Raw genomic sequence first — 288,358 nt, 5'->3', positions numbered from 1 at the left:
GGATTTTCTACATAAAAATTTCATGTGTGCATGTGGAAAAAGATGTTTCCCATCGTCAAAGTCAACCTGCATTTTTTTAGGCCATTAGCCAATGGTGCCGGCTACTCTACCCTGCATAGGATCCTGCCACTTCTCTAGAAGAAGATCCCAGTATGCAAACTGCAGAGGCCAAGGCCAGGCTGCCTTGGGTCACGTTGGCATGAAGATTATTTTGAGTTAAAAAGCCATCAAAACCCAGCAGATTCAGGAAAAGCTCTCTACCTCCCCTACAACAGCCTGGAAAGAATTTAGATAGAGGACCTGCTCCAGGAAGAGAGCTATCACCACAGAGAACTACATTTTACTATGCACTAGGTATGGTAGATAGAGAGGAATCTAGCAAATTTTACTTGAAATTTACATGAAATTAAATTTTACTTTCTCTTGCTATTCTATCCTATGTCAATGTGATTCTTAATCCATCTAGAAGGACCTTGAAGGGGATAGGACATTCTTGTTTCCCAACAAACCCTTGTGCCTTCTGATAAAACTGCTAGTATTTGCCATCACTTGAAGATTTGGAATTGCAAAGGAACTACACATGAGGCTTTCTTTCTTTTTTTATATTTATTTCTTTCAAGAGGGAGAGAGAGAATCCCAAGCAGGCTCTGAGCTGTGAGTGCAGAGCCCAACTCGAAGCTTAATCTCAGGAACCACTAGAGATCATGACCTGAGCTGAAATCAAAAGTCAGACACCCAAAAAACTGAGCCACTCAGGCGCCCTGAGGTTTTCTTTTTTTCTTGTCATTCATTTGTTCACTCCAGAAGAAATTTACTGACCACCTACTGTGTGCCTGGATGGACACTAAGTGCTGTCAATACAACTGTGGACAAGAAGTAGTCCCTTGAAGAAGATAAATCTAATGTGGAAGGTAAGAATGAACAGCTAAATTGCAATACAATAAGATAAAGGCTTTGTTGACAGGACAGCAGTATCCTCTCTGGAAGCACAGAAGAGCACCCAACCCAGCTCAAGGAGGTCAAGGAGGGCTTTCTGAAGGAGGTTAGAGTTCAGCTGGCCCCCCCAAAGACAAATTAGGGTTCACCAGGCAAATAGGAGGAAGAATAGTATACTAAGAAGAGTTGGTGAGCAAAGGCTATGAGGTTGCAAGTGATCTTATTCACTTTAGAAAACTACTTCCCAAGGGAAACAAAAGCAATAATGAACTACTGGGACCTCACCAAAATAAAAAGCTTCTGCACAGCAAAGGAAACAATCAGCAAAACTAAAAGGCAACCAACAGAATGGGAGAAGATATTTGCAAACGACATATTGGATAAAAGGTTAGTATCCAAAATCTATACAGAACTTATCAAACTCAATACCCAAAAAACAAATAATCCAGTGAAGAAATGGGCAAAAGACATGAATAGACACTTCTCCAAAGAAAACATCCAGATGGTTGATGCTCCACATCACTCATGAAAAGATGCTCCACATCACTCATCATCAGGGAAATACAAATCAAAACCACAATGAGATACCACCTTACACCTGCCAGAATGGCTAACATTAACAACTCAGGCAACAAAAGATGCTGGCCAGGATGTGGAGAAAGAGGATCTCTTTTGCATTGTTGGTGGGAAGGCAAGCTGGTGCAGCCACTCTGGAAAACAGTATGGAGGCTCCTCAAAAAACTAAAAATAGAACTACCCTATGACCCAGCAATTGCACTACTAGGTATTTATCCAATGGATACAAATGTGCTGTTTCAAAGGGGCACATGCACCCCCATGTTTATAGCAGCACTATCAACAATAGTCCAAGTATGGAAAGAGCCCAAATGTCCATCGGTGGATGAATGGATAAAGAAGATGTGGTATATACATATACAATGGAGTATTACTTGGCAATCAAAAAGAAGGAAATCTTGCCATTTGCAACTACGTGGATGGAACTGGAGGGTATTAGGCTAAGTGAAATTAGTCAGAGAAAGACATCATATGACTTGACTCATATGAGAACTTTAAGAGACAAAACAGATGAACATAAGGGAAAGGAAACAAAAATAATATAAAAACAGGGATGGGGACAAAATCATAAGAGACTCTTAAATATGGAGAACAAGCAGAGGGTTACTGGAGGAATTGTGGGAGGGGGATGGGCTAAATGGGTAAGGGGTACTAAGGAATCTACTCCTGAAATCATTGTTGCACTATATGCTACCTAATTTGGAGGTAAATTTAAAAAAATTTAAATTAAAAAAGAAAAGAAAAAAAAATGTAAAGAAAACTACTTCCAAAACAGAGCAAACAGGGGAGCAGAAGGAGAAGGGAACTAGCAAAGTCAAGGCTCAGGTCTTGGAGGGCTTTGTAAGCCACTGTAAACAAAGCAAACTTAACCCGGAGGCAATGGAAAACAACTGTAGGGTTTCAACAGAAAACTGACACTGTCAAATCTATATTCTAGAAAGTTCATTTTGGCAACAGTGTGAAGATAAGATTAAAGATGGGCAAAAGTGGATTCAGGCATGGCAGTTATAAGGCTGTAGCAATAATGCAGGTCAGCGGTATACCAAAAGCCCAAGCTAAGGTGAGAAAGCCGGGGTGGATAAACAAATGATTACAAGCATTTTTAGAGAGTAGGATCCACAGTACTTGGTAACTGAGCAGATGGGGTGGTAATCAGGGATAGAAGAGCCAACAATGACAAAGGCAATGTAGGGCATAACCCTCCTTGATATGAGAATCCAGGAGAACAAGTTGTTTTCAGAGGGGCAACAATGAGTTGAGTTTGGGTCATGTTATGTTTGGAATTCCTAAAGAAAGCCTAGGGCATACTGCTGCAGGTACTACCCAACACCACGGGGTGCCAATCGCATAGGCTGCAATAAGAATGGCCTCCCATGGAAGGGCAGTGCACAAACTGTCCAAAAAAATCCGGTGACCCTGGCTGGGGCTCAGGAAAGAGATTCTCACTGAAGATGAAGACTTCAGGGTTATCAGCATGTAGACAGTATTTGAAGTTCAAGAGTAGAAGAAACTGTAGAATAAGAGGGCCAATTACCCAATGAAACCTATATATATATACTGAACAGACAAAAGAAGAGAAACCCACAAAAGAAATCAAGAAAGAGGAAACATAAAAAACAGAAATACCAACACCAAGGGAAGAAGTACTTGCAGTTTAGGTAAATTTCCAGCAGGTGGAGTGTGGTCTCTTCTCAGAATACGAAATTCTGCCAAGTGTATTAAGCTGGCAAACATAAAGTAGGGTATATATAGGTCATTTGGTTCACAACTCTTTGCAGACCTGTGGATAGTGGGGGACAGGAGCTACATGGTATAATGTAGACAAGGAAGCATTGATAGAGAAGAAAGCAACTTCGGTTCTAGTCCCACCTTTTTTGACTCTAGTAAAACGACCTTTATCTCCCTTTCCTCAGTTTCTACATATTCAATTTAAGAAAGTCAGGCTAGATGTTTTAAATCCCTTCCAACCGTAACATTATAATAAAAGATAATAACAATAAAAAACATGTATACAGCACATATCTGAGCCTGATTTGGTAAGTGCTGGTGAGCAAAAAAAAAAAAAAAAAAAAAAAGAAAAGAAAGAAAAAAGAAAACAAAGTCAGTCCCTGGATTTGCAGGCCTAACACTCTAGGTGTTATATATAGTTGCTAAACTAATAGTCATAACAATATGGCAAGTGCTATAATGGGTGTAAACCAGCTATGGAAGCACAGAGAAGAAGCTAACTGCTTTCCAGTCTTCATGAAGGAGGTGATCCATGAATGAACTTTACAGTATAAGTAGGAGTCTTCAAGAGATCATAGTAAAAGGAATCTTATGCAGACTGTATAAAATGTGTAAAGGTCTGGAGGTATATGAGAGCACTGAATGTTTGGTTCAAAATGGCTAAGATATAAGTGCAGGGAGGGAAATAAATACAATGGAAAAGGGAACACAGACCGGAAAACTCGCTGCAGGTCTTAACATACTATAGTAATATATGTTTGAAACTTATTTAGTTAACAAACACTTCCTTAGAGCTTGATGTCTGCCAAGTACTGTTTTAAGTGTATTATGAATATTAACTCATTTAACCCTGGCATAAATCCCTATGTAATAAATGCTACTGTCACCACCCCCTCCATTTTACAATGAGGAAATTGACAGAGATTAAATAACTAACCCTTATACAAGCTTAAGCCTGTCAAGGGTGGAGCTGGGGTTCCCATTGAGCCATTCTGGCTCCCAAATTCCTACTCTTTAACCATGCCTTATTCTATAAGGGGGTGAGTCAACTAAATGCTTTTCAACTGGAAATAATGAAGTCAAATTTGCACTTCAGAAAGGTCCTGTGTGGATGCAAAAAGGTTGAATTGGAGGGGCAGGTGGTGGGACACTGGAGGAGGAATTATTGGCAGTATTCCAGATAAAAGGTGACATGTGTTCAGATTAAAGACTAGGAATTTTGAACAGGGAGAGATTTAAGATTAATAAGAATTCCTTCTAGACCTAGTGACCAGCTCAATGTAAAAGAGCAAGTGAAATCTAAAATGATGCCCAGATTTCTGGCTTAGAGAATGGGGCAAATGATAGTGACTTTAATTGAAATTGAGAATGGAAGAATTTTGAACATACAGAGTAAGCAATATAAGAGGCCGTTAGAAATATAGGTTGCAGAACTCAGGAAGAAAGTCTGGTATCAGTTTGGGAATTATTAAAGTGGATGGTGGTTAAAGCAATAGGAATAAGGCGAGTTAACAGGGAAAAAAGGTGGAAAAAAGAAAGACAACAGAAAGAAAAAATCAGAAACTGAATGTTGAACAAGAGGAAGAAAAAATGGGGGATGAGGGGTCTCTAAGGTAGGAGGAAGGCCAAGTAAGAGTGGTACCACTTTTTAATAAATGCTGTCTTTTGTTTCCATGATATTATTTAGAGTTACGTGCTAGAATAAAGGTATAAAAGTATGATGTTACCTGTCTATAACTAGTCCTTTCCAGGCAAGAAATCATATCAAATTCATGTGTATTTCATCATGCCTGGAATAATACAGTCAGTCCCTCAACTAATACTTGGTAAATTAATCTTAATTTGTAGACATTGATGTTTTAATAGACTTAACTTTCTCTTATTTCTCTTGTGTACCCACTCCACCTTAGCAACAGATCTCATCCAGTTTTCCAAAACAGAAGACCAACAATATCTTGATTTGGTTTGCTAAAATATTAATTCTTAAATGCTCCCCAAATTAACACATTAATATAGGTCTAAATTCTAGATCACCCCTTTAAAGGAAAGCACAAAGCATCTCACTACCCTTTGTTATGCAAAATTCACACAGAAAGTATTGGAAAAGCATGTTCCCTGCAGTCAGGCAAATCTGATTTCAATCCATGGGTCCAACAGGCCTCTCTCTTTAACCCTGGGCAAGTCACTTAATCTTGCTATGCTTCAGCTTCCTCTCTGCAAAACGGTGACTATGATATTATCCACTGTATACGGCTGCTGGATAAAATGAGATACACGGACCGCCCCCCCCCCCCAGTATTTGCTGTCATAAAATGGATGCTCAGGAAATATTAAACCTTTGGTAGTATTGTGACTCTGACAATCATTTTCACGGTAAGAACTTGCATCTGTAAGAAGTGATCCCCAGAAGTTCAAGGCTTCCTCTGAGCCTTGTAGACCTGCAACGTCATCAAGGGCCACCAGGTGGTGGTGGTGCCTCTTAGGGGACCCTAGGTCAGGGGTTCTTCACATCAGAAAGGATAATTTCTCAGTGCCTAAGCATCAAGTTCTGTTTCCTGTTTGTTTCTTTCCATGGCACTATACCCTTACTGAAATAACAATCCCTATGGATTAAACAGAAATGATTCCATGTGTGCATTTAACAATAATAGATATTATATATACAGTATATATATATATATATATATATATATATATTATATATATATATTATTTGAAACAAGACATAGGAGAAAAGAACTACTTAGATACACATCACATAACTTCCTGATTCCTTTAAACTGCTTTTAATCATTTCTTAACTTAATCTAACCTTGATTTTAACTCCCTAACATTAATTTCAACTCTTTCTTATATTGGCAGAAGGCAACTAGCCTCTGGACTGTGCTTAACCTTAGAATTTGGCAAAGCACTGCATGGAAAAAGCCCTCGGTCCTTTTCACCTGCTGGGGGATTAAATCCCCTAATTAAGAGGCTTAGGCAAGCACTTCAGCCAGTACTTACAAGAAAATCTTGGCCTCTAGATGCCATTTCAGAGCTTGGCCCTCTTCCTGCTGCCTGTCTTTGTCCACACTGAAATAGAAAACACTTGCTGGATTCCCCAAGCCCCATGACCCTTGACTTCTAGTCAAAACCTGGTTACCAGAGTTACCCTGGTTTCTGTACATTCTCCCTGGTTCTCTGTGCCTGCTACCAATGCTGCTCTACAAGAGCCCTCTGCTTCCTGGTGAGTGCTCACACAGGGTCAGGCTTGGGGTGCTGTGTGCTCCCTGGTTCCTGGCATCCAGTGCCCATGCAAGCCCTCTGTTTATAGACATCGAGCACGTTCTTTTCCTCCTTTCAAATGTTTAAACAATTTTGAATGCTAAATACGAAAAATGTTTTAAAAACCCCTTTTTTAATGGCCTCATTGTTTTCAGAGCAGTGAAACTACTCTGTATGATATGCTAATGGTACAGACATGCCGTCCATTTGTTTAACCCATATAATGTATGCGAAGAGTGAACCTTAAAGTAAACTGTGAACTTCGGGCAATAATGTTGTGTCAATGTAGGTTCATCAATCATAAACATGTACCACTCTGGTGTGGGATGTTGATCATGAGAGAGGTTTGAGTGTGTGCAAACAAGGGGATATGGGAGCACTCAGTTTTGTTCTCAATCTAAACCTGCTCCAAAAAGTAAAGTCTTTTTTTAAATGTCATTGTTGTATCAGTTTCTACTTTGTAATGTAGATCCTTAGGCATCCATGAAGAAGGAAACAGGAGGCATGATCTTTTACATATGGTTATTAGGTCAGTATTAAGGATTTCTTTTGTGCTGGTGGCTATGCTAGGGGAACATAGGAAACCAGACCAACCAGCCAGCTCCTGCCCTCAGGAACCCTGCAGTTAAAAAGAAAAGAAAAAAAATTAAACTAAGTCACCCAACTGAGTACTTAATTTCACCATGGCAAATGCAAAGAAGGTACCATGAGAGGGTTTCTGAGGTGGCAGCTGGAAAGGGCTATTTCTCAGTCCTTGGCATTCATTCCCATTCCTTCTTCAACACAGCATGACCCTTGAGTAGCTAGTAGTGCCATTGAGTAGTTGAGTTAGGGGAACGGTATCAGTTCCTCACCCCCTCCTCTGCCCACCCCTCAACCATGTGAAAGCCCCAGAGAGCCGAAGTGTTACTACTGGTGAGCGTCGCCAAGCTAACACTTGTGCTGACCTCACCTGGGCCTCTCAGAGAAAGGGCTGCAGTTCAGAAAGCTTCTTTGATCACCTCATACTTGTTAGGATGACTACAATCAAAAAAGAAAAAAAAAGAAAGTTACAAAGTTTAGCAAGTATGTAGAGAAACTGGAATCCTGGGATACTTACTATTGGTGGGAATATAAAGCACAGCCACTGGGGAAAACTATGTGGCAGTTCCCCAAGTAATCAATCAATCAATAAAAATGGGTTTACCAAATTCTCCAGCAATTCCATTTCTGGGTATACGCCTGAAAGAATGGAAAATGGGCCTCAAAGAGATATTTGTACACCCATGTTCACAGCAGCATTATTCAAGACAGCTAAAATGTGGAGGCAATCCAACTGCCCATCAATAGATGAATGGATAAGCAAAATGTGGTATATACATACAATGAAATTTTACCCAGTCTTAAAAAGGAGGAAAATCCTGACATATCTTGTAGCATGGATGAAGCTTGAAGACAACATGCTAAGTGAAATAAATCAGTCACACAGACATACACACACACACACACACACACACCAAATACTATACGATCCCATTCATATGAGGTATTTAGAATAGTCAAGTTCATAGAGATAGAAAGAAGAATGATTGTTATCAGGGGCTGGAGAGAGGGGGAAATGGGGATTTATTGTGTAATGTGTATAGAGTTTCATGTTATCAGAACAGAAGTCTTGGAGATGGATGGTGATGATGGTTTTACAACAATATTAGTGTACTTAATACCTCTGAACTACATACTTAAAGCTAGTGAAAATAGTAAATTTTACATTAATATGTATTTTACCACAAGAAAATTTTTTTTAATTTATTTCGAGAGAGAGAGCAAACATAAGCGGGGGAGGGGCAGAGAGAAAGAGAGACAGAATGCCAAGCAGGCTCCGCACCATCAGCACAGAGCCCATTGTGCGGCTCAGACTCACAAACTATCAGATCATGACCAGAGCAGAGATCAGGAGTCCAACGCTTAATCAACTAGACCACCCAGGCGCCCAAACAATAAAAAATTTGTGGGGGAAAAAAAACATCCAGATGGCAAGACATTACAACCTCCGTTAGCTGCCCTCAAGCTTCTAATCTACCTAGCCAGTGATGGAAATTGCAAAAAACTAGGCAGAAGGTGACCAGACGCTTTCTTCATCTTCCTGCTCTATTTGTTCTCTGCCTCTCCCAAAGTAATTTTTTCACTTGGTGTGTCACAGAGAAAGGGTAAACATGTAGAGATATACCAGACGATAGGAAATTGTATCTTGACATGGTTTGCATCAGACTCGGCAATCCCCACCTTTTGACAAGACAGGGGTGTGGGAAGGGGGCAGTCTCGTGCGTTGACAGCAGCAGGTACACTGACAGGACCTTTTCAGAGAGTGATCCACCACCTTCCAACAAAACAAAAATCATCTACTTCTGGAATGTCTCTTTCAGAGATGTATGTGGGCAAAAATGTCCATAAGGATGTCAACTGCAGCACTGTAAGATAACAAAAATAAATGGATAACCTAAATGTCCATTGATCAGAGGATGGTTGTATAAATTATGGCTCATCCATACAGTGGAGTACTATGCACTTGTCAAAACAGCATGAGGTAGAACCATATAAATGGAGTGAGAAGAGGTCTTGGATATACAAAGTAAGAACCATAAATTACAAAGCACAATGTCTAGAATGATCTCATAGTAGTTAAGAATCAAATGTTCACATAGGTGTTTTTAAGTACATTTTTTTAAAGTCTAGAAGGCTGTGCGGATGACCAAAGCAGGTTGCTCCTAGAGAGTGAATTTTGAAGAAAGAAGCTTTCTTTCTCTATAGGATATATTTTCATTTAGATTGACTATTGCCTATAACGAGCATGCATTATTAAGGAGAAAAAATTTAATAAGGAATTTTTTTTTTATTTTAGCTCCTCCAGAACAGGATAGTCATAATAGACTCATCCTTAATATCAATGCTTGCTTTATGACTGACTTGAAACAAGCCCTTCCTTTTCAGAGCCCCCGTTTTTCCTCTACGCTTGGCATGCTGTAAAAGCAAGTGTCTGGAGATCACAAAGATGCAGATGCAGAGAAGAGTGCACGGGAAGAAATAGGGGATGAAAGAGGAAATTAAGGACTTATCCAAATAAAAAGCAGTCATCAAAAGTATGTTTGGGGGCACCTGGATGGCTCAGTCATTTAAGCGACTGACTCTTGATTTCAGCTCAGGTCATGATCTGAATGGTTTGTGAGATCAAGCCCCACGTGGGCCTTTGCACTGACAGCATGGAGCCTGCTTGAAATTCTCTTTCTCCCCCTCACTCTCTGCCCCTCCTCTGCTCTGCATGTGCTCTCCTAAAAATAAATAAATAAACTTTTAAAAACTTTTAAAAATTATGCTTTGGAGAATTTCTAATATGGTGAAATATATATAACAAAAATAGAGAATTCAAAGATGTATAATTAATAGGATGAGAACTAGAAAAAAGAAATAAATGGCTTCCCTCAGCCTCCAAAAGGATCCTGGAGGAACATAAACCAAAATGTTAACAAAGATAGACTGGATGGTGAGACTTTAGATGTTTCATTTCTTCACATTCTACATTTTTGAAAATGAGCTGATTACTTTTATCATGTACACAATCACACTTTTTTTTTTAATTTTTTTCGACGTTTTATTTATTTTTGGGACAGAGAGAGACAGAGCATGAACGGGGAAGGGGCAGAGAGAGAGGGAGATACAGAATCGGAAACAGTCTCCAGGCTCTGAGCCATCAGCCCAGAGCCTGACGCGGGGCTCGAACTCATGGACCGCGAGATCGTGACCTGGCTGAAGTCGGAAGCTTAACCGACTGCGCCACCCAGGCGCCCTTTCACGCTTTAATTTAAGATAGGTTTCCAACATTTTGCACCCCCCCCATAAGTACAGATCATAACACAAAGTATATGTGTGTCCCATCCTAAAATCATGTTCAACACCTGTGTGTCTCGATTCTGAGAAGCCCGTTAAATCTGGAGCCTTTCCTTCTCTTTGTAATACAGCATCTTGGAGGCTCCTTTATTTTTGTAAGGAACACAATATAAGGAAATGAGTATCAATGGGCTGTTTGGTCTGTGACTTGGGAAGATTTTATATAATGATTGTTAAGAGTACAATTGACCTTTGAGCAGCACAGGAGTTAGGGGTGCAGTCAAAAATCTGCAAATAGGGGCGCCTGGGTGGCTCAGTCAGTTAAGCGTCTGACTAGGGCTCAGGTCATGATCTCATGGCTCTTGAGTTCGAGTCCTGTGTTGGGCTCTGTATTGACAGCTCAGAGCCTGGAGCCTACTTTGGATTCTATGTCTCCCTGTCTCTCTACCCCACCCCTACTTGTGCTCTCTGTCTCTCAAAAATGAATAAACGTTAAAAAAAATTTTTTTAATCTGCAAATAACATTTGACTCTCCCAAAATTTAACTACTAATAGCCCACTGGAAGCCTTACCAATAACATAAACAGCTAATTAATACATATTTTGTATGGTGCATGTATTACATAATGTATTCTTACAATAAAATAAGTTCTAAAAAACAAAATGATATTAAAATTATAAGAAAGAGGAAATACATTTACAATACTCTGTAAGTTCACATTTACTGTATTTATTGGAAAAAAATCTGTGAATAAGTGGACTTATGCAGTTCAAACCTATGTTCAGGGATCAGCTGTACTCTCAACCTCAGGGTGAGAATCCAGGACACAATGTAGAGGGTCTTTGTTGCTTACATTTCATTCATAAAGTTGAAGTGAGGAACCCTAAGAGTTTAACAAAATTAATCTCGGCCCCCAAATCCCTTGCTTTAGATTTATGGAATTTCTTTTGGCCACAGGGCACTCACACCCTTGTTTTCTGGTGAGAATTTATCTTGGCCTGCTTTTCTCGGTTTGGTCTGTTTGCTAACAGTCACCAGCTGTGCAAGCTCCCTCTATAATTTCTTGTAACATTTTTCAAAAAAGAATAGGGCCTCAAATGCAAGGTTTCACTATAAGGTCTCAAGTTCCACATAAAGTGGAAAATTTTCAGTACCAAAGCATGCCAAGAAAGGGTGGGGCTGTTTGACTCCCTTTGACCATTTATAAGCCTGGGAAGATGTCAGTCTGTCCTCGTAAGTCAGGTTTCCGTGAAACTGTCACACACCCAAGAGAAGATGGGCTGGTTGTTTTCTATCTTAAAATCTGCCCGAGTCAAGCCAGCAGCTGTCCCTTGAGGCTTCCTCATGAAAATTGGTCAGAATGGGACTTTCAATTCCTAACTGTGTCCTTCAGTACTCACCCGCTGCGTTCTACAAACAATCCTCTCTACACACCGTAGACCTGAAGACCAGTGAGGCATATGGTTTGGTTGATGTTCTTATCTGAGATAAGTGCTAGTGCTTTTTATTAAACTTTCTCCTCCTACTACCAGAGTTCAAGATGTTGTCACTGCTGTTGGTTTTGCTTTGCTTTACTTTTTTAAATACTTGACGTCTAATAGCCCTAAAGGAAGGAGGAGGGAGACATCATGCCGACTCTGAACCATGAACTTTCTATAAATATAGTATGTTTTATTTTCCTTTTAATTTTCACAGCAATCTGATAATGCTATAGATGAGAAAACTGAAGCTCAAAAAAAGAGGTAATTTGTCCAAGTTGAGGCCATGATGCTATTAAATTGTAGAGTCAAGCTTCAAATCAATTTCCACCCAAAGGTCATGCTTGTCAGTTCTACCACGTTGTTTCTAACAATTTAATACAAAAGAAAACTAATATTTATTAGGCTGCTATAATATGTCAGATGTGTTATAGATACTAACTCATACAGTTCTTAACCAAAAGCTGTTCCAGTACGAATCGTTATCCCTACCTTTGCGAAAAAACTGAGGTTCAGAGAGGTTAAATATTTGCTCAACGTCACATGGCGTGCTCAAGATCCAGGATTAAACCCCAAGTCTGTCTGTCTCTTGCTTTTCTGTGGCATCATATGCAGTGTTTTACATGGAGTCATTCACAAGAACAACTTTACAAGGTGGGTACCGTGATCATTCCCATTTTAGAGATGAGAAAAATCCAGTTTAGAGAAGTTAAGTAACCTGTTCACAAGACTAGTAAGTGTGCAAAAGAAGAAATTAAGACCAAGGCAGCCTGACTGCACTCTTAACCACTTAATGAACTGTCTCCCCAGAAACACTTTTAAAGAATCTCTGTTCTAACAAAAACAAGGGAGAATTTTTTTAGGTATGCAAGGTAAAAAAAAAAAAGTACTTTTTTAAAAAGAGAGAGAGAGAGAGAAAGGAAAAAGAAATTACCTGCTAAACTAGGATTGGTTACTGGAATTTCCGACTCCTCCACAAATACACTGTGACATTATCAATTGATATTTGCACAAGTGTTTATTAGCATACCATCTCATCCTCTGAGTTGTTCCACTAGTGAACCTTGTGGCTTCAGAGGAAAAGGAGGAGGGTTCTGGAGTTGTAATAAATAAGGAAATTGTGCAATGAACCGTGTGGGTGGTGCTAAGGCTTTTAAGTATCCAGGCCTTCTGAATCTTGGGATGAGCTTACTCATCCTCAGTGTTCTGGGTCAGGGGAGAGCTGTGCCAAATGAAGGAATGAACCATCCTTCATACTGGAGGCTGGGGCCATTGACCCACCATCAGGAGGGCATGACATTGGAATTACCAGTTCAGTAGTGGTGATGGATTGGTACTCATCTCTGTGTGCGCTCATGGGCTCCTCTGGACCATTGTGAACGATGACAGGTACCTCCAAGGGCACCAGGATTCAAGGGGCTACGTTGTTGTGATATATGGGATTAGCAACAACCTTAGCTACCTTGGAGCCTAAGACAAAGAGAAAAGGGCAGGCTCCCATGTAAACTTAAAACCTGTGAATGTATGACCCAATTTCTGTCTGGCTTTGTCTGTGCAGTTAAGGGAAGAGATAAGAAATGATTATAAGAAGCTGTGTTTTTAATGTCAGCAACAGCTCTTGTTTCCAGGAATGGGATAAAACAGAGAGCTCAAGCAGAGTGCCCTGAGTCTAGTCTGAGGCAAGTTCTTTTTCTGGATATGTGTTAGATTTATATGCCTCCAACTTCTGTGCTTTATAACAAGGCCATCCAGCCTGAATGCCCTCATAGTGAGACAGAGGCAATATTTCCTTCTGGTGGGAGGCGAGGAGGCAGAAGAAGGGAGAGACAGCCTTATTATGCAAAGGAGCTATAATAAAGGCTGCTTCTCGCCACTGCAGTGGCCCTTTGAGAAGATGAGTAGTGAAGGAGAGCATGCAAAGGGCTAGATGCCTATTTATCTAATAAAAGCTGATTACAAGCAACAGGTGCACTAGCATATAAACTACCTTAGAGTCATCAAGAAATTCTAAAGAAAGCTGCATCAAATTGCAAATGATATGACTTTCATCTAATGATAGATATTAATTATACAGGGAAGATTGCAATAGGCCCATAAAATGGGTGTTTGCATCCTCATTATTCAGTATTTCATGCCATGATGATAAAGCAATAATGACAGAATAATAAACAAGCTTCTTATTTATTTATTTCCCTTATTGAAAACTAGACTTTGAAAGTCAAATCATAAAGTTTGTAAGAAGTGGGTAAAAGACTCTAAGAACATCTATAAAAGGCGAACAGAGATGTTGGGGTGAAAAGAATAAAGAAGAGATCAACCAATAGATAGTTTTCTCTCTATGATAAAAACACTCCTAAACTTGTATAAGAATTAAGATGGCAATTTTCCCTTGCTGGTGACAGCAGCACTTTTTCAATATGTTTAAAAATGCTGAAACTCTGGGGCACCTGGGTGGCTCAGTTGGTTAAGCATCCGAGCTCAGGTCATGATCTTGCAGTTTGTGAGTTCAAGCCTCATGTCAGGCTCTGGCTGACAGTTCAGAGCCTGGAGCCTGCTTTGCATTTTGTGTCTCCCTCTCTCTCTGCCCCTCTGCTGGCCATGCTCTCTCTCTCTCTCTCTCTCTCTCTCAAAAATAAATAAACATTTAAAAACAATTTTTTAATGCCCAAACTTTTTGAAAGAACAGTCCTTTATGTGATGTGGTGGTGGGGAAGACACGTGAGGTCCAATGTCATGTGCACAAGGCACCTGTCATATCAGTGACTGCTGATAAAGGTTCTACTCATTCATGAGGCCACCGTGGAGAGCAGAGACAGGATGTGTGAGATGAAAGTGGGTGGGAAGAGAGCAGGAAAGATGGAGATTTCCAGCAAAGAAAAGTGAGGGCAGGAAGTGGTGGGTGGAGAAGCAAGAGGGAATGGTACAGGAGAGCTGCGGAGAGCAAACAAACCCACAAGCCTGCGTGTGCCAACAGACATCGAAGATCCTTCTGATGACAATTTGTTAAATGGCACCTCATAAAAATTAAGGGCACTTGGGATGGAGGACACGGTGAACTGGAGAGAGAGCAGTAGCAAAGATTGATTTACCTGGAATCCTAAAATAACACTCTCAGAAGAAACTGCCCAAAGTACCCTGTTTGGTTTAACACAACATAAATCTCCAGGCTCTTGCCATACAGCCAGCCTTCTGCCTGCCTGCCTGCCTGCCTCTGAGCATTTCTCAATGCTTTGAACCCTACTCAGTTTAATGTTTTGATAGATATATTTTTCAAAACATTGGCAAGTCTCGATTGCTATGACTCAACTTTTTTTTTTTTTTGGTCTTAATGGAGAGGATGAAGTACATACTCTTTTCAATCTCAAATAAAATAAATAAATGATCTGATTATTTGCCCACTCTCAATTTTTCTTTGAATACTGTCTAGAGACCAAGGCAAAGGAGTCATATGAGGTGTTTATACATTATATTATTTGTGCCCAGATCCAATCTCATCTAGTTCATCTGGTTAGTGATATGAGCACAGAAAACCAAACTTGAAGAGGTAGATGGTAGATGAATGTGGAAAAACCTTTCAATTAGATACCACTAATTCAGAAATTGTGATAAATCTAACCTTGAGAAAGATTTTCCTTTCATTTATTTAACTGGCAGTGAAATTAATAATCTAAAAAAGGGTTGAAGAAACACTGATCTACCAAAACGAACAATACCTCGTTCTGCTGAGATCTCAACAACTATACATGTCTAAGTTTCAAACGGGCAAAATGTAGCTTATTTTTCATGCACACAGTCATAAAATAAGCCAAACTATTGTTCTTTTTTAAAATTTAGACCACCTATCTTTTATTTACAAAGCAAAATAAAAGTCAGGTTAGATAGAATTGTTATTTTAAAAGTATACTCTCAATTTATATACAATATGTATGCTGCTATGTTCTGAGATTAAATTTGTATTTAGCATCACTTATCTTGTATCCAAGGAACAAAGTCACTTTATTCAGGAGACTCTCAAATTCCCTGACCTTCAGTTAGATGACTGCAGATCAAAAGACTTAACCACCCTCTGGAACACTAGTTTTTACATTCACATGAAATACTTGCACAAAAATTGGTGTCAAGATGATTCAGGGTGATTATATCTCCTGAGTAGGAAGAGGGACAGTCAACAAAACAGAGGTATGACACCATGACATTCTTGTTCCATCCTCACTCCTTAAATATCCAAACAGCAAATATCCTCCACATCGTTGGTAAAACTTGTCAGTCACTCTTCTCTATCTAAATTGTCTAGTTACCCACCGACCTACCTCTATTCTGGAAGATATGTGTGCCAGTTAAAAGTTTCCCCAAGCTATCCCATATATAAGAATTCAGGAAGGGAAGCTGAGGTCCTATCTCTTTCTACAAAGTTATACCTTGACTCATATACCCATGTTCACAATTCATTTGTTCTATGAATACTTACTGGATACTATTACATGCAGAGTAATTAGAGAATAAAAGCTTTAGACTCGCTTCCCCCTACGGCATACATAGTCTGGAGGATCTGGGTTTGGGATGGCAATTGAAACAAGATTTGAACGAAGCAAACATAACAGGACAGTATGTAAGAAAGAAAAACAAATATGCCTGTTTTCTATCTTTTTTATAGGGAAGTGAAATCAGGTGAAGGAGAAAAATTTTACTTGGGGATAAGTGAGAAAACCATTAGAGGATATGGTAGTTGAGATGGATTTGCAAAATTGTTTTCCACTTGAGATAAAAGTGAGCTAGCTCTCCAAGTGAATGAGGAAAGTGACACGGGAAACTGAATGTGGGGTGATGTTATGGCAGTGCTTTGAGATTTAGGTACATAAAAGAAAATATTAGCAGATAAGTTTGGAAAAATAGACTATTCAGTCAATAGGCGTTTGCCAAGAATCTGTTATGTACCAGGCACTCTACTAGGTACAGGGGATAAGATTGTGTATAAAGACTTTTCTACGCAAAGTGGTCCCTCTAAGCCAGTGGCATTGGCATCACCTGAGTCTTATTAGAAATTAATCATTTCAGGGGTGTCTGGGTGGCTCAGTCGGTTAAGCATCCGACTTCGACTCAGGTTATGATCTCACAGTTTGTGAGTTCAAGCCCTGTGTCAGGCTCTGTGCTGATGGCTCAGAGCCTGGAGCCTGGAGCCTGCTTCACATTCTGTGTCTCTCTCTCTCTCTGCCCCTTCCCCACTCACACTCTCTCTCTCCCTCTCCCTCCCTCTCTCTCTGTCTCTCAAAAAGAAAATAAAACATAAAAAATTTAGAAGTTAATCATTTCAGACCCCACTCTACATCTAATGAGCCAAATATGCATTTAAAGAAAATCTCCATGTGACTTTTATGCACATTAAGCTTGAGAACAACTGGTGATACACATCATCCATATTTAAGGAGCCCACATCTTATTGGAGGAGAAGAAATGTGGTGCAGTATGATACATGCTGTAAGAGAGATAAGGACAGGGGAGCACGTTGAGGTAAGTAAATCAGATCAGGATGGAAATTCCATGTGGGGGATGTAGTTGTGCAGCTGTATCACAAGGGGTGCACAAATATGCCACAGTATAGTCTGACTATTGAAAATATTTACCAATAAATGGAAGGACCATTAATTTGTCTTGATTGTCTTTGTATACCAAGATCTGTTAAATCAATTATTTTACTTAATCCTTCACCACCACTTTTTTGGTACGAAATACCATCATCTCTTGCCTGTACTATGTAGTAGCCTCCCGACTGGCTGTTAAGCCCCATCCGCTCTTCCCCCACCCCAGGGTATTATGCTGCAGCCAGAACAACCTTTCCAAAACATGAATCAGATCTGGGCATTCACCTGCTTAAAATTCTTCTGTAGCTTCCTACTGCTTCATTCCTTAACGTGGTTTCCTGGGTCCTGTCACATTCCCTTCCACGTACCCATTTAGGCACCCCCTGGTGTTCTCCACTCCAACCAACAGGTCTTTTTTTCAGTCACTTACACTCTTCACCTCCTCCTACAATATGTAGTTTATGCTGCCCCCCTTGCATAAACACTCTTCCATTTTCCCCTTAGGCTGGTTCATTCTTGCACGCCCCTCAGATCCCAACTTAAATGACCTGCCACCAGAGCAGTCTTGCCTGATTTCCCTAACGATGTCACATCTCCTTGATAGCCCTTTTCACAACTGCAATGTTATGTTACCTATTGATCAAGTAACTGTCTCAAACTTCAGTTAAACTTTAACCTCCAACAGGGTAAAGGATCTAGTCTGTTTTTGCCCATGACTTTCTTTCCCTTAAGATGGTGCTGGTCCCCTGTAGCCACTCAAATGTTTGTTTAATCAATTAGCTAATTAATGTAGAGAATATTTCTAGATAGAAATGCTGACGGTCATATTTTGGCAAAAAGTCCACATGAAACGCCTCAGAGAGGTTTAGTGAAGTGCAGGCTAAGAAATTACAATGTGTTTTTCAAAGTAGGAGATCACTGATGGTGATCAGTGAGAGGTTTCAGCACAGCAATACCACCAAACTGTGTAAGGTAAGTGGTGAGGAAAAGGAGGCAGGAATATGGATGACCTAATTAACAATGAAGAAGAAACCGAAATTAAGAACAAAGCTCAAAGGAGGTAGCAAGGACAAAGGAAGGGCTAACTGTACAGTAAGGAAGCCTTGGGTATATTTGCTGGAAGCAGAAGGAGCAAGAAAAGAAAGAAGATTGACAAGGAAGAAAGAAGTATATCATCAGTGGAACAAGAAGACAGGAGAGAGCAAGGTGACACCAGGGGTGGAGAAATCACTATTGAAAGAGCAGCACATTTTCCTTTGATACAAGAAGAAAGGAGAAGGGAAGTAAAAATAGAGAAATTTTGGTTTTGAGAAGATGGATGGCCTTGAACAGTCTCTTATGATCCCTCCATTACCCTCCTTTCACTGTATGTTCTTTGACATTCCTTATAGAAGGAAAGATCATTCCGAATTCATATATATTTCTCTTCCTCTCTTCTTTTAAAACCCCTTCTCTCTACTTCTCACCTTTGTCACCACTACCAACAAACACACAGGCCTGGTTCTGTGGACTTTATCATCCGTAATAATGATCCTTTCAACACTGTAGTCTAAACTTATAAAACTAAAACCCTGCTTAAATTGTTTATCATTCATTTTTGTTAAGTAAACAAACACTTATTAAATACCTACTCTGCTCTAGGCTTTGTGCTAGGATTTAGAAATACGAACATAAATAAAATATGGCACTTGTTTTCAATGAGCTTACAATAGAGCATACATAGAATCATGTTTAAAGTGGTAAAAAGAAATGCTGGTAATATAAAGGAAGTGTGTAAACCAAGGGTAGAGTAGTAGTGGCAAATTCTAACTTGGAGATCTTAGGAAACTTCACGAAGAAAGTTGCATAAGCTATGATATTTAGTCCCAGGGATTTGAAGGCAGCAGTTGGGGTCAACCCAGATTTCAGTTTAGCAATAAGGAGTCTATGAACTGAGAATATAGTGGGGACTCCCCAGGAAGGGGCAGAAATCATTCATTCGTTAAACATTTATTGAGTACTTAGTGTATGGCAAGCACCATGCAAAGGCAGTGCCTGACATGAACTCCTTCACATGCTAGTGGCTTTGACCCTCAGCAAAACTGTGGAGGAAAACTATAACTCAAGTGTATCTATCCCTACCTCCATTTCTGAACCTTCTGCCTTCCCTATACATGGAGCTCTTCTCCCTCACCTCCTCAAGGCCCACTGAGATTCAGGAAGTAGTTTGGAGGAAAAAATATAGCTGCCCAAGGTACTGCTAAATAAAAACTTTTGCACACATCCAGCCTCTGAAAGCCATCACCAACAACAAAGGAAAGCAATAGCATTCCCACGTATCTTCCTCAAACAAGATTAGATTTATAAAAAATAGTGATAATGAAGACAACACACTAATAAGTGCAGCTGGCACATACTGAACAATTCACTGTGTTCCAAGCTTTGGGATAAATGTTTCAGATGCATCATATCATTTAGTTTACATCATAATTTTATGATGTAAGAATAATTAACCAGATTTTACAGAAAAGAAAACTAAGCCTCATACTGTTAGTAAATAGTGCCTCAGACTTTCCTATTTGTGGCTATACTTCTTCCAGGCAACCAATCAAGTCCATTTTTACTGACTTTCACATATAAATTATGTTGAAGCAAAGAATTGGCTCAGGCCTTAATTAGGAATGGCCCTCTCTACGTGTTTCTCCGCTTTAAAGACAAACATTTCCGGACCAAGAGCTCACTAACATTGTTAGTAGAGGTGTTTTAGACTAGAGGGGTCTTCCTAGCATGCCTCAAATAATCCTGGTTATGGTTGCCCAGAAGCAGAACTGTCCACCCCTTCCACCCATGGAACTGCACTTGACTCTGCAGTTTCAGTCACCATAAATATAATAGGTAGAGTATCTATTTCTTTTACTACTGACCACTTAAAACGTTTCATTTCTAATGGATTTTTACTAGGTCTTAAAGACTTCTCTTTTGTCTAGCTCTCAGTAATGGCTGCTTTTTGTTATTCCTCAAGCAGTTGCTTTGACATTCTAAAGTCATCATACTTAAGACATGAGCTGCTTGGTATTCTATGCCACCTAATAATGAATGTTACAGTGGGTAAAATAATGGTCCCCCAAAGACACATACATCCTAATCCCTGAAAGCTGTGAATCAGATACCTTGCATAGCAAAAGAGACTCTATAGCTGTGATTACATGAACAATATTGCGGTAGGGACATATCTTGGATTAGTTGGGTGGACTTAATGTGGTCACAAGAGTCTTTAGAAGCAAGAGAATAGGATTCAGAGAACTGTTGGCTTTGAAAACAAAGGAAAGGGCTACAAGCCAAGGAATGCAGACAACTTCTATAGCCTGGAAAAGTCAAGGCTCCTTTGAGCCTTCTGAAGGAACCCAATGATGCTGACATCTTGATTTTGGCCCAGTAAAGCATATTTTGGAAATGTGACCTGAGAACCATAAGATAATAAATTTGTGGTAATTTGATACGGCAGTAATGGGAAGTTAATTTAAATACCTTTTATTCTTTTCCTGTTATTGACACCTTGTTACTGGAAATGCTATCTATAGGCAACACAAAATGAACTGAACAGTGTATCGGTAGCCTCCAATTTCTTTCTCAAAAGTACTCACCTGACAGTTTTAGAATTCAGTCCTCTGCTAGTTATTCTCAAACCTGAGTGTATTAGAATCACCCAGAGGTTTTGTTAAAACACAGATTACTGAGTCCTGCCCCCAGAGTTTCTAATTTTACTGTTCTAGGAAGAGATCTGAAATGTATTTCTAACATTTCTTCATGCTGCTGGTTTGGGGACTCAAGAAGCAATGCTGTAGTCTTGGCTGGGGAATGCTTTGTTACAGGAGAAAACTACAATGATAACAGACATGTCAATCCCACAGGCGAACAAAATGCAATAGGACCTAGAGTGGGTAGGGGTGACACCAAACTGTTAACTCTGAGAACGGGGGTGAATTCTGTTATTCAATATAGTACCTTAGCACTTAGTACCTTAGCACTAAGCTCAGAACACAGTGCTCGGTGAATAGTTCTTTTTTTTATTATTATTACTGGGAGATAATAGGCATATAACATTATTTCCATTTTAGGTGTGCAACATATAATGTGCAATAAATGTGACAGCAATTCTTCATTCATTCAGTTAGTATCTATTGACTGCCTCTTTTGTCCTTTGTCTGCCTTGTTTTATGTGGTCTTTGGGGAAGGTACAGCAGTGAATCAAGCAAGCAAGAATCTCTCTCCTCATGGTGGACCGAGGTAGATAAAAATAAACCAAATCAGTAAATGACATAGAATGTTAGAAAGTGATTTGCTGTTGGGAAAAATAATAAAACAGGGAGGAGTATCAGGGCTAGGGAGCAGGGTATAAATTTAAAGAGTGTGGGCAGGGCGGGCCTTTCCTGGCTCCCACCATGCTCTACTAAACTCGTTGAAAGAGAATACATTCCCTGAGTTCCTGGCTGCAGCACTGCAGGATGGACACCAAGATCCTGCAAAGAGTGATAACATGTGGCTTGTGTCTTCCAGTAGTTTACAGCCAGAAGGCCCAATAGAAAGGATGGAAATGCTTAATGCTGGCCCTGCTGTGCCTACCTTCCAATTACCAAGAACCTAGAGATGGCTGCAGACAAACTCAAACCATTCTTCAAGAGTAAACCCCGGGGGGTCCTGGCAAAGCCAGTGGAGGAAACATCAACTCCTTTCCCACTTCCAGGCCAGTACTTTCCCAAGTTTTAAAATAACAGTTGAGAGACAAAGAGGTTCATAATGTTTCTTACATTTTCATTTTACATTTGAATAAGAGTATTTTGTTTCACTCCCAAAGCTCTCCTAAATGTTATTTTACAGGATCAAGCAGAGGGGAAGAATTTAAGGAACTGATTCATTTGAACTCCAGATGAAATATGACTTATTCTTCCAAAACAAGTGGATGGAAAGTATACAGATCCTCAGAGTGTCTTGAGGGAGGGAATTGAGAAGAATATCTAAAGCGATATACAAATCTTTAAGTATTTCAATAAAATAATGGAGCCACGTTCTTCTGTTCTTCATCATGAAGATGTTCTTCATCTTCTATTGCGAAGACGTGCCCCTTCCACTTGAGGCAGCCTCAAGAATAAGCTTGTGAGAGGTACCAGGCTGGCTCAGTCAATACACCATGTCACTTGATCTCAGGATCGGGAGTTTGAGCCCCACATTGGGCCTAGAGCTTACTTTAAAAAAAATACTGAAGCATCCTATAAATACTGGTACAGTATAACCACAATACCTAGAAAGACTTTTTCTTTTTTTCTTTTTAATATTTTGAGAGAGAGAGAGAGAGAGAGAGAGAGAGAGAGAGAGAGAGAAAGCTTGAGCAGGGGAGGGGGCAGAAGGAGAGGGAGAGAGAATCTTAAGCAGGCTCCATGTCCAGACACAGAGCTTGATGTGGGGCTTGATCTCATGACTGTGAGATCATTACCTGAGTCGAAATCAAGAGTCAGACTCATAACGGACTGATCCACCCAGGTGCCCTAGAAAGGTTCTTCTTGAGGTCAAAGCAAATTCATTTATCCATTTCCTTTTAATTTATCTCAATTTTTAATATTTGTTCTTTTCCCTAAACTATTTCTAAACTGTTAGCTCTCAAACTTTAGTGCACAACAGAATCACCTGGAAGGTTGACTGAAACCAGTTGTTGGGCTTCATCTGTACAGTGGGTTGGGGTGGGCCCCAAGATACCCAGGGGTACTGATGCTTTTGGGGTGGGGACCATACCCTGAGGCCCTCTGTTCTAAATAAAATTGAGGGGACAAACTGAAATTGGTCTTGTTGACCTTATAATAGCCAATCTACCTGAAGAGAGTATTAAGTTAAACATCTTAGTTTCTCCTCCAGGAAAAACAACCCAGTCAGATTTAATCTTTCCAATTGATACCCTTTTCATCAATTGTAGTCCTTTTTCCTAAATTCTCTGGGGGAAAAAAATCACCCTGAAAATAAAGAAATTAAAATTGGACACCACATATTAATAAGAGCCTAATAGAAAGTGAATTAAGTGGAAACAATCTTCTCCAGCTCTTGCAAATAATTCACTAATTTCAAAATATCCAAGTATCCTATTAGCTTTTTAGCTTAAAGCACAATATTACTTATGGGAGACCTCACTAGGCTACTCACTTTGTCAAGCAAAAAAATTCATTGTTCAGATTTTGTTTCTTTAATAAATACATAGAGATACATAAATAGTCCATTTTCCTTTTAATGTTTTATACTAGAACAATTAACTTTTACAATCCATCTTCTCAACCCACATTTTAGAATAAGGGTTAAAAAATGCACAAAAGGAAAGCAAATTTATTTTTTTTTATCTGATACACTAAAATGAAACAGGACTCCTACAGCAACTAATAAAGCATGTCTTTTAACATTTGTAAATTCAGTAATGCCACTTTAATACAATGTAGAAGTGTATATTGGTCCTCAGTTCATTAGTTTTAGTATGCCCTGTTAAAATATCTTACTTGCATTTTTGTATCTGCCAAGATGTCAGTTCTGACATGACTCTCTTCAGGCGAAATGTAGTTGGCCTCTCCTCATTTTTCGCTGACACAGAAAATGAACAATTTCTTAACATCATTTAGGATAATGCTATCTGAATCATACCAAGTTCAAGTATAAATGAGGTGCACATGTTAAGTCATCTGCAGAAAGGTACAATTTTACAACTGGCTGAATTAGTTCAGGGCATGAAGATTTAGCAGCCAGGCTAACCAATTCTAGAAGTACATCTGACTGTAGAAAAATGTCCAAATACATAAAGACGACCAGCCTTCAATGTCCTCATTTCCACTTGTGTATAACATTGGACTTTAATCTAATGTATATGTAAGTTGCTTCCTGCAATATTAAGCATTAACTATAATGCACCCCTATCTAGAGTACATTTCATGATTTGGGTTGGCCATTAAAATATTTAAATTGAGCACTTAAGTACAGTTTAGAAAATTATATTCTCTACATTTGAAATAACCGTAAATAAAACTCTCTTTAAATTATTATGGAAGAATAATGCTAAGTGAAAAAAGCAGAATACAAAATTGGATCTACGCTGTAATTGCAACTGTATAAAATTGGTTATGCATGCAAACAAGATTGGAAAAAAACATGGAAAATATAAGTGATTTGTTAAGGAAGTAGATTGGAGGAGTATCTTTTTAAAAAATTCCTATGATTTTTTTTAAGTAAACTCTACACCCAATGTGGGGCTTGAATTCATGACCCTGAGACCAGGTCACATGCTCTACTGACTGAGCCAGCCAGGCAGCCCTATTCTTACACTTCCTACAAAGTTATCTCTGCAAGTTTTTAAAACATTAAAATTATTTTAGGGAAGAAACTGTGTTTTCTCCTCTTGGATTCAAAGTTTTCTTATAATTGATAGTAATTTAAATTATCAAAACATGGGAAAGATGCTTTGAGTATTAGAGAAATGGTTGTTATCTTCTTTCCTTCAAAGGAATTTATTTTTAAAGCCCATCATGGTATTGTAGATATACTAATGCGTATTTCTTTACACAGACATATTGCCATTCATCACTAATATTACAATTATCAAAAATACTAGTCTTCCAACCAGAAATAATCATGGAATCATAATAAAGACAAATGAACTAAATTACTGATGAAGTTGAAAGTTGCAGTATTTTGATTAAACAGCCAGCAGGAATTGTCAGTCTAATTAACTCAGGGTCAAGCTACTGCTGAACCAAATGCCAGAACTATCAAAATCCAATACAGGCTATGCCCCGTTACTTCACTAAGACTACGTATTTGTACTTAAGAGTAATGATCTGATATGTTAAGAAAGTTCAGCTCAGTAAAATAACTGCTGTTGAAAACTATTTGTGCCAGGGCTGTTGTCAGCAAATCAGTCAAGTTCTGATAGTCAAGCTAGATTTTCCAATTCTAAAGCCAGAGGTGCCTAGCATCCTTTTTTCTTAGTGAGCTCCTCACCCAATATGGGGCTTGAACTCATGACCCCGGGATCAAGAATCACATGCTCTACTGATGGAGCCGACCAGGCACCCCAATGCTTAGCATCTTTATAGGAATGCACAAGTGGGACTAGGGAGGGTTAATAGTCTAATGTTTATGTCCTGACCATAGTAATACATGGTGGGAAGTGGAATGACTTGAAGCAGCAGGGGTACAAGAGCATCCCTTCAAAAACTCAAGATTAAGCTGATAGAATACTGGCAGTGGTACAAGGGGGGAGGAAAATGGCCTCTGAGGAGCGACTGGCCAAAGCACTGAGCTCTTCTTCTTCATTTCATACACCTCCTACCAGCTCCAAAATCCATCCCTAAAGTTAATATGACAAGCATTGAAGCCATTCTTGTCTATTTTGTCTCCTCCCTTTCTTGCTTTCCTTCATTGCTTCCATTCCCTGTACTAAAATGTTAGTCCATCATACAAATAGCAAGGTTCAAGTTACCAGCCCAAGTTGCTAGGTATTAGTATAATTTCTTAAGCTCTTAGATTAAGCTGGTAACCTCCCAATCCCCCTCTCCAAAAAATTAATAAGCAACTAAAGTAAATTTACCTGCTGAAACTGAAGTGAAAGGTGAGATTGACTAGGAAACCAGGTCAATACTGCACACATTAAGTTGGATAAGATATGTGGACGGGTCCATGACATTCAAGCATACATTAGTGGTTCTCAACTGCAGCAATATTGTCCAGTTGTCACAAATGGGGATGGGGGAAGTTTCACAAACAGGGTTGAGAGAGGCACCGCTGGCATCTAGCATCTAGTGTGTGGAGGCCAGGGATGCTGCTGAGATATCCTACAAATGCACATGACAGCCCTCTACACTTACAAAAAAAAAATGTATTCAGCCCAAAGTGTCAATAATGCCAAAGTTGAGAAACACTGAGTACACATACATTCACGACAGCTTATAATCATATCTAAATCTTAATTATCTTGGTTCAACAAAACAGCCATGTATTCAGGCCCAGTGAATATTCTCTTTCAACAGATTCTCAAGTTTTAAAACTCCACAAAGGAAAATTTAGTTACACAGAATGTGAACAGTCTTATACAAATTGCTCCATGGCCCCTGCTTTAATTGAGCTGCATCTTCCATCAGTAAGTTTCACACTGCAGATTTAACAAGTTTCTTAAAAGATGGAAGTACTGATGAGGAAAAAACATCTATCACGGCACTTATTACAAGGTACCCTGTGATTATTTATGTATCTGTTTCCTCCTTATGATTGTGAATTTCTTAGGAATATGAACCATATCTTATTTATCCCAAGCTTACATTGTAGGTGGGCAAAACACATGGGCTGAACACATAGGTGGGTGGGTGGATGGATGGAATACAAATGAATGATGCTAATTCAGCCTGCAAGTCAATTTTTAAATAATTGAATTTATTGGTCGTGTCTCTGGAGGAAAAAGTCATTCGTTTTAACAACTGCCAATGACAGTGTTTTTACTGTCATAGTTAAGTTTTTAAATACATCAAGATTTTCAAATTCAAGATGATTTTATGGTTGAACTGTGTCACCCCAAAAAGATATATTGAAGTCCTAACCCCGAGAACTTCAGAATGTGACCTTACTCAAAAATAGTCATTGCAGATATAGTTAGTTAAGATGAGGTCATTAAGGTGAGCACTAATTCAATATGACCAGTATCCTGGAGAAATTTGGACATACACATACACACACAGAGCATGCCATGTGAAGATCCAAGGAGAGATCAGAATGATGCTTCTAGAAGCCAAGGAACACCAAAGATTGCCAGTAAACTTGGAAGCTAAAGAGGCATGGTACAGACCTTTCTTCACAGCCCTCAGAAGGAACCAACCTACTGACACCTTGATCTTGGACTTCTAACCTCCAGAACTGTGAGACAGTAGTTTCTATGTTTAGGCCACCCAGTTAGTGGTACTTTGTGATGGTAGGACTAGCAAGCCAATACCCACCTAGGACCCAGTATACTATCATTAGATGAAGTAAGTGAGCATACAAGTGTGAACAATCCACTTTCAAATATTCTTCTTCCACATTTGTGCAATACAAAGAGCTTCTCCTTCTAAAGTTCACACCTTCCATTTACTATTCTCTAACATTTCAGAGCACCCATGCCAGATTATTCTAACAAATATATTCAGGACTCTGATAATTAGAACTTATATTTCATCTCCACCCTGGTTCCTACATCCTGGCATCCTGATGTGATAGAGCTTCTTGACCTTCTCAGCTCCATGACCTTTACTCTCCCTTCACTTCAATCACATAATCACATAGCCACTCCTTAGACCTTGTCACTATGCAAATTGCAAGACCTCCTTTACCCTCTTTCTGGTTCTCCTAATGAGCAAACACTTGGATAATCCTCTTATGGGTAAAGAAGGGGAAATTTTGCTTTGTTTCTTTCAAGAGTGTATGGAACATAGGGCAGGGAAATAAGATTCTATTATACATTCATCATTACTAGTGAGATCCCAAACACCCATTGACTCTCTTATGTGGGGATCTTGCCCAAACCATATTGGAGAATCAGTTTGTCCATCTATATTTAGGCCTAGATTAAAAGCAAGTTGTGTTTTTTTTTTAAGATTTTTATTTTTAAGTAATTTCTACACCCAACATGAGGTTTGAACTTACAACTCCAAGATCAAGAGTCGCATGCTCCACTGACTGAGCCAGCCAGGCACCCCCAAAAGCAAGTTTAAACAAATTATTCCACCCTTTTCCCCCCTAAACTCCACCCATGTTGCTACATTTGGGGGAAATGCTTTGTCTGAGTGTTCCTTGTTGCAGCAGAAGCATGAGAGAATTACCAGAATGATGGCAGGCAACAGCAGAAAAGCAACCACCAGAAGAAGACAAACCAAAACGAAAGTGATCCAGAGAGGGCACTCTCCCCATGCAAGAGGAGCATTCCAGTGGGATCTTTGATCTTGATGTAACTATGGCTTCTATGTGGGGTAGGTACATAGATAGATGAGAGGAAAGGCCCATGCCCCAAGGGGTTCAAGTGTATCACTAACACTTGATTTGAATACTGTTCCTTCTTCCATGACCCCAGTGGATTAACAGCCAGCCCCAAGGTCAACTGCAGGTGTTGAGGTCCTTTTCAAGGGTGAAGAATAGCAAAGAAAGTAAGTCCTGTCTGTCCCTTTCTTGTCATTATCCTTACATTTCCATCCTGGACCAGTGAGATGGACTTTCAGCCCCTCAAGGATCCTTACTGGCCCTCCTATCTCTAGGTGGCCCCTTCCCAGTCCTACTGATGCTCTTCAACTGTTTACCTCTCTGAGCCTTTAGTCTGGCTTTCTCTGTGCCTGCGCTGCCCTTCCTCCCCATTCTCTTCATCAGTTGACATGAATTCCTTTGTTACTCAGGGATTAATTCATGTTTGAAGCCATCCCTGACTCCTTGAGTTTGAGTTAGGTAGCCCCAAATGTTTGTACTCAGAGTATTTATGCATGCCACTATCATTCTTACCTTCATAGTATATTGAAAAGATGTGCTTAGAAATAGGTCCCCTCTTCTGAACTCTGAGGTATTTGAAGGCAAAAATATCCTACTAACTTTTTATCCTTTACACTGTTCCTGGCACAAGTAATGTAAACAATACATGTATAACTGAATAAACTGATAATAGTATCATAAGAGAACTTCAACACATGTTCCTATTTCAATCACTAGACACACACCAGGTGCTAGGTATATGGAAAGCTACTCAATATATCCTTCATTCTCCATGCAAGTGCCTTTTCCATGTAAAAAATTTTGACCTTTGCAAATATTTAGCACAAGACTATTGTATTGTAGTTAAAATAAAACTTAAAATATTCCCCTACAATCAGCTGTGCATTAGCATGCACTAGCCTAATTAAAAAGCAAGAACTGTAACAGGAGAAAGGAGATGGGCCATACATGGATTGCAGAGAAATAAAAAGAATTAAGTCATACAATAAAGAAGAGACATTCTATATTATAGAGGTCAAGTGAAGATTGTCATACTAGCTTTTCCACTTGGAACTCCTAGTTCCAGAATTGGAAATGTAGCATTTTTAAAACCATACACAAATGTATTTTTCTCTTTGTAAAAAATCCCTTTAAATAACGGTAAATAGAGTGCTTTGTCAAATTGTAGCTTTCAAATACACCAAGATCGCAAATGTCTTACCACTTCATGTATCTTTGGTTGGTATAAGCATTTTCTCAGTACCTAGGATAGGTTTGTCCAAATGTTCTTATTTAGAGTTGTTCTGCCATTTTGTTATTTACAAATTAGATTGTTTGGGAGTATAAGAGGGCTGGAGCCTATTTAGTCGTATTAGGAAAAAAGTGAGTGTCCCAGGGCAAACACCTTCCTTTGAGGGTAGAATCAAGGGTTCTATGAAGGGGCTTAACGCTTCATTTTGGGGATTCAAAAATTAAATCAGTATTAAACTGTGTATCTATTTATGATAAGAATCTTGGCTTTCATCTTTACATTTAAAAAAAAAAAAAACAGTATCCAGTGCAAAATAAGAGCTAAATTACAATATATTTAATTGTGGCTTTCTTTTTTTAAAAAATTCCCAGTGTAGTTAACATACAGTGTTACATTAGTTTCAGGTGTACAATATACCAATTCTAATTGTGTCCTTCCATATTAAAAGGGCAGCCTATGGGAATCTTGAGAAAGAAAGGGTTGTTGTTATTCTACCCTTGAAAACCACAGCAAAACCTTTAATCTACTATTTTTATGAAAAATGACTTCTTTCTGGTGTAAGGGTATGTGGCGGGGCAGGAAACTATTCAAAGTTATACTATTATTATTCCTCCACAGAGGATGATATTTTGGCAAATGATAAACCACTTCAGTTTTCTCCCATCACCCCTATCCAAATAAATCTACTTGTGATCCATCTCAGAGGTGGCCCAAGGCCCTGTTTTAAATAGAACCATGAAGTCTATTTCTGAAAATTAAGGATGCAAGTTGTCTTGTGGCTTAAGTAGGCAGTTCTTTCTTAAATTATATCTCATAAATATGTCCCAGAAAAGCAAGACTATTACCTGATAATCACATCTCCATTTTATCATCCATTTATAATCACTTCTCGTGTTCCCATATCACTGTTGTAGGGCACTATTCACAGTTATAAAGAATTGCAAAAATATACTTTCTGCCATTGAAGAGCTTATGATCTGGTAAGGTATACAGAACAACCAGAAATGTTAATACAAATAATGGAAACTAGTGAATCTCAAATTGGTCTTAGAACTATGTTACACTCTTAACATTATTAAGGATCTGCAAAAGCTTTTGTTTGTGTAAGTTATATCTATACCTGTATCCATCTATCAATCTAGTGTAAGAATTAAAACAGAAAATTTTAATACATAAGCACACATTCCGGTAGTAATAACATCATCACACATCATGTAGCCTCTGGAAAGAAAGGAAATGAAAAGATCAATAGCATCTTCAAATTATTATAAAAATTGTTTGACCTCACAGACTCCCTGAAAGGATTGTTGAGACTCTCAAGGGTCCCCAGACTCCACCCTGAAAATCTCTGATGTAAGCCCACAAGCATATTCATCATCATTAGCCATAGCTTTGAAAGAACGATGGAAGAGAACAATGTGAATTTCACAAAAAGTAAAAATAAAGATATCTTAGAGGATAGAGCCAGAAATCAGAAGTGTACAGAGTAATTGCCATATGGAGTAATTAGCAAGCTCATGAATATGACGATCACTCTACTGGTTGCACTGTTATGTGGTATCACTTCTCTCCACGTCTTTTTTTTTTAAGTTTATTTATTTATTTTGAGAGAAAGAAAGAGTGTGAGCAGGGGATGGGCAGAGAGGGAGAGAGAGAATCCCAAATAAGCTCTGCACTGAAAGCACAGAGGCCAACATGGGGCTCGATCCCATGAACCATGAGATCATGACCTGAGTGGAAATCAAGAGTTGGACACTTAACCAACTGAGCCACCCAGGCACTCCTTTCCACGTATTATATTTCAAATAGTATCACATTCCTTGGAAATTATCCCAGAGAAATAAAAATTTATGTCCATACAAAATCCTGTACACTAATGTTCAAAAAGCTTTATTTATAATTTTTCAAGACTGGAAACAACCAAAGTGTCCCTTAATCTTGAATGGTTAAACAAATCGTGGCCCATCCTTACTGTGGAATATTACACAGGAATAAAAAACAATGAACTATTGATATACCCAATAACTTGGATGATCTCTGAGTAAAAAAAAAAAAAAAATCAATCTCAAAAGGTCACAAAATGTATGATTCTATTCATGTAACATCCCCAAACAACATAATTGTAAAGATGGAAAAGCCATTAGTGGTTGCCACTAACTAGAGATCACATGAGGGAGGGGGGCAGGGTGAGGAGTATGACTATAAAAGGCAGCAGGAGGAAGCCCTTTGTGTTGATGGAATGGTTCTATGTCTTGATTGGGTGGTGTTTACATGAATCAGTGTATATTGTAAAATCGTGTCCAGCTACAACCCCCAATTTTACCTATGTTAATTTTTAAATTTTATTATTATACTATAGTTATCTAAAATATAACCATTGGGGGCATGCGCCTGGGTGGCTCAATCAGTTGAGCACAGACTCTTGATTTCAGCTCAGGTCAGGATCTTATTGTCCTGAGCTGGAGCCCCACATCAGGCTCTGAGCCGGGCATGGAGCCTGCTTAAGATTCTCTCTCTCCCTCTCCTTCTTATCCCTCCCCAACTTGCACACACACGTTCTCTTTCTTAAATAAATAAACAAATAAATAAATAAATAAATAAATAAAATAAGCATTGGGAGCAACTGGATGAAATCACAAATTAGACCCTCTCTGTACTATTTCTGCAGTTCCCTGTGAGTTTATAATTATTTTAATATTAGTTTTCTTTAAAAGTTCCTTGAGTTGAAGACCTAAGTATGAACTCATGTTCATTTAACAGTTTAAGATAGATATGGATGGCTACAAAAAAAGATTTATAGATATGTGTATGGTTATGGGCTGATTTGTGTTCCTTTCAAAATTCGTATGTTGACATTCTAATCCTCAATACCTCAAAATGTGGCTATATTTGGGAACAGGACCTTTAAAGAGATAATTAAGGTAAAACGAGGTCATATGGGTGGGACCTAAACCAAGACTGGTGTCCTTAGAAGAAGAGGAGATTAGTACATAGACATCTTAGGAGGGAGGCCATGTGAAGACACAAAATTAAAAGGCATTTCCTGAAAACCTCACATCCTCTAAAACTGTTAGGTGACACTAAACATTAGCAGTGGAAGGAACTCCCTGGCACAGAGTCCCAAGTCCCTGAAGGAGAATGACAGATACATAAGCTGGGGGCAGGGACGATGATAAATACGCTACACATTAAAACCCCGCGGCACAGCGCACGACATTCTGACCTTGTGGCTTCCAAGACTTCAGGGTTGACAGATCAAGAGCCACAGGTACAGAGCAGGCGCTCTCCTCTTCCACTGCTGCCATAGGGTAACATCTAGACTCATTTTAACACGTCAACTCCTACCCCACCCCAACCCCCAGTCATGGAGAAAGGCTGCCATGATGGTTCCCGTACAAACCCTGTAAGGTCAAAAACTACACCTCCCAGCCTGTGGGAGGAGTTCCCTCAAACGATTGGAAGCAGCCTCCATTGGTGACTACCCCATTGGGTGTCATATCTCCTCCCAGCCCAGAGAGACCCAGTAATAGCCAATCCCAGAACAACCTAGGGACTGTTTCCATTTGTGAAACCTGCATCTGATCTTCCACCTTGCGCTTGTACTTTCGCTTTAATAAACTGCTTTATGTTTGCTACTTTCCTTATGGCTGTCTTAATTCTTAATTCAAGCGCGAATCCCCACTTCAATCTTCTCTTGGGGAATCCAAGGATGGAGCCCTCCATTCACACAACACAGACCCTCCCACCAGAAACAAAACGGCGTACTAAATAAAACAAGGTGTAGGGGGGAGATGGAAATAGAGGTAGAAAACTCAAAACTGGGTAGTCTGGTAACTAATGGGATCGGTAACAATCTTTTAAAAACATCGCCCGATTGAAAAGACATGCCAAGCTTTTGATAAACAAAATAATGCTACAGAATATATAAGATGCCACCTTAAGAAAAAGTGATTGTAGACTGAGGGACATGGGTATGGGGAAGGGTTAAGGCTGATAGAAATTGTAGAGACAAGATAAATTGCACAAAAATTGGAAAGAATCACTCTTAAAAAACACTCCTAAGACAGCGCACAGCCAATGAGCAAGAGAACTTGGTATGAAATTGCAAAACTGGGCACCTCCCATGGCTTGCTGCTTTCAACCCTGTTGCTTCGTGTTTAGCTGCTGTTATTTGGAAGTACAAAGCATTAATGTGCTCAGAAAAGCTATAAACCCTGGAGAACCCAGCATTTTGTTGAGACCATTCCCCTATTTACCCATCCCATATGAGTTAATTTTGTTAATTATCATTCAGAGACACACGTTGTAGCAAAACAAACTGGACCTGAAGAGAATTCTTTGTTCCCTTATTCATCTCCAGACTTGTGAATAAATGATCCAGTAGAGTAATCATTCAAATTTTAATAATTTTTTCATATCTGATCAAAGCTTCACACCTTATTATATGGAGTCATAGTTCATTTTATTTCAGCCACAACATACTTTTTTTTTCAAGTTTATGTGTCTATTTTGAGAGACAGAGAGAGAGAAAGGGTGCAAGCAGGGGAGGGGCAGAGAGAGGGAGAGACAGAATCCCAAGCAGGATCCATACTGTCAGGACAGACACAGCCTGACTTGGGGCTTGAACACATGAACCATGAGACAGTGACCTGAGCTGAGATCAAGAGTTGGACATGTAATCGACTGAGCCACCCAGGCGCCCCACAACATACTTTTTAAGGTTCAATTTGGAAGAACGAGATGACCATTAGATTGCCTCATCTTCTCCTTGGGATTTCTTGTGCTACTGAGTGTTTTTTTGTTTTGTTTTGTTTTGTTTTTTTTAGTATTTGAAAAATATTTAGACACACAGATGTGTCTCATTTTTACCCATGCCTTCAGGTTTATCCAAGTAACTTTCAAGCTTGAGTTCGAAGCAAAAGTCTTTAATATTTCATTAGTCTTGTTATGTGCTATGAAAGATAATTTTTGTTCTACCTAAATTAAAATTTTGCGTGAAAAAAATAAAATTGCTATACAGTTATTACCAACTTTTTAATGCATTTTCACACCTATTATTTTATCAGAAGTAACCATACTCTGGAGGGTCTGAAATACAAACCAAATCTAGTTCTGCTACAATTTCCGTAGTAATTAGTCCTTGGCTTCCCTCTATGACAATTATTTGTTCATTGAAAATGATTTCTTATGGCAACATTTTATTTCAATAAGTCCATTCTCAGCTAAATGTTCTCATCTTCGGCTACTTTAGGAGTCCAAACGTTACCTTTATGAGCTTCCTTTCTAAGTTCCTTGACCTTTTAAAGTTGTTTGTTTTTTTAATCCCCAGACAGGTATACTTCTTTTCCAGACTTTAATCTCTCCTTTCTAGAGATCCACTTCTCTGCTTCATTAAGCCTCCCTGTAATATCCAGAATTAAATCGTATACCTCATTTATTGTTGTGCTTGTGGATTGCTTCCCCCTCCCCCCGCCCTGTTTCTAATGCAACACTGGAAATGACATTGAAAGAAATGACCAGAAGTTTTCATCATTCAATTTATTTTCATTTTTGCTTCTAGATAATTGCAGAACAAGAAGTTTAACCTAAAAAAAGAGGAAGTTGTCAAAAGGTTGGGCTCTAGGAAAGGGATGGGCAATGATGTCTGCCCCCAATAAGTGAAAGAGTTTGTCATGTGAGAGAGGAATGATATTCTTCTATAGAGTTTTCAAGATAGAACCAGGACCTGATAGAATAAGCTACCAGAAACATATTTCTATTCAGGCTGTCTTAGAAGCAGTAAGTTATTCACTTCTGAAAGTACTTATTTGGGGGATTCCTGAAATGAACGAGATACTCTACTGAATGAGTTTATAAAATCTAAATCCATATCAAAACTTCTGTGAGGCTTTGGCTGAAGGTCAATCCCAGCAAAACAGAATCATATGGTGGGTTGGAACAAAGACCATGAGGATAAAGAACCTGGGTTTAAGTTCCAACTGTGCTAGAGGCAAATATGTGTGATGTTGGCAAGTTTTTTCACCCTCTCCCTACCTCATTTTCCTCATTTTTAAAATGGAAATGAATGTAGTATCACAGGACTTTTACAAAGATTAAATAAGTTAATATGTGTAAAATATGCCTGACAACTCACAGGCATTTTGTGTTAGCTATTTTATATGGATTTCTTTTGTGTTCTTTAAATATTTCTGGAAATAAAAAATAAAATTTGGGATAGGTTATAATTCTTTTTTTTAAGTCCATTTATTTCTTTTAAGGGAGAGAGAAAGCACAAGTCGGAGACGAGTGAGAGAGAGAATCCCAAGCAGCCTCCACACTATCATCATGGAGCCTAACAATGGGGCTGGATGGGGACTCAAACCCATGAACCACAAGATCATGATCTGGGCTGAAGTCAGATGCTTAACCAGGTGAGCCACCCAGGAGCTCCTGGGATAGGCTATAATTTTGAAAATTGCTCTCTTCAGTTGTCCATATATACAGAATGCATTTGCATGAAAATACACAAGATCCACAAGGGTAAGGATCTTTTATTTGTTCACTGATGATTCCCAAGCATTAGAAACAGCTAGGTCTAGTAGACACTCAATAAATACGTATTGAATAAATAAATTAAAGTGTCCAATTGTCTCACATTTTGAAGAACAAATAGATGTATTTAGAATGACTCTTGTTTATGATTATATAGTGACTGATTATTAGTTGTGGATCCTGACGGTCAAGGAAGTAGCCTTGCGGTGTTGTCTTGGTAGATCTTGGCATGGGTATAAAATGGGTGGTTTTCTACTATGATTCCATGAATGAAATCTGTTCCAACCAGATTATGTCTATTCTCCAATCCCTCCTAGTCCTTGATGGATCGATCCCATTTCACCCTTCCCACTAGGGCAAAAGAATTATGCATTTCCAAGTAAAATTAAATAATAAGTTTGAAAAATCAGGAGTCAAATGTATAAGTTGTATTGAACTTTTTCCACTGATTTTTTCAAAATTCACATATAATACCACAAAATTAACATTACACAGCTGCCTGAACGATTCTGTTAATGTAGTTAACACATTGCATTTGCCTTTGAGCAAGGGACAAGATGAAGATTGGGACATCTTGGAAAATATAAGGAAGCCACTCAAAAATATTTCTAGTGCTTTCTAATGGGTTTCTATAGGAACTCACCACTATTCAGGCATTATAGCCTAAAGGTTACAAGAACAAGCTTTAGAACAAAAAAAGACCTAGGCTTACTGTTTCACTTACTGTTACTTGCACTATTTATACTCTCTAGGGTTCAGTCTAGTCATCTGTAAAAGGAAGATGTTAATCCCACTTTGGAGAATTATTATAATGGCTAAATGAGATGATGTATGTTCAAAAACATGCTTTATTAACAATCACACCAACCACTCATAATATTTATCAATTTATTTAAAAAATGTTTAAGGAGGACCAAATATGTGCAAGGCACTGCATTTTACCCTAGTGATGTTGACAGGGACTCCTCTGACTACAGAAGGAAATAAGGTTTCTAGGAAATGGTACAATCAGGTATGCCAGGTTGTGTAATATAAGTCTGCAATGGGTTCAGTGAAAGCACAAAACTTCAATTCTATCCCAGGAGATGGCATCATAAAGAGGCTAGCTGGGGGCTCCTGGGTGGCTCAGTTGGTTGAGCGTCGGACTCTTGATTTCGACTCAGGTCATGATGCCAGGGTTGTGCTATTAAGCCCTGCATCAGGCTCTGCACCGAGTGTGGAGTCTGCTTAAGATTCTCTCTCTCTCTCTCTCTCTCTCTCTCTCTCTCTTTCTCCCTCTGCCCCTCTCTCCTGCTTGCATGCTCTCTTTCTCTAAAATAAAATAATTTTTTAATATAAAAAGAGGCTAACTGTATTAATGTCCCAGGGAGAGGTAGCACACTCAAAGGTATAAATGAGAACAGTTCACTCTAAGGACTATTCACACAGGTAAGGGCAAGGTTAAGAGAACCAACAAGGATGAAGCCCTGAGGGTGAACAAGAGTGTCAGGAAGTATTAAACCCATAGACATGAAGGGATGGGAAGGTTTGTCTCCAATAACAAGTGAGAGTCGGAGCTGTGGTGGTACGGCATTGGTTAGAAGAGCAAAGCCATTGCCAAACCACAGTCCAGCAGGGATGAGAGTGTGCAGAAGTGGAGGGAATAAATATCCAGACCTCCCCCTCCTCCTGCCCTCTAATCTTCCAGTCAGAGCTGCCTCCCACTGGCCAACTTCAATTGCAAGCTGGAGCCCAGAGGAGCACAGTGATGGAAGAAACTTCCCACATCAGCCCCTGGGGCACTCAGATGAGTTAGAAAGGATAAGAAGAAGAATTGGAGGAGCAGATAGAAAATATCTAGCAGGCTAACACTTGAAAATGAGCCTGGAAATGTGAGCAGCTGTAGCTCAGTTGGAAGGTACGTTAGCAGGTAGCACAACAAGAACAAAAACACAGAAGTGCGAGAAAGCAAAACAAAACATGTCACATTACTGGAATTGGAGTGTGGGGTGCAAGGCCAGAGATGAAGCAGAAGTCAGATCATGGAGGGTCTGCTATATCATGCCAAGGCACTTGAACCATAATCTGTATAACCAATAACAGCCTGTGCTCCCAAAATGACAAAAGGAATCAATTGCTAATTAAGCTCATGTATGTGTGTGCATGTGTGTATATGGATGGCTGAGAATAGATCATATTGAGAAAATAGATTCTTTGTCTATTTCCCTATTTAAGACTCTTGCAAACCAAGGCTGCTAATACAAACCACATATGTTATGGAGGACAACGTACCATTCCTAATTATTTTAGGGTGATATATTTAGTTACACACTAAATTAACACTAATTGAAGTTGGAAGAGGTTCAGAAAGCAATTAAATATTACTTGGAATAGAATGGTAGGGTAGGATATGTTGTTCTCTCTATAATACAGACATCATGTTGAATGATTGCACTGAGTTAAATTGACATTTTTTCCCCTGAATTCCAGCAAGTAATTCAGCCTCCTTCACTTTTTCAAATCACATGGAAAGAAAAGAAAAGATGTTAATGTAAGTACATTTCTTTATTTAGATTTGCCCTTGCATTAGCTATTTAGACTAAAAGCCAAATTAATCTTATGGTGAAGCCTAAAAACTCCAAATCACATATAATGAATCATCTGTTTTGCTTTTTCCTTAATCTTGTCCATGGAAATACAAGGGAAGTACTCAGAAGCTTGTTTGAAGAGAAAATTAAAACATAATGTTTCAAAAGAGCTCTCACACACTGTACCTATTGCTTTTTTTTTTGATCCTATTATGTCTTTTGAGTAAAAAGAGAGAATACACTAATTTTCTTCGTATCCAAATACATATATTATAATTTGCAGCAGATACTTTTGAATTTTTTTTTTACAGTTGGGATGCCGTCTTGGGCCAAAAGCAATATTTAACCCTTAACTCTAGCTCTGCTGCCCACTAAAACCTGAATTAAAAATCAAACTGATTTCCATGTTTTTGTAAGCATGTTGTACATTATAACTTAAGAGATTACAAAATCAAACCAAGTACCTGACTTTATTTTGACCTAAGTTGACTATTATTTTCTATCCAATTTTAAGGTTTTAAAGACAGCAGATTAGGGGGCACCTGGTTGGTTCAGTCAGTTGAGCCTCTGACTCCTAATTTCGGGTCAGGTCATGATCCCAGGGTCATGAGATCAAGCCCTGTGTTGGGCTCCATGCTGAGTGTGGAGCCTGCTTAAGATTCTCTCTCTCTCCCCCCCTCTGCCCCTCTCTCCTACTTGTGCTTTCTCTCTCTCTCAAATAAAAAAAAGTATATATTAAAAAATTTCTTTTCTTTTTAATGTTTATTTTTGAAGGAGAGAGAGACAGAGTGTAAGCAGAGGAGGGGCAGAGAGAGAGAGGGAGACACAGAATCTGAGGCAGGCTCCAGGCTCTGAGCTGCCAGCACAGAGCCCGATGCAGGGCTTGAACCCACAAGCTGTGAGATCATGACCTCAGCCAAAGTTGGACATTTAACCAACTGAGTCACCAGGCCCCCCCAAAATTTCTTAATAAAAAAATAAAACTTTAAAGACAGCAGACTGTCTTAATTCATAGGAAATATGTGATGGTATGCAAAATTCTATTTACCTTATATAGATTCTGGAATTGAATAAAATTATGTTTTGTTTACTTTTTGCATATTAAAATAAGTGTGTGGCTTAAACCTCCAACCTAGTAACTTATCTACTCAAAGGTTTCTTGAGGGTTTGCCAGGAATCAGAGAATTAAGTTACTACAGGTCTCTAGTGTACAATGACAATTTCAGAGGAAGATCTCTTCCCTCTCATGAGGGAGATTTTCTATAGGGAAAAGAACTAAGAATTACAACAACTCAAAGGAAATGACTGCACCAAAGTGGAGAAGGGAAGATTTTACTTCAGAGGAAAGATGGTTTATAAAAAGACCAGCTTCTCTGAAGCCTAAGGAAGAAGGAGACCATAGACATTGAAGGAGCATGCCAGAGTGCTGGAAGGAAGTTTGCAGGGAGAGATGACTCTTGAGCTGAGACTTGAAAGGGGGGAAATGGCTTGCAAAGCAGCAGAGTCAGCTACTTGTGCTGAGACTCTCCAGTGGGGGAACGATGAGTTCATTCTGACCGGAAGGTAGAGTGGGTAGGGGAAAACTGTGTCAGAATAGGCTGGACAGTGGTCCTGATGCAGCATGCCAAGGAGAATCAGCATCATTTTGTATGTGAAGGTGGGCCATGAGGGATTTCAGGGACAGCAGGGATTTGCTACAATTTGCCTTTCAGAAATATCCCCCGGAGCCATCTGGTCACTTGATTAAAGAGAGTGAGCCAGGAAATATCTTAGTGAATAATGCACAATAGTCATAAATGATATCAACTTGGAATATTCACAGTTAATTTATCACTATTAATTTATCACTATTAAGGAATAACTTCAAAGGTTTTGACTTGAGAACACCAGGCTCAGAATAATTTTTAAAAGGTGAGGTGGGGGTAGATTTTATGAATTAGAGTTGAACACAAAACACAAGGCACACACTAGGTTAATTCAAGGAAGTTTTAACAAAAGGACTGTTTACAAAGTCACGGGCAAGATACTGGAAAATATCACAAGTCACTCAGTACCCAGGGACTAGTAACAGTATTGTTACTAGTACAGTATAATAACAGTACAGTTGTTACCACTTGTAGGGCTGAAGGGTGAGGGGAGAGAGCAGCCACTGGAAAGCCAAAGGGGAATATTGTGGGAGAGAGACCACCTTGAAGTGAGCTATGCCCTTGACAGGAGTAATGACTTTGGGTCAAGGGTCACCACCAACCTAAGCAAACCTGCAGGAAACAGCTGAAAAAATAAATACCTTCACCTCACTCCCCTCTACCTTGAGCCCATCTCCTGCCTGGTTTCCTCCTTGGCCAAACCCAATCAGAAACCAGAAGGCAGGAGGGATTTTTTTGTGTAGACCATACAGAGCTGTCTCCAGGAGCAAAGAGTAGGATAGAAAGATGTGGAAAGTGGATGTAGAGGAACAAATGGAAGATATCTAGCAAAATGTACCTTTTTTGGCCCCTCAGTATCTTCTCCCTCATCCTTTTGAAAAATTTATGTCCTCAAGCAACAGTACACACAGAGTACCGTCAGTTACTAAATGGTGGCAGGATGCAGTCAACTCCCTCATACTGCCATCTGAACTTAAAATGCTGGCCTTGGGGCGCCTGGGTGGCTCAGTTAGTTGAGCCTCCGACTTCGGCTCAGGTCATGATCTCACAGTCTGTGGGTTCGAGCCCCACGTCAGGCTCTGTGCTGACAGCTCAGAGCCTGGGGCCTGCTTTGGATTCTGTGTCTCCCTCTCTCTCTGACCCTCCCCCGTTCATGCTTTGTCTCTCTCTGTCTCAAAAATAAATAAACATTAAAAAAAATGTTGGCCTCTACTAGGTGTTTTTCAAGTTAAGTAGCAGGGAGAAAACCAATTACATTGCAGGAGCATAACTGCTGCTAATGTGTGTGTGTGTGTGTGTGTGTGTGTGTGTGTGTGTGTGCACGCGCACACACACACACAGAGGCACACGTGGTTTAACCTGGTAATGGTAACTGCCTTCTTCCACTACTCATTCCATGTCTCTGTTAGCACCTCAGTCCGATGGGCATCTTGACCTGGTAGGGTGACCCAAACCTTCATTTCTGTAGGTCTTGCCTTTATTCATTTGTCTCAGTTTTCCACTGTAAGACCATTGGGAAATGGAATATTATGCAAAAAAGGAGTGCAAACCCCCTAAAAGTAAATGCTCTGGATTCTAGACGTAGTCCTATTCCATGATGCAGTAGCAACCAATTTTCTCCAGTAATCAATTGCCCAGGCATACAGGACCAAAATCCTAGGTGGGATCTTTCAGGCTGGACCAAAGGCAATTACAAGGATGCTCTCTGCAGGCCTGTGGGTGGAAGAACTACTTACTCTCTGGCACCAGAGGTGGTGCACAGCAGGGCACTGCAGCCTCTCGGGGTAGCTGCAGTCTGGGACTCAGAGCCATGCCCCGCCCCCCTCCCTGAGCCCACCATGCTTTTCCACAGACGTGTACTCCTAGCCTAGGAGCCTCCAGCTGGAAGCCTTTTTACTGCAGCAGGTCTTGGCTGAGAAATTTTTCCGGAGACTCTGCCAAGACCTCCTTATTAGGGGGCCCTGAACACTTTTCTCCCCTTTGCCCAGTATTCAATACTTTTCCACTCTGAGCCCCTCCTCCTCTCCTCCCTGTCTGCCCCCAGCCCGAAGAGCTTTTTGTTCCAGCTCCCTAGAGTGACACAGTGTCACCCCCTCTGCACCGATATGTCTGACCGTTGCCCAGTGCCCCTCCATGGGGAAAATGGAACACTGGACCTTGTCATTCTTTCCTGTTTAGCCTCTTGCTTATACTATCAGAATAAGTGAATAAAGTCTTAATTACTTTGTTTGGCTCATTGTCTTAATCAACCACCTTGACATCTGGCAGCCCTCTCTCTCTGACAATAACTACCTCTTCCCCTATCAATTCTGTGGCATGAGGAGGCTAAAAAGATCCTGGGAGAGTCTCTGGGTCCAACTTATTCCCTAGCTTCTGCCAACACAACCTAAAAATCATGACACATCCTGGGGAGAATAGAGAGATTAGTTCAACTGTTATACCCCCATTTATTTTACCAGTTTGGCTCTTGGAAAAAATCAATAGATCGTGGCAAATAAAAATGGACTTTCACAAACTTAACCGAGGCGGAACTCCAGTGTCAGCTTCTGATATTGAATATGCTAGTGAATTCATCCCTTCTATAAGGGATTCTTCATAAGAGAAGAATCAGAAGTTGAGACTTAACTGAGATGGATAACAGATTATATTCATGGTCTTATCCTACAGCTGTCCTGCCCTTTATCATGATATGATCTAAGGGGACCTGGACCACTTCAACATTCCAGAGAATGTCACGTTGGTCCCCTATATTGTTGAGATCATGTTAATCAGACCTGATGAGCAAGAAGCTATAAGTACTCTGGAAGCCCTTGTGTAATAGGTAATTTTATGTGTCAGCTTGGCTGGACTAAAGGATGCCCAGGTAGTGAGTAAAACATTATTTCTAGGTGTGTCTGTGAGGGATTTCTGTAAGATATTAGCATTTAAATTGGTGAACTGAGTAAAGCAAATGACTGTCCCAAATGTTGGTTGGCATCATACAATCCATTAAGGGCAAAAAGAACAAAAAGGTGGAGGAAGGGCAAATTTGCTTTCTCTGCTGAGAACTGACACATCCATCTTTTCCTGTCCTATCCTGTTTTATTGTTTTGTATCAAGGGACACTTTTTGGCACAGGAGCCATGAGTGAGCACATGACCGTGGATTCCATTGCTCTTGTCACATACATCATTATCCAGCACCTGCCAGCCTGATCAAACATTAGAGCAGTCTCTCAAAGGTGAAGCTAAGGTACCAGCTTAGAGATGACATTCCTTTAGGAAGAGGCAATATTCTTCAGGATACGCTATGTACCTTAAATCAGTGCCATTATATTATTCTATCTCCGGTAAAATATATGGATTAGAGAATCAGGGAGTAAAAACAGGGGTGGCCTTGTCCTCCACTGCTCCTAATGACTCATTTGGAGAATGCATGCTTCCCATCTCTGCAATGTTAGGCCCTTCTATGGTCTGAATGTTTGTGTCCTAACCACCCATCTCAAATTCATATGTTCAAATCCTAATGCCCAATGTGATGGTGAGGACTTCCAGAGGTGATTAAGTCATGAGAGAACACTACTTTGCTTTTATAAAAGAGACATTAATGCTTTTATAAAAAAGACTTCAGAGAGCCTCCTTGTCTGTCTTCTGCCACATGAGGATACAAGAAGTCTGGAAGCTGGGATGGGCTCTTACCCAAACAGGGCACGTTGATCTTATACTTCCAGCTTCTTGAACTGTGAAAAATAAATCTCTGTTATTTATAAGTTAGTCTGTGGCATTTTGTTATAGCAGCATATACAGATTACAACAGGACGTGTGTGTCTACAGGTTTGATTCTCAAAGGGAGTGTACTTTTCACTAGAGCACATATTAAGAGTCCCATTAAATTTAATGCTACCACTGGCACCTGGTCACTTTGGGATCTTTGTGCCAGTAGATCAGCAGTCACAAAAAGTTAAAATACTGGAAGGGATAATTGACTCTAATCACTACAAGGACATAGGGTTGCTACTATATAGTCTGCATGGAATACTATGTTTGTCACTCAAGTGATCCAGTGTGGCATCTCTTGCTATTCCTTGGCCATTTTTAACTATTTAAATTTTTTAAATGTTTATTTATTTTTGAGAGAGAGACAGAGACAGAGCATGAGTGGGAGAGAGGCAGAGATAGAGGGAGACACGGAATTCAAAGCAGGCTCCAGGCTCTGAGCTGTCAGCACAGAGCCCAATGCAGGGCTCAAACTTAGGAACTGTGAGATCATGACCTGAGCTGAAGTCAGACACCCAACCAACTGAGCCACCCAGGCGTCCCCATTTTTAACTATTAATGGACAAACACAATAACCATAATCTGATAGACTCTGCACCACTCTGCAAATAGTGCTAGTCAGATCAATTTTGATAAGGATTAGACAAAGCTGGTGAGCCTGTGCAGCCACTGTCCCTGCCACTACCGCCCGTTAAGCATGCACTGGGCTGTCTGGAGAAAGACGCGAATTGACATGGACAGAAGAGTCATCTTTTTTTTTTTTAATGTTTGTTTATTTTTGAGAGAGAGAGAGAGAGAGAACAAGCAGGGGAGGGGCAGAGAGAGAGGGAGGCACAGAATCAGAACCAGGCTCCAGGCTCTGAACTGACAAGCACAAAGCCTGACACAGGGCTCAAACCCATAGACTGTGAGATCATGACCTGAGCAGAAGTCAGATGCTCAACTGACTGAGCCACCCAGGTGCCCCCAGAATGAGTCATCTTGTCCACCTGATTATTGAGAGCCTCTTCCACTATGAATGGCCTCTGACGAGCATTTGCATGAGACACAAATATTTTCATGCTCTTTCCATTCCAAAAACTTCATCCACATACCTCTCCCCACTTTCACATTGTGATCGATATTCCAATAGGGTTCTTTCCAAGTGTCCTGAGTATAAAAATCTTTTATTAACTGTTTTTGAGTGAACGCAGAACTACTTCTCAGGCCATTTCTCCTTCTACACAAAGGGAACGTAGGTACTGCTCAGAGTTGAGCTGACTGGCCGTGGGATTGTGATGCACTAGCCATTCACGTCTTCCTATTGCAGGATACCATGCAGACCCATTCACAGGCCAAGCCCATATCTTCTTTTCTGTTAATGTAATCTAGAAAGGATTGAAGGAGAAAAGGAAAACCTGTAGGCAGGCACCAAGGGAGCCTGGACCACTGGTTCTGCTTGGGCCGTTTGTTGTGCCTTCTGGACCTACTTGGGTATAGTCTCGTATATACCAGGGGTTGGCAAACCACTGCCATGGCCCAAATCCAGCCTACTGTCTGTATTGTAGCTTACATCTTTGTGAGCTAAGAATGGAATGATTGGGAAGAAAATCAAAAGACTAATGTATCATGACTCTTAAAAGGATATGAAATTAAAATTCCAGTGTCAATAAATAAAGTTTTATTGGAACACAGCCACAGTCATGCACTTATGAATTGCTTATGGCCACTTGTGAGCTACAGCAGCAGAACTGAATAGTTGCAACAGAAACCATATGGCCTGCGAAGCCTAAAATATTTACTATCTGGCCCTTTACAGATAAAATTTGCTGACCCCTGATATATGCTACTTCTATCTTATAATGGAATGCACTGTGCACATCCAATTTTATGGTTCAGTGAATCAGAAAGCACAAGTGTGGCAATTTGGATATCCTATGGTCAAGCATTCAGTCTGTTCCAAGACCAGCAGCCAGTCAAGGATCTTCTTTTCTAATGAATAGTTGTTGGCGGAATAGACTATAGCCTTATTCCAAAAATCTAGGGTATCTGTTGTGATTCTGTTATTGGGGCTTGCCAGATGCTATATAGCATCTCTATCTGCCACCAGCAGATAGAGCAGCCCATCGGTTTTGCTTGGCCACGGGGTCCACATGGCAAGACTGCCTGAACCGAAGCCTGAACTACTTCAGAGTTCTTTCTTATTTCGGGTCCCACTAAAAACTCAGCTTATGGAGTTACCCAGTAAATGGGCTGGTACAGCATGCCTAATTGTGGTTTATGTTGCCTCAAAAACCCAAAGGGGACCACAAAGCATGAGTGATAAATGGTACAATAGCATCTCTACAAAACAAATTCATCACTTGAGGACTTACTGTAATTTTTGTATTCCTAATATATATTATTGATAAAACAAATCAGCTGTGTAATGTTTACTACAAAAATATTAATGTTGATGTGACATATCCTTTATGTTTCTAATTGTATAATTCTACATCCAAAGTGAAATTATTGGTAGGATGGCAATACCATTGTATTGGGTAGCAGGGGGGAAAACAGTGGACTCTGATCCAGGAAGAGAGGTGTCTCTTTCGAATATATCCCAAACGTCACTGGTGACTATGAAGTCCGAGTGGATGGTCAAGGGAAAAGGCAAGAACACTGCCCAAGCAGTTCCTGTTTGATAGAGTACCCACAGAAGATGGGGTTTCTTTCTACTGAAGGGATCTTTCTTCTACAATGAACAGTGAGGATGCTAATTCAGCATTTACCCTTATTTTTATCCCAAGATTTAGAGGAGTTTTTCTACCATTTTACAAGCTGATATCTGGTATATGTAACTTTCAAATATCTATTTCTGTCATTTACAACTAGCCCATTTCATTTCTTCCAGTACTTTTTCCTACAGGACTAAAGGTTCAAAAGTGATTTATTTATAAAGGAAATTTGCAAAAGAAAACATTCCCAGCCATGTGACTTAAAGGTTACCTTGAAAATATTTTTCTTCATTCTGTCTTCTTGAAAGACCATGTTTCCTTAACTTTATGTCATGCTCTTTCCCCCACTCACTAAATTTGGCCTGAGTCTGTATTAAGGGCTACATTATTGTCTGCTGACTTCCAGAGAAACTGCTAAGCACCAAGAAAGAAAGCACTTAGCTGCTTTTAGTCATGATCAACAGTTTGCTCATAAGAGCCTAAAAGGATCAGAAGGGGGTGGAGGAAGGATACAGAAAACCTCTAATAGATCACCACAGGACTTTTGAGCTTGTTTATAGAGAGAACACCAGTAATAGTGACTGACAAGTAATGCTCATAATTGATGTTGCTGTAATTCTAGATGGGGTGTAATAGTATGTATATTTAATGTACAATATCTTTATAAAATTTATGTCACATCCTACTCTAATGCCCCTATAAACTGCTGCACAGGAATAGAAGGAAACGATACTTGTGTTCTCTTCAGTCTCTGTCTGGGGCATTAACCTCTGTCTGGGGAACTTCTCTACTCATTTGTTTCTGCGTTGGTTTGGGAGTAGCCCTGAGGCCACTAGGTGGTATTAAATAAATATGTATTAGCTAGACATTTAACCTATATAGACAAATCTACCTTACTCATTGTTTTTGAATAACATATTTTGGGGGAAGGGGGTGATAATAACAACAATGGCTACTACCATTTATAGGATGAACATTATCTTCTTTAATCCCGGAGGCAGGCATCTTTATCCTTGTTTTACAGTTGAGGAAACTGTGGCCTAGATAACTTAAGTAACTCGCCCAAGAGCACTGAGCTGGTAAGGAATCAGAATAAAGATTTAAGCACAGGCATATCTGACCACAAAGCCAAAAAATGTGAAGAAAATTCTTTTTTTTTAATGTTTATTTATTTTTGAGAGAGTGCAAGAAGGGTAGGGGCAGAGAGAGGGGAGACAGAGGATCCAAAGCAGGCTCTTTGCTGACAGCAGTGAGCCAGATGCGGGGCTTCAACTCACAAACCACAAGATCATGACCTGAGCTGAAGTTGGACGCTCAACTGACTGAGTCACCCGGGTGCGCCATGAAGAAAATTCTTTATCATAATCATCAAGTACATTAAGGTTCACTACCAGGCTTGAAATTTATTTCAATCCTCCCATAGATTTTAAGCAACTAAAAGACAGATCTGTAGCCCAAGTATCACATCAAAGAATGTTCTGGACAACTGACTGGCTGATCATTTAGTATAACAAGACATAATCCCTGCTTTCCAGGTGTTTGGATCCTAGGAGAAATACTCGATTTTGGAGGTGAACATACCTCAACTAAAAACAATAGTGAAGTGGGTGATGGGCATTGAGGAGGGTACCTGTTGGGATGAGCACTGGGTGTTGTATGGAAACCAATTTGACAATAAATTTCATATAAAAAAACACAATAGTGTACATTCTGAGGTAAATAGTATGATCCAAAGAAGACTCCAGTGACAAAGTCTCCAGGTGTAAGCTCAGTTTTGTTTTGGGAGTGAGCTGAGGTAGCATGGTTAGGTAAAAGGAGCATGTGGGTTAGTCCCACCTTCTTCACTTACTGAAAGGGTAGCCCAGGATTAAGACCTAGGTCTTAACTCAATGACTGTCTTAACTGCTCTGTCCTTACTTTCCTCATACATTTAAAGGGATTAATAATACATACTTCATAGAATTATTATGAGAACCAAAGGAAAAACTTCTTTAAATTTTCTTGCATAGGGTAGATGTTAGTAGATGTTCAACAAGTATTGGCACTTAATTTTTACTCTTTTAAAATCTAATTCAATAAAGATTTGCTGCGGCTTCTATTATAGATCATGCAACAAATATACAGGAGGTGGGTTTTTTTTGAAGATTTTGTTTTATTATTTTTGTTAATGTTTATCCATTTATTTTTGAGTGATAGAGACAGACAGAGAGTGCGAGCAGGAAAGGGCAGAGAGAGAGGGAGACAGAGAATCCCAAGCTGGCTCTGTGCTGCCAGTGCAGAGCCCAACATGGGGTTTAAACCCGTAAAATCATGACCTGAGCCAAAACCAAGAGTCAGATGCTTAACCAACTGAGCCACCCAGGCATGCCTTTACAGCAGATTTCTAAAGTGATTAAGAAACAATTCTCCATAAACTAGAATGGGGACAAATGTGTAAATAGCTACCTGCAATGTGATATAAAAAGTGCTATCTGAACATAATGGACAAAATAGGATCCTAAAGAAAAGAACAGTTTATTCTCCCTTTGGGATGCCAGAAATCTTGTGCAGAATGGAAAGCATTTCAACCTGCATTTGAAGGTAAGGAAAGAAATTATTTGAATTTACAAATTTTCAGTACAGGTAAGGTTATATAATGTTGATTTGCATGACATCTATCCATCCATTCACTCAAAAATTTATTGAAAGCCTGCTGTATGCCAGGCACTGTTACGACATACTAGGTTCACAAAAATGAGAAGACATGGTACTTCCTTCAAGGAGCTAACAGTGTAGTGATTGATGCAGGGGGATATTTTATATATTTATTTTGAAATTTCCTATCATGTATTCTTTTGCAAAGTATTAATAATATACTTGGCATATTTGTAAAAATGGTCATTGAGGTCATAACTCAGATCGGTAACAAAGTACAACAAAAATTCTAGCAACACCCCCATTCTTTCACAGTAATTTATGGTTTGAAGAAAAAATTGCCTTGTAAATTTCCACTGTTTTTTTTTTCTCTTTCTCTTCTTCCCTCCATAAAATTGAGAGTTCAGTTTAGGTCAACTCTTGAGCTTCAATTGTACGCAATAGATAGATAAACATGTATAAGATACGTCTGCCTTTGAAGAGTTTACAAATTAGTAAGGGTATGAAATCATCTATCTGTGTAGATTATGGCAAAATTCCTTCCCAAGATTTATCATCTATGAAAACTAAAGGGGAAAATAATAGCAAAGCAGAATTTATTAACTTGTTCTTCTAGTGTACCTGCAGAATCGTTTCTCTCCTAATTTCCGCAGGCACACAAGAAAACCAAATTAAGTGTTGGATTTATTGCCTGCTTTGGGCATCCTGATATACTACTGTATAAACTTAGTTCTCTGTTTCCTTGGAACTGTTGGACAGAGGCATCTTGTATTTCTCACTAAGAAATTTTATACCAAAGAGACAAAGGAGATTAAAGCAATGAACAAATTGGAATGCCTTAAGTAAACCTAGCACTTTTCCACAATAAGACAACTCTCCTGTCTCTCAGATCAGTTTGTATTTTTTGAAAATCCAGCTATACATTGTTATTAAGAGATACCCCTAAAACATGATAGCACAGAAATATATAAAGAAAGTAATGGAAAAGATATATTAGCCAAATACTGCTGAAAAGAAATCTGGTGAAGGATATAAATATCAGAGAAAATGGAGAGTAAGATAGATAAAGATGGGCAACAGGATAGTAAAAGGAACAAGCCACCAAAGAGATATGACAATCATAAACTTTTACGAGCCTAACAACAAAACAAAAACAAAAACATGCAGTTCCAAGTAGAAAATCATAGTATGCAATTTTAACAAATCTCTATCAGAAAGCCTTATCAAACAGGGGCACCTGGGTGGCTCAGTTAGTTAAGCATCTGACTTTGGCTCAGGTCGTGATCTCACAATTTGTTGGAGCCCAGCATCGGGCTCTGTGCTGATAGTTCAGAGCCTGGAGCCTGCTTCAGATTCTGTTGTCTCCCTCTCCCCTGTTCATGCTCTGTCTTTCTCTCTCTCTGTCTCAAAAATAAATAAACATTAAAAAAAAATTTTTAATAAACAAAATAGAATAGAAAGTCTTATCAAACAAAAAAAAAGTGAGTAGGATAGAAAATATTTCACTGTTGAATTAACAAGCTTGCACAAATGAATGGGTGTAATACTCTCTACCGAACAAATAGAATATGTACATTTTGGAGGCACCTGGGTAACTCAGTCAGTTAAGTGTCAGACTCTTGATTTCAGCTCAGGTCATGATCTCAGGGTTTGTGGGATAGAGCACTGTATTAGGCTCTGTGCTGACAGTGTGGAGCCTGCTTGGGATTCTCACTCTTTCCCTCTCTCTGTGCCCCTCCCCTGCTCTCTCTCTCTCTCTAAATAAACATACATTAAAAAAAAAGAATATATACATTTTCAAGTATACATGAAACATTCACATGCATTGATTGCAAGTATGACACAAAAGAAGTCCAATAAATTTTGAAGAATTATGTACTGAACACATTTCCTCACTACAAAGCAACAAAGTTAGAAATCAATAATTGAAAAAGTTATCAAAAGAAATTAAATAATTGAAAGTTCTTTGGGGCAGCTGACTGGCTCAGTTGGTAGAGCATGTGACTCTTGATCTTGGGGTTGTGAGTTCAAGCCCCATGTTGGGGGTAGAAAATACTTTAAAAAATTAAAAAATAAATAAAATCTTAAAAAAAAATAAAAACAAGCTACAGATATTTATAATTTTTTAAATATATTCCTTATAAGCCATCAGTTAGAGACTCAAAATAGAATTTACAAAATATTTAGACCTAAATGTAATTAAGTACTATATGTTAAAATGTGTGGGATGAAGCCAAAATTGATCTTAGTGTGAAATTTCAAGCCTATATATATATTCATTAAAAAAAAAAAAAAAGCATTGAGGGGCACCTGGGTGGCTCAGTCAGTTTCCATTCAGGTCATGATCTCATGGTTTGTGGGTTCAAGCCCCACATCGGGTTCTGCACTGATAGTGTGGAGCCTGCTTGGAATTCTCTCTCTCTCCCTCTCTCTGCCCCTTCCCCACTCACGTTTTCTCTATCAAAAATATATTTTAAAAAACCCACAAAAACAAAAAGGATTGAAAACACATGAGTTAAGAAATCAACTCAAGAGGGGGTGCCTGGGTGGCTCAGTTGGTTAAGTGTCTGACTTTGGCTCAAGTCATGATCTTATGGTTCGTGAGTCTGAGCCCTGCGTCAGGATCCGTGCTGACAGCTCAGATCCTGGAGCCTGCTTCAAGTTCTTCCTCTCTCTGCCCCTTCCTCTCTCTCTCTCTCTCTCTCTCTCTCAAAAATAAATGAACATTAAAAAAAAAGAAATCATGGGGCGCCTGGGTGGCGCAGTCGGTTAAGCGTCCAACTTTAGCCAGGTCACGATCTCGCGGTCCGTGAGTTCGAGCCCCGCGTCAGGCTCTGGGCTGATGGCTCAGAGCCTGGAGCCTGTTTCCGATTCTGTGTCTCCCTCTCTCTCTGCCCCTCCCCCATTCATGCTCTGTCTCTCTCTGTCCCAAAAATAAATAAATGTTGAAAAAAAAAATTAAAAAAAAAAAAAGAAATCAACTCAAGAGATTAGAAGAACAGAGTAAACCTGAAGGGAGTAAAAGGTAAAGCAAATATCAGAAATTAATAAAAAAGAAAATTTTTAAAAATAATTCAACCAAACCAAAGAAACTAGCTCTCTCAAACAACATCAGCCACTCAGAACCATAACTCTTTAGCAAGATTTATCAAGAACAAAAGAGAAAGATATGACTGACCTATGTTAGCAATCAAAAAAAGGACAAAAGTTTAGATAGAATATATATTTAATATAAGGAGACAAAGAATAATGGTTACCATAAAATGTAAAACAACCTAAAGTGTCTATCAGTGGAGAATTCTGGACTATTCACGCAATGAAATATATAATAATTAGAAGATTAGAGATTAATGATTAGCATAGGTAAATATTAAAAACATGGTTACCCAGGGCACCTGGGAGGCTCAGTCAGTTCATGATCTCATAATTTGTGAGTCTGAGCCCCGCATCGGGCTCTCTGCTGTCAGCTCGGAGACTGGAGCCTGCTTTGGATTCCGTCTCCCCCGCCCCCACCCTTTCCCTGCTTGTGCTCTGTCTCTCTCAAAAATAAATAAACATTTTTTAAAAATGTTTTTTAAACATGGTTAGTCAAAAAAGGAAGTTGCAGAATATGTGTAAATGTGTCACTTATATAAATGTTTAAAACATGCAGAGCAGGATGATATTATTTATGGGCATATACCCATGTAGTAAAAATATGGAAACATTAATGGGGATAACAGAAATCCCAAACAGGGTAAAGATCACCACAAGAAAAAGAGGGAACAAGGGATTGTAAATGGGAACAGGGAGGGAGGCTTTGTCTCTGTAATATTTTTTCTTTAAATACATCTGAAGTAAATAAAGCAAAAAGTTAGTATTTGTTAACACTGGGTTGTAGATATACAGTTAGTCATTATATTATTCTCCATATGCTTCTATTATTTGAAACACTTCATAATAAAAATTTAAAAATAAAAAACCAGTTCAATCATTTAATCTTTTGTTCCTTTGACATTTCCTCTCCTATCTTTCTCCTCTCCCACCGCATAGCGCTAACACAGAGGTCCCAGGCTTATCAGCTTATGTACCCATGAAGTTATACAAATATCAATATATCTCACCCTCACCTGAATATCTGAAAAACATCAAATCTTCTTCAGGTTTCTCAGGAAATTCCTAAGGCCATTTTGCCTCCTTTTGAGTCACTGCCGCAAACCTTTTGAGGGAGGCTTAGCCAGAATACCCAGCTCTATAAGGTACCAAAAAGAGGTGGACCTGAAAGGCACAAAGCTACCTTAGGTGGGAAGTAATTTCGGATCATGATGAGTAAATGATCACAGGTATCTTTCACTTCAACTACCAACACACCATCCAACGGATAAACTCTTTCTCTTAACACACCCTACTCAAGGCATAACGCAAGCAAATTCCCCTGGGATCACTGCCATTGATTCTGCTTCCACCCAGTCTGCTGTCTGAGCCACACCCACCTGCAGCCTGCAGCTGCCCAGCTCAACCCTCACCCAACTCAGCCTTGTAGGTAAGTGAGAAAGGTAGAAGATACTCTCTCCCCAGAGCCCCTGAGAAACAGGTTTCTCTTCCATGATAAATGGGGATTTGTCTTCTACCCAACTGGAAGCAAGTCATTTAAAATACGACAAAATCTAGTACTAAATAATTCTTTGCAAGTACTTCAACTAAAATTCCCATACTTCTACAATGGTCACAAATTGTTCATGGTGAGAATTAAAGTTACTTTACACTGCATTTATAGAGTAAGGTACTCAATAGCTATATAAATATACTTAAGGGCAATAACTTTACTATATTAATTGCCAGCTATCTTTTATTCCTTTCTTGAATCTATGCTAAAACATAAAACAAAGCAAAAAATGAGTGAGGGCTCTATCCTTAAGCTACTATAAAAAGGTTGCTTTTTATAACTATTTTAAGGCAATAACATGGTGTCTCTTTAGAGCATAATAGAGATCCAAAGGTAAGTGGTGTGGATGGATGGGTAGGAATATTGCTTGCATACAAAAGGACTACTTAGGCTAAAGAGTATCAAAATGGTGGCTGTTCATGTTACTTTATCAAACCTTAAATAAATTGCATTTCTAGAATTTCACTATGTTAAAAAGAAAGAAGAACAACTATTTTTAAAATGACTTTTACATTAATCCAAGAGAATCTCAATAATGTTTTGTAATGAAATACTAACTCAACCTTTCTCAGTATTGTCAGGTGGTGTATAATATAGCCCATGTTCTTGGACCAGTAAACACATCCATTTGATAATCAAGGGGAAAATGTGGAATGTTTGTACTTGAGTAATTAAAATGGAATGTTTGTTGGCTTGAATTAGCTTCTCTATATGTTTGAAGCAATATTCCCACTGGTACGTATTACAGGTGATTGAAATAAATTAGGCAGGGGGTCTCACAAACCAACAATGGATTTCTCAGGATGTAGGAAATTTTGCATTAGTATACCTTCCATGCCAGGAAAAGAAAACTTACTGGCACAAATTTGATTTTATCTCATGATTTCCCTTCTCCTCTTTCTACCCCACCCTCCCATAAACCCCCCTTCCTCATCATTTCCCTCAAGGGTTTCTACTTATTCTTTATTGTCCCCACCACCCCAGTTACACGGTTCTTTTCCAATACCATAGCTCTGTCATCTCCAGGAGGCTTTTTCCTCAGCACCCCACAGTTCTCCATCTCCTTTGTTCCACATTTACCTTCATTTTCCATGTTCCCATTTCCATGTTTTCTCTCAGTTCCTACCCTATCTTTTACCTTCTCTATCACTTTTGTCAGAAAAGTAATCGGACATTCCCCTCTTCACTTCCTAGAGAGCCTGAGATGGATTTAACCCAGAAGATAATAATCCTGTCTTTTCACTTTATAGATTGACCACAGAAATGTAAAGAAAGTAGAAAAGCCCATATTGGCCAACTGTACAAACTGTGTTTTTTTTAATCCTGAGAAAGGTGGTGTAAGGGCTCCTGGCTGGCTCAGTTGGTGGAACATGTGACCCTTGATCTCAGACTTGTGACTTTGAGCCTCATGTTGGGTGTCAAAATTACTTAAAAATAAAAATCTTTTTATAAAAATCCTGAGAAAGGTGGTATAAATTGCTCACTGGGGAGGGGGGGTGTTCCCTGAAAATCAAAGACATCAAATCTCACATGTATATCAATGAGACCCAAGAGTGGATACTTTAAATAATAGCAAGTTAAATATACCGATGAATATCTTGGCATTGATGAGACTTACTAATAAAAAGAACTCTATTAATTCCTTTTTTTTGGATGGAATTATGACTAATACGAAAAGGTCAAATGCTTTATTAAATTACTTCCATCTTCCCTCCAGATGTGGGATTTGCTTTTTGACATTGCGCAAACCTAGTAGCAACACTTAATTTAACAAACTCCTGAAAGGACTAAATTAGACTTCATGAAAATTTTATATTTTTACATGAAATAAGCCCTAGGTAAGTATTCTTGTCCTCTGCCTCCTGTTTCCTGATTTGATCTGAATTGGTGACACTTTTTTTGGGCAGAATAATAGAACATAAGTTGCTAAGATCTCATTTGATTTCCTTAATGTCTTTGAGTAAATACAAATAATAATGGATGATTCCATATTTTTTGAGTAAATTCTACCCCTGATGTGAGACCTGAGATCAAGAGTGGTATGCCCTACCAGCTGAGCCAGCCAGGCATCCCAGGATGATTCTATATTAAAACAAAGTTTAAAAAGCAACTTTCTAGACTCTGCAACAATTTTGAAGTCAATACTTACCCCCCCACCATTAGAAAGGTTAAATGTTTAATATTGAATATGCATCCCCAGAGAGTTCAATTCCTTCCTTCTAGCTGAGTATCACTGTAAAGATCAACCCTCAAATATGAGAAGCAATTGAAAACCGCATTATCTTCCATTATAGAGAGATATAGATTGTATAACCTGGACTAAATGAAATGGAAAAGATCTTGGGAAAGACACATGGCACCAATATTTAAATTGTCTAGGAATGGTGATAATTTATTCTTCTTAAAGATCTCCAAGGAGGAAAACTTGGCAGTGTCTTCCCATGCTCTAAACAGAGATTCACTATTTCAGGGTAGAACCCCTTCTTAAGATGAATAAAAATCTTCAAATTTTATGCGATTACAAATACAGTTTTGGATTTGATATATTTGTGCAAAAAAAACTTTTCTGTAGTTAATTTTATTAGGGCAGTTTTCCAAAAATTAAATTGCTGGGTAGGCATTTAAACCCTCATTGAGGGGCGCCTGGGTGGCTCAGTCAGTTAAGCTTCTGACTTCGGCTCAGGTCATGATCTCACAATTTGTGGGTTTGAGCCCTGCATTGGGCTCTGTGCTGACAGCATGGAGACTGGAGACTGCTTTGGATTCTGTCTCCCTCTCTCTCTGCCCCTCCTCCATTCACACTGTCTCTCTCTCGCTCTCTCTCTCTCTCTCAAAAATAAATAAGCATTAGGGGCACCTGGGTGGCTCAGTAGGTTGGGCATCCTACGTCGGCTCAGGTCATAATCTCACAGTTCATGGGTTCGAGCCCCACATCGGGTTCTGCACTGACCGTGTGGAGCCTGCTTGGGATTCTTTCTCTCTCTCCCTCTCTCTCTTTGCTCCTCCCTCACTTGTGCTCTCTCTCTCAAAATAATTAAATAAAATTTTTTAAAATTAAAAAAATAAGTAAATAAACATTAATAATAATAATAATAATAATAATAATAATAAAGCCTCATTGAAAATAGCCAAATACGTAAATAAAGACCAATTTACATTTCCACCAACGAGATATGAGAAAGTTCATTTCATCATATCCTGAACATCCAGATTGTTCTCAAGGTAAAAAAAAAAAAAAAAGAAAGAAAGAAAGAAAAGAAAAAGCAAAAGCTTTGTTTAGAAGTAATCTATTAAGTCACTAACATTTAGCAGGAATTGGTGTTTTCACCTTCCTTTCTTCAGATGGTTTGGAGAGCATAAAAACTGCAAGCACTGTTACCAAGGAGTAGCAGCAAAGCCAAAGAAGGACAAACAACCTACTATGAATTCTGCATCACTTGCATCTGTGGCATCCCCCACATATTTCAGTTTATTTAACAAATCTTTGTTTCTCTATTATTATGTTCTAAGCTCTGTTTTAGATTATAGGAAGCAAAAACAATACGCATTGTCATTCTCAAGAACATTACAGTTTATAAATGCACTGCTTATCTAAATAGCATATGGCAGAAGTTAAAAGCAATCTTTGTACCGGCCTATTGTAAATAATTCTGGGGAAACATCTTGTAAACTATTTCTATTGTTGATGTTATTTCTAAATCATTATTTCAACAAATATTTATTAGCACCTGTCATATGCAAGGCACTAACTTGGGAGATGCAAGGGGTATATACAAATATACGAGACATTAAGTGTGCCTATAGGGATACAAATCTCCTTGGGTTCTCCGACGTTTCCACACATCTTGCAAGCAGAGGCATTGACAGATTTTGTTTTGGATCAGCTTTTCAAGGATATTTCTATAGTGAACAGCCTTAGAAGGTAAAAGTAATGTCTCCCTTTAGAGCAGAAGGCAGTTTCTGTAATGTCTAATGCAATAATTTAAAAAATAAATAAATAAAAGGACATCTCTCTCTGGGTAATAGGAAGGTCAGGTTTGCTTGTCAAAGATTTGCTTTCCTAATGTCGGGGTTTCTTTGCTATAACATAAACACACTCTGTGTGCAGCATCCACCTGGGCCACTCTGAGTCACTGCATGGGACTTAGGACAAGGAGAACTGAAGTTCATGCTGCCTGATATACTAAGAGTAATTCTTTGTCTCTGAACCAGGAATCTCCTGTCTATTGCCAACACCCATGAAACTGTGGCAGGCTAACTTGTTAGCCTACAAATAGGTAAATTCTTAGAACATCACACTTCTTGACAACGCCATCAAGAAATTTACTATTTAATAAACATTTAAGAAAAGCACACAGGGGTGCCTGGGTGGCTCAGTTGGTTAGGCGTCCAACTTCGATCTCGCTGTTCCTGAGTTCGAGACCCATGTCTGGCTCTGTGCTGACAGCTCAGAGCCTGGAGCCTGTTTCAGATTCTGTGTCTCCATCTCTCTCTCTCTGCCCCTTCCCCCACCCCCCTCTCTCTCAAAAATAAACATTAAAAAATTAAAAAAAAAAGAAAAGAAAAGCACACAGATAACCATACTAGGTTATCATTATGGTAATAGCCAAAATACTATAAAAAAGAACAAAACTAATTCTGTCCAAGAGAAAGTTTCATGTAGGAAGTTAAGAGAAGGAACTCATCTAGGAAAAGGAAAGCATAAATTATCCTTCTATTCCTATTTCTCCGACCATTCTTTCTCAATATCTTCTACTGATTCCTCCTCTGTTTGGAGTCACCCAAACACTCCAGTGGAGTGTCATTGTCCCACTTCTCTTTGCAATGTATGTTCTTTCTTGAGAAATTTTACCCATTCATATGAGTTCAGCTATCAAATATGCATGTCTGTCTCTAATTTCTTTCCAAGCTCCAGCTCCCTGTTTCTAATTGCTTACTTCACAACTGGGTATTTTACAGGTGACTCAAATTTAAGGTGTCCAAAACTAAACCCATTCTCTCTTTCCCTAACATACTCAGTTTTCTCTTCCTCTCCATAACTGTTAATGGAAGAATCATTCCCAGAGCCTCAGGCAAGAAATTTGCAAAAAATCTCATTGCTAAGTTATCCACATCATCAGAGCAAAGAAAGTTAGTTTAATAGTATCAGCCTGAAATACACTATGCTGCTGCAGCCCATTAAGTGTAGATATTGTCTATAAACACTATGACCTGGGAGCTGTCCTGTCCCTTCAGAGTGACTTCTTTATCTCTACTCTATTACTGGTTGACTTGATAGTTCAATACTATTAATATTTCAACGTTCTTCTTGGTTCCTCCTAATTGTCCCTGTGCACTAACCATATGCCTACTTAAACTGGATTCCACACAGATCAGCTTGGTCCAATGGAATCATCATGACTTTGGGAGAGTTCCTTCACCCCATGAAGTGAATTAAGAAACTCTTAATAAGTTTATTACCTCCTTAATAAAATTTAATAGAATTTTATCTCCTTAATAAATATCTTCTATCTGTTCCCTTATTTCCATCTCTGGGAATATATTATCCTGGTTCAACCCTTGGTCATCTATGACCAACTTCTACTGCTTCCTACTTTGTTTCTGTTTGTTCAGTTTTAACCTCTTCAAATTTAGCTTGTATACTCTTTCTCTTCAAACTTTCTTTTCAAAATTCAAACTTGACTAACAAACTCCCTGCTTACGACCCTCCTGGCCCAGTAGCTCCCACCACTAACACCACAGATCAGTTATTATAGGTCCTTTAAGATAAAGTTCAAGTTTTCTCATAGGACAGACAAATCTCTCCATGATCTAAATCCTGTCTAACTCTCCAGCCTCATCTTGACCACTTCCTACTTGAAATCTCAAGATACAGCAAAACCAATCTGATTAAGTTCTTCCCATATAATATGCTTCTTCTTATCTCCAAGCCAAGCTGTTTCTCACACTGTTCCTTTTTCCTAGTGTTCACTTCCTAGTCCTCTCTTCATGTTCTGTCTTGAGTTAGCAAATTTGTTTCATTGCATGTTTCTTTAGTTAGTCATCTCTTCAAAGAAGTCCATGGTATTTTCATCCAATTCCTTCCCAAGTAAGAGGATTCTGCTTACACTCTCAAAATACCACTACTTACCTCTAACCTTAACACACTGGATTGTAATTACATGTATTTACTGTGCTTCTGGCTCGCCTACTAGATTAAGACACTTGAGAGCAAGAACTCATCCTTCCATTCCTATTGGCTTGAATAGTATCTGGCACATAAGTATTCAATAAATATTTATTGAATGAATGGATAGATAGATGAGTGGATGGATGAATGAAGAGTTGGAGATAAGCTATGAATATTGATATAGAAATTTAATCAAAGTACATTTAAAATTTTAATGAATGGAGAAATGGACAGACTACAGTATGGTGTTCTACTGAAAGGACATTAGTTACTATGATAAACATATCAACAATGGGATAGATATGGCTTCTCTTCCAACAGTTATTATAAATATTTTCTTTTTCTCCTGCTAATCTCTCTCTCTTTTTTTTTTTTTAAGTAAACTCTACCCACAACGTGGGGCTTGAACTCAGGACTGGGAGATCAAGAGTCATATGCTCTACTGACTGAGTCAGCCAGGTGTCCCTAAACTCCTGATAAATTAGACACATAATGGATAAAGTGGAACATAGTCATTATTTTCAAAATGGTATCTTTACTCACTTTTTAAATTTAAAGCATTTATAACAATAAAGTATGTAATAAGCCAAGTTTATATTAATATTGCCTACTTTGCTGTCCTCCTTTTCCTTCTCTTTCTCCATAGTGATTCATTCCCATTTTTATGAATTCAAAAACAAATGTAATAAATGACTTGTGTCCTTGGAAAAGACTGATGGTACTAGTTCCAGTGTGACTATAAAGTATGTAACAGGGAAGGAAAAAGGAAGTACAGAGCATAGATGATATAAAGGGATAAAATATTTGGAAAATAGCACATAGGAATTCAAGTTGTTGCTGCAGAAGAAGTAGTGAAAACAATAAAGATATTTTAATCATCTGAGATAAACAATAGTATAAGATAAATGTATCTCAAAATAGGGGTGCTTGGGTGACTCGGCCGGTTAGGCCTCCGACTTCAGCTCAGGTCACGATCTCATGGCTCGTGAGTTTGAGCCCCATGTTGGGCTCTGTGCTGAAAGCTTAGAGCCTAGACCCTGCTTCAAATTCTGTATCTCCCTCTCTTTGTCCCTCCCTTGCTTGTGCTCTATCTCTCTCTCTCTCTCTAAAATAATTTAAAAATGTTTTTAAAAATTAAAAAAAAATGTATCTCAAAATAGAATGTGGATGGGAGTTAGAGAAGGAAAGCAGAGATACTTTTTACAAGTACACAGTCAGAACCTCTGATGACACCTAGAGTTTTCATAATCATTCTAATGGTACCTTCTTTCACTACTTTAGCTTGATAGTGTAGAGCAACGTGGAACTTGGTCTTTCCCTTCTCTAGGACTCCCTAGCATTTATTTAAATGTCATAGGATTCTGAGGGTAAATCAACTTAAGCTATATATGTTTTATCTTTCTATATTGTTAATCTATAAATGTAGATCTGGAACAGAAGCATAATCTTTATAGTGCATATAAATTTTTAATGGATAACGATACACATAAATATTCTCTTACTATTTCTTTTTTTTTTTAATGTTTATTTAATTTGAGAGACAGGGAGAGAGAGAGAGAGAGAGAGAGAGAGAGAGAGCAAGCAGGGGAGGGGTAGAGAGAGAGGGAGACAGAGAACGCCAAGCAGGTTCCGCACTGTCAGCACAGAACCCAATGTGGATGGAGCTGGAACTCACAAACCAGGGGATCATGACCTGAGCCAAAATCAAGAGCTGGACACTCAACTGACTGAGCCACCCAGGTGCTCCCTCTTACATTTCATGTCTTGACATTCAATCGCCTCTTACTGGACTCCAGTCCTTTGTCTGAGAATTTTCTTATTAAATTTGGCCTCCCCAAATATCTCCAAAATTTTTTCTTATTCTTCTTTTATTAGGTGTTCTTACTAAATTTAGGAAGAATATGTTATCCAGGTTCATGCATCTTCTTCATGGATAGGCTCATATGGACTAATTACTAACAACACTCAATTTTTGTCACTTATTACTTGTTCAAGTATTTTTAAAGCTTTTGCCTAATTATGTAAAATGAAAAGATAACATAGTATCTTTAGTTTTGAAGCGACAGAAGAGAAAATTTATACATTTCTGGAAAGTAAATTGGCAGTATGTAAAAAATAACTTTTAAAAAGATTCATACTTTATTTTAGGTTTATTTATTTTGAGAGAGAGAGAGGGACAGAGCACGAACAGGGAACCTGCAGAGAGGAGGGAGAGAGAAAAAGAATCCCAAGCAGGCTCCGCACTGTCAGTGCAGAGCCTGACTCGAGGCTTGAACTCACAAACTGGGAGATCATGACCTGAGCCAAAATCAAGAGTTAATGCTTAACTGACTGAGCCACCCAGGCGCCCTGATCTTAAGCAATTCTAAGTAAGTTAAAGTGACATGTTCTAGTCTTCATAGACCAGGAACCTGAATAATAACGATCAAAGTGGAAAAAGTGTGTGCAGTTTGGATCAGGTTGCAGGAGAGGTGTGTAGTATAACCACAATCTTCCTGTCTGTCTTTTTTTCACTGCTTACTACAAAAGAGGGGTAGAAACCTATATGATGGCTTTTCTTTAGAGGATTTGTCAGTGGGAATCTAAAATCTCATTATCTTTCTTGAAAAAGCCTTAAAAATGGAAGCTATCTATAACTGCCTCTGACATTAAAACTAAGGGCATCTGGATGGCTCAGTCAGGTAAGCATCTGGCTTCAGCTCAGGTCATGATCTCACAGTTCATGGGTTCCGTACTCAGAGCCTGGAGCCTCCTTCAGATTCTGTGTCTCCCTTTCTCTGCTCCTCCCATGCTCACGTTCTGTCTCTCTCTCAAAAATAAACATTACAAAAATTTTCTAAAAAACCTCATTTGAAGCTTCAAATCACCAGAATGTCATCAATAAACTTTTACATACCCTGCTAAGATTTTGGCACTAAGAAATATTTAATAATATTAATTATTATTTTGGCACAAATAAAATGAAAGTTTTTCTACCTGTGCTTTGTCACATCATATAAGTTTATTGAGAAAAATCTAAATTATGCCATGAACTATAGACTCTACTAGGTAAAAGAACCTTAGCTTGTCTACTTCGTAAGTGATAATAGCCAATTAAGCTACCTATTTCTTTAAGCAATTCTTTAAATGTATCATTAAAAATAATTTATTAATGTATTTGAAATGAATAATTAGTGATTAGTTAGTAACCGTGCTTTACTTTAGTAAAGGGTTTCTTGAAACTGCAGAATTGTATAGCTAACCTATGAATCACTTGACCACTCCTTTGGAAAGCCTCGCTCATAATTTACAAAACTACACCAGACCCAGGACCACTACTCGTTACCAGCAGCTTCTCAAACTGAGGTCTTGTGCTTGGTTGAGAGGAAAAACACCATTTACAAAGACTTAGATGCTTCATAAACCCAAACTTCTAACCGATAAAGCTATATACATATGCACACATATCCATGATAACTTTGGTAACTTCAATAATTTGCCTTTTTCATTTCAGATTATTCTTGAATTTCATAAGTTCCTGCTATTTCAGTCATAATATTCCCTGTTTTGATGAACTATAAATACTTAATGTACAAAACAGTGGTTTTGGGGGCACGTGGGTGGCTCCGTCGGTTGAGCATCCAACTTCAGCTCAGGTCATGATCTCACGGTTCATGTGTTTGAGCCCCGCATCGGCTTCACTGCTATCAGCGCAGAGCCTGCCTTGGATCCTCGGACCCTTTCTTTCTCTGACCCTTCCCCGCTTGTGCTCTCTCTCTCAAAAATAAATAGAACATTTTAAAAATTAAAACAATATTACTTAAAATAGTGTTTTTAACACTATAGGTCATGTTATAGACCTATAAAATTAGTGGGTCATGACTAATATTAAAAAACTAAATATAAAATAATAGGGTACAAGATCGGGATGCAGTACACATTAGAATTACACAAAAAAGTATTATTTCATAAAATTTTTGTTTCAGTTATATATGTATGCGTGTACTGGGTCACAATGTGATATGTACGTTTAAATGTGGATCCAACAGGGGCACCTGGGTGGCTCAGTCGGTTAAGCGTCTGATTTCAGCTCGAGTCAGCCCGTGTCGGGCTCTGTGCTGACAGCTTGGAGCCTGGAGCCTGCTTTGGATTCTGTGTCTCCCTCTCTCGTAGCCCCTCCCGTGCTCATGCTCTGTCTCTCTCTGTCTCTCAATAATAAATAAATGTTAAAAAAAAATTTTAACGGGGATACAACATGTTGTGTATTGTTTTGAAAAACAAACGTGCCCCACAATACCCAATTTGTAACTAGGGATATTTTTCCTTAATATAGAATACTTCTCCTTAATGTTCCTATTTTGGCACTGTAATGTCTGTATTATTTATCTATTAAAGAAGGTCAGACCCTATATCAAAAGCAAGAAAGGAAAAGATGATAAAGTAAATTTCCTAATATGTTTTTGAATCCTTCCTAAAAATACCCATATAGGATACGCTTTTTTTAAAATGTTTTATTTATACTTTGAGAGAGAGAAAGAGAGAGTAGTGGGTGAGGGGCAGAGAGAGGTGGACAGAGGATCTGAAGCGGGCTCTGCACTGACAGGCTGACAGCAGCAAGCCCAATGTGGGGTTCAAACTCATGAACTACAAGATCATGACCTGAGCCAAAGTTGGACGCTCAACCAACTGAGCCACCCAGGGGCCCCAGATATGTTTATGGGATTTCATTTATCCATTTTCTCAATAAGATAGATAGATAAAAGAAAGACCAATTTATCTGTTTATATCTATCATCTCTCTCTCTCTATCTATCCAACATCTATTGAGAGATCGTGCCTTCTATATGCCAGGTGCTAGGGATGCAAAGATAATAAAGCAAGCACCTCTGAGGGTAAAATCCTAGTAAGGGAGACCACAAATTAACAAACAATAAGCTCACAATACACTAACAGTTTTAGTAAATGATAGTCTAGAGGTACATTCCCAGTTCAGTGGCAAAAGTGCAGATCTTGATTTCAAAGAAATTTCAAAGAAATTTAAATTTCAAAGAAATTTAAATTTTCAGATGAATGAAAAAAATTCGGATCCAAACTGATAGGAAATGGTGTTGTTTTCTGGACTTGATAAATAATAATTGTTTATAATTCAGAGATGGAGTGACCTATGAAATAATCTAGAGCCAGAGGACGACTCATGACTCAGCTTGTTATTCAACCTGACAAACATTAATTGAGCACTTTCCATGGGCCAGGCATGGTGACAGGAGCTGGAGAAACAGAGGTGACTAAAATACACTTTCAGTGGCCACAGTTAATTGCTGTCTAGCAGGGAAAGCACACATAACAACAGATAATAAATCACAGTGTAATTAACACAGTTAAAAAGGGGGTATTGCCAGGTACAATGGGAATACAGGAGAAGAAGTGGTCAGCATTTTGCAGGAGGAGACACAGCATTTCACGAAATACAAGCATGATATTCTCTTCTTATCCACAGAGGCTATTTCCATGATCCCCAGGGGATGTCTGAAACTGTGGACAGCGCTGAACCCTAGCTCTACTATTTTTTTTTCCTGTATGTACACACCTATGATAAAGTTTAGTTTATAAATTAGGCACAGTAAGAGATTAGCAATAATAACAATAAAATAGAACAAGTATAACAATGTACTGTAATAAGTTATGTAAATGTGGTCTCTCTGTTTCAGAATATCTTATTGTACTGTACTCACGCTTCTTCTTGTGATGACAGGAGACGATAAAATGGCCGCATGAGATGAAGTGAGGTGAGAGAGGCAGGAACTGTGACAGGCTACTTGTGACCTCTGACCTTTGGTCAGAAGAAGGATCATCTGCTTCTGGACTGCAGTTAACCAGGTTACTGAAACCATAGAAAGCAAAACCGCAGATGAAGGGAGAACTACTGTAGTTGGAGATGGAATAGGAGTTCCATGGAAGAGAAAGAGAGAAAGGGGTACCACACTGACAGAACGACTTCTTCATGGCTGTATATTAGCATGGTACCTTTGGGCAATTACAGAAAGATACTGCTACTAGATTCCAGGCTGTCGGAAGGTAGTTAACCAAAATGAGGCTGGGGAGGCAGACTCAGTCACATAAGGGAGGGACTTTTTTAAAATTAAAGTTTATTTATTTATTTTGAGAAAGACAAGACAGCGTGAAGAGGGGAGGGGCAGAGAGTGGAGAGAAAATCCCAAGCAGGCTCCGTGTTGTCAGTGAGACCCCAATGTGGGGCTCGAACCCACAAACCATGAGGTCATGACCTGAGCCAAAATCAAGAATCGGACTCTTAACCGAATGAGCCACCCAGGCACCCCGGGAAGAACATTTTATACCATGCAGAAGGCTTTACATTATATTCCACAGACAGTGAGAATACATATACCATACAAGGTTTTAGTCAGGGAGTAACTTTTAAGTCAACTCTGGCAATGGCGTGGAAATTAATTGAAAGGGAAAAGAGTTTTGAGACCTAGAAACCACTGGGGCTGTGAACTTTGATATCACAATTGACTGCTAGCATATTATGTGCCCCAGGACACGCTGATATGAGGAAAACCAACATGCAATATTTTTATTTTTCAAAGCTGATAATGCAGGGAATTAACAAGTTATGTGTGTATAAATAGTAGTTTCACAGTTCGGAAGCTGTGAAGCATCCCTCATATGAGTTCTACAGTATCATGTGCCTGATTCACCCTTGGCTTTATCAACATCATTAGATCAGAATATGAAGAGTCATCAAGGTCACTGCGTGGATCTGCTGTGCAGCAGGGCTGGCTCATGGTGGAGACTCTAGATTTGGGGGGTGAGGTCTCACAGCTGGGAGCAACCACCTGGGTTTCCCATTTGAGGAATGTTCCTCTTCTTGCTAATATAAACTGTTATTCCCAAATCTAATCATTACCTCACAGCTCCATTTGTCGCCTCATCTTTTCTCTAAAATTTGCCCCATTCAAAGTCAATACTTCTTTTAATAATATCAGTGGATGCTTCCATAGCACTTCCATGTGTCAGGCACTATTCTAAATTCTCAACAGATATTAAATGGTTAAATTCTCATATCAGCCCTATGAAACAATGACTATTATTATCGTCTTACCTTACTCAAGTTCTATAACAGAATACCACAGATTGGGTGGCTTGTGAGCAACAGACATTTATTGCTCGGAGTTCTGAGGCTGGGAAGTCCAAGATCAATGTGCTCTAAGATTCCATGTCTAAAGAGAGCCACTTATTGGGGCGCCTGGGTGGTTCAGTAGGTTAAGCGGCCGGCTTCAGCTCAGGTCATGATCTCACAGCTCCAAGGCTCGTGAATTCGAGCCCCAGGTCAGGCTCTGTGCTGACAGCTTAGAGCCTGGAGCCTGCTTCAGATTCGGTGTCTCCCTCTCTCTCTCTCTCTCTCTCTCTCTCTGCCCCTCCCCTGCTTACACTCTCTCTCTCTCTTTCTAAAAAATAAATAAACATTAAAAAAATTTTTTTAAGAGGGCCACGTACTGGTTCATAGCCCTAATCTCCTCCCAAAGGCCTGCCTCCAAACACCATCACTTGGGGGATTAGGTTTTAACATAAGACTTTTGGAGGGACACTAACATTCAGCCTATAGCAATTATCCTCATTTTTCAGAGGAGGAAAGAGTAAGTTGCCCAAGATCCTACATAGAAATAGAGGCACTAATCATATCCATGCCATCAGGCTCTGGAGTTGGTATTTTTAGTCATGATAATGTGTTGCCTCCCATAAATCTCAGTTTTATAAAGTACCCAGTAGGACACAAGGGACATGGACTTTTGCTTTACAGAAAACTTCCTGGGTACTCCCTTTTTTAAAAAACTACAAAACCCTGTAAGTTTTGCTCCTGCATCCAATTGTTATGCCTTTATATACACGGTTTGCGTTGGTCCAACAATCTTAAGAAACATATTTCCTCACAAAGTACAGTTCAGCCAGACTGAAAGACTACCTTTCTTAGCTGACCTTCCTCACAGCTTAACCAGAACTCTCTCCATATCACAAATAAGATCTTTCTGTAAGTATTCTTTAGGACATGAGACTTACATAAGAATCTGTGGCTCGTTAAAGTGTCTTCCCTTTAATACTTAAGATTAAAATGCAACCTTTTCTGCTAGGTCAGCAATAAGAGCAAATCTAATGTAAGTCCTTTATTGATTTAAAAAAAAAAGTTGACTGCATTAATCTTTTGACTTTTTATCTTGTCTCTAGTTCTTAAGTCACCAACCCTTGCATGAGAGGGAACTACAGTAATGCTATTCCCTGAAGCTTTTAAAGAGGATATCATAACAGCAGAAAATGATTTTTAAAAACTCATTCTATCATATGAGGTTTAAGGATCTACTTACTGGGTGAAGGACCCCAACCCTGCCCATTATTAAGTGTTTCCTATGTCATTTTCGGAGTTTGAACTTTATTTCCAAAAATAATTATTTAGATCATGATGAGCACTGGGTGATGTTTGAAACTGTTGAATCACTGTATTGTACACCTGAAACTAATATAACACTGTATGTTAACCAACTGGAATTAAAATTAAACCCCCCCAAAATATACTGTATTTTAAAAAATAATTTAGATAGAAAAAATAGCTGGCACTTAGCTCCTTCTTTTTTTCTTCTTCTTTTTAAAAAATCATTACTAAGTAAACTCTATGCCCAAGGTGGGGCTGGAACTAATGACACAGAGATCAAGAGTCACATGCTCTACCAACTGAGCCAGCCAGGCGCCCCTAGCTCCTTAGGGTTTTAAAAAATTCTTCTTTGTATGAGCAAAATCGTGTAACTTTAATGGACCTGTGATTCTGGGTAATATAATATATTAAAATAGTTCCCACTTTTCTCCAAGACTTAAAAAAAAAAAAATGATGTGCATGACACAAAGGTCAAAACTCGCAGCAAAAAATTTTTGTGAAAAGTATTGCCAATGTTTCAAAGTGAGAGGACAAAGGAGGTGTGGTTTTCTGAAAACCTGGGGGTTTTCTTCAGTTGCTAACAGAGTGGTTTATTCATTGACACAGACCTAAGTCGGCCCACTGAGAGGCGGCAGGATGTTTTCAAGACCTCTTGGGTGGGCGACGCAGAAGCAGCTCGGTCTGTTTTATCATGCACCGAACATGGAATATGTGTTGGAAAACAGAGTTGATATGCAAGCCTTCCACCTGACAACCACTCACCTCTCCTGGTGTAAAACTATGCTAAAAAAAGGATTAGCACATAAAAGTCAGGATAGGCTTAAGTAAACAGGAATTGAACAGCCACCTCTACTTTCTGAGCTATGTCCCGCACCGCGCAGGCCATGCTCAATACTGGGGGAAACAGGACGATTTATCCTGGGAAGTAAACTGTGTGTCTGAATCCTAGCACTGCCATCTGCAAGCTGTGTAATCTTGCCAAACTACCTAATGTCTAGGTACAAGTGTCTAGAAAACTGGAATTATCCCAACCTTAAAGATCGAAGGGAATTGACTGAGAAAAGCATGTGAAAACAGCTGGCCGCAGAAGGCCCCGTAACCTCGTTTGCTCTTTCCCTTGGCGTGTTTATGGGGGTCAGTGGCCTCGTACTCCCACGGTCTCCATACAACGAAGGTACTGAACCCAATGGGCACCTTCCCTTCTGTGGGCACTGATCATTCATAATCACCTTTCTCCATCTGGGTGCTTCGGCCTTTTCCAGGCTGCCTAGCAAAGTCTAGACTGGTAGGATTAACTTCCAGCTCCGTTTACAGAGTTGTGAGGTTGGGGGAGAATGGCTCGGCCTCTTGCTCCGCGCCTGCCTTTCCCCGCCTGGTCTGTCTGTGGCACTCTCAAGAGGTGAGCACCAAAGAGGTCTCTTCTGTGGCCTTAGCAACTCCGGTGGCAGAGTGAGGAGCAGCAGGGGACCGTGCCCGACGCCACGACTGAGAGAAAGATTCCCGAGCTTGCTCCGCTCCTGCTGGGCTCCGGGAAGGGCCCTGGGCTGCGAAGGAGTCCGGGCGCGCCGTGGCGCCCGGCGAGGCTGCAGGGCGCCGGAGCGGTCGGACGGGGGAGCGAGAGCTAAAGCTTGCAGAGCGCGCCGAGCCGCAGGCGTCGGCGGCCGCGGCCGAGAGGCTGACGCCCAGCCGAGCCCGCCGGGCCGCGGGAGGCGGAGGCCGAGCGGGAGGCGGAGCGGGCTGCGCCGGGGAGGCGGAGGCGGAGGCGGCGTCTCCCCGAGCTGCGCAGGCGTTGCTCGCACCTTGTTGGTCAGTGCTGGGAGCGCTGCTATGGCGTTTCTCAGACCCGCGGCTCCTCCTCACACGCTCGAGGCGGAGGGAAGGAGGGGTAAGAGGAGGAGGAGGCGAGCGGGCGGCCGTCGCAGCTGCAGACCCGGGGCCAGAGAAGGAGGCGGAGCGGGAGCCGCCGCAGCCACCCCGGCCGCCGCCGCCCGCAGCCCCGGGGCTGCTGCGAGTCCTCTCCCGGCTTGAGGGCACGCGGGGCGTCCCGGCCATGCCGCGTAGCGACAGCTGAGCCGGGCGCGGGCCCCCTCCCTCCCGGCCGCCTCAGCCGCCGTGCCCCCGAGCTGCCCGCGGCCGGAGTGCCCGGCGCCTCCTGCGCGCCCTAGACCGCGAGCGCGAGCAGCGGCCGCCGCCGAGGCGCGGGTGGTGCCGGCGGCGGCGGCGGCGGCGGCGGCGGCGGCGGGAGCGCGGGGCAGGAGGAGGCGGGGAAGATGGACCCGGCGCCCTCGCTGGGCTGCAGCCTCAAGGATGTGAAGTGGAGCTCGGTGGCCGTTCCGCTCGACCTGCTGGTCAGCACTTACCGGCTGCCCCAGATCGCGCGGCTGGACAGCGGTGAGTCTCGGCCCGGCCGCCGGCACAGGGCAGACCGGCGCGGACCGCAGTCTCTGCACGGGTGTGCGCGCGTGTGCTGGGGAGGGTGGGACCGGGTGGGGAGTGGGCTGCCCGCCCACCCCCACCCCCACCCCCGGCGCTGGAGTTGGCCCGAGCGGCTGCCGCAGCCCTGGCGCGTTGCTCTCAGCTACCCCCAGCAACAGCTAGAGATGGGAAAATCAGAGCCCTTGCAGTGTAATTAAAAAGGACACCTTAAAAAAAAAAAAAAATCAACATTGGGGAAACCTCTGCAGATTGTAATTTTGGAGGCGAGCTGTCCCTCCCCACCCTCCTGCAGGCATTACTCAACCTGGGAAACCCTGAAGAGTTATCTTAGGCAACTTTCTTACAAAATCATTGTGCTTTGGGTGGCATCTTTATTTTGGATGCTCTCCTTCCTTCCTCCACCCCCCACCCCCCTCCCACCCCCACAAGAAGCAGCAGATTTAAGAGGAAAAGCTCCTGGGTGACCAACGAAAGGGATCACATTTCTCAGAGACCTTTTATTACAGCTTGTCTGTTTTGTTTAACCGAACTGAAAGTAATTTGGGGCTGAGTGTAGAAAATGTTTTTAGCAGAAGTGATGGTATGCTTAAGGTTAATTATTAGCTTAGCACATTTCCAGCCTGGCAAAAAAAATTAAGTGACCAAAACCTATATTGATTTGGAACCTGAGCACAGAATTAAGAAATGCTTGTATTTTCTGAAACTGACCACCAGAAACCAGCCAAACATCCCCCAGCTGTTTGTTCTGCAGTGTGACCTATGCAAACAAGTGCAGAGTGTCAAGCAAGTAGACCCCTGTCAGTTTGAATTGTACCATGTAAGGTGTCCATTCAGGTGTGTTTTGTTTTGTATTTTCACTGTAACTTCAGTTGATTTGGGCTTCATGTGATTTCGGACTGTTCACAGAAACATGCTTGCTCTGCTGTAGGACTGCGGGAAGCCCTTGGGCCCAGGCTGGCAGGCAAGCAGATAGAGCTGTGGTCACACAGGCCAAGTCAGAAGAGCATTGAGCAGAAAGATGTCATTTCAAGTCACAAGGGTTCGGGTTACTCCAGAAAGGGAGTAACAAGAGTGGGTAACGTGAGATGTGTAAATGTCCAAAGGCATTTTTATTCTGTTTCTTAATCTGTGGGGTTAGATTAGACATTTGAAGTACTGATGGGAGAAATCAATGCAGGAAAGTTCATGAATCCTGGAAAACAAGCATGGCATGCTTTCTATCCTTGTTTGGTTGGTCTTGGTAGTGGTGAGAATAAACTAGGAGTTTTCAAACTAGTAATGAAGTGCAGATGAACTCAGGAAGGACAGGTGGTATGTTGAGGCATTCCTGTTTACAGTGGGGGTGGGAAAGTGGTGCTTTAACTATATAACTATATATCTGCAGGTCTGAATTTGTATGTGTGGGTATGTGTGTATTCACAGTTTCATTTCCTCTTCCACTGTGCAAAAATGTATATATTGGAAGGTTAGGAGTCCTCACCTTTTCCGACCTTCTCTCATCACTGCACACTCTGCCAAAACCCTTAGCTAGGCAGAGAGCATTGATGCATGTGGTATAAAAGTCACCCAAAAGCTTCATTAAACTGAAAGTTTAAAGAGGCTGAATGTCAGTTGCAGACCTAACTTTTAGCTTTATTATCTGCTGTCCTATCCCTGTCATTCATAAGAAGGATCTGAATCAGCACTGTACTCATCCCACACTTCTTTTTAAAATTAGGACGTGGGTAGCAAGTCTTAACACTGTGCCCTTTCAAGCTGTGGAATGGATTTTGATCACTGTAATTCCAATTCTTTATTGTGAATTTTCGCTTATTACCACTTGAGAATCACAATGACTCACACAAATTTGGAATCCCAGCCAAATACTGCTTTATACCTTGGTTTTTTCACTTAACAATCCCATCTTATTAAAATTTTTTTTTGTTTTCAATAGCTGCATAATATTCCGAGCGGATGGCTATACCCAACAGTCTAGTCCCCAATGGTGGACATGAGCTGCTGTTACAAATTGTGATATCATGAATACCCTTACCCATAAATCTGTTTGTTCAGGTTAGTATATATTCCTGCCTTTCTGAATAAGTATATGTGAATCCTTTTTTGAGTTTGATACACATGAGAATTGGGGGAGCACCACTCTCCCCACAGCCTTACAGTGTTAAATATCCTCAAAAAAATGAATATGATGAGGGGAAAGTGTTAGCTTACCAATTAAATTTGGATAGTCTTTCAAAGAGTCGATCATTGACTCCATGCTTATTTTTAACCATGTTCCACAGCAGCACCCAGAACATATTAAGGATATGCCGCCATATTTATAAAAGCTGTATGTGAAATCTCCAGTTTTGTGCAGTCCTCATTCTGTGTCTGTCCTTTTGCCACTTTTAGTACTGCAGGTATGTTTTACACACACACACACACACACACACACACACACACACACACACACCCTATACTTAGCCATGAAAAGTAGTCATTTTCCAAATCACTGATTTTAAAAGAGACCAGAAAGAAACTGAAAAACATGCCACTAGTTGACCTTATGCCAAGAGAGAACTATTGGCTAATTTGAAGCAGTCATTAAAGAACATTAAATGTCTAATTTTATAACTGTTGGTTATTGAATGCCTACTACGTGCTGTACATTTCTCATTGCTTGATGCATTGTCTCAAATACTCAGCACCCCATTTTAAGGACTTTGGGAACCTGAGATTCAGAGAAATTGAGTGACATACCTGGTAAATGTGTGGAGTGGGATTTTCAGCCAACTTTCTGACTCTAAAGAAAGACCTTTTATCTCAAACTTTACCTCCTCATACTAAATGGGAGTAGGTTTAGAGTAGGTCTAATGTCTACTCTAAATAGCCCCACTGTCTCTCTGAGAGTTTGAGGACCGGAAAGTCAATATTTTTCAAACAGTGTAGACACCGAATTAAGTGCTGGCCTCATCCATCATATTTAGACTACTTTCTGCTTCCCAGAGGAGTGGCTGAAAAGACGAAAGGAGCAGTGGGGAAGAAGAGAGTATGAAATCAGAAAAAGAAGGAAAAACGTGGTGTTTGAGGTTAGGGCTTATGTATTTAGATGTGCCTGTTGAAATCACTCCTCAGTACATTTGCTATACTTAAAATATTAACTCCACAGTAAAGAACTCTCCAGTTCTTTGCATTATGCATGTTACTTATGAAATGCCAGTCAGATACACACAGTCAACATTGCATCCCCAGGGGTGAAATTTGTCATCATATGATAAGAGAAATACAGAATAATGAGCCTTCATGGTATTGCCTCATGAATTTTTCTGAAAACACAAAGAAAAGTACTCAAAAGTAGTGATTCTTCTTAAGGGGGTGAGATACATGCTCAACAGGCAAAGGCTAGCTAACCCCAGTCAGCAGCAATACAACTGAGATCAGATATTTAACCTGGTCATCAATCTTGGAAACTGTTGGCTGTAGAACCAGGTTCAACACATGTGTTTTTGACCTAGAAGAGGGTGGAGCAAATGCTAATCTCCAACCCATCCTAACTCAAAACTTGGTAGGGAAATTCAACATTCTCTGTCTCTTCAATTATTTCACCTTGGAAAGGCTCCAGTGGTTAGTCTAGAACAGTGTTCTTCCAACTTTTTTGTTCCTGTAGCTCCTGAACGATTCTGTAGAAGTTTGTACCCTCAGCATATTTTTAGGCTGATTGCTGAAACTTTTCATCTTAAGTGTAAACAGTTGCAAAGGATGTCATCTTTCAGTATATTATAAATCTTGACCTTTTAAATTGTTACGTCATTAAAAAAAAAACAAAAACTCTAGTAGGTCTATAAGTGATTCCCAGTATCCTTCATTTTTTAAAATGCATGAATAAGTTCTTAAACAGTTAAAATTTTTATACCTTTTTCTCCTTAAATTTATATTCCCATTTTCTTCTGCTGCAGAATTCTATCCTAATGTAATGTATTTTTATGTTTGAAAGTGTCTTATGGATCACTCTGTCATTATTTCTGTTATAAAATATATATATATATATATAAATTGAAACCCAGTGTTTTACATTTCTTTTGACCTTAAGCCTTTTCATATTTGAATATTTCTGGTTGCTTGAAACAAAGAATTGGAAATTCCCTGAGTTAGAAAAGGCATTGCTACCCAAATGCTAAAGACTCAATCCTTTACATGCAGTAGGGTTTTTATTTATTGCTTTGTTAGTTGCCCTGAGGTCTTTACACCCTGGGGTAATGCAGTTAAGAAAGATCTAAAGATGCATTGTTTCTGTAAAGTGGGTGAAGGGTCTTTGGGAAGGGGAGGTGGTGGAGGACAGCTTCTATTCATCCTGGGTTGGACGTCTCTCTGTGATGCCAGGCAAGTCAATTTTTAGACCAGAGAATATTGGGAAGTTGTGGCTCTGGAAATTGATTCCCTGACAGCTGTGATGGGAAGTATTGGCTTTGCATCAAACGTGTACCCCTGTTCGAAGAATGATTGCCTAGATCACTGAAAGATGAGTTTATGGTCCTGTTGACTGAAAGGAAGAGGAAGACTGAGCCTGCATGGAATGACAGGGAGAGAGAAAAAGATAGTAGGAGTTGGAGGCAGCTGCAGTTGATAGATCAACAGCAACTTCTCCTTTCCAGATGTGCAGAGGAATCAGAGCTGATGCTAATCCCCAGGTGTGTTGGCACTGTGGGAACTTGGTCCTGGCTTTGTGCTGAAGTGCTTCTCTAACTACCATTTAAGTGCCTGTAAGGCTGAAGGAGCAGAAACATGGACACTGAACTCAGGGAGGCTCCATGTGGCTCTTTGCAGATATCAAAGGTGTTTCTAGATCTGTGTTTTATTTTTGAAATTAAGTTCTCAAAACCTCCATGATTGATGTTTTATATATATATATTTTCTAAATTAATTTTGTGTGAATCTTGTTCCAGAAGATGTGCTTATCTGTGGTTTCATTTTCCCTGACATTCTATATTGTAAGAGGCATACATATGCATACATGCGTACATATGCATGCCCCAGGTAGGAGAGACAGTAGTTTAAAGGATGCTAGATTTGGGTCTTAGAAACCTCTGTTCAGTTATAGGAGCTGCCATTTCATAGTTATGTGATCTTGGTCGAGTCTAACCCCTTTGATTTGTAGTTTTCTCGTGCAGAAAAAATATATATTATACTGGTCCATGTTATCTCATAGTTTTTGGTTAGTTTGTTCAATCAATATTTATTAAGTCCCTGCTGTGTAGGAAGCCCTGTTACAAATATGGGGACAATAACATTGAATAAAACAGACACCTCTGTGTTCATGCAACCTGCATTCTTGTGTATCTGCTTACTGTGATAATTAAACGCATAATATATGTGAAATACATGTGTATTGCAAAAGAGTGCACATAGATAAGATTGGAGTAATGGAGGTGCAGACCATTTGAGAGAGAAGCTTCAGAGTGTATCATTTAGGCAACTGAAGTCCACCAAATAGTATTTTATTATTTTTGTAAAGCTAAAGATACTGAGGGAAGGGTGACTTTAGCCTATTTCCCTCAGAGTATTTGAGATCTAGTAATCCACAGGTTATAAAAAGGTGATGTAAGGTTTTTATCAGAGAGAAAGTGTTGTGAACTAACCCAAGATTGGATTTGGGAAAGAACAGGAAGTTAGGAAAGAAGCTTTTAACTTAATCCAGAATCACATGCAAGTCTGACCAAATGCTACCAACCCACTTGAATCTCTTTCTAGTAGATATTCATCACTGCTTTTACTGGGTTGATGATGATTTTCTGAGCACTTATAGTTATATAACTGTTAGGAAAACCATGCCTTGTGTAATGTTCTGCACCAAATGGGTGATGAAGGAAGTCCCTTGAGTATTCTTTTATATACCATATTATTTTACTTTCCTCTAGTTATCACCTCTAATTGGCCATGCCTACAAATTATGGAAGAGTAGGAAAGGACCTTTTAGAAGACCATGGACAGTGATAAGCACTTAGACCCACAAGACAAGATTTGGATATCGCTCTTTTGGTGTTCTTGTTTTTCAAGTAAGATGGCCGTTTTGGAAGTCTTAAGACATTTGGTCATCTGTAAAAGGAAAACTGGTTTGACCATTTGATCAACCATATCATAGTTTAAAGAGCATTCGACTCTCTTTTGCTCATTTGGCTGCCTTATTGAAGCGGCAAGTCCTTGTAGGCCAGCTTGTAAACTCGTTTATTTTTGTTTGAGATTCCTGAGGTATCTGTCTTTTTACTCACTGAGCTGCAGTTCTAAGAAGACTCATAAACTTCCTCTGGTCTTCAGCAGGATTATCAATCTTAAGAACACCAGCTATGCTATGCAACTTGAAAAATAACTTTTATTGCTGGTTTATGTATCATTTTGTTATATTTAACAAAATAGAAAATACTAAAGTATTTTAAATCTTATGAAATTTAAGCCTTTTAGAAGACATTTCCACATGATGACGCTCCCCCACATCTCAGCCCCTACCCCTACTCCTAGTGGCACAAAAATGTTTACTTGAATTAACCTTTACTTGTTAAAGGTATCTTTACTTTACTTTACTTAAAGATACCTTTACTTGTTAAAGGTATCTAACAATTATTTTTGCTATTTGCCAGCTCCTAGCACAATGTCTGACATAGAAGAGATATCCCATAAGCAGTTAATAAATGAATGAGCAAATCTCAGTATTAAACATTTTCAGGTCCAACACATCTGTATTATTAAAGCATCTGCGACCTCTATAAGTTTGAAGTAGAATTTCACTTTTGTTTCAGTTGAGCTAGACATGTGCGTAAACACATAACTTGAAACTAAGATGGTAGGTCCTAAAATTAGCAGTAGGGAAAATAAAGACTTAGTTGACCATCATGATGAAATAATGATTCTTAGGATCATTAGTTGTTAATATTTTATTTTATTTTTTAATTATTTAATGTTTTTCATTTATTTTTTGAGAGAGAGAGAAAGAGAGCATGAGCAGGGGAAGGGCAGAGAGAGAGGGGAACTGCGGATCCAAAGTGAGCTCTGTGCTAACAGCAGCAAGGCCAATATGGGGCTTGAACTCAAACCAGAAGATCATGACCTTAGCTGAAGTTTAATGCCACCCAGGTGCCCCAGTTATTAATGTTTTAACTAAATTATTTCTAGAAATTTCAACTCAATTTTAGATTCTTTGGCTTCTTGCTAGTTCTTTTGTTCTGGAATTCAGATGCCTCCTCTACATATTAACATGTAGCTGTCATTGAATTTCTAATCTTATATGGACTAGAATACCATAAATCTTTGGAATCGGTCAACTCTTATGCTATAATAAAGAATAGGACTGATTGGATAGTCAGCTAACCATTTAACTATTCAATGTTTCATGTTCCCAGGGTACCAGGGATTTTACTTCTAAGCAAAGTAAGCCACTTGGTTTAAATAGTGTTATGAAACTACAACTGCTAATTTGGTACAGTTGTCATCTTCCTAGAATAGCCCCAAGATTGACTTGAAACCTTAGTGTCTTAATCCCAGACAGTGAGTTTCCTTTTATGCCCTTGTAGGGATACTGCATGGTGGTAGAAGAAGGAAAAAACAATGTTCCCAAGCCTTTTTCCAGTGTTGTGGATGAATTACTTTATAATTAAAGGGCAAGTCATTTTAATTGATTCTGCTAATTCTTAAGCCTAGTTTGAAGTATTTAAATACCAGTTGGGCTTTGATGACTTAATGGTTGTTTAATAAATACCAAGTTATTGAATTTAAAGTACAATGTGAAGTCTTATGAAGATATTTGTTATTTAGGTTAATATTTAACATCTTCAGTAAGTTATTACGATTAGGCCAGTTACAGTGTAGAAGGGAATATGAACAGTGCTGAAGGATGTTTCCCTGTAAAGATTTAAAATAAGTTATGTTCTGTTTTTCTCCACTCAGTAGAGGAAAACTTCCTTGCTCAGACATTTTTTAAATATGAGTTTTCTGTATACCAGACTTTAAGGTGTTAGAAGTGAGAATAGGCTCTTGACAATTAGTTCACATTGACAGTGTTTTCCTCTTGGCAAGGAACTAGATTCAAATATCTAAAAGTAACTGAAAAAAGGTAAGTGTTTACTTTTCTATTTTTAAATATTCTGTTAACCTTGTAGGTAGTTAGGAAGCACTCGCTGGTTATAACATTCTGTCATCCATTCAGAAAAAGGTTAATGAAATGCCTGAGGAAGCCCACGTGGGTAACTTAAGGATATCCATCTGTGAAGGTGTTCTATTCATGACTGACACCCTGAATTGCCTCACTCTTCCTTTAGCAGCAATGTATGAGCAAAGGATGGTTGAAATTGAAGAACTAACATCCATTCCATTGTCATTCCTGGTCCTCGGGAAGCTTGGGCTTCAAGGTCTTCACTTTTAGTCTGTTTCAGGTTAATGTTTGAAATAATGCAAGATCCATTTTACCTTGAACCACTGACCCACAAAATCAATCAAGCACCAGACCCAAGTTAAGAACAGTTTAATTAATCTCTAAATAGAGCTCTAGAAGATTCAGAATACCTACTTAAAAATAAGTAAATAACATGAGGCTTTATACAGATACTCTTCTGTTTGGGTTTTTTTTTTTTCTTGTTTTCATGTTTATTTTGGTCCCATTTTTTGGGAGACAGGAGAGCAACTGAGAATACATAGGATCAGAAGAAATTTTCACAAGCTCCTCATGGCCAGGTATATCAGTTAAGGTTAACTTTAGTTGTGTATAATAGGACCAAAAAAAAAAAAATAGTGATTTATACAATATGGAGATTTCATTCATTTCGTATAAAAGGAGTCTAAAGGTATATACTCCAGGATAGATATGGCAGATCCAGAGTCGGGGACCCAGGCTCCTCATGTCTTTGTGCTCTGTCATCCTTAGGAGGTGGTTTTCACTTCATGGCACTTAATGGCTGCTGGAGCTCTAGCTATCATGCCTGCATCTTATACAGCAGGAAAGGTAAAAGGGCTTGGATTCAAACCGGAAGATCATGATCTTAGCTGAAGTCTAATTGCCTTACCACCACTCCTAACACAGCACTTCACTTTCCATCTCATTGGTGAGGACTTACACACTCTTCTGTAGACAGGAAAGTAAGGAACTGGGCACAGTACCCGTGGGTTCTTACTACCGGAGAGCGGAGCATTGGATGGTAGAAGCTGTTTAGCAGTCTCTGCCACTCAGATTTGTGCTTTGATGCTTTTGCTTCACTTTTTTTTTTCCTTCACAAAACTTAACCGTGCGTTCAGCCCTAATTTCTTGACACCTTCTTGTTCAGGTTTTTCTTTAGCTTAAATAGTATGAACCTCTTGCTCCAACTTTTCTCTTTTCATCCTTGAGCATGAGCTAAAACCTTAAAGCAGTTCTATTTAAGGGCCCTCTATTATATGTGAAAGTACTTTATAAGTAAGCCATGAAAAGTTATGTATTTGTGGGAAATTATTATTATAAGACACTTCTCACTTTCTTTTTTGGCATGCATACTTTTCAGATTTTCTTTCTGATCTGATACACACGATGGGAATAATTGTCCAGTTGTTTAAAGGTGCTTTTTCCCCCTGCTTTATTTTTTTTGACAGAGAGGCTTGGTAGTTGTGTTTTAAAAAGATATTTACTGTTTTTCTGCAGATATCATTATTATTGAGAATTTGGAAAACATAGACCAAAAAAATGACAAAAATGAGTATCAGCTTTAATTCCAGAAGTTATATAACTTGTTATATAACCATTATTAACCTTTTCCTATTATGCAGGCATGGCATGTAAATGGAGACTGTATCTAAAAGTGGGACCAAGCCATATAAAAAACTTTCTTTTTAAATTTTTTAATGTTTATTTATATTTGAGAGAGAGAGAGACAGTGTGAGCGGGGGAGGGGCAGAGAGAGAGGGAGACACAATCTGAAACAGGCTTCAGGCTCTGAGCTGTCAGCACAGAGTCCGACATGGGACTCGAACCCACAAACCGAGAGATCATGACTTTAGCCGAAGTCAGACACCTAACTGACTGAGCCACCCAGGCGCCACCCCCCCTTTTTAAAATTTTTTTGATGTTTATTTATATTTGAGAGAGAGAGAGAGAAAACTATGTTTTTGATTTTACATGAGATCATGAGCATTTTCGTTCATTATTAATATTTGCAAATAAAATTGTTCTAAGTGGGAATCTATTGTTACCAATAAACCACTATTTACTTGACCATTTTTTAGTTGTTAAACATTTGGTTGTTTTGAGTCTCATATTTTTGAGGCTATCTTTGTAACTGAATTGGTCAGTTTTTAACATTTAGTTATTTGGGGTTCCTGGAAGTGGGATTATTATTCAGAATTTATTATTTTTAGATTGTTGATATGTGTTGCTAAATTGTATCTAGGAAAGTTTGTACATTAGTAGTGACTGAGTGAGCCAATTATTTTGTACATCACTGAAATCGTAGTTATTTCTTAGTCTTTGCCAATTTAGATCATTTAAGAATTGGCACTTTTTCTAATTTGTATTTCTTTGATTATTAGAATAGCATCAATAATTTTATCATATTTCTTTTGTGAGTTTTATGAGTTCTTCCATTTTTTGGTAGAGTTTTTCAAAGCTGTAATAAAAAATAAAATGCTAGTATTTTTTCCCTTGGTTTTCTGCAGTGTTTATAAGTAATCTCCAGGTTTCATGTGGGGTTTAATCACTTTTTAAAACTTTCCTTCTATTTTTCCTCAGTTGATGTTCATAAAGAGGTATTCCCTCTATTCCTGAAATTGGATAATTATGATTGCTTTTATTTATCAACCTGGATATTGGTTTTAAGTGTTATGTTCATTGTTGCCTTGTGGCCAGTCCTCTGAAAGAAGGAATCCTCTTCCATTGCATAAAATAAAATAATCTCGTGAAAGTCTTGGTAAATCCATGCTGTGTATTCACAACTGTGTTTGAATTCAAGTCATGGAGAGGTTCCCACAGCTACTTCATTGTTGAAAATTCCTGTGCTTTGCATGAAATTGAGCTGACAAATAAGGTTCGTCACTATTTGGTTTTCAGGGTTAAGAATAAGTTGACAAGTTTATAAAAATATTTCATTCTTTTTACAGGTAATCCATAATGAGCCCTGAAGTGCTACATTTGGGCAGTTTGAGAGCCTTTTGAAGCTTAGAACCCAAGTGCTGATGTGAGAGAATAAATACTAGAAATTCACAGACAACTTCCAGATAGGGAGAGAAGCAAACATGATGGCTTGGATGTCATTTCATTTCTTCTGTTGAGCATCTGTGTAAATGTCAACTTCATTATAATGTCTAAGAGAAAGGGAACCATACACACACACACACACACACACACACACACACACACACTCTCTCACACTGAAGTATTACTGAGCAATAAAAAAGAATGAAACCTTGCCATTTGCAAAATGTGGATGGAAGTAGAGTGTACTATGCTAAGCGAAATAAGTCAGAGAAAGGCACATACCATATGATTTCATGCGTATGTGGAATTTGAGAAACACAACCAATGAACATAGGGGAAGGGAAACAAAAATAAGATAAAAACAGGGAGGGAGACAAACCATAAGAGACTCTTAAATACAGAGAACAAATTGAGGGCTCTGGAGGGGTATTGGGTGGGGGGATGGGCTAAATGGGTAATGGGCATTAAGGAGGGCAGTTGTTGGAATGAGCACTGGGTGTTATATGTAAGTGATGAATCACTAAATTGTATTTATGAAATCATTATTACACTATATGTTAACTAATTTGGATTTAATTTAAAATATTGTTTTAAAAAAAGAAGGGAACCACAGATAAGAGGGAAAGTCCAGTTTAATTCTCTGTGTATACGCAGTGATTGATGGGGAATAATATACATATATCCCTTTACTAACTAGGCACAGAGAACTCTCTGAATAGTTCTATCAGTGGGTTGAGGTGACGGTTGCTAAAAGTGAAGTACCAGATGACTTTGAGATTCTTTTCTACTGTCAAAGAAGAAGCCTCAAATTAACTTTACAGTAGATCAGGTAGTTTTTGAATTGTTCTCACCCCTCCCCACAGTCTTCTCTCTCTCTCTCTCTCTCTCTCTCTCTCTCTCTCTCTCTCTCTCTTTTTCTTGACTCAGTTGGGAAGAGATCAATGAGTAGACTGTATGCAGTTGAATACTGTGCAGTAGATACTATAAGAGTTTTATGCTAATAAGTAGAGACCAGGGAGAAGAGGAGGGAAATATATGAACTAAGTCTAACCTATCTAAATTTAAATTGTCACAGTGAAACAAAACTTTATTGCCCTTGATTTTGAACTTAATACATTCATTACAAAGAATTTGAATACATAACAATATTTAAAAACTAAAGATAATTTGAGGTCCCTCCACCCTGAGATAACCACCGTCAGCATTTGGTGACTGTCCTTTTCATGTATCCTCTGTTCACACATAGACACACATTACAATTTTACGTAAGCGCGCATTTTAGGTTTGTTTGGTTTTTTTTGCCTTCACATCAACCCCTGTTCCTCCAATCCAACCCTGCCCTACTCACATAATACAGTTTATATCCTTTCTATTTTCTCCATACTCACATAATCCCACATCAACATTATATACACATACAAAGGCACATACTGAAACAGAAATCTATCATTGCTGTATAAAAATGGGATTACATTATACATGTCTTTTGGCCTTTTGCTTATATCACTCATGAGAATTTTTCTGAATCATGGGATGTAAAACAAATTCATTCCTTTTTCACAGCTGCACAATATTCTACAGTGTGGAAATACTCCTATTGATTGGTGTTCAATTTGTTTCTAATTATTGGCCTCTGAATTTCACTAGACCCCCATATATATAAGTCATTAATTTGCTCATTGTTTCTATAGAAGCCCATGATTTCTATCTTTTACTTCTTCCCCAAAATAACTTTGATACCACTATCTTACTGATTCTCTTAACCTCACATGCAAAGATCAAAATTAACTCTTTATAGAAAACATATAGGGGGGACACCTGGGTGGCTCAGTTGGTTCAGTGCCCAACTCTTGATTTCATCACAGGTCATGATCTCACAGTTGTGAGATCCAGCCCCTCACTGGGCTCTATGCTGACAGCACGGAGCCTGCTTGGGATTCTCTCCTTCTCTCTCTGCCCCTCTCTCTCTCTTTCTCTTTCAGAATAAATAAACATTAAAAATATATATATGTGGGAAAGGGGGTCTTTCATCCCAGTATCACAATTCACAGAACTAGAAATGATATAATAGATGTTGCCAAATTGCTATCCAAAAAGTCCGTAACAATTCTCGTTTCCATCATTGATAAGAATACCATTTCTCCAAATCCATGTCAACATTAGCTATTATAGAGTTTTTAAAAAATATTTGCAAACCTAACAGATACAAAATGAGATCTTGTTGCTATGTTATTTTACATTTCCCTGTTAGTGATTTTGTGCCCTTTTTATATGATTACCGCTTAGAATGCTCTTCTGCAAATTGAAATCATACTTTTTTGCTGTTTTTTCTTTTGTTGGCTCATTCTTGCCAATTTCTAGATGCTGTTTGTATATTATGTAAGTTTTCCTTATATATATATATATATATATATATGTTACATATATTATGTAAGTTTTCCTTACTTATATTTATCTATTGACTTTGTTTATATTCTATTTATCCATTCAGAGTTTTTAATTTTTATATGCACAGACATGTCTCTTTCTTGTGTTTTCATTCTTGGCTAAGAAAGATCTTCCTGACCTCGAGAATGTGTATGTAGTTTCTTAGATATCCTAGGAAGATTTCAAAATTTTTTAGTTAAGTCTTTAATCTGTCTGGAATTAATTTTTGCATATGATGTAAGATTTTTATTTTCTTCTAGCCTGTTGTTGTGCCAGCCCATTTACTCAAAAGTATGCTTAACTACTGAATTGAACTATCTTTGTCAAATTCATTTTGCTCTTTAAAAGTAGAAAAATCCATTTCAACCGCACCTGTCTTTCAGGGAATGCATTGGGCTGTGATCTAAGAATACTTACAGTTGATGAAATCTGAAAACAATCCTTTATTTTTTAAAGAAGAGAAGTTGTGGCTAGGGCCACCCCAATCTTGACTTACTCTTCTTTTCCAAAGGCTGTGGGAGGCCTGAAATTTGTTTTTCTAAAGAAAATTTTAATTCATTTTAAAGCCAGCACTACTCTGGTGAGTCTGGGAAATGATAGTAACTTGTTAAATGCCTTCTGGAATATAGTCCAGATGCTTTGGCAATAAGTTTTCTCCAGGGAAGAATTTGTTTTAAAATGATACTTTACTAAGCTGCTGTTCGTGTGTGTGTGTGAGAGAGAGAGAGAGAGAGAGAGAGAGAGAGAGAGAGAGAGGCAGAGAATGTGCCTTACAGAATTCAAGAAGCATTTGCAAATTGTGCTCAACTTTAGACTACTTAGTTAATTGAAAGTATATTTCTTCCATTATTTTTTGGATGAAGGGCACACTTTTCACCATTCTTTTTTTTTTAATTTTTAAGATTTTATTTTTAATTATATCTATATCCAGCATGGGGCTTGAACCCACAACTCCAAGATCAAGATTTGCACACTCCACCAACTCAGCCAGCCAGGTGCCCCTTTCACATACCATTCTTAATGTACATGTGTGTGTGTTGCTTAAGAATTTCATAATGACCTGTGTCTGTTTATTTTTAAAGACAAAGTGGGGTGCCTGGGTGGCAAAGTCGGTTAAGCATCTGATTTTGGCTCAGGTCATCATCTCACAGTTCGTGAGTTCGAGCCTCACGTTGGGCTCTGTGCTGACAGCTCAGAGCCTGGAGCCTGCTTTGGATTCTGTGACTCCCTCTCTCTGCCCTCCCCTGCTTGCATTCTGTCTCTCTCTCTCAAAAATAAATAAAACATTAAAAAAAAATTTAAAGACTTAAATTTCTCTTACAACGTCCTTACCTCCCACAAAATCTTTGATGGCATTGCCTTCCCGATTCCTCTTAATATCACATGCAAGGATTAACGTTTAATCTTTTTGGGGAAAACAGGGCAACATGGAACCTGTGTATCTCAGTGTCAAAACCCAGACTGCATAATAAAGGAAAAATAAGTCGTGTGAGAAAAGAACTCTTAACAGATTATTCTGTGAAGCCTTTTCTCCTGCATGATCTCTGAGTAAAACTATAACAAAATCGCAGTCGTGAACTCCTTGAGGAACTTTATTAGGTTGGAGCTGGGTATGTGTAGAAGTTTTATCACTTCTCTTTTTTAGATATGTCGTTCTAAGCCATCAGATACCAGGCTGTCCTGGCTTCTCTTCCCATTGCACATTTCACAGGGTCTAGCAGCATCTGGCACAGGGCGTTTGGGATACTCCAGTTTATTTCTAAAGTATTTGCAAGCCCTGCCCCACTACACACACAGGTGCATGCCCTATGTCCTTCACCTTCCAACCATTTAGCAAGTTCTGGGCAAGGGAAGAATAATTCCAGCAGCCATTCCATCCTGCTTCAGCTCAAGGATTTTAGAGTTCTTCCCCAATTTCTGACTTCTCAAGTTATCTCCAGCTTAGAAGAGACTATGTCTTATTTTAGAACTTCTTGAATTATATTTACATACATTAACCTCGTGGAAAGAAGGTGAAAAATATTCTGAGTCTGGGTGAAGCCAACTCAGCATTAAAATTTGGCTGGAAGAACACTGAGATTTGGTGATAACTACTTAATCAAAAGCTGTTTAATTTGTCCTGATGTGTTGGGTGGATGTATTTGAAAATGGAAATGGACATATTTCACTAATTCTGAAGTGTGCATTTTAATAGCCCTGAAATTGGGATGCATCTTGTAATTAATGGCATGTCGTAGTTTAATCAGCCATGTTTATTCTTTCTTGATTCTTGTGAAGTAATGACTGTATTACGAGTCATGGCATCCTAAATTACGTGAACTGTGTTAGTTCCATGCAGTATATTTGAGTCAGAGGATTTAAAGGGCAAAGCACACATGTGAAACAAGGACTTTTTAGTGGATGTTCCAATACAATGTGGGACATAATCTAAACTGAAAATCAAAGAACGTTCTCTGAGCTGTCATCCATCTCTAATGAGAAAATATCAGGGTTACATTTAATAACAGATAAGGCAAAGTTCTCTGTTCTATACAACTATATAATTTTCCTTCATAGTACATTTTTCAACTTTAAAGAATAACTTGATTTATGTATCTCCCACCATCCTCCATGAGGGCAAGCACTGTCTTTCATGTTTATCATTGTGTTCCCAGCACCCAGCAGTTTCCAAATGGTCACCTTGGCAACATGTAAGTGTTCAGTAGAGCCTGATTTAAGGACCGTTCTTTGGCACAATCTTGAATACACAGATATACACACACAGATATCCACAGTGTAGTGGGTTGAATGGTGGCTTTCCAAAAAGATGTGTCTGTGTCTAAATAGCTGTGACTTACTCATTGCCTTAGTTGGAAAAGGAGTCTTTGCAGATGTAATTAAGATTAGAGTGTTAAGATGAGATCATCCTGGATTGCCTGAGTGGGCTCTAAATCCAATGACAAGTGTCTTTCCAAGAGGAGAAAGGCAGAGACTGGAGTGATAACAGCCACAAACTAAGGTTTGCCTGAGCTCACAAGAAGCTGGAAGAGGCAGGGAACAGAATCTCCCCGAGGGCCCTTCAAGGAAGTGCAGCCCTGCCTACAGCTTGATTTTGGATTTCAGACTTCCAGAACTGTGAGAGTATAAATTTCTGTTGTTTTAAGCCACTCGGTTTGTGGGAATTTGTTATGGCAGCCATAGGAAACTACCACATGTATATAAATACACACGTACGTGGAAGGACACACATATGAACACACGCACAAGTTTTGCTAGCCTGTAATTTTTTAAAATGACAGATCTTTTAAAATTAGAAGTTATAAATATATAATCTTTTCTAGATTTTCAAAATAATAGAGTTTACCCTAGGACCCATCAATAGGCTGATGCATAAGGTGGGATTATGGAATGTGGTTTTCATAATGGTGTTCGTTTAATAGCTATGGACCCCATGCTTGTTGTCTTACGAGCATAGTACTAAGTGGTGGGAACACAAAGGTGAATAAATGTAGTTCTGATACTTCAGAGGCCTGCTGAGAGCATATTTATTGACAGTTCTTCGACTTAGCAGATTGTCTATTCTTAGACAACTATTAACACGTAATAAGCATAGAAATGCTTCATTCTAAAGGTCAGCTTAATAGTGCCAAGAGCTCTTGAGGAAAGTTTCACAGAAAATGTTAATTGACCAGGGAATTAGTCCCTGAAGAACGAGTAGAGTTTTGGTGGGTTCGGAAGAGGGGGAGTGTTCTTTCTAACAGAGGTTAGGAACGTCCTGAGTAGGGGCCGCGCTGATGGAGGGTGATAGGAGTTGAGGCCCCAAAGGCAAGTTGGAAGCAGATTTTGAAGAGCTGTAACATGTTGAAGTTTGACCTTTATCTTGTGGCTAAACTGGTGGCTCTTAGCCTTTTGCCCCGCTTCCAGGACACAGATAGCAGAGGGTGTTAGGACAGAATACAGGCATAGCTTGGAGATACTGCAGGTTTGGTTCCAGACCACTGCAATAAAGAGAATATTGCCATAAATGAAGTCAGATGAATATTCTGGTTTCCCAGTGTGTATAAAAGTTCTATTTATACTGTGCTATAGTCTGTTCAGTGTACAATAGCATCATGTCTAAACAAACAATGTACATACCTTGATCAAAAAGTGCTTTATTGGGGCACCTGGGTGGCTCAGTCGGTTAAGCGTCCGACGTCGGCTCAGGTCATCATCTCCTGGTTTGTGAGTTTGAGCCCCGCCTTGGGCTCTGTGCTGACTGCTCATGGCCTAGAGCCTGCTTCAGTTTCTGTGTCTCCTCTCTCTGCCCCTTCCCTGCTCATGCTCTGCCTCTCTTTCTCTCTCAAAAATAAATATTTTTTAAGTGCTTTATTGCTAAAAAACGCTGACCATCACCTGAGCTTTCAGTGAGTCATAATCACACCATAATAAATATAGTAATGAAAACGTTTGAAATATTGTGAAAATTACAAAAATGTGACACAGAGACACGAAGTGAGCATATGCTGTTGGAAAAATGGTGCCAGTAGATATGCTCCATGCAGAGTTGCCCCAATTTTACTAAATGGTAGTATTGAGCAACATATTCTACAACCAGCTCTGTCACCATATCTCGATTGGAAGATCAGTGTTAGGCAAGTGACTCATCTTTGTTCCCAGAGTACCAAGCACAGTGCCTGTTTACAAAAGTGTTCCTCAAGTGCTTGTTAATAGTAACAGTGGGAAAATGTCGAAGGGCTTTAAATATGGGAAGTGCCCCATATTTCATTTCTAGAAGGATCGTTGTGTCATTTTGGAAGACGATTTAGAACAGGAGAAGTTTAGAGTTGTAGAATGACAATATTTGGAAGCTATAGGGTTATAATCAAGCAGAAAGATGGCCTTTAGCCAAAACTAGTTAAGTGGGAATAAAGAGGAAGGGGTGAGTTGGAAATATTTCAAAAGTAAGATTTCCAGGAGTTATGTTTGCATATGGGATATGAGGAAGAGGGAAACGTTCAGTAGTCCTCAGTTTACTGGCTTGGCTGCTGATGCTCTCATCAGAGATCAGAACAGCAGGTTGCAGGTGGGTGCACTAGTCCTGGTGGGACAGGTTAGGCTGAGGTAAGAACGCTGCGAGGGCAGTAGTTTAAAATGCAAAGGCTTATTTCTTCCATGTGTTACACATTTATGACAAGTTGGGGGTGGGGCTCTGCTCTGTGTCCTCATCCTCACTGGAGGACCCAGCCTAGAAACTCTTGTTTGTGTTTCTATACCTGTTGAGACAGGAGAGAGAAGAGAACATGGCAGCTCGTGTGTTGACCTCTTAAAGCTTCTGCCCAGAAGCGACGTACCTCATGTCCCTCTCACATTCCATCGTTAGTGGCAAGTCTCATGGCCACACCTAACTTTCGAGAGGGTAGAGATGTGTAGTCTGTCCCTATACCGGAAATGTGACTCCAGTAATCATTGTGGTAGGAGGTGTGGAAAGTCAGCATGCTAATTTGTGGGAATGTTAAACTTGAGGTATGTATTTCAGGGAGATTCAGTTCAGAAGGAATTGGAAATCTGGGCTTGCATCTTGACGGAGTTCAGGGCTAGAGAAGTAGTAGTGGAATATTTCAACGTAAAGGTCATAGAACAAGCCACAGGAGTGAATGACATTGATCAGGAAGGAATGGAAGCTGAGCCGATGATGGTAAAGATCAAGGTTAATAAGCTTGTGGTTATGAATATTGCAACCCTAAGCGGTATTTTTTTTAGCAGTTTGTTACAACTTTTAAATAATTTTAAGTAACTGTTGGCATAGGAGTTGAATTAATCACTTAAACAGAATTTAGCGTTTTCAGACTTCAAAATCGCTGACTTGCACTTAGTAATTTAAAAGGTGCCTTTAGATTTTGCAGTAGGATTTCAGCCAATTTCCTGACCCAGCAGGGAGGAAAAAGTATTACAAAGGATAGCTATTGTAGTTTGATCTGAAGACCAGTTACAAGTTGATTGATACTAAGATCGCTGAGTACTCAGAAAATTAGAATCCTTGTAAAATTTCTAACTGGTTGCGGTGCCTCAGACTGAAAGATACGGGCTTAACTTTGCTGTAATGATACTCTTTTTATAGTTCCAGTTACTGGCAAAGGAGGTAGTTAAATAGCACTTTTCCCCATTGCCCAGTGTGTCTAGAGACATGCTTTTTCTGTTCTCCATTCTCTTAAAAGGTTCCCGTGCTTTTCCCTGCCCGGCCTCCACAGGGGTCTACACCTGAATCGCTCCCTCTTTAAACTTTTCATGTAGACGTATGTGATTACCCAAAATAAACTTCCCTCCTTTCAAAATTATGTACCTCTCAGGAAGATGAAAAATCAAACTTGGTTTAATGCATATCACCATTATCTCTTTGAAGGAAATTTTGCAGAATGACAATAGTAGTGATGGTAAAGTGGTAATTCTGGTTTTCACACTTGAGGTGAACAAGTATTCATAGAGCTTCCTACTTTGTGATAGCATTAAACTATGAAGGATTAAAAGAAAAGGAAGCTATAGCTTTCACCTTCTTGACCCAGACCCATAAAACTATTAAAAGTAACTGTTCTGGGGGCCCTTGGGTGGCTCAGTTGGTTAAGCGTCTGACTTTGGCTCGGGTCATGATCTCACGGTTTGTGAGTTCGAGCCCCGCAATTAGGCTCTGTGCTGACAGCTTGGAGCCTGCTTCGGATTCTGTGTCTCCCTCTCTCTCTGCCCCTCCCCTGCTCTTGCTCTCTCTCTGCCTCTCAAAAATAAATAAATGTTTTAAAAAAATTTTTTTAAAAAGGTAACTGTTCTGTATTCCCCAAATAAGCAAAGCCATTGATTGGTGTTTACTCCTGGATGATGATTATAATTAGCATTTATTGAGGACTAATTATGGTGCTAGTTATTGTACAACACATTATATACATTATCTCATTTAATTTTTGCAAATACTCTGGCATAAGTTCCCTACAGGGAACAGAGGCTGAGAGAATGGGAATAATTAGCTCAAGCTGGAAAGTGAAGCCAGCAGCCAGTTCTAACTTTTAACGGTTCCTCTAGCCTGCCTGTCCCTATTCTCAGACCAACAGGAGTCTTTTCCCACTCATATTGCACATTACAGAATGAGAAACCCTTTTGTCAGCATCTTTATTAAAATTGAACCACTGGGGCACCTGGGTGGCTCAGTCAGTTAAGCGTCCGACCTCGGCTCGGGTTGTGATCTCGCGGCTCGTGAGTTCAAGCCCCATTTTGGACTCTTTGCTGTCAGCATAGAACCCACTTAGAATTCTCTGTCCCCGCCTTTTGTCTGCCCATGCCTGCTCGCACATGTGCATGCTCTTTCTTTCTCAAAAATAAATAAAACATTACAAAAATAAATAAATAAAGAATCACTAATAGGCAAGGTACCAAGGATAGGCCTGATCGCATTAATTGAAGTAAAGAGAGCCACAGGGGCCCCACAGAACTGTTAATAGAAGAGGAGAACTAAACCAGACACTAGGAATTCCAGAGGTAGGTTTTCTACTTTAAATGTTGGTCATCTTCCTCTCCCATCTTCCCCAATGAGAAATACTTGGGAGTGGCAGGCGCCTGGGTGGCTCAGACAGTTGTGTCCGACTTCGGCTCAGGTCATGATCTCTCAGTTCGTGGGTTTGAGCCCAGCGTTGGGCTCTATGCTGGCAGCTCAGAGCCTGGAGCCTGCTTCAGATTCTGTGTCTCCCTCTCTCTGCCCCTCCTTCCCCCACTCTCAAAAATAAACAAACATTAAAAAATTTAAAAAAAAAAAGACAGACTTGGGGTGGAATGGAACATGTAAAATGTGTGTTCCTTAATTGCCTTCAGTCATATGTGCATATATGTGGGATTTCTGTAAACAAACTCATGTATAATAATATGCTTCACTTACCTTGGTGTGAGACTTGGCAAAACTCCAGCCTTCCTCCCAGAGAGGCTCTGCTTTTGATGTACATCAGTCGCAAAGCCCACACTTGTAGTCCAGTCTATATCCTCAAACTGAAGAGTAGTATATTTTACAGTTATGAAACGAAACAGCAGATGCTGTGGAATCGAAGCAAATGCTGTGGAAACCAAGATAGGCTGGTGCCCTCAGAAATGACAAGAACACAAGAGACATGATCAGGGTGTGTGGTCATACTTAGGCTCCAACACCAGCAGGCGACCTCCTTCTCCCCCAGTGCCATCTCGACGGGACAGCATTTTCACATTGTGTATTGATTGGAACAACTTTAGTGGTGATTCTTGCTTAACTTTTTGGATATCTGAAGAAAACTGCAAGTACACATGTGTATAAACACGAAGTTTTTCGTATGATTGTAGAGGGTTTATTGCCCGCCCCTCCTCTTTCCCAAAGCCGGGACTCAGAACCCTGAGCCAGTGTGTTCAGTCACTGCATAGTATGCGGTTGCCCCCTTCCGGTGGGGCAGATAGGCAAGCACAGTACAGCCACTGATGCCGTTAGGAAGGGACAGGCACAACCCAACAAAGTATTATTTTATCTTAAAATGTTCAGTTTACTAGACAGCTTTCAGGATGGGATTTTATCCAGCTCAGGGGCGGGGAAGTGCCCTGGAGTGAGAAGTAGTAGAGAAGGCTTCTCAAAAATGGAAACCTACCTGCATTATGCACACAAGTCTGATTTTGCTCTGCCTGAGCCCCCCATACACCCTTCCCTTCACCGATCAAACAGCAATGAGTTTACCTAAGCCTTGGGCCACATCTGGCCTGCTGCCTGTTTAAGTACATGAAGTGTTATTAGAAGACAGCCATGCCCTTGTTATCATATATTGTCTCTGGTTGTTTCTGCACTTACACAGTAGAGTTGAGTAGTTAGGACACAGGTTGTATGGCTCACAGAGCCTAAAATTTTTACTCCCTGGCACTTGACAGAAGAAAGTTGGCAACCCTTGTCCTAAGCCATCTACTCTTCCTCTGTTTTCTTTGAGATTAGTATTGTTTATTTACGTAAATAAAAGAGATGTCTATAGATTTGGGGAAGCTAATGTGGGCATAGATCAGTGTCCTGTACACTCATTTAACAGTGGGTCTAATGTATGATATCTCTTTGAAAACGGGACAAGAGAAATCCCCAAATAAACCCCTCTTAGCAGTCCAGTATACAATTCTATATTGGTTGTATCCTTAGCTGTTTGTGAAGTGTCATAATTTCCATCTTAGGCCAGGTTCTCTCGTGCTCTCTCAGAGTATACTTATCAGTACAAACGAAATTATTTAGTATAACACTACACAGCATAGAATCAGGAAAGCAAAACCACCTTAGTAATTACACATGATGAATTTCAGCAACATAAATACTAAACCATATGGTTTCCTGGATTATCCACAGTACCTCTTTTCATTAATGTCACTAAGAACCGCATATAGAAATAAAAATAACAGCCTTGGGAATGTGCCTGTGATGTGTAAAGCAAATGGGAGGCACAAACAAGTGTAAGTCCCCTGCTCTTAAAATTTTGTTAATTTAGTACCTTATCTTTTAGTGCTAGCAGTATATCATTTTTTTTTTTTTTACAACTAGACCAGTAGATTTGGAAGATTTAAGAAGAGAACTGCATTTTTTACCAATCCTGAGAAGTGGTTATTAAAGTGTTCATTGATTCCTGAAAAACAAATAGTTATCTAGACTTCATCACTACATTGATATATGATAAAGAAGAAAAAGTTGCTTTAATGTATATTTCCTCTTAAAAAGGTTACTTTTCTATGAAGACAAGGAAAAGTTTTTGTAATATAGAGAGAAGTATATATCATAATATCAGTAGGACTTAATGACTTAGAAATTTATATGATGAATGTTTTTAAAAAATTTTTTTTGATATTTATTTATTTATTTATTTATTTATTTATTTATTTAATGTTCATTTACTTTTGAGAGACAGAGAGACAGAGCATGAGCTAGGGAGGGGCAGAGAGAGAGGGAGACACAGAATCCAAAGCAGGCTCCAGGCTCTGAGCTGTCACCACAGAGCCCAGTGTGGGGCTTGAACTCACAAACTGAGATCATGACCTGAGCCGAAGTCAGCGCTTAACCAGCTGAGCCACCCAAGTGCCCCTAATGTTTATTTTTGAGAGATAGAGCATGAGCAGGGGAGGGGCAGAGAGAGAGGAGGCACAGAATCTGAAGCAGGCTCCAGGCTCTGAGCTGTCAGCACAGAGCCCGACGCAGGGCTTGAACTCACGAACTGTGAGATCATGACCTGAGCTGAAGTCAGACGCTAAACCGACTGAGCCACCCAGGTGCCCCAATGAACAGTTTTGTTTAACAAGCTTTTAAATATGCAAAACTAAAATTTGAAAATAGAGAATTTAGTTGAGTGTTTTGATACAGCTAAATTAACTGATTTCTTATTAGAGTTATACATACTAAATTCCAACCAGAAAAAAAAATTTTCTTAAATTTGGTAATGCATATTCAAGGATTCTTTGGCTTAAAATGTGGAGGGATAATTTGTATTGCAAATGTAAATGAATGATCAGAAACCACTCACAGCCTCCTACTGAATGTGAACTCGATGGTGACAGATACTGTTAATCTGTGTGAAGCCGTTGAGAGTGTTGTTGGTTTATGCTTGTGGTTGGAACAGCCTATATAGTTGTAAAAGCAGCAAAGTTGCCTGGACTCCGTGCTCTCTGTGTACACAGTACAATTAGAGCCATTGATATCTTGTGGCAGTTGAGCCTCCTGAGATGATGTATACAGTAAACATCCCTTAATAAGATATTGCTACCCTGTTAACTGTTGGAAGATTGTGCTCGGTAACACTCACCAGGGCTAGGTTTTTCTGTTTTCATTCTGCACTTTGTAATGTTTCATCCCCCTGGTGTCTTGAAAATTTAACTCCCACGTGAACTTACTTAGCATAATTACAGGAATTGCAAGGGGATCTGAGCCAGTGTTAGTGGAAACAATAATAATCAACTCAAGAAGCCTGCATAAGTCATGTTGAAGAGCTCACGATTATAGCAATATGTGAAACAGAAGCACTGGTACTATGTTAGTTGACTTCCTGCTGATTTTTGCTTTGTTTTGGAAATTGTTATTCTTTTGGACCCCACTCAGACATGGGTTTCAACCCCTGTTGAGCCTGTGTGTAAATTTGGGAAATTAAAGAACATTTCTGATTCTGTTTCCTTATGTGAACGATCCTGGTTTGCCTAGGATAGTCCCAGTTTGTACCTCCTGCTGCACCATAACTCTTAATAGTGCCCTCTTCACTCTTAGAAGTGTCTTGTTTGGACAGTATGTTATATGGAAAACCAGTTTCTAGGTGAAGAGAGATAATACCCCCCTCCTGGCCTTGTTGTGATGTGTGATGATAATATGAAATTAAGTGAAAATGAAGGGCATGGTTCTTTTGGTTTATAAAAATAAAACCTCTGTTTATAGTAGGTAACTGTGAACTCTAAAATAAAGGTGATTGATTTTATTTTACCTATGTTATATGTATGTTATATGTTACATACACATATGTTACATATACATATGTTACATATACATGTTCTATGTTACATATGTTATATGTTATACATACATTCCATGGGGAAGTTGCTGAGAAAGTGAGAAATGGAAAGTCTGAGAAAAGGAGAGAATATTTGGGTGACAATTCTGAGTGATCATTATGTACTCATTCTGTATTTTGAAAGGAATTATTGTATTAATGTCATTAGAAATTTTTCGTGCACAGCCCTGTGTATCATTGTTTCAGTATTCCCATCTATTACTGAATTAATTTGAAGGCTGCGGTACCCTTGTGACAAAGCATCATTTAAAACTTAGAGCTGTTCTTTTTTGTTTTTTTAATTTTTTAATGTTTATTTACTTTTGAGAGAGAGAGACAGAGACAGAGCACGAGCCGGGGAGGGGCAGAGAGAGGGAGTCACAGAATCCGAAGCAGGCTTCAGGCTCTGAGCTGTCAGCACAGACCCTGACTCGGCGCCTGAACCCACGAACTGTGAGATCATGACCTGAGCTGAAGTCAGATGCTTAACCAACTGAGCCACCCCTTAGAGCAGTTCTTTCGATGAGCCCCATACATTTTACCTCAGCAGTACATTTGCCAGGCTACATGGTTTTGCTACTGAAATAATTTGTGAGAGTAATTTCTGTCATCTGCTATGGTCTTAATATATTTTTTGTTAGACAAATGAGAATATGATTTGATTCTGGAATTATTACATATGCTAATTAAATGTTTGGGATTTACCACAGAGGAGGGCATTTTTAGGAGATGGATGTCATTTGTTATGCTATAGTAAGATGATTGTGCATTAGAATCCTACAAAACAGATTAAATTGTATTTGTGCACAGAACTTGGACAGTTTTAACTAGGAGTCTGTATCTTTAGCCATTCAGCTTGACTTAGTCATCTGTTGTCGTGAAATTTCTGGTTTATATTCAAAGGCAATAAATTATTGATTCATGAGTTCTAAATATTACCATATGCAATAATTTTGACAAAACTTTTTATTGATACCATTCTTTTTCCTTTTCTTCCTTGTTTTTCAAATAGCAATGTGAGTGATGTACTAGGGGAATATATACAATTAACTCTTAAACAACACAGGCTTGAACTGCTCGGGTCCACTTCTGTGGATTTTTATTTTATTCATATTATTTTTTACAAATACAATATAGTACTGCAAATACATTTTCTCTTCCTTAACATTTTCTAGTAACTCATTGTAAGAATACAACAAGATATAACGTACAAATATGTGTTAATAGATTGTTTATGTTATCAGTAAGCCTTTTGGTCAGTAGTAGGCTATTGGTAGTTAAGTTTTGGGTGAGTCAAAAGTTGTACGCAGATTTTCGACTGTGCGGGAGTCAGTGCCCCAAGCCCTGTGTTATTCCAGGACTAACTGTAACTCCATTTGAGGAGCAGACTGCTATTAAGCATTTCTGATGTATTATTTTACACATAAATAATAGGTATGCTGCTTCTGAATGCATCCTCTTTGGTTCCTGAAAGATGCTCAGGGAAATCTATAATACGGTTTTTGGCCTTGTGTGTGTGTGATCCTGAGTGAAAGCTATATATCTTTTCAGAAAATTCTTTACTGCATCCTTTTTACTCACGTGTATAGATTTTTCCACCTGCGTCCATTAGTCTGTATAGATGGTGATGCCATTCTCCAAAATGAAAAGTAAGAAAACAGCCTTGGGGTGGGTAGTGGAGAAGACCAGATGATAAGGTCAGGGATTGGACATGCTGATCCTGAGTTGATGGGGAGACCTCCAGGTGGAGATGTCCTCCAGACTGTTGCTTGCGTCCGTGCATGGGCACAGATGTTCCAGGATGGCATAAAGGGAGGAATTGGGAATGGAGGTTGGGGATGTGCTTCCAGGAGGAATTGTTGCCCCTGCTGAGTCTTGAAAGCCATAGGAATTAGCCCCCTGAAGAGGGCTGGTCTGTGTTTCTCTGTCTCTTGAACACCTCTTACCTGGATGTGGCCTTCTGTTAGTCTTCAGAAGTTATACCCTTTTAGATGTTTGTTCCATATGAACATATACATTCCGTATAGATTTTTTTGAACAAGTCCATCTAGGTAAAAGGATATAGGGAATTTTTCCCTTGCCAGTGCTAGGTTAATTTGTCAGGGCAGGTTGGAAAGACCTGGGGTGGCAGCTGGCAGCTATTGGGTGGTTGGGCTTTCCAGGGGTGGCTTGGTGCAGCTGATTTTACTGTTTCCTTTTTGATCTTTTTTTTGGTTTTGGAAGTATTAATTCTCTTGACAATTATGCCTCGTGTGATGACTGTACCTTAATTAGGATAGAATGAGAAATCTCTAGTGACTCCCAACAAGGCAGTGGGATTGTTGCTGTGTTTTGAGACCTGGCATGATCAGAGATCACCTGGTTGAGACTGGGGAGGGCCTTCTATCCTAGAGCGCAGGTCAAGCAGTTGACACATATAGAAACTAAGGCTGAAAGAGCCACTAGCATTTAGCAAGCCTGGGGACATACACGGAGCAGGATTTGAGGCCCTTACCTCGGAGGCCTATGCTATTTGCACAGCGTAGATGACTTGTAAAAAAATTTACTAACAGCTTTATCGAGGAATAATTCACAAACCATAAAACTCACTCCTTTAAAGTGTACAATTCAGTGGTTTTTAGTATGTTCATGGAATTATATAACCATCGCCACTATCTAATTCCAGAACACTTTTATTGCTACCCGGAAGAAACCTTGTATCCATTAGCAGTCACTTCTCACCTTCCTTTCCCTAGCCTCCGGGAACTACCCCTCTACTTTCTGTCTGTATGGATTTGCCTGTCCTAGACTTTTTGTACAAATGGAATCATATAATATGTGGCCTTTTGTGACTGGCTTCTTTCACACAGCATCATGTCTTCAAGGTTCATTCATGTTTTAGTGTGCATCAGTACTATTCATGTTCATGCCTGAATAATTGTCCATTGTTTGGGTCCATCTCATTATATGTGTCCATTCATCCGTTGACAGACATTTGTGTTGTTTCCACCTTTGGCTTTTATGGATACTGCTGATAATGAACATTCATGTACAGTTTTTTGTGTTTATGTGTCCTTTTCTCTTGGATATATGCCTGGGAGTGGAATTGTTGGGTCATGTGCTAACTCTGCGTTTAATCATTTAAGCAACTGCCAGACTCTTTCCCAAAATGTGTGTATTATTTTACATCCCCACCAACAATGTATGAAGGTTCTAATTTCTGCACATTCTTATTGTCTGTCTTTTTGATTTTAGCCATTCTAGAGTGTGAAGTGATATCTTATTGTGGTTTTGCTTTGCATTTCCCTCACGACTAATGATGTTGAGTATCTCTTTGGTCATTTGTGTATATTCTTTGGAGAAATTGTTTATTGAAATTACTTGCCCCTTTTTATTTGTGTTATATTTGTCTTTTTGTGGTTTAATTGTGAAAGTTCCTTGTGTATTGGGGATACATGCCCTCTTCAGATATGTTTTGAAAATATTTTCTAGCATTATGTGAGTCATCTTTTCACTTTCTTGATGCTGTCCTTTGGAGCACAGAAGTTTTAAGTTTTGATGATTTCTAGTTTATCTGTTTATTTTGTCATTTACACTTTTGGCATCACATATAAAAAACTATTGCTTAATCCAGGGTCACAGAGATTTACTCCTTTGTGTTTTTCTAAGAGTTTTATAGTTTTACATTAGGGTCTTTCCACATTGAGTTGATTTTTGTATAGATTACTTTTAAATGGTGGCTTACCCATGTTTTCCAGCTCTTTTATTTTGAAAATATTTCTGGCGTTTCAGTCCACCTGAAATTACATAAAAAGTTTTCAGAAAAAGTCCGTTTTCCACTCTTTTGTGTCTTACGTTGATCCTTTAGGGGAGTCAGCTTACTGACATACAGTGATTAATTTCAGTTTTTTTAAGCCTAATGCTATTGTGAGCTGAAGAATACCCATGTTCTCTTTTACAGTAGCAAATACAAGACAGTATAGTACTGAAGACTCTTGCTCTGTTAACCTGAACAGTTGGTCTCTGTTCTAGAACAATATCTTCATTTTCTGAGAACATTTGTTTGGGATCTTTTAATGAAAGCATCTCTCTTCCCATCAGCCTCTTATCTGCACAATGAACAAAGCTACTGAGTGGAGGGCAAAAGCTTAAGACATGCAGGTGACTTGGAAACTGCCACATCCCATATGCTGTAAGTGCAGGAAATTTACATCCATACCCAAGTTGAGCTTGGGAAACTTCACCGTCTATTCTGCTCCTCAAATAATATGCCTCAAAAGTTTCTTATAGAGTCAGCTGTTATTTTTATTTTTCATTAAACCAAGATGCCTTTTAGTTCTGTGGTACTGCATATTAGTTCAGCCATTCAGTGATACTGCTCTTTTTATTTTTATTTTTTTTTCAACGTTTATTTTATTTTTGGGACAGAGAGAGACAGAGCATGAACGGGGGAGGGGCAGAGAGAGAGGGAGACACAGAATCGGAAACAGGCTCCAGGCTCTGAGCCATCAGCCCAGAGCCCGTCGCGGGGCTCGAACTCACGGACCGCGAGATCGTGACCTGGCTGAAGTCGGACGCTTAACCGACTGCGCCACCCAGGCGCCCCGATACTGCTCTTTTTATAAAGGACATGTTTTAAATTTCAGGGTGTCAGTATCTCTTAAAATGGACTTCATGTTTCAAAGAGCTTCAGCTTCCTTGAAATATCACACATTGAATGAAAAGCTGAAATGGAATTTTTGCACTGAATTCATGTTAATTGGTTTGTATTCTTTACTTATTATTTTGGTGTACTTAGCTTTTCAAGTTGTTAAAAAATTATGTTGTAATAAATAGCTTTCTTTCGCACATTACGGCAATGAATATAAAAATGGAAAGCTCTCGCGTTGTCTGATACCGTCATGCTTGTGATATAAAGGGTAATGGGTACCATACAAATCGTAGAATAGTTTACTTAGTATGAAATAGAACAACAGATTTTCAATACTCATTTTTACTTTTGAATGATAGATCAATGATAATAATAATAATAATAATAATTTTCAGCCGTTCAGTAACTTAGTATTTGGCAAAGCTGCTTGAGCCACTTCAGAGGGACCTCTTCTGCCGAAAGAAATGACCGTTTGCGCCTGCCTGGAGAATTGGTGGAAGCAGGGTTCAGCCACATGGGGTTGTGCTCTGGGGCTGGTTGTGAATTGCTTCCAGTGCTATTACAGTGACCTTTCCGAGGAACTTGGTAGGCTGCACCAGGGACAGGAAGTTTGCTGTATTTTGGAATGCAAGCAAAAATATTGGCACATTGTCTCTCCAGATGACTTTAAGAGCACTTTTCTTTCTGTATGGGGTTGGGAGGGTGGGGCTGTGCATGGAGAGGTTTGCCATGTGGGTTGGCTTGTGTTCGAAGAAGGAACCCTTTCAGATCTGGATGTGATTATAGAAACAGAAATAAGACTGCAGCGGGGGCTGCTTTTGTTTCTGGATATAAGGGAAGGCTCTGTCTGTTTAAGAATTGCTTGTGTCTGGGTGAGCAGTCGTTACATAGAGAACGTGATCACGGAAGAAGCCTAAGTCATGTGCTTGAGTACAACAGGTAGCAGCATTTTTTCATCTGCACCTTCTAGTTTTTGGAAAAGCTGTCTTTTCTTGACTGATGGCCAGGGGGAGTAGCTAACATTTATTGAGTGCTTAATCTGTACCGAGTGGTATGCTTTATTTAGGTGGTTTATTTAATCCTCACAGCACCAGCACCAGGTGAAGGACTGTTGTCAGCCCCGTCTTCCAGAGGAGAATGGGAAAGGAAGGTTGTCCATGGACTTGGGCTGCCGGGCCCAGATACTTTGGTGAACTTTGGGAAAAAGTTTTAGGTACTCTTAGTTACAAAAGATACTGCTTTCCGTATATTGACTCATATGATTTGAGAACTTGTATCTGCACTTCTGGGCTTCCTCAGAGGATCTTTTCCCCTCTCAAAATATAGGAGCTGGCATCCTGAAGTCCCTTAAGTCTCTGAGACACCTTCCGCTAGTTATGGTTTATCGTTCTGTATTTTATTATATCTTAGAAAAGCATCAGTTGTCAGAGGCACTATTATTTTATATATAGCTAAGAAAGAAAGGAAGAAAGAAAGAAAGAAAGAAAGAAAGAAAGAAAGAAAGAAAGAAAGAAAGAAAGAAAGCAGATGTCCAGTAAACTCCAGCAGTGCTCTTTACCACCTAAAATTCTATTGTATACTTGTTAATATGCTCCTTGAGACTTCCTTAGATGTAGATTTTCACTCTTAGGCCATATAAACAAGAAAATATACAGGAATTAAATTCAGGTGTTTCTAAGTCTTCTTTGTCTTCCACGTTGAACTCTCCCCCTTTATTTTTTCCATCCATAAATGCCCATGTTTTTTCCATATCGTATGGCCCTCTGTGCCAGCAAGAGCATTGTTGAGGTTTGATAGCGTTTCTTAGGAATGCTCTACTGTTGTCTCCAGGACTGTCTTTCAAACTACAAGTTCTAATAGGTATGCACAAGAAATGAGAATGTATCACAGCCACCAACTGGCCAGCAGTGACTGTGAGATTTAGCCCAACTTTGGAGATTGATCGTAAAATTAAAATATAGTATTGCAGTATTAGAAGAAGATGCAAAATCAAAAGCTTAGCTATCTTAACTTCATCATGTTTAATGGGGTTCGTTTTGTCTCTTGAATGTGCGTGTTTTAATTATTAGTCATGATAAGAATAAGGGCAATGTGCTAAGTATTAATATTAAGTAAGTAGAAGTGTTAAGCATTAAGGCAAGTATTAAGCATGTTGGCTGGGAATTCAAACTGGGATCTGGGACTAAAATATCATGATGTAGAGAGATGCCAGAAGCCAATCATTATAGCCAAGCAGAAGCTGTGTGATCTTAAGGAAGTTGCTTAACTTCTCCATGCCTCATTTTTTTTAATCTGTAAAAGACCCATAAGGATGATAGTTTCTACCTCAGAGTGTTTCTTTTTTCTTTTTTCTTTTTTTACTTTAGAGAGAGTACATCGGCAGGAGAGAGGGGCAGAGAGAGAGAGAGAGAGAGAGAGAATCTCAAGCAGGCTCCACACTCAGTGGAACCAAAATCAAGAGTCAGATGCTTAATGGACTGAGCCACCCAGGCACCCCAGCCTCCTCAGAGTTTTTTTGGTTTAATAAGTTGATTTCTGTAGTACCTTTAAAACGTCGCTCTGTATATTGATAAGTGCTAGTTTGTGTTAAATAAATTAGTGAACAAACAAATAAATGACTGATATAATCAGGAAGTTGGGAACCAGGTATAAGCAGAGGCCAGCCAACAGAGAGAATGGAGCAGATGTGCAGAAACTGCAGGTGAGGGCCCATGCTGGCCATGAGGGCCTCCTTCCCTACTGGAGGAGCCTAACAATGGGAATCCCATGGTAGGGTTGGGGACGAGGGTGTGGGAGGCAGTACTTACACCTTAGTTTACACAGCACATTCCCTGAGTGTAAAGGTCACCTGTGTGTCAGAAATGTAGGTGGGTGGCTGACGGAGACTGTAGGGGAGCAATGGAAACCCCGGGTGTTGCTCTCATTCAATCATCTCAACCACTGACTGGAAACATTCTTACCAAAAATAACCCCTCCGGGGCGCCTGGGTGGCTCGGTTGATTGAGTGACCGACTTCAGCTCAGGTCATGATCTCACCATTCCTGGGTGGGTTCAAGCCCCGTGTTGGGCTCTGTGCTGATAGCTCAGAGCCTGGAGACTGCTTCAGATTCTGTGTCTCCCTCTTTCTCTGCCCCTCCTCTGCTCGCTCTCTGTCTCTGTCTGTCTCTCTCAAAAAGAATAAATAAACTTTAAAAATTAAAAAAAAAACAACCCTCCAATTAAAGTCTTGTTTTTTAATTGAAGATAGCTTGGTCATTCTGTGACTTTGCAACCAAAGGATTTTTACTGCTTTTCCAATATCTTCTGGTTCAGAAATCTGGCCCAGGATCAGGGCCAACCACAGGTTTGTAAACCTACTGAGCCCTCGCAGCCGAAGAGGTTTTATAGGACTGGGGAAACCTGATGCATCGCCTTATCAGAAGTAAATTTACCTGAACAGTCATGGAATTTCTCCTTTCGCGGTTTTCCTTCTTTGGGTTCTTGATCTGTGAGCCAATTCCGTGCTTATCTGCTATCAGCCTAGGGCAGAACCAAGGCTCTTATTTCATATAATTCTACATTCTTCTTCCGTGTCCTTTTGGAGGAAGAACTCTACTCCTCTACAACTCCTCATGTTCAATAACAGAAGTTGTCACCATGGGGCAAAGAAAAGTGGGCTTTAGGATTCTGTGGACTTGCTTTCCAGTGCCTGGCAATCTTCCAGAGCCTGTTTTGTTGTCTCTCAAATAGGAGTACTGGTATTTCCTCCAGAGAGCTGTAGAAGGATTCTCGGCAGTCCTGTAGCTTAAACTCGTGGTCTTGCAAATAATAGTGTCTGTTCCATAAAGTTGCCAAAAGTTAGTCACATTTAGATATCCCACCTTTGTGTAAAGCAGGGTTGAGTGCGGGATTAGGGATCAGCTGGGGGCATTTCCCACACAATATATCCTTGCCACCCCCACCCCACCAAGAGTCCTTATGTAATGGGAGTGTGTTGGGTGGGGGACAAAAGTCAGAGCCATGCTTTTTCTCTTTCTGTCCTCTATCCTGAAGCTCAAGCTTGGGGGACATCGTGCCTCCAGATTAGTCACTTTGTGAAGCTTAACACTTGTTTTCTTGATAATTTCTTAAATTTATTTTTTATTTTTTTTATTTTTTTCCAATATATGAAATATATTGTCAAATTGGTTTCCATACAACACCCAGTGCTCATCCCAAAAGGTGCCCTCCTCAATACCCATCACCCATCCTCCTCTCCCTCCCACCCCCCATCAACCCTCAGTTTGTTCTCAGTTTTTAAGAGTCTCTTATGCTTTGGCTCTCTCCCACTCTAACCTCTTTTTTTCTTTTTTTTTCCTTCCCCTCCCCCATGGGTTTCTGTTAAGTTTCTCAGGATCCACCTAAGAGTGAAAACATATGGTATCTGTCTTTCTCTGTATGGCTTATTTCACTTAGCATCACACTCTCCGGTTCCATCCATGTTGCTACAAAGGGCCATATTTCGTTCTTTCTCATTGCCATGTAGTACTCCATTGTGTATATAAACCACAATTTCTTTATCCATTCATCAGTTGATGGACATTTAGGCTCTTTCCATAATTTGGCTATTGTTGAGAGTGCTGCTATAAACATTGGGGTACAAGTGCCCCTATGCATCAGTACTCCTGTATCCCTTGGGTAAATTCCTAACAGTGCTATTGCTGGGTCATAGGGTAGGTCTATTTTTAATTTTCTGAGGAACCTCCACACTGTTTTCCAGAGTGGCTGCACCAGTTTGCATTCCCACCAACAGTGCAAGAGGGTTCCCATTTCTCCACATCCTCGCCAGCATCTATAGTCTCCTGATTTGTTCATTTTGGCCAGTCTGACTGGCGTGAGGTGATATCTGAGTGTGGTTTTGATTTGTATTTCCCTGATGAGGAGCGACATTGAGCATCTTTTCATGTGCCTGTTGGCCATCCGGATGTCTTCTTTAGAGAAGTGTCTATTCATGTCTTAAACTTTTTTTTAATGTTTATTTACTTTTGAGAGAAAGAGCAGGGGGAGGGGCAGAGAGAGAGAGAGAGAAAGAGACTCTGAAGCAGGCTCTAGGCTCTGCGCTGTCAGCACAGAGCCCAACACGGGACCTGAACTCACGAACCATGAGATCATGACCTGAGCCGAAGTTGGCCGCTTAACTCACTGAGCCACCCAGGCGCCCCAGTGATAATTACTTCTAGATTCTTACTGGTAGCCATATAGATCTGGAAAGCCATCTTGTAAGATGGCACTGTTCTGGTTTTCACTTCACAGATAAGAAAACTAAGATTCAGTAGTTAGATAATTGCCCAAAGATAAAAGATAACTTCCATTTTAAACGTACAAATCCTTCACAGTCAGTTCCTTGTCATGTTTCAGTGTCACTTATCAGGATGAGGATTTGATGGGCTTTTGTTCCTGATACTCTTTTGTTCCAGGTCCAGTAAAGAATGGAGGGCTGTCACTGTTTCAGACCCTCTTTCTCATCTGGAGGTCAGGCTCCCTGAGGGGAAGAGTGAGTTTGTTAAGGGGTTCAGCTGCCTCTAGGGCAATAGGGGCCTCTTGGAGGAGCACTAGCCAGCAGTCATCAGGGAGCCAGGCAGGGGGCCAAAGTGAGGAGAGTGTGAGGGCATAGCTAGACCGTGGAAGGAAGTTCACGGATGGAGCCCTTAAATGCACAGGGCAGGTGGCCATCCCAAGACTGCTGGCTTGCACGTGAGCCTAGACCAGAGCAAACAGACTTTCTGTGCCAGATAAAACATGTTTATTTTTGTCTCTTATTTCATTGTATGTTATAGGCCTTCTTCCTTATTTTTTTCTGTGTGTAGAAATGGCAGCTGAAGTTCATTCCTTTCCAAGCAAGAAAGAAAGAATATAGAAATAGGGGACGGAAGGGGTCGGTACATGTTCCTCACATTTTTGGTAGAAGCAGCAGTTTGTTCAATAAACCGTTTTATTCTAGGCTTTAAGACTGCTGAATTTTGGTTGTTTCGATCTATTGGACCTTAGTTTACTATTTTAAAGAGACCAATCCAGTCAATTTTAGATGAAGCATGAAGGTAATAAACACTGGGTAAAAGTAAGTTCAGTTTGCCTAGTTTAAGAATGTGAAGAGCACAGGAACTGAATAGAAGTGCATTCCCAAATTTAAAACTGAAACGTTCTTTAAAACATCTGTTTGATTATTTGTATTTAATTTTTAAGATGGAAGCAAATATAGCAACTGAAGTATCATTCTTTTTCCTACTTTCCTGTGTAACCCCCACCCCCACCCCCATTTGCTGTCTGACTATTGGTAAATCTGTCCTCACCACAGAGGTGGGATGGCCTCGACTTTTCTGGAACATTCCACCTGGCAACCTGTTTGAAGGTGTGATCATCATGGACCTTCGTGATCTCTGATGCTCGCTCTCTTCTTGGCCTATAACTACTGGAAAGTCTATGTTCACCAGCATCTTTGATTGTGGAGTTTTAGACCCAAAGAGCGTGGGGTAACCTGTGGAATGCTTGCAGACAGGCAAATTGCTTCCTCCTTCTTCCTTTCCCTATAGAACTCACATCTGTCAGTTTTTATCCCTTCCTGTCACTCAACTCTTTTCCAAGCCTGCCAGTAGAGTATAGCATGGGCTTTGATGCTAGGAGGAAGTGCCAGGACCGTCCCAACCTGTCCCCTTCATATGATGGAGGAGACAGCAAGAAGAGGCTGGTGCAAGAGGTTGCATACTCACCTCGAGGTCGCTGGCTGAGCAGTAGTTGAAATATAACTAAAGCCCATGTCTCCCGCCTCTGTCTGGTGCTATTTTAACCAGAACGGATTGCTTTGGTTGGTTCAACGTGTTTGTTGCCCAGCTGTCACTTTTGTCATTTGAATGATTGTATATCATTATAATGGTTTAAAGCCCACGTGTGAAATGAAGAAGCACGTGATATGGTTACTTTTCTTTCAAAGGCTTGCTACATGCAGATGCAGGGTTGAGATATACACGGTATTTCTGGTTAATTCCATGAGGACCTTCAAAGTAGGCTTCACATCTGTTGGCTCAAAAGACATCTTGCTTAAAGGCCCACAGCTAGGATTTGAAACTGTTTCTCTGTCTTCCAAATTTCTGCCCTTTCAGTACCCCACAGTTACATATTCAGCCTAATAAAAGTCCTCACATGTGAGATTTCATCAATTATAAATCTGAAAGTGTCTCATCAGAATAATGGGTTTTTCTTAAACTGTTATCTTCCTGCTCTGCTTTAATTTAAAAATAAATTTCAAGGGAAGCTGTTGAAATGTGTTAAGGTGATGCATTTAAACGGTCCTAATAATGAAAGCAGTTTGAAGTTCCAGAAATCACACTGGACTTTAGCTGCTTCATCAGGTTAACTGGTTGGATAAGAAATTACACGGATATTTGGCTAAAAAAGGAAAGAGACCTTGCTTTAATTTTATAAACCTTTACTCAGAATTTATGTTCCAGCTGTTAATTTGAAGTATTATGTTAGAAAGATGTAAGTAAATATATGGCATATTCTTACTGGGGTATAAAACAATCAAAGTTACACACACACACACACACACGCACACACGCATACGCTGAATGAATAGGAAAGCAGAGCGACAGGAACTGCGAGAGTGCAAAGCTGTACTGGCTCCATGTTCCATGTTGCTCTACTTCCTTGACCGTCAGAGGTTCTCTGGAGAACAGCTCTTCTGCAGGCTTGTTCTGCACGGCATCTATGACATTCCTTACCATCCCCCAAACCTGTGGCTTTCACGTGGGTGGCGCGAATCTAAAACCTCTTCCACTCCTAGCATCCTTCTTTTATCAGTTAACACTTGACTCGTTCTGTCTTGATTCTTTTATGATCCTCAGCTCCTTTGGTGCCTTTCCTTCTCAGCCGCTGAAGACGTGCCCTTTATCGGAAGAGCCTTACTACGTTTTCATTAGATGCAGTACATTCAAAGAAAGGGCCATTGAAATTTATCAGACCTGAGACCAAAACTTGGTTCTGCCACTTCCTTAGCCACAAGACCTCAGTGACATTTTTTTTTTTTAATGTGTGAAACAGGGCCAGCAATACCTTCCTCACAAGGTAGTAAGAAAGATTGTCTAAACTCATGCATGAAAAGCATGTAAAACTGGGCTTGGTACACCCTAGGAATTCGGACTTGACACTCCTCACTCATCCCTGTCTTTCTCTCCCTTCCAGGTTCCTTTGTGAAGTTGGGCACATTATCTCTTTCCTTTTTTAAATTTTTTTTAATGTTTATTTATTTTTGAGAGAGAGACAGAGCATGAGCAGGGGAGGGAAAGAGAGAGACAGAGACACAGAATCTGAAGCAGGCTCCAGGCTCTGAGCAGTCAGCACAGAGCCCAACACTGGGCTCGAACCCACGAACTGTGACATCATGACTTAGGCTGAAGTAGGATGCTTAACCAACTGAGCCATTCAGGCGCCCCAAGGGCACATTAACTCTTAAATGCTTTCATGAAGTTGTACATCTATAACAACATCTGTCCCTTTAAATGTACTGCTTCTCATTATGTAGCAACATGTTAAACAGTTTTTTAGTCTGTGTCACCATTATCTTTAAAAAAATTTTTTTTAATGTTTATTTATTTTTGAGAGATACAGAGACAGAATGTGAGCGGCGGGGAGGGGCAGAGAGAGAGGGAGACACAGAATCTGAAGCAGGCTCCAGGCTCTGAGCTATCAGCACGGAGCCTGACGTGGGGCTTGAACTCACGAACTGTGAGATCATGATCTGAGCTGAAGTCGGACGCCCGACTGACTGAGCCACCCAAGTGCTCCTGTGTTACCATTATCTTTAATTACTCCCATTATAACTACACTGATTTCTCCTCATATATTAAAAAAAAATCCCTTATTGGTTAAATAGACTTTGTGGGATATCCTGTAAGCCTGTGAAATGTTTCTACAAATGTTAGAAACAAAACTGCTGCCTTGTTTTTTAACTTTGTGTTTTCAAATAAGTTTAGATTCATAGGAATTACAAAAATAGTATTATGGGTTCCCATATACCCTTAGCTCATCTTCCCCTAATTATTATAGTGCAATTACCAAAACTACAGAATTAACATTAGTTCAATACTATTAATTAAACTACAGCCTTCATTTGGATTTCACCTGGTTTTTTTTCACTGTTGTCCTTTTTCCATTCCAAGATTTAATCTAGGATCCAACATTACATTCAGTTGGGTGGCTGGGTGCCTCAGTTGGTCAAGTATATGACTTTGGCTCAAGTCATGATCTCATGGTTTGTGAGTTCAAGCCTGGAGTCTGCTTCAGATTCTGTGTCTCCCTCTCTCTGCTCCTCCCCCACTCGCACTCTGTCTCTCTCTCTCTCTCTCTCTCTCTCTCAAAAATAAATAAACTTTAAAAAATTTTTTTTTAAAAACATTACATTCAGTTGTTCTGTCCCCTTGGCTTCTCTGATTTGTGACATTTTCTTGGTCTTTCCTTGTCTTTCATGACCTTAACACTTTTAAAGACTACTGGTCATTTATTGTGTAGCATGCTTCTCAGTTTGGGTTTGTCTGATATTTTCTTTTGATTAGATTGATTAGTTGTGTGTATTGCGGAGATGGTGTTCTCAATATGTTATGTCAGAGGTACATGATGTGGATATAGCTAATTACAGGTGATGCTAGCCTTCATCACTTGGGGAAAGTGGTGTTTCCCAGGGTTCTGCATTATAAAGTTACTATCATTCCCTGTGTAATGAATAAATATTTGGGTGGAAATGCTTTGAGACTGTGCATATATCTTCTTTCTCTTTTTGCCCACTCATTTTTTTTTAAATTGAAGTATAGTTCACATACTGTGTTGTGTTAGTTTTAGGTGGACAGCATAGTGATTGGACAATTCTGTGCATCACTCAGTAATCTGTCACCAAACAATGCTATTATAATGTTATTGAGTATATGCCCTGTGTTGTACTTTTTATCTCTGTGACTTACTTATTTTGTAACTGGAAGTGTATACCTCTTAATCCCCTTTACCCATTTTGCCCTTGCCCCCATCCACCTTCTTTTAGCAACCATAGTTTGGGTTTCTGTATTTGACTCTGTTTGTTGTTTTTTTTTAATGTTTATTTATTTTTGAGAGAGAGAGAAAGAGTGCACGCATAAATGGGGAAAGGGCAGAAAGAAAAGGGGGATAGAGGATCCGAAGAAGGCTCTGTGCTGACTGACAGCAGTGAGCCTGATGTGGGGCTTGAACTCACAAACCGTGAGATGATGACCTGAGCTGAAGTCAGATGCTCAACCAACTGAGCCACCCAGGTGCCCCTTGATTCTGTTTTTTTGTTTGTTTGTTCTTCTGTTTTGTTTTTTAGATTCCACATGTTAGTGAAATCATATGGTGTTTTTCTCTGTCTGACATTTCACTTAGCAGAATACTGTTTAGGTCCACCCATGTTGTTGCAAATGGCAAGATTTCATTCTGTTTTATGGCTGAGTAATATTCCACTGTAAACACACACACACACACACACGCACACACACACACACACACACTACACCTTCTTTAACCATTCATCTATTAATGGACGCTTGGTTTGCTTCCATATCATGGTTACTGTAAATAATGCTGCTGTAAACATAGAGGTGCATGTATCTTTCTGAATTAGTGTTTCCATTTTGTTTGGGTATATATCCATTGGTGGAATTACTGGGTTGTAGAACATTTTTATTTTTAATTTTTTGAGGACTCTCCATATTGTTTTTTTTTTCCAAAGTGGTTGCACCAGTTTATATTCCCACCAATAGTGCAAGAAGGTTCCCTTTTCTCCACATGACACACTCATTTTAGATCTGTGGATCTTGCGAGCAGCAATGTTACAGTGGTGTTTTAATGGTGGTTTCCTATTTCCCTCATCACTTCTACATTTATGAATTAGAATTCTTCTGTAAGGATTCTTCTTCTCTCATTTATTTATATACGGTCATTAATTTATATCAGCGTGGACTCAGATATTTGTTTTATCCTTTGTGTTATGATCCCGTATTGTTGCTATTTACTTTGTTGCCCAAATTTTTCTAACTTTGGCCATAGGGAGTTCTCATGTTGGCGTCTGTGTCCTTCAGTGTGCCTCCATGTTTTTTTTTAAGGCATTTCTTACTTTCTGACACTACAAGATGTTCCAGACTCATTTTCTATTTTCTCTGCCTCAGCCTTGGAATCCAGTTCTCCAAGGAGCCCTAGTTCATTTTAATGAAGGTATGTGTGTTGCTGCTGGAAGTGTCGCTGCTTCCACGTCTCAGCAGATAGAGTTTAGAAATATTTGTATGTAAACAAATGTGTGCACACATACATATCTACATACTTCCATATCTATCTGCATATGACCTGGGGAGTCCATTTGTATAACCTCTGCTTGATCTCCAGCACAAGGTTCATTTTAACCTTCCTCTTTTGCTTATTTGTGACTTGTTTTTCCAATATAGAAACTACCTTTCATTATCAAGAACCAGTTGACCATATCTGTCTATTTTTGGGTTCTCTGTTCTGTTCTACTCATCTTTGTATCTGTCCGTTCACCAATACCACAGTCATGATTGATAGTAAGTCTTACATCAGGTAGTGAGACTCCCAATATATTTTTTTACTTCAAATTGTTTTGTCTGTTCTAATTCCTTTGTCTTCCCCTATAAATATTAGAATCAGCTTGTCTGTATTTACCAAACAAAAACCAAACTTTTGCCAGGATTTTGATTGTAAGTCTATAAATCATTTTGGGGGGAATTGATATTCTTAACTATAATGAGTCTTGCAATCCAAGAACCTGCTGTGTCTCCATTGATTTACATCTTCTTTTTATTTCCTTCAAAGGTTTTGTAGCTTTCAACATAGAGATCCTGTACATGTTTTATTAGATTTATATTTAAGTGGGTTTTTTTTGGGGGGGGGAGCTATTGAAAGTGATATTATACTTCAAAATTTGTTTCCAATGTGTCCATTGCTACAATACAGAAATGTGATTGACTTTTGAGTTAACTTAATATTCTTCAACCTTTCTTATTCTAAGAACCTTTGTGGATTCTTTATCTGTGTAGATATTTGTTCTCTGCAATTAGGAGCAATTTTATTTCTTCCTTTCCAATCTGTATGCTTTTCATTTTTTTTTCATACCTTAATTGCAGTGGTTAGGACTTCCAATATTACGTTGAATAAAAGTAGGTAGAATTGATTCCTCACCTTGTACTCAGTGGATTTTAGAGAGAAACCATGTCTTCTTTCACTATGATGTATGATGTTAGCTCTGGATTTTCTTTATAGATGTCCTTTATCAGGTTAGAAAGATTGTCTTCTTTTCCTAGTTTGCTGAAAGTTTTTATCATGAATGAGTGTTGGATCTCGTGAAATGCTTTTTTTATATCAGTTAAAATAATCGTGTGGGTTGTATATTTTTACAGTCTATTGATATGCTGAATTATATTAGTTGACTTCAAATATTTTTTTAACCTTTTTAAAGTTTATTTATTTGTTTTGAAAGAGAGAGAAACAGAGCAAGCTGGGGAGGGGCAGAGAGAAAGGGAGAGAGAGAATCCCAAGCAGGCTCCACACCGGCAGCATGGAGCCTGATGCGGAGCTCAAACTCACAAACCGTGAGATCATGACCTGAGCCAAAACCAAGAGTTGGATGCTTAACCCACTGAACCACCCAGGTGCCCTATTGTTGATTTCAAATATTAACCTAGGCATGAATTCCCAGCATAAACTCCAGTTGGAAGTAGTGTGTTTCTGTTAATGTTAATGTTTTATTGAGGATTTTAAATTCTAGGTCGATGAAGGATATTGGTGTAATTCTCTTTTCCTGTACTCTCTTTGTCTTGTTCTGGTATCATGGTAATTCTGGCCCCATAGAATGAGTTAGGAAGTATCCTTCTCCTCTGTTTTCTCAAAGGAATTATAGAATTGGAGTTATTTCTTCTTTAAATGTTTGGTAGAATTTGCCAATGAAACTATACGGGCTTTAGGATTTATTTTCAGGAAAGATTTTTCTCACTACAAGTTTAATTTATTTAACAGAAGACTAATCAGGTCATCTGTTTTCCTTCAGTAGCTTGTGATTTTTGAGAAATTAGTCCATTTCATCTAAGTTGTTGAATTTACACGTGTAGAATTGTTTTTAAGTGTTACTTTTTCTGTTTCATGCCTGCTGGGTCGTATTGATACGTCCTTGTCTGATACTGATAATTTTTGTCTTTTTTCTAGTCAGTCTGGCTAGAATTTATCAATTTTATTGATCTTTCTCAAAGAACTAGGTTTAGGTTTCATTGGTTTCTCCCCCCTCTGTTTCTCTGTTTTTAATTTCACTGATTTCTGCTCTAATTTCCTTTCTCTTTTTAACATTTTAAAATTTTCTGTTCTTATTTCCTTCCTTCTGATTGTTTTGGGTTTATCTCACTCTGCTTTTTAATTACCATTACTAATCACTGCTGTAGTAGCAGCTCAACATACAATGAGATTTTCAAAACACATTGTTATAATTTTTTGCTCACTTAGCCATCAGACATATTTTACAAAAATTAAGAGGAGAACAATAGTTATTATAATTACCTAATTTTTACCATTTTTGTTGCTTTCCTTCATTCTTCATTCCTGATGTTCCAGGTTTCCTTCTGGTACCATTTCCCTTCTGTTTAGAACTTTATTTACCTTTTTTTTTCCTTAAGAGTAAATCTGCTGGCAACAAATTTTCTCTTAGTTTTTCTGAGAATGTCTTTATTTCATCTTCATTTGTCAAGAGTATTTTCACTGGATGTAGAATTCATTGGGTGGCAGTTCTTTTAGGACTTGAAAAATATTGCTCTCTTTCTGGTCTCCATGATTTCTAATGAAAAGTAAGTAACCATTTTAGCCATTGTGTTTTTAGGTAGTGTGTCATTATAATTGATCTGCTGTCAGGATTTCTGTCTCTCTTAAGTGTTTGGCAGTTTGTATGTGTCAGGGCATGGATTTTTTTTTTTTCCAACATTTATTTATTTTTTGGAACAGAGAGAGACAGAGCATGAACGGGGGAGGGGCAGAGAGAGAGGGAGACACAGAATCGGAAACAGGCTCCAGGCTCTGAGCCATCAGCCCAGAGCCCGACGCGGGGCTCGAACTCACGGACCGCGAGATCGTGACCTGGCTGAAGTTGGACGCTTAACCGACTGCGCCACCCAGGCGCCCCATGGCATGGATTTTTTTGAGCTTATCCTGTGTGGTATTTGCTGAGGTTTTGGAATCTCTAAATTTATATCTACAAGATTTTGAAACTTTTCAGCCATTTTTCAAACATTTCTTTTTCGGCATCATTCTCTTTCTCCTCTCCTTCTGAGACTGATGACATAAGTTATTAGACATTTTGGTATTGAGAATGTGTTCTTTTTTTTCAGTCTTTTTTTCCCTTTTCTGTTGGATAGTTTTTATTAATTTATCTACAGATTTACATTATTTTTTTTCTGTCATCTCCATTCTGCTATTGAATCTACCAGTTAATATTTGATTTTAGTTACTGTGTTTTCAGTTCCAAGGTTTCTGTTTGTTCCATCTTTCTATTTTTTTTTAGGGGGAGAGCAGAGACTTTTTACCTATTTGTTTAATGAGTGTTCACTGTTACTTCTTAAACGATAGTTTCAACAGCTGCTTTAAAAGTCTTTGTCTCATAATTCCAATATTTGAATTGGTGTCTGTCTTCTCCCTTGGAAGTTGAAATTTTCCTGGTTGTTTGTATGCCAAGTAATTTTGGTTTTAATCTGGACTTGTTAGGTGTTCTGAAACTCAGGGTCTTGTTTAAATTTTAAGCAGAAAATGGAGTTTTGTTTTGCTCTGTGTTAGCAGGCATTCAACACATTGGGTTCAGGTAACAGGTTTCAACCTGCCTTTGTGGGCTGTGGTTCCAATGTCAGTTCAGTTTTCACAGCCTTTGCTGTGATAATTGGATCTGACCTCTTATGCCCCACCCCTTAGCCGGTTCATTTCTCAAGGCGTTGGTAGTTTGTTGAAATTCAGGTCACGTGCAGCTGGGAGGTGAGCCCGTGAGTTCTTTACAACTTTATGGAATGGCTCTCTTGAGCCCCCTTCCCTCTCTGATCCCACTGCCATGTTCTGGCGCCTGGGGGCACTCTTCCCAGTCTACTAGCCCCAAAATTCCAAACTCTAGTTTTTCCTGTCTGCCCTGCTTCTCAGGATTGCACCTGTACCCAGTTGCCCATGTTGCAAGAGGATAGGGAAACAAAAAAGCAGCAAGGGTTTGCCCATCCTCTTGGGACCACCACTTCTCTGGTGGGAGAAGATTCTGCTCCTCAGAATTTCAGGGACCTGCCCAGCTCCTGCTACCACCGCCACTGCCGTTAGTCTGCTTGAAGCCTCGGTGTTCTGCTGTGTCAAATCGTGTCCCCTTCTCCAGTCCGCCTGTTGATCACTTATTTTTCAAAGTCCTTAGAATCCTGTTCTGTGTATTCTGTCCAAGATTTGTAATTGGATTCAGCGGAGATACAGAGTGGCATTTCTTACTCTATCTTACCTGGAATCCAGGAAGGCTGTGGCTCTTCTGAGAGTCCCAGTGAGGCTAAGGCCCCCTTGCTTGTTCAACCTGTGTGTGTGTGTGTGTGTGTGTGTGTGGAGAATCGAGAAAGAGGAGTTTCTAAGCCCACATTCCTGTGAGAAACAGATTTTGCCATTAGAGTACAATATTTGTGTATAGGTCTTTTTTTATTTAACATTATAATACCAAGTCAGAAACACTGCCTCCAAAGCTACCTGGGTCAGCTCCTTACACGCCTTCACTGTATTTATATATACCATTCATTTGTAATATAGTCAGATTCATTTGTTAAGACAACATTTTAAAGGTTGGATTTCACATTTTTAAGAGACCCTGAAATACCAGCACACTCCAACATGGCTGTCTTGGGTCTGTTTCCTGGGTGTGAAGGCATGCAAAGTTATACCTCAGTGTTCCTTGTTTCTTCCAGTTAACTACCCTCCTCTCGAGTTTGACCTCACTCAGCAGCAACTGTTATCCATTCTGATGGGAGTACTGTAGTACTGGTATGTAAACAGTATTCTAGGACTCGATTGGTGATTACGCTGTGACATCTGGCCTACGATGTTTTTGCCAACAGAAGAGCACCAGGCGTTTTAAAATTTCATATGACATCCACTGTACTTCAGAGTTCAGATGAAGATATACTGTCACATGGTTTTTGAAATGAAATTCTTGCTTTACCATGTTCCTCAGTTGGATGTTACTAGAGCGTCCATGGCAAACCATGATTTTGGGTCTTTTATGAATATTTTAACCAATCCTGGTATGCAGAAAGTGGCCAAGTATGTATCTTTTTTTTTCTTGCTTTCTTCCATGCATACTCTAGGCCAACAGCAGTAAAAATTAAAGAATGTCATTCTTCCCTCACACCAAAAAAGGGTGAACTGGAAAGGATGTTCGTTTAGAATTAAGGTTGACCTCTGGTTGGATCAGTGCTTTTCATTAAAGATGTAACTTGTCCTTTATCACCATAGATTAAAATGTTATCAAGAACCCAGGCTGGAAACACAGCTGGTGAGCTGAAGCACTCTCTGGCTTCTCTCAACTCCTATCTTTACGGCTTGAATTCACTTTTAGAATTTGACAGTACTGTGTTGCAAGGTTCAAACATATCATGGCAGCACCAGAATTCAGAATGGCATGCGACCTCTCCTTTTGAGGTGACTGTCTACCTTTGATGAAAGGATTTGTTTTGTTAGGAAGAAAGGTTTAGGCTTGGTCATTGAGTGCTGGTAACAGTGATTCTGGGCAGGTGAACATTATTATCCAGAATGCTGAAGTTGTTATTTATATGATGGTTCTCATGATAGAAATAATCCTAGGGGCGCCTGGGTGGCGCAGTCGGTTAAGCGTCCGACTTCAGCCAGGTCACGATCTCGCGGTCAGTGAGTTCGAGCCCCGCGTCAGGCTCTGGGCTGATGGCTCAGAGCCTGGAGCCTGTTTCCGATTCTGTGTCTCCCTCTCTCTCTGCCCCTCCCCCGTTCATGCTCTGTCTCTCTCTGTCCCAAAAATAAATAAACATTGCAAAAAAAAAAAAAAAAAAAAAAAGAAATAATCCTAAGTGGTTGATCATTGCTGTCAAAATCACTAAATGACTTGGAATATCACTGGGGAGGTCCAAGAGGAATAAATTTCTCATAGCTAGGATAGAATGATATATTGTTTTAATTAACTTCATTGTTACTGTGTATGTAAAGCTTAATGGTGAATACAAATTTGAACTGGGGCATTTCCCTTTATTCTTTCATGGAGATCGTTAATGGCAATATGGTCACTAGATTCGAGATCCCCAAACTTGACCTTGTTCTGTTTTTCCCCTCTAATGAAAGGAAGTGGTCATTGCAGTCTTCGTTTTTTGAGAGTTATTTTTTTCAGGGGATGGGGCAGTGCACAAAAGAGACAAAATTTGTTGTATAAATGGTTTTGAAACAGTAAAATTTTGCCAGTCTTTGCAAATGATAAAAACAAATTCAACGTGTTTTATCAGAGAAGAATACAAGAGTCTCATGGAATCCAAAGGTAGGAATGCAGGAAAGGGCTGAATTGAAAAGATGGGAAATGTTCTGATTGGTTCATCTTGAGTGATGTATCCACCCATGAGCCAATCAGCTGTATCTGGGAAGTTGGGCATGGAGTCCAAATGTCACGTCTAGGGTTCTTCCTCTGTGGAGGAAGAGTGACATGTAAAGGTGAGGGGTTAAACTAGACAACTCCCCCAAAGTGATCTATTATAAAACGATGTTTAAATTTGCCTCCTTATTATAATTAAAACCTCTAATGGTGTGTGGCCTTTAGGAATGTTACAAAATTCATCAAATTGCAAGTATGATAAGTTTTTCAACCGTTTTCATTCTCAAGCTATCATACTGTTCTAACAATTTTCCTCCCGGTGACTGCTCTGTATCTCAGAGATCACTGCATTTCTAATGATATTATATTTTTTAAAGGGATGATTTCCTTTTCCTCTTACATAATCCATCACCATTTTTAGAACTCTTTAATATACTTTCCCTCCATGTATAGTCATAATCTTTCATGTAACTTTTTTAATTGTACTGGACTCCTTTCCTTCCCTTTCCTCATGCTGTTGTGTGTTGAAATGTTTTTAAGACCTAAGAAATTTAATTTTCAAATTTAGAAAATATAACTTCAATGTATCAGTAAATGATGTGGCATTTTTGAAAGGTCACATTTTTTATGGTTGGAAAGAAAATCGGAAATATTTGTGAGTCATTTTAGTTGTCTAAGTGAGTTTAATGCCAGTTTTTCTGTAAGGTTAGATGCCTCATTTAAATGCAGAGTATCACTTACTTCCATATGCCTGACTTTAATTTTTGTGACATGACAGAATATAATACTACAGCCCTTTGGAGTAGAAATTTCCATGTGTGGTTATGAGTGGAAAGCATGCTGCTTCTATCAGTTTTTCTGTTTATTCTTCTGGTGGTATTGGTGTTAACACCCAGACCACAGCTACCTTCCATATCACCAACTGAGGACTGAGCTCTTGATTTCCATGTCCAACTCTGGAAGACAGGCACTACTGATTCTCTCTCCAGCTCTGTCATTTACGAACAGGGTGACCCTGGGCTAATTATTTCACTAATTTGAGCTGTAGTCTTTCTCATCTGTATATTCAGAGAAAAGACCTTATAGAGCTACTGGTCTTTAAAAATGATACTTATCATAGTTCCTGGAAAATAATCATTGCTCACAACATGGTAATTAGTACTAATTTTTAATAAAGGAATTTTTAATAAAGAAATTTTTAATTTCTTCACCAATGAAAAGCCCCTATCCTACACTATTTGATACCTACTTTGTTGCTTTGCAAAGGCAATTGTATATGGCTCTCCAAAACTTGTAGTTCCCAGGAACTCTCCTGGGAAGTTGGGTCAGTGAGGGTAACAGACTTAGAAGTGAACTGATTGAATAAGTGGCAAGATCAATAGCTATCCAGGTATTATTGAATTGAGTTGATTAAATTGTGAAAACTCTAAGTAGAATTAAAAGATAAATTCCTTATAAAAAAAAGAAAATAGTGATGCATTTATCCATGACGTGGGAGGAAGTCAAGAGAACAAACTTGCATACAATAAAGTGAAGTAGAAGTTGAAGTGAGAATTGCAGTCGTGTGTGTTCTACCTTAGGTCCTGGGACTCACATTTCAGTATCAATAAAAGAATACAGTGTGGTAAGAATAGTAAAATAATCCTGCTTTGCCCCTTGTGGGCCAAGCCATTAGTAGAACATTTTATTTTCTCTTTTGAACTCCACCATTGAAGAACAGAAACTGGAAAGGATCCAGAGAAGAGCAATGGAAGGAACCAAAGGACTATTAAAAATTAAGGCCCATGAGGAAGGGTAAAGGAGTTGTGAATCTTTCGTTTGAAGAGAAGTTCAAGAGGCCACTTAGTAACTGTCTTCGAATATGTGAAGGGTTGTACTGACGAAGATGCTGAGCAGTTGTGTCCTTTCTCACTGTGAACTGAAGGGAAATGGTTCACAGAGACTTAGAAGTACTTCTTCCAAGGGAGAGCAAGGCGCGAAATCTGTGATCAGACCTGCTGTTCTATACATCTTTGACTGGACTCGACAGCCCGGGGTTCTTGGCTCGCTGTGTCCTTATGAAGTCGGCTACATGCCTTCCCTGAACATCTCTGACTTAAAATCTCAGCCCTAAAGTAGCACTTTATATGGTACTCTCTATTTCTTGGATACAATGGATGGATGGATGGATGGATGGATGGATGGATGGATGGGTGTTAGTCTCTTTCTTTTGCTTCCCCAACTCTCTTCTTTCTTCTCCAAATTATAAGGTAGTACAGAACACAAAACAAACTCTTATAGCCGCTGAAAGAGACTGTTAGCCCTGAGCAATTAGCAGACTACTCAGGCAGATTTTTCCCCCCAGTGTTTAATCAGAATCATCATCACTTGGAATCATCATCGCTTCAAACAGAAGAAAATTCCATTTAAAAATAGAAATTCTTTTCTTGGGGAAGTTTTCACAGTTGTTAATGGGAAAAGTCTCCAAAAAAAAATGTTGTGCCATGATACAGTGTAGTAAATTGGTATAGTAACTGTTTCCTATCACTAAATATGGGGAAAGTTCTCTTTTTAAAAAAAGGTAGGAGCTGCCGAGTTGATAGAGTTTAAAAGCGAAATATATAGAAACTCCTAAGCACATTTGTAGTGGAATATATAAGTGAGTAGTAACTAATTAACGTATGCCAATCCAGTAGGGTAAAAATAGGGGAGTGGAGGAGCTGAGTGATCATTTGGTTGACACTTTACTCAATCACAAACACTAAATTGGGACTGGTACAGAATTTTAAGTGCCTTTTTCTTGGGCCTTACTGTTGTGATCTTTCTTTAGAACAGTTCTGATATACCCTTTGGAAGGCTGGCCTGTGTGGACGTTGTCTGTGTCAAATTACGACACAGAACAAGGGACTGTTCTGTTTCATTTACTGAGAATAGTGCTTAATAAGTACTATTTGACAACATGCTGAATTAAGGGAATGTTATAAGGATGTTTCACAAAGGAAAGTGGGTAAAACATCTGATGTTTACAAGTTCTATTTATATGTAACTTGATAGCAGTATAAAGGCATGCTTAAAACTTTATTTTTAAAATTTTAGTCAGTATGTATGAATATGTATTCTGAGAGAAAATAATGTTATCTGGTTTCCAATACATATATCGTGGGTGCTATTTCAGAATCCAATTTTTTGCCTTGTTGGTTTGAAATGTATCAGGCCCTGGTAATTTGATTTATATTAACCAAATTCATGCAATGCTGATATGTAACATGGGACGCATTCACAATTACTTCCTTTTCTCGGCTCTGTTCTTATCCCAGTATCTTATCTTAGTTTATAATCTTAAGTAACTATGTTTTCCCCCCCTAAAAATGGAATCCAAGTGGAAGTTATACTGTGTGTTTACAGGTTTATGTATCTATACAGAGGCAAATACAATAAAGGTCAGTGAGATTTAATGTCCAAAGGGAAAAATAACTGGCGAAAACTTTTATAGTACTATTTCAAAGTCACAAGCTAAGTATTTATCTCAAGTTTAATTTGTCATAGATTTTAGCGTATGAAACCTATGAAGTTAGCATATGAATGTTCCATGGGACATCCAAACATAGTTCTACTTAATAATAGACAAATATAATCTATAGTCAGGTACAACCTATAAAATAATTAACATGTGTTGAAATGTAAAATAGTGTAATTTATGATTTTTATTCTAGTTAGGCTTCTCACTTAAATATGCTTTAAAGAAAAGATAGGGTTTAGATGATTTCCTAATGCCCCTTGCATTGATACCCTGATGATTCTAGTCTTCACTGACATCGAAATTGTGTGAGACCTTTAGTCTGTCTGAATATAAGTAGCAATCTGTGTTACACAGTTTTGACTATTTATATACTTGTGGCTTTATTTTAAAAAGATACTTGTATTTTGTCACTGCCAGGAGAGCCTAGGGAAAAACCTGAATTTTTGCATATTCAGGTAATACCTACCTTTCCTTTCTTACTTAGGAGCTAGTGCAGTTCTAAGGAGCAGAGCAAGTGCCAGAGTAAAAAAAAGAGAGGATATAAGGCATAAGGATAAACAATAATTAACTCATGATGAGTTTTCAGTGCTAAAAAACAAATGCAGTGTAAACTAATACCTAACTTTTCGTTTTATTAATGTATAGCAATTGTGTGGCATTTATGATTCATGGAATGCACTCATCGATGTTCTAATTTAATCCTCACAACAGTTTATGAAACAGGCACCATTGTTCGCATTTGAGTATGAAAACTACCTTCAAGATTAATGTGAGTTAACTAGGATCACCAACTTGTGCTGTGGCAGGATTCACACTCTGCATTCAGACCTCAAAATCAGCTGTCTGCCTCTTTTTTTTTAATTTTTATTTAATTTATTTCTTAAATTTACATCCAAGTTAGCATATAGTGCAACAGTGATTTCAGGAGTAGATTCCTTAGTGCCCCTTACCCATTTAACCCATCCCCCCTCTCACACCCCCTCCAGTAACGCTCAGTTCGTTCTCCATATTTAAGAGTCTCTTATAATTTTGTCCCATCCCTGTTTTTATATTACTTTTGCTTCCCTTCCCTTATGTTCATCTGTTTTGTATCTTAAAGTCCTCATATGAGTGAAGTCATATGATATTTGTCTGACTCACTAATTTTGCTTAGCATAAAACCCTCTAGTTCCATCCATGTAGTTGCAAATGGCAAGATTTCATACTTTTTGATTGCCGAGTAATACTCTATTGTATATATATATACCACATCTTCTTTATCCGTTCATCCACTGATGGACATTTGGGCTCTTTCCATACTTGGACTATTGTTGATAGTGCTGCTATAAACAATGGGGTGCATGTGCCCCTTCAAAACAGCACACCTCTATCGCTTGGGAAAATACGTAGCAGTGCAATTGCTGGGTGTAGAGTGGTTCTATTTTTAATTTTTTGAGGAACCTCCATATTGTTTTCTAGAGTGGCTGTGCCAGCTTGCATTCCCACCATCAGTGCGAACCAATAATCTGTCATTGCCTGAGTTGTTAATGTTAGCCATTCTGACAGGTGTGAGGTGGTATCTCATTGTGGTTTTGATTTGTATTTCCCTGATGATGAGTGATGTTGAGCATTTTTTCAAGTGTCGGTTGGCCATCTGGATGTCTTCCTTGGAAAAGTGTCTGTTCATGTCTTTTGCCCATTTCTTCACTGGATTATTTGGTTTTTGGATGTTGAGTTTGGTAAGTTCTTTATGGATTTTGGATACTAACCCTTTATCTGATACGTCATTTGCAAATATCTTCTCCCATTCTGTCAGTTGCCTTTTAGTTTTACAGATTGTTTCCTTCACTGTGCAGAAGCTTTTTATTTTGATGAGGTCCCAATACTTCATTTTTGCTTTTGTTTTCCTTGCCTCCAGAGATGTGTTGAGTAAGAAGTTGCTGTCACCAAAGTCAAAGAGGTTTTTGCCTGCTTTGTCCTCGAGGATTTTGATGACTTCCTGTCTTACATTTAGGTCTTTCATCCATTTTGAGTTTATTTTTGTGTATGGTGTAAGAAAGTGGTCCCAGGTTCATTTTTCTGCATGTCCCTGTCCAGTTTTCCCAGTACCACTTGCTGAAGAGACTGTCTTTATTCCATTGAATATTCTTTCCTGCTTTGTCAAAGATTAGTTGGCCATACATTTGTGGGTCCATTTCTGGATTCTCTATTCTGTTCCATTGATCTGAGTGAACCAGCTGTCTGTCTTTCTGTTGTTTCACAGAATTCGTCTAAGCTGGGTTTGCTTTAAAACTATGCTGAGACACACGATTTAGGTGAACTGCATATGTGCTTGTGTGAAACCCGAGCATCACATTTGTAGAATAGGCAACACAGTTTTCCTTTGCATCTGGCAAGAGGGGTAGAGTGGCTTAAGACTAAAACAGGAAGTCTGCTTCTACTCTTATGTTGATACCTGATTGGGGACCCTGTGTACATTTCCTCAATTAGAAAGTGAAGGCAATTGGCTATTAGGTTCTCCAGACTCCTTTTAGTTCTAAAATTCTTTGATTTCAATTTTAATTATTACTCTTCCACTCAAAATTGTTGTTTTAAAAAAGTGGTTTGCCTCACATGATTAGTCTGTATTTTTGCACTCAGTTTCTCCTAACAGTCTGTGCCAGGAATTGATAAGCTTTGAGATTTGGATAGTGTAGCAGCAGAATCCCTTTGTTGTGACTCTGAGAAAACTTTTTATATGCCAAAATCTGTTCTGTAAGAAATAGTGTCACATGGTAAGACACTCATCCTGAATTTGAAGAGTGGAAAATGACAACAGAATGCCAGTTACACAGGAGTTCATTCAGCAAATGTAAACTGAGCATCAGTATTAAGTACTTGGGCTGCCAAGACCTTGAGCTCCCAGCTTAGCATGGAAGGCAGACACACAAATATTGAAATGTCACTGTAATTAGAAGGACCCTGGGAAAGATGTGTGCAGAGTGCCAAGAGAGTAACAGAAGCAGTTGCCTCTGTGGAATGGAAAATAGGAGAGATGCACCAGGAAAGACTTCAAGACTTTTTGTACCCGTGGCACTCTTCGTTACATGATCAATCATAGAATTTTCAATATGATACATACACGCAGATCCATACATTAACCGATTTTTTAAAGACCTCCTTATATTCCTAATTACTATAATAATCTTAGTTACCGCTAACAACCTACTCCAACTGCTCATTGGCTGGGAAGGAGTAGGATTTATGTCCTTCCTACTTATCGGATGATGGTACGGCCATTTTATGTACAAGGAAGCATATACCGAGGAACGGACAGAAACCTTGAGGAGATTGCTGCAGAGAATCTCTGGTAGTTCTGTTTATGTCACCTATTAGAGGCAGATGACACGCTGAAGTAATGTGTATCTAGCTTGGGAAAGTCTGTATGGACTTGAGACCATCCTAAGCATTAAGGAGACATTTTAAGAAAGTAAGGAAGAGCAGCTCCCTTGCAAAGAGGCAGAAGAGGCAGTGTTAGACTCTTAAATTTCTAGTTTGAGCACCATGGAGAAAGGGCGTTGTAGGCAACAAGACAAGAGTGAGGACAAAACCATGAAGAACCAAGATAGAGAGTAAAGGGGATTGTGCTGTTCTTCATCTGTCGGCCCTTCTTTGGCCCTCAGACTTTCCTAGTGTAATTGCTGTGGAAGCCCAGGGAGGGTTTCATACTGTATCCTATGGAGTTTGGTCTTTTTCTCTGAGCAGTGAAGAGCCATTAAGGTTTCCAAGCAGAATAATAATGACAGCAGATTTGCTTCTGTAAGACTCTAATGGCAATAGAATGGAAGCTAGATTACAGGGCCCAGGATCTTGGCAGAGACCCTCACAATACTACTACTGAGGACTGTGGGAACCTATATTAAGCCCAGAGCAGAAGGGATGTAGAGAAGGGGATGGAGCTGAGAGTCACTGAGTTCCAATAATGACAACAATGATATTAGCTGAGATTTATTGAGGGTACCAGATGTCTGGTTTAAGTTCCTTATATTTACTAACTCATTGAATCCTCACAACAGCCCCATGAAGTGGGCACTATTATTATTATCTGTATTTATAGATGAGAGAACTGAAGCACAGAGACATTAAATAACCTGGTGCCAGTGAGGGCAGTTTGGGAATGTGAACCAAGGCAATCTATTTCTAGAGTCCGTACTTTGTAATCGCCATATTGTCTTGCCTCTGAATCAGTAAGCATCTGTAAGATGTGGTGAAGAGTTGGATGTAGATGATGAAGGGAGAAGAGCCATCGATGATGACTGCTAGGTTGACCAGGAGGTTGGAGATACCACTCACTGAGATAGGAGGACCAGAGGCATCTTGTGGAATGATAATTTTGGGAAAATACCAAGTTTCCAGGTTCTTGTGGGGCATTCAGCTGATAGCATCCAGAAGGCATTTGGATATACCACTGATCCTTGAACAACCTGAGGGTTAGGGGCACTGATCCCTCACCGTGCAGTCAAAACACCTTGTATAACTTTTGAGTCCTCAAAAACTTAACTACTAATAGCCCACTGTTGACTGGAAGCCTTACCAATAACATAGTTGACTAGCACATACTCTGTGTGTTATATGTATTATTTACTGTATTTTTATAATAAAGTAACCTAAAGAAAAAATGTTATTCAAATCACAAAGCTAAGTCAGTGAAGCATCTGACTTCGGCCCAGGTCATGATCTCATGGTTTGTGAGTTTGAGCCCCCCATTGGGGTCTCTGCTGTCAGCGCAGAGCCCACTTCAGATCTTCTGCCTCTCTCTCTCTCTCTCTCTCTCTCTCTCTTTGTCCTCCCCTGCTCATGTTCTCTCTCTCTCTCTCTCTCTCTCTCAAAAATAAATAAAAACATTTAAAAAAAAGAAAATCATAACGAAAATACATTTATAGTACCATACTGTTAAAAAATCCACCTATATATGGGCCCGCACAGCTCAAACCTGTGTTCTTCAAGAGTCATCTCTGACCCTATCAGTTAACCCTTCAAGGGTCGACTATGGACTTGGAGCTCAGGATGGGTCTGTGCTTGGCAGTGATATATAACACTAACTACAACTAGTCTATTAGGACAAACTAGTGAATTGGCGAAGCTGAATTTGTTTTTAGTGACCCTTTCATCATCATCCTCTATCTGAAGGGCTGGGTAGAACTTTATGCCCATTCTGCATCTCTGTATAGGTACATGCAACACATATATTGGGGAAGGAACTCCTTTATCAGCGTGAGTGGGAATAGTCCAAGGAACCCCAAAGTTGTTGGATTTTTTGTATTGAAGACAGCTCCACAGCATATAACATCCACGTTTACAAAACGGGAGTGATTAAATACTAGCATCTCTCTTGCATCCAACTTTGCATTCCATTTTATTTACAATTAAAATAGAAATGTTCTCTGCCTATCTTTTCCAAGAGTGTGGTTGCCTGATGGTCCTTTGAATTGGATGAACAAGATGGTGGTTTCAACCCTAGCCAGGGTGACATGATCAGGAACATGGGATCCAAAGAACAGAGGAGTCACTGGGAGCCCATGCCCACTGGTAGCAGGAGGCATCATCCTAAGAGGTAGGGAGGCCCAAGAGTTTAAATGGAAATACATGTTTCCCCTCTTGTCAGTAATAAGCACTTCCTTTTCAGAAAAAAGAACTCCCTCTCTTCTTTCCCCCCTCTAATCTAGGGTTTAAAAATACAGCCAAAGAAGCATAGCAAAGAAGTGTGGAGACCTAAACATCATACACAGAGTATTAATTTTGAAACTATTTAAACCTCTGACAGTTATGTTCAGTTAACTTTAAAAAGCCAAGTAGGGGCACCTGGGTGGCTCAGTCGGTTGGGCATCCGGCTTTGGCTCAGGTCATGATCTCACGGTCTGTGAGTTCGAGCCCCGGGTCAGGCTCTGTGCCGACAGCTCAGAGCCTGGAGCCTACTTCAGATTCTGTGTCTTCCTCTCTCTCTGCCCCTTCCCCACTCACACTCTGTTTCTCTCTCAAAATAAAAAAATAATAAAATAAAACATAAAAAACAATAATAAAATAAATTAAAAAAGATGAAAAGCCAAGTAAAATTGTTGGAAATTACTTAAAACTCTGTTCTTACGTATAGACTGATAAGTTTTTGCTATATTCTTTTTTTCAATGAAACTTATCTGATTGTAAGATTCTGTTTATCTCAAGTCTAAGTGAACTGTGTGCTTGTGGCCTACTTGAGATGTTAAAAATAAAGCTGAATTGCACTCTTATTTGGCTCTTCCACTCACTTGGGGCAAGGTAACAACTGTTTTCATGCCTGTTATCTCAAAGTGTAAGTTTTGATTGCTTTTAGCTATAAAATCTGTTTGGAATTTAATGTTTAAACACGAAGTCTGCCCATAACACTCAACTTAAATTCTGTATCTGTTCTCTCCTGGAATAACTGGCTTCCTTTCTATATTCCCTTCTGTGGTAGACACGATTCTAAGATGGCCCCTTGATTGCCACCCCCTGGTGTTATACTAGTTTATGTCATGTTATGTGGCAAAGGGCATTTGCAGATGTAATTAAGGTCCCTAATCAGTTGACTTGATTATCCCTGGTGAACCCAAACTAATCAGACAAGCCCTTGAAAACTGAGAGTTTTTTTCTGGCTGGTTACAGAAGTGAGGTCAGAGATAATTCAAAGCATGAAAGGGATTCAAATGTGAGACAGGTTCTCCATTGCTCAGAAAAGGAGGGGACCACAGGCAAGGACCTGTGAGCGCCCTTAGAAATTGAGGTCAGTCTCCAGTCAAAAACCAGCAAGAACACAACTTCAGTTTTACAACTGCAACTGAATTCTGCCAACAACATGAATGAGCTTAGATGAGGACCCTGGGCTCCAGATGAGAACCTGGACAACCAACAGTTGATTTCAGCTTAAGCAGAGAACCCAGCCATGCAATGCAAGATTTCTGTGCAATTTTTAAGCTGCTAAATTTGTGGTAATTTGTTATGTAGCAATAGAAAACTAATACTTCTCCCTTGCTCCATTTCTCTCTACTGATGCTAATTATTAGTCTTCAGAGTTGCAGCGTTACCGTCTCTCAAGCTTGCATTGGTATGTTTTCCATTTGTTCTCCTAATAGCCAATATTGCATTGAATTAAGGAGACTCCAATTTCTTTTCTCCTTTTCTCTTTTAAAACCTGAGCCCAGTCTTACTGGTTCTGTCTTACTGGGATTCTTGGTATAGATTTCATCCTCTGGGAGGGAAGTAGGGAAGGCTTTAATCTCTCCATGTTTATACTGTTCAAGTATCATGCTTAAAGTTTCTGCTCCTTTTCATTTTAATGACGTAATTCTTGGTGATGTTATACCGTAGATGTTTCTCGTGTTATCCATTGGACTGGGTCTGTTCCCATTTCACATATAGAAAGTAAGCAAAAGAGCTGTATGTGGCTCTGCCATAACAGAGGTGGAATTGGGACCTAGAATAGAAGGAGATGTGTGGAATGTGCCGGTGGGTGTTTGTAGTACACAGCAACAAGGGACAGTTGACTGGTCATGGATATTGGAATCTCACCAGTGAAGTCTGTAAGCATGCCAAGAAGAAAGCATCTCAATGTGACAGTCTCACGTCGGGGAAAAGAACAGATTATATGTGTGCGATAGTTCTATTTTAGTCTCTTTGGTTACATTTGGATCCTCTACCTAGTATTTCTCTTGCATCTAGAAAAAAACATTGAAATGGAAGGAAATAGTCTCTCGTTTTAATAAGTCATGAAATAACATTCTGGATGCTGGTCTACTGGATAATTTGTAAAAAAACAACAACAAAAACAAAAACAAAAAAAAAGTTTTGTTTTGTTTTGTTTTTTTAAATTTCTTAGACCTGCAGGGAGAAGGGGATAGAGTAGCAGGCTTTTTTTATTCATTTTTAATGTATCCACATTATTGAGGTAAATTTCTTTAATTAGGTTTGCCCTTATCTGAGAAAAATCTAATATATTTACATACGCTGCAATCTATTCCAATTATCTATCTGGGCAAGCTTATAACACTTTGACTCATTTTGGTCACTTTCACATAGTGGCTCGCTATCAGACCTTGGTCAGGGACACCCTGTCCCTGCCCCCTGCCCATGTGTTGAGGCTGTTCTATCCCTTACTTGTCAATGTCTGCAAAAACCTTTTTAAGATGTTATTAAATTTGCATAATTTAAACTTTGCAAACACCGACTTTTTTTATCTATACCTGCCAACATAATTCTGGTCCACTAAAATTTTTTATTTTTAAAAAGTATAGGTAATACACTTGAACTCTTGCAACTGTATCTTGCCTCTGTTCAAGTCAGCTAAATATTCCATGTCTCACATTATGTATTTAGATGGCCCTGTATACAGAGGATTCGATGTCAAGGTAGTTTTCTTTGTTACATTTTCCCATGGAAAATTATATTAATAATTTATCTGTAAGCAGTATAGTTGGTTAGGGGATGTAGGTAACCACAGTACCAATTTAATTGATGAAGTCTTCAGGTCAGTGTCTGTAAACTACTGGTGCTTGGGGTTTTGAGGTTTTCTTGACATTTTTTGAAAGAACAGATTTTTAAAATTTTGTTTTCCAGTTCTATTTTGAGAAGTTGCACCTTGCTTATCAGACATGCTTTGCATTTGTTTTAAGCCTACTCTATCTTTATCGACCTGTCCATAAAATGTGGTGATCTGATTTTTCTTAAGTCTTTGTTTACGTCTAGTCTTTTAATGGGAGTGTTCTTTCATATTGAAGTTTTTTCTGTTTGTATATTGAAGTGATAGAGGCAAAGTATGGTGTGGCTCTTGTCTTCAGGGCAACTTACCTGGAAAAACTAAAACCTCGGGTGTTATCTGTATTTTTCTTATTAACTCTCTTTGATTTGTACAGAGAATATTAAAATTCACTGTTTTTGTGTACTGATACTAGAAACATGATGAGAATATCAGCAGTGGCATATGTGTAAATCTTTGTTTCTCTTTTTCCAAAATCCTGTTTGGTTTTTTGTTTTAAGGCTGTGCGGGATTTTTGGAAATCCCTTAATATGAGAAAGTTCTAAAAGTTGCCAAATACGTCATTCAGATTTTTTTCTTAAGAATATATCTTCTGTAGGGGTGCCTGGGTGGCGCAGTCGGTTAAGCGTCCGACTTCAGCCAGGTCACGATCTCGCGGTCCGTGAGTTCGAGCCCCGCATCAGGCTCTGGGCTGATGGCTCAGAGCCTGGAGCCTGTTTCAGATTCTGTGTCTCCCTCTCTCTCTGCCCCTCCCCCGTTCATGCTCTGTCTCTCTCTGTCCCAAGAATAAATAAACGTTGAAAAAAAAAAAAAAGAATATATCTTCTGTAGTGCCTGAGTGACTCAGTCAGTTAGGAAGTCTGACTATGGTTTCTGCTCAGGTCATGATCTCATGGTTCATGGGTTTGAGCCCCACGTCAGGTTCCATGCTGTGCACAAGGTTTCTCTCTCTCTCAAAATAAACTTTTAAAAAAAGAATATATCTTCTGGTGTAATTTCTATGGCAGTGAATCATTTTTAAATTTGATTCTTTAATATTGTATGTTTGATTTGTCACATAATAAAATTCAAGGGGATCTAAATCAAATTTGAAACTAAAAAATGACAATGAAAATCCCATTAAGTTGACCCATGGCTCAGTTTATCCTCTGAAATAAAATTGTTAGCTTTAACATTATATTTACATGGTGAATACCATCCCTTTATTTTGTTGAAGTAGAAGTGAAGCATAAAGTAAAAATGATTGTACATCATGGAGTATTTTCTCATTGGACAAAGAAACTGTATTGTGTACCTGAGTGAGGCTAATACGGGAAAGGACACTTACTGAAGAAGAAAATAAAACCAAAGTCATATTTTTCCTGAGCCTTTTATCTACAGGGTACTATCCCGAGTTCTTTATATTTATTCCCCTTCAATCATTTCAACTTACTTAGTATTATTGCTATCATCGTAAATGTGAGAACACCGTTGCTCAAAGAAATTAGGTAATTTGCTCATGGTCATACGGTTCGTGAGTATTAGAACCACAATGACCTAAATCTGGTTCCAAACTTGAGGCTATCTTTGAGATTTCACACTGCCTCCCACTTAACATATTATAAATTCATTTAAATAAGTGGAAGCAGAAGGCTGGGGACAGTGAAGGGGAGAAACGTGCCTGGTGATTTGGCCTTTGCCCTCTCAGGCAGCTTGATGTCTGGGGAGATCCCGAAACAATGCTTGCCTTGCTTGTCTGGTTCTCTCAGTGCCTTTTTTTGGTGTGAACATCTCCTCACACACACAGCGAGATAAGTATGTACATCACACCAACCAAATGCATCATCCTACATTCACTGTCCAACACTGGAGGACACACTGGATGTGTGAGACTTATTGAGAGAGGAATGTCAGTTATTGTCTTTTATGGATTGCCCAACAGTAGTTCTCCCGTGTCGGCTTTCTGATGTAAATCTGAGTCCCCTTCCTTGCCTGCCAGAAATGTGATTCCATGGTATGTGCCCAGGCACCATGCTAGATTTCATGTATTTTAAACGTTTGAGGAAATACTACAATTGCTCACCTGTTTTTCCAAAAATCACTTGGCATAGAATTCTTATCTTTCAAATGTTAGGTTCGTTTCACCATTTCAGAGCATAACATTTCAGATTTGACCTAAGTAGGCATACTTCTGTTTCATACAGCAGGGGTCTATTATTCCTGGTCAATCTGTTGAAAAAGGAATCCTTTGTCCAAGGGTTCATTGGAAAAAAAGGTAATAATATATCCCTAATCTCTCTTTCTTGTTTTAAACATCTTTCTCTTTTGTTTCATGCATTCCTTTTTGCTTAGATTTCCTCATGAAGTTCTTTGACATCATTAGCACTTAGTACTTTGTCTAAATTAATCTCTAGTTCCTTTTCTTCTTGTTGGGATTTCATAGTAAACCATAAAGCATAAAATACAACAACTCCTTCACTTGCTTAGAACCCAAGACTACAGTCTTTGGGCCTTCGAATAGAATATTCATCTAAAGATGGGATCTTAGGCAATGTAGATTTCTGGATGTTTGTGTAGGGTAGGAAGAGATCAATAAGAGATACTAAAAAAAATAGTCTTTTCTAAATACTCTGCTTTCCTCAAAGTGTTTAAATGTTAAATAAAATCTGAGTGCTTAATTTATACTTACACGTATTTGATGTGAATGCTCACCATTTTCTACCCAAGTCTGTTCATTCATAAAGCACTTATTATAGACCTGGTCTATGCCCATCAGTCCTTTGGAATGTAAACATGATCTAGTTGGGGAGACGAGAAGGTGACCTAGTTGTTCCATGCATAGCACTCAGGTGAAGACAGGTGTTATGGGGATTTATTTATTTTTTAAAAAATCAGCTCTGGCCAGTTTTATTAAAGAAAACTTTTGCATGATTCACTTTTCACCAGTCTGTGTTGGCATGCTTCTAATGATATCTGAATCACCTGGATCAATGATAGCATACTCTATATTTGTGCATACTCTTCAGTATTTCCCGCATGCTGTGCCCTGTTCAGTGTTACACTGTAGTAATCGACACCAGTTTTGGCCGACATGGTGTAGTATTCTATTTAAGATTTCCTCAAGGCTGGATGGTTGTTGGTGAGGACACCAGGTTTGCTTTGCCGTGTTTGCTCATTTTCAAAGTCTGTGCTATCCACTTTTCATAATGAGTTGGAGGCTAGAGTTGATCGACTCTAGAAACTTTTTCGCCTTCTTTGTGGTCACCATACCGTGTTCCTTCCTGCCTTAGGTTCCAAACAGCGTCAACCGAAAGCAGCTGCCAAAATGGCTGAGAGCGAGAAAGGAAAGAGTTGCTAAGGGGATTTAAAGACTTAGCATTTGTTTTATCTTTCTGAACTTTTGATACTTTTAGTCAGTAAAGGAACTGGAAACCACTTTTGCATTAGTCAACATGGTATGACAGCACATATTTGTTTTAACTTAATCAGAATATTTTCCCAAAATAAAAATATCCTGGAGGCTTCAAAGGAAAGAAAACCTCTCTGATTGAGTTGGCATATTATTGTAGATTATGATTCAGAGAATTAAGTCGCTTTCTTTTACATTCGTACACACTTTCAGAAGACAAGCAGCTACTTAGCAGAAATAACCAGAGTTTCTGTGCTGCAGGTTCATAGCCAAAGTGAGATGCAAGGGGAGGAGTTGAGAGGTAGTTACTGGATCTTTATTCGCAGTAATGGTCAACTGGATACAAAACTGGCAGGCTGTGGAGTGATTTCCTTTCTGTGGTACTCTCCTTGTGACATCACTGAAGTACTTAATGCTGATACTAATTCTCCTATTGATGGTAAATTCCAGGGAAGTTGTTTCATCTGTATTCCTCATAACCTTTTTTTTTTTTTTTTGCCATTAATCTAAAAACACGTTATTTTTCTCTCTGCATTGGGATGCTCACCTTAGAGCCATGTCCCTGATTTGGTTTCATAAATAATTTAAAGCCAAAGCTCATAATCTATGTTAATGTAACCATCCAAATGTGAGTTAATATATCATTCCTATCTGTAATTAGATACAAATAAAGAGGTCTATTAAATGGGTGATAATGTTTTTAGTGTTTTTTTTATTTTTTTTAACATTTATTTATTATTGAGAGACAGAGAGATACAGAGCATGAGCAGGGGAGGGGTAGAGAGAGGGGAAGACACAGAATCTGAAGTAGGCTGCAGGCTCTGAGCCGTCAGCACAGAGCCCGACGCGGGGCTTGAACTCACGAACTGTGAGATCATGACCTGAGCCGAAGTCAGTTGCCTAACCAACTGAGCCACCCAGGTGTCCCTTTTTAGTGATTTTTGAGTAGTAATTATGAAGTAAACTTGAGTGGTTGGTAATATAGCCCCTACAATCACAGAGTTAGGAAGCTTGAAAGAAATTATCAGAAGCATAATATTGAGGAATGCTATTCCTCTAAACTCTGTGGCATTATTTTGAAGTTAAAACAACAACAAGAAAAGATACCAGACATTGTTCAGATTTTACAACCAGGAGCCAGGCTTAGACAGTACTTCCTTATATAGCCACCTTTAATACTATTGGTTTTTTCTAAAAAATCAAAAATTCTTTTCTTTTTTGAAACTAGTCCATATATTTTGATTGAATAATGCAGGCACCACAATTCTTACTTTATTCAAATACCCCTGTATCAATTTGGGCTTGGGTTTGGCTGTAAATCACAGAGACCCAAAAACAAAAACCATAGGTTGGCATGTTGCCCAGGGTGGCAGGGACCCAGGTTTCTTTTCAATTGTTGCTATGTCATGGATTCAGTTCTGGTCCTAAGTTCCCTTCAAAGTCCCACATGGTCGTACCATTCCAGCTCCAGTAATCACAGCCACAGTCCATCTATCAGGAAGAATAAAGGGAAGAGAAGGGCACATCCTCTCCAAACATACATCATGGTTGCCACTTCAGCGTTGTGCTGGAGATTCTAGCCAAAGTCATTACGTAAGCAAAAGAAAAAAACATAGCATCCAGATTGGAAAGGAAGAAGTAAACTTTCTTTGCAGATGACATGAACTTGTATATAGAAAACCCTAAGGAATCTACAATAAATAAATAAACAAACAAAAGCTATTAGAACTAATGAACAAGTTCAGTAAGATTTCAGGTTATAAAGGATTAATATACAGAAATTAATTGTGCAACCCTAAGGAATCTACAATAAATAAATAAACAAACAAAAGCTATTAGAACTAATGAACAAGTTCAGTAAGATTTCAGGTTATAAAGGATTAATATACCGAAATTAATTGTGCTTCTTGACACTAGCAATGAATACTCCAAAAATGAAATTTAAAAAGTTCTATTTGTAATACCATCAAAAAGAATGAAATACTTAGGAATAAATTTAACAAAAGAAATGCATGCCTTGCACACCGAAAACTACAAAACCTCATTGAAATAAAGATCTAAATAAATGCAAAGACATTCCATGTTCATGGATCAAAAGAGTTAATATTGTTAAGATGATAATCCTCCCCAAATTGATAGGTTGAACACCGTTACTATCAAACTATCCCAGCGTGGTTTTTTAGGGCCAAAAATTTGACAGGCTGATCCATAAAGTTCATATGGAAATTCAAAGGACCCAGAAAAGCCACAACAGTCTTGAAGAACAAAGTTGGAAGACTCACATTCCCAATTTTAAAACTTATTACAAAGCTACAGTAATTAAGACATTCTGGTACTGGCATGAGGATAGAAATACCCTTACATTTAGAAATAAACCCTTACACTTACAGTCAATTGATTTTTCGACAAGGAGACAAGACAGTTCAATGAAGAACGTTTTCAATTGGTGCTCAGACAACCGGGTATCCACATTCGAAGGAATGAAGATGGATGCCTACTCACAACATGCACAAAAATTAACTCAAAATGGGTCACAAACGTAAATATGTAAGAACTAAAGCCCGTAAAATGTAGGCATAAATCTTCATGACCTTAGGTTAAGGCAACACTTTTTCACATCAGACACCAAAAACACAAATGACCAAAAAAAAAAAAAAAAAAGACTTCAAAAATTTTTTAATGTTGTGGTCCAAAGGACACTAGCAAGAAAGTGAAAGGACAGTCCCTGTAATGAGGGAAAATGTTGGCAAATCATGTATCTGATAAGGAACTTGTATGCAGATTATACGGAAAACTATTAAGAATTCAACAGTAAAGATAAAAACAAATTTAAACTTGGGCAAAGGATTTGAATAAACATTTTTTCCAAAAAAGATAGAGGAGTGGCCAATAAGCACGTGAAAAGAGGCTCAGCATCACTCATCATTTGGTAAACACAAATCAAAAGGACAGTGAGACATATGTCACAACCACTAAGATGGCTATAATAAAAAGATGGGTAATACCATTAAGTGTGGGAGAGTATGTGGAGAGATTGGAACCCTCATTCTTTGCTGGTGAGAATGTAAAATGGTGCAACCAATTTGGAAAACAGTCTGGGAGTTCTCAAAAAAGTTAAATATAGAGTTACCACGTGACCTAGCAGTTCTACCACTAGGTATATTTCCAAGAGAAATGAAAACACGTCCACACAAAAACTTGTACACCCATGTCCATATCAGCAGCATGCTTTAACTACCAAAACTGTAAACTGTCCAAATGTCCATCATCTGATGAGCGGATAAATAAAACATGATACATCCATACAATCAAATACTATTTGGCCAAAAAGGAACGAAGTGCTGATATATGCTACAACATAGATGTACCTTGGAAACATTATGCTAAGAAGCTGGGCACAAAAGGTCACGTTTTATAATTCCATTTATATGAAATGTCCAGAATGGGTAAATTTATAGACAAAGAATAGATTAGTGGTTGCCTCAGGCTGGGCTGGGGGAGTAGGAAATAACGTAATGGATATGAGGTTTCTTTTGGGGTGATAGACATAGTCTATAATTAGATTGTAGTGTTCGCACAACTCTGTGAATATACTGAAGCCATTGAATTATAAATTTTAGTTAGTGAATTTTCTGGTATATGAAAGCTATTTTTAAAAAATACATCTTGGAAGTTGCACATTTCCACTATATCCTATTGACTATTACTTAGTTAACAGTGTTATACCTACTTGCTATGCAGGTGGGAACAGTATTCTGTATTCTGGGTAGCCATGTGCCCAGCTAATATAAGGGGATTATTACCAAGGACAAGGAGTGAGTGAAATATTAGTAATTTCTAGTATCTAGAATATCTAGTAATTTCTGCCACTTTCTTTTTTTTTTTTTTCAACGTTTATTTATTTTTGGGACAGAGAGAGACAGAGCATGAACGGGCGAGGGGCAGAGAGAGAGGGAGACACAGAATCGGAAACAGGCTCCAGGCTCCAAGCCATCAGCCCAGAGCCTGACGCGGGGCTCGAACTCACGGATCGCGAGATCGTGACCTGGCTGAAGTCGGCCGCTTAACCGACTGCGCCACCCAGGCGCCCCTGCCACTTTCTAATTAGAGTTGAATCGTGACAGAAAAACTGCTACAAGTTCTTCTCATTAAGTCAACATTCTTGATGAAAAGCTTCCTAGTAGCCTGAAATAATAACCTGGGTTTTTAAAAAATTTTTTTAATGTTTACTTATTTTTGAGAGAGAGATAGCACGCAAGCAGGGGAGGGACAGAGAGAGAGGGAGACACAGAATCCGAAGCAGGCTCCAGACTCTGAGCTGTCAAGCGCAGAGCCCGACATGGGATTTGAACCAGAGCCGAAGTCAGATGCTCAATCGACAGAGCCACCCAGGCGCCCCAATAATAACCTGGTTTTTAAAAAAAGCTTAAATACAAAATGAAGTCTGAGAAAATAAAATTGCCCTTAATTCTTTATGGTGAAATGAAGACAAAGAGGAAAATACCTTTAATTTCATCTGATAGCTCAATGTGTCAATTTGTGGGAACTTAATAGTTAAATGACCATGTCAAATAATCATCAGTGATGCTTTTACTGATACCAGCTGGGTGTATGACCCTGGGCTGGTAAGAAAACAAGAAAAGTCCTTGCCACCCAAAAATGTCACAGTCTAATTGGAGAAATACAATGTATATCCATAAAATGCTAAATAACACAGGCTACTTTTTAATTACTGCAAAATGCAAAAACTATATAAAAAAGCAGACAATACATGCTATGCAAGTGTCATAGCCAGAGAAAATCCTGTAACGTTAGGTATCTGAGGATAATAATAGTAATCACACTTTTGGAGAGCTTACTATGTGGCTAATGCTTTGTAGCACCTGATAAGTTTTATCTTGCCCCCTTCTCACAATAGGTGCAAGAAAGGAGTCCCCGGTGGGTGATGTCTCCCCAGGGCCTGTGCACTTAACTGCCTTGGTTGTGCTCTGAACCTGGGCTGCACAATAGGATACCCAAGGAAATTTCAGGACGTGCAGGTCTCTGGACTTCACTGAGAGATTCTGGTTTCAGTGGTCGATGTGTTGCCCTTCCCCTCCCGGCCACTGGAGTTTTTACAGGTCCCCAGAAGATTACAAGGGCTGTGTGGCCCAGGGTCAGAGCCAATGTCTTCCTCAGGGCTGCAGGTTCCTCCCCTGACACACAGAGGCAGGACTAGAGAAGCAGACATGCTCTCAATTGAGAAGTGTTTAGAACTGGACAGCAGCTAAGCTCAAGTAATGCTGTTGTCTACTGTTCCCACCCCACATCCATCCACAAGGCTTTTCTCTGTTCCACAAGATGCATCTTAGCGGTCATAAGATGCCATCGCCTAGAAAAGGACTGTCCTGTTGAAGCGGATGAATGTGAAGATGCAGGTGTGTGCCCGTCATCGGAGGATCGTTCTGTTGTTCAGTATTTGGAGTAGGGGACGGTTACAGGTGGCTAAAATTATTCATTGTGCCTGCCCAGGGGTATGATAACCCATTGTCCTTTGTATTCTTGGTGTCTGTGCCAGCTTTATTTTTGTTTGCTCTTTTCTATGAGTTTTGAGAAGCTCTTATCAAGTGACTTCAGATACCTGTATTTGATTAATACCTATGCCTGATCCTTCCTGTCCTGTCCTTCTCTTTCTTATAAATACTTCAGCCATTAGGCTAAAAACAGTTTCTTTTCTTCCTAGAGCTTTCTTTTCCACAGATTTCAAAATTATTACCTGTGCTTTAGTAATAAAGCACATAAAATAACCACATCCTCCCTGACCCCTTTATATTTTCTGTCTCTTGATGAGTTACTAATTAGTTAATTCTTTTAGGATTTTCCTTCCCTTCTATTACTTTCTCTTTGGAACCCTTACTGCTTTTTCATTGCAGACAACATTTTAATTTCATGGTTTCATGATTGTTCTTTAACTGTCTTAGAGCAATTTGCTATGACATCATCTCTTCTTCCTCCTTTACCTCCCACCCCCACCCCCCATATTCTTTTTTTACTTACCATGTCATGTCATTTGGATTGTCGTTCTTTGGGACAAAGAATTCTTTTTTTAATTTTTTTTTTCTTTTTTTTTTTCTTTTTTTTTTCAACGTTTATTTATTTTTTGGGACAGAGAGAGACAGAGCATGAACGGGGGAGGGGCAGAGAGAGAGGGAGACACAGAATCGGAAACAGGCTCCAGGCTCCGAGCCATCAGCCCAGAGCCTGACGCGGGGCTCGAACTCCCGGACCGCGAGATCGTGACCTGGCTGAAGTCGGACGCTTAACCGACTGCGCCACCCAGGCGCCCCTTTAATTTTTTTTTTAATGTTTATTTTCGAGAGAGAGAGACAGAGTGTGAGCAAGGGAGGCGCAGAGAGAGGGAGTCACAGAATCCGAAGCAGGCTCCAGGCTCTGAGCTGTCAGCACAGAGCCCGACGTGGGGCTCGAACTCATGAACCGTGAGATCATGACCTGAGCCGAAGTCGGATGCATAACCGACTGAGCCACCCAGGTGCCCCTGGGACAAAGAAACATTATCATAGTGCCATGTTCTCTTCTCACAGTAAATTTTGCTTGTTTGGAAAAAACACCTAAGACTTTACATACTGACAGTGTTTGAGGATGCTAAGTAAGCAGCATTAAATTATATCCCTCAGCTTATGGGATAAGATGTAACTAAAAGAATGAGGAAAGGAATTTTTAGTCTACGTCCAAGCCACCTTGGCAAATTCAAGTTTGTATTTCTGAAGAGGACTTAGAAGGAATAGCCTCTGTAACAAAACCTTTGTGATCACTATAATCGGGAGTCTTTGCTGGTGTCGAAGTTTTGTATGTAGATGTTTTAGTTAACGTAGTCTAACCACTGAAACGAAAAAGGAGAACTACAACACATCACTGCCACGACGTCCCAGTCGAAGTTTATTTCTCACATCCCGGCTCAGGGTGCGGTGAGGGCACGGGCAGGTGGTTGGCTCCACTGTGTGTCGATTCAGGAGCCCATACTGCCGGCAGCTCTGCTATCTTCAGCTCGCTCGGAGGTCTTCCTTGTAATCAATAGTCAGCCCTTGCCTGAGAAAAGAGCATAGAGGATGGTTTGTAGGCATTTTTCACGGGTAGGGACAGAAAGTGGAAAATGTCATTTCTGCTCACACAGGGACATGGCACCCCTTAACTACAGTAGGAGTCAGAAGAAGAGGAAACCTGGCTGGTACTCAGCCGCTGTTGAAGGTATTTTTTTTTTAATGGAATGGGGAGGGGGTATTGGAGGAAGGTGGTCAGAAGGTACACACTTCCAGTTATAAGAAAAATCAGTGCTAGGGATGTCATTAACAACAGGAAGTTGTTAACACAGGAAGAAATGTTTTTTCTTTTTATTGTATCTACATGAGATGATGGATGTTAACGGTCATTTCACAATTTATGTACATCAGACATCAGTCTGTACACTTAAACTTACATAGTGATGTGTGTCAATTATTTTTCAATAAAACTTTAAAAAAAGAGTTTAAGTTGCAAGAGAAATGCAGTGGTTTGAGTGTATGACTGACTCAGTAGGGTTCCTGTCTACATGAAAAGGATTATAAGATCAAGTAAACACATAATTAAAATTAAACAACACTGTACGGGGCGCGCCTGGGTGGCTCAGTCGGTTAAGCGTCTGACTTCAGCTCAGGTCATGATCTCGCGGTCCGTGAGTTTGAGCCCCACGTTGGACTCTGTGCTGACATCTCGGAGCCCAGAGCCTCTTCCGATTCTCTCTCTCTCCCTCTTTCTCTCTGCCCCTCCCCCACTTGCACTCTGTCTCCATCTCTCTCAAAAATAAACACACAAAAAATTAAACAACACTATTTGTTAACAATGAGGAGGTAAAGTGCTGTGTTGTCACTTGACCAGCTTTTCTTTGAACATTAGTAAAATAAAACAATGCACCACTGCTAAATTAGATTTGTAGTAAATAGTAACAGATACCATAAAACCTATTAATTTACCCATTGTTGATAGATTTAGCTACAACATAAGGAGCAGTTTATGTCCAAACAGATAAAAACGATCCCAAGTTCAGTAAATCTGATTCTCATTACATGTGTATTAACAAATCAGATTATTTCAATGGGGCCTCATTAATCAGTCAACAAATACATGAATATCCACCACAGACACGATTCTCCTCACATGCTGAGAAGAGACCATGCTAATTGAGTATAAAGCCATAGTTCAAAAAGAAAGAGGGGGCGCTTGGGTGGCGCAGTCGGTTGGGCGTCCGACTTCAGCCAGGTCACGATCTCGCGGTCCGGGAGTTCGAGCCCCGCGTCGGGCTCTGGGCTGATGGCTCGGAGCCTGGAGCCTGTTTCCGATTCTGTGTCTCCCTCTCTCTGCCCCTCCCCCGTTCATGCTCTGTCTCTCTCTGTCCCAAAAATAAATAAACGTTGAAAAAAAAAAAAAGTTTAAAAAAAAAAAAGAAAGATAATCAGCAATATAAGATTATATGTTTGCCATGCAAATTGGAAAGTCGGGTATTCTGAGAGTTGAAAGGATTAAAAGTGCATGCCTTCTGTGGAGATACAGCCCCAAATTGCTGACCAAACGTGTCACTCTGGTGTGAGATGCCAACGCTAAGAAAAAGAGAGACAAATGTGGAAAATTAAAAAAACAAAACAAAACAAAACACTTTAATATACGAGCTGCCAAAATCACAACACAACTTAGAGAATTGTGTAAAATCACACATTTGTTCTTTGTGCCGTGAGGATAGCAAAACACCAAACCAACGTGGGTATGTGTCTGTGTTGTTCTCAGCCCAACTTTGATAGAAAACTCATCAGCAGTAAATTGACAGATTTAATATTAAAACATTATACATTGTCATCCAAGTACACTGTGCTTCATATTAAAAAATAAAAAAACGGGGGCACCTGGGTGGCGCAGTCAGTTAAGCGTCCGACTTCAGCCAGGTCACGATCTTGCGGTCCGGGAGTTCGAGCCCCGCGTCAGGCTCTGGGCTGATGGCTCGGAGCCTGGAGCCTGTTTCCGGTTCTGTGTCTCCCTCTCTCTCTGCCCCTCCCCCATTCATGCTCTGTCTCTCTCTGTCCCAAAAATAAATAAACGTTGAAAAAAAAAATTAAAAAAAAAAATAAAAATAAAAAAGCATTTAATAGAAATTTGGATTCTACTGCTATAGACATTATACAACTGTTTGACTTGATTGAGATATAGTCTATGTAATTCATATATAAAGGCACTATAGTCATATACTGATTCAGTATATTCAAATATAATCAGTTTAATTACAATTTAAACAATGCTAGAATAGGTACAAGCTGCATAAAGACATAAGATTCAGTGTCTATGGGAAAATATTCTAAAATTTTTTTTTAATGTTCTTTATTTTTGAGAGCAAGAGAGACAGAGTGTGAGTGGGCGAGAGACAGAGAGAGAGGGAGATACAGAATCTGAAGCAGGCTCCAGGCTCTGAGCTGTCAGCGCAGAGCCTGACGCAGGGCTCGGACCTGTGAACCGTGAGATCGTGACCTGAGCAAAAGTTGGACACTTAACTGACTGAGCCACCCAGACGCCCTGTGGGGGAAAATACTCTAAATAAATGTAAACATTATATCTGAATATTTAAAAAGCAAAATAGAACCGTGGGACAGTGAATCTGGGCCACTCCATGGCCTTGCTGTGGATGCTAGTAAGACCAGGAAGTTTAGAGAGGATCTTGTCTATCAGTCTTTATAGTCTTGAATTATCCTTGTTCTTAGTCCTTATAACCGTGGTCCTCAAAATTGACGAAATGTATATAGACCAATTTCAAAAGGAAAAAAATGCCTATAATTCCTGTATAGTTAAATTATTTTTATTATGCCATTTAAACATACATAAACATTAAAATGTCAGAAGTTTATAAATTCGGCATAGAATATTAGCAAAATTACAAAATCGCTGCATTTTAAATGGAAAATATTAGGATTCGTATCAGGAATGCCTTCATGAAGGTGGCATTTGAGCTGGTCTTTCAAAAATGAGTATGATGACTAGTGAGTAAATGAGGATTGGAGATAAGGCTCGGACCAAGGAAAGAAAGCGAGGGGGCCCAGGTGAGTGAGACTGCACTGTGTGTGTGGCACAGAGAACAGGTCCTTTGGACTCTAGCGTATGGTGTGGGGATATAGGTCTTCTATTCTGATGATGTCCCAATATTTTGATGATCTACAATCATGAGGACCTTGAGTATTGAGCCAAGGAATTCAGGCCTCATTCTGTATGAATGAGAACCACTAAAGGCAGATGTAAGTAGAAGAATCAGTCTGATGAGCCGTGCTGTATTCTTGGAAGTTTAATCGACAGCAATATTTAAATGAATTGAAAGAGTGAAAAACGGTGATTGAAAGCCCAGCCAAGAGGTCAACTCCATGAGAGCAGGTACTTAGTTCAATACTGTATCTCCTGGTTCTAGAACATAGCTGGTGCTCAGTACGTGTTTGTTGGATGAATGTAGGATGGCTGAATGAATTAGCATGGGGACATCCAGGTAGAAAAGTGTAGAAGATAAAGCCTGGACAAAGAGCGCTGCGTACAGGTTGGTAACTGAGAGCATGCATTTGCGAGTTGTCCGTAACTAATTGAGTCCGTGCGGGGTGTGTAAGATTGTGAAGGAAAGAGAAATGGTGAACTTGATTAACTCCTGCAGTTATAGCTAATGTGTAAAAGGGGGGGGGGGGGAACCATGAAGGTAACAAGGAGAAATCAGAAAGGTGCATCAGGAGATTATAAAGGCCACCAGCCACAGGAGGAGAATTTGTGCATTTCCAGCTTATAAATACTTATTTATAATTTTTAATTTGGTTTTTTTAAAGCATACTTAGAAGGATTCATGGATTCTAGTTTTCCTAGCATTAAAAATAATTTAAATAGGTGTGTAAGACTTAATGTTGAGGGGATCAAGGTCAAACCAGGCAAATAAAGCATATCCCAGAAGCATGCTAGATGTGGGGAAGTTTCAGGATGGCAGTAACATATTTTGGAATTTAACACACATTGCTTTTAGACTTCTTGTCACTACATCTTTGAGCTAAATATATAAGTTTTAGCATGTTATATATAGTAGTTAAGCAACAGGCTAATTATGTCACAAAAATGTTTACTTTATGAATTCATTTAATGTAGTGCCTCTATTAGTGGCCTCCCCTAGGACATTTTAAGTGATTATATTAAGTTTTACTTCTAGACAATTTTTCTGAAACTTATTTTGCCTGAAGCAGGCAGTTGTTAAAAAAAAAACAAAAAAGACATAAGCTCAAAAACAGGCCCTGGTTTCTTACTACTTTATAGCTTCGAAAATCATTCTGAATCCTCTTGACAGACTGTTTACTAGCAGCTAGCAGTAGGATTTAACATTAAATTTTCATTTTGATTAACTTGACTGCAATTGTTTCTTGGCTGCCTCTTTAGAGCCCACTGCGGAATAAAATTAAAACCGTTGTATGATATAACCGTTTAGTTGCGGAAAACGACATTTTTCTTTTTTCCCTGAATGGTGGTGTGTTTTCCCTCTGACTTTCCTGCATACACCCCGTGGCTCTGTTTTCTCCCTTCTCCGATCCAGCTTTTATAGTGTTGCCAGGTTAATCTTCCTAAAGCGGAGCTTTGGCCGTTCTCTTATCCCCGCCCCTTCTCTGACTCCCCACTGCCCACCTCCTTTCTGAGCCCAGCTCATCCTTGAAGGAAGGACGAGCCCCAAAACTGTATTCCTCTTGACATTTTCTTGGTCTTCTCTGCTAAAGTCCCCGTCTCCACTCCAGATTTCTTGTTTCTCTTGCGTGGCACCCAGCCCGTCCTACCTTACGTAAAATTACGTGTGAATACATCTCACCAAGAGAATGTCAGCGTCTGGAATGCACAGACCACCCTGTCTTGACATTTTGGCCCACTCTTCCAGTGTTTTGTGCATGAAAGAGCCTCCATAAATAAATGTTTGACAGTCATCTGATCGTACACATTAAATATGTGCAGTTCTTTGTATATTAGTTATTCCTCAAGCTGTGTTTAGAAAAAGCTAAACAAATAAGCAGAGACATGTTTGTTGGGTGAATGAATGAAAAATATCTCAAAATGATAACCGTGCAAAACTCTTCTTTCTTATATACCGTAGTCCTGATTCTCGTACCCTTCACTTTTTCCATTTCCCATAGCACCTTTCACTTTCTAATGAATTCATAATTTAATTATTCATTTTTGTTGCTGATACCATCTCCCTTCTTCCTTGGGTCGTAAGCATCCTGGATGGCAGGGATCTCTGTTTGTTCACAAATGTTTCCCAGGTGCTGGGAACAGTGCCTGTCATATGGATTGAGTGAATGAGTGAGACTTGGAGCTGAGGGTCGGTTTCTCCCTGTTTTTTGGATTATCGTTGGCAGTTTTCAAGGCAAAAGTCCATGTGGTGTGGAAAGAACAGGGAGAGAGGTAGAGGAACCCCAAAGTCCGTTTCTGCTACAAAGTGATAGGCAAGTTTCCTGACTTGCTCTGAAGGTCATTTCCTCACCTGTAAGGGGATAACACGACCTGAATTAGAGTGTTAATTCTAGGGAGAGAAAGCTTACAGTAAATGAGATTAATAGCCGATGTTTCCTAACCACTCCTAACAGAATGTGATAGATTTGGTGCTACACATTTTCCATGTCTGTCACTGTGTATCTTCACAACCACTCTGAAGTAGGAGGGTTTCTACCCAAGACCACAGAGTGGTGAGGAGCAGAGCTTTGACTAGACCAGATCTGTTGGGCTTCAAGGCCTGTGCTTATAATGCCTGCCTGATGTCTGTGTGCCCTTCCCACCTGCCTGCCTCCTGGTGGGGAGCCTTAAGGGTGGCCGTACGATTGCTCCTATGGAGCAGCAATTCCAGATCTTTCTTTCCTGCCCTAACATGCTTGAGGGGGACACAACGGGCTCATAAGTACCAGCAGTCTCCTCGAGAGCTGTCTTTATGAACCTGGTCCCCCAAAGTGAGAGGGGCAGGGGAATCTGGTGTGGAAAGTTCCCCCTGGTGAATTGGACCTTCTCATTCGAATCTACTAGGATACCTCTGTTTCCAGATCTGTTTCTTCTTCTCCCATCCCATTTGTATCTCCTGCAACAACAATAGAGTATTCTTGTATGAAGACTTTTTTTTAAAGACTGTGGCCTTACTGGATTGGAAACAAATTTGATGGCTTATGATTGTGGTACCAAATTGATCATTACAGCCTCCTCTACTTTTTTTTTATTATAGAAGCCGTGAAACTTTTAAGAATTTTTAAGTGAGCTATAAATTCCATTTCAAAACATACAATTATATCACTGACTCTTGGTTATTACAATATAATAAGCATCAAAAATAAAAAAGGCTAATTACTTTCTGTATGAAGAAATTAGCCTTTTCAGGCATTATCTGAGCACTTAAAGAATTACTAAACCAGGATTCATGAGATGGATCATTTCAGCGTCTTAAAAAATGTCTTTTAAGTTTCAGGGGATGGATTTTTCTTTTGAAATAACTTGTCATTGGTTCAAATGCTAAAAATGTACCTCAGAAGATATCAAAGTGAAAAATAATTTCATTTGCATTCTATAAAGCTTCATTATTTTTAATTGATTGGGAAGTTTGGTAGGGGGCCAGAGAGAACTGGCAAAACACACAAAATTTACAAGGAGATTCTGGCATCTAATTTCAACCAGTATTTCAACAGAGAGATAGGTTTATTATGTATTTTGGTGGTTGTATTTTAACGATTAAGAGCATAAGCTTTAGAATCAGTCTGACCTAGCCCCGAATCCTCACTTTTCTGCTTATTAAATCTGTGAGCTTAGACATATCACTTAACATTCTGAATCTTGATTTTTTTCCCACCTGTAGAGAGGGGACAATATCTACCTCATAATATTATTGTATCACATGAAATAATATGTGCAGAGCATCTAAATAGTGCCTAACACTTTGTTGGCACTTAATAACTTTTAGTATCCTTGCGAACAGCCATTGAGATAAAATGAGGTTTTGAAAATATCTTTGCAGATAAGTGGGAAACATTTTTATGGAATCCTGTGTACAATTGTCAGCTTGTTGTGGAATGCCTTCTTACTGCTAATTCAGAAGCAAACTTATGTCATATTAGGATGAACTGCCAAGTTCCGCAATAGTGCAGTTTTAACCCATGAAATTTCACTGCAGAGTGTGGAGTAAGCAGATGCTAATTCTAAGTTTCTCCTATAAAATTATCTTTTCTAGGAGAATGCATAGAAGGGCTGCGGGAAAATGACTACCTTCTGATTCATTCGTGCCGTCAGTGGACCACTATCACTGCCCACAGCCTGGAGGAGGGGCACTACGTCATTGGGCCAAAGATAGAGATTCCGGTACATTATGCAGGTAAAACTTCTCTCGAGGGGCAAGAAAAGGCAGAAGAAGGGGACTTGCACATGCTAACTTTTTGCTCCACAGTGAGAAAATAGGACTTGTCTATAAACTAGAATATAATGACATAGAAAAAGAAGAATCAAACACTTTTTGTGGTGACTTTATCAGTGAAAGCTCAGTTTCATTTTGTCCTAAGTACTTCTAATCAACGCATGTAGTTACATATGGATTCTTATCAGCTATTTATAAAATGAAAATTTTACGAATACAAAGAACGTCTCCGTGGTCTTGGGATGGCAGTCAATATGTGTAGACAGCCTCTGAGCTCCAGTGTCTCTGAGTAACCCTGGGTACAACTTAAATGTTGCTTTTGTGACTGGCTTTACAAAAGCCTTTCAAAGGCTTTACAAGACTGCCTTTTTGTTTTTGAGTGAAACCTCTACAATGCCCAGAGAGTTGCCTATCAGGAAAAGGGACCTTGCTGTAGTTCCATTGTCTAGAATGGCAGCAAATGGTAAGTGTTCAATATTTATTGAGTAAATGAATAGTTTGGCCCCTTCTTTTGTTCCTAGGAGTCTTCCAATTGCCCGTATGACCTCGGGATCACCCAGCTTCTCAGATACTCCTATTAAAAAAAAATTATAAGAAAGAATTTCTCTAGCCTGAAACTTTGTCCCCTAGAACTTTGTTTCCTGGCCATAAGAGTAGCCTTCATGAAAAAAGGAGGAATAGGTAGCAGCAGAAAGTACTACAACTGTGAAATTTGGAGCCAGGCCAAAGGGACAGAGACAAGACCAACCCTGCATCCTGTCCACTCTCTCCTGCCAAGGGGTCCCACTACAGGTGGGATCCGTGCTGTTTCTAGGAAGCCCCAACTCCTGGTCTTTTGTGGAAAACTGAAAAGGAAGGTATAAGATTGTGCTTCATCACATACACAGTTTGATCTAATGTGCACGTTCTTCTCATAGTAGATTGAGTTTTAGTCTTTCCCCTGACCGTACTGTGAGTAGCCCATCAAAGCAGTCTTCCCCAAGGAATGCTTGCATTTGGTCCTCGACTCAAATCTCCTTAGAGACCCCAAACTGCCACCAGACTCCTTGGCTTGTTTCTCAAAGCCCTCAGGGGCTGGGTCTAATCTGCTTCTCCAAACTTACCTTTTCTACTCGGAAGAGGGAACCTTCCATCCGGCTAGATTGGTCCCCTCACTATTTCCTGGACATACTGGGTACTTTTCCATTTACACCATTCCCCAGCCAGAGTTAGGCTTCCTCAGCTTTGCTCTTATCAGAGCCTGTCCGTGCATCAGGAGGGTACGGGCATCCCTACTGTGCCTATATGGCCTCCACATTTCTTGTGTATGACATTCATTGAGCATATGCCCCCAGTCTTCATTCATAGATACACACATATCTTCATTTGCCAGTTGAGACTGTACATTCCTCAACAAGTGAGACCAATTCTTCTTTTTTAACTTAAAAAAAAATTTAATTCCAGCATAGTTAATATATAGCCTTATATTAGTTTCAGGTGTACAATATAATTATTCAACAATTCCATACATTGCTCAGTGCTCATCAAGATAAGTGTAGTCTTAATTCCCTTCACCCATTTTACCCATTCCCCCCACCCCCTTCCCCTCTGGTAACCATCTGTTTATTCTCTATAGTTAAGGCAGTGAAACCAATTCTTTTTTGTTTTTCTTAAGTCTATTTATTTATTTTGAGAGAAAGAGAGTGTGAGCAGGGGAGGGACAGAGAGGGAGAGAGAGGATCCCAAGCAGGCTCTGCACTGTCAGCACAGAGCCCAAAGTAGGGCTTAAACTCACAAACCGCCAGATCATGACCTGAGCGGAAATCAAGAGTCGGATGCTTTAAGTGACTAAGCCACCCAGGCACCCCAAGGCAGTGAAACCAGTTCTGAAACTCCTTTGTGAATCCTTTGGGTCCATACATAAAAGATACAATTCTTTACAGCTGTAGATGCTTGATCTAGGGATCTCATACTTACCTACGCAATGGAATGACCTGGAGAGCTTTAAAAATGACCAGTGCCCAGGTCCCATCTCCAGAGGTTCTGCTTCAGTTGGTTGTGAGTGTGGGTTGGGCATCAGAATTTTGAATTCTATGGTTAAATTATGCAGCCAAGGTTGGGACTCATTGCTCTGGGATGGGCATTCACAGTGTCAGAAGAAAAGATTTCCCCAAGTATTTGTAAATGTTTTATTGTTTTGAACATTGTTTTTAAATTAACAGCCGGGGCGCCTGGGTGGTTCAGTTGGTTGGGCGTCTGACTTCGGCTAGGGTCATCATCTCACGGTCCGTGGGTTCGTGCCCCGCATCAGGCTCTGTGCTGACAGCTCAGAGCCTGGAGCCTGTTTCAGATTCTGTGTCTCCCTCTCTCTCTGACCTTCCCCCATTCATGCTCTGTCTCTGTCTGTCTCAAAAATGAATAAACGTTAAAAAAAATAATAATTAATTAATTAATTAACAGCCATTCAGCTTCCACTGGGAAGAAAGATATGGTATGTTCAATAGCCCACTCGCTATCTATAAGGAAGATGACAGTACACTTAACTGGGAATCCAGGCACCGGAGGGAAGGTAGGTGGGTGATGGATGAGATAGGTGATGGGGATTAATTAAGGAGTGCACTTGTCACGATGAGCACAGGGTATGTTGAATCACTCTGTTGTACACCTGAAACTAATATAATACTATATGTTAACTGTACTGGAATTAAGGTAAAAACCTTATCTTAAAAAAGAAAATGATACTTTTTTTAAATGAAAATTTGAGGTGCCATGGACTCTAAGATCATACCACTTTACACAAAAGGAAAAAAAATACATTAAAGGAAAAAAAAACCTTGAAATAGGACTGTCTTAGTTCAGGCTGCTATAACAGATAGTTGGGGTAGATTATGAACAGTTCAGTTCTCCCAATTCTGGAGGCAGGAAAGATCCAGTGTCTGGTGAGGGTCGTTTTGTCCTTTGTAGGTGGTAGTCTTCTCGCTGTGTCCTCTCTTGGTGGAGTGAGAATTCCACCATCTCTCTCCTGCCTCTTCTGTTAAGGGCACTATTCCCATTCATGAGGATTACTTTGTGATTACTAGGACATTTGAAAGGAGGAGTGGTCTTTCTCTAAATCACCCCACCCCCACTTGCGCAGCTATTGATTTCTGTCTGATCTGGTTGTTACCATGAAGGTGAGAAAATGGTGCATTTCTAATTTAACTCCACTGTTCCTCCTCCTCTTTCTTCTTCTCCTTCTTCTTCTTTGTGGTCGTCGTCTTCTTCTTCTTCTTCTTCTCCTCCTCCTTCTCCTTCTCCTTCGTCGTCTCCTTCTCCTTCTCCTTCTTCTTCTTCTTCTCCTCCTCCTTCTCCTTCTCCTTCGTCGTCTCCTTCTCCTTCTCCTTCTTCTTCTTCTTCTTCTTCTCCTCCTCCTTCTCCTTCTCCTTCGTCGTCTCCTTCTCCTTCTCCTTCTTCTTCTTCTTCTTCTTCTTCTTCTCCTTCTCCTTCTCCTTCTTCTTTTGAGAGAGAGAGAGAGAGCACAAGCAGGGAACAGGGGCAGATGGAGAGAGGCAGAGAGAGAGAATCTTAAGCAGACTCCATGCTCAGTGCAGAGCCCAACATAGGGCTTGATCCCACAACTCTGGGATCATGATCTGAGCCAAAATCGAGTTGGAACCCCACTGTTACTTGCTCTACTTGTTGTCTTTCTGCCATTTGTTTACTCACTCACCTATTATGGAATTATGGATTCTAACTTCATTCAGTGGGTTATAATACATTTCTTATTTATTTTGATGTTCATGTTGTCCTAAAGTTAGCCATTTGGGGACAGCTAACCCATGTATCTCTGTGACATGTGCCCCCTTCGTCTTTTCAAGCATGTACTTATTTTCTGGCCTATATAGCAACCATTCATTTCAGTCAGTGTGCTCTTCATTTGAGGCCACTGCACTGTCATGTTCTAGGCATCGCTCCTCACTGTGTGTAAATAGCGTCCTTTGGAGTGGTGTAGTGCACAGCCTGGGCAGCTGTATGCAGCTCTATTCACATATATTCTAGAATATAGTAAAACTCAGCATTTTAAGGAAATCACTATTCAGACTGCCTTTCCCATACCCTTCATCAGAAATTTTCATGAAATTCCTCATGTGAAAAGAAATAATTTAATAAAATTGAGAAAAGATAAATAGGACTTGAACTCCTCAGAACAGCACTATGGATGGTAAGGAGAGTTGCCTTATTCTGAATTCTAAAATTATTAGATGTGCTTTGGGGGAGAAAAAATAAAGACCTCCCTCATTTTGGCAAAATAAGTTTTTCATTTTGGATAAGAAAGAGTTTTCTTGGTATAACAAATAATTGATTCCAACAGAGAGAATGTGTTCAGTCAGCATCACATATTTTGCTAACAGCGGAGAAACCACTCAAGAAAAATTGGCATAGTGTTTAGAAAAGCGATTGCTGCTTTCACACAAGTTTTATTCAGAAGGCATCACAAATAAATTGTATCTAAACTTTCTAAGTTCTCACTGCTCCCAAGAGGGCAAAGATTTCCTAAGGAACATGCAATGCAGAACTCAGAATTTTTCTGCATTCTCAGATCATGTAAGCTACTGCTTGGCACTTTATCAAAGCCCGCTCATTCACCCTGCATGTGCCCCCCCCCCTCCACCCCTTTCACTGCCCTGTCTCTCCTGACATACTGAACTGAAAAACAAATCTATTCAAAAAAATTTTTTTAAACCTAGTGAACTGCATTATAGCCAAGATTTTCTAAAGGTGAATGATTTTCATTTTACAATTCGCGTTTCTGTTCATCAGATTCCTTTGTCTCTACAGCTTGGAGTGGTCAGTCAAGCAGACACAAGTTGGTTACTGCTGAAGCTCATACATCAGGATTCCTTATTTATGCTGACCCCTTTAGGGCATTAAACCAAATTTAGTACTCACAATTTGACTTTTTTTTTTCCTTTAAAACTAATATAAACTTCAGGCTCCACAAAAACCTGGATATGCCATTGCCTCTGGAATTTAATTTATCTTCCTAAGGCTCCGACTTTCCAATCTGTAGAAAGGAGATTTACTTAGAAAATGTCACGAAGATTCTTTATGATCTAATGTGTGTAAATGACTCAACGCTGTGCCTGGCACAGTAATGAGTACTAAGTAAATGTTACCTCCTCATTATCACCTGTCTCATGAAAACTGACCCAGAATAGCTGTCTGTAAAGACAAAGTTTTGAGAAACCAAATGGGTCAGAATGTGACGTCTCTGTGTGTCTCTGGTCTACCAATTTGAGAAGTAGTAGGATTCTGAGAGGGTTTGTGAAAATTTAAATCGTTTAATGGAATGCTTGCCGTCATCATGGGTGAACAGATTGCTACTTGAACATAAGCATCAGAGATAAACGGCAGCCACGTTTGGCTTCTATTTTTAAATTCTCATCCTCCTGCAAATCCGGTGAATCTATAACAAGCAAAAATGATCTCATTACTTCCTTACTAGCTACAATATGCACAGAAATAAGTGACACTGGAGCATAAGGTTAGTGTAAGATTTGCTTAGGAAGTCTGCAGGGCTCTTACTCAGCAAGCACCTGGGTTGCTATCAGCAATGCCTGTTTTTAAAAATGTGGGTGTGCAGTCTGTCTCTCAGGCAAAATTATAGTAATGTGGTATCTACATAACCTTGGAGTGTAATTACTGAACAAAAGGAAATGTCGAAACAAGCTAATTTTATTCTCCCGGGTTGCAAGTTTAATTAGCATGAATCATCCATTTACAAAAGTAAATGCTAGCGTTGAACAACACTTTGTGTACTTTCTGTATTACATGAGATATAGCTCATGTGTTAAAATGGGAATAACCAAACTTTCTTTCAAAACGACCTATGGACTAGTAAGAGTATAACAAGAAACATTATCCCCTCCCCCCAGTTTTTCCAGTAATAAATACTAGATTTATTTATACTTAAAGAGTAACCACTTTCATATTTGAATCTTTAGGTCACAGTTTGAAATCACTAACATTCACTCAGTGCTATTTTCTAGACACTTTGTTAACTCAACATTTTACTTTGATTTCTTCGTGGAACTTTCACAACAAAGCCAGGAAGTGGGTTCTATTATTATCTGCATTTTTCACAAGTACAAACTGAAGTTCAAAGACGTTGAGTATCTTATCACACCTCCTAAGTGTGATTTGAACCCAGGATATGTGACTCCAGAGCATGCTTCCTCACTATTATTGCCTGGAAAGTGCTAGAAGGCACTGTCCACACATAAGGCATTCTAACCATTGTACAGAAGAGAGATCTATTAGAATCAGCCAGTAAGGGGGTGCCTGGGTGGCTCAGTTAAGTGTCCGACTCTTGATCTCAGCTCAGGTCATGATCTCACGCTTCGTGAGACTGAGCCCCATGTCGGGCTCTGCACTGACAGCGCGAGCCTGCTTGGGATTCTGTCTTTCTCTCTGTCTCTGTCCTTCCCCCTGCAACCCCTTTGCGTATGCGCGCACTCTCTCTCAAAATAAATAAATCAACTTAAAAAAGTGGAGAGAGAGAAAGAATCAGCCAGTAAGGTGAAGAATGCTTTCACTTTCCTTGCCTTTCACACACAGTTCACTAACTGTATTCTGACTCTAGGGGGAAATTAAGTAAATATATATTTATCTTGACCTTTTCCAGATTTATAAGTCATCCACAAACAAGTGACATTCTCATAAATTACCAGGAAGAAGCAAAGACAGAAGAGCTTCCCAGGGAGCCCCTTGGACTTGGAGAGGGTGGAGAGGGCGATGTGTGGGGAGCCTGCTGGGAACAGGCAAGTTGAGGCCTGGGGAAAGCATGTTTTAAATGTGGATAAGGAAATTGTCAGTCTCTAAAAGGTGGGTCTCAGTGAGTAAGAGCAAGGCAATTAGATAACAAAGTGGGAGTAAAAATGAGTGGAAGGAAGAGCAAGCTTGGAGCGATTACTCTTGTCAAGATGGGTTACAAAGAAGCCAAGAGAGAGGACATAAAAACAGAACGTTTCTAATACTCATTTTTAAGAATAATGGAGTCTGAAGAATCTTTCTAGGCTAGGGGGAATGAATCAGAAGAGAAAAGAGGGGGAGACAATTTAGGTAATATCATAGCCTAGTGTCTGGGAAATTGTCATTGCCATTTTTGTCTCTTGAAAGTTGTCTGTTCCTCTTTCCCTCCCCTCCTTTACTTCAGGAACTCATCGCTGTAGCTGTTATAACCTAGATTCATAGTCGGAAGTTTAGGAGGATGTATCTTCTACACTTCAGCATTTACCCTGACACTTTAATCCAAAGCAGGGATAAAGAAATCATGTAAACATCTACCTTTGGTAGAACTATGACTCAAGCATTTTCGCCATCCTTTGGTATAGCTTTCTAGTGTCTCTTCTGAACGCTTCAGAAGAATAACCCCAAGGAAATTTGAATATGAGTGACCTTTGTGATGAGATGATATTAGGGAAATATTTTGATTTTGTTAGGGGTGATACTAGTTTTATAGTTATGAAGAAAATATCTTTGTTTCTTAGAGGTGCGTACTGAATTACTTAGGGGGGGAATGTGATTATAGTTTATAAAATGCTTCAGCAAAAACAAACATAAAAATAGATGAATGTAAGACACGCTCTTAAAGTTGTTAGATTTTGGTGAAGGATAGATGGGGTGCTCATTATCCTAATTTTCTGTTTGGAAATTTTTGAAATTAAGAAAAAAAAGGGGGGGACCTTGACTTACCAACCAGCAGCAAAGTTAATCGTAATATAAAACTCTTAAGTGGTGGTCTCACCAAACCACTCTGCCTCAATCGTTGAGTCTTATTTATAGTCTTAAGTAATTTCTGTTAGGAGTGAGAGTTCACCATCCACTGGGTGGTTTTGTTCCAGTGCTGAGTGTTTGTGGAAACAACCCAGTGAAAGATGAACTCGGGAAGAAATGATTCCATCTTTAGCATGGTAGCACCATCCAGTGAGTGCCTTCCTAAGAGGAAAGGATTGCTCTCAGCATGGGCTAGCTTCCAGGGGGTACCCCAGTTCATGGTGGTGATTTAAGGGAAGGGGAAAAAGGGATGTGTAAGATTTGGGAAGAAAGGAAAAATATTTTATTAGTTTCTTCTTAAGAGCCTTATGGGAGATAAGGAAAGGGGAAATGTATGAGCAACTTCATGGAGAGGTATTTGGTGTTCTACCGTGTGGCTTCTCTTGATCTATAAATGCTAGTAAAATGACTTTAATAAAACCTTGAGAATCCCTTGATTGCTATTTTCACATTTCAGCCCGTTGACTCTCCTTATAAATCATACACTGACTCTACCAGCAGAAAATCTAGGATCAAAAAAATTAAAAACTCAGGAGCAAAACCGGGATGGGCTTTGGGGTTTACAACTCTAGACTGCTGTTTTCTACATTTTTTCTACTTGTATGTTGGTGCTGAGTGGAAAGTTGGTACTTGAACGGGATACCTCCAGTTCAAGTATAACTTAACCTATGAGATAATGCGATTAACATCAGGTGGAAAGTTTGAACAAGTTGCCTCAAACCACACTGTTAATGGAGTGTTTATAGCACTAGGGATGGACTAGTCTCACTTCATAATTTGATTTCCATGTTGGATTTGTACCTCTAAATGAGTACAGATCTTTTTTTAAAAGGTGACCTTTTGAAAGGTTCCTTTTCAGCTTTTAGGAATTGTTTTGAGTTTTTTTTTTTTCTTTACAGAAAACAGACTTAATAATATTAACGTTCCAAAACTGATTGCAGTGCTGGTAAAACTTCCGGAAGTCACTCCACTCTGTTGCTTAGAACTGGAATCACTTACCTTTTGGACTCCCTCTCCATGAGGCTGAGTGCCGGCCTTCTGGTAAACTGCTTCCCCATCTGTTGTCAGGCATCCTTGACACAGAAAAACAATGAACCGCGGGGTCCAGGCCGGCTTTTTTGACATTTAGGGCAAGAGGAGAGATGATTCAGACGCATTCATGTGTGTTTTTAGTGAAGTCTGCATTAGCAGGGCCTCCAACTTGTTGGGACTGGTTTATAGAACATCATGGGGTTTGTCCCCAAGAGTGAGTCAAGCCAGTGAGTGAGCGTGAGACAAGCAAAATAAACACAGAGCTTTTATTTTCTAGGTGTTAGAAATCATTGTAGGTAGGGGTGCCTGGGGGGCTCAGTCGGTTAAGCGTCCGACTTCGGCTCAGGTCATGATCTCACAGCTCGTGAGTTTGAGCCCCGCCATCAGGCTCTGTGCTGACAGCTCAGAGCCTGGAGCCTGCTTCGGATTCTGTGTCTCCCTCTCTCTCTGCCCCTCCTCCCCCCTCTCAAAAATAAACGAAAAATTTTAAAAAAAGAAATCATTGTAGGTAAATGAAATGCTGTGGGTACATAAACACTTGAAATACTCCATGAGTTTAATGCCCAGTGGCAATTATTTTTTTCCTTACAGCTCTTCACACCCTTTCATCATCTTGGCTTTCTTACTTCAATAAGCTAGTCATCTTGGGTGGGAATTTTAGTTCTCATCCACCTCTTATCTCTGAAGTTAGTGTGTGTCACGTCTTGCGGATGCTATCTCTTCAGTCCCTGTCAAAGCCGCTCTCTCTTCCCAGCTATCCTCACTGGGTCTCACCTGCTCTGAAGACCCGAGAGTCCCCTCTCCTCTTCCAGTCAATCTTCAGTGCTAGTGCCAGCTTCTTGTGCCTCCATCGTGGCTCTGTTGCTCGCTGGCTAGGACTTGGCAGAGGCGTCCCCACGTGGGTGCAAACTCTTGTGTAACACAGAGCCTTTCTGAGGCCTGGTGTCCATTGGACTAAGGACCCTACTACTAGGCACCTACTACTAGTTCCCCACTAGACACCACACTGGGTACCAACTCCCCTGTGCTGTTCGTTGTTCCCCTGGCCCCACCTGCCTGGCCTTGCCCCCCTTTCTGTATCTAGTACGTGGGGGGCTCGCCCGTCAGAGTCACCACCCAACTGTGAAAACCTGCCTCAAACACCACCTTCGTCAAGAAGCTTTCCTTAATTTTCCACACCAGGTATCTGGATAAGGGACTTCCTCTTCCTTCCACTTTGGAATCCCTGTAACAGTTCATGCCAAGTAGTGTTTCCATCTTTAACAGTTTGTGCCCAAGAGTGTTTTTGTCTTGCCCTTACTCTCCTCTCTGCTGACAGCTTCTTGAGGACAGTCCTGGCTGTTATATCACAAGCTTGAAACTTCAAGGGCTGAACTAAATATTTTTGACCTAACTGAAATGGATTCGTCTTTAAAGGACAAACTTTTTTCATCAGGTTGACGGAAGATGCTGAAGAACTGGTCTAGTCTCATATTCCCTTGGAGCAGGCAGATAGAACGCTATGCCCCTACATGGTTAGAGGAAGACAGTAAGCATTTGCCCTACTAGAGGCACAAACAAATGGTGATGGGCTGTTGAATAAGGGGAGATCCATGCTGTCTGGGAGTGGCGGGTGAGGGCCTTCACGTGAACCTGGGAGAAAAGTGCATTCTGGACATACCAGCTTGAACAAAGGTTTGGATTGTGGGCAAGAGTGAAAATGATTTCAGGACTTTGTGGGAAGAGAGAGAAGGAGTACTTGGGAAATAAGTTTAGAACAGGTGGCGAAGGGGTTTGAGTTCTGGAATATTGGGAGCCGTCACCTCTGTGCCTGGGGAGCACTCACAGAATCGGTTTCTAAAAGATTCCGAGAGGCTGCCTTCCCCCCCACTCCACCACCTACCCCACTGATCCAGAAAGAAGGATGAGAAGGTGAGAGAAAACCAGATAAGGAAGTTGTTGAAATAGACCTGATGAAAGATAATGAAGCCCTGAAGTAGGCTGGGGGAAATGCTGATGAGCTAGAAGTTGATACCTTGTTGCAGGGAACAAGATAACAGGAGACACATAATTCTGAGATTTTGTTTGGGGGGGGATTCCCATTTCTAAGGAAACAGACCTTTTAAATTTTTTGGCCTCCCAGGCATCGGCATTTGGTTGTGCACACTTTTTCTTAATGGGTTTAATTTATTTCTATTGTTCTCTTTTTTGCTAAAACCCTTTTCCCTTAAAATAGGTGTTGGCAACAACAAAAAAATCTTTCATGTTCTTTCTAAAAATAGAGTAGGAAAGTAAAGATTTGGAACTTTCTAGCAGAAGAATCTCCTCATCTCAGGTGCTGAGCTTCCTCCTAATGGGGAAGAATCTCTTGTCCTTTTAGTTCTGATGCCAGGTACAGCAGAGATAATCCCACAGCAAAGTATGTTTGGAGTCTTACTCCAAATTGTAGGTTGACTTGTTAAGGTCAAAACTTCTATTATGGAATTGATCACAGTTCTTAATGACTCTGTTACTTCTTTAAGAAGACAAATGATTGTTTTCTTTCTTTACGGTAGACCAGTGGTTCTCAACCAAGTTGAGAGTTTGCACCTCTTCATCTCTGGGACATCTGACAATGTCTAGAGACATGTTTGGTTGTCGCACTGAGGGGAGGGAAGCTGCTATCATCTGTTGGTAGACACTAAGGATGCTGCGGAACATTCTGTAATGCACAGGACAGCTGCCATAACAAAGCTTTCAGCCCAAAATGTCACTGGTGTCAAGATGGAGAAACCCAGAAATTATTAGTCTTACTATTATTTTTCTCCTGGTAATCAGTATCAAAAATTCTCACTATTTGTACAGAGGTCGCCAGACAAACGTTGTCTAGAAAGCCGGTGTCAGAGTTAATTTCTAAAACATAACACAGCGTTGCCCGGAGTAAAATTTAAAAAACAAACAAACATGTTACACGCTTTGTGAATAGACATTACTTTCTGCATACGGTGCATCAGACCAACAGGAACTGTGTGCGTCATGGCAGAAAAATTCAGGGGGCAGCAAAGGCGCAATCTCATTAGTTGCAAAGCTTTGTTAATCCTCCACACTACTCTGGCTCTTTCCTTCTTTTGTATTAAAAATGGGTATATCTGTAAATGCCTGGAGTAAACAGAAATAAAACAACATTGTAAAACCTGATGTTCCTGCTTTAGATTTCGGTATACATCCTCATAGCATATGGTTCTTAAAATGATGTTGAAACTGGGGTGCCTGCGTGGCTCAGTTGACTAAGTGTCCGACTCTTGATTTAGGCTCAGGTCATGATCTCACAGTTCGTGGGATCCAACCCCGTGTTCGGCTCCTTGCTGACAGCACAGAGCCTGCTTGGGATTCTCCCCTTCTCTCTCTCTCTCTCTCTCTCTCTCTCTCTCTCTGCTCTTCCCCCACTTGTGTTCACTCATAGACGTGCTCTCTCTCTCTCTCTCTCTGTCAAAATAAATACATAAAACTTAAAAAAAATAGAGTGAATAAATGCTGTTGAAATTAAGAATTTAATACGGTGTATCTGTGTGGGGTCAAGATCTGGGGGCCCCTCTCCCAAACTCTCTAAATGGAAATGTATCACCATTTTTCTTTTATTGCTTTATCTTCTCCCTTCTCTACATTTTAACAGCAGCATCTTCTTATTACGTCCCGGCAACACATTTAGAGTTCAGATCAAGGGGGGGAGACATTGAAGCAGTGCTGTTGGAGCAGGTCTGTGGAGATTTTTGGATATTGACTGAATAACTGAATACCTATTACCCACTGGGCAATGGGTGCAGAGAGAAGAGAGACCACTGGGAAGGAGGGAGCGTTGTGGCTCTTAAGACCCACAACAGTGAGCACACAGGGACCCCCACTGTGTGGTTGCTGGGCCAGGGCATCACACATTTAATCATAGAAGCTGTCCCTTTCTAGATGAGGAAACCAAGGCTTTGGGATCTCAGCCAAGGTCCTACATTCAGTAGGTGAAGTTGAGATTCAAACCCAAAGCCATCAGCCTGTGAAGCCTGAGTACTCAACCTGCCTCCTGCCACAGTGGGTAGATCACAAAGTTCTTCTGAACCTTCTGGGTTTGGATTGTGTCTTGTCAGCGGTGAGCTCACTCCCGTGATATTATATTTGTGTTTTAGAGATAACTCTTTGGCAGCAAGTGGGGGGTGGCCCATTGTGACTCGCAAATTGCATAAGGAAGGTGGAAATCGCAAATAATACGTTCCATTGTTCTTTGGGACTGCTCCTAAGTCTCTCGGGCAGGCCGGGTGAATCACGAAGAGGATATAATCTCAGGTATGAGAAAGCATTTTGATTGAGGCTGTAATTGTTCTTTTTGTGTTTTTCTCTTTCCTTTACCTTTAACAAAGCTTCTTGTCAGCCAGCAGACCTACACACTGTTCTTCCCCTCATTTAGTCTCTTCCTTCTGCTTGTCTAGCGGGAAAAGCTCACGGATTCGAGGACTTTTTGTTCCTCTCTCCCATTGGAGCACCACGAAGAACCGTCTTCTGTGTGTTCCCAGGGTGTAAACTCCTGGAGAAAGAGCAGTCCTTTCGTGTGAGCCAAACTCCACGTCTCGATTAATAGGGCAGACAACCACAGAAACTGAAAGAATAAAGACATTTAAACTGAACTACAGACTTCCTGGCACATATAACTTCACTTCACCTCTGTCCTGCTCTCTTCCTGAGTTCACATATATTCATATGTTGTTATGTAGTGACTGAGTAGTCTTTTTTTGTCAAGTGATAGAGGGAAAGCCAGGTGATGCGTTTTACCTGTTGCTGGAACTATTAAGAAATTATCTTCTCTTTGGGGCGCCTGGATGGCTCAGTCAGTTGAGCGTCCGACTTCAGCTCAGGTCATGATCTCACAATTCATGAGTTCGAGCCCCATGTTGGGCTTTGTACTTGACAGTTCAGAGCCTGGAGCCTGCTTCAGATTCTGTGTCTGCCTCTCTCTCAGCTCCTCACCCACTCACACTGTCTCTCTCTCTCTCTCTCTCTCTCAAAGATCAATGAATATTAAAGAAATTTTTTTTTTAAAGAACAGAAATGATCTTCTCTTTGATACTGTGTTCCTGGTGAGTGTTGTCATTCCCAATGAGCGTGTTGCTGTTTGGAGAAACAGTACCCACTTGCTGCTGGTCTCCAGTCACCCTCGGACCACTGTCTTCAAGCTTGACCAGCCAGACAGTGCCACACTGTGATTCAGTAGTCACACTAGACCTTGAATGACGCGGGCTGCAAGGTGTTGAGGTGGATCACCTGTGGATCAGCAGCTCTGTGATTCCTGGCAGACTCAAGTTTATCGCTTCTTTCCTTGCAGCAAAAACAGCAGTATGGAAGCAGGAATGAGATGAGGGTTCCCACGTTCACATCTACTTTTGTGGCTGTCTTGGTCTTTTGGGGCTGCTATAACAAAATATGACACATTGTGTGGCTTATAGACAATAGAAATTTATTTCTCACAGTTCTGGAGGCTGAGAAGGCTAAGATCTGTGTGCCAGGTTGTGGCAAAGTCCCTCTTCTGAGCTGCAGCTGGCTGGGCACACCGTGTCTGCACATGGTGGAAGGGGCTAGGGAGCTCCTTGGGGTCTCTTCTAAGAGCACTTCATGGCCTACGCACCACCCAAAGGCCCTACTTTCTAGTACCAACACATTGGGCTTTAGGATTTCAAGGTATGAAAGGTAGTTCATAGCCATGGCCTGACCAACTTGTAACTTTCCCCCCAACTAGAGTAGTTCTGTACATACCAAAATAACAATGTAAAAAGGTGGTTCATTGACCTGGTTCAACTGCTTAGAGGCTATGCGATCTTTTATATAGGTTACCTAAACTTGCTGTGCCTCAATTTCATCATTTATAAAATAGGGATACTAATACCTATTTCATTTACTTCCTGTGAGGCCCAATTGAGCATATATATATATATATATATATATATATATATATATATATATGTGTGTGTAGCTAACAAGTTTAGAAGAGCACCTGGCATAGCTCGAGTGTCTCTCTGATTAGTTTCTGCTGCTGTTGCCGTTACTTTGTAGTTTATATTGTTAGACACAAAGGAAACAAGATTCCAAACGTTGGAAAGGAAGAGGAAGATATCTTACAATTGTCTTCCTAGGAAATCCCAGTAAATCAACTGAACCAAAGATTATCGTTAATAGCAGAATTTAGTGGTCAAGTATAAGATTAAGTTATAAAAATCCATAACATTTCTAATATTCGAGAAATAACCAAGTAGAAAATGTATTTTTTTTGCAAAGTAGTACAGAACAGCATCCAGATCACCTTATTGTTTCCATTGTAAGAGATCTTTGCCTGATCTAAATGAAGATTTAAGGTTAAGCCTTGAAATGTCGACGCATCCATTATTCAGTAAGACAAGTGATTCTTTGTTGGCATGTGAAAACATGTTAAATGTTATGTATAGATTTGTTTTAATATTTAAAATATCCTTCCTACCTTTACCTGAAGGATCTTATTTTCAGATTTCTTCCAAATAACCTATTTTTAGATACTCTGATTAGTTTGTGCCATACTTCTAATTCAGCCATTTGTCTGAACATGGTGAGGTATGATGAGACCACTTCTTTAGATTATTGGCCAGATTTTTTTTTTTTAATGTTTATTTATTTTTGAGACAATGCAAGAGACAGAGTGCAAGCAGCGGAGGGGCAGACAGAGGGAGACACAGAATCCGAAGCGGGCTCCAGGCTCTGAGCTGTCAGCACAGAGCCTAACGCGGGGCTCGATCTCACGAACTGTGAGATCATGACCTGAGCTGAAGTCGGACGCTTAACCGACCGAGCCACTCAGGCGCCCCATTGGCCATATTTTTTTTTAATTCCATTAAGTATAGGTAGAAATTAAGGTTCCTGACAATCCACATGTGGCTACACAGTAGTGATTATGGCCTTACTCTGGGATGGCCGTATGAAGTCAGTACGGAATCTTAACAAAATCTATTTGATCATTTTCCCAAAAAGTACATGTAAATTGGATTGAAGAGCCAGACACGTGCCACAAATCTATTCACTGTTAGAATCAATTCTAAATCACTGGATCTAACTATTGCCTTTAATGAAATGATTTCCAGTTTGACCACCTATAAGGATAGGCAGGATATTTAGCATGATTATGCTGTGCCTACAGGAAATCTAATTGAAGGAAAATATTACTCCATTTGGCAGCTTTTGAATGGATTGAGTTTCCCAAGTGATTCTTGACTCAGTTTAACTGGTCTGAATGAGTAAGATAGGGAGGTTCCCCAAAGTCAGACAGATCTGTGAAAAAACCCATATAGTTTAGGATTTGCATTTCCACCATTGTTTAGAATCGCTCTTTCCAGGCACCTGGGTGGCTGAGTCAGTTGAGGGTCCAACTCTTGGTTTTGGCTCAGGTCAAGATCTCATGGTTCATGAGTTCAAGCCCTGCATCTGGCTTTGTACTGACAGTGTGGAGCCTGCTTAGGATTCTCTCTCTCTCTCCTTCTCTCTGCCCCTCCCACTCACTCGCTATAAATAAATAAATAAATAAATAAATAAATAAATAAATAAATGAAAATAGAATTGCTCTTTCAAGTGTGCAGACACTTGGGTGACTGTGTGAGGTGCAGTGGGTTTTAAAGTTGGAATCAGAAGCCATACCTTCTAGTGCTTACCTCTGTAATTTATATTAATGATCTGTAACATCAAAAAAGTATCTTCATCCTTTCTCAGGTCCCAAATTTTAAAGAATGATAATAATATTTATGATATTAAACATATTACATATAAAAGTTCTGCAAACTATAATGAACCATACTTTTGTAAAGCATTACTTTTTGTAGAACTAGATTTTCCTGGTTTTCCATATACTTAGCACCTTCTTTAGGAAAAGTGCGTGTCTTTTGTGCTTAGAATAAATGGTACCTGATTTTGAAGCCCTTTTAAATGCCCTCACCTCAAATGCTGTTTTTGAGAGGAAAGCTGTTTCTTCTTGTAAGTCTCATAGCACTTTATTGAAACCGTGTCTGGTGCTCCAGGATATACAATGCCTTTTACCTGTACTGGCTACTTTATTATAAGCTCTTGAATATGGTAGTTCGTTTTTCTTTGCATTCTTCATAGTCCCATGCAGTTTGCTAGGTACATAGTAGATGTTTAAATGGTTGAACAAATGAATATGTGAACAAGTATTAGATTGCTACATGTCTTATTTACCATTTAGAGTTCTCAAAGGCAAATGTTTTACAAAAATTTTTATTTTTAGAATCATCCAAGTATTTTCTTTTCATCTTTCATCCTTTACTTTTCTGTCTTCCCTTACGATATATGATTTATTTGTATATATAAATATAAATATATATATATATATATATATATATATATATTTCTCCAGAGGTACTGCTTAAAACTAGTGCTCAGTTTACTTTTGTTGGAGCTATATTGTTTTGCTTGAATATTAAGAAAGAGTCTAGCATAAGGGGAGTATTATTAGTTCTTTGTATTTGGAGGTAGAACGTTATCATAACATATGGGCATGTGCACACAAGGGAAATATCACTTGCGGGGTAGGTGGAGAGTTAAGTCATTGATCCAAGAACACATAAACTCGTATTTAGAAAACCAACCTGCAAATTAAAGGAAGCACTCTAATTATCATACAGAGCAAGAAGTAGAGTGGTGTGTAATAAGTGAATACACTGTATGAAATTGGCCAACTGTCTAGAAAAGATGACCGTGTGACCTCCGTTTACCTTCAGCAGAGTGTCATCTTTCTAAAATTGACTTGAATGTTTCCTATGCCTTTTTTTAAGTTTATTTATTTATTTTGAGAGCAAGAGAGAGTGAGCATGAGTGGAGGAGGGACAGAGAGAGAGAATCCCAATGCTGGCCTCAGGCCTTAGTGTCACAAACCGTGAGATCATGACCTGAGCCAAGATCAAGACTCTTATGTCTTATGTCTTTTAAGATCACGTTTGAAACATTTGATAGGAAATAAGTAGTGTGAACACTGGGTTCATATTCTTCAGCGGGAGCTGAAGCATTTCACGTATAAGAACTCAAACCAATCTTGTCTCTGTTATTAATGAGAGCAGCTGAAATCACACACTTGGTTTAAGCAAATCAGTTTATTGGCAAAATGAAATCCACGAGCACATTCTCCATCAATCATGAACACTGTGTTTTCATAGTTTATTTAGGGTGAATCCCAGTGGTATCATTTTAAGGTTTATTTTTCTCGAAATTCTTGTCTGCAGTTTTATAAGGCCTTGAAGACTAATTTACAAAAGTAATTATAAGAGACTTCCCATAAATGGACACCATGGACAGTAAATCTGATCCACTTTAAAGCAGATGATGGAAAATTCCCAGGTTCTTCTATCTCTGAAGGTTGAAAAACAGAACAACACACAGTGACCGACCTTAGCAATCTTATGGAGATATTTGTGGGCAGCAAGAACGTATTATGTGGCACCTGTTCCATTTTGGTGTCATCTTCTGGATGCCTTAGTTTCAGGTGGCTTTACTTGTAAAGGATATACCCTGAAGACTTGAAAATTCATGTCGTCACTGTTTCTTGCCAGAGTCGTCTTTTCCTGCAGAAAATGTGCAGGAAGAGAAAAATATAGGTGTTTTTTTCCTTTTCTTCCTTTCTTTTTTTTAATAATCTGACCAAACCAGAAGATGATATCAAGTACTTGTTTCCTGAATAGAGAAAGCTCAGTTTATGTTTTACACCATTTTCCACTTGTGTCTGTGAGTGAAGGTAGGTGAGGGACATGGGCACCTGCGAGTTCTGCTGTTCCCTGAATTCTGTGATCTGCCAGCGAGAATAGGAAGTGATGTGCCCAGCAGGAAGTGCCTGTGATTCACTGTCCCCTTCGCTTCATGCCCCCTCCCGCAAGAACATGTTTTGGGCTTTGAGTTCCGCCCAGTCTCGTCTACTGTATCCCAGGGTTCGATTGACTTTATACCTGTCTCTGTTCCAAGGTGGTAGAAAGAAATGCCCTCTCCGCACAAATGGAACCTAGTTTTTACCTAAGTAGATAAAATGCCCTTTTATTAAAACATGTCCAGAAAGAGTTGAGTTTTGACATTATAGGTAAGAAACAGTATTATCTTCCAAGTTGATAGAGCAATTTTGCGTGTCTCCTCCAGCTAAGCTATTTGATGGTTTGGTTTTTCATTCTCTAATTAAAAGTAAAAATTCAGATATTTATCTACTGTTCAGGGAGATGTACCATTCATTAATGCTTTTAAATCTTTGTGCTGTATACAGACTAGAGAGAGTAAGTAATACAGAAAGCTTTATCAGACCTGTTCCTTCTGATAACCGCTAGGAAAACTTCTACAGGAGGGAAATTGGCATGCGAGCAGTAAGTGTAGGAGTGAGAGGGAGAGGGGACAGAACTCTAACCAAAATGAAACTGCTTGGAGGCCGTGTCCTGTCCTAAAAACTGGCATAGCACTCAGCTTTCTGCAGTAACAACCCATGTCCTGCTTTCTTCTCTGGATGTCCTTGGGGGCTACCTTTTTTTATGTTCTAATTCTGACCCCTAGTTCCATTTCCTGGTAGAGTGAACCCAAGCCAAATCCAGTGGCTCTTCAGCCAACTGGGCCAGTTTAACCAGTATTCCCAGCTTTGTTGACATTGCAACACCACAGCAGAAAGCTCTGTGTGTTATTCTTTTTTGTCATGGTGAGACAGAGGCAGGTGTGGAAGCTTCACAGGGTGGAACTTGCCCCTCTCTGATGACTCACTGGGTGTCACTCTTTGGGTGTATATTATCAGTACCCCCTTGCTAGGAGATTGTTTGCCCACAGAGGTAGAGCTCCTAGGGCTCTACTTCTAAGATTGTATCTTTAATCCCCTGGAAACATTCCAAGTGGGTAATGGCTCCCTATCTTCTAAAAATCAATAGGATTGGGTGTGTCCATTTCCTATGTTTCTCAGAAGTAAGGAACATTTGTTTTGTCAAAGGGTAGAGTGCGTCACATAGAGGACTTGTGTTTTGATTTAGCAAGGAGACTGTACTTCCTTTTGTGTATGTATTGGTGATTCTCATAACTTAAAAGTGGTTTAAATATAAAGATATGATTTGTTTTATCAGTATCTAATAATCTTGTCAACAATAAATATTCTTTATGTCTGCATTCTGTGCATATATGTGTATGTCTATATGTATTTTTATATGTATTTTACATACACATATGCACACACCTATAGACACACACAGAGGAATGTTTGAAAGGATGGTCACCAAGATGTCCATCTCTCATGGTAAGATATCACCCGATTTTAAAAACCAACCAACCCAAACCCCTTCTTTAACTCTGTTTCTCTTTACCCACCAAGCATCTTTACCCTTCATCTCTCATTTACCTCATAACTCATGCTCTGGCTTTTGTTCTTATAACTTTATTGAAGTGGCCTTTACAAAGATCCTTAGTGCATCCTACTTTCTACTTACCGGACATTTTCCAGTTCTTTGGTGGCTGGACGTTTCTACCACATTGAAGACTATTGTTTGTTTTGCTCCTTGGAATTCCGGACCTCCAGGCTGCCAGGACATCACCACCCACTCCTGGCTCCTCTCCGAGCTCTCACTCTCAGCCCCCACACCTGGTATTTGGTGTCGCCCAAAGTGCCATCCTGGCCCACTCCTCTCCCTCCCTGACATTTGTCTTTAGAGCATCTCCATCAACTCGCCCTTCAACCTGCTCTTCTTCCTGTATCCTGTTTGGTAGCACCACCACCCAAACCAGAAATTTGGTAGTCTGCCCACAACTTCATCCCCCACATCCTGTGATTAAAAGTCCACTGATTCTATCTACTCTGCATATCAAATGTATCCTTAAAAAAAAAAAAGTCCTGCTGCCCTCATTCAAACCCTCTTCCTTTTTCATTTACAGTGGCCTTTGAACTGCCTCCAGTTTTATTCCCCCAAATTTGCTACCCACACAGTAGCCAGAAAGGTCCTTGGTATTTAAAACACACGAGGTGCCCCGTGATGTGGTATAATCAGGAAGAAATTAAATAAGAAGTCCTTATTTGAAATGATACCTGACCCAACATCCAACCCCACAAAAAAATTTTGTTTTCAACTGAAAGTTTTATCAACAGCCATACACTTAACCATTCTGTCATTTTAAAAGATATATATATATGTATGTATATGTATGTGTATACATATGTATATATGTATATAGAGATATATATATGTATGTATATGTATGTATATGTATATATGTATATATAGAGAGATAGGTATGTATATGTATGTATATACATATGTATATGTGTATATGTGTCATATATATGTCATATATATATCATACATATATATGCTATATATATATATATGACATATATATATATTTAACCTGCAACAAATAACATTGTCAACAAAGTACCTCTCTTTATTAGTTCTGAAAGTGGAAGGAAAGAGTTCCAGATCTGTAAACTGGTAGGCTTTAAAAAAATTCTCTACAAGGCCAATTTCTAACTATCTTTTCTTTAAAGTATAAAAATACTTAAAAAGTATATATGTGGGGCGCCTGGGTGGCGCAGTCGGTTAAGCGTCCGACTTCAGCCAGGTCACGATCTCGCGGTCTGAGTTCGAGCCCCGCGTCAGGCTCTGGGCTGATGGCTCAGAGCCTGGAGGCTGTTTCCGATTCTGTGTCTCCCTCTCTCTCTGCCCCCCCCCCCCCCCCGTTCATGCTCTGTCTCTCTCTGTCCCAAAAATAAAATAAATGTTGAAAAAAAAAATTAAAAAAAAAAAGTATATATGTAAAGTATACATTCATATGCTTAACAAATGCATACTTTAACTAATTTGGTTCATTGTCCAAATTGATGATGTGAAAGCCATTCTGCATCTTGTAAAGAAGCATATGGCCCTGAAATGTGAATGTACTCTCAGAATTAGTTTTGACTTCCACTCATTCATTCTCAGGATGTCTGATAACTTAGAGCTATGCTGGAATATAATCATCCCTAAAGCTTATTTGTTGGAAAGGCAGTGTAATAAAAGTAACATTCAGATGCCTGTGCCGATCTGTCTTCACTGAGAGCAGTGGCATAGGTATACCATTCAGATCACATGCAGACTAATTGTCCACCTTCTGAAAGGACAGTTACTGTATTTTATGTTGAATCCCCAAGTGGATTTTTCTTGGTTGGCTATATTTAAATGAAAGTGCTGAGCAATGCCTTTTGTTTGTGTAATTTCACTGTTCTTTATTATTGCTGGGGAACTAGGTTTCTCAGACTCTTGATCAAAATGCACAGCCTGTTTTTGAAAAGCCACATTCATATTGTGTGTGCATATGTGGGAGAGAGGGAAGGAAGGGGAAGGAGGAGGGGAAGAGGAGAGAAGTATGTGAAAGGAGGAGAAAAAAAATGACCAGGAATGAGTTAGGAAGGTAATAACTAGGGCTGGGTTGGGAAGGGTCTTTATGGATCCACTTCCATTCATTAAAATGAATAATTTAATCACTTGGTACTTAGCATCAGGGTCTGTAGAGATTCTATGACCTTAATATATAAAAGACAGAGTTCCTGCAATCTAGAGGTTATCAGTAAGGCAGTGGGAACAATGACTCAGAATATAAAAGGAAAATGGTGTTTTTACTAACTGAGGAAATTTATTGAGACCTCTCTTTCAATTCTACTAAGTAGCTTTTTTTTTTTTTTTTTTTTTGCCTGATAGTCCATGAAAATTACTTGACCACCTCTGACACATTGCTAACAGATATGAAGATCCATTGGTTAATAGAAGTTTGGTCAAATTTTGAAACAATAAATAGCTCAGTATTGATCATTGGTCCTCATTGGCTGCATACATTTCTTAAGCAATTTTTTCCCGTGGAGGGCCAAGCAGTGGTGATATGCGGAGGATGATGGGAGGCAGTGAAAATACCCTGTGTGATACTATAGTGGTTCATACTTGTCAGCATATGTTTGTCCAGACTCATGGAATGTACGACACTAAGAGTGAACCTTAGTGCAAACTGTGGACTTGGGGTGATTATGATGTGTCATTGTAGGTTAACAAATGTCCCACTCTGGTGGGGGATGTTGGTAACGTGGGAGGCTATGTTTGTGTGGGGGCAGAGGGTATATGGGAACTGTCTGTACTTCTCAGTTTTGCTATGAACTTAAAACTGTTCTAAGAAAATAAAATCTTAAAAAACGTAAAAAGTAAGTGGCTGTGATTTGTGTGGAGTGGGAGATTAGTGTAGAAGAAAACACCTCAAACATGTCAAGTCTCTGTGGCTCTGCCAGAAATGCCCTTCTCGCTATGCATCCTTGAGCCCCAATTAATGTCACTTCCCATGCAGAACGCTGTCTGGCTCTCCTAAGCAGTTGGTTATCCCTCCGGTAAGTGAATTCCTTCTGCTTACTGCCACCTAGCCTTTTACTTCATATGGTTATTACATTTCATTTGTGTCCTCCTGGCTTGCTCAGCATTGGGACTGGACCCTGAACATCATCCTTGTATCCCCCACGCCTAGGAAGAGTGCCCAGCTTGGAGATGCTAGATAACAAAACAAAACAAAATTTGGACTTTGGCCATGAGGACCTTATTCATAGATTGGTCTTCCTGTTTTGTCTTGTCAGGTAATTTCGAAACTAGATGAAGTGTAAGAAATTTCTCAAAGGAGTATGTTTTCTGTAAATCCTTGGAATTTGGGTTACTTCTAGATACTATAAAACTATCTTAGGAGAAGAAAAAGGCATAGTCTACATCTTAGATTCAAAGTTATAGTCTTAGTTTTAGACAACCAATTGATTGCCTCTGAATTTATAGTAAGAAAACACATGCTTTTACCCATATCAGCTGGTATTATATGCTTATCTACTAAGCAGTTCCTTTACCAGTCAGAAATCAGTATCTGATGTTGCTGCTGCTAGTTAATGGTTAATGGTATTCTTTTTTAAATACTGTTTGAAAACAGTAGTTGATCAGTTTCACTTAAATGGAGACTACTTCCTGGGGCTTTGCAGAAAATGAAGGGATTTACATAGATACATTATAAAAGAAAGTCGGCTTTTTTTGTTGTTATTATTGTTACTGGTTTTATTTGACATGGATCCATTTGAAAATGTGAAATGCAAGTTTATAAATTAAGAACATTAGCATTGCTAGATGGCTGTAGGAGTAGGGAAGGCTTAGGGGAGATTAAGATGGTTAAGTAGATTCCTGCCTTGCCCTTTCCTTGTAACCTAACTGACATCAATAACTTCACTCCATTTTTTTTTTCCTTTTAAAAGTTTAAATAGGGCTATTAGGATTCCGTGCTTTTTTTTTCCTTCTTTTAAATTCAGGGTATTGAGTGTGAAGCACATGACTCCAGTATGATGATACTTGGTTTCTCAACTTTGCGTTTCACCTGTTGACAGTAAAAGCTGTGTTACTGAGGACCTGAATTCCACCCACTGGTTTTTCCAGAATATTTGTAGGACTTTCTCAACAACTAAAAGCTGCCAACCCAGTTTTGGTATGTAGACCTCCCAGCTAGCCGGAAGCAAAATATAATTTCAATCACTCTTCTTTCTTGCATAACTGCCAGTTGACTCCGGTACTTAGTTTTAGTTAATAGTTTTAACCAAAGTTTATCTCCTACTTATGACATTGTGAGTGGACTTTCTTATAAAAATGGATAGGGAAGATGATGAAAAGCTTCATTGCCACAGCTTTCTAGTCTACCAGCTCTTTAGGTTTTTGAATGGATAGATCTCAGTGAATAAGAATGTTTCTCTGTTAGATGCAAGTCCCTTCCTATAAATATATAAAAATGTTTATTTAAAAATTTTTAATGTTTATTTTTGAGAAAGAGAGAGCAAACGGGAGGGATAGAGAGGGAGACACAGAATCTGAAGCAGGCTGTAGGCTCTGAGCTGTCAGCACAGAGCCCTGCGTGGGGCTCAAACTCATAAACTGTGAGATCATGACCTGAGCCGAAGTCAGACACTTGACTGACTGAGCCACCCGGGCACCCCAAAAACGTAGTATACTTTTAAGACATATCTTTGGCATCTGATTTTAACTCAGGTCACAATCCCGTGGTTTGTGAGTTTGAGTCCGCATCGGGCTCTGTGCTGTCAGTGCAGAGCCTGCTTCGGGTCCTCTGTCTCTCTGTCTCTGTCTCTCTCTCTCTCTCTCAAAAATAGATAAACATTAAAAAATAAAATAAAGACATATCTCTTTCTTGCCTTCTCTTGGAGTAGCCCTTGCCATAACTTTATTTATAAATTCATCTGTGCAGCAAATATTTATCGAGGACTGTTTTATGCCAAACACTGTGCTAGTCACTGAAGCACAAGAAAATCCTAAGCTTGCCTGAAATACTATTACAATGTAAGGTAATACGGAGCACTAGAGAGACAAACACAGGTGTTACAGGACCATCTAGAAAAGGCTTCTAACTAAACTAGAGTAGAATTGTTGTAACTACAGGGTGATGTTCCTGCTGGGTCACAGGATAGCAAGGGGAGAGGATTATTACAGATAGGGAGAGATAGCGGTATATTTCAATGAAATAAACTTGTACATTTGAAACTACTGGAGTCAACAATTTAAAGATGGAAAAATGGGGAGGTGGAGCTGAATTGGTAAACAGGAGGCTGATCTGGAGGACCATACATGATTTACTAAGACTTTCAGCAACATCTGAGGAATATTATTTGAAGGGGTTCTGGAAGTCTTCAGCCACCTCCATAAATCCTTCCCTGCCTTACACTGAAATTCCTCTTTTAACTTTTACTTATGAAATTGCATTATATCCATACGTTTAACTCCTACTGAAAAAAAAATTACACTTCTTTTTGCATTATCTTAATGGTGTTGCTTTCCTTCCAAAATGAGCCTGAGGGAATTTAGGATTCATGTTGAGAAGAAGACCTTTGGATGAGGGACTTTGGTGGCATGGGTGGTAGATAGCTCAAAGGCAATTGGAGTATGAAGCAATGAGATTTGGGGAGGTTTTGATCAACCTGCCCCCTCATTTACACTTCCCATTTCCCCATCATTATATATAAAGGACATTTATCTTATATATAATATTTGTGTATAGTGTCCATATTTTTTGAACTAAAAATTGAAACCATGATCTTCTAACAAAATTTTGTGTCACCTCCTGTAAGAGATTTGGACCCTTAACTACTGGATTTACAGGAAATCTCCATTGATATGTTTGTACAGTGACCAGAATATTTGAAATCAAGATGGTTTCTGTTACTTTAGTGTAGCTGTGGGTGTGGAATGACAGTATTTTGTGATGATGTGAATGGCTCATATTTTTTTTCCAGTTGAATAAACTAAAATATCTGTCATTGCCAAGATGGTAGAACATCAAAGTTAAAGCCAACTGAAATGATGTTTGTTGTTTCCCAATGAAAATGAAATTAATTTTGTATATATAAAGATTCTGTTTATATTTGAAATTATTGTTTTGAACCAACATTCTTCCTGAAGGCTGGGACGTAAAAACAATTCCATCTCATTGCCCTTTGCCTATTTTTAAAAACACCTATAAATGACTTAAGGACACAGATTTTAAGTAGTCTTGGGTTTGAGTTTTTGCTTTGCCATTCACTACTCTGTGGTTTCATTAAGTTAATGCTCTGGAAATCAGTTTCCTCTTTAATTTTCTTTAAAAAAATAATATATGTAAAGGGCTTGATGTTTTTTGTGCTCCTATATGTGTCTGGCACGTGGTATATTTTCAAATTTAAAAATTTCAAATTTAAAAATTTTGATCTGATTTTCTTCATCTCCCGGTGTACTTATGTTTTTCTGCTTCTGTTAACATTTGCTTTGTGTTTATAAAGTAGTTTTCTTTACATCAGTCTTGTGAGCTAAGATATATTTTACTAACATTAATGTATTCATGAGCTAGAATGTTTGGTAACACTAGCATACCAGACTTTTAAAAATTCAATAAATATTGGGCACCTTGGTGGCTCAGTCAGTTGAGCATCCGACTTGGGCTCAGACCATGATCTCGCGGTTCATATCGAGCTCGCTGCTATCAGCCTGTCAGCACAGAGCCTGCTTTGGATCCTCTGTCCCCCTCTCTCTGCCCCTACCCCACCTGTACTCTCCCAAAAATAAATACATATTTTTTAATCAATAAATATAATGTTCTTGCTTTTAGATTTTGTTTTTCTATCACACATACTGTTTCTGTGTTGCATGCTCTATGTTGGGAAGGAGAGGCCTAGGATAAATGCTTATCGAAGTGGAATGTTGAAGTTATACTTTTGTGGTTACCAGAATGATAACCTTGATCAGAGTATACCTTAAAGTCAGATCTGGCAAGGGCTTCTCCTTTGGTTATTTCAGAAAGTTTCAGGAAGAATACCTGAGCCTCTTTAAAATGACCCTCCTTTCTACATGTTGTGACTGGAAATCCACCCACTGTGAGGCTTTGTCTCTTTTGAAAGTTCAGGATGTTCCAATGTTCCTAGAGTGGGAATAGGGGCATTGGGTTAGCTCATTAAGCTTTTTCTTACACTTGTGCTTGAAAATATGCAAAATTTTCAAATCTTTTATTTAAGCCTGATTTGTTAGGAATGAAGACTGAGACCCAGGCTTTCAGTGCCTGAATCAAAAGGGATCTCCCACCAAGAATTGAAAATCTTATTAAATCAAGGAAATTCTAAAACAATTTTATTTATGTCACTTTTACCTGCTACAAATAATATATAGATGATCACTGATAATTCTAACCAAGATGATTAACTATGCAGTTTTAGCAGCATGTTCATTTTATAAAGAAACAATGGCAGGATACCTGGGTGGCTCAGTCGGTTGGGCATCACTCTTTTGCTTGAGTCATGATCTCACAGTTCATGGGTTCAAGCCCCACATCGGACTCTGTGCTAACAACTCAGAGCCTGGAGCCTGCTTTGGATTCTGTCTCCCTGTCTCTCTTCTCACCTGCTCATGCTCTCTCTGTCTCTCATTGTCTTTAAAAAATAAATAAACATTAAAAAAATTGGCAAAGTAATGTTCAAAAAGTAACATTTATCTTTGCAAAGGAATGGAGCCATGGATGAAAAGTTAATGGCAAGTGGTTAGGCAATTGTTTTTAATAACCTTAAAGTAATTGGTGTTTTAAAGGTTTGCTATGTCCTCAAGTAAGATTGTTTTGCCTAGAGACAGGAATTTCTTTTTTTTCCTTAAGAAGCATAGGTATACTTTTGTGGGGCACATGGGTGGCTGAGCTGGTTAAGCATCCAACGCTTAATTTTGGCTCAGGTCATGATCTCCTAGTTTGTGAGTTAGAGCCCTGCATTGGGCTCTGCATTAGCAGTATGGAGCCTACTTGAGGTTCTCTCTCACTCTTTCTCTCCCCGCCCCCTCTCTCTCTGTCCCTCCCCTGCTTGCAGACACACACACACACACACACACTGTAAATAAATAAATAAATAAATAAATAAATAAATAAATAAATAAAATGGAAGCAGCTTAGGTATATTGTTGTGATAATCATGAGGAAAATTGTGGTATATCCAACTTTTCAGGAGTATTTATATTTTGTTAAGACAGGCCCATCAATTTTGATTCAAAACCAAACCCCTCATATACTTTATTGACAAAGTAATTGTATTCCACGATTCCAGTTTACCTCCACGATTTAAGCAAATTTAATACGTGAATCCAGATATAGAGGTGTTTAAACTAAATGGTTTTACACGTGACATGTTTGCCAAAGGATTCTTTGGAAGAGCAATCTTGGCTAGTCAGTATAAAAGTGATTCAGTATAGATACAAACTTACAGTGTTACAGAGAGGTACACAAATGGGCAACTGTACAATCAGTGGGATATTACTATTTTTAAAATGCAATCTCTGCTGATAAATACCTCTTCTCTCATTAGAATACACTTTTGTTTTGATAGTTGAAAGTATTGTGAATTTGGCCTTTTGAAATTGACACTGGAAGAGCGGATTAGAGTATAAATAGATGGTTAGGCTATCCTTGTGATGTCTTGGGCAGTGTACTTTATGCCAGTAAGCACTAGCTTGGCCATCATTTGGTCAAACCATGTAAATTGGTCTCTTTCGGTTGATTTATATTTGACTGTTTCATGTTCCCAAGTAATTTTTCTGTTCTGTAATTGGCCTTTATCAGCTGATTATGAAAAACCGAGAAAATCACACATTCAGTTTTTCAATTAGTGATTAGCTACATATATTTCCCCTACATATATTTATATTACATATTTATATTATAAGTGAAAATACAATTTCAAATATTATTAATAGTTTACAGTACATTCCAGTGGATGTTAGATCATTAACCCACTAAAATTCTTTAAAAGGTTTTTTTACAAAGGACATGTCTTTAACTTAGAAAGTGACAGGTTCCAGAGAGATCTTTTTGAGTACCCAAAGGGTAAATGTACCAGAATGGAAAGGAAGTGGAATAGTGAATACTGATGCCAAGATGAATGAATGAGAGACTGTGTCCTGCAATAGGAATTCTTGGAACCAAGAATTTGGGAGGTTTGGGAGATACTGAAGATCATAGCTACATAGTCAAATATTGAGGATTTGCATAATTATTGTACCTCTGTCTTCTGCCTTTTTCCCCCACGCTTGCCATTCCAGTTGTAGTCATTTCTATTAGCTGTTGAAGGTGGTAGAAATGGTTAATAAACTTTCATTTTTGTACCATTGCTTGATAGTAGTCATTTTTTAATGTAATAGGTGATTACACCTAAAATGGAGAGATATACACTAATGGAAAGATATGCACTGTACTCAACATCTTAATTACTAACCTGACACATGCCTTCAAAAGACAGATGAATAGACTCAAAAGAGAGATTCCATTCCATTTTCTGCCTTTTGATTCCACTTCTTGATTTTATGTGAGGTAAACATAGTATATTTTATAAATTCTACAGAAGAATAAAAACAATTTATAAATTTTTCTAAATTAATTGACTTAAACAGGATACTGGGAAGTTATAAAATATGGACGTAAAGTCTTTCATAGAATGTCTTAATTCCATTCCCCGTTTGTTGAGGGCAGAGGAGAGTCAAATTTTCAAATACTCTTGCTTAAAAATCATTTTCTATCTAAACTCAGAACCTAAAGAGGTTGCCTGTGTACCCAAATACATTTTCAGGTAATCATTACTATTAAAGTTTGTAAGATCCAATTGTTCAAAGGTAGTGTTTTGTTTTGTTTTATTTACTTTTTATTTTATTTTTTAACATTTTATTTTTAAGTCATCTCTATGCCCAGAGTGGGGCTCGAGCTCATAAACCCAAGACCAAGAGTTGTGTTCCCCATTGACTGAGCCTGCCAGGTGCACCCAGAAGGTAGTATTTTTGTTGATTCTCCTTTCTTAATTTCATTGCAGGGAAACAAATATCCAAAAATATTTTAACTGAATTTGAGGATATTTTTATATTTTTGATTGATTTTTACAACAGATTTGCCTTTCTCACCACGGTTGGATGGTTCTAACATGAAAAGTAGCCAGAGTCCTTAGACTTGTGCCAACAAAAAGTAAATGAGGAAGTAGGCCAGTTATATGAAGTCATGGGGGTATCTAGGATCTTGAGATTTTGAGATTATCTGTAGGTGACCTTCAAAGTAGGTCATCTGTGTATGAACACATTACTGTATGAGTTAATGAAGGTGGCAGTGACAGAGAGGAAAGAAACGCTCCCCTGCCCAAGAAGACCTCACAGGACTGTGCCTTTTTTTCTTACGGTTTCGCAGCAGGATCAAACAATTAGATTTAAAAAATCAGAAGCCTGTCATCTGTGAGCATTTTAGTATTTTAAAAGTAATATTCAGGGCGTCTGGGTGACTCAACTGTTAAGCATCTGACTTCAGCTCAGGTCATGATCTCACAGTTCATGAGTTCAAGTCCCACATCGGGTGAGCCCTGTTTCTCTCTCTCTCCTCCCACCCCTCTTTTCCTCTTCCCCTCCTGGGATTCTCTCTCTCTCTCTCTGCCCCTTGCTCACTTGCGCCCTCTCTCTCTCAAAGGAAATATATATAGAAGCAGACAGTAAAGTCTGAAATAAAGGGAGAACTCTGTTGAAAGGTGCAGAGTCAGCATGGGTATTTAGTATTTGCTCTCTCCCCAAACACAGGAAAATGAAGTAAAGGAACACATATAGACCCTTAGGAACAAACACAAAAGGAAAGGATGTAACAGAATGAAAGACATTAACAAATCTCTAAAATAAGTTAAGGAAATTCCAACCATAACCTACCAAATTTTCAGTGGAATGGGCCCATAGTGAAGTGTACTAAAAACAGTTCTATTGAAGTCAAACCACTCGCTGTAACTCCCAGGCAGACCCCTCTGCCACTTGGCTTTGCAGTTTACTGGTCAGGTATAATTCTTCCAGGCAGGAGAGTTTTGCTTTGTTTGTTGTTTGGTTTGGTTTGGTTTGGTTTGGTTTGGTTTGGTTTGGTTTGGTTGAAAAGTGATTCCCCCCAGAAGGGTCTATGGATATTAACATTTGGTCCCCTAATGAAATACAGGTCTTGAGCTGATCACCAGTCAGTGGAATTAACCAGTCAGCAAGCCCTTTGCTGCACACAAAACTTCCCATTTGAGTTTTAGTGCCTCCCTCATAAGTACAAATGGCAAACAGTAGCATTAGGCCTGTGAGGAATATCTGCAACGTGACCATCTTGAGAAAAAAGAATCTTGGAAGAAATACCTTCCAGGAATCAGAAGAAAAGTTCCTTAACTGCCTCAAAGAGATGAGCATGTAGAGGGGATTTATTAAGAAAAAAACAGGATATATTTTTTTAAGAAGCAGTCAGAATAAGCAAGTTCTTTGGGAAATTAAAAACATACCAAAATAGGGGCAACCTGGCTGGCTCAGTCAGTAGAACATATGAGTCTTGATCTTAGGGTCGTGAGTTCAGGCCCCACACTGGGCATAGAGCTTACTTTAGAAAAATAATATAGGGGCGCCTGATGGCTCAGTTGGTTAAGTGTCCGACTTCAGCTCAGGTCATGATCTCACAGCTCATGAGTTTGAGCCCTGTGTGCTGACAGCTCAGAGCCTGGAGTCTGCTTCAGATTCTGTCTCTCTCTCTCTCTCTCTCTCTCTCGCTCTCGCTCTCACTCTCTCTCTGCCCCTCCCTGGATCATGCTCTGTCTCTCAAAAATAAATAAACACCAAAAATAATAATAATAATGATAATAACAAAATAAAAATAATAAAATAAAAATATCCTTCAAATAAAGAAATGTAGTGGAATGATTGGATAACTAAATATGAGGAATTTTCTGAAAAAGTAAAATTATCTGAAGAAGAGGAGTGTAAGATAGTGCAGAAAAGAAATTAGAGAATGTCTCCCTCCACAAGACTCAGTGGTTGAATAACAGGTGTTACAGAAAAGGAATGGGTGGACATGATCTTAAGCATTTTTTTTTTTCAAGAGAGAACTGATTGATTATCTGATGTGTTTAACCATATATGGGAAGAGTTTTCATACTTTGGATTAACAAGAACTAGTGATAGTTACTTAAAAACCAAAGCGTCTGTAGACGGGGGAGGTGGGGGGATATGAAACGTTGCACAGGAAAAGATATGTGATCCATTTGGCTCCACTGTGGACTGAATCATATATGCATTGAATATTGATTACAATCCCCAAACAGACATGGAACCAAATTGGCGAGGGGAGGATGTGATATGAGTAAAGGTGGCGTAATATGCCTCCCACATAACAGGAAATCAATAAATGATACACACAAGTCATACGTATTTAGAATCCCGGAGACAAATGTCAGAAGAAACTGCTCAGTTAAAAACGTACACCTCTGGTGGGAAGTAGGAATCCAGTTGGGAGACGTGGGGCAGGAGGGACTGCTGTGTTTCTTTTAACATTGAATGACACGACACTCCATACCATCTGACTGTTAAAACGATGAGCATGTTTTTACTTTGGTTAAAAAATTAAAGAAAGAGGCAAAGGGGATGGTTGGTTTGTTTTTGCAACAGCCTACCACATACAGTTTTGACACAATACATAAATGTTTCAGTAGGAAAAATGCGAACCGAATGCACACGGGAAGTTTGGGGATGTTTATCTGGTTCATCTCAGGTCTGGCTTCGGGGACTTGCATCCTGTGCCGTCACAGAGGCCCCACGTTTGGTTTAAGGTTCTGCCCTCACTGTTTCAAATTCTTAGTAATTTAGGGACAGGGGGCCCCACATTTTCGTTTTGCACAAATTGTGTAGCCAGACCTGCTTCAAATAGATACATTGTTTGAATACTCGACTGACTGAGGTTGCAACTACTTCCTTTGACCCTGACCTTCTAGGGCCTGTTGTTTTCAGAACCCAGTCATGACAGGCCACAGGGAATGGAGTAAATAGACATTTCTCACAAGGTTATTTGGAAGTCATATATTACGTGACACCCCAGAAAATTCTTCTGTCATCTTTAAGTTCATTTTTTGTTCTTTTATTATTTATTTTGAGAGAACAAGCGGGGAAGGGGCAGAGAGAGGGAGACAGAATCTCAAGGAGGCTCCTATGTGGGGTTCACACGCACGAACCGTGAGATCATGACCTGAGCCAAAACCAAGAGTTGAACACTTAACTAACTGAGCCACTCAGGTGTCCTCATCTTTGTTCTTTTAAATAAGACCTTTGACACAGGGGCTTTTGCTAATAGAACTTATTTTTTAGAATGTTTCTAGGTTTATAGCAAAGCTGAGAGGAAGGGATAAAGATTTCCCTTCCCAGGGACCCCCTGGGACCCCCTGTCCCAGCACATGCATAGCCTCCCCAATTATCAACATCCCCCACCAGAGTGATAACAATTGATGAACCTATAGTGATATATCATTATTACCTCTGGAGTCCATAGTTTACAATGGGACACACTTTTGGTCATTGTATTAGTGAGTTCTGGCTGTTATAACAATACCATAGATTGAATGGCTTATCAACAACAGAAATTTATTTCTCACGGTTCAGGATGGGAAATCCAAGATCAAGGCATTGGTCTGTGTCCCCACATGTCTGAGAGGGTAAGGGAAGTCTCTAGGGTCTTTTTTATACGGGCACTAATCCCATTTGTGAGGGATCATGATGTAAGCACTTCATAAAGCCCCCACCTCCAAATACCATCACATTGGGGATTCTGTCTCAACACAGGAATGCTGGGGGAACACAGACATTATAGCAGATTGTACGTGCTGTGGGTTTGGACAACTTTATAATGACATCTACCCATCATTATAAATCATAGAGTAGTCTCACTGTCCTAAGAATCCTCTTTGCTCTCTGTGTGCCTCCCTCCCTCCCCCCAGCCCCGATCATTTTTAATTCTGAAGTCGCACTGAGTACAGTGGGTTTCATAGGAAAGAAAATCAGTGTCCCCCAGCGGAGCAGTGAGAAGCTATGCTTGCTCCATTTGGGGAGAAAGACATGTATGGAAACTCCGAGGTGTGAAAGGACTCCCACCAAGCAAGGAGGACACAGAGAGGACTGAAATCTGGCCCCTTTTGGCCGATGCGGAGACCTCACTTGGCTTCCTGTAAGGAGCAACACCCTCTGCAGTCAGTTCCCATTTCCTGGCTGGTCACTAATGGCAGCGTGTGTGCCCCACCTGTGTCCTTGACAATGCCACTCAGTCTGGTGCGGTCTCTGAAAGGGTCTCTTCTGTCCCCTTCCTCCACAGGCCGACCGAACCTGTCAGATCTGCCTCGAGTCTTTATGCTCCTGGCCAAACGCCCATGCGTTGGGGGATGGGAATCATTCAAGCTCAGTGGTGGGGGCTAAGCTGAGGGTGTCACGCCTGCATGGGAGCAGGGGGCAGACAGTGCCAACCAACTAAGGGATAATGACTTGTCACCATGAAGTGAGGAGGCAGAATTTCTTGTTTGGTTAGTAAATTGATCTTAAAGGCAGTTAGCAGAGAGGAGCTTTGGCAATGTCTAGAGCGGTCGTAGTGTTAAGGCAGCCATGGCACAGCCCCCGGAACGATGTATTCGAAAGGCAGCTGATTTGGATATATGTGTTCTGCTGTATTTCTTCAAAGGATTTATTTGCGGTTGTATCCTATTTATTGTTAAAATTATTTAAAATTGCAGTGTTCTAGAGGTAGCTGTGTTTAGTATAAAGAGATGTTTGTGACTTGTGGCTTAGCTGAAATCATCTCTCTTTACATTTTGTGGAAAACAGTTTTTTTAAAGGGTGACAGCTCCCACGCAGGTAACATTCACTCGGGCACGCCTGGGAATAATATTTGGTGAAGATGACAAAATCATCAGAGGCCTTTCTTCTTCCCAGTCTGTAGGGGCTTTTCTGGATATCTGTTTAGGTCACGTGCCCGACACTGTGCTAGACGCAGGAGATGCAGGTTGGATGGGATGAAGTCAGTCTCTGTCTTGGGAGAGTTCACAGTCCAGGGAGGGAGAGATGCTAATCATTACACATGGAGATAAAGCCTATAAATAAAAAGTTCAGGATGTCTTGAGAGCTGAAAAGGAAGAGCTAATTTAGGTTGAGTTCAGACCATGACTTGTAAGCTAAAGGATGAGTTAGGAGAAAGAGTATTGCCAGCACAGGGAACAGAATGTGCGAAGCGCTTGAAGCAGGAGTAAGCCCTTTGTGTGAAATGAATCCAAAGAAGGTCAGTATCTCCAGAGCTCAGAAAGGAAGGCGTAGAGTAGCATAGGGTCAAACTGCGAAGGCAGGGAGGGGCCACACACAGCCATGACCAAAGGCTCCAGCAATGTGTTCGTTTTAAAATTATAGATACAATGGAAGCCATTAATACATGGGGAACGGTGAAACTAGACGTTTTGGATCATCATACATTCAAGGGGTAAATAAGGGTAGTTTTCACACCTTGGTGGAAATTTTAGGCTTCGTCAGATAAACCTGGGTTCAAATCCTGGGTTTGCTCTTCGCTAGCTCTGTGGCCTCAGTTTCTCACTTGTAAAATTGACATGATAATACCAAATACCATAGTAGAGTTTGAAAGACATGCAAGGCATGTGTACAGTATCTGACCTTTAATAAGCTCTCAATATCTAGTGGTAATGGAATTAATAGTAGTCTTCTTTCTTGTTAGGATGTATTTAAGGAAACCAGTGTAAGTGAGCAGAGAGGCAAAGGAATAAATAAACTCTTTGGCCAGTAAGTAGGATAGGGATAAATAGAAGAGTGTTCCAAGAATCAAAGAGAGGAACCCCACACACACACACACATTAACATTTATTTAATTGCCTTTGTGATAGGAAAACTCAGAAAGCCTGGTGGTGGAACCTGAATAATTTCTACTAGTTCTCATCCTGGCATTTTTACTTTGTGGAATCATAGTTAATTAAACAGCTCGTATGTAAGAGGTTAGAAAGCAAACATGAGAGATTTTGTGTGAATGGTCATTAGACATATTTGAAAATCCCTGATCTGTAATTACCAGCGCATTTTGAATTACTCATTTTCTCACGGAAAAATTTTTGGAGACTATAACTTTTTTTTTTTTTGAAATAGGAAAGAATTGCTAACCTGACCTGCTTCATGGTGATTCATTCTTTTCCCATTCTGCTCCTTAAAACAAACCAAGAAGCCAGATGTTTAGTTGCCGAAGATGAAAACCATTTCCTTAGAAATCCTGAATGAAAGAAAAAGGGCTTCTCTAGAATGGCAGGGTCTCTTTAAAGGTAATCATGACCTGATTCAATAGAATGCGGTTGTAAGAATGTTGCTCATAGCAACAAAGAGCACTTACAGATACATTCATTTTCAAAAATAAGCCTTCTCTAATAGTAAGTCGGTGTGGAATTTTCCTGTTCACTGTTCTGAGTGTTCTTCTTTTTTTTTCAACAATTGTGTGGACTTAAGTCATATTCGGTTTGGTCGGCTTATAACCTTTTAAGTGCTTCTGTTTGCTTAAAAATCCTCCATTCATTTTATGGAATATTTTTTACCTGTTAACACCCTCTTTTTCTTTCTGTGAATTTAGATCAAACTTAAGAGTGCCAAGATACTAGGAAAAAAGTCCTTTGTTCCCCCATATTTATAAGTATCAGGATGAAATCAGTGATTTTTAGTTGTTAGTATTTAAAAAGGTAAACATGAAATAAAAAATTTCTAATACGTTTGTATGGTTTTTAAATTTATTTCCTCTGACCGTTAGTGACTTGAAATGTTGAGTGTAATGCTTCAAAACAAGAGAGTAAAGCTAGTAATCTTGGCCACTTTTCTCTCTATTCTTGATTTCTTAAAGTAGAATTTATGAATAATTATTATACACAGAAATCCAGATAAAACAGCCATGCCTAAAGTTTATCTATTCCAAAGATGCAAAATAAGGCATTTTTATTTATCCAGAGATACAGTTCTAAGTTGCACTATTTTTTCCTTCATCATAGGCTTCTTGTTTTGAGAGTTTGTTGTTTTTTTTTTAAGGGAATTCGATGTAGATCTGTAAAATTGGATAACTGATCAGTAGTTTTGGAAAAAACATAGAATACCATGGTTAGACGTGAGCCCTTCAATATAAAGATCCTGAGGCTGTCTTCTCTTAAAATTTTTTTCTTCCATCTCTGAGGCCAAATTTTCATTCTTTTAATGGCCTATAAAGACAATTTTGTTTGTGGAGTTTTCTGGAACCAAGTTTCTTTGAAACAGTGATCGCTGTGGTAAATTTATCGTCAGGCGAATAGAGTAGTTTCTTCTCTCATTCCCTCATATCTTGCCTGTGACTTCTGGTGTCTCATAAAACATTCATGAGACAAAATACTGGATGGAAGTCATCAGGAGTAGAATTGTAATTACTGCTCTGCTGTGTGACCTCAAGCAAATCATTTAACCTCTCTGAGCCAAGTCTGAGCAATGAATTGAAAGACTTGGACTTTGCTAACTGAGGTATCTTCAGAGCCCATTCTGGGATTGATTAGAATATCAATCCTGATTTTGTGGAGGTTTAGAGAGAACTGTAGCTTGTTTCTCTCTTAGCTACAATGTGTTATTAAAGTCTTAAATTTGCACTGTAGGTAGAAAAGAAACAAGTTTTCATGTGGAGGTAGTGCTGATGGCAATTCTAGTTAATTCTGGACTCTCCCAGATGAAGACTGCAATTTTTCTAGCTATAGCGATCTCGCCTTTGTCTCACACTCATTGCGGTGTAACAAATATTTATTGACCTAATGTGCCAGCCAGCCATTCTTTTATGCACCAAAATAGAATGTATTGTATAATACAGGTGTTTTAAAGTTGGCAAATATATGTATTTCAATGATTTTTTCATACTTTCAGACCATGCTATTCATATTTAGAGGGGTGCACAAAGTCTATGAAACTGACATAATCCTTTGCTAATTTTGTTTTGCTTATATTGTCAAATAATATTTTCATCACTAATAGGAATTTCAGTATAGGGAGCATACAATATAAATGTGGAGCAGAAAAGGCATAACCTCTGGTATGAAATGATTCTTTTTTACTGCAGCCTTATAATGCTGATGAATTTGTCGGTTTTGATTATAAGATGGTTTACACCCTGTTATCTGTGGTTCCTTTGGCTTCGCTGATAATTATCAATTTCTTAACATAGACTCATACAGGACATCTTCTCTTTGTAATCATTTATTTCTAACTAGTCGATGTATTAATAAAAATTGTATAATCTTTCTAAGGTTAGAACTTTGTTTCCTTGGCTTTGGAGAGTTTTCGTTGTCCCTTCTTCCCCACCCCTCCCCAAATTCCATTACTCCCCCTTCTCCCTCTATTAAGCTCTCCCTAGCCTACTAACAGTTCTAAATCCTAAAGGTCCAGTTTTCACTGGCCAGTATTATCACACACTCAAAGAACAGCATAGAACCCATTCACTATCAGAGAGTCGGTTAAGCATCTGACTCTTGATTTCGGCCCGGGTCATGATCTCATGGTTTGTGAGAACGAGCCCTGTTTGGGGCTTTGCAACTGACAGCGTGGAGCCCGCTTGGGATTCTCTCTCTCCCTCCCCCCACTCAGGTTAGCACACGCACGCACTCGTACTCCCTCTCAAGATGTTTTTTTTTTGAGATAAACATTAAAATAAAAAACGAAAACACTTCAGAATCCACTTGCTAAAGGTGATACGATTTCACTGTAAAGTGGTCAAATTGATGAGTCATTTTCTCCTTCCGTGACTCCTCTTTGTCTGCCTATTCCTAATCTGTTGGTAAACTTTCTGTTCCTTCTGATGTACTTTTACCTAATGTAACTCCGAAGTTAAAGAGGAGAGTTGAAGATCCTGATATAATCAAAGAAAGAAATTCAGTAAACTGTACCAGTGACTTGAGAACTTACCAAAGTATAACAAATTCTTTCAACCTTTATAGTTGGGCCAAGGTCAAAAAAGTTGGCCATACATGAATGAAACGGCGATTATGTAAAGAAATAGTGGTTCTCAAAGACCAGCTGCAAGTTGAGATACCTCCTTTGTGGCAGCATTGTCACTAAGAAATAAAAGTAGCACTTAGAACTTCTCTGACCCAAACAAACTGAGGGCTGCTGGAGGGGAGGAGGTGGGGGTGGGGGATGGGCTAAATGGCTGATGGGCATTAAGGAGGGCGCTTGTTGGGATGAGCACTGGGTGTTAAGGGAGGAATCACTAAATTCTACTCCTGAAACCATTATTGCACTATATGTTAACTAACTTGGATTTAAATAGGAAAAAAAAAAAAGAACTTTTCTGACCCAACACTGCTTTATCCCTACACTGAGAAAATACCTGGTATACAGTAGGTCCTCAAAAGATATTTGTTGAAAAGCACAAATCTTCTGACTTTATCAGTATCTGATTAGAACTTTTTTTGTCCATTTCTTTTTTTTGTTTTTTGTTTTTTGTTTTTTGAGAGAGAAAGAGAGAGACAGAGTGTAAGCAGGGGATGGGCAGGGAGAGGGAGACACAGAATCTGAAGCAGGCTTCAGGCTCTGAGCTGTTAGCACAGAGCCTAACCCGGCGCTCGAACCCATGAACCGAGAGATTATGACCTGAGCTAAAGTTGGACACTTAACCAACTGAGCCACCCAGGTGCCCCTGTCCATTTCTTTATGTGGGGACATTTAAAAATATTAATTCAACATAAGTGGAATAAAAGTCAGTGAAGAAAGATGGACATATAGGTTCTCATTCCAAATAGAAACTGAAGTAACTTCTATTTCCGTATTAACATCTGACTCTTCTAAATACTCAATATTCTGTCAAAAACAACAGATGATCTAGTTGGCTTCTGGAAATGTATTGTTGAAAGATTAGTGTGAGTTGGTCTGTTACTAACAACAACAACAAAATTCATTGAACCGCTTTGGTACTTAAAATATTTTAATTACCTTTGTGTTCTCAGTTTATACCATTTTATATTAATAGCAGCTCCAGAAAGGAGGTAGTTGGGAAGTCTTGTATCCCACAGCCACACCTGGGAGTTTTTGGCTTCTACAGACCCCAGCTCAGCCTGGATGTCTCTCTCACACCCCTCCTTCCAAACCCTTTTTCCATGGAGATTCTTGCCTTCTCCCATAATCACAGATGTTCACAGGTCTGGTCTGTTTAATCTGATCCTGGAGAAAGAGGATGTAGATCCACAGAAAGAAGGAGGGAGGTGAACTTTGGCTCACGTCAGTCCTCACTGGCCCATCCTGAGACCCCACCCTACTCTTTCTGTTCCACTTTCCACTTCTCACCGCTTTCCCCCTCTCTGCATCCCTCCATGTTCCCATTCAGCTTGTCATCCCAAACCCCCAGCTCTGCCCCTCATCTCCTGAAACTATGGCCCTCTTAAGGCCACTCCCCAGCCCTGCCTTATGGAGCCTCCACCCACAAATCCTCCAACAGTGACCGGCAGTGAGGAGGTCAAGATTCCCACTGACAGGTCAGTGTGGCAACACGGGGAGATGGGCTCCTTCCACCCCGTGTGGGATTGTCCTGGAATGCATTTTCCCAGTGTCCTAGAACTCTTGACCCTGCCTTAGTATTATCATAGCTTTAATCGGGTGTTGTGTGCTGATCTGGCGACTTCATCCCCAATTGTAATCTTGTTTCCCTGGGAAAATGGTAGAGTTTTGAAGAACTGACTAATAAATGAACTTTTGGCATACCATAAGTTTGTAAATTGGTGCCTGCCTGTTTTCTGATAAGCGTGTACCCTGCAGCTGCTCAAAAGGGCTTTGTTCGGGGTGGGGGTCGAAAGGGAGAAGGGGGTCGTTGGTTTTAACATTGAGAATATTTAGCTCTAAAGGCACTTTTGAATCAGCTTAATTTATATTATTTCTCCATTGAAGCTTGGGTATTTTAGACATAATGCAATTTGCAGAGAAAAATATGTTATTTCAGATACATATAATTCCATAACTCTACATATCAACAGCTGTGTACCTACACCGAGGAAAAGATTCTTTTCCACAGGCATTTCTTCATGGCATGGAAACTAATATTTTAATCCATCTTTTCAAAGAAAGTACTGAGACTTTTAACATGGAGTAGCTGGGGCGACGTCAACTGTGGTATCTATTGAGTCATGCTGAGCAGAATTTGGGGGTTTTGTGTCACTGATGTTTTCTGTTCAAGTAAGAGGCCTGATAAAAAGGGAAAGTATTGCTTCAGAAACACTGACATTTTCAGTTTTCAAGATACTAAAATATTTATTACCCAGGTTTCTAGGCCACTGAATGTTCACGGTCATCCTTGAAGTAATCTCCACACTTTTCTTGCTTAAACTTGCTAAATGAAGGGTGTCTTCATCAACTTGGTTGAATTGTATGAAACTTGTGTCATGCAGGCCCTTTAATCCACACTGTAAAGCTTTTGTGGAAAATATCTGAACCTTTATTATCATATTATTTATATCTGGGGTAAATTAGGCCCCAAAACTGTCATTGTTGTTCTCTTACTTGCATCAAGAGTTTCACATAAGTCTTCTCCACTGAAAAATTTGAGTCAGATTAATGAGTAATAAATCTAAAGATAACCTTTCTAAAACCGTTGGAGAGCCAAGAAAGTGAATATATAATTGTGATTTAAAAGGATATGTGACGAAGGCGCCCATGGTGCTTGGGAGCTTCTTTCCGGTTGAATGCAACTGAATGAAAATTACTTCTTAGTTATGTTTAAAATAGCATCATTGATTACTTTCAGTGTTTTTTTTTTTTTAATGATGTATGGAAATACAACAGTGCACCATAAAAGTTAAAAGTTGAGAAGACAGAGTACCACAAGTTTAGCCAGAAGACAAAGAAATTAATTTAAGATACAGACACCTATGTAAATGTTGGTGTTCACTTCCTCACTGACTGTTTTGCTGATGTTTGCTCTCTTTCCAGTTGAAACTAGGCATACCATTCAAAAACATAGTATGTTTATCAGCAAGTAGGAACTTATCTAATAAATTGTAATTTTATTAAAACATCATGCTTTACATTCCTGATGTGCCATAAAACTTAATGTGGAACAGAAATGTAAAACCTTGACTAGTTGGATTTCATGTGGTTTGCGAAACCAGTAGGCCCTTGCTAGATTTGTTTCTACAGTATGAATTTTGATGTTTTTATAACTCATGTTATCCTTTTATTGCATAAATTAGAAATGAAAACTCTTCAAGTTATAGTTTGCTAAATAATGAAGGACAGACGTCCAAGTAAGAACTTTAAAAAGTGATCCCACAACCTACAAGAGGTGATCTGACACATAAAGCTGTTTTTAAAACTGCATTTCAATGCTGTTTTCAAATTTCCTAGAGTGAAGGGGTCTTGTGTTTAGCTGGACCACATCTATAGTCAGAAATATTGACATCCACAAGTTTGAGTAGAAATGTTTGTCCTTCCTTAAACCTAATTTAAATGTCTTTGGGTCCATTTTTTAATATCTTTAAAGACCATGGCTCTATTTTTAAAGGACTTGGGGCAAGAATGTTCTAATATTAGCCAAAATCCTAATCAGTATAATGTAATAGTAGTTCTATTGAGTTTGAGCTGTTATGGGTTATTTTATTTCTTACTTTCCAAACTGTAAAGTGGTTATACTACTTTCATAAATAGACTTTTTTTATGTCTCCATGTGTATATATATTTAGGGAGGAGAGAGACTCTGAATGACTCATTCTGAACGGGGCAGCCGGGGGTTGGGGGGGGGTGGCTAGTCTTTAACTTTTCAAATAGCTTTCTTTCTTTTCATTTCTTCACTGAATGTTGCCAGATACCATACATAAAAAGTGTTCCCTTTCTTTTAACTATCTCTCCTTGTTGCCAAGGTGTAAATCTGAAAGTTCAAGTTTCTTTCTCCCGCTTCATAAACAAGACTCGTTGGGTTCTGCTTCAGACACTTGGAGCCCTGCCAAAGTTGTCGTGATGATGTCAGCTTACCAAGAATGTTCACATTTCTCATGCTGTGCTCACATTCCCTGGACTGGAGCAAATGTCCTTTTTGAGCTCATTGAAGTTTTAGGGTTAGATTTGAAAAGCATGCATTGTTTGCAATACTTGATTCTACCTTTTTCAGATCAAGGATCCGTTTTGAACCACATGACAGTTAACAGGCCCATACGATACATTTTCTATCTGTTGATTAAGGAAACACAGAATGGCCAAAAGTTTACTGGGTGGTAGAACCAGCAAGACTTGTTAATCTAATAAATGGAAATTTTATGAATTTATAGAATTCCCTCATTCAGCAAATATTTTATATCTATGTTTATAATATATTTTTGTATTGTTATTTATTGAATTTTACGTTTTTATCAATAACAATGGCATCTAGCTATTTTTGGAAACAAATACTTAGAAGTTGCTCATGGTACAGAATTTTCAGGTATCTTCTGATACTTCTTTGTTACTGGTTAGCTTACTTGGTTTCTACATTAGGACAGCTGGAGTAAATATGATCAATTCTGTGAAATAACGTTTGTCCTCAGACACAATTCTTTGTAAATACCAAAGAGATGATGTTTATATGACTTTCTTAGAGTTAATGACCTAATTATCCTAAAAAATAAAATGCCAGTTAATAGTTATTGATATACACATATTTGATTTCTTTTATAGCCTCTTGTGTGAGTTGGTAAATTACATATTTACATTTGGGGAAGGAAGAAGGCCTTGAATATTAATGTTTAAATTGAGTTTTGGTTGACGTTCTAGGCTGATGTTGGATATTAACCACCACTCATCTCTCTTATGGCAGTGTGAGGTATAGTTTTCTTTCAGTCGCCAAATTTTGATTCATTCAAAATAATAGAACTTCTTGAGATAGATTTACTAGCCAAAACTAAGACAGGTATTGTTAATCATAGTCACCACCCTGGCTCTTTGCTCTCTGTTCTCATTGAGCAATAGAATATATCCTTTTGATAGTTTATTTGTACAGCATTCCCTTGTGGCTTTTTACAAAAGTTTCAAAAGAGGCTTAAACTAGATAAATTAAAATCTAGCATGAATTCAGAGATTTTTTAAATCTCTATTGTAAGAAATAGTTGCAGATTCCAAAAGTAGTTTTCAAATTAGGAAGGAGGCCTCTACCAATGTTTTACTCCTGTCTTAGAATCTTAGAGTTTCAAGAGTGAATTTGCAGAGCGAGAAAGGGACCTGAAGCTCAGCAATGTCAGACTTCCAGATCTTACCTTCCCTGAAATTAACTCATGACAGTGACAGCTCAAAATTAGTGCGTGCTTAAGGTATATTTAAATAGTGGAATACCATAGAGGTCTTTAAACAAATGAGATAGTTACATGGCGTAAAAGGCTGGGTTTGTCTCCACTAAGCCGCACAGGTTGTTGTTTGTTAGATATTATTATTGTTTGCGGGCAAGAACTGTCCTGTAAACCCTATTATACTCCCTTTTCCCACTTTCACATATTGTACAAAGTACATAAATTTTTTTCATTGACCTTGATTTGGTTTAGCTGTGATTTTGAGTTAAAGCTGTTGTTTATTCTGTACCACTCAAGGCACTTCCTAAAGAAGAAAGATTCCCTTTCTTCCTCAAGAAGTCTTCCCAAATTGATACAAACTCATTCTCTATTGTCCAGTTAGTACAGTTCCCTCAGTTCACATTTGAAGAGATTGTTCTGCTAAACTTGGTTCCATTTACTATTTCTCGCTGCCTTATTTCCAATATGAGCTCCTTTTTCCTTCCTGCTGTTTACAAGCAGCCAGTGGAGTCCTGGGAGATCCTTGCTCAAGAAGGACAGGAGGCTTCCTTCTTTGTAGAGCAATGCATTCCGTAGACCAAAGCTGCAACCACGTGTTTGTTGTAATGTTCTTGTTACTAACCTTTAATCCTGTGTTGTCTCAACTGTCCTATTCTTTTTATCTCTGTCTGAAAATCACTTCATCTTTTATTATTGTATGGACATTGCCAGCAGCTGGGGACACAGGGTATGCATATTGCTATAAATTGAAGGCTTCAGACCCGGCTCTGTCAGGGCGGGTTTATGTTCAAACTTCACCACATTCTATTTCCAAATAGAAATATAGTGTAAACAAAGCGGAGACTGAGATCAAATTGAACTGAGACGCTGCCGACACCGACCCCCTGTCTCCTCCCTTCTTTTTAACCCTGGTGATGACCTCCTTCCCTGTTGTGGGAAGTTCTTTTCAGATCTGCTGCCTTCTGTGAGGCCTCTTCTCCCCTGCAGTTCCACTCTGCTTTATAAACATTCTTCTGATGTTAAGTTTGTGTTTGGGGAACCTTATTCTTGAATCAGATGCTGTTAAGTTCTCCAAGATCAAATGATGCCATGTCCTTTCACTTTTCACCTGGTTGTCCAAAACAACCAGGAATAATAAGTTGATCATTTTGCTGATTCCCATAACACTAACACAACAACAACAAAATAACCAGAACAATAAACCATTTGTTCTCCTGCCACCAAAGGAGAATCCAGCTCCTTTGATTTTATTGGACTTTTATTTCTGTGTATGGTCTGAAACAAAGAACCATCAACCAGGGCTTGGACGCATTCTTCGTATAGCGAGTTAGCTCTAATGATATCCATTTTTATGAGAGGATTTGCTTTATATTGATGCTTTATAGTGATGCATTGCAGGATACATAAATGATTTCTCATTAAAAAATGGTCCAATTGTATTGGGAGTTTGTATGGATAGATCTAAGCCAGTTAAGTCGGTCATTTTGTTTTGTGGGAATGTTTGTATCTTATTGTTATATTTAAAATTCTAGGGGCACCTGGGTGGGTCAGTTGGTTAAGCGTCTGACTTTGGCTCAGGTCATGATCTCATGGCTCAAGCCCCATGTTGGGCTCTGTGCTGACAGCTCAGAGCCTGGAGCCTGCTTCAGATTCTGTGTCTCCCTGTCTCTCTGCCCCTCCCCTGCTCATGTTCTGTCTCTCTGTCTCTCAAAAATAAACATTAAAAAAATTAAAAAATAAAATTCTACACTTGAGGCACTTGGGTGACTCAGTTGGTTAAGCATCTGGCTCTTGATTTTTTGCGCAGGTCATGATCTCAGTTTGTGGGTCAAGCCCCATGTCAGGCTTTGTGCTAACATTGTGTGGGAGCTGCTTGGGATTCTCTCTCTCTCCCTCTCTCTCTCTGCCCCTCCCCCACTCATGCATGCATGCTCTCTCTCTCTCTCTCTCTCTCTCTCTCTCTCGGCTCTTCCCTGCTCGCTCTCTCTTTCAAAGAAATAAACATTAAAAATTAGCGGCGCCTGGGTGGCGCAGTCGGTTGGGCGTCCGACTTCAGCCAGGTCACAATCTCGCGGTCCGTGAGTTTGAGCCCCGCGTCGGGCTCTGGGCTGATGGCTCAGAGCCTGGAGCCTGTTTCCGATTCTGTGTCTCCCTCTCTCTCTGCCCCTCCCCCGTTCATGCTCTGTCTCTGTCCCAAAAATAAAAATAAACTTTAAAAAAATAAAATAAAATAAAATAAAATAAAATAAAATAAAATAAAATAAAACAAAGTTCTATACTTGCCTGACTTTGCTTTTTCAGTTATGTTTATGATTAAGCAATATGTTGATGCTGATATTGTCAACGTTCGATAAACATGGCAATTTATGTGGGGACTCCCAGACTTTAACCTAAGTCAGAGTTCAAATAAAACCAGCCTAGAGGGTAGTAAACTTTATATAATCTTAGTGGGAAGCACATCCAATGTTTAGACCCTTGAGAAGATTAACCACTGGACCACACGTGGTCTGCTTTTGGCTGGCTGGACCCTTCCTCTGACTACCTAAGTCAACAGTGCCATCATCACCTGAATCTGAGACCCAGGTCAAGTTGCCCCCAATGTCATTTTCATCAACTTGGCAAGTAAATCCCAGCCAGAAATTCATCAATTACCTTTCATCTTGAGAGTTAAATAAGCCTTTGCTTATTTGAGCAAATTTAACCAGAAACTGCTATTTCCTGTGCTCATTGCCAATTTAACCAAATTAGCATTGCCTTATTAAGGTTGTAGTGAGAGACTTCTTAAAGGTTTCCTTATTTTCCATTCTCTTGAAGAACTCCATATAGATTAAAATGAAATTATTTTTCCTTTATCTTTTCCATATCATGATTTTTTTTTTGTTTTACTGGTTTACCATTGAATGCTATTTCTAATTGTCAGTTTAAAAACGTGTGAGATTTTAGTGTTGGTTCAGATTTTAACAATTCAATTAGATGAAATATTATTGATGGATAAGACTCCCTGTGCTATGGTAGTAATACTGGATTCCCAGCAGTGGTCTTCTAGTACATAGACATTTCACTAATTTGTTTTCATTTTAACCTTTTCACAAATGCCATGACTTTGCATTTGGTTTGTCCCTAGATAATCAAAAGTTAACTGTCCTCCGTGCATATATTTGATTTGCTTATACATTTTTCTGGTCTGGTTTGCTTATAAGACTACAGATTATCATTTTACTGTAGACCATTTACTAGCTCTCTGACCTGCCATTTCATTACTACAATTTATGCATAAATATGTGCATGTGTTTTATCATTTGATCATGATTTCACAGTTCATGGGCTCTAGCCCCACATCAGGCTCTGTGCTGACTGCTCAGAGCTTGGAGCCTGCTTTGGATTCTGTGTCTCCCTCTGTCTGCCCCTCCCCTGCTCATGCTCTCTCTCTCTCTCTCTTTCTCAAAAATAAACTTCAAAGAAAAATTTATTTTTAATCTTTGAGCTTAGAGGCGCCTGGGTGGCTCAGTTGGTTGAACATCCAATTCTCGATTTTGGCTCAGGTCATGATCCCAGGGTTATGGGAGGGAGCCTTGCATGGGGCTTAGCACTAAATGTAGAGCTTCCTTGAAATTCTCTCTCTGTCTCCCTCTCTCTCTCTGTCTTCCCCTCCCTCCTTCCCTTCCTTTGCCCCTCTCCCCTGATCGCTTTCTGTCTCAAATAAAAAATAATTTTTAAAGAAATCTTTAAGCTTAATTTTTACCCATTTAATTTAATTTCCAAAAAATTATTCAAGTAATTAGACATTTCTAGATATAGTAAATTGCTGTTTATTCAGAATGAAAAGTGGTTGCTTTTTTTTCCATTTAGCATGATTAGACATAATTATTGATAATGTCTGTGAAGACGTCAGCAGTACAGGCCCAGGTTTTAACAAGAATGTAGCCTTTCCAGCCTAAGTCTAGTTGGATGTCTGGGTCCAAAAAGAGATCAAATCCAAGAGAAACAAAGCCTGACAGATGGGGTCTGGAGGTGGGATGAGGGAGGCAGCCTAGTCGTGTGACTATAATACAGAGGTGATATTAATACCAGTTACCAAAAGGCATTTCCAAGACTTCCTCCAAGGTAGGATGTGAGAAGACCAGAACAGGATGCACACAGGCCCCTGGTGACCTGAACCCTGCCAGAAACAGTGAGAAATGATCCAAAGACTGCCTTTGTGCCCAGGAAGGAATTGGAGAAACCCCCTGGCCCAGTGCTTGGAATGGAAGGGAACCAGGCAACAGCTCTGGATGCAGGCATTGGGCAGAAGAACTACGAGTGGGAGGTACCCGTGAATATCCTGGACTGCTGCCCCCAGCAGGCTGCTGAGGGGTGGGTGGCTTGCTGACACTGGATGTCATTCTAAGCGGAAACGGATCTAGATAGCGCTGAAGTTGGCAACTACTGTTTCCTACGGAGATGATGTAAATGTGTGTTCGGGAAATGGTAATACGTTACACTAGAATATGTAATAATCTGGAACCTATGACATTGATTATAATGAAGCACAGGTTTGCTTTGGTTTTCTTTTAACTAGCTTGGTTTAAAAGTGCTCTTGTGAAAAATTCTGAACTTCGTATGGAACCACAGAAGACAGTCAATAGCCAAATAAGCCTTAAGAAGGAACAACAAAACGGGAGGTGTATCACACTTCCTGATTTCACTAAAAAGCCACAATAATTAAAATAGTTTGGTACCGGCACAAGGATAGACATATAGACCAGTAGAACAGAATAGAGAGCCCAGAAATAAAGTCACACATAGACAATCAGTTGATCTTTGACAAGGGTACCAAGAGTACAATGGAGGAAGGACACTCTCTTCAACAAATAGTGCTGGGAAAACTAGGCATACCAGCAAAATAATGAAAGTGTACCCTTATACCATACCCAAAGCACAACTCAAAATGGACTGAAGACTTAATTTAAACACAAGACCTGAAACTAAAACTCCTAGAAGGAATATAGAGGCAAAGCTCCTGGACAGTGATTTCATGGATATGACACCAAAAGCATAGATAACAGAGGCAAAAATAGACAAGTGGGACTATATCAAATTAAAAACTTCTACATGGCAAAGGAAGCCAACAGAGTGAAATGGCAGCCCACAGAATGGGGGAAAACATTTGCAAACCATGTATCAGATAAAGGATTCATTTCCAAAGTATACAAAGAAGTCTTACAACTCAATAGCAAAAACACCCAATTAAAAATGAGCTAAAGACTAGAATAGACATTTCTCCAAAGGAGACATACAGAAGTCCAACAGGTATATGAAAACATACACAGTGTTACAGATCAGAGAGCTACAAATCAAATCCATGGTGAGAAATCACCTCACACCTGTTCAGATGGTCATTATCAAATAAATAAATAAATAAATAAATAAATAAATAAATAAACAACCAACAAGTCTTGGTAAGGATGTGGAGAAATTTTTAGAACCCTTGTACACTGTTGGTGGAAACGCAGATGGTGCAGCCACTATGGAAAATAGTGTGGAGATTCCTCAAAAAGTAAAAAATAGCATTACCATATGCTCCAGCAGTACCACTTCTGGGTATTTATCCAAAAAAATTGAAGTGAGGATCTTGAAGAGATACTAGCACTCCAGTGTTCATTGGAGTACTGTTCACAATAGACAAGATATGGAAACAGCCTAAATGTCCTTTGATAAGTGGATAAAGGAAATCCTGCAATATGCAACAGTATGCCCAGAGAATTTAAAACACAAATCTAATGGCGTTCCTTCTGTGATGAAAGAAACAAACTCAAGTGGTTTCCTATTGCCCTTAAAGCAAATGATCAAAATTTCCCTTTTTGAAGGAAAAAAAAATTCAAATATATGTTGATTCTCTTGCATCTACTTGCTTTTATGTATTTGTGCACAAAAGAACTTATGCAAGGATATGTAAAACACTTTACATCAATCCTTTAAGGGAGTAGGATTGGAGATGGGCCAAGTGGTGCCCTTAGCAGAGTGGCTAAGAGCTGGACTCTGGGTCTAGACGACTTGAATCCCTATCCAGCACTCACATGCTAAGTGTATGACCTTGGTTACTTAAACTTAACCTTTTTGTACCTTGTTATGGATGTTATGTAATGGATAATAAGAGCAGGAAAACGCTTGGAAAGTGCCCAGCAACTAGTAAGTACTATGTGTTTGCTGCGGTTATTTATTTTTCTCTCCATTGTTGAGATGTTCAAATAAACGTACTTTGCTTTTACAATGAATTTAAAAATTTAAAAGTTTTAAAGAAAAGGGGAATGAAGAGGCTCAAAAATATCTGGGTGAAATTCACATTTCTGCCTGCAAGGCTATGAGTGACAGGCACCTGCGTATTAGTAACTTCCATCTTGTTCTACTTTTCTTCCACTTCCTCTGCACCCTTTTCCTGAGCCCCCGAAACAAGGTCAGATGCCACTGACCTCCTAGCACTTTTTCTTTACAGCATTTATCCCAGTTGTAATTCTGTATTTCTTTGGGTCATTGTTTAAAAACCGACACCCTGTCCACCCGCATCACTTGGCTAAAACGTCTAAAGGGCCAACACTGTCTATATGACTCACTGTTCTGTCCCCAGTACTTAGCACAGCATTTTGCCAAACTAAGAAGGAAAAGGGTGTCCACAGAACCAAGACTGCAGGCAGGTGCGGAGAGACTCTGGGCTCTATGAAAACTTGGCAGAAGTGATGCTGGAGAGGAGGGAGCTGTTACATTTTGGAGGATAGTGTCATTTCTGGCAAGGATTTTGAATTGTATGCAGATATCTTTGAGGAGCTTGTGAAGGATTTTAGCCAGAGCCATGACTATAGCATTAGATTGCATTTTAGAGCTCTTACTCCAGCATCAGTGTGGTAGATGGTTGCGTGGGTGGAGTCTGGAGTCACTAGAGATGAAAATCATCAAGAGGCAGAACTTAGGCAGCAGAGAGAGGCTTCAAGAAATATTCATAAGAACAAGTAATACTACTGTGTGATGGCGTAGATGTGGAGCCATGTGGTGATGGACGAAGGTGACCTCTCGATTCCTGGTTTGTATTCCTTTATGGATTTTGACTTTCATTTGAGAAGAAACGGGGTAAAAATCAGATTTAGAGAGAAATTCTGTACAATGAGATTTGTACATGTTAATTGTATGTGAGGCATCCTCAAGGGATTGTCCAGGGGAGGCTGAGGGCAGACTGGGCTCGAGAGAGAGATTGAGAAGATACAGGTCTGTGCCAGGTAGATGCTGAAGGTGTAGACGGGGTAGTTCAAGCAGCAGCCCTCCCCATGGGCCCAGCCCAAGCCCAAGCCCAAGCCCATCGTCTTCTGTGAAGAAAACTTCCGTCTCCAGGGATTCCAGTCCTTCTGCCTGTTTTGCTTAAATTGTGTAGTGTAGGAAATACCGACTTGGGCTGTAGATATTTCATAAGTCTTATGTGCCCCAAATCTAGCTCCTCAAGACTTTTTCATTTCAGAAGCTTTTCTTAGAGGCCTGTGGAGAATGTGTCATATACAACGATGCCGTTTCTGCCCTCAGCGATCTCCCTGCAACACTGGGCCCGTGGCTTCACAGAATAGATGTACATGAATCCTACATAGTAGCCATGCTTCTTCAGCCGTTCATCTTGGGCATTTACTTCAACAATTGGAGTGGAAGCAAAGGACAGTCTGAAATAAATTTTTATGGTTTAGTGTTAAAACTAAGAACGGTGAAACTCAATATATTAGGCTTCTCCAGAGAAACAGCAGTGGGGTGTGTATGTGTGTGTAGAGACAGAGAGGGAGGCAGATAGATTGATTTCAAGGAATTGGCTCATACATTTGCAGAGGCTGGCAAGTCCTTCAGGGTAGGCCAGCAGACTGAAGATACAGAGAAGAGATGCAGTTTAAGACCAGAGGCAGTCAGGGCCCCTGGGTGGCTCGGTCAGTTAAGCATCTGACTTCGGCTCAGGTCATGATCTCATAGTTTGTGGGTTCGAACCCCATGTCGGGCTCTGTGCTGACAGCTCAGAGCCTGGAGCCTGCTTCGGATTCTGTGTCTCCCTCTCTGCACCTTCCCCACTCATGCTCAGTCTCTAGCTCTCAAAAATAAATGAACATTAAAAAAAAACCACAAAACTTAAAAAAAAGACCAGAGACAGTATGTTGGGAGAATCTCCTCAAGGAACCTCAATCTTTTCTTAAGGCCTTCAACTGATTGGATGAGGCCTGACCACAGTGTTGGGGATGGGGTGCAGTCTGCTTTACTCCTAGTCGACTGATTTAAATGTTAATAGTATCCCAGAAAATACCTTCACAGAAATACTTAGAATGGTCTTTTTTTTTTTTTTTTAATTTTTTTCAACGTTTAATTTATTTTTGGGGGGACAGAGAGAGACAGAGCATGAATGGGGGAGGGCCAGAGAGAGAGGGAGACACAGAATCGGAAACAGGCTCCAGGCTCCGAGCCATCAGCCCAGAGCCCGACGCGGGGCTCGAACTCACAGACCGCGAGATCGTGACCTGGCTGAAGTCGGACGCTTAACCGACTGCGCCACCCAGGCGCCCCAGAATGGTCTTTGACCAAATAACTGGGAATCATGGTTGAGCCAAGTTGACACAAAACTGGCCATCACACCTGTTAAGCTGTCCTTGCCTGTGCCATTAACCTGCTGCCGGAAAGCTGTGGAATACTGCAGATCCTCCCTTTGTGGGAGGTTCAGACTTTAGCATGATCATCCAGAGCTTAAATGTGAAGTGCCCAAAACATTCAACATTTTGAGATCTTTAAAGAACCAGAGGCCTTTTGTTACTTATCCCAGTTCAGGAGCTTTGCTGTTGCTTTAGAGGTATTTAAGCATCAAAGTTTCCTTGTTCTGTTTTGCAGTTTGCATTGCCTCTCGAAAGGAAAGCACATACACTCATGCATAGAAATCAGTAGTTCATGTGGTTTTCCATTTTACAGATAAGAAAACTGAGACTGGCAACATTAGGTTCTCTGCCACATGGGTGGCTATTAAGTGGCTGGGTTGAACCCAGGCCATTTCACTTAAAATTGAATGTTTCCCCCACACACACCTCCCACCCCCAAAACTCATTTCTATGGGGAAAGAAAAGTGAGCACAGAGAACATGAATGAGTATGAGAATGAATATTGACAGAACTCTTACCTGAATTCACAGTAGGAGGGAAAACAATTTTACCAGATTATATGCCTTACTTGGTCCCTCTGGGGTTGTGGGTATTTCACTTTAGAAGAGTTTAGGTTTGCAGTTCATTTCTTTCTAATTCTGCATTTTTGGTGACTATCTTTGCGGATGAATAAGGTTGAAACTGTAAAGAAACCACCTCCTTCACTCTCTGGGTCATCCTGCCCACTGCCCCGTAGCATCGGAGCGTGTTTTCACAGTCCTCGAGTCCGCCAGGTTTGAGTCTCGTGTTATGCCTCCTTCCAGTTTGTTTGCTTAGTTAGCTAATGTGTTTTGCATTCAACCAAGGAAGTTGAAAATATTGCCTCTAAGAGAGCCAGCTAGGGTAGAAGTGCCGTCCAACTTAAGAGTGGCAGACTGGCTGAGTTCTCTGGGTGATGATTGAGCCACCCACTAATTTTAGGCCGGGAACGCTTGGAACACAGATTGAGTTTTCAATAGAAAATAACATCCTGCTAAGAAATTCTATAACCCTTGGAAATATCTTCTGGCTGTCTAGCTCTTGGCCATTTTGAAGGTTCATGTCCCTGCTCATTCTCATAATAAGTGTGGTAAAGACTTTAGTTTTGAAAATGTAACTTTCTACCTTAGATCATCTGGATCTCAAAGGTTATAAAAGCGAAGTTGTCTTTCTTTCCTATGACTAATGTCGATGGGAAGCAGTGAGCCTCGGGCCGCAGTCTCACCCGTAAGTGGATAAGCTGAGTCCTAGCACACAGGCCTACAGAATTGTCCTGAGTTACCCCTCTCAAGCTTGTAAACCAGATACCGAGTTGTAGTACAAAATGTGTATTCATTGGCCATACCTACATTCCTGTCGTAAGTTTTCAGAAATTTTCCTTGTGTACATCATCTACCTTGGTTTGTATGAATGAAGTTTAAGTTTATAGCCAGAGCTCCGTTTGGTCTTACACGACGAATTACACGTGGCTGCGTTAGTTTCATTTTGGCACCTTTTTGAACTTTTTGGAGCTAAAAACCAGGCCATTAAAAATGTTTTCCAGGGATTAATGTCCCAAAGACAATACCAAAATGTAAAAATGTCTGCCTTGACTATAGAGTCGGTTTTTAATGTGTCATAGGTTTGAACTTCCCCCTAGATTGTCTCATTGGATTTTCATAACAAGTCTGTATAGTAGGTGCAACAGCTGGTGTCATTACCGCTTTATAAAAGAAGTAGAATCAGGGGAACAGCATTCCCATAAAGACCCCCTGGACGGTATATTTTTAGCAGTTCCATTTTTAGTCACCTGCGTTGAGTCAGGGCACTGATTCCAGCTGGCTGCATTGCATACATCTGCTAATGCTATTTAATCCTCATAACTACCTGTGAAGTTGCTGGCAGGGTTCTCACTTTATAGATGAAGAAGGTAAGTTTCTGAGAAGTTAAGTCATCTATCCAGGGTCTTGCTGCCGGCTAGTGAAACTTCTATAGAAAAAGCCCACGCTTTTTCTAGTCTTCAGGCTTCGCTTCATTACAGTGTTCACAGTGATGTCGTTAAGTTCTGTGATCATGTACGACCCATACTTGATTTTTAGTTCATCAGAGTATCTGAGTGGAAAATCGATCAGAGCCAATGCGAATTTGATTTGTCAGATCCTGTGGTTGCTATATGCTAACTTTAATAATGAAGTGCAATAAATCCCTGTGTGTGTATTTTTTATGGCGATGAAGATGTTTCAGCTAAGAAGGAAGTATAACATGAGGAGATTAAAATATTTGAATTCAACAACTATTTTTAGAGCATCAGTATTTGCTAGGTGATGTGATTGGTGCTTTCATACATACTTATTTAATATGATTTTTATAACATTCCAGCAGGCCTCAATTATTGCTTATTTACAGATAAGGAAACTGAGCCTCAAAAAGAATACAGTCCTCAGGGAAGAGTACACAGCTATAAGCAGAGCAGGATATGCACTGAGATCTTTTACCTTCCTGTCCATTACTGTTTGTCCAATGTTAATGCTCCCTGCTTACAACACGCTCTGTTGCTACTGTGGTCACTCTGCTATCCCTCAACCCACCACCAGCCCAACCCAGTCCTTGACATTTGCATACCCTCACTTGTGAATTTCAGATAACTTAGGCAGAAACCCAGAGAGCATTTCCTGAATTGTAACTAGATTTGTCTATGGGAAATCATGCATCTAAAGAAGGTACTATATTATGCCGTCATTAGCATCTTGTTTAGGAACCTCTGTTTTTCAGAATTAATTTCACAGAAAGCAATGGAGTTATCTATCAAGCATTTCTGAGAAATAAAGACGAGAGATGGATACATGTAGTTCAAATCAGGACAAGTCATTACATCTGCAATGGGTATTTAAGGAGTCCTGAGATAATTGAACATGGTAATTGTGTTGCTGTGTCTGAAGGGTTTCACTGACACTTGTTTTTGTTTGTGTTTTGCCTGAGCCCATAATTGCAGAAATATTCTCCCATGGTGATTAGTTCCCAATTTAAAATAGACTGTTTCATTAAAGGTAACTCCATAATGAGACCAATGAGGACCCAAGCTGTGTGCTTTAATGATAGTAATTCCCTCTCTGCTTGCAGCTTGACCATGTGCACACAGAAGATGTGAGTCAAAGCCTTCATCTTAAGTCCTGCTTGAATAGCAAGAAAAGAGGAGGTCGAATTACATTGCCTCTAAGGTCCCTTCCAGCTTTAGCATTCTGTGATTCTTTGGAATATTCACCAAATGGAAGTTCAAAAATTGATTCTGCTTTCACACTGAGAGGGAAGAATGCCCACAATTGAATAAAAGATTGGAAACTGTGGAGAGGAAATCGTTGTCTTGAGTGAGTTCTTTTATTGGAAATCAGCCTTGTACTACTGGACAGGAAATTAAGTTCTTGCCTGGGTCATTAATCATTGTGCCAATTTGAAAATTGCCAGTAGGGGGGAGGTGGCTATATTTGAGGAGGGAGGAAGGAGTGGGCGAAAAGGGCGTTCCTAAAAGCTCCCCAGTGTGAGGGGGCATTAGTGGCAAAAGGGCGCTGTCAGCCACCCTCTCCTGTTGCAATGGTCTCCAGTGTCCCTGTCGTTCTCCGGCTAGTTCCCACATATCTCCTACCCAATCCTGTTCCCACCTCCACCGAGAGGAAGGAAATAGAATTACAGGATTGTCACTGAGAAGGAGCAGAGACGTGAGTCTAGTAGACATCATATTCCCCCGGTTAGCTCAAGGGAGATATTCTGAGGGACGAAGACAAGATTGGGATATCCTTAGTTTTTGTCAAAGTTAACATTGATGATAGACCAGAATACCAGCCAAAAATACCAGTAATAGATTATCCCCTGTCAGGACGGCCTGTGCCCTTTGAAACGACTCCATGTTGACCCTTTTCCTACCTCCTTTGTCACCCTCTTCCCAAGTGGAACCTCACTCAGGGGGAACTGCCTCCTGCCTCATGAGGTTGGAGCTTCCTTCTGCATATGTTAATCAGGCTGGAAAAATATCAAGACCATTCTTGCTTTCACTTTTCCATTCTCCCGCCAAAATGGGACTGTTCTGGTGTAATTACAACCTTCCATTTATTTTTCCTTTAAGGTGAGAAGTTTGGTAAATAAAAACTTGGCAGCAGGTTTTTTTTTCCCACAGAAATAACAATTGTGACATCTCAGGGTGTCATCTGTCTCAAAGCTGTTCCCAGTGGAGTCTAAATATACCACTGGGCTTTCTCATCACTCATCAGAGCTGCCTCGGAAATTTGCACCCCCTGGGGTCTGACTGACTAAACCCTCTATAAAGCTCTCTCTTCTCTTATAGATTTTTCTGATGGGAAGGTGGCTAAATTAGATTGGGAATTGAAGTATTTGGCTTGGTTGCAGTCTGTGTGGGTTTTTGCTCTTTCTCCCTGTCTCCAGACACCTGCTTCTTTCTAACTGTAATTTCACTATGTTCTTAACTGCTCAGTGCACAATATGGTCCTTAGCATCCCTGATGAATCCTGCCCTGAATCATCCTCCTGAGCACCGCAGGGGCTGGCCTGTGTGGTTATGGCTTCATGCTCATGTGGCACAGAAATAGACTTCGCTCTTCTGTCTGCAAATCACACAACAGCCTGCGTAGAGATCGGAGTCTTTTTCCAGTGCACCACTGTTCCCCGTGCACCCCCTCCCCCCACATTATTTACACCAATGATGATCACCTAGAAGTAATTTCTAAAGTTAAAAAAAAAACTCAACACCAGGTCAAGTGTTATTGCCAGCCAGGAAGAGTATTCGGAGCAGCTAATGATGCAGAGGATGAGATCTAATGCCGTGAGCCAGCTGCCTCTTCACAGGAAATCACATAGGCTTGCAGTATTGGGGGCTCTTTCGAATGAAAAAGAGTAGGCTAGGTTTCCACTTTATTGGAGTTTGTATACCTAGACTGAGAAATAAGGTAAGTTATTCAAGAACTCTAGAAGTTCTAACGTAGAGAGTGGATCACAGCCTTCTGTAGGCGCATTGGTCTTCTCAGTCGGCACTTCCCCCTTGAACCCTGGCTCCTGAAGTCGCAGTGACTTCCAGTTGTCAGAACCACGGTCTTTCCCATTTCTGCTCTTTGACTCTGCAACAGCAGGCAGTAGTGGGAGCTGTCCTTGAAACTCTTCTAACCACGCTTCCTGATGGCCCACTTCCCTCCATCTTCTCAGTCCTTTGTCCTTTTGGCTCACCCCTACTTATGTTGACCATAAGAGTCAGTGCCTGTCCTGTCTCCTCATCTCTGCAGAAAACCTAACTCTAGCAACTTGCGCTGGTACCTCCTGTAGATTTCCCTTCTTGACTTCTCCCATGGCCAAGTTCAGCTGCCTCCTGAATGCACTTCTACTGTCGTATTATCATCTCAGCCACAGATTCTTCAAAGAGAAAACAATTTTTTACCCTCTAATCCAGATCCTTCTCCTGCTGTGTCTGTTTTTGTCATTGTCATTTCAGTCCATGTCCTACACCATATTGATGACTCATCCTCTTTCATTCCAGTATTCTCAGACAAAGGCCCAAACAGCCTTCCAGGGCTCAGGTACAAGTGGACAGCATTAAGAGCTTAGACTTAGTAGTGGCCGTGCGTGAAGCACTGAGTGCCAAGTATTGCGCTCAGCCACTTATTCCTCACAGCTTCCCGTCAGGTGGCCCATAGAAAGAACTGTGCTCTATTCAGAGATGGGAACAGCCGTCACTCTTTCCCCTCCTCCTTCCCAGACATCACAGGACTGATGCAGACTTCAGAATGGAGGAATGAATGGATTAACCATCTAGGTTGTGTAATGGGGGGGCAACTCCCTTGGGGATTTTTTTTTTAAGTTTAATATTACTTATTTTGAGAGAGAAAAAGAGTGTGCGTGTGCGAGCGGGGGAGGGGCAGAGAAAGAATCCCAAGCAGGCTCCATACTGTCAGCACAGAGCCCGATGTGGGACTTGATCTCATGAATCTTGAGATCATGACCTGAGCCAAGATCAAGAGTTGGACACTTAACTGACAGAGCCACCCAGGCGCCTTGGGGATTTTATGACTGGGGACTCAAGTACCTTCCTTCCCTCCCTTTTTTCTTCCCCCTTTTTGGAGTGGTAAGTCTTGTTTCTGGTGTGCCTTCCCTGCACCCTGCACCTTTTGCTCTGCCCAAGGTGGGGTGAGAATTACAAGGTTTAGCATAGGCTTTGACACTGAGTTGTAAAGGAGAGCCATAGAGGGAGCCAGGAAGAGTTTGTTGTGCCCTGACTAGCTTGGGTCTGAGGTCCAGCATGCATGCTCATTCATTCAATATATATTTACTGTGCAAAGCTGTGCAGGGTAACATGCGAGAAATACTGCAGCTCCCACATATGATTGAGAGAAATATGCTTTATACAACTCCTTTTATGAATTAATAATTAGAGGGGCGCCTGGATGGCTCGGTCGGTTGGGCATCCAACTTCAGCTCAGGTCTTGACCTCACAGTTCATGGGTTCAGGCCCCACATCAGGCTCTGTGCTGACAGCTTGGATCCTGGAGCATGCTTCAGATTCTGTGTCTCTCTTTTTTCTGCCCCTTCCCTGCTAATGTTCTGTCTCTCACAAAAATAATAAATGAACATGAAAAAAGTTTATAATTATTTAATCAGAATTGTGGTAAGTGCTACAAAAGCATTGCAGACGGGCTGCAGCCCTCACTGGTGGGGCCTCTTAGCTGTCCTGTCCCCCAGCTTCACATCTGAGGGTAGCAGCTGGACACGGTGGGTACCCAGTGGGCAGGAGGGCTGTCCAGGGCGATGGTTTGTTCGTGTCAGTCCTCTGCTCACAATGTTTCAGTAGACTGAGTTCACCCACCTGCCTTCCTGCCTGTCACCAAGCCCATCAGGCTGTCCCTGCTGCTTGTCATTTCCTCCCACGGCTCTACCTGCACTCAGGTACTCTCATCACCTCCCTTGTTGCCTCCTCACTCTCCCACCTCCATGTTTTCTTTTTTTTTTTTTAATTTTTTTTTTAACGTTTATTTATTTTTGAGACAGAGAGACACAGAGCATGAACAGGGGAGGGGCAGAGAGAGAGGGAGACACAGAAGCAGAAGCAGGCTCCAGGCTCTGAGCTGTCAGCACAGAGCCCGATGCAGGGCTCGAACTCACGAACTATGAGATCATGACCTGAGCTGAAGTTGGATGCTCAACCGACTGAGCCACCCAGGTGCCCCCACCTCCACATTTTCTAATAGTCCACAGCCCAGCCCACCTTCAGGGTGTCCCTCGTGTCCCAGTTTCTCCTCTGTCCCAACAGTGCCATTGTGATCTGTCTCTTCTCCTCGTTTGTGCCAGTTCTCTTATAAGCCGTTACGGAATTCTCGAGGTGGGCACAGCAGTAGCAGTATCAGCTGGAAAGTCCTTAGAAACTTGAGTCTTAATCCCCACTGCACACCCACTGAATCCAAGACTGGGGTGGGGCCCTGCACTCCGTGTTTTATCAAGCCCTGCAGGTAATTTGGATGCATACCCATTGGAGAACCAATAGTTTATGTGACTCCTTTAGAATGTAATGATGTGTTGCTCTATTTTCTTATTTCATACATTAATATTTTGCTTCCACAGTGAGATTATAAATCCATGATTTTGCCCACATTTGTATTTTTACACAGTGTTGTGTAATATACATTTGGATGCATCCCTGAAAGCTGTTCCAATCGATTTTCACTTACTTCCACAGGACTAGTCATCTCTCATTTTGATGAGGAATCCATGGTAAATGCAGAGTGGTGTTAAACTCTTCACAGCTTCTGAAACCAGTTGAGAAGCTCCTGTTGGTATAGAGAACACTATAATACAAGAAGGGTTAACTCCAAAACCATTCTTCATCTTTTTAAACGTGAGGAAGAAATGTTCTACCCCCAAAATGAATGGAATACAATGGGGGGGGGGAGCTAAAGTTTTCTATATGGCATTAATTTGGTGGAAATGATAAAATAATAGACTTTTTGTGAACTAAAGCACTTGGTTAGGTTGGGAGATATTTCCCATTCTCTTCAAAGGGGAGGCTGTAGTGATGTCAGAGTATATCCCTGTGGGGGCCTGTCTGGAATTTTGAAGAGAGCGCTGCAAGGCAGCTGTTGTTTCAAGAAAGAATATTTTAACTTGTTGGTCAAACCCAATGCTTGGCCTATAAGAAAACTCAAAATTTTCCCTTCTTCCTACCTTTTACCCTCCTTCACTCATTTTTCTTCCCTTTCTGATACATTAAATAAATGTTTAAAATACTCATGATAAGAGTTTCCTCTTTAGAAATAAATGTGTGGGGGAGGATTTTATTTTATTCTGTTTCATCCTGGTAGTGCATTACCCTCCCACCTTCCCATATGCAGTTATTTAAATGTCCTTATTGTGCCTTTTAACTTTGGATGTGTTCTTCCAACACTGCAATGTTTTGTGTGCAAATATTTTAAACTTACATAAATTGTACTGTCTTAAATCTCCTATTTCTTTTTTTTCATATTGCACTGTGTTTTAGAGATACACTGTGGGTTTTTTGGGTTTGTTTGTTTTTTAATTTTAGAAAGAGAGAGCACAAGCAGGGGTGAGGGGCAGAGGGAGAGAGAGAGAGAGAGAACCCCAGGTAAACCCCACGCTTAGCACAGAGCCTGACGCCGGGCCCTATCCCATGAACCATGAGATCATGACCTGAGCCAAAATCAAGAGTTGGATGTTTAACTGACTGAGTCACCCAGGCTCCCCAAGATACACTGTGTTTTTAAAATCCATTCTTATTGCTGGATATTTGTGTGATTTCCCAAGGGTGGACAGCCAGAATTGTGCGCAGTGAGCATCTTCATGCATTCCCCCTAAGCCTTGGGTGAAAATTTCTTTGGGATACAGACACAGGAATGGAACTGCCGCTGAGACTCAGAAATAGGTAGAGTTAATTTGACTAAATGATGCCAGATCACTCTCCAGAGAGGCTGCCCCAGCCTCACTCCCACCACCCTCTGCGAGGAGACCCCCATTAGGAACTTAGTTTTGCAGTCTAATAGCTGTTAAGTAATAGCTTGATTTGTATTTACTTGACTATATAGCTTCTTTTCACATGCTTGCTAGTCTTTAAGCTACCTCCTTTGTGAATTGCCTGTTCATGTTAGTGGCCCATGCTTGTACTGACAATGGTGCTTTTTTTTTTTTTTTTTTTTTTTTTTTTGTAAGTTGCAAGATTTCGTTGAATAGTTCAGATATCTTTTTTCAGTTTTAGGCTTTGTAAGCATCATGTGTTCTATCACCTGTCTGTCAGCTTTTCCCATAATATCCTTTACTGAATTGAAATCCTTAATTTTAGTGTAATTGTTGCTGTCCTTCCTTACCCAGAGATAGTGCCAGGGAAGGATTCCTTTTTAGTTTTTCTCTATATAGTAATCCAGTTTTACCAACGCCAGAGACTAAATAGTCTTTTCCTGTATTTGTCCTATAATGTAAGGATTTTTTTTCCATTTCTCTAACCCTAACTTCATTGATTCCACACATATGTTTGTATAAGTTGAAATAACTCAGAAGGTTAGAGGAAAAAGCTGCCAGTCTACGACTAGTAAGAATAACATTCATGAAAACAATATCGACCCACTCTGTCCCAGCCTTGGAAAGTTTCAGCTGGACCCTAAGTGGAAATACAGTGTAATTGTTAAATGAAACCTTTAATTTGTTGACATTGTCTATTTTACCTACAGGATGTCAACCATTTCAGCCAGCATAAATTAGGATCCCATTTCACTGTATCTTTCAGTGATTCAGTTTATCAATTATCCCATTATTTTGGATTTATGATTTAGTTGCAGGGCATGCAAGAAAACATGCTACCCTAAATCATTCACATTCTAGAAATTGGATGGACATTGGAAAATTCAAACTTACATATAAATGAAAGAGGAAAAAGCCCACAGATTTGTAAGTATTGTTTTGCCCAGTAATCTCTGAGTACCTGAAATGTCTTTAACACTTGGCACACTGTTCTGAACAGAGTAAAAAGTAAATAAATATGCTTTGAATTGTTGGGTTATTTTGACTAATAGTTAAAATAAGGAGGAAAAATAATTTGGCCCTTATCTACAGTTCTTTTATTGAATCTTGATAATAATAAAACAATATCAGTCATCTCACTATTAACCAAGTGTATACTGCTTTTTGAGAGTATTGTAAATCCATGGTCTCATGCAGTCTTTGCAAAAATCCCATGAAATAGGTATTATCATCCCAGTTTGATAAGTGAAGATACTGAAGCCCAGAGAGATGTCCTTTTCCCAAAGTCACAGATTTCCTTTGGGACAGGGCTGAGATTCAACCCAGGTTTGTTCGCTCCTGGGCTGGGCTCTTGTCCACGACTCACACTGCTTACCATTAATGCAAATGAAGCCTAGGTAATATTTGGCTAAATGAACATGTGGTTTTATTTGCACAAAAATATTTCACTAGCACACTGTACATTTCATACCAAGCACACCAGTTCTGACATGGAATGTCCATCACTATATGTTGTACAGTCAATGTGTAAATAAAACCCATTAACTTTCTAGTCATTCTTTCCTTGCCACACCTTAACTGGTGTCCAGTTTCAGGCATTATGGGACCTGTTTGTTTTACTGATACCCATTTTCTTCATTATCAGCTGTCATCACCTCAGTATAGTGAATTGTCTACATATACTCCTGTTTGCAAAGCTAAATATGTACTGTCTTTTCATCACTGTTCCTATGGACCACGTATTAATGAAGACAGGGATAAGACTCTGTATCAACATGGATACAATTTACTGATTTTTCTGATGATTACATATCTTATTAACTGATAAGCTATTAGCCATAATTTCCATGCAGCATCTATGTAGGTTCTTTTTTTTTTTTTTTAATTTGTTTTTTCAACATTTATTTATTTTTGGGACAGAGAGAGACAGAGCATGAACGGGGGAGGGGCAGAGAGAGAGGGAGACACAGAATCGGAAACAGGCTCCAGGCCCTGAGCCATCAGCCCAGAGCCCAATGCGGGGCTCGAACTCAGGACCGCGAGATCGCGACCTGGCTGAAGTCGGACGTTTAACCGACTGCGCCACCCAGGCACCCCGTATCTATGTAGGTTCTTAAATGTTGTCAATTCTTGGAGTACCTGGGTGGCTCAGTCGGTTGAGCCTCCGAGTCTTGATCTCAGCTCAGGTCTTGATCTCAGGGTCATGAGTTCAAGCCCCATGTTGGCCTCTGCATTGGACATGGAGCCTACTTTTAAAAATTGTAAAAAAAAAAAAAAAAGTGTTATAAGTTCTTAAACTTGCCTCCTAATGTCCCTGGCACTTTAAATGTTTTGGGTTTTTATTTTTAAAGAAATAAAATTCTATCACCGGAAAATGAAAGTCGGTCTCCGTAGTACAGCTTCAGAAATCATAGTTGCTGACTCAGTCCTTATTGGTTGTTGTTGTTTTCTTTTTTTAATTTTCCCTGGTGATTTAGGTTTATTCACAGGCTGGTCTTACATTAGAAACAAGAATATTTTTGTTTGAAATATGTCTCTGTGTCCTGACAAAGTCACTGCTCCCAGAGTGCTTTTTCTCTCCAGCCTTGTTTATCCCATCGGACGTTCCTGCCAGAAGCAGCCTGTTTACATAACTGCCCTTGTTGGATGGAATATTTTACTGAGCACAGTCCTACACTTGCACCACAGCCTGTTTAACATGGAATAGGGACAAAACCTGAAAGGCACTAGAGAATGCTCAATAAGCTAGATCTGTGGGGAATAAAAGTGGAGGCCTTTGGATGAAAAGAAAGTATTGGAAGAAGGTTGCTGAGCAAGAGCAGGAGCTTTCTGTCAGCAAAGACTAGAGAACACAAAAGAAGAGAGAATGGCCCTTACACCAAGGGGTGGAGAGGAAACCATTCGCTGGAAGGGTAGGACAAAGGTACGTATTACTGTTGGAAAGCGTGCTCTTTCGTTGAACGCGTCAACAAAAAATGGAGCCCCCAGTCTCAGAGCGACAGCATGACCGTTGCTTGTTCATTTTTTAATTAAAAAGATTTGGCAAGAATGAGGTCGTCTCTGTCTTGTAGGGCCTTTTCATTTTGCTTGAGTTTCCGTCCTTTACTGTAGTGTTGACTGACTCCTAGTAAGCATAGGACTCCATCCACAGTGGCTGTGGTCACAAATATATTAATTATATTTTAAGCGTGAGGCATTTTCATTAGAGTTGCTCTTCCTGGAGCAGAGGGTTAAGGAGGCAGCTTGTCATAGAAAAGGTAGCATTTGTCATCCCCTGCTGTCTATCTTTCCCAGAGCAGGAGTCTCTTACCAGGCAGCAATGTGCCACCCCAAATCCCCATCTTCTGCATTTCTCTGTCCTCTCATCTTCTGTCTACCTGATGACCAGTTGTGTCATTCCTTTAACTATATTCAGTATAGAAGACTTTTTTTTTTGAAGAAACTGGTTTTCCACTTTATTCTTTTTCTTTTTTTAATGTTTATTTTTGAGAGAGCGTGCGGGGCAGAGGATCCCAAGCAGGCTCTGCGCTGTCAGCACAGAACCCAACGCGGGGCTCCATCTCGTGAACCGTGAGATCATGATCTGAGCCGAAGTTGGACGCTTAACCAACCAAGCCACTCAGGTGCCCCAGAATACTTTTTAATGGCTCCTCTCTGGAGTTTTCTCAAGAGCTAATTCTTTCTTCCTAAAAAGAAAGGAATTCAAAAACTAGTGATTCAAACACTCCTTTTCACTCATGACAAGTATATCTTTGTCACATCAGTGTTCATTGAGCCCTTATCATGTGCCACTTACTGTATTAAGTCCTTGAGATATGTTTTATCCCAATTACTGATACTGGTTTTATTGCCCTTGTATTGTAGTACCAGGAGACAGATGGAGGTGTAAAAGGTTATGACTTAACCAAAGTTGCACAGTAGGAAGCAAGCCAGGATTTCAACTCTAGAAGTTCACTCACGAACTGCTGTGCGAAGGAAGATATCGAGGCAAGAGCCATCAATGAGTACATGGCAAATCAGGAGTCGCAACCCACGTGCTGAGCCTCGAGGAAAAAAATGTGCCTGGCTTTGGGGGTGTTATACCTCAACTCTGCTCTTACAGCAAATGCCAAGTCTTTCAGGAGTTACCTTGCTTTTTTTTATTTTAAATACTGAATGTTTTAGAGCAAGCGTAGGTCCCCAGCAAAACTGAGAAGAAAGTACAAAGATTTCCCACCTACCTCATGCTCCCACACAGTGTAGCCTGCCCTGGTGATCAACATCCCCCACCAGAGTGGACAGTGGTTACAGCTGATGAGCCTGCACTGACTGACACATCATAATCACCCGAAGTCTGTAGTGGGCTTTAGGGTTCACTCTTGGTATTTTACCTTCCATGTGTTTGTACAAGTGTATCCACCATTATAGTATCATGCAGAGTGATATTTTCACTGCCCTAAAAATCCTCTGTGCTCTACCTTTTCATCCTTCCCTCTCCACTGATCCGTGGAAACCACTGATCTTTTTACTGGCTCCATAGCTTTGCCTTTTCCAAGATGTCCTAGAGTTGGAATCATACAACATGTAATCTTTTCAGATTAGCTTCTTTCACTTACGTAATGTGCGTTTCAGGTTCCTCCATATTGTTTTACAGCTTGATTACCTTGCCTTTTGTAGCTAAAGAATTTAGTGAAAACGTATCCCTGACCTTTACGACAACGAAATTTAGGACCCAGACGCTATGTTTTGATTTCGTGTCTTTGCCAGCTTTCCCATATCCAAGTCCATGCATTCGGCCAAGGTGGATGTCCCAATTCTGACTGCCCTCCCCACTCTGCTTTGATAATGCTGAGTATGCTCTACATCATACTTTTAAGAAACCATTCATGTTTCTGTATACGGAGTTTTAATCACTTCAGTTTGGACCGAAAGGTTAAAAACTAAATCCCTTATAATCAAGGCACTTTTTTTCCTAATGAAAACCACAGCTTGAACAGCTGCTTGTATTATTGTCTCTCCTCTGTGGTCCCACTGGTGTGTGGGAGTTTACTGTTAGGCTGTGGAAAAGGGAGCAAATAAGAAGCCAAGAATGGGGTCATGTTTCAATAGAGAAATAATGGTGGAATGTTAAAATCCTTGAGTGTTTCCCCCCCACACACACTTTGGACGTGCAGTTTGGCTCTCTTTTTCCTTTTTAAATACTTCCATAAGGCATGGGAAAGAAACACATATCATAAGAACTGTAGTCTTGAACACTTCGAGACCTCTGCTTTGATTCTATACAGCATGCTTCATCTTGGCCTGTGGGTGTAAACAGCAGCAGGGTTTAACGTCTGGCTGTGTTGTTACATCCACACTTTGCCCGTCTGCGTTGGTGGGCACTTCCTTTCCCTTGTCTGGGTTGAAATTGTGCTTATCTGTGTCTAACGTGTTTCTCTTGTGTCAATTTCTGTGTCCCATTTCTTCTTAAATTCTGTTTCCCTATCTCCCTTTCTCCTCATTTCTCTTCCCTGCCTCCCATTTTCTATTCACCTTTCTTTTTTGATTCTTCACTTTTTGAACTACATGATTTTAAACTAAAGCCGGGTGCCTGGCTGGCTCAGCTGGTAGAGCACACAACTCTTGATCTCGGGGTCATGAATTCAAGCCCCTCCACACTAGGCATACAGCACACTAAAAAAAAAAAAAAAATTAAAGCTTTATTTTGCTATTCTTTTTTTTGAATATGAATGTTTCTGTTTTATTTATTTATTTATTTATGAAATTTATTGTCAAGTTGGTTTCCATACAATACCCAGTGCTCATCCCAACAGGTGCCCTCCTCAATGCCTGTCACCCACTTTCCCCTCCCCCCCATCAACGCTCAGTTTGATCTCAGTATTTAAGAGTCTCTTATGGTTTGCCTCCTTCCTTCTCTGGAACTTTTTTTTTTTTTTTTTTTTTGCTATTCTTAATTTCTTACATGGATAGACTATTTTATATCTCTCCAAAAGCATCCTACCTCAAAGTTACTTTTTACTTACTAGAACCTTGATTTTTCTTTTAAAATTTTTTTTAAGTTTATTTATTTTGAGAGAGAGAGCTAACAGGGGAGAACAGAGAGAGAGGGAGAGAGAGAGAGAAGTCTAAGCAGGCTCCGCACTGTAAGCATGGATCCCAATGCAGAGCTTGAACTCCCGAATTGTGAGATCGTGGCCTGAGCCTGAACTACTCAGATGCCCGAACTTTGATTTTTATTTTTTTTACCATAAGCATCTGATCCTTAATAGATGCAACTGTTCATCCTGGTGATGAGTACAATGCCAGAGATTAAAAAGAGTGGCTGGGTTCTGATTCCACAGAACGGGGTAAATGATCAGTGACATTGTTTCCATGCTTTGGTCACCCTAAGTTACACATAGAAGACCTGTTTTATTATTCAACCAATTGCCAAGGTCATTATTCAACCAATTGCCAAGGTCATTATTCAACCAATTGCCAAGATCTATATGCAGCAAAGCTGCATATAGAATTAGTAAATGATCCTGCTAACTTCAGGATATTTTTTCAGTAACACACAAAGCATAGCCAGCTTCTTACCCTTTGACCTCATCCTAAAGAGGGAGGTATTGCTAGTTTGGGGAAGCAGCAAAATAAAGGTGAGCTTAGGGTAAGAACGTATGAGTTCCCATCCTTGATTTGCTATTGACTTGCTGTGACCAAGGCACAGTTCTTAATCTCTGCCAGCTTCAGTTTCCTCATAGGTCAAGTCTCCAGTAATCCCCACTCCCGCCCCATGGATTGTTGAGTGAGATTGTGTGTGGGCGTGGTTGTAGGTGTGGGCGCGCACACTAGTGAGAAGACAGAGACTGGCTGGGAAGAGGTGTCCTGAGATGGCTCAGGTCCAGAGGCTCAGACCCCTCTTTCTTTTCCGTTTTGTCTTTCCATATCCTGTTGAGTCTCTTTCTTAAGAAGCTGGTCATTTGGTATGTGACTGTCTCTTCTCATCCTTACCAGTGCTGGCATTTAACGTGTCCTGGCATTCAGAGGCAGACAGGACCTACCATCCTTTATTACGTTTTTAGATTGAGTGTATTTGTCAGGGCAGGAGTAGGAACTCAGGATATGTCATGACAGAAAGCTGTCAACATACACGAAAGCTGTCAACCTACACGAGCTTGCTCATAACTCTTACACGGAAAGCTGTAGAGAGGCCTCTCAGTAAAGGTCATCATTTCAGCGAGAATTGAAGCATTCCAAGAGCCTAGACTTCCCACCTAAATTTCTTGAACATTTCCTGACCAATATTCACATACTTACATACAGCATCATCTAGACCAGTGATGTTAGAAGCCCTTGTTCAACACAATAGCCATACCCTCCTCTCAAAAATAGAGAGTAGTGTCTGCATTAGAGGAGATTTTTATTTGAGCCAACCATTAAAAACCATTAAAAATTGGACATGTTTACATAAAAATCCAGATTTCCTGCCTCTGGAAATCAGCAGGTGCTAGAGCTATCAGATTACCGTCTCCACCTTTTTATCAATTTTACCAGTTTACAAGACTTTCCTGGTCATGTAAGTACTTGATCTTCAGACAACAAAAAATATAATTTTTTTTTCCTGCTTCTAAACACCTACTCTTCAAAGCAAGCATTTGTTATGTTTGTAGGGTGGACTCAAACTGTGCTGTCAGAGAAGCAGAAGACACGATTTCTGCTCTCGGGGCACCTGTGGTCAACTAAGAAAACAATACCAAAAAAAGGTGAAATAGGTGGGGAATAATTAAACGTTAAACTCTGGTAATAAAGACAGATGAAGGTCAGCATGGACTGAGGTTGTCAGGGAAAACTTCACGGATGACTGGGTTTGAACTAATGCTTCAATTCATTCCCTCATTCAGCCATCATTTATTAAGTACCTACTATGTGTCCTGCACAGTATTGGGCACTGGGAATAAAATGGTGATTGACACCTCCCCTGCTTTCTTTAGAGAGTTTAGTGTACAAACATAAACATGTAAGTAAATAAGGACAATATAAAATATCATACATGCTTGGATAAAGATCTCTGAGCAGATAATAAGATCACTAAAGAGTGTGGTCAATTATATACCTGGGATGAGATTTTTTTTTTTAGAGAGTAGGTGGTGGGTGAGTTGATTCTGGATAAATAGAGAAGCCAAAACCAGGGAATAGAGGAGAGGCATTCCATATGAGGAGTTCGGTATGAGAAAGAGGCATAGTTCCCTATGGGTGGATCTCGTTGGGTTTTAGCATGTTGAGAGGAAAGCGAGGGCCAGATCTTGGCGGGCCTGTGTATTCATTAAGAAGTGAAAGTTAGAGTAGATAGAGAGCCACCAAAGTCAGAGGATGGAGGGGCAAACATCCCAATCCATTCTCTGCCACCCCTGAGGATGACCTGTAGGGTTGAATCACCAGACTTTCCTGCTCTTTGATTTCCAGATAAGTTCAGCCAGTGGCTAGATAGCCCCAGCAAGAGATGGGCAGGAAGAAAGTGAGGTCCAGGTCTTTCATTCTCTGGCTTTCTCCCTTGAATCACCAGGAGGCAGCTGTGTCTCCCCTTCTCAGGGTGACCTTGTTTACATCACTTTCTCCTTCCAGTATCTAGGCCCTTCCCTTGTCCCTACACGCCTATGGTGGTACTTCTCTGACACCGTTCCCAGGTTATCACTGTGCTTCCCCTGCAGCCCACCCACGCACCCTTAGCAATAGTCCCATTGCAAATAATATCCTCTGCAAATGATCCTCACTTAAAATATGATTAGATTTTAATTGGAATCAGTAGTGTAAGGAATGGTTTCCTAGAATGGAAGTCAGGGAGCAAAGCAATCAACTAGAAAATTGGCCAAAGTGGGAGATGATGCAGTTGGGAACTTACGGTAGTAGTGGAAATGGAGAGGAACCGATTGACACGGGAAGGGGAATGGAGTTGAACTGACAACAGTTAGATGTGAGAGATTAGGGAAAGGGAGGAGTCAAGGATGACCACCCAGGATTCTCACTTGGGTGGCTGCCTGGTTCAAGAAGTGAAAAGATGAGGGGCTCCCGGGTGGCTCAGTCAGTCAAGCAACCAACTTCTGCTCAGGTTATGATCTTGCGGCTCGTGAGTTCGAGCCCCGCGTCGGGCTCTGTGCAGACAGCTCAGAGCCTGGAGCCTGCTTCAGACTTGGTGTCTCCCTCTCTCTCTCTGCCTCTCCCCCGCTTGCTCTCTGACTCTCTCTCCCAAAAATAAACAAACATTTTTTTTTTAATTTAAGAAGTTAAAAGGATGAGTTCAGTTTTGCATCCTGTCAATTTTGAGGCCTTTGTGGCAGAGCCGTTGAAGATGCACACCAAGTAGGATGTAGCATGATGTGGCATTCAGGCTAGGTCTGGCTGGAGGGAAGGTTGTTGTGTCGTTAGCCTTCAGGTGGTCCTTGGAGCCAGGATGATAGAGGGATTCCTCCAGGAGAGCTGAGAGGGCAGGAGAAGAAGTAGAATAAGGGAGGAAGGTGGTCGTCCACAGAACTTAGAATGGCACTAAAAGGATCCATAGTTTTGCCCAGACTGAGAAAAAAGCATGAACAAAGGCAGAGAGGGAGGGAATGATGTTGATTGCCCAGGTGGTGGGGGAAACGCTTGCAGAAGCAGAGTGGAGCGAGATTATGGAGGGACTTGAAAGCTAAGGCAGAGGAGCCTGAGTGGGGCTAGAAATTGAAGGGCTATTACACGTTTATTTATTCTACAAGTGTGCATTGAACACTGAGGTTCTTGAGTGAGATGAAATCCATTCAGGCTGTTTTAAGATGAGCAAAAGGAAACTACAAGGGCAGAAATGAAGATAGCCTTAACACCTGAAGCTATAATACTAGTATGAAGTGATGAGGATCAAAGCCAGAAGAGTAGCAGTGAATGCTGAGGGGAGAGGGATTGCAAGGGACGAAAGAGCAAGACCTAGGAGAAAAATGGTAATAGAAAAAAAGCTAAAAATGACTCCAAGATTTCCACATTAACTGGTCAGCAGCCATGTTCAAATCTAAGACCTTTATAGGTTCCATCATGTTTACAGTAGTGGTGCCCCAGAAAATTTCTGAGAATTCTGAAGAAGCAACTGGCCAGTTAGATACAATGAAAAAGTGCAGTTTTCCTGTTTTCAAAACAATAGGGAAACCATTTGTCTGGTGTGAAATAGAATGATTTCAGTGTTGAATCCAGGTCTAGTTAAGTTCAAGGACAGTTTCAGAATTGAAACTAATGGTCTGACTACTTTGTGTTGTATAATCTTAGGTAGAGAAGTAAATAGAAACACCTACAGGTAATTTATGGTGAAACTCATTATATTTTGGCTAATGATTTCTTTCTGTTCTTTGGCTTTAATCGCTATTCTCTGCGGTTTTATGTTTTGAGCCTTTGGGTTGATATTCCTTTCCCCCAATTCTATTTCTACTCCCACCTCCAAAAACATGATAATTTTAGGAACTAACTAGAAGCAATGTAGGAATTGGATTTTAGGACAGGAAATGCTGTGTTGTATTTCAAGTTTGTGTTTTTGTTTTATTAATTATGCTCAAGATTAATGGAAATTTCAAAAATTGATAATACGAGAGAGAACAGAAAATTCACAGAATATGAAATATAAACAATTATCATAAAAATGAGATCCACCTTTATAACAAGAAAAATGGAATTAAAATCCCAAGAAGGTACTATTTTTCATCTACCAAATTGGCAATGACGAAAAATTTGGCAATAAAGTCTTAGGAAAGGTATGAGGAACCACATTATTGGTTAGAACTGTAAGTGAGCACAGTCTCTATGAAGGTTAGTTCTCCAGTATCTATCAGAAATAAAAATGCACTTACGTTTTGGCACAGCGATTTGACATTTAGTTATTTTCTCACCAGTGTACTTGCATTAAGCATGCAATATGACTTTGGCACAAGGATATTAACTTCAGTATCATTGGCTGCAAAAGAATGAAATAAATCTGAATATCCGTCAATAGGGGACTGGTTCAATTAGTTATGGCATTCGCACGTGGTAGAATATTGTGCAGCTCTTAGAATGAGACAGATTTTTGTGGAATGATGAAGTAACTGTACAGAATGCTACCATATGTTTTGAAAAAAGTGACACTGTGTGTATAGATTGTGTCAAATACTGTCTCTGGATGATGGATGTACAAGAGAATGATAGCCCAGCTTCTGCAAAGAGATCTGAGAAATAGATTGGGAAGGAGACTTACTCTTCACCCTATATCTCTACCCTCTGGTGCTATGTGCATTTTTTGACAATTACATATATTAAGTAACCTGTAAAACTCTTCACCTTACTCAAGAAACGGGAAGCTAAATTATTCTCGAACGCTAACGGTTTTGGTGAAGGGTTTAAGTAAATGACTTTTCATACACTGTTAGTGGAAGTAAACATTTACATAAAGTTTTTAAAGGGCATTATATTGGTTGGTGCCGTTCAAAATAATATATTGCATATCATTTACCTGGCAGTCCTACTTTTTACATTTCAGTCCTATGGAAACTCCAGCCTGCATGCATATGTACAGATAAAAATACAAGAGTATTTGTACAGTTAAATCTTGAGTATAAGTGCAGATTCCTGACCAGGTTTATTTGCTTCCTGAAAAATGGCAACTGGTTTATTATTTCTATCACTGGAGGATTGTTCATTCCTTCATATTTGGAAATGGCCCATTGGTGTTAAAGTTCAGGTATTTGAACCATTTAGATTGTGTTTCATTAGCACAACAGACCTATTAAAAGCAGTTAATGTTGCTGGCCTGTCTCTGAAAGAGGTAAGAGAAGTGAGAAGAATATATTCATTCATTCATTCATTCACTGTTTAATAAGCACCTACTATATACCATGTGGGTTCGGTGCTAGGGATGCCACACTGAATCACATCAATACAGTCATGGCATTTCAACCTTCCAGGCTTCCGTTTTCGTAGCCGTTTCTGCTCATTTTATCTATTCTAAGGTTGCTTTGATGTTCTGATGCCAATTTTGTTGCTTTTGTTTTCTGTTTTATCATTTTGCACCAGTTTATGCAACTTTTTCTGCTCCCAGAATGAGGGAAATGTTCCCTTGACTTATGGTCCCACAGATGGATACTAGAGAGGCCTCAGCTCTCATTCCATTTCTTTCTATTTACACACATAAAGTTGACCCCTGTGCCGAAGGGGTGGTGAGCGGTCAAACCTTAGCTGTAAAAGAAGATTTACCACAGGGCATGCTCGTTGTCAGCAATTATGGAGACCCGAGAAGCACGAATCACAGGGAGCCCCGTCTTCACCAATGGCATAGAACTTCTTTCTCTCTGATCATTGACCATAACTTCCCTGCCAGTAACAAACATGGCAGACCTGAATTTGACCACGTCTGACTCGCCGTTATCTCTGTGCATCTCAGCATTATTGCTTTCTCTTCTTCGTGTGTTCCCATTTTCATTTGCGACAACTGACCTTTTCCCTACAGGCAAAGGAGAATGTGTCGTAGTATAGCTTCTAGCATCCTACAGGTGCCTGAAACTTAGATGCCTCCGGGAGGACCTCTGGCCTCTTAGCTGTGCTTCACATCTCATCCTTTGAGATCAATCACGGTGATCATCTTGAAGGACACACCCACAGAAATGGATATTTTCTGGATGACAGTTCTTCTCAACATATTAATTATGCAGTATAGTTTTAGAAGTGTATAGTGAAGGCAGTGCAGTTAGTCCCAGTCTTTGCGTTTTCAATATCATCGTAAATTTATTTAAGCTATAATTGATGTGCATGTCACTGGTGTTGAATTTGTTCCTGCGAGTTTCAGCGCTCTGAGCCAGAATGCTTCTCACAATGGAGACGTTTTGAAATCACCAAAGCTGTTGAAAAACAACGCAGTATTCCTTCCTCTCCAAGACCCCAGTTTGACAGTAACATCTCAGAACAGATGTTTCGACAATCTCCAAATGTTTTTATTTGGTGGCACAAAGACTCTGTTATTCATGAAATGGTCTGTTAAAAAATTAGTTCCTTCGTGTGGGGGTTGTGGGAATATGTGCTATGTAAATCGATTTCACATTTTGGCAGGGAACTGGCTCTTCACTCTTTCGATTGTCTCCAGGCTTTGACTCTGACAAGCCACAGCAGTCACAGGGAATATAGTAATGCCAAGAGCTCAGCATCTTTCCCAGAGTACTTTCAAGTTGACTCATCTGCGAGCGTCATATTCTTTTGTAAAAGAATGGAAGCTAAGTAAAAATCCGTAGCAAATTGGTCTTCTAACATACAGTGAGAGAATGTAGCCACTCATGTTCGCCGGTCCTTTGGATTCTTCTAATAAATCCACCTCTGCGGCTTACACTTCTTCGTGTTAGACTCTTACTGAAAGGAAGAACTGCCATTCTGAGATAAACAAAGGTCAGCTTGGGATGTGCCCCTCACAAGGCATCTTTCGAGAGACCTCAGTGTAACTGTTTACGCGTGTTGGGATATGAAGACTGGTCGTTGTCACTCTAATATCCCGTCTTCTTGCCACTACCCTGATCCATACTTTCTACTCTTTCCAGCCGGACAGAGGTCAGCAAACTGTGTGGCCTGAAGTCCACATCGGACCTGCTGCCTGTTTTTGTAAATTTAATTTGGTCGGAACACAGCTGCTCCAGTTTATGTATTGTATATGGCTCCTTTCGGGATACATCGCCAGACGGGACTGGTGGCAACTGAGACCATTTAGCGCATGGGACCTAAAATCTTTACAGAACAAGTTTGGTAACCGCCCCCCCCCCCATTGTGACCCATTGTTTAAAACTTTACATTAAGACATTTGGTATATTTAGATTTTGAAGACATTTGTAGGGTGTAAGAAATGTAAACTAAAAAATACGGTTTTAGATCATTAAACATATGACAGGGAAATGTTTAAAATAATAATATATGTATACAAAGAAACATAAGCTTGGGACGCCTGGCTGGCTCAGTTGGAGGAGCCTTGGGTTCAAGTCCTACATTGGGTTCAAGGTTAGTTACATAAATAAAACTTAAAAAAAAAGAAACATATAAACTAAAATCTTTCAAGATAACCTGAAGGAACTATATGGAAAGAAGGAAAGTGAAGTTAACTGTTGGATGGCCAACAAACGTTAAAGAATGGATGAAAAGAGTCTATTTTTCTGATATACAGTATGTTCAAATGTTAAAACACTTGGTGATATTTTTAACTTTTACAAAATTTTTTTAATGTGTATTTATTTTTTGGAAGAGAGAATGACAGAGCTTGAGGGGGGGAGGAACAGAGAGAGAGACACAGAATCTGAAGCAGGCTCCAGGCTCTGAGCCGTCAGCACAAAGCCCAGTGTGGAGCTCAAGCTCAGGAGATGTGAGATCATGACCTGAGCTGAAGTCGGACACTTAACTGACTGAGCCACCCAGGTGCCCCAGCATTTGGTCATATTTAGCTGCTACTTTATTTTTATTTTTTCTTTCATCTGTGTATGTTAACTGGTCTCAGAATAGTTTCTTGTAAGTGCCCCCACGTATGTGTATGTGATTCTGAGGTCTTTCTGTTTAACAGAGGTGACAAACACAGGTGAGACTACAAATTGAGAATTTACTCAGCTTGATATTGATGCAACGGCCATACCAATTATGATTATTCATTTGGACCATAAGCCACAATATGTCTGAGGCTGCTAAAATAATGTAAGATCACAAACACAGTAGAAAAATAACTAAAGAATTGCTTGAAGGACAAGCCCCCAAATTGGGAGAGAAGCAAATGGTGTTAAAGGGATAGAGGTAGTTACATCTGGAATCCCAGGCTCTGTTATATGAAACAGAATATCAGCAATCATGACAACAGGGCAAGGAAAACCAAATGTAAGAGTTCTAAGGCTCAGGGTGCCTGGGTGGTTCAGTCAGTTGAGCATCTGACTCTTGATTTTGGCTCAGGTCATGATCTCACAGTTTGTGGGTTCGAGCCCCACATTGGGCCCTGGGCTGACAGTGCAGAGCCTGCTTGGGATTCTCTGTCTCCCCCTCCCTCTGCCCCTACCAAATGTGCATGCACTCTCTCTCTCTAAAATATAAGTAAAAAAAACAAATTTTTTTTAAGTTCCAATGCTTTCATTTCATGAGTGGACACCTCCTATCTTGCCAGGAATTACTTTTTTTTTTTTCCTCTGAGAGTACTCTGTCACCTGATAAAGGACTTGAACAGTATCTGCAATCACAGTTTTGTTCTGTTTTGAGGGGGGTGGGTGGGGAGGCAGAGGGGAAGGGAGAGAGAGAATCTTAAGCAGGTTCCATGGAAGCTCAGTGTGGAGCCCGTCTCACGGCTTGATCTCACAACCCCTGAGGTCATGACCTGAGTGGAAATTAAGAGTCAGACGCTTAACTGACGGTGCCACCCAGGCGCCCCTGTAATCAGAGTTTTAAAGGAATGCAGAGATGTTCTGGACCTGCACCATCGGGTGCAGCCACTACTAGCCACATGGGGTGCTTGCAGTGTGGCTGCTATGAACTGAGGTGTGCCACAGTGTAAAACATACTCAGCATTTTAAAGATGTAATGAACATAAAAGTAATAATAATAAAAGTAAAAATAATGGTAAAGGCTTAATGCCAAAAAAGAATGGTAAACATCTCACTGTGCTTTCCTGAGTTTAGACATGTTGAATTTGGTGCTATTAGACTTGCAAAGATAAATGTCCGATAGACCCTTAGATATATGTCTTTAGAAGTTAAAAGAAATTTAGACTCCATCAAACATGTTTTTTATACATTTATGCAGCCATTGGCACAAGAAAAATTCAAATACTTCAGTGATCTCCAAAGAAATGGCACATTACAGGCAAGAGATGCTTTTTAACGCCTACTGACTTATCTCACTTAAAGAATACTCACTGCGGAGTGCCTGGGGAGCTCCGTCAGTTAAGCATCTGGCAAGGTCATGATCTTGCGGTTTGTGGGTTCGAACCCCGCATCCAGCTCTGTGGTAGCAGCGCGAGCCTGCTTGGGATTCTTTCTCTCCCGCTCTCTCTCTCTGCGCCCCTGCCCTCCACATGGCGCTCTCTCTCTTTCTCTCTCTCTCTCAAAAACAAATAAACTTAAATATATATATATATACATACATACATATATATATGTGTGTGTGTGTGTATATATACATACACACACACAAAAAAGAATACTCAAGGTTGGCAAGATTGTGGTCCAACTGGGATGTCCAAGGAAGAAATCTAAATTGGCTACTCATAGAGATATAAATTGGTTTAGGGATTTTGGAAGCCTAGATAGCCAGGTATTTTAAGCACAAAGAATTGTGTGATACTCTTTGATTTAATAATCCTGCTCTAGAAAATTCATCCCACAAAAGTGAGCCAAAAAGAGAAAAGAAAAGCTCTGTGCATCTTGAGAACAGGAAAGGGACCTGAGGGCTGCTAACTGGTTTCTTGTGCTGAGTACTTAAAATCATCTCCGTTAATCCTCGCCACAGCCCTTTGCAGTGTTCACACTTCATGGGTGAGGAAACAAAGCGCAGACGGATTAGTAATTTGTTAGTACTCTCTAAAACTTGTAAGTGGCAGAGTTTGCACTTAAGTCAGTCCTAGCCTAACTCAGACTAAGAACAGAAAAATAGTTAAATCCACTATGAAATGCTGTGCAAACATTATAAACGTATCGTGTCAGGAAATGCCAGAAAATATAGGAAGGAACAGAGATTATATTGGAGATACTTCATAATCATTAGGAATTTATACGAGGAGGGTTGCCTGGGTGGCTCGGTCAATTAAGCGTCTGACTCTGTTTGGGCTCAGGTCATGATCTCATAATTGTGAGATCCCACCTTGAGTTGGGCTCCAAGTTGGGCATGGAGCCTGCTTAAGATTCTGTCTTAAAAAAAAAAAAAATTTTTTTTCAAAGACTACGTAGAATTGAGACAAACAAAAAGGTTGCTTTATTGTGGAGGCAGAATTTGTTTAAATAAGTGGTATTGATATTCCTATAATATTTAAAATTCTGTTGTTTTTATGAATGTAATCTAACATATATGTATAATATATAATCGAACATACTTCAGTGTATAATCTAACATATTTTGACTATATTTTCAAATATTTATTCATATCCCTACATATTTCTTTTTTTTTTCAATATTTTTAATGTTTACTTATTCTTGAGAGAGAGAGAAGGAGAGAGAGCCTGATGGAGGAGGGGTAGAGCAAGAGAGGGAGACAGAATCTAAAGCAGGCTCCAGGCTCCATGCTGTCAGCACAGAGCCCAATGCGGGGCTCGAACTCAAAAACCACAAGATCATGACTTGAGCCAAAGTCAGACGGTTAATGGACTGAGTCACCCAGGTGCCCCTACCCCTACATATTTCTAAAAGGTATATGAGCTGTTACATTATAACTAAGTGCATTCTCTACATTGCCAACATCACCCACCCCTTAACTCCTGAAAACTCCCCCTTCAAGGTCCATCACCAGCAAAATCCCTATGTCCTTAAAGTTTTCTCTGAAACTACTTGTATCTTGTTAAACCCTAACCTGGGTATGCCCAGAAAACACCACTTCCCTGAAGCCCTCTCGGGTGGCAGCTCTATTTTTTGCCCCAAAGTTGAGAGGATGTGAGTGTTTTCTGTGTTCTTTGGGGCTCCCTTGACCATTCTAATTCCCCCTCCCTAGAAACTCTCAGCTTTAATCTCTCGTCCTCAGACTCTCTGATCCACTACCCCAACAGTGTTACAGTTATCTACCATGCCTAGAATCCCTCCCTCATTTGTCCGTAATTTTCACTCCTGGCTCACTGCCATTCTCTCCAGCATTACTTCTGTCTTCATTCTTGGGATTTCAGTGCATACATATACGATCCTGCTAATACCCCTGGCCTCTCAGTTTCTCTAGCTTCTCACCACCTCAACCATTAACCTCCCATAGTTGCCCTCTAGACTGTGTCATCACCAACAGCTGCATGCTTCCATTTTCTCAAATTGCATGCCTTCCACTCTGACTACTCCTCTGCCTGGCCCTTGAGCTCACTCCATCCAGGCTTTGGAAATCGACTCCCATCAGAACCCACTAGCCATTGATTCCACTACTTTTCACCCTCGTTCCTCCCTCCCAAGATGTTGGGTCCAGCTCAAGTTCCACGGACTGATATTATGTTCACTCCCTTGCATACATCTTGGCTCCTCTGCTCCTCTTTTGTGTTTCATACTCACTTGGCAGTTTTACAGTCCCGGCTGAATCCCAAGTCTCCGCCCACTTTGGACCAGCCCCTGTTTTTGCACACTGTCTGGAGAAAAACGTACAACTGTCCTGTTGTTTGGTGTCACTTTTAGCTCATGGCCATGAACCTCGAGTGGCAACTTATGGCTGTCCAACAGTCATGGTGGGTCATTCACTCTCAGTGGACTTTACTACAGTCTTCCCCTCCTTCCTGAGCCCTCCCACACCTCCTCTCTCAATCTCAATCTTCTTCTCAGCTGATGCCTTCCTTCTGACTTTTGCTGGAAATATGGAAGCAATGAAAAGGAGCTACCAGCTCCCACTGAGCTCTCACAGGTGGGCTCCTGCTGAGGCCCAGCCCCTCCACTCCTATACCCAGGGACATGCTCCAGTAATCCCTTCCTCACCTGCTTGTCCCTCCGTTGGTCGTTCCCATCAGCATCCATCATACAAAGAAAAAAAAAAACACTCCCTTGATCCCATTCCACGTGCTCCCTTTAACTTTTTCTCCCATTCATTGCAAAACTCCCCAAACATCACCTGCCGTCCATCCCTGTTATTCACACTTCTCCCTTCTCTTAAATCCACCTCAGTCAGGCTTCTGCCCAACTATTCCACTGCTCCTGTCAAAGTCCCCAGTTAAATACAAGTTGCGAAAGCCGACCGTTGCTAGCCCTCATTTCAGAGTCCTCTCTGAACGGCATGTGACATCGCTCTCGCTCTTGAAGTGCTCAAATCGTGGCTTCTAGAATGCACCCCTTCTGGATCTGCCTCTTACTCCCCCAGCCAGTCCTTCTTAGTCTCCTGGGACTCAAACCTTAGATGTCTTCTCTGTCTATACTTAAGCCTGTGCTCTTCATCATCAAAGTGCCATGGCTTTAAAGATCAGTGTGCTGATGGCCTCCTGGGTTTCCAGCCAGACCTCCCTCTGAGCTCCACACTTACATGATCATCTATGAACTTCTGGGACATCTCTGTATGTCTGATAGACATCCCAGACTGAACTCCCCTACCCCTCCAACCGGGCTTCCTTCAGCTGCTCAGGCCAAATTTGTAACACTTTCCCGCCATTTCCAACCCCTTGCCACCTCACACCTGGATTATGGCAGGAGCCTCCTAACTGCTGTCTCAGCCTCTACACCTTGCACTTCTACAGTGTTCTCAAAACAGCAGCCAGAGTGGTCCTTCTGCAACATTGGATAGATCACCTCTTCGTGCATACCCCCCGGCGGCTCTCCATCCCACTCAGATAAAGAGCTACAAGTCTTCAAAGCTGTACACAATCTGGCCACCTGTTCTTTCTCTGACTCTCTCTCTCGTCCCTCTTACCTTTTACTCACTCTGCTCCGGCCACACTGGCAGCATGCCAAGCGGGCAGCCACCCATCTGTCCGCAGGTCTTTGAGTAGGCTACGGTTAGAATTCTGAGAACACACCTCCCAGTGACGTCAAAGGTCACCTTCTCAGCCATACCTACGCTGGCCACCCTGCACTCTCTGTCCCCCTCACCCAGCCCTATTTTTAATAACACTTCTCACCTCCTGACCTATTACATACCCTAGTCATTTTTCGTGTTTATCATTGTCTTCTGCCACAGTGTAAGATTTAGGAGAGAGATTTTCGTCTGGTCTCTTCATTGACTTCTGTCTAGCATCTAGAGTGATGCCTCCACCGTAGATGCTACCAAAAAAAAAAAAAAATGTCTTGAGAGTATGAATGAAAGTTTCCCTGTTTCTGCCCGGTGTCCTGTAGACACACGCTGAGAGATCTGCCTCATTATAGCTTTTAATTCCTTTTCAAGTTTCTCAAGTGTTACAGGGTAAACAGCATTCAGAAAATGAGTGCTAAGAACACTATGTCTTTGGCTTGGTTACATACGGTCTTATTCTAAACTGAAAACAACTCCTAGAATGAAGCAGAAGTATCATAAATATTGAAAGTATATGAACAATAATAGATCCTTGACATTTTGGGGAATATGTTCAAAGTTCTTCACAATCCCCCCAAAGTACAGATACCACAATGGTATATCCTGCTGTCATGAACTTTATGCGGAACAGTAAAAAAGAGAGAAGGAAGCCACATGTTGCTGTAGATGGAACTGGCTCCTCTCCAGGCCCACTCACCCCCTGGCCCAGCCTTGCCCTGCTCAGGCTTCACACTTATGCTGCAGAAACACCACAAATTACAGTGGCTCATGCGCCCTCAGCATCGCCCACATATTGCTGAAACCAAGGATATCAATTCTGTGGGAGCCAAAGGTCCGCTATATTATTTTGTCCTACTTGCAAAAATTTGAAATACTACTTTAAACAAATTAGTTGCCCTGGGGCGTTCGGCCTTCCTTTTAGAACATAGCATGTGTGGGTGTTAATTACAACTAAATGACAAGGGGATTATTATCAAAAACAAACTGAGCAATCATTTGTAACAGAGTAAGTTTTCACTTTGAGATCAAATTACAAATAAGCATCCATTCAGTTTGATTTTGGTCATCTGGTAATAAACTCTTGATGTGAACAAAAAGATGCAAAGGAGAAAACATATGTGTTTGTACTCATTTTTAAGCTGACTCTTCAATATAGATTCCAGTTCAAGAAAACCTTCTGCCGTGGTAACTTTTTCCCCTCATGATAGTGATCAGAAGCCTTCGACAAAGAAGAGTGGGAGTAAAGAAAGGGGATGCTGTCGCCACGGTGACAGCTGTCCAGCGTAAACATCTCACATCTCTTCCGTTTATCGTGTATTTTAGGGCAATTCAAGCTGCTGGAACAAGACCGGGATATAAAGGAGCCAGTGCAATATTTCAACAGTGTGGAGGAGGTGGCTAAAGCATTTCCTGAACGCGTGTACGTCATGGAGGAAATAACATTCAACGTGAAGGTAGTTCTAGAAGAACCGACTGTTTATCCTCCCTGAAATAAGTTAACTTTCAGGTCACTATGTACACAGTGAGTTCCCCCTGTGCTTCATAGGAGAGTTCCATCTGATGGATTCGTGTCGGTGGCCCAAACTGGTCTTTTTAAGAACTGCATGTGCTGTAGATGACCTAACTCTCCCAACAGGTTACTGTGTTAACATTATCTTTTGCTAGAACAACTGTCGAGGCAGATCAAAAGATTTTTTTTTTAATTTGGGCTTTATTCTCTAATATGTAACAGTTGTTTGGCCAGCTCTTCTGTAAGGCTGGATGCTCCACTTGTGGGAGCAGGCAAAAGGCATATGACAACACTAATACTGAGCACTTACTTAAAGAAAAAGGGAGAATCTTCCGGAGTGTGCCCTGACATCAGCTTCTATTCATTCCATTATTTGTAGTCTATCTATATCAGTACACAGAGGGAAAATTGATATATAGAATATTGCCCTGTATGTATTTGTTGATGTTTGGTCATCAGAGAAAAGCTAGATTGTGTTTATTGTGCTGTATTTGTTTTGCATTCTTAATGGGACATTTCTGTCCCCTGGTGCATAATGAGTGAGCTCCTTTGACTAGACTTGCTGTTGAAGAGGGACTAACCAGAGAATCCCTGTCACCAGGGCCCAACCTTATTGCCTGTAAGTCCATTGTGTTTTCTTCAAAAACACACACGTTTGCTACAGCATTCTAGAAAGTGTTCACATTGAAAGCATTAACCTCCCTTCATTCAGCAGGAAGTCCAACTAAGTCATGTTCGATAAACATTTCAATATTTTGGGGGCAAGATGCCCGTTTGTTAGAAATCCACTCTATGTGAAAAACAGACTGCAGGGTATCTTAGTCCAAGAATGCAACAGTGTCTTTGTGGGTGACTCACTCTACCCACACTCCTCAGGAAAGGGGGGAAATGTCTAAGACAGCGTCCCTGTTGGAACAGTGGCCCTGCCTATTTGGTCAGCTAAGCCAAGTCATTCTTCCAATTCTAAAATAGAGCTGCTACTCCACTTTCTTTGGTTTTCTTATTAAAATGGGTAGATTTTGTGTCCTGTTAAATTCCTAACTAGCTAAATTATGCTTGTATTCAAAAATATTTATAACTTTTAAGGCCTTGAGTAGCTCAGTCTATGAGTCTTGAACTTACACCGAAGATTTATGAGAACATGCTCAGTTTTAAACATACCAAGATTCATTGGTCAGGAATTACTCAAATCCGATTTGATTCTTGTCTCAATAAGAGTTAAACCTTTCCTTAAAACTTATATCTAAAATTACCTAAATTTGAAAAAAAAATATTTAGAAAGGAAAGTTAATACTTTTAAACTCTTTTCTTAAAGCAATGCATTTGCTGATAAATCATGAGAAATCAAGCATAAAAATGTGTTAAGACTTTTTAAAGATTTTTGTCAAGTATTAAAGCTTAACATTCAGTCTTTTGCAGCATATTGTTCTTGTAAAAGATTTTTTTAAATGCCTCTAGCAGCTGTTTTTTGTGTGTGAATTTGTATGAAGTCAGCAATGATTGAAAGAATAATACTGAAATCAATACAGTTTTATGGGTTGTTGTTTTTTTTTTTTACAGAATATCATGATTGACTCTGTTTATTCAAACATATGTAATAGAGATGCCATTTAAAAATTCAGCATAGCAGTATGAATCTATTTAACACTACTAACCTGTACACTTCAAAATGGTTAAGATGATAAATTTTATGTTACATATATTTTATCACAATTTTTCTTAAAAAAACCCAAAAAGTCTCAGAGACACAGACAAATGGGTAAGTGTATGGAATTCAAGCTTACAGCATCCATAGAGCTGCCTGGACTTGGGCTGAGTTCCTGTGCTCTCCATACATGAATATTTAATACCTCTAGTCTATTACTTAGAAAGGGTTTTTTTCTTAATTTTTTTTTATGTTTATTCATTTTTGAAAGACAGAGACAGAGCACAAGCAGGGGTGGGGCGGAGAGAGGGGAGGGGGACACAGATCTGAAGCAGGCTCCAGGCTCCGAGCTGTCAGCACAGAGCCTGACGCAGGGCTCGAACTCGCGAACCGTGAGATCATGACCTGGGCCGAAATCGGATGCTCAACAGACTGAGCCACCCAGGCGCCCCTATTACTTACAAAGTTTTGAGATGCTATCACATCCATCTGCCATTAATCATTAAGACATTGTTCACTTATATTCAAAGAAGAATTGATCAAGGAATCTCAGGAAATTTGCACAAAGAAGTACACAAAAGTCTGTGTGCTTAGTGAATAAACACCCAAGTAAATAAATAAACCAAGGAGATTTATGGAAAAGATGTCTGGATACCACTTGGACCCCTCAAAAATAAAGTGTTGGAAGTCATGGTCTTTAAGAACTGGTCATAATGTGCATATGCATGTACACAGTACTTAATGTGAGAGCCAAGTGGGGGTAAGGAAATGGTGTGCCTGGTTACTACTTTGCTTGGAGAGGGAGAAAAATAATTAAAAACAGTACAACAGGGATGCCTGGCTGGCTCAGTGAGTAGAGCATGCAATTCTTGATCTCAGGGTCGTGAGTTCAAAGCCCATGTTGGGTATAGAGATTACTTAAAAAAGCAACAGCAGTACAACATACTCATAAATACAGCTGTTATAAATAAATACTATTAAATGTATAATGTTAAATATTATATAACTATATTATCCAGAAAGCAATGTTTTAAGTGGTAACGGAATTCAGGCCTCCTTTCAAAACTTCACCCTCTACTCTCTGCTTCAGGTACAGCAGAAATTAGACCAAGAGGATAAACAGCTCAAGAAATAACTTACAGTTAAGAATTGGTAGCTAACTGGCATCTGGAGAGTCAAAAGGCACAATTATTATTTGAAATAAAAAAATAGAAACGTTTGTATAAACAGTCATATATACTTATAATAACAAATAGAAATGAAGCATAATAAGAATATGGAGTAGAACAGAAGGGTTGAAAACGAATGGGAACTCTATAGTGTTATTACTTTCAAGACTGTAGCAGAACTTGAACAAAAATTTAATGGCTAGGATTAGTACTATGCACAAATTTATTTAAAAATAAGCCATTCCTGGGGCGTCTGGGTGGCTCAGTGGGTTGAGCGTCCAACTTTGGCTCACGTCTTGATCTCACTGCTTGTGACTTCGAGCCCTGCATCGGGCTCTGTGCTGACAGCTCAGAGCCTGGATGGAGCCTGCTTGGGATTCTCTGTCTCCCTCTCTCTCTGCACATCCCCTGCTCATGCTCTGTCTCTCTCTGTCTCTCAAAAATATATAAACATTGGGGCACCTGGGTGGCTCAGTCAGTTAAGCATCCGACTTCAGCTCAGGTCATGATCTTGCAGTTCGTGGGTTCAAGCCCCACATTGGGCTCTGTGGTGACAGCTTGGAGCCTGGAGCCTGCTACGGATTCTGTGTGTGTGCATCTCTCTCTCTCTCTCTCTCTCTCTCTCTCTCTCTCTGCTCCTCCCCTACTCATGTTCTCTCTCTCTCTCTCTCTCTCAAAAATAAATAAACATCAAAATTTTTTAAAATAAATAAACAAACATTAAAAAAGAATTAAAAATAAGCCATTCCAGGGTGCCTGCCTTAGTTGGTAGAATGTGTGACTCTTAATCTCAGGATTGTTAGTTTGAGCTCCATGTTAGGCATAGAGATAACTTTTAAGAAATCAAAAATAAGCCATTCCTTTTATCTTGAAATTGTCCTTTTTCTTGAAGATTTGTTTTTTAAGGTTTATTTATTTCTTTGGGGGGGGGGGGGGGAGGCTGGGGCAGAGAGAGAATTCCAAGCAGGCTCCACACTGTCAGAGTGGAGCCCGAAGTGGGACTCAACTCAGGACCATGAGATCATGATCTGAGCTGAAATCAAGAGTTGGACGCTTAACCGACTGAGCCACCCAGGCACCCTCAAGTTAAATGTGTTTTTAAAAGATGCCTTGATGTGCTTGAAATTATCTGCCTGATTGCCCCATCATTAACTGCATGAAATGAATTAATATATATTAAATGTTTAATTCTTTAAACAGCAAATATATTTTGAGCACTTCCTGCACGTCTAGGCACTGTTAATAAACATGCAAACACTTGAGATTATAGTCAGTTGAGATTATATATATTGGCAGACAATATATGTACAAGTAGAAATACTACCTCCAAATAAAGGGATCAAGGAGACAGTGAGATGTACAGGGTTTGGAGCTTGGGGCAAGGAATGGGCTTGGGGTATACATTTGTGGCTCAAAAGCTCCTCGATGGCATTTGAAGCCATAGGACAGGTTGAGTTCACCTACATCAGGGCTGATTTTTTTTTTTCCTCCCAGGGACATTTGACAATGTCAGGGTACAATTTTGATTGAGGAAGGGTGAGTGCTACTGACTTCTAGCAGGTAGAGGACGGGGATGCTGCTAAAAACCCTACAATGCACAGGACAGCCCCACACCAAAGATGATCTGGCCCAAAATGTCAGTAGTGCCGAAGCTAGGAAACTCTGACCTAGAGACTAGATGAAGAAGAGAAGAAGAGAAGAGACCAAAGACTGAGCCCTGGAACACCCCTGCATTGAGGTCCAGGAGAGACTGCAAGGAGAGACAGTAAGATGGGGGAGCATGTGGATGGATGTTCCAGAAGCCACAGGACAAAAAGCGTTTCAAAGAGGAAGGGGCGGGGCGCCTGGGTGGCGCAGTCGGTTAAGCATCCGACTTCAGCCAGGTCACGATCTCGCGGTCTGTGAGTTCAAGCCCCGCGTCAGGCTCTGGGCTGATGGCTCAGAGCCTGGAGCCTGTTTCCGATTCTGTGTCTCCCTCTCTTTCTGCCCCTCCCCCGTTCATGCTCTGTCTCTCTCTGTCCAAAAAAAAAAAAAAAAAAAAAGAGGAAGGGGCAACAGTGTCAAATGTTACTTAGTGATTGGATTAGAGGACTTGGAACTCACTGTGAAATCCAGCAAAATGGAAGCCTTTGGTAGCCTTGACAGGAAGAAAACAGCTCAGAGATCCGAAAGTAAGTTTTTGCCAGGGAAGTACACAGTAGGATGGTCCCAGAGTTTTGTCAAGGTATAAATTTCAAGTGAGACTACTCAGCACCGGCTGTTTTCTTCCAGCCATCTTTGGCTTCCAGGATGCAGATACAGAGTAGACAGAGCGTTGCGTTTAATCAGAGCTGGGGCTGTACTAGGTGAGCGTAACAGAAATTAGAAAAAGTGTGGATGAAGTACGCCCTAAAATGACAGGTAGTGATGAGCCGTGGACTCCTCACTGGATAAAAAAAAAAGTGTGAATATGAGAAGTATCACCCCAGTGAGAACTAGGAGTCCTAATATGGGGTTAAGGAACTTCTGAACTGGTTAAGAAAGTGATGTGCAAAATTGGAGTGGTGGTAGAATATAAAATACTTGAAATTGGGGGCACCTGGGCGGCTCAGGAAGTTGAACACCCAACTCTTGATTTTGGCTCAGGTCATGATTCATGGGTTCGAGCCCCATGCTTTTAGCATGGAGCCTCTTTGGGATTTTCTCTGTCCCTCTCTCCCTGCCGCTCCCCTGCTCAGACACACTCTGTCTCTCACTCTCAAAAATAAATAAACTTTAAAAAATAAATAAAATACTTGAAATCAAACTTCAGGTGGTAATACTGTATAGGAAATGAGAGGAGTAGCTATTTTTTTCAAATCTATGTCTGTTTGAGCATCTGACTAAGGTGGTAGTAAATGGAAGATGAGGGGCACCTGGGTAATTCAGTTAAGCGTCCAGCGTCAGCTCAGGTCATGATCTTGCGGTTCGTGAGTTCGAGCCCCACGTTGGGCTCTCTGCTGTCAGCACAGAGCCTGCTTCACATCCTCTCTTTTCCTCTCTCTCTGCCCCTCTCCCATTTGAATGCACACACACACCCTCTCTCTCAAAAATAAACAAAAATAGGAAGTGAGATGGTGAAGGAGATGAAAGAATATGTGGACAGGTAACCTCTTGCTCATTATCTGTGTACATTGGCTCCAATCTCTCCAAAGCTAATGGCATTCGATATTTTTAAAACAACAGTCACCTGCCTCTTTCACACTGTTTCCTTTATCCATTTCAGTTTTTGGTTCCTGTGGTGAGAGTTCTGTTTCTTTTTACCTGCTTTACTGCATGTTTGTTTTTAACTGTAACCAGCATTTTCTTTCTTGTTTCTTTTAGTTGTTCATCAACAATCTCTATTGTCATGTTCTTTTCCAGTCAGAAGATGACCTATTTCAGTTGGCCATCCCAGCTGAAGGCTCATTCCTGTACCTTTTAATAAGAAAAATCGCCACCCAACAATTTGCAGGCATACATCTTCTTTTAAACAAGCTGTCGTGGATCTAAAGAGCATGTTGGAGTGCGTAGTGTAGCTCAGGCTCTGAATTTGGAGCTGAGTTCACACTCCAAGTCCAGGCATTGACTATGAACACAGAAAGGTCACATGACCCCTTCGGTCCTGGTGTCATCACCTGCAAAATGGGGGTGATTCTACCCTCCTCATAAACGTTTCATGAGAATTTCATGAAGTAATGGCACTAACGTGCTTTGCAAGTGACTAGTATTGGAGTCCACCAACCACAGCCTTGGAGTAAGGCACCTGTTTCGCAAATAAAGCTTTATTGGGACACAGCCACTGCATCCATATACATATATGTTCGGTGTCTGGCTGCTTCCACAGTATAACAGTGGAGTTGAGTAATTGTAGCAGAAACCATATGGCATACAAGTCTAAAATTACTACTGTCTGGCCCTATAAGAAAAAGTTTGCCAACCCCTGATTCAGAACATAAAATCATACTAAAATTAAGTTTCCCATTTAAAAAAAAAAAAAAAAAGAATTCCCAGCACAGATTATTTCACTTACTCTTTATTTAGTACTTTGTACCCTGGACTCTATATTAAAACCTCAGTACAGGGGCGCCTGGGTGGCTCAGTCGGTTGAGCATCCGACTTCAGCTCAGGTCACGATCTCGCGGTCCGTGAGTTCGAGCCCCGCATCGGACTCTGGGCTGATAGCTCAGAGCCTGGAGCCTGCTTCGGATTCTGTGTCTCCCTCTCTCTCTGCCCCTCCCCCGTTCATGCTCTGTCTCTCTCTGTCTCAAAAATAAATAAACGTTAAAAAAAAATTTTTTTTAAATAAATAAATAAAACCTCAGTACATAGTTACTGTTGTTGTTTCAAAATACCCCTTCACCTCAAGTACTTCTTTGGAAACTTATCGTGCTGGTACCCAGTGAATTATTTCAAATGTTTTCCAGCCTTTTGAACTCAGCCCAGTAATGATGAAAAATTTTCCCACACATACACTTTCTGCCATCAAAATAATGACTAACAAATTCAGTCCTAATTTCAGTTCTGTCTTTACTGAGACATAAGCAGAGGGAAGAAAAGATGGCCTTCAGTTTGGCATTGGGTAACTTGCCATCTCTAAGTGTGGAAGAGACATTCTGGCTTCACTGCTGTCGCCCAAAAGCCTCTTCATTAAAATTAGTGCTCTGGAGTCAGAGAGAGTCCAAATACCCTAATCTGGATGCTATAATGTTGCTATTTTCATTCCAGCTAGTGAGGTCCAAGGTTTCAGCTGTTCCAAGCATAGATTTCCCCAGAGGCAAAATAACAAGTTTGCATTGTCTCAACTGGGGAAAACGTCCCACTGGGGAATTGTGAGATTTCAGTGAGAGCGGGAGCATAGGCACCACCTCTGCCTGCACAGATCTCTTCAGAGCCATTGCCATGTGGTCTGGGGCGAGAGGGAGCTGACGTTCTTGTCACCTACATCTTGGCTTGTGATTACTGGGTTTGGCACCTGTTTTCTGCAGAGGTGATAATGTCTAGCAGCAAAGCTATCCTAATGGGTGGAGAAGGATTGCAGCGTTGTCTTTTTTAATAGGGAAAAAAAAATCCTGTTAAGATTCAGAGACTTAAATGCTAACTGAGCTTAATACTGAGAAACATGACCAAGAGTAAAATGATAAAATATTATAAATAATCTCACGGGACTAGGAAGTTTACAGACGGTTTTGAAAATCGTCACATTCTTTAGATCTGGAAAGGCCCTTAACACAACACTGAGTCCTACTCCTTTTAGCAAATAGGAAAACTAAGAAACAGATGTTACCCGACTTCATTGATTCGCACAAAGCCACAAAACCACTTAGCAGCAAAGCTTAGTCCCCTGATTCAATCCGGTCATCTTTGTGCTCCCCCAAATGCTATTTGTGGATTTCAGATAAGGCTCACAATTGTGATCAGAGTACCCTTTCGCGTTGACTCAGTAGCTTGCATGGTTAATTCATTTTCTTATTTAAAAATCCAAACAAAGGTGTCCAATAATTACTACCTAGCCAAATCTTCCTGTCTTTTGTACTTTGGAACACCTGTGGTCTCACACATGGGACTTGGCAACAGTATGAGTGTTACACATGTAAGTTTTTCGATCTTTCCTGACGCAAGCATTTGAAAGAGAAAATCCTACAAGTTAACTTACGGTCAGCATCCGTGCAGCATGTATCTAAGTGAACCCTTTTGAACAACAGCAAAAATACTTCTGTAAAGGGTTAGCCCCAAAATTTTAAAGTATTAACCAGTGTTATCAGAGAAACAAGGCTACATACAGTTGGGTTCTTGCATTGTTGCTTGAAGCAGCATTAAAGATACACTGACATGGCTTCAATGCACCATTGAATAAATAAGGAGAGTTCTAAAGTTTAACGTGAGTGATTCGTGCAACTCGATGCTGAACTTTGGATTTTTTCCAAGGCTTCCAAGTTACTGAGAATCCACTAGGGTTTTATCCCCAACTCATAGATTTGAGGCAATTCATGTGCCTTTTATCTTAACATATTAGTTACCCTTTTTTAAGCTGCCATCTGACAAAGATGAAATACAGCTCTTCCCCCTGTGCCAACTAGTCGGACTGTATCATATTTCCATGTATAAAGTAGTTAACAAGTGAAACATATGTCATGCTACTCTCTTTACTCATTTTAACAGAACAACTACAGACGAGGCCTTGAAAATACATTAATTGAGAGGTGTTAGGCTGCTTGTGATTCTACTCTTGTCTGTTTCATTCTATGACATCTTCCTGATCATTTTGTCTTTCGGGCAAAAACAGCTTGCTAGTTGCCTTTGTTCTGCATTTGTCGGCCATCCTATGGTCGTCCTAAAGTGATACTTCTTTGGGGGAGTTTTGTGGGTGGACGTGTTGTTTTAAGAGTGTAGTTCAGGTGTAACCATCATTCCTAGTTTAAAATACCATGCCTAGTGTCTGTCTTGACAATTCAGAAGAAGCATCTCTTCCCCAAGGTGTAGGATTGGAATAATCAGAGAGGTGGGTTTTTCTTGGGAGTTTTCAAAACGAATAGGGATTATTTGCTCTGGCATTTTCTACCTCTCTGGAACCTTTCAAGTGCAAGTAATTCTAGTTAGCCAGGTTTGGGGGGGAGCTGTGAATTTTATCCGAAGTTCTGTCCAAAAAAAGAACTATAATTTCGTTTGTTTCCTAAAATGTAGAATACTTTTCTGTCATCTTAAAGAGAAGTCCTTGAACCAAAGTTAAACTTCTCTCCATCTCCCGAGGTGTTGTATGACTTTAGTCTTTGCATGAAGAGACCTTCCACCCCGAGAATTGGGTGTTTTACGGTCTCAGTAAGATTGTTTGTTGCCTTTTATTGGTTAGAGTACCTGCCTTAATTAACCATCCCTTTGTCCAGTTTTAATTTCCACTTCTATTCTGCTGTGGTCTGGTAACAGTTTGAATGGAATTTTTATTATAGGGGAGTAAGCATGCTGAGATATGGTCTTTCAAGGCTTTTCTATAAGCCCTAACATTAACATCATATTTTTTTTGGCTGATCAGAGGCCTTGAGCTCACTGCCTTGTTCTTGACTATATTCCAGAGAGGTCAGAAATTATCAATTATTGGTCAATCTAAATTTTGTCAGATGTAAGAAAAAAAATTTTTTTAATTGCATGTTTTCTTTACCATGAGTCAGATGTCCTTTATTTTCAAGAGTCATTCAGAATGATGAATTGGATACAATCGTGAGGTTAATTATGTCAGTGTTTGAAGATAGCCCAGTGGCTTTGGTTTTTGTTGTTCTTGTTGTTGTTGGTCTTCTGAGATTTTCAGGCCTTGTCTGGAAAACGACCATTTGGCAAGCCCTCTGCCATACCACTGCAAATTAAATCATTGCCACGCACTTCTCCTCCTTGCCCTATTTCCTGTTTAAAAAGAGAGAGGAACACTCAGGATTGACATTTATCTTAACTCTTCATGCCTGTTGTTCCTCATTTTCTGCCATTTTCCCAAAGAAAAGAGATACAAAAATTGAAGTTTGGGGGGAAATGACCTAATACTAATCAAATATTAGTTATGTGACCTAGCAGTCAGATCAATCCTGATTTTTTTTTCAAGAGTTGAAATGTTGACCTCTGTAACATGTTTGATCTTTAGAACAACTGTTCTTAGAAAACAGATTATCTGTTGCCAGAGCTGTCTGTGGGTGTGGGTGTGTGTAAAACTTTATATCAGTGTTTTAAAATGTTGCTTGACCATGGGGTATTAATTCCGAATGGTATTATGAACAGTAAAACCCTGATAGTTTCCTGGATTAGACCTATTAGAGTTGTTTAGATAACACACTTTGAATTACTTCCTCTCAGGAAACATTGAAACTGGAAATGTTAAGCAGGCACGCATACCGAAGCACTTAGACAGAACGCATTGTTTCTTTTGCTCTTAAAAAAATAAAAAAGGAAAGAAATTATGCAAATAAATCACATCTGTGGAAACCAGAGGAGACTGGTTCAACTGCCAGAGGAAGAGCATTTATTCAGGAGATTCTTCACCCATCACCAACAGTGACCACAAGATCGGTTGGGACGTTAGTCTCATAATTGATGCAGAACTAATTGCTGGCATTAATGATGCCATCAGGGTTGGGAGCGTGGAATTACAGACTGTACTCACATATGTTATACATTTTTATGTATGGGAGTAGGAGTAACTTCCTCTAGAAGTATACACATACACAAGAACGTAGACAAAACTGTTGAATGTGCCCAGAGAGTGACATTTAGTAAGGATAATTTTGAGCCGTTTAAACTGTGCACGTCCCGTCTTGATTTGTGTCTCACAAGCTACACGGACGTTCGCTTTCAGTTCTTTTGGTGTGCGGTACTCACTAGACCCCATGATTTCTTCATTCTAGAAGGTGTATGTTTATAAAGGTAAATTAGGAAAAATATATTAAGTTGATTTAAAGGTCTAGAAAGAAACATATGCTCTGTTACTCCGTCGCAATTGAGAAGCTCCTTGGATGTTAACTGGAAATAGTTTGTTGTGTGAGTGAGCGTGTGTATGTTTCTCAAGCCTCATGAGAACCCTTTCTCTCAACATCCCTGTCTCCATCCTGATCCAAATGGATGAACTGCCAAGTTTCTTACAAAGTTTTACTAAAAAGGAAGTACAGCAGTGCATCTGAGCATTTTAGAGGCTAGTCTGCCTTAAAACGGTGTATTTTTTTGAATCATTTCAATGTGTTCACTTCCTTTGGGATGTAACTGTAAGGATACTTCAGGCCCTATTCTGACATTAAGTTTTATTTTGGGATAACGCATTGAATAAAAACTTGAACAATTCTTCAGTACAGAAGAAAGGATAATGCTTAAAGTAGTGGTTAGGCCTTGAAAACAGTAATAGGTAGAAATAAAAGCCAACATGAACCTACACAGAGGTGAAAGTCAATATGAAACAGAATTATTAAGAAGTTAAATGTCTTTGTGGGGTGCCTGGGTGGCCCAATTGGTTAAGACTCTGACTTTGGCTCAGGTCATAGTGTCACGGTTCAGGAGTTCAAGCCCTACATAGGCACCAACCCCACGGTCTGCTGTCCACGCAGAGCCCTTTCAGATCCTCTGTCCCCTCTCTCTCTCTGCCGTCCCCTGCGCATGCTCACTCTCTCTCAAAATAAATAAAAGAATTTAAATGTTTGGGGGGCAACTGGCTGGCTCAGTTGGTAGAGAATTCAACTCTTGATCTCAGGGTTGTAAGTGCGAGCCCCAAATTGGGCACAGAGCTTACTTTTTAAAACTTCTTTAATGTTTTTATTGTTCATAAAAGTAATATTAATGGCCTCTATTTATTGAGAACTTGCCACTGGGGGAAGTTGTTTACATACACTGATTAAGCTAGTAGAGTAGACAGTAACGGTAATGTTCTCATTTTGCCTGAGGTCACCTAATACTAAAGGCAGATAAAAACTCAGCTCATAACTTAGTTAATAGTTTTGTTCCAGTTAATTTCCAAAGGCCATCGATCTTTTCATTCATCTATCCCTGGGCTCGGCAAACTTTTTCTGTAGAGGGACAAAGAATAAATACATTTGTGGTGAGGCACCTGGGTGACTCAGTGAGTTAAGAGTCCAACTCTTGGTGCCAGCTCAGGTCTTGATCTTATGGTTGAGAGTTCAAGCCCCGCATTGTGCTCCACACCCAACATGGAGACTACTTTTTAAAAAATTTGTTTTAGTTTGCAGGCTTACAGTTACCGTTGCACCCACTCAACGCTGCCATTGTAGAGTGAAAGCAGTCGTAAACTGTGCATAAAGGAATGAACACAGCAATGTCCTAATAAAACTTTATTTACAAAGTCAGATGGTGGGCCACATTTGGACTATGCACAATAGTTTGCTGACCTCTGATCTGTATTATTGTAAACATAGCTAGATGCTAGCTGAAAATAAAAGCCTTAGGGATAAACTAAAAGTAGAATTAATAGCAAATGAATCTTCATAGGGACTCTTCGTGACCAAAGTCAAGAGAATAAAGTAACTGAAGCCTTGAGTCTATAAGTCCTGTGGGAAAAGAAAGTCAGCCCTGGTATGTGCCAAATACTGTAATTTATAAATGATTTATTAGCTTAAAAAAAACCTCTCTTCTCTGGGCACCTGGGTAGCTCAGTCGGTTGAGCATCTGACTCTTGATTTCAGCTCAGGTCATGATCCCGGGTCGTAGAATGGAGCCCTGCATCAGGAGCATGGAGCCTACTTACTCCCTTGCTCCCTCTCTTTTTAGAAAAAAGAACAACCTAATCTATATTCTTTAAAACTCTTAAGGTCATAAAAAACAAGGAAAGACCAAGAAACTCACAGAATAAAGGACTGGATGCCTTGTGATATCCTGGCTTGATCCTGGAACAGAAAAAGGAGATTAGTGGGAAAAAATTAATGAAGTCCAAATAAACTTTGTGGTTGACTTAGTAGTCTTGTATTAGTGTTAATTTCTTAGTTTTGATAATAACGTGCCACGGTTCAGTAGCATGTTAACAGGAGAAGTTAGACAAAGGGTATACAACTTTGTACCTTTTCTGCAAATCTGAAATTATTCCAAATAAGTTCATTTATATTTATTTTATTTTATTTTATTGTTTTATTTTTGTTAGAGAGTGTGCAAGCAGGATAGAGGGTCAGCAGGGTGGGGGAAGAGAATCTCAAGCAAGCTCCACGCTCAGCACACAGACTGATTCGGGGCTCCATCCAGTATCCTTGGGATCATGACCTGAGCTGAAATCAAGAGTCAGATGCCACCCAGGCCCCCCAAATTGTGCTTATTTATTATTAATTTATTTATTTAGATTCCTAAACTTATTCCAGTATAGACGCCCAGATGAATACGGAGTCTGAAAGTAAATACAATTAAATTGAGGTCTTGTTAAAAATAATAGCAACACTTAATCTTAGTCACCTAAAATGGATTTGGGGAGCCTGAACTACCATTAAAATAATATTGTGCTGGCATTTATGTTCTGATAGTGCCTGCTACAGAGAAACGCACTTCACTAACAAGACAATGGAGCTGTTTGTTTTCTATAGCGCTAATATGGATTGACAGATTGCTGTTCCAAAGTTTAAAATTACATAGAATGACCTAGAATAGTGGGTAAGAAACTATTTACAGAGATTGCCACTGTCAGGTTTTCTAAACACACACTGATGATTACCACTTAGTAAATAACATGAACATTGCTGGTCACTTTACCCAGATGCTTTTTCAGTAACATAAAAGAAAAAAAAAAAATCTGTCTCCAGCTTAGTATAAATAAGCTTGATACGAAAACCTGACAGGGGCGCCTGGGTGGCTCAGTTGGTTAAGCGTCCGACTTTGGCTCAGGTCATGATCTCGCGGTCTGTGGGTTCTAGCCCCGCGTCGGGCTCTGTGCTGACAGCTCAGAGCCTGGAGCCTGTTTCAGATTCTGTGTCTCCCTCTTTCTCTGACCCTCCCCTGTTCATGCTCTCTCTCTCTCTGTCTCAAAAATAAATAAATGTTAAAAAATTTTTTTTTAAATAAAAAAAGAAAACCTGACAAAGATAACATAATAGAGCTATAGACTAATTTCACCTGTGACTAAGATACATAAGTCATAGATGAAATAGTATCAGAAGAATCATATAGTGTAGTTTTAAGTGCACCACGCTCATAATTATTTCAGGCATATAGGGTTGTTTCAATATTTGAGAGTCTACTCATATAAAACATAGCACATCAAAATTAAAAATAAACATGACTATTTTATTGGATACAGAAATGGCATTTGATTAAAAACATTTTTAAAATTTCTTTGTAGAGGGGCACCTGGGTGGCTCAGTTAATTGAGTGTCTGACTCTCTTGATTTCGGCTCTTAGCATGATCTCACAGTTGTGAGGTCGATCCCCACTTCAGGCTCTGCAATGACAGTGTGGAGCCTGCTTGGGTTTCTCTCTCTCTCTCTCTCTCTCTCTCTCTCTCTGCCCCTCCATTGCTCTCTGTCTCTCTCTCTCTCTCTCTCAAAATAAATAAACATTAAAAAAAAATTCTTGTAGAAACATTTAGAAAACTAGAATTGGTAAGACACATTACTAATATGATTTAAAAAATCCATCTCAAACCATCAAATTCCTCATTTGATATTAAAATACTGATGATATTCGTATTAAAATATGGAACAACACTCTCACCACCATACTGTTGTCAGGGAGAAGGGTTGAAAACTAAAAAAAAAAAAAAAAAAAAAAGGTAAAGTTTGCATTGGTTACATAAGATTTAGTCACTTAAGAATCTCAAGGTGATCAACTGGAAAAAACTCTTGCAGTGAGGTTCCTGGACATAGAGGATCGCAACAAATCATATGCAGCAAGTACAAATGAACAGCAACCTTCAGGGATCGACAACAAAGGCAAACTTAATTCGGGAAATAAAGTCTCAATAAATGATGAGCATTGTCATGTGCTTATTTACAAATATGATGATGATGTCATTCCTTGCCAAAACAGCAGGTAGATTCACTGCCAATAAAATGACCAATGCAGGGGCGCCTGGGTGGCGCAGTCAGTTAAGCGTCGGACTTCAGCCGGGTCACGATCTCGCGGTCCGTGAGTTCGAGCCCCGCGTCGGGCTCTGGGCTGATGGCTCAGAGCCTGGAGCCTGTTTCCGATTCTGTGTCTCCCTCTCTCTCTGCCCCTCCCCCGTTCATGCTCTGTCTCTCTCTGTCCCAAAAATAAATAAACGTTGAAAAAAAATTAAAAAAAAAAATGACCAATGCAAACCATAGACAAAATGATTGTGAAGCTCATCTGGAAAAATAGGCAAAAATATCTAAAATTTTCTTAGTGTCCTGCTTTAACTTTTTTTTTAAGTTTATTTATTTTGAGAGACAGAGCAGCGGAGGGGCAGAGAGAGAGGGAGAGAGAGAACCCCAGGCAGGCTCCGTACTGTCAGCATGGAGCCTGATGCAAGGTTCGAACTCAGAAAAGGTGAGATCGTGACCTGAGCCAAAACCAAGAGTCGGACACTTGGCCGACTGAGCCACCCAGGCGCCCCCTGTTTGAACTTTTTATTTTGAAATACTTGCAGTCTTAAAAAATGTTTGCAAGAATAATAAAAGATCTCCCTAAATACAATAAGAAAAGATCGCCCTAAACACCATACCAGAGTCACCAGCTTTTAACATGTTGCCACATTTGTTTCATCATCCTCTACCCTGTATATACACATATACATACACACATATAACTTATATTTTTCTGAATCATTTCAGAGTGAATTACATACATTATGCCCTTTCCTCCTTAATACATCAGTGTATATTTCTAAGAATAAGGATATTTTTTATGTAAAAATAGCATTTTTTTTAATTTTTTTTTTAACGTTTATGTATTTTTGAGACAGAGACAGAGCATGAACAGGGGAGGGGCAGAGAGAGAGGGAGACACAGAATCGGAAACAGGCTCCAGGCTCTGAGCGGTCAGCACAGAGCCTGACGCAGGGCTCGAACTCACGGATCGCGAGATCATGACCTGAGCTGAAGTCGGCTGCTTAACCGACTGAGCCACCCAGGCGCCCCAAAAATAGCATATTTTTACATAAGTGATGTGATACTCTACAATCCATCCAAGTTGTACTTCATAGCATTTTTTTCCCTTTAGTTCAGAATCCATTCCAGGATTGCATGTTGCATTTACGTTGCATTTTGTCTTTAATTCACTTTAACCTGGAGCAGTTCCTCAACCTTTCTTGTCTTTCATCACATGGATGTTTTTCAGGAACATACACCAGGTATTTTATACAATATTTCTCAATTTGGGTTTGTCTGTTCTTTCTTTGTAATTAGGTAATTAGATTCTAGTAATGCAGTTGTAGGTGGAATGTTCTATAACTGAGGTCCTAAAATCGGGAATCACATCCAGAGGCACACGACATGGGGATCCCTCTCTGGTTGTATTAAATTTGATCACCTGGTCAGAGTGTTGTTTAGTTTCTCCAGTCTGTAGTTATTTTTTCTCCCCTTGCAATCAGTATGCATTTTGAGGGAAGACACTCTAAGACCACTCACATAACCTACTCAATCAAACTCATCCTATAAATTAAGCATTCTTAATATTTCTTGTGTAGACCAATCTTGAATCCCACCACTCCTGTGCATTTGTCACCTTACCCCCTTCATTTTTTTCATTCATTCCTCATTTTGATAACAGTGTGGATTTAGGCATTCCTGCTTTGTTCAATAGATTATAATTCATTGCAGTCTTTATGTATTATGATGCTCAAATCATCCCAGATTTGGCCAGTGGAGGCCAATTCAGGCTGACTCCTGTGTCTTTTTGACATGTTCCCATCATGTCGGGAGCACTTCTTCACTTTCTGGCACAACAAAATGTCCCAAGCTTATCTTATACCTTTCCTGCCCTAGTCCTGGAATCAAGATTCCTTTTAGTAGGGAATGGTTTGGGTCACTAGGTATATTCGGTGATGTCTTTACTTCTAATCCCTTGGAAAGAACAAAGCTAAGACATAGATGTGTGCGAGCATGTACAGTTTCCTAAAATTATGAGTTAATACAAGTGCCTCCCAATTTCAGTCAACCCAGTGGAGTTCTTTCTTACCTTTCCTAGTTCCACATTTCTGTCTTCCCTCCACAGTGAAAACTCTGGCTCTCAAGAGAATATGTTTACTCATTTGTTTATTTTTGCAGTATACATAAATGGTCTCAGAATCCCTATGTCCATTCTCCTACGCAAAACAAATCTACCTAAAAGAACACCATAGGGGTTGGTCTTTTTTTCCCTACTGGCAGTTGATGTCAAAGCATTTTAAAGTTACGTGGATGATTTCTCTGTCTCTGTCCCCTGTGTGGTAAGTTTTTCATTGAAATAAGATTGGATTCATCCGTTTCCATTTGCATTCAGCTTTCAGTTTCTTTTAAATTTTTGTTGACTTTATTTTATTTTTGGAATATGTTGGAACATTAGCATATCTCCTAAACATTAAAACTCGATAGCAAGGCACACTCACAGAGGTGTCCCTCCCTCCTTACCTCCCTTAAGTACCAATTTCATTGTTGTCTGGTTTGTTTTTCTTGTATTCCTTTTTTTATATATATAAAAATAAGCAGAAAAATACATACTGATTTTTTTTCCTTCTTTCTTAAATGAAAAGGTAGTATATTATATAAACTTTTATGCACTTTGGGTTTTTTTCACTTAATATATCATGGAAGTCATTTCATGTTAATTCATTGAACTCGTTCTTTTTTGCATAATACATTTTGTGTTTGTGCCTTAGTTTATTCTATCAATTTCTTATGTTTGGGCATTTAGATTGGTTCTGGTATTGTACAAATACAAATAATACTCAACTTTGTGCATTTGTATTTTCATACTGATGGAGGAATGTCTTTGGGTAATTTCCTAGAAGTAGGATTGCTGAGTGGAGGGATAAATGGGTTCATAGTTTGGTTAGATATTGTCAAATTCCCCGCCATGGGGAAATCATTTTGCATTTCCACCAGCTATGAACAAGAGTACCTGTTTCCTCATAGCCTCCCCAGCTGAGTATGAGTTCAAGCTTTTGTTATCAGTGTTCGAGATAAGACGCGGTATCTCAGTATAATTTTCATTTACTTTTCTCTAATTATAAAAGAAGATGAACATCTTTTCCTTGGTTTGAAGTCTGTTGTGCACTTTTTTTTAGTGAATTGGCTTTTTATGACTTTTGCCAGTTTTTCTGGAGGATTTTTGGTCATTTTTTTAAAAGTTGCTTATGTAGGAGCACCTGAGTGGCTCAGGTCCATTAGGCATCCAACTCTTGACCTCAGCTCAGGTCATGATCTCACGGGTCGTGGGTTCAAGCCCTGCATCGGGCTTTGTGCTGATGGTGCAGCGCCTGCTTGAGATTCTCTCTCCCTCCCTCTCTCTGACCCTCCCCCACTTGTGCGCACACTCTCTCTCTCAAAATTTAAGTTGCGTATGTATTAAGGGTGTTAGTTCTTTACTTGCAGAAATATTGCAGATATTTTCTCTCAGACTGTTACTTGACTTTTGACTTTGCTTCTCGTTTCTTGCCACCCAAAAATGTTTTGAGTCAGAATAACCACAAATGAGGGCTTTTGTTTTCAGATCTGAAAATATAAGATAAAGACGTAGAAATTGAAACAACTTAGTTATGATGAGACAGTAGGCAGGAAGGTCATTAAGATAAATGGCCCCAAAGTAGATACAAATATAAGTTACAATGAATGTATGTGTTTTATAATTTTTTTGATTTTTTTTATTTGGACTCCATGCCCAGCATGGGGCTTGAGCTCACAACCCTGAGATCAAGAGTCGCACGCTCTACCCACTGAGCCAGGCAGGCACCCCATGTGTTATATAAATTTATTGCATGATCAAAGTAGCAGCACTTCAAATACGTGATGAAAATAGTTATTCAGGAAGTATACTGGGCAGTCATTAACTGTTTAAAAAATGAAAGTGAGATCTCTACCTTTAATAATCCATCAAAGAAATTTTAATTAAATAAGTTAAATAGTTAATAAATGAAACACCATCAAAATACTAGAAGAAAATATTGGTTAAATGTATCAGTTTTTCTCAATCTCAGCACTACTGAAATCTGGACTAGATCATTCTTTGCCATGAAGGATTGTTCTGTGATTGTGGCATGTTTAACAATATACCTGGCCTCTACCTGCTAGGTGTAAGTAGCACCCTCCCAGCCATAACAATCAAAAACGTCTCCAAACTTTGTCAGATGTCCTCAGGGCCTGGAGAATGGGGACAAAATCACGCCTAACTCAGAACCAATGATTTGTATTAACTAGTAGAAGCGTAATGCCCAAGAATGAAATTACAAAGGAAAATTTTGAAAATGTTTGCTACATAGGAAGACAAACCTTTAGCACTTAAAGAAGTTATAAAGTTGAAATTCAAGCAACAAATTGAAAAATATAGAGCCTTAAGGACATTCACATTACATGAAAAGTAACAGGTAAGATGACCATCCCATTAGCAAAATGGGTGCAGGACACAAATAGACAGTCACAAAGTAAGAGACCTAAATAGCCACATAAAAAATACCAAAACATATTCACCATCCTAATAGTCAACTAAAGCAAATGGAAATAAAATGTGAATGAATAAACGCATAATGCATGCTTTACCTTTAATATTGGCAAATGTTAAACTTCTTTATCCTGAGTATGGAGAGGCAGGTAATTTCATAAAGTGGAAGAAGTATAAATAACTATAACATTGATAAAGCAAAACGGCAAATACATATTAGACCTCTCAAGTGCATATATAGCTTTACTCATGCAATTCAACTTCTGGGCCTTTATCCTAACGAAATAGTTGAACTGTAAAAAAAATAAATAAATAAAATAAAATTCGTTGCAGTACTATTTACAATTGCCAAACATTGGGAAAACTCATCGAATAATAACGAACTAGTCAAAAATTAAGGCACATCCCCAGATAATCAAATACAGAAGGTCAGTACATGAGAAAATGAATATAGTGAGAAACGAAACAAGAAAACTCTGTGTGTGTGTTCACAAATCTCTGAGATAGACGACACGTCTCATTTCTTTTTTTCTCTTGTTTATATAAAATTGTTAACATAGATTATCTTTAGTGGTAAAACTATAGAATTTGTTCATTTTTACATCTGTATTTTCTAATATTTCTTCCAATGAACCTGAGTAGAATAAAATTCAAGAACAGGGAGAAATAAAACATTTTTACATCCTCTGTCCCAATTCCAATTTCAGAAAGTTTCATAAAATTTTAATACTAAAAAATAAGGAATTTTCTTACAGTGGTGTTCATGGAAGCGTTTTTTATAACTGGGAAAGACAGAATGATGAGGTTAATGTCCCCAAATAATTACTCATACGATAGGCTATTCTACATAGACAAAGAAACTGGAAGGATGTTTATCAAACCATTAACCATGGCTGTCTCTGAATCAGGCCCGTGGGTGTTATTTTCTTTTTGTGTCTTTTCTCTGTGCTTCTCAAATTTTTATTAATGAACAGATTGCTTTTTTCTTCAGAGCCGAGTGTGTTTTTAAAAGGTGAAACGAGTATCTTCGTGTTGTTGTTAACCATATAAATTTTATACAAGGAATGTTAAAATAGCGTTTTCCTCTGTATGTGTGCTCGTGTATCTTAATGGCAAGTTGTCTCCTTCTTTGTGGGAATGGACTAAGGGAAACTAACCTAAAATTTGATATATCCTATTGTAGGTTGCCTCGGGTGAGTGCAACGAGGACACCGAAGTTTACAACATCACCCTCTGTACTGGGGATGAACTCACTCTAATGGGGCAGGCAGAAATCTTGTATGCAAAGACTTTCAAAGAAAAGTCACGACTCAACACAATCTTCAAAAAGATTGGGAAACTCAATTCCATCAGTAAGCTGGGCAAAGGCAAGATGCCCTGCCTCATTTGCATGAATCACCGGACCAATGAAAGCATTAGCCTTCCATTCCAGTGCAAGGGCAGATTTAGCACCCGGAGTCCCCTGGAGCTTCAAATGCAGGAGGGCGAACACACCATCCGCAACATTGTGGAGAAAACCAGGCTCCCCGTGAATGTGACTGTGCCCAGCCCTCCCCCCAGGAACCCCTACGACCTCCACTTCATCCGTGAGGGGCATCGCTACAAGTTTGTGAACATCCAGACCAAGACAGTGGTGGTTTGCTGTGTGCTGCGGAACAACAAGATCCTCCCCATGCACTTCCCTTTGCACTTGACCGTCCCCAAGTTTAGCCTCCCAGAACACTTGGTGAAGGGAGAAGTGTGGCCCGAAACCCTGGTCCATCACTGGCTGGGTATCTGCCAGGAACAGTTCGACATCGATGAGTATTCCCGGGCTGTCCGAGACGTGAAAACTGACTGGAATGAGGACTGCAAGAGCCCCAAGAAGGGCCGGTGCTCTGGCCACAACCACGTGCCCAATTCGCTTAGCTACGCTCGCGATGAGCTCACCCAGTCCTTCCACCGGCTCTCCGTCTGTGTGTATGGCAACAATCTCCATGGCAACAGCGAGGTGAACCTTCATGGCTGCAGGGACCTGGGGGGAGAGTGGGCCCCCTTTCCTCATGACATCCTGCCCTACCAGGACCTGGGTGACAGTGGGAGCGACTACCTTTTCCCGGAAGCCAGTGAGGAGTCAGCGGGCATCGCAGGCAAGTCAGAACTCCCGTACGAAGAGCTCTGGCTGGAGGACGGCAAGCCCAGCCAGCAGCCCCTCACTCGTTCCCTGAGCGAGGAGAGCAGATGCGATCAGCCCAGAGGTTCTGTCCGGTCCAAGTGCGCAGCCTCTCCTCTTCCTGCCCCCGGAGCTCTGGGAGCGGCAGTGAAGTCTTCAGAGATCGCCCTACCTCCGCCTCCAGTGCCTCCCAAATCTGAAGCCGTAAGTCCCTTCTGTCTTTGAGTGATGGCACCCTTCCGTCTCTCTGCTCAGGCATCTACTAATGCATCTTCTTTCCTAAAGAAAAGGAAAACTCCCCGATGGGAAAGTATCCGGGGAAGCAAATCTGCTTAATTTGGAGTGAAATAGAAATACTTGCCAGATTATTTTTACCAGTTAGGAGTCAGAGTTGTACTCTACGTTTGATGAGAAACCTTGAGAGTTTGTAAACGGGAGGGGTTAAAACACGACTTTCGCTGCCGCCTGGAGAGCGGATAATAGGGAGGAGAGGGCAGACCGCGGGAGACCAGAGAAGAGACATTAGAGTAATGGAGGTGGGAAATGATGAGGCCTGAACCACAGCAGTTGGTAGCAGGGAGAAATGAGCTGCTTCAGAACATGTTTTAGAGGTAGACCCAAGTGTACTTACTGATAAATTGAATGTGGGTAGTGACGGAAAGAGAAATCAAGGAAAACGTCTGCAGCTTTAGCCTGAGCAACAGAGTGGGTATTTAGAGCCAGTTACAGTGGTACAGACTAAAGGAAGAGTAGATTTATTTGGGGGGTGGGAGGAGAGGGATCAGGAGACATTGGCATGATATGTAACCCTTTCCTGTATCCCTGAAGTTACATTGAGATCAAAGCACAGTAGGTGTGCCCGTGTATGTGCGCACACACTCACACACCAGAGCAGAACCAGGAGCTGGAGTGGTTCTGTTTTAATGCCTTAAACATAACTCGTTCAGGGCTCCAAGGGCTTCTATCAAATCTTAATGTAAAAAGGTCAATACGGGACAGGAGAAAGGGCCCTCTGTTGTGACTGTATTCTTCGATTGACAGGCACTCTGAACCTCTGCTCCTCCTTTTTAATCACTGGAATTCATTATCTCTGAATCAAGAAAGCATTAGAGACATAGGGTGTAGTTCTATTCACTTATTTGACATTGTCTATTGCAGTGGTTTTCTTTTTTCGTCTCTAACAGAAGCTTAAAAAAAAAAAAAAAGGCTGACATGAATCACAATAAATAGAAGAATTAAAATCAGAACTCATCTGACTGAAGCACATTGAGGGGCAGGGGTCTCCATGTGTCCCTGTTCTCTCTCTGTTCCTCCCGGGGGTCTCAAGACACCTCTGTAGAACCCTGCAGCTTTGCAGAACCCGGTTTCAAAACCCTGGAAACACTGGGTGGGATGTGAGAAATAAGACCATCAGTAAGACTGGACTCTGCTATCTTTGGGTTTTATAGGGAAGTTAACAGATGAAATGAGATGACTGTCATACAAGTGAAAATATGATAAACAGTAGAAGAGAGACATATACAGACAATGTGTGTGGCAGTCCGGAGGAGAAAGAAACTTCTGGTTGGGTGATGCATGAGATAAGCTTCATGGAGATGATGACATTTTAAATGAGCTGGTAAATAGACGTGAATCGGAAGAGCAGAGAAATGAGAAAGAAAGGCATTCCAGGCAGAATAGCACAAGCAAAGGTGTGGAAGCTGGAACAGGTGCGGAAAAACAAGGAGTTCTGTTGAGCCAGTGGAATAGGGTGACTAGGATGTCTGAAAGGCAGTGATGGCTGAAAAGGCTGGAAGCAGGTCAGGGACAGCCCGGAACATCAGGCGGCACTTTGTACCAGGCGTCATGCTTAGCTCTCCACGCGGAGCCTTCATTGCTACAGTTTCCTGAGAGAGGACCCCCCCTGGCCATTTGCTCTAGGATATAACCCCCCAGAGACCGCCCATCTGGACTTGCGCTTGCTCCTTGCAGGATCTTCCACAGACTTTAAGACACGAGCCCAAAGATCCCTGTACCCAGTAGGGGCCATGGAAAATTGGGGGGAAGTCTTGGTGAAGTTAGAGTCCTTGGCATTTTCATTCATGTCCGAGGATGCTCCTCTCCCCACTTCCCCCAAGAAAACAGGTAAAGGAGACACTCCTCCTGGAAAGTAAGGAGTTTTCAGTATGTCTCAACTCAGCTCTTTATTTGATGTTACTGGAAACTTGGAACCCTGATCTTCATTAGGGCTGTGACCATGCCAGCTGTTCCCATGCAACTTTGGTCCTACTTGGCACATGGGGGGGGGGGGGGGGGGGGGGACTCATGTTTGTTGACTGATTGATTGACTCATCCGTGGTGGTCACACCCAAAGTCATTATGTAACTAAGTCTAGAAATAGGACCCTAGTGCCACTTGTTTGTTCTGTGGCATAATTGAAAGATGAGTAAGAACATAAATATTAAGAGGCTCTATCTTGACCTTGGTACTAAAAATGTGAGAGTTAAATTTGAAAGTAAAAGCCAACCTCACAGGAGAAGAAAAGATTTTGGTCTCCAGTCTCTGATGTAATTCCTTACAAGAGAATCTTTTCAGAGCATGTCCAGTGTTTATAGAATACTTTTAAAAAAAAAATTTTTTAACACCTGAAATCACTTAATTTACTTGAAAAAATTAGGCATTTCAAATGAAGTCATATTTTTCTATTGGCTCTGTGACCATGAAATGAGTTTTCCATTTTTAGGAAGTATGTGGGATCCAGAGAACGTCATAATTGTTAGATGTGGCTTCAGCTTGTAATTTTCAAAAGGGAACTTTAATGGGGCATAAATTCAAGTGCTCCACAGAATTAAATAAAACTTTTTTGGAAAGTTGTACTGGAGTGAGTCCTGGGAGAAAGACATGCCTTGTATCTTAACAGCTGCCCCGCCTAATAATTAAAGATGGTAATAAGCTTTCAAGTGAGGCCACTTTCAAGTGAGACATCATCTGGGAAGGTGACAAATCCCCCAGGTCTTTAGGGATAGAAGGTGCTGGAGCAATGGAATGGAGTCAAAGAAAGTATGTCTTTTTTTTTTTTAATTTATTGTTTCTTAATGTTTATTTTTGAGAGAGAGAGAGCAGAGTGCAAGTGGGGGAAGGGCAGAGAGAGAGGGAGACAGAGGATCTGAAACAGACTCCAGGCTCCAAACTGTCAGCACAGAGCCCGACTCAGGATTCGAACCCACGAACCACGAGATCATGACCTGAGCCAAAGTCGGACGCTCAACTGACTGAGCCACCCAGGCGCCCCGAAAGTACGTCTTTCCTAGTAAGGGAAGCAAAGCTGGTAATCGGTGAACGAACTCCGTTTGCCACAGCCCATGACCCAGGCCTGTTAAGACGCAGTGGTACAACAGCTCCATTGCAGTGTCTATCCGCCTATTCATGTCCTTCTAACTCTTCTCTTCCTCCTGCACTTCCTACCTCAGGGTCCTGAGTCACAACCTGGACCTGCGCTCTCTCCCCAGCAAATTCTGGAGCTGTTTGTTTCTTTCTGTAACCGTGAGAATGAATCTTTCCCCTTCAACCATCATGCTTACTGTGTTTCCTGCACTGTGCTGCAGTTCCGGAGTCCTCAGGGTTATGTTTTCAGCACTTTCCTACCTGTATCTTAAGGTGGAAAACTAGGTGGTGGGGCCAGATAGAAAATCCTCAGTGGAGGAGTAATTGATGTATCCCTATTAGACTTTGTATTTGATGTGGCTATTTAGAATTATGCTCTAGTCGCCATGTGTCTATGTAAAGATTGTTTAATACAGTTTTTTTGAAAACAAAACTCTGCCAGTTATTTTTCCAGAATATGAGAAGCTATTCCCTTCCTTATAGGAATAGCCCATGGGGAAAGTAAGCATAGCTCCAAATAGAGAAAGGATGCAGCCAGTTGAACTCTTCAGAGTTGTTGCAGATGAGCTCAGACTGAAAGGGCACGCCCAGATCACTGAATGGTGACATTTCACCTTCTTAAATTGTGCAAAGTACCCTCAAATCAGAATGACCTGACAGTTCTTCTTAAGTGGATTATCCGTTTGGTTCATACATGTATTCTGAACACATCTTCTACTTCATAACATCGTGGGCCTCTCTCCATCATCTTAATTTTTTGGGTACCGGTTGATAGGTCTAAAATATTTACCTGGATACACTCAACAAGTGTCTTTTTTTTTTTAAGAACTTAAAGAACTGTCTTTTTTTTTTTTTTCCTCTTTAGAAGATGCCATTTTGGGGGTGCCTCGCTGGCTCAGTAGGTTGAGCGTCTGACTGAATTTCATTTCAGGTTATGATCTCATGGTTCGTGGGTTTGAGCCCCACATAGGGCTCTGTGCTAACAGTGCGGAACCTGCTTGGGATTCTCTGTCTCCTTCTCTCTCTGCCTTTCTCCCACTCATATTCTCTCTTTCTACCTCCTCTTTTTTTTTTTTAAAATAAGAAGGTGCTTTTTTTTTAAGTTTATTTCTTTACTTTGAGAGAGAGAGCGTGAGCAAGCTGGGAAGGAACAGAGAGGGAGAGGGGGAGAGAGAGAGAGAGAGAGAGAGAGAGAGAGAGAGAGAATCCCAAGCAGGCACCACACTGCCAGCACAGCATTCAATGCAGGGCTCAAACTCCACAAACCGTGAGATCATGACCTGAGCCAAAATCTAGAGTCAGATGCTTAATTGCCTGAGCCACTCAGGCGCCCCACATTCTCTCCCTCTTTTAAAAATAAATAAACATTTTTTTAAAAAGATGCCATTTGGAAAACAATAATGGAAAGACTTTATATTGCATGAAATTCTACAAATAGAATGTATGAGTCCCAAGCTGTTCTGGTGTGGACACTGAATTACAAATCATCATCAAAACTGTAGAATCACAGCTCTTCTAAAATCATTTATGCAACAGTGTCCAACCTGGGGACTCCAGAACCCAGGGATTAATATCCTCCATCATCCTCAGTAACAGAAAAAAAGGTCTATTCACTCTTGGTTATTGACATGGCAGCAATTCCTGAGGTTCATGAAAAGAAAATCATCAAAGGAACTTTAGGTTGTGAGCCACTGGCTTAAACCAAGTATTACTGCCATAACCATATTATCGCATTATGGAATGCGATAACCATAATGAGAGCATGATTCCCCATAGCCCCTGAGAAACTAAGCACAAGGGTTTGTTATAAGATGGATTGGTAGCATATATTCATTGCATAAGGCTTAAAGTCCATCATAAATAAAGTTCCTGTGATAGAGCACGCTGTGTTGTTGGTGTTTGGGGAAAAATAAGACTTACAGGGTGAGTTTAATGCCACATTTGATCGGACCTAGTCCAGTAGGTGCTGGAAAAAAAACGGACTGAGCTGTACAGAAGTGAGTTGGGGTATGTCAATCTGCCTCAGACTGGCTAAACAATTGGTAGGTACATGGGAAGAAATGCCAAGCATCCCCAGAGACTTCATTTCCCTGTCTCGGTGGAATTTAACTAGAAGCAGGGAGAGAAGTGACCTGCCACACTATGTGATAGATAATTAGAGGCACGTTAAGAGCCATGGATTGGAATCCTCCTCACTCTACCACATAGTAGCTTCGTACCTTTGGCAAAATACTTAACCTCCCTGAGTCAGTTCCTGTGGGGAGAATAACAGCCTCTTCATTGCATTATCATACCACACAAAGTGCTTGGCACTTTGCCCGAGCACTTGGTAAGCATTTAATAAATAATAGCCATAACTTCATATGGGATAGACTCCAGTTTAGGGTCAGATAGAAAATGATTTTGTGGAGGCTTTTTCCCTCAGTCCTTCTTTAATGAGGGTATGGTAAACCCTCTCAAAGGGTCAAGGAGGCTGACGGAAACAGGCACATCAACCTCCACAGCCAGCTCAGTATCCAAGCGGGCGCCATTGTCCCCACATTCCAAAAGCACATGTGATAGTTTCATTTTGCTGGGTCTCCGAGATATTACCAAAAACGTACTGGGTTTAAAAACAAAGGGACTCCTGGGTGGCTCAGTCAGTCAGGCGTCCAATTCGACTCAGGTTATGGTCTCACAGTTTGTGAGTTCGAGCCCTGTCTCGCTCTGTAGCTGACAGCTCAGAGCCTGGAGTCTGCTTCGGATTCTGTGTCTCCCTCTCGCTCTGCCCCTCCCCTGCTCCCTCTCTCTCTCTCTCTCTCAAGAATACCTTACATAACTACCAAAGTTAGGAAAAAGCTATAAAAAGATGTTCATTTATAAACTCAGAAAAGTGGCTATGAGAATGGATTTTACTCTGAATTTTTATTTTATTTTGTCTTTGGAATTTTTTCCTGTATCAAATGTTAACCTTAGAAAAGGCATTAAAAGACAGATTTTCTTAAATAAATCTGACACAATATTCAGGCTTAGGTACTAAAAAGATTACTCTGGAAGTGACTATTTATTTTTCAAAGTAATTGCACTACAAAAAGATTCACTCAGGATTCCACTAATTAATGAGGTCTCCTAAGGCATTTGACATTTAATTAATTTTAATTACGACTTTTGAGGAGTACCCTGTAAGCAAGCCATACCTACGTTCCCATTTGTTAATTGAAATAAGGACTAAATTATTATTGTGTTTTGGTAATTTTGAAACTAATTGCCTCTGGTTTCATGTAGGTTATTTGTTTTTAAATGAAAGCTTCTAAGCCAAGAAATGTTTTTCTCCTGTGTCCATTGAAAGTCTCAACGATTAGAATGTTAATAAAGTAATTATAATATTCTGTGGGATAGCTCTTGTTTCAAATCTGCACTCTTGGGTACCATTTGCACAAAATCACATTAATGTGAAGGTTATATACTATTTAAATATGTCTATCATGTATTATACTCCTTGCTCAGAAAAGGGCTTTATTCTCTGCCCCAATGGCGTATTCCTTCTCCTGAGTCCATAGAAACACCCTAGAATTTAAACAAGTATTCTTTTCAGAACCACTTGCCCTTCTTGCTTCCCAGTGAACAGCCTCCGCCTTGCCTCCCTCGCCCGAGGCTTGGAGATTGGAGGTCATTTCAAACCCAGGTCTGTGTTAGGTCCTTATCATCAGTGTATAAAACCGGGGGGGGGGGGGGGAAGTATGCATCTAAGAATCAGGATTTCGACTGTAAATCACATCTGCCCTCGCGTAATTAATCACATAGAGGTTCATTTATTGCTATTTTGTCACTATAAACTTTAATTTCTGTTTAGCTGAAAATATCCTGATGGGTATGTGACAGGGTTATGAACTCTGTATAAAAGCCTCTTTATAAATAAGATTTCTTAAGGCTGTAATGATTTTGTTATCTGGGAGAGGGAGTGTGGGAAGCAATGTAAAATACAGGGCAGAGGGCATGCAGTGAAGGCAAAGTTGCAAAGTTCAAGGAAGCGTGGTTACAAAACTCCTTTCTTTCCATTGCTGACATTATCCTGAAGTCGGCTTCTTAGAGAAGAAAACTCATAGTACAGGTGAGTCCAGTTTTAGATCAAGCTTACATATAGTATCTATGTATTTTCTGAATCATTGTCAACAAAGAGGTAAAACGATCCTTACCCACCTAAGTATGCCAGTGTCTCTTTGGTGACTGTCCATGATTCTAAGCAACATGCTCTTTGAGACCAAAGATTTTCACACACAGGCATATGATGGTACATTTTAAACTACAGACAAGGGGAGTGTATGACCTCAACTCCAGATCCACTGCTGTTGTATTTAAAAGCTGAGTATATGGCTATAAAATTGATTTTTCCCCCCAAAAAGACGGCTCTGCGAAAGATGTCATAATAAGTGTTCCATTTACTTTTCTTAAGCGATCTCTTTGGTCCAGTTAGTGAAAGGGTGTAAAAAGTGTCAGTTCTTCCATAGAAGACAAGTAGAGAGTTCCAAGAAATGAAGACTGTCCAAGAAATACCATGCCACAATCCCCCACCCCTACACTATGCTGTTTCATAAACACTTGGTGTGTATTTGGTTTCTTGTATTCTTTAATCCCTAGGAAGTGTCAAAGGAAGATAATGTCTCAGGAGAAAGAAATCAGGTCATAGGTAATGTGTATAAAGTGCTCCCAATTGTCTGTAACATTTGAATTTTGTCCTCTAAACAAACACTTGTAACCTTGTTTTCTAACCGTAATGAGCTTTGCACTTTGAACAAATTCTCATGCATGACTTTTAACATGTGACTATTTAGGAAGAAGACTTCCTTGTCCATTTTTCACAAATTATTGGTCATTTACACTGTGCTCAGTTCCCTCCCAGCCAGACAGAGCTAAAGGGAGTAGCGAGGGGAAAGGAAGGTTAAATGCTGTTCCCGGCGTCAGGAAAGCAAGTTAAACTTCACGGACAGCATTCTGAAAATAAAACAGTCCCATTCTGTGATACGTTACTTCTTTTTCAACCAAGGATTGAGATGGGGTTTTGACTTTGTTGACCAACTTCACTTAGAAACGCAAAGCTTGCCGAAGCATTCGTTCTACTGAGTGTGCTCTATCTTTGCTTTAGCTGTTTTACAGTAAGTTACCGTTCATTTCTTTTCTAGCTTTACAGTGGCCAGTGGTGGAATGGCCAAGGCAGAAAGCAATGAAAAAAATGCGTGTTCTCCACATCTTCTTAAATAGGTCCCAGGAGTCCGTGAGCACTCAGCCGCCAGGTTACGTTATGTGCGTGTACATACTGGGCATCTTTTTTAAAGTTTCTTCCAATTCAGGGGGAAGAAAAAGCCATGCCATCTTCAATACACCATCCCTTTCTAATAGCTGCCTCCCTCATTCATTTCTAGTCAGTATTCTTAAAAAGAATGGTCTGCCCTCCCAGGTCCACCCTCATTTCCCGTTCTAGCTTTGACTCACTGGAATCTGTCTTCCAAGGCTTTTTTTTTTTTTTCAGGCTTCCTTTGCTAAGATCCCCAGTGACCTGCTTTCGCGTATCTTCCAGACCTTCCCTGACTTCCCGACACCCTACTATCTTCACACTGACACGCTCTTGCTGTCTCCCCTCCCTTCACTTCTTGGACACTGTTCGGGTAGAGCTCTGTTCTGTGAGTGGTAAGAGGTAGTCACTTGTGTTTCTCCTTCTTTGTCTCATCTTCTGCCCATTCCTTAGGGGTTCAGCCTTCTTCACGTCTCACTGAGATCCCAATGCCACCATCACTCAGATTCTATCTGTTAGAACATCAAACTCAAACTCCGTATTTTCATAACTGGGTCCCTTCTTTCTCCCAAACTCTGTTCTTCCTCCTAAGTTTCTGTCTGATAAATGTCACCAGTACTTGTCTAGTCGGGGAAGCCCCCAGACCAGAGCATCACTGTGGTGGTTTTTTCCTGCCTCTGTACCTTTTGTGCACTTGTAATTCCTTCTTCCTGAAGACTTTCTCGGGATAATTGCCTATGAATTTGTTCTCCTGTCACCTTGCTGACCTTTGCTCTTACTTCTGTTATAACAGGGCCAATTTGTATCTTGATTATGTGTTTGTCTCCCTTCTTCCCAACTAATTCCATGACCTACTCATTTTTGTATACCCACTAGCTCAGTGAGCATGTGATAGGCACTCAACATACATTTGAACAAGTCAATAGCAAAATGGAATTACTGTAGTGTGTAGGAGAAGGGAAAGTGATGGCCACTTTTAGGGACAGTGGCTCTGCTCTCAGCTCTTAGCCCCCAGACACCTTTTACAACTTACTTCAAACCCTGACTGTTAAATTATGTCAGTGTGTTAGATGGCAGTCACATGAATATTCCTTGTAGACTAAAGAAAAGTGACTACAGAATGTTCTAGAAAGAGCAGAGCTCACCATTTCCACCTTTTAATAAATTACATAAAATTTCGGTATTTAGCCCTGGGTTAGCCGTGTGCTGCATGAATACTAAGGAGAGTTGTCCTAATCCTGAGTAGTGGTATCTGACACTTGATAAGAATTTAATCACTGAACATTTTAGGAAAGGGAAGCCCCTCCTGTGAAGGAGCAAAGATGAGAGAATGGTAGGAGGTATAACTGCTGGAGGGAAAAGCTTTAGATCAGAGAAGTCACGAAGCGAGGCTCAGAGGACAGCGGGGAGTCTGCTCTCCCTGCTGCCACCCGAACCCATGTTGTGTTCGTCAACACTTCCATAACCAGTAGGCGAGCTTCTCTGCACACACCCAAACTACCCATAGCCAAGGTCATACATAATCTGTGACAGACAGAACACCTGCCCCCTCACTTAGGACGAGTGTTGGAGGTTTATTCCTGATAATCCAGGTAACCGCATCCTCCCTGTGCTGGGGCCAGTTGAAGCTCAGTCCTAAATGCTGCGTTGGAGAGGAAGAGGAGGAGTCTGGTCCACCAAGCATGGTGTATTCTGTTATATGCTCACTGAGAGTAGTAACTATTCTGGGGGGCTGGCATGCCCCAACTTAGAAATACCACCATTGTCATTTTCACGCTCTTACTATGTCAAGTGGATTGGTGGAGTCAACGGTGGTCTTATGTGCCAGGTCTGCTGGTGTCTTTTTTTTCTCTAGATCACCACTTCTATGAGGACACCAAAAAATTAACATGCAGCCCCGATTTACCAATAACAATCTCCAGGGCTGCCTGGGTGGCTCAGTCAGTTAAGCATCCGGCTTTGGCTCGGGTCATGATCTCATAGTTTTTGAGTTCAGGCCCCTCGTCGGGCTCTCTGCTGTCAGCACAGACCGCACTTCGGATCCTCTGTCCCCCTCTCTCTGACACCCGTCTCTAAAATAAACGTTAAAATTTTTTTAAAAATAACAATCTCCGCATAAGAATATAAAAAGCATTCTCATAGTATATATTTTAAAATAAAAGTAACTTTTTCTTCTATTTTTGGTGACCTCTATTAACCTTTACCTCTATTAAATTCTGTGGGACATATTTGCACCAGAGGTGACAATATATATATATATATATATATTTTAACTCTGTCATCCACAGGGCACTATTAACAGCGATGATGGTCCTTACCATTTGCACGTTCAGGCTAATTACATATACCTGGAAAGTAAGTAAATATAAACAGCGTGAGCTGAGTTCAGGAGCAGCAACAAGTCCTGGTGGCCACATGCAGGGGTCCCAAACCGAGCCTGCAGTGGTCGGCACTGAGCCTTAGGAAATGGCATTTCGGAAGAGACAGGCAGTAAGAACCAAAGCAGAGGAAGGAGCAGACAAGCATAAGGTGTGTTGAGGAGACACTGAACCTGCCGCTTTGACTGGACCTGTGTGTTTGTGTAGAGCAGTGGTGGGAGAAGTAACTGGAAAGATGGAATGGGATGGAATCATTTCTTCTGGCTACAAGCAATAGTGAGAAGGAGTGCAGACAGCTTCAGTGGGAAGCAGGGGAGGCTGGACTTTATCCAGCAATCAGAGGGTGCCTCTGGAGATGGCAAGAAACGTGATGAAAGCCACATGCTGAGACTTTTAGAGGGAATCTGCTAAAAATGTGGCACTTAGAAGTGAAATTGAATATGAGGGGAAACTGCAAATAGGGTGAATGGCCATCGAGTCTTGTAAATTGCCCTTCATTGTCAGATAAAATTCATAAAATTCATTTCAAATATAACTACACTCCTCTTGGATATGTATGTTGAATCCAATCAAGAAGCAAAGAAAAGGAGAACGATTCCTGTTATAAGGGTGTAGGAGGTAGGAAGTAAGAGGGCACAATAAACCCTCATTATTTATACCTTCTGGATCCCAAAAGGTATATATTTCACCAAAGCATATAGTTTTTCCCATAAACTGCATGTGACTTCATTTGAGCGTCTACAGCAGCGCATTGAAAGTAACAAGTTGAGGGGCGCCTGGCTCGCTCAGTCAGTAGAACATGCAGCTCTTGGTCTCGGAGTTGTGAGTTCGAGCCCCACGTTAGGTGTAGAGATTACTTTAAAAAATAAAATCTTTGGGGCGCCTGGGTGGCTCAGTCAGTTGAGCGTCCAACTTCGGCTCAGGTCATGATCCCACGGTCCGTGAGTTCGAGCCCCGCGTCGGGCTCTGTGCTGACCGCTCAGAGCCTGGAGCTTGCTTCGGATTCTGGATCTCCCTCTCTCTCTGCCCCTCTCCCGCTCATGCTCTGTCTGTCTCTCTCTGTCAAAAATAAATAAACATTAAAGTTTTTTTAATAAAAATAAATAAAATCTTTTAAAAAAAGAAAAGAAAGTAACAAATTGAAAGTAAGAGGTAGAGAGCAGGCAGTCAGCTATGCTCAGCCCCAGGTGGTCCTAATGCTTGGGGGAGCACAACCCATTCTTTTTTGCCTCTACAAAATTATACATTAAGTTCTTGTCATGGACCAGGTCCTTTTAAGATTTTTTTTTTTTTTTTGGTTTTTGTTTTCAACTACCTTTTCTCCAAGATGGGTTTCCTGTCAGCCTAGTTCTTTCCCACTGAACTCATGATTACATCCAAACAGCCCTCCCGTGACAATGGAGGAAGACCTTCCTCTGGACTTCTCTTCACTGACTACACCCCATCTCCTAAGAACAAGAACCACACACACACTCACACGTACGCACTTAACTCATGTGGCCACCTCTAACCCTTTCTGTATCTCAGATGCAGTTTGGAGTTTAGCTGTAAACACTCCAGTTAACCATAGCTCACCGCCCCCTCTGGGCCCCATGACCTACCAATGCTTTTCTTGACTACTTCCTGCCCACTCCTGTCCTGCAGGAAGCCTACTGGAAAGCTGTTCGGTACTGCCCAGCTATAGAAGTAGGGGCCAGAACCAGCTCTAAATGACCTCGAGTTCCTGGGGTTAGTTATAAGAACAGGAAGAGGGGACTTCCAGTAAGTCAAATTCAAGTACAAGTGGCTGTGTTTCTGTGTTCTGAGACCTACGTCAGTCAGTTATGTTAAGTCATTGACATCTCAGCATATCATAATTGACATCTAGGTAAGTGAGCCCTAATGAAACGTCACATTTAATGACTACTTCCAGAACTTAGAAATTTCTAAATCAAACTCAGCATTAACCGTGTTTGCCCTGTGCTCTTCTCTACCCCAGTGTTGAAAGGGGACTGTTTATTTTAAACATTAAAACGTTAGGAGCTCCTCGGTGACTCAGTCGGTTAAGTGTCGGACTTCGGCTCAGATCACGATCTTAGCGTTGCTGAGTTCGAGCCCTGCGTCGGGCTCTGTGCTGACAGCTGAGCCTGGAGCCTGCTTCAGATTCTGTGTCCCTCTCTCTCTGCCCTTCTGCTCACACTCTGTGTGTCTCTCTCTCAAAAATAAACATTAAATTTTTTTTTAAACTTACAAACTTAACCGACAGGCTCCCCATCTTCTTAATATTTTCCATGATTCCTGTTACCATAAGTATAAACAGAATCAGGCACGTGTATAATAAAGTAACTCTCATTCATCCTAAATTCTATAGACATTCCCTAAGAAAGAAAAGAAGCATAGTTGGCTAAGGTACAAATCACTCACAGGAGGGAAGCTGATGCAATATCTTGATTACTTATTTTGTAACCAGTATATACTCCTGAAAGCCAGCCAGTGGGGTGACTCCTCCAGAGCTTTTCAGTGTCCTAGTTGGTTCTCGGCTCAGGAAAAGACAGCCCTCTAAGTGGTGCACGAGTCCTCCTGGGCTGGCTAAACGATCCTCTCTCTCCCTCATCCAAACCCATGTCCTCCCAGATTTTCCTTCTGTAGTCATCCACCACCTGCTTTTTAAAAGCTCAAAAGGGGAAAGCCTACAGCTAGTGGAGAAGAAAATCGCTGCTCTGAATATTTTCATTTAGCCTAAAGAACATTTCCAAATGAAAGACTATCACCAGGGGGTCCGGGTAACCAAGGCTGTGGGTCCTCTGGGTGGGCCCAATGGTCCTCAGCCCTAGGGAAAAATGCAATGGATAAGACTTCTTAAATTGCTTCCACTGATTTTAGAATTGAGGTTTGCCTGGTCACCTGTGGTCACATGATTTTTCCTAACATCTGTTTTTTTCTGGCAAGTGAATCGGCTCTGGGAAGCCAGTTAGGGGCCCAGCGCACAGTGTAGGCGGTAGGGATGCAGTGTAAGGTGAACCCATTTTATTTGGTCTTAAGCAAACCCAATACCAAAGCTAATGGAAGCTTGCTGTTTCATTGTCTTTATTAGCCCAGAGCTGCTGGGACAGAAAGAAATTGAAGGCAAAGGTGAAAAAAAAAATTGGTAGGAACAAGGCCTAAAAGCAAGCAAGGACATTTTTGACGAAGTCGGAATTGGCTCCATTTCTACCTGTGTAGCTTAGGGTTGACTAGCAGAACCGGGTATAAACTGCCCCCTGCTGCCTGACACAGAGAAGTGCGTTAAAAGTCCACTTCCTTAAAAAGAATCCTATTTCTTGAATGCCTCTGTGAATGGAGAAGAAACGGGGGTGATGGCAGGCAGACTTACACAAGCCGTGGGAATCCCAGGTCCCCTAATCCTCTCCACGGTGAACATGAAGGAAGTTAGGGGCGGCTCTTCCAAAGAGTGCTATGTTTTGGATTTGGAAGTCTGCCTCGTTACTCCATCTGCAGCCCTGTCCCGTTAAGTGTGGTGACCGTGTCACCGGAGCTTGTGAGAAGTGCAGCTCTCAGGCCCCACCCCCGGCCTGCTGAATCAGAGTCTGCATGCCGACAGGATCCCCGGGTGATTCACGTGCACACTTCCGAGTGAGAAGCCCTGGGCATAACTTCAGAAGCAGCTTCAACACTGGAGAAGAGCCACCAGTCCCGAAGGTTGGGTCAAATTGAATTCAGTGGGAACAGGGAATAAACACAACTCAGTGGAGGAGTTTGATCCTTTAAGATCAGGGTTGCCTTATATGCTTGTTTCCTTTTTTTTTTTTTTTAAGCTTATTTATTTTGAGAGAGATGAGAGCAAGTGGAGGAGGGACAGAGAGAGAGAGAGGGAGACAGAGGATCTGAAGCAGACTCCAGGCTGTGTGCTGACAGCAGAGAGCCGGATGCAGGGCTCAAACTCGTGAACCGTGAGATCATGACCTGAGCTGAGGCTGGACGCTTAACCGACTGAGACACCCAGGCCCCCCATGTCCTTATTGTCTCAATGCTTCTGTTGTATACATCTCACGTGTCACTGTCTCTTGCACTCGCTGTAGTTCACATTACTTGCTGAATCTCAGCAGCACCAGGCAGTTGTCAAGCAGTCTCTTTTGAAAATTAGTCTGTCCCAGCGAGTATGCGACAGGCGTGGATTTTATCTCCGGCAGCATCTGTGTTTATCGTCCTCCTTGTTTGCTGCAGTCTTCTCTCTCCCTCCCTTACGCCCCTGCTGTTTTTGTTTAAGAGTAGCCACGTGACCCTGCAGAATCGCAAACCGACCCCCCCCCACCCCGCCCCCCAACCGGTGGCATTGTCAGTCTGTTGCTAACCCAGAGTGTTCTTTTCTGCGCCAGGTCAGGGAAGAGTGCCGGCTCCTGAACGCCCCTCCTGTTCCACCCCGAAGCGCAAAGCCTTTGTCCACAAGCCCCTCCGTCCCTCCTCGTGCAGCCAAGCCAGCGCGGCAGCAGACTCGCTCTCCCAGCCCCACCTTGTCCTACTATTCTTCAGGGCTGCACGACATGTAAGTCTCCATGCCAGGGCTCACCTCCGCATGCGTCTTATTGTCAGCCAGCTCACCGGGTCCTGAGAACGGTTTCCGGGTGGCCGTAACCTAGGCAGGAGGTGGGAGAGGAAATGTTCCTTAAAAACCAAAGAATTTCACTGGAAGAGCATGATGGGGCCCCTGTTGGTTTCAAGTTAGGATGGAAGGAGGAGCCAGGGTCCTAGGAAGAAAAGAAACCGCAGCCTACGTGAGAAATGGCGCGTAAAGGCCAACTGGATTCTCTTAGACACAAGCTGTGGAGGACTGCCAGTTCTCACAAAGCGGCATCTCGTTCTTTCTGCTCCGACTTCTGCACAAGGAGACAGACAGCACCTTCTACCGGGACCTAGACTTGAAAGGGTCCTATTGGCTCTCTACTCTGCCTTTCCCTTCTTGGCCATCACGGTCTGGTAGCCATTGACTTCTCTCTGGACCCTTCTGGTGCTGGGAGCTCCTTCTTCTGCAGGACAACTCATTCCATTGTTGGCAAATGCCAATAATTTTTTCCATAATCTTTCATTATATCCAGTTGACATCTGTCTCCACGTAACTTTCAACTGTTTCTTATGTCTAGAAACACAAAAATAGATCCTCCCTGCTTCTCTTTGTCAGCCTGTGAATAATTTGAAGTCAGATGTAAGTCTTCTCTTCTCCAAAAGAGGCTGCCTCAGTTCCGCCAGCTATTTCCCCCGACATCGCTGCCTGGTCCCTCGTCAGCCTGGTCACCCACCTCTGAACACACTCTGGCTTCACTGACACTTAAAATCGGGCCCCAGAGCTGAACGCACGACTCCACATAATGGTCTTCACACTTAAAAATAGCTCTCTTTTGCAGGTATTTTTAATTCTCTGGACATTTAAATCCTTACGCTAGTTTTAGTCAGTTATATAGAAACCAAGGCAAGCATTGTGTTTGAAGCATTTCTTCTTACCTCAGACTTCTGGATGGGAATAGAGACCTAGGTGGTAGTGATGTAGTGTTGTCCCATAGCACAAGGATGACAGGCATGAGGCACCCATTTTCTGCCCTCATCCCACCCTTCCCCACTACAGACATTGGTAGTGAGTGACACTGCCTGTTGGTGATAAGCCTAAACCTGGCCCAAGAATGTGTCTCCTCATAAAGATCCAGGCACCCCCTAACAATGATTTTCTTGTTAGTTTAAAAAGCATATATATTTTTTCCATCTCCACTAGAGCACGTTAAATCATTATAATTCATTTCCGTAATTACCAATGCATCTTAGTAACGTAAAGATTTTTTTTAACCCAGTGAAGTTAGCAGGTACTTCATCGAATTCACGATAAGAAATCCTAGATTTTTCTTCCTACCTCTGTTTTTCTACTCAGAAGTGACATCTGTGGGATAAAGATGGGCTTGGTAGTTGGCTTTTAGGTTACTCACCGCCCTTTCTGTGTTTGCTTTTAAGCAGCGTTCCTAAAAGTGACACCGGGCCTTCTGAGAGTGCTCCCGTGTCCTGCTATCCCTGTAACCGAGCGAAAGCCGATTCCGTGGACCCCAAGTCCCCGACGGGCAGTCCTTCTGCTGAAACCCTCTCCTCCAGGCTCTCGTGGCCCAACCACTATTCGGGAGCGTCGGAGAGCCAGAGCAGGGGGGACTTCCTGCCGGGGCCAAGCAGGAGTTACAGTTACCCCAGACAGAAGACGCCAGGCACACCAAAGAGAAACTGCCCAGCACCCTTTGATTTTGACGGCCATGAGCTCTCGGCCAGCCCCCCCGGCTCGGTCACTTCAGAATTCAGTGGCGGCGTCTCTGCCTGTCCCAAGTCAGCCAGCTACTCTGTGGAGAGCACAGATGCGAAAACGCTGGCCGCGGACACAAGCAAGCAGAGTATCTCGTGCCCTGCCTTACCCCCCAGGGCCCCAAAACCGGTGGAAGAGAAAGCCGCCTCGGACACTTCTCCTTTGCCTCTGAAAATTGATGGTGCTGAGGAAGACCCCAAGTCCGGGTCACCGGACCTCTCCGAGGACCAGTACTTTGTTAAAAAGGGCATGCAGGACATCTTCTCCGTCTCCTACCCTTTCTCGTCTCCGCTTCACCTCCAGCTGGCCCCCAGGTCCTGTGGCGATGGCTCCCCGTGGCAGCCACCCGCTGACCTGTCGGGACTCTCTATAGAGGAAGTGTCCAAGTCGTTACGGTTTATCGGTTTGTCTGAAGATGTCATATCGTTCTTTGTTAGCGAAAAGATCGACGGGAATTTGCTCGTTCAGCTAACAGAAGAAATCCTCTCGGAGGATTTCAAATTGAGCAAACTGCAGGTGAAGAAAATAATGCAATTCATTAATGGCTGGAGGCCCAAAATATAGCCAAACAACCCCAGCTAGCATTGGACGAAACTGATGTACGTGTGTGCCAGAGGGGGTGCGCTGGGACACAATTCCATGTTTTTTGCACTAAAAACCTTCTCTGTAAATAGGTATAAGAGACACTCCTACTATGCAGATTACGTTTTTGAATGGTGAACAGGCTATTTTGTACATCAATAAAAATGCTGTACAGAACACTTAGAGGTGTGCCTTGTACATCACTCAACACTCAACAGCTGCTAAAAGACAAAAGGCATGTTCAGAGAGAGAATTCTTACCCAAGTAGGTTTATGCGAGAAGGTATGGTATTTATTACAAAATAGCCAAAGCTGAAAAAAAAAACATAAGAATCAAAAAACAAAAACAAAAACAAACAACACTTTTGAACAACAGTTCTCTCCTTTGGGAAAATCGACTTTAGACAATTAACTATTCTGTGCTCTGTCGTTTGGATTGCTCAGTGCTAATTGTTTTACTCTTGTGCCTGAAAATGTTAGTGATATGAAATGACACTTTACTGTTTGTTATATGCTCGGTGGGGATCTTTTCATCAAAAGGCATTTTCCAAAAGTCATGTGTGGATAGAAGGTGTATGACGTCCTTAGAAATAATACAAATTATGACCACAATCATTTATCTGTAACTGCTGCTAATTTTCTCGAGCAGTGGAAGAAAAGAGCAGAACGTATACATATATGTGTATAGATGTATACACAATGCAAACATGTTTTAAGCATCATTATTAGTCTGATGTTTTAGATAACATCTGTTCACTTTCAAATATCGATTGAGGTTTGGGGCCATTAATTAGGTTGCCTCTTAGGAAGAGTGGGCAGAATGATTCCAAAGATTCTCAGAACCCTTTCCCTTGACGCTCAGTCTTACTGGTCTTCATCACTGAAAGCTTAGAGGAAATCAGTAGAGTGTCTGTATTGAGGAATTACATTTGATTGTAAGCCCATGTGGGGTAGTTTGCATATAATACTCGCATGCTGGTGTCTGGGAAAACGACAGTGTCTTGTCAAAGGATTATTTGTCTCCTGTTTGAGGGTCTTATATTCCTGGTGTCCAACAGCGAGAGGTCTGAAAAGCATTTCTCAGAGCGTGTTAGGTGTTCTCAACGTGCTTTGTGCTTCACCAGAGCTCAGAAATCAGACATACGATCTTCTGTTATTGTGCGTGCTAGATATGTTGAGTAATTTTTTAAAGTATCAGTAAGTACTTGTTTAGTTCGTAAGCCTCTTCTTTCCTCTCTTCCAAAGAAAATGTATTATTACCATACTTTTATTATTGAGAATTCCAGGACATGATTCTGACAGGTTTTGCCAAATGTGATTAGATATTCCAAACTATAATGTCCTCGTCATCATTCTTGACTTTTTGAAGGAATGTATATCTTAGGAAAGCTAGAGTTCTCCGAGCAAGCCGTCAGCCATAGCCCTGTCTCCCCCCACATCTGATTCTGGATGTGCAGACATCTGTGACTGAGGTCAGCCAACCAGGTGCCAACATGACTTCAGGGTTGGCTTCTTGTTATCTATTCATCCCACTGACCAAAATAAGTAAACAAATGTAAAGACAAGACCCACAATAAGGCAACATGCAAGATGGCTTTATTTCTTGACGTTAAAGATGCTTAATCCATCTCGTGGTATAGAATTGAGGTGAATTGATGCGTCTTCTCATTTGCCATCATAAATCTTATCTTTTTTTTTTTTTAAAAGGGGCATTTTTTCCCCCTTAACATTTCTCCCAAAATGTAAATACTCTGGGTAGAATGACCCCATAAGGAGAGTATCTTGTAAAATGCGTCATACTGGAGCGCCCCTCCAGGAGTAACTGAAATATTTATTACAAAGGAGTTTCTGGTACCGCACTCACATGACAAGAGACCCTCAGTGACTTTGCCGGTTAGAAAACATCCTTCTGTATAAGCCACCACTTCCGTAGCAACATTAACCTCTCAGAAACTTCCTTGAAAATAAAAACAGACAGGATGCAGTTGAAAAGCTGCATTTTTTTTTCTTTAACAAATTCTCACGGAATCTGCTTTTAAACGCCTGACCCCTGGACACAATTCTCAAATTCAGGCAGGAGGAACCGACTGGCTTTGGGTTTACTATGAAGGTTGCCCCACATACACAAATGACCCCTTTTATGTTTCTCTTTTTGTTTTTTCTTTTGCAAGAACTTGACACAAATAGTTTCTGCGTTCTGTCTTGGCATATTTATATCGAGTTTATATTGGTGGCAATGTAGAGACTGCTTGGAGACAGGCACTGTGGCCCTTGGGTCATGTATTCAGATTTGTTGAACACCTCTTATTGCCAGGAACCATGCTGTGTGACTCGACAATACTAAAAAAAAAAAAAGACGTGGCTTGTGCCCTCTTGGAGCTCCTAATGTTTATATTTAAAATCACAGTTGCTGAGACTGCATATGTGTGACGAAAAGAGACATGAAATCTTCTGGGCAGTTGGATGTATGGAGAGTTAAGTGTGTTATGTCTTGAAAGAATCCACAGATGGAAGAAATGGCAGCCTCCATTAAAGGGATAAAAAATAAACACCATGAGACCATTAAAACTTGGAATATGTTGGAGGCAGAAAGTATCTCGGACTACCACTGGCTAGTGTTCTCTTTTACTGATTGGGAACATTTTTAACTGTAATATCTTCTGGCCTCTCTAAAGGCACAAATAAAGGTAGCCGCCATTACTGAGCTGAACCCTTGTCTGTAGAGGACCTCGGCACCCTGACTAGATGAGGCATGCACTGCTAGAGAGAATCATGGCCAGAAAGGCAGTGTGGGAATAGGGTGGAACCGGCCTTTCCCTTCTGAGAGCTGCAGTTTTGCAGTGAAAAAACGATGCATAGAGATCCCCAGATGCAGAATCTTTTCTAACCAACCAAGTCAAGATTGAGTACATCTTCTAGCAGGTTCCCTGCCGTCAGGGCAGTAACCATGGGGCTTAGGGGAAAGTGCCTGTCTAAACAGGACCCTGTTTGGGGTTTACATTCATGGCCCCCATCAAAAAAGAAAATCAGCAATAAGCCAAATCAAGCAGCTAAAATGTAAAAATATGGACCTAACTCATGCTGGAAGGGAGACCTCACACCCTCCCAGACCGATTCTTTCTCAGAATCTTGTAAATGCCAGCACATTTTCTCTCTTTTAAGTTGAGCTGCTCAACTTTATGAACTGTGAAATTTACATTTATACTCTTTCAACCCACATATACCACTCAAGTTTATGAAGTTGCAGCAAGCCGCCCATTCGACTGAATTGCAGTGTTTATTCTTGTCTCATGGAGAAATAAAACAATCTTATGGGAAACTGTTATGACAATCCATTCCAACTGTTTTCAGACACACACATAAACACCCTCTGCTCACATTCCAGAACCACCTGCACATCATCCCTACAACTCCTTGAGAAGTTCAGGGGGTGGCTGTGGATGGATAGAGGGTCCATTTTCCAAACACTGTGTAACAAGTCACTACGCGTCATGCTTAAAGAGTATGAAGTTAACATTTTGAATCACAAACTGGAAAACAAAATAGTTCTCCAAAGTACCTCGTGAACCATTCAAAGGAAATTACTGCGTCATCCACCAGAAAAGCTAAATCTGCTGTTGGATACGTCAATTCCCACTCTTTTTCTAGTAATACAAAGGCAACTGGCTGCTAGGGCAAGGAAGTGTAGAACACCCAAAGTGCAAATGACGAGAAGGAGGATTTTTGCCCTAGGGGGCTGTAAAACTGTGTGTGGAATTCTCACAGCCGCTTCTTGTCCCATTGCCGTTTAGTCTTTGAAACTGGGTGTTTTAGAATTGATCTCATGGTGGAAACCAGAAGCAAGGGGTAAATGTGATTTCAGTTAAAACTATGTACAAATATCTTCTGTAATTTTGCTGCTCTAATTTTTAGGCTATGAATTTTGTAATGAGCTGATCAGATTACAAATTTCCTTTGTTTACAATCTCATATAGTAGGGGCTCAGATCATTTCTTAGTTGTCAATCTCTTCTCCCATTTTCATACGAAGTTCCATTTAAAACATTGTTGAAACTAAGCCTAAAAATTAAACTCAATTAATTAAAAATGGGGGAGTTTTCCTTGATTTAAATGGAAATGGTATATTCTTTTCAAAGAATTTTGTAACCACCTTTATAGCTTCTTTGCTTGGAAAACCGAGGGTGTTAACTACCAGTTAACAGTTGTATTACTTTCCAGAGCATTATCTAACGGGCCCAATGTGTACCTCAAGATAAACATGGTATGTTATGTCTAAAAAAATTCATGGTTGATTTAAATGGTTCTGAAATGTCTATAAATAAAGAAAATTTAAAAGTTGCTCTTCTTGCAGTCCCTCAGTGAGTCGGACCTAGTGCATAGTTTTCTAGAACTCTGTTCCCCATCCTCATGGAGATGAGAACGCGCGTCTGAAGGGATTCTTAATGCTGCAAGCCCATTCCGTACTAAGAGGCGGAAAGCAATGGCTATTGCACAAAGAAGAAGCTGGGAACCAGGTCACCTGATGGCATTCAAAGAAAATCCAGTACCTGTGTGGTCAGAAGTTAGAACAAAAGACCATTCATTTATATAATGAACTGGTGAGGTTTACAAAAACAAAAAAAAACAAAAAAGCACTTCGTGTTTGGGGAAAAGAAACAACACAGATTCCTCTCTACACAGTTTAATTTATATAATTACAATCAGCATGAAGAGCAGAAATGGGTGTACAAGAGAAAGTCATGAGCATTCAGCTCACTGTGGCACCCACCAGTGAGTTTTACAGAGAAGTTGGCAAGTGGCAAATGGAGGTTGCTTAAGAGAGTTTCTGTTTTACACAAAATAGCATGCAGTAGCTTCGGACCACTTTATTGTGAGATTCTGGGGAGAATCAAAGGGCTGGCAGAACAATGGGAACCCACATCCTCCGCCCTGACTAGACCTCCCCAGCTTCACAATCACAGAAACGTCTTCCTGTCTTCCTTCACTAGACAAAGCATCGTCAAACCATCTCCTACTTAAGCCTTCAACCCTTCTATCCTGTTTCACAGGAATAGAACTTGTAACTAAACCCACAGGTGGCCACTTCCCTGGATTTCCAGGATATGCTCTGGAAGAACTTACAGAATTGAACCTGCACGATGGGTTGGCTAAAGCATCCGAGTATCTAGCTCAAGGTCCTAAGAGTGCTTAATCAGATACACGCTAGGACATTGACTTTTCCAAACTGAAAATTGCAAAGTAAATTTGAGTTTAGATATAAGTTGGGTTAAAGTCAAATATCCTGAGGTTAGAAAGAGCCAAATCACTGAAAAGAATGATTAAGCACTGGATAAATTCTTGTTTCACTGAAATGAGTTTTTCCTTAAGAATCACCCTCCAGCTCCTTACTTAGCTAACTCATACACTTACTTCTGGATTTATCCAGAGATCAGGACCTGCGCTGAAGTTGGACATTTAACCAACTGAGCCACCCAGGTGCCCCATAATAATATTTAATTTTTTCCTAGGGGGCACCTGGCTGGCTCAGTCGGTAGAGCCTACAACTCTTAAATATTTATTTTTTTAATGTTTTTATTTTTGAGAGAGACAGAGCGTGAGTGGGAGAGGGGCAGAGAGAGAGGGAGACACAGAATCCAAAGCAGGCTCCAGGCTCTGAGCTGTCAGCACAGAGCCTGATGCGGGGCTCGAACCCATGAACCATGAGACCTGACCTGAGCTGAATTCGGACGCTCAATCGACTGAGCCACATAGGTGCCCCAAGAGCATACAGCTCTTGATCTCAGAGTCATGAGTTGGAGCCCCATGTTGGGCATAGAGATTACTTTTAAAAAGTTAATTTTTTTTCAGTGCATAGCGTTTCTTTCCCTGGTCCTCCAACTTCTTTGTCTTCTAAGATCTTCAACTGATGCTACCCAGTCAGTGCTAGCTGGAAATCAAGAGAAATCTCTCCTGCTTATAAAATGGAGGCTCTGAGCATATCTCCTGCTCTTTGATTAAAAAGTATGACTCAGCAGAGATAGTGAGACAAATAGAAGATCTAAAAATGTAAACAACTTACACATAGCACACATACCTTTTATCGTACTGTATCCAGCCAGGCCAGTCCCTCTGGGACACCAGTGGAGAAGCAACTGTAGTACTAAATATGACCGCAGGGTGTCGGGCTTTTCCAACCAGCTAATGGCTACACAAGGATTACTCCAGTCAACTGGGATGGCGTACAACGGTGAGGCAAGGATTAGTACAGAGTAAAACATAAGTCCCGTCGTATTGGTGGCCTCATCCCCTCATTCAATTTTCCACTTTCCTTAGCCAAGCACATTGGAATCCTGAAGTCATGGAAGCAGAAAGAAGTGGCTCAAAAAAGATAAGGGATTTGAAAGTGGAACACTGTGCTTTTTCCAAGCCATGTGTAGGGAAGGAAAAATTCTTCCTCTACCCGTCAAATTCTTCCAGCTGGACTAAGAGTTAATTTAACAGATTAACAGAAGAAAGAACCAAAGTTTTCTTTTGTGTGCCCAGAGGCCCAGTAATGAAATTCAGACCTAAAGAAATGACCAAAGCAGGCAGTTTTTTATTTTATACTTTTTAGACAAAGAGACAACCTGTGAGGAATCAATTGACTTTAGGAGCTTCAGTTAGTAAGAAATTCTGAACAGAATTTGGGCTGGGGCAGTAAATTAGTAAAAAGTTAACAAAGGTTTTTCAAACAGCCTTCTTGGGTCTAAATTTCCCATCTCTGATAATAAGGATGTGTCTTTATCTCCTGGGACAGGGAGGTATATTTCACATGGGAGATTTATTTCCTGCTTTCAGGGGGACAGAAGAGGGTCTGAGTATCCTTTTGCAGGGGCTATCTCTTAAGTAACTTTTATTTAAAATAATCAGGATGCTGGAAACCAATTTGACAATAAATTTCATATATTGAAAAAAATAAAATAAAATAAAATAATCAGGATGCTAAAGTGGCCTTTAGGGGTGGCTTGTCCTTGGATCCTACACATATATCCACTGGGGAAGAGGTAGAGGAATTTTCAAAACGCAAAACTGGCCTATCAGTTGCCTTGTCTCTTCTTGGTTCTGAGTCTCTGGAATTTTGAAAGTGAATGATGCTCTTGAGTTTTAAAAAAAAAAAAAAAAGCTGTACTTTATTTTTTTTTTATTCCATTGGTTGGTTGTAAGCAACAAAACCCTCAACCAGAAACAAAATCTCTCAAGTACCATTAATTACACTAAAGCTGACTTCCAAGTTAGGATTGAAAAAGTTCATCTCCTTCAGGCCTCCTTTGCTCTTTTTTTTTTTTTTTTTTAATATTTATGTTTGAAGGAGAGAGAGAGACAGAGACAGAGCATGAGCAGGGGAGGAGCAGAGAGAGAGGGAGACTCAGAATCCGAAGCAAGCTCCAGGCTCCAAGCTGTCAGCAGAGAGCCCCACACAGGGCTCAGACTCATCAATTGCGAGATCATGACCTGAGCTGACGTCAGACGCTTAACCAACTGAGCCACCCGGGTGGCCCTTCTTCACCTTAACAAAACCATGAACCTACCTATTTGATTCTGCAAGGAAGAACAAAGAAAAGATAAGCTTTAACAAAGAGAATGTCAAACTTCAGCTCTTGCATAAATAACTTTATGTTTCATTCTCTGTGCTTTTTACTACTTTCAGCAGTGCCATTTTTTTATTTTTTTTATTTTTTATTTTTTTTTTCAACGTTTATTTATTTTTGGGACAGAGAGAGACAGAGCATGAACGGGGCAGGGGCAGCGAGAGAGGGAGACACAGAATCAAAAACAGGCTCCAGGCTCTGAGCCATCAGCCCAGAGCCCGACGCGGGGCTCGAACTCACGGACCACGAGATCGTGACCTGGCTGAAGTCAGACGCTTAACCGACTGCGCCACCCAGGCGCCCCAGCAGTGCCATTTTTGACAGGGTAAAGGAAGTCTCTCAATTCAACTTTTAAGGAGATGAATTTACAAATCTGTTAAATTACTAATAATTTAAGTTTCTAATCCAAAGGAAACAAAACACTAATTTGAAAAGATACATGCACCCCTATGTTTATTGCAGCACAATTCACAATAGCCAAGTTATGGAAGCAACCCAAGTGTCCATTCAGAGATGAATGGATAAAAAAAGAAATGGTACACACACACACACACACACACACACACACACTGGAATATTACTCAGGCATAAAAAGGAATGAGATCTTGCCATTTGCAACAACATGGATGGACCTTTAGGATATGCTGAGTGAAATAAGTCAGAAAGAGAAAGACAAGTACCATAGGATTTCACTTATATGTGGAATCTCAAAAAACAAAATGAACAAGCAACGAAAAAGTAGAAAGAGACCCACAAATAGAGAACAAATTGTGGGCTGTCAGAGGGGAGGGAGGTGGAAGGATGGGCAAAATGGGTGAAGGAGAGTGGGAGATACAGGCTTCCAGTTATGGAACAAATAAGTCACAGGGATGAGAACAGCATAGGAAATACAGTCTATAGCATTGTAGTCGCGTGGTAGCTACCTTTGTGAGCACAGCATAACTTATCAAATCAGTAGGTTGTACACCTGAAACTGATGTAACATTGTACGTCAACTATACGTCAATAAAAAATAAAATAAAAATGAAAAAAATTTTAAAACAATTAAAATCATTTCAGTTTGAGTTTGAGTTGTCATCTTGAAACAGGATGATTGCCAAAGTTTTCATATAGCCAGACTTACCTGTTTGTACCACATTTCAGTGACTGGAGATTAAGGGTCATGGGAAAATGGCATAGTTCTGGGAATTGGAGCACAGGTCACAGAAACACCGTTCTTCACATCGTAAGATGGTCAGCTCTCCTGGTCTCATGTTTCTTTTTGTGTTACTGCTGTCCTATACACAAAAGCTCTCTCTTTTGGTGTCTCATCTGTGTGAAGACTATAGAATTGTACCAGTTCTTCATATAGGATTATCTGGCCCCTTCTAAAGTTGAAAATGTCTAGCAATATGAATTATCATTTTCCCATTGAAGCAAAGGCAATCTAGAGAGGTGATCTGACAAGATCTGTACTGATCTTGAGTCAGGATTACTCATGAACTCACGCAAAAGCTGAGTCCTGGACAGGACTTTAAAGACCCTCAAACACTATCATGATTTATTTGTATGTGTAGAGATTTCCAGGGTAGAAGTTCCTGTTTCTACATTCCACACTTCCTGGTTCTTCCTTTTCTGCCTCCCTTTGCAACTTAAGTTGTCCACCCAATTTTATAGTATGTAAGTTATATCACATTTTTTCATTATTTTAATGTTTATTAATTTTTGAGAGAGAGCACGTAAAGGGGGGAAGGGCAGAGGAAGAGGGAGACACAGAATCGGCTCTGCACTGAGAACGAAGATCCCAGTGTGGGTCTTGAACTCAAGAGCTGTAAGATCATGACCTGAGCCATAGTCAGATACTTAACCAACTGAGCCACCCAGACACCCTTATATCACAATTTTTTTTTAATTTTTAAAAATGTTTTATTTATTCTTGAGAGAGAGAGCATGAGCGAGAAAGGGGCAGAGTGAGAGAGGGACACAGAATCCGAAGCAGGATTCAGGCTCTAAGCTGTCAACACAGAGCCCCATGTGGGGCTCGAACTCACAGGCCGTGAGATCATGACCTGAGCCAAAGTCAGACGCTCAACCGACTGAGCCACCCAGGCGCCGCCTATATCACAATTTTTTAAAAGCTCACCTATTCCTCCATGGAGATTAGTTGTTAATCGGGCCATCTTCTATTATACTCTTTCTCAGACCTCAGACTGTTCATTTTCTTTCTTAGTTTTCCTGGGATGAGAATAGCACATGACTTGTCACCGAGGCTTCAGCACTGTCCTACGCTAGTTATCTGTACATTTTGAAGAAGTGAGATTTCTCTATAGTAATCCTCCTGGATGATAAGAAGACATGGGAATTATTTGTGCTGGCAGAAAGAAAAAGACAACGTGTAGAGATCCCACTATTCTAGTAACGTAAATTACTGGGATCCATGAATTGGTTAATCATTGATAGTTTGTTATTTGGAATGTTGAGATAACTCATTTATCTTTCACAGATAACTAACTATAAAAGAACAGTTTGAAATATGGAATGGGAAAATGAAGTACATGTTCTTCTTATTCAGTTAACTATTAGGTATATCTCACCGGAATTAATGCTCGATGAAAAAAAAAAAACCACTATTATTTAACCCTTGCCTCTCTGAGAGACATGTTGTTTGTTTCTACTTTTTGCCTCACCATGTTGCCAGGATTGGCCATTTTTAGAGCACTCATCTTCCATCCATTGGCTTTTGTCTCCTGACTATCACCCTGGTCAGGGCTTGATTTTGGTATAGGAAGATTATAAAGGGCAAGTGGGCGGTGGTTGCTGGAGATGAGGATTTGTTCAATTCCAGAAGCCATGTTCAATTCCAGAAGCCATGTTCCAGGCTGTGGATTAGCTCACTATCAGATTTGTTTATCTCTTGACCTAGCCCAGCCCCTCTCCTCACTCACCACTTACTCTTCACTGAAATAAAGGACCCCATCTACTCTATTTTCCCCCATTCTGGGTTTCTTCTCACACCTCTTTCCCTGGACCTTCTTAGATCTTTACCCAGATTTAGCCCAAATTTCACATTTCCCTGAATTCCTTGTATGTGTTCTCATTCTATCTCCAGTTACCTTGTTAGGGTGCTTTAAAACACTCTCTAACCTGATTTCATAAATGTATTCTTACAGCCAAAGAGATCCACTAGGCAAACAACACTGGAGAGACTGGATTGATCTTATAGGCAGACGGAAGAAGGGAGGACACCTGGTGTGGCATTGTATGGGTTCGTTAAGTGAAGCAATTTGGGGGAAGTGCCTACCATCATTCCCAGGCAGTGAAAATTTGCCTTTTCAAACTGGATGTATGAATGCTAAAGTTAGGCTTGAAATTGCTTTTACTATCAACAAAATATTTATTGACCAGCCCTCCACTCTTTGGCATGCTCCTAAAGAGACATTCCCAGTGCGTTTAGGGGAAAGTGTGTCTCCTTTGCTCCTAGGTTGACCAACACTCAGTTGTTCTCCAGTTATTCACCCGGTCCTGGCTACTACACCCTACCCTGCCCAGACCACAGGGTCACCTCCTGCTATTCATCGCCCCCTGGAGCTCTGGGCACCACCTCTGGTTGGATAGTTGCTTCTGCAAACAGGTGTCACTTGAGATGTGCTCATAGGCATTTCCTGTCCTCCCTCCGTCCCTTCTCTCCCCAGCACCATTATAAGTGTGCTCACAGTACAAGCTGTTTCCTCAGCCTAAATTACAGATACGCTTTCCTTATAATCCCAGGTATCCAGCAGGTGTATACACATTCGCACACACCCACACATAGGCTACAGATGCATGTTCTCTCAAAGACTCACAATCTAAACCCCTAAGGAAATAGACCCAATAATGAATGACAGATCTCTTCATAACTGCACGCTTAGCTACCCAAATGCCCTGCAAAAGCTTGGAAATACCACCCCTACAGGCATGATTATATTCTTACACTTGCTCCCATCCTATAACCTGAAGGAGGGTTTGTTTCTCTAGGGACGATAATTGAACACCTTTGGGGTCAGCCAGTCGTGAATTTGCAGCAGATATTTGCGCCTTATGATCAGTATGATATTGGCCTCATTTTCTTACCTACAAAATGGGAACAGGGACAGCTACCTCTTAGAGTGGTTATGGCAACTGAATGAGTTGATATACGTGATACCACTTAGTTCAAAGACTTAATTCTGTTTCAAAATAGAACTAAACCCTTTTAGAAATGAGAAGGTGGTGATAGGAATAACCTTTTTCTTCTGGCCATCCATTTATTTAGTATGGGTTTTTTGAGCATGTATTAAGTTTTCAGTACAGACCTGAGTGCTCGAGTTGCTCTAGTGAACAAGACACATTTTCTGTCTATAAGTTGATGGTTTACAGTTAGCACAGTAGTCAAATCTTTGATTCAGTACTTAATGTGTTCCATTCACTGGAACTTAGGAAGTCATCTCATTAAATTTAAACAGAAGCAAGAAGAGGTATTTCCCATTTTTATAGATGAAGAAACTGAGTCTAAAAGGGTAACTTACCCCGGGTGCAGGTAGCTCCTTCGGTTAAGCATCCAACTCTTGATTTTGGCTCAGGTGATGATCTCACAGTTCATGGGATGGAACCCCACACTAGGCTCTGTGCTCAGAGCATGGAGTTTACTTGGGTTTCTCTCTCCCTCTTTCTCTGTCCCTCCTCCCTCAAAATAAATGAACATTAAAAAAAATAGACACATGCCAACTGACTCTGTCTCTGTCTCTCTTTTTTTAATGTTTATTTGTTTTTGAGAGAGACAGCAGCTCAAGCAAGCAGGGGAGGTGCAGAGAAGACAGGGGAACAGAGGATCCGAAGCAGGATCTGCGCTGACAGTGAAGAGCTGGACATGGGGCTCGAACTCACAAACTACCATATCATGACTCGAGCTGAAGTTGGAAGCTTAACCGACTGAGCCACACAGGTACCCCCAACTCTGTGTCTTTTTAATCAGGAAATGTATTTCCCAGAAGCTCCACTCCATAGATTTCCACTTGGCTAAAACCAGGTCACGTAACCACCCTAAGTGCAAGGGTCACGTGGGCGAGTATATCTAACCCTGAACTACTCAGGGCTCTCTGAGTAAGGGAGGAGAGACTAGACCTTGGATAAGCAGCCTGCAGCATCTACCTAGGCACTTGGGCAATACATACTCATTGTCCCAGAGCCCGCTGAAGGAATGCAGTCCATCCTGCTAGAGGCATTTTTGACACACGAGTCAGAAGCTGAGGACAGAACTCAGCTCTAGAACAAGTTCGACCATTACCTCTCCAGGATCACATCCTGATTCTTGCTTGTATTTGTTGTGTCAAGCCCATCAAAATTTTGTGAGAAATGCTGCGTATCATATTTCATCTCCTGGAAATACCTAATGCATATCAGCATATTAAAGGCTCTGAGAAATTTTCAAGAAAAACTTGTTTGACTCTATTTAACCCCAAGTTTCTCCAACATTCTCCAGACCAGGCTTTGGAAATGCTGATCTGGGCCAGTACCTTGAGGTCATCCAGTTTAGTTCTTCTTGGCCATGTGGTTCGCTAAGAATTAAGCGGTTGGCAGGGAGTAAGAAGAACGGGATTTCCACCCCACAGGGTAGTCAGTCTGACCCTAGGTTCCTGAGCACACTCCTGGGCCTCAAGCTTGCAAGTGCCCTGCGCTCTGGCTAATGCTTTGCCGATTGCTGTCTTGAAATTAATTTCTAAACAGGGGTTTCACGTTTTCATTTTGTCCTGAGCCTGGGAAATTATATAGGTGACTCAGGTAAACAGGGTACAGATCAGATATATATGATTTGTATTTTCAACATTTTCCTATTTCCGAAGAAGCAGTTGCCTGCGAGTTTAAATAGGTTTGCCCTTCTTACTGACATACGTAAGCATATATGAAATCATGCTAAAACATTAGAAGTGTTCTCTCATCCTGTTAATCCCTTCCCCTGACTTTTATCAAGGGGGTTATGTCAAGTTTGTATCAAATGCAGTGAAAAAGAAATTAGACTCATTCTGTTATCATAAATGGAAATGAAGAGAAATTTAAAGCAAACTCCTTTTTTAAATGTTTATTTATTTTGAGAGAGAGAAACGATTGGGGGATGGGGGCAGAGAGATAGAGAGAGAGAGAAATAGCCCTACGTGGGGCTCAGGCTTACAACCGCAGGATCACAACACGAGCTGAAATCAAGAGTCAGACAGACACTCAACCCACTGAGCCACCCAGGCGCCCCTAAAGCAAACAGGCTTCTTAATAGTAAGACAAATGGGGTGCCTGACTGGCAGAGTCAGTAGGGCATGTGACTCTTGATCTCGAGGTCATAAGTTTAAGCCCCACATTGGGCATAGAACTTGCTTTAAAAACAAATAAATAAAAATAATAAATAATAAATAAACCCAGAAGAAAAAAAAACCCAGTAAGACAATAAAGTGCCTTTAATTCCTCTTTGAGTGCCTTGGGGAAGGGAATCATGTTTTATTGATTTATGTATTTCAATATATAACACCGTACATAGACTATACTAGGTGGCCAGTTGGCTGATGGGCTAAAATAGTGGTTGCTGAGTGAAAGAACTTGACAAGGTCCAGCTAGAAATTAGAGAAACTCTCTAGATAGCCAGAGACCCAAGCCTCCAGTGCAGACTCTGGTGAAGCCCAAGATCTATTTTTCTCCTGCCAATCAATCCCTTTTGTCAAGTTGGTTTGAAGTTCTAGAACTTAAATTTTATACCAGAGTAGGAACCAGCCATGTGACCCCAAAGGACACCCTCCACCAACACACATGCATATCAGAAGCAACCACCAATCTAACTGGTCCTTCACACTGAAGGAAATACCTAAAAACAGGAACAAAACTCAATCAGAACTAGGATTGGAGACCTTCTGCATTAGAAATTTCTCTTGGGGGGGCGCTTGGCTGGCTCAGTCTGTAGAGCATGTGCCATTTGATCTCAGGGTCGTGAAGTCGTGGAAAAAAAAAAGAGAAATTTCTTTTGAAATAATGTGATGATATAAACAGACTTACCTGCAAGGCTAAGCAGGAAACAAAAATAATAAAGAAGCTGATTTCTTTAGCCTTAGCTCCTGGCAAATCTGCAGAGCTTTTAATTTATTTTTGCCCTGTTCTTCCATTTCCAGCCTAAAATGTCTTCATACCAACAACCCCTATCACCCCAACCCCCATGGATGAAATGTAATAAGGAGGAAAAACAGTGGTATCTTCCGCAAAGGATGGTTTATGAGTCAGTCTGCCTCTCTGTATAGGTTAACTCACATCTAACTTTATTTGACTTTGAGAAGCCTAAACAGAGTCTCGGGAATGGTGTTGAAGAAATAAAATTGCCTTTAGGAAGCAAGAGCCAGACTTTCATTTCTTTGAAAGAAGAAAGTTGAGCCCAAAGGAAAAACAAAAAAAGCAACCAAGCTTATATTTTAGTAGAAAGAGGAAAGGAGACTCTTTGTCATTATTTGTCATGTAAAATAGCAAGATAATGACCCAACAGGGATTGACCTTTTCACTGGAAGGAAGGGGATGGCATTTAGATTTCTTCTGAGTCAGAAACTGGGTCTTATATGTCTTTACTCTTCCTTGCCAGCAACCACGACAGTGAATTGTTGGTAGTGGGTGTTCAATAATATGTGTTGGTTATTTCATGGATGAGTGGGTGGGTGAATGCATGAGTTGGCTGGTGGACTTAAATTCAGCAAATTCCTCTCTTTTCTTCTCCACTGTCATAGCAGTTTCTTTCTCCTGGTGTCTGTCCCCCGATGCTTGCCCACAGCCCTGTCCTCAATACTGCTTGAACCAGCATGCACACCCTCGTATCAGGGCCAGTCTCTTCCAGATAGTGAACTGGGGTCTAAACTTCTCATGTTGTCACTGGACTGTGGGCTCCCATGTCCTATTTATCTTAGTCCTGGTCCCCCAAGACTAGCCCACCAGCCTGTCCCTCTCTGGTCATATGCAATAACTATTTATGTTCTTGGAGCAGTGAATGTAAACAAATTAACCATTTCAACTCTGCTTTTGCAAACAAATTATTCTTTAAGTCTTTTTTTTTTTAAGTTTATTTATTTATTTTGAGAGAGAGAAAACAGGAGCAGGGCGGGGACGGGGAGGAGCGAGAGGGGGTAGGGGAGGGGGGCAGGGGGGCAGGGGCAGAGAGGGCAGAGAGAAAGGGAGAATCTCAAGGAGACTCCATGCAGGTCAGCACAGAGCCCAATGTGGGACTCGAACTCACAAACCGAGAGATCACAACTCAAGCCAAAATCAAGTGTTGGATGCTTCATCGACTGAACCACCCATGCACCCTTTGTCATATTTTTTTTTAAAGAAAGATCAATGTTTCCCAAAAATATTAAATGTCTTAAGACACTTGTATTATCCTATTTAAGGAATCTCTTTTGTTCTTAAAGTTGAAACGTGAACTTAGTTTTCAGTCCAGTGAAAAGATCTGTCATAGCTCTAAAAAAGTACAGGACACCCAATTGCTTTAAGCGTTTTGTTTTGTTTTTTTTTAGTAATCTGTACACATGGGGCTCGAACTCATGGCCCTAAGATCAAGAGTTGCATGCTATACTGACTGAACCAGCCAGGAGCCCCAGGGCACCCAATTTCGCTAGCGTTTTCCTTTTTCTTTATCTTTTCTCATTGAAAATGGTAAAAAACATTAAAATAAAAATCTGCAACTTAATGGATATGTAATTATTCATTAAGTTAATAATGTGATTTACTTTTTATGGTTTGAATCATTTGCCTCTATTAGGTTTCTTTCTTCCCGTATGTGAACACGCAGGTACATTTTGCCTGATTTGTCTCAAAACAGAGAGCACGTAAGTAGCCATTGGAAGCATCTTGATTTCAAAAAGGCCATTTCAGAGAAATCTCTTTTCTAGTTCCTCCTTGCAAAAGTTTTAAGAGCGAACAAATCTAAAAAGAAAAAATACACACCATAGCATTCTGAGATTTGGAGAAGACAGGCAAAGGTTAACAAAAATAGAAAGAAAGAAATTTAACTCATTCCATTTTATTGAAAGCAATTTCCAAGTAGCTTATCTGTTATGAAGATAACTTCATCCAAGCGTTTATTTAATAGTTAATTAGCAGCATCTCTTAAAAGATCTCTGCAGCCTAGAAAACACAAGGCCATAATCCCGGCTAATAATATCAAAGTGATGAGCAAAGACATAGCACCTACGTTTTCAGCTGATGATGTGGCAA

General features: G+C 40.3%; 2 protein-coding genes, 2 long non-coding RNA genes and 1 pseudogene across 7 annotated transcripts; 1 reads left to right on the top strand and 4 right to left on the bottom strand.

Moving 5' to 3' along the window:
* Positions 1-64,997: 64,997 nt before the first annotated feature.
* LOC123381341 (predicted GPI-anchored protein 58) lies at positions 64,998-70,921 on the bottom strand. Its single transcript, XM_045042032.1, has 2 exons — positions 69,955-70,921; positions 64,998-66,160 (listed from the first exon to the last, which is right to left on the bottom strand). The coding sequence occupies exon 1, from the start codon at positions 70,775-70,777 to the stop codon at positions 70,118-70,120; it is 660 nt and encodes a 219-aa protein (XP_044897967.1). The 5' UTR covers positions 70,778-70,921; the 3' UTR covers positions 64,998-66,160; positions 69,955-70,117.
* Positions 70,903-275,864, top strand: GAREM1 (GRB2 associated regulator of MAPK1 subtype 1). Of its 4 annotated transcripts, XM_023241862.2 has the most exons (7): positions 70,981-71,116; positions 73,095-73,213; positions 148,193-148,333; positions 231,431-231,561; positions 252,661-253,833; positions 268,995-269,161; positions 270,613-275,864. In XM_023241862.2, exons 2-7 carry the CDS (start codon positions 73,180-73,182, stop codon positions 271,508-271,510), a joined length of 2,544 nt encoding a protein of 847 aa, XP_023097630.2. In that variant the 5' UTR covers positions 70,981-71,116; positions 73,095-73,179; the 3' UTR covers positions 271,511-275,864. The 4 variants fall into 4 exon arrangements, with proteins under 4 accessions (XP_023097629.2, XP_023097628.2, XP_023097630.2 ...); XM_023241861.2 differs by lacking the exon at positions 73,095-73,213 and having other exon boundaries at positions 70,903-71,116; positions 270,616-275,864; XM_023241860.2 differs by lacking the exon at positions 73,095-73,213 and having other exon boundaries at positions 70,903-71,116.
* On the bottom strand, positions 133,438-133,773 carry LOC123381342 (annotated as a pseudogene).
* LOC109493401 lies at positions 140,828-157,267 on the bottom strand. The gene is made up of 2 exons (XR_002147620.3): positions 157,166-157,267; positions 140,828-141,000 (listed from the first exon to the last, which is right to left on the bottom strand). It is a non-coding gene; the product is annotated as an uncharacterized LOC109493401 (long non-coding RNA).
* Positions 241,381-250,952, bottom strand: LOC123381343. The gene is made up of 3 exons (XR_006588233.1): positions 250,409-250,952; positions 244,752-244,792; positions 241,381-241,823 (listed from the first exon to the last, which is right to left on the bottom strand). It is a non-coding gene; the product is annotated as an uncharacterized LOC123381343 (long non-coding RNA).
* Positions 275,865-288,358: the final 12,494 nt, after the last annotated feature.

Source organism: Felis catus, chromosome D3 (assembly GCF_018350175.1).
Source record: "Felis catus isolate Fca126 chromosome D3, F.catus_Fca126_mat1.0, whole genome shotgun sequence".
NCBI lineage: Eukaryota > Metazoa > Chordata > Mammalia > Carnivora > Felidae > Felis > Felis catus.
Note: the sequence above shows the minus strand (reverse complement) of the source record. Positions and strands in the feature narration are given on the sequence as shown.

Excerpts from the sequence above, each read along its gene's own strand:
- LOC123381341 (XM_045042032.1), bottom strand. The coding sequence starts at position 70,777 with ATGGCCGGGACGCCCCGCGTGCCCTCAAGCCGGGAGAGGACTCGCAGC.
- GAREM1 (XM_023241860.2), top strand. The coding sequence starts at position 70,996 with ATGGACCCGGCGCCCTCGCTGGGCTGCAGCCTCAAGGATGTGAAGTGG. Across the intron at positions 231,562-252,660 it reads AAATAACATTCAACGTGAAG|GTTGCCTCGGGTGAGTGCAA; the intron begins GTAGTTCTAGAA and ends ATCCTATTGTAG. Across the intron at positions 253,834-268,994 it reads TGCCTCCCAAATCTGAAGCC|GTCAGGGAAGAGTGCCGGCT; the intron begins GTAAGTCCCTTC and ends TTTCTGCGCCAG.